At 42.2% G+C, this 229451-nt stretch overlaps 14 protein-coding genes and 1 long non-coding RNA gene across 34 annotated transcripts; 5 read left to right on the plus strand and 10 right to left on the minus strand.

Moving 5' to 3' along the window:
- Positions 1-7589: 7589 nt before the first annotated feature.
- Positions 7590-34932, plus strand: LOC121328728 (ephrin type-A receptor 2-like). Of its 2 annotated transcripts, XM_041273730.1 has the most exons (17): positions 7708-7857; positions 10806-10873; positions 12449-13094; positions 23033-23188; positions 23275-23601; positions 23856-23980; positions 24086-24245; positions 24483-24585; positions 25174-25229; positions 25975-26100; positions 27459-27644; positions 27991-28052; positions 28413-28622; positions 29194-29343; positions 29984-30177; positions 31457-31612; positions 33183-34932. In XM_041273730.1, exons 1-17 carry the CDS (start codon positions 7776-7778, stop codon positions 33289-33291), a joined length of 2916 nt encoding a protein of 971 aa, XP_041129664.1. In that variant the 5' UTR covers positions 7708-7775; the 3' UTR covers positions 33292-34932. The 2 variants fall into 2 exon arrangements, with proteins under 2 accessions (XP_041129665.1, XP_041129664.1); XM_041273731.1 differs by lacking the exon at positions 31457-31612 and having other exon boundaries at positions 7590-7857.
- Positions 34933-47545: 12613 nt separating this feature from the next.
- LOC121328384 (protein FAM131C-like) lies at positions 47546-57350 on the plus strand. The gene is made up of 7 exons (XM_041273017.1): positions 47546-47823; positions 51771-51856; positions 52652-52684; positions 52990-53086; positions 54969-55154; positions 55257-55367; positions 55605-57350. Exons 1-7 carry the CDS (start codon positions 47802-47804, stop codon positions 55898-55900), a joined length of 831 nt encoding a protein of 276 aa, XP_041128951.1. The 5' UTR covers positions 47546-47801; the 3' UTR covers positions 55901-57350.
- Positions 57351-57462: 112 nt separating this feature from the next.
- On the minus strand, positions 57463-67104 carry LOC121328383 (chloride channel protein ClC-Kb-like). 2 transcript variants are annotated; one of them, XM_041273016.1, is made up of 20 exons: positions 66820-67104; positions 66081-66241; positions 65701-65829; positions 64848-64976; positions 64536-64675; positions 64124-64201; positions 63808-63886; positions 63141-63266; positions 62792-62876; positions 62363-62464; positions 62120-62204; positions 61601-61774; positions 61424-61493; positions 61164-61274; positions 60726-60939; positions 60387-60520; positions 59594-59694; positions 59361-59441; positions 58567-58653; positions 57463-57867 (listed from the first exon to the last, which is right to left on the minus strand). In XM_041273016.1, the coding sequence occupies exons 2-20, from the start codon at positions 66196-66198 to the stop codon at positions 57820-57822; spliced, it is 2091 nt and encodes a 696-aa protein (XP_041128950.1). In that variant the 5' UTR covers positions 66199-66241; positions 66820-67104; the 3' UTR covers positions 57463-57819. The 2 variants fall into 2 exon arrangements, with proteins under 2 accessions (XP_041128950.1, XP_041128949.1); XM_041273015.1 differs by having other exon boundaries at positions 66081-66248.
- Positions 67105-75085: 7981 nt separating this feature from the next.
- LOC121328661 (heat shock protein beta-7-like) lies at positions 75086-81300 on the plus strand. The gene is made up of 3 exons (XM_041273574.1): positions 75086-75434; positions 77782-77915; positions 78675-81300. The coding sequence occupies exons 1-3, from the start codon at positions 75254-75256 to the stop codon at positions 78858-78860; spliced, it is 501 nt and encodes a 166-aa protein (XP_041129508.1). The 5' UTR covers positions 75086-75253; the 3' UTR covers positions 78861-81300.
- Positions 80963-87914, minus strand: LOC121328662. The gene is made up of 2 exons (XR_005951710.1): positions 87712-87914; positions 80963-84182 (listed from the first exon to the last, which is right to left on the minus strand). It is a non-coding gene; the product is annotated as an uncharacterized LOC121328662 (long non-coding RNA).
- A 268-nt stretch (positions 87915-88182) lies between these two features.
- Positions 88183-100783, plus strand: LOC121329160 (zinc finger and BTB domain-containing protein 17-like). Of its 5 annotated transcripts, XM_041274562.1 has the most exons (7): positions 88408-90159; positions 90313-90480; positions 90584-90916; positions 93937-94036; positions 97369-97500; positions 99030-99533; positions 100178-100783. In XM_041274562.1, the coding sequence occupies exons 1-4, from the start codon at positions 89823-89825 to the stop codon at positions 94011-94013; spliced, it is 915 nt and encodes a 304-aa protein (XP_041130496.1). In that variant the 5' UTR covers positions 88408-89822; the 3' UTR covers positions 94014-94036; positions 97369-97500; positions 99030-99533; positions 100178-100783. The 5 variants fall into 5 exon arrangements, with proteins under 5 accessions (XP_041130495.1, XP_041130496.1, XP_041130497.1 ...); XM_041274561.1 differs by lacking the exons at positions 97369-97500; positions 99030-99533; positions 100178-100783 and adding exons at positions 88183-88401; positions 91876-93340 and having other exon boundaries at positions 89908-90159; positions 93937-94021; XM_041274560.1 differs by lacking the exons at positions 97369-97500; positions 99030-99533; positions 100178-100783 and adding an exon at positions 91876-93340 and having other exon boundaries at positions 88409-89426; positions 89908-90159; positions 93937-94021.
- Positions 100784-103726: 2943 nt separating this feature from the next.
- LOC121329248 (zinc finger and BTB domain-containing protein 17-like) lies at positions 103727-111625 on the plus strand. 3 transcript variants are annotated; one of them, XM_041274742.1, is made up of 15 exons: positions 103727-103913; positions 104983-105205; positions 105594-105773; positions 106267-106788; positions 106906-107013; positions 107184-107419; positions 107758-107900; positions 108216-108516; positions 108711-108798; positions 109303-109419; positions 109759-109879; positions 110013-110143; positions 110384-110614; positions 110814-110903; positions 111294-111625. In XM_041274742.1, exons 2-15 carry the CDS (start codon positions 105001-105003, stop codon positions 111581-111583), a joined length of 2763 nt encoding a protein of 920 aa, XP_041130676.1. In that variant the 5' UTR covers positions 103727-103913; positions 104983-105000; the 3' UTR covers positions 111584-111625. The 3 variants fall into 3 exon arrangements, with proteins under 3 accessions (XP_041130676.1, XP_041130674.1, XP_041130675.1); XM_041274740.1 differs by having other exon boundaries at positions 103728-103913; positions 106264-106788; XM_041274741.1 differs by lacking the exon at positions 103727-103913 and having other exon boundaries at positions 103924-105205; positions 106264-106788.
- Positions 111626-115757: 4132 nt separating this feature from the next.
- LOC121328693 (msx2-interacting protein-like) lies at positions 115758-152950 on the minus strand. Of its 2 annotated transcripts, none has more exons than XM_041273654.1 (15): positions 152678-152950; positions 140623-140943; positions 136337-136894; positions 129363-129520; positions 129035-129235; positions 128693-128844; positions 128310-128435; positions 128062-128175; positions 127608-127721; positions 126954-127054; positions 118809-126570; positions 118103-118495; positions 117789-117983; positions 117411-117569; positions 115758-117128 (listed from the first exon to the last, which is right to left on the minus strand). In XM_041273654.1, exons 1-15 carry the CDS (start codon positions 152758-152760, stop codon positions 116997-116999), a joined length of 10569 nt encoding a protein of 3522 aa, XP_041129588.1. In that variant the 5' UTR covers positions 152761-152950; the 3' UTR covers positions 115758-116996. The 2 variants fall into 2 exon arrangements, with proteins under 2 accessions (XP_041129588.1, XP_041129587.1); XM_041273653.1 differs by having other exon boundaries at positions 129363-129523.
- Positions 152951-160072: 7122 nt separating this feature from the next.
- On the minus strand, positions 160073-168804 carry LOC121328552 (filamin-binding LIM protein 1-like). 8 transcript variants are annotated; one of them, XM_041273272.1, is made up of 8 exons: positions 168714-168804; positions 164299-164766; positions 163619-163743; positions 162791-162932; positions 162440-162609; positions 161209-161387; positions 160758-160878; positions 160073-160405 (listed from the first exon to the last, which is right to left on the minus strand). In XM_041273272.1, the coding sequence occupies exons 2-8, from the start codon at positions 164744-164746 to the stop codon at positions 160298-160300; spliced, it is 1293 nt and encodes a 430-aa protein (XP_041129206.1). In that variant the 5' UTR covers positions 164747-164766; positions 168714-168804; the 3' UTR covers positions 160073-160297. The 8 variants fall into 8 exon arrangements, with proteins under 8 accessions (XP_041129206.1, XP_041129209.1, XP_041129208.1 ...); XM_041273275.1 differs by having other exon boundaries at positions 164299-164763; positions 168714-168793; XM_041273274.1 differs by lacking the exon at positions 168714-168804 and adding an exon at positions 168456-168477.
- Positions 168805-168934: 130 nt separating this feature from the next.
- On the minus strand, positions 168935-173967 carry LOC121328553 (transmembrane protein 82-like). The gene is made up of 6 exons (XM_041273277.1): positions 173157-173967; positions 172970-173042; positions 172213-172390; positions 171713-172121; positions 170638-170825; positions 168935-170240 (listed from the first exon to the last, which is right to left on the minus strand). Exons 1-6 carry the CDS (start codon positions 173245-173247, stop codon positions 170130-170132), a joined length of 1050 nt encoding a protein of 349 aa, XP_041129211.1. The 5' UTR covers positions 173248-173967; the 3' UTR covers positions 168935-170129.
- Positions 173968-174225: 258 nt separating this feature from the next.
- On the minus strand, positions 174226-182827 carry LOC121328720 (solute carrier family 25 member 34-like). The gene is made up of 5 exons (XM_041273717.1): positions 181700-182827; positions 180176-180241; positions 176977-177129; positions 176093-176227; positions 174226-175090 (listed from the first exon to the last, which is right to left on the minus strand). Exons 1-5 carry the CDS (start codon positions 182120-182122, stop codon positions 174917-174919), a joined length of 951 nt encoding a protein of 316 aa, XP_041129651.1. The 5' UTR covers positions 182123-182827; the 3' UTR covers positions 174226-174916.
- Positions 182828-186936: 4109 nt separating this feature from the next.
- Positions 186937-193320, minus strand: LOC121328721 (sulfotransferase family cytosolic 1B member 1-like). 2 transcript variants are annotated; one of them, XM_041273719.1, is made up of 8 exons: positions 193137-193320; positions 191063-191242; positions 190839-190967; positions 190337-190434; positions 189235-189361; positions 188533-188627; positions 187967-188147; positions 186937-187244 (listed from the first exon to the last, which is right to left on the minus strand). In XM_041273719.1, the coding sequence occupies exons 2-8, from the start codon at positions 191214-191216 to the stop codon at positions 187132-187134; spliced, it is 897 nt and encodes a 298-aa protein (XP_041129653.1). In that variant the 5' UTR covers positions 191217-191242; positions 193137-193320; the 3' UTR covers positions 186937-187131. The 2 variants fall into 2 exon arrangements, with proteins under 2 accessions (XP_041129653.1, XP_041129652.1); XM_041273718.1 differs by having other exon boundaries at positions 188518-188627.
- A 3594-nt stretch (positions 193321-196914) lies between these two features.
- Positions 196915-201382, minus strand: LOC121328723 (sulfotransferase 1 family member D1-like). Its single transcript, XM_041273722.1, has 7 exons — positions 201169-201382; positions 200945-201073; positions 200487-200584; positions 199371-199497; positions 198698-198792; positions 198141-198321; positions 196915-197360 (listed from the first exon to the last, which is right to left on the minus strand). The coding sequence occupies exons 1-7, from the start codon at positions 201320-201322 to the stop codon at positions 197248-197250; spliced, it is 897 nt and encodes a 298-aa protein (XP_041129656.1). The 5' UTR covers positions 201323-201382; the 3' UTR covers positions 196915-197247.
- A 7951-nt stretch (positions 201383-209333) lies between these two features.
- On the minus strand, positions 209334-215650 carry LOC121328722 (sulfotransferase family cytosolic 1B member 1-like). Of its 2 annotated transcripts, none has more exons than XM_041273721.1 (8): positions 215615-215650; positions 213542-213721; positions 213318-213446; positions 212816-212913; positions 211714-211840; positions 211012-211106; positions 210436-210616; positions 209334-209713 (listed from the first exon to the last, which is right to left on the minus strand). In XM_041273721.1, the coding sequence occupies exons 2-8, from the start codon at positions 213693-213695 to the stop codon at positions 209601-209603; spliced, it is 897 nt and encodes a 298-aa protein (XP_041129655.1). In that variant the 5' UTR covers positions 213696-213721; positions 215615-215650; the 3' UTR covers positions 209334-209600. The 2 variants fall into 2 exon arrangements, with proteins under 2 accessions (XP_041129655.1, XP_041129654.1); XM_041273720.1 differs by having other exon boundaries at positions 210997-211106.
- A 3893-nt stretch (positions 215651-219543) lies between these two features.
- On the minus strand, positions 219544-226393 carry LOC121328438 (sulfotransferase 1 family member D1-like). Of its 2 annotated transcripts, none has more exons than XM_041273096.1 (8): positions 226288-226393; positions 224424-224603; positions 224200-224328; positions 223677-223774; positions 221495-221621; positions 221045-221139; positions 220471-220651; positions 219544-219927 (listed from the first exon to the last, which is right to left on the minus strand). In XM_041273096.1, the coding sequence occupies exons 2-8, from the start codon at positions 224575-224577 to the stop codon at positions 219815-219817; spliced, it is 897 nt and encodes a 298-aa protein (XP_041129030.1). In that variant the 5' UTR covers positions 224578-224603; positions 226288-226393; the 3' UTR covers positions 219544-219814. The 2 variants fall into 2 exon arrangements, with proteins under 2 accessions (XP_041129030.1, XP_041129031.1); XM_041273097.1 differs by having other exon boundaries at positions 226284-226387.
- Positions 226394-229451: the final 3058 nt, after the last annotated feature.

Here is a 229451-nt window from a genome sequence, read left to right on the forward strand (position 1 = left end):
TTGATTGGTACTCTGTTGTAAAGCTGAGGGAAGGACAGCGTTTCTAGTTTTGAAATCAGCACGTTCATGAATGGATTTATTGAATATCTGCTAATAATTACTTCTTAAAGGCAATTCCGAGTAAGAGTTTCTGCACACCCTTGCTAGCGGCTGGTGAGTTAATAATGCTGACATGAGCATCAGACACGTTCTTACCTTTCAACTACAGAGCTTGCTCTTCACTTGAATGCTAAGATGTTTGTCTTTGAACTGTAAGGTTTGCGGTACGCGTCCAGCCTTCGCTTTTCCATTCAACCTAATGGGCTGATGGTAATTCAGCACATGTTTCCACCGGTGTCCTTGCTATATGATTATTAAAGGGCAGAACAACCTTTTGTTTGAGTCTCAATACCATATGCATGCCATTATAAATAGTAAACCAGGTAAGCGATCATAATTGAACTGGTCACCAGCTCTTGGCAATCGAGTCAAACGCAATGAGTACAATAGGAGATATGGGTAGATGTGTCCCAAATAATTCAAGTTGCTACATGCTTTAGGAAGAGTTTCTGGTCAAACTAGTTTATTTTGCAAAAAAAAAAAAAAAAAAAAAAAAAACATCCTCAAGACAATTATTCAACTGACACCTGGTTACGACAGAAGCCATGGGATTGGTAAATGGCATGAGGTAAGATATAGTGTGACTGCAGGAAAGTAAATCAACAACTGTTCCGTGAGCACAAAACCAGGTCACTGGCATTGGCTTCCAGCACAAAACAAAAAGTCTATACTGATAGTCCTTTTATTACCCTCGTATCTGTATCATGTTTTCAATTGTAATCCAAGGCTAGTTTCCTGAGGTTAAAACATGAGCTTTTAAAATCGCAAACCCTGTATGGCTAACCAGGCTTAGTACATATGGCACCACAGGCAAACCATGTTAATAACACAGAACATGGCTGGAAATCACAGCAGACCATTAATATCAGAACATTAATCACCATCAGTGTCACCCCATTAATCACCCTGAAGCATTGCATCAAGGCCAACAGTGGCACCATTGTTTACCATTGGCTGCTTGTAATTCTAGCTACGTCCAGCAATGATTTTCAGCTGGTCAGAGCTGGTAGTTTAATTGTGTTTCTACTGATCATGCTGGGTGAAGAGTCTTTAACACAGGGTTAAGAGCTGCTCCAGAATAATCAGTCACTTGGATGCCTTTTACGGTATATTTGCTTTCAAAAATTAATTTTATCTTTTACTGCAAATAAATAAATTTATCCGACCACTGGGTTGGTCAGACAAGCTTTTTCTAACTAAAACAAATATATTTCTTGCAGAACAATCTCTTTACATTGTGAAAGAGATAACTACGAACTCACAAACCATATCAACAGATTGGGTAACAAATGCAAGACCGCTGTTCATAACTAGTCTGGGTGAACCGGACTTTGTATTAGTTGTGATAAAAGCTGATGCCACCAAAAAATTGGAAAAATCTGAAGCATGGAGCAGATGTTTCCTTATGGTATAACTCGTTCGTTCTTTCCTCTGACATGCAGCAAGGAAGGATGCAGCAGTCATTGCAAGATCGTTTGTGTGCGTTCATTTTAATCCAGGGGTATGATGGAATTCAGGCAAGCATGGAGGGATTCTAAAATGGAAACAGTTTCCATTACAATATGTGATCAACGCAGAAGGGAATTTCCTTCAGATTGTTGGTTCTGAGAAGTTTCTGTTGTCACTAAATTATCAGAGTAATCGTGGTGGTTAATAGCTGATTTAAAGAGATCCATATGCATCCCATAATAATAATACACTATACATCAATTTGCTATTACTGCATTAGGGTTTGAATCCTCAGCTTCTGCGATCCGTTAGAGCAGTAGTTGCTGTTTGTAATGTTAACAGTTTATGATGTGTAACACATCCAAATGATACAACAGAATGTAAAAGTATTCTTTGCTATTTCATTTCAAATGCTGTTATTTCAGGATTCTGTAAAACGTCACAAAATCTCCCACTGACAGTATAGAGTGTAAAACAAAATGGCTTATCTGGTTGAAGTCAGACAGAAGAAGCAAACATAACTTACTTTTTCCTCTTGGAAGGCTGTTATCCTTTACATTAGACGTGCACTGCAGTTAACGCTTACTTTGTATTTCAACTCAATTGTTAAGTTCTGTTTTGCACAATGAAATCATGTTGTCTACGATCCCCAAAACACTATTGCTATACCACAGTAAATGCTATATTACAGTATAATAGAACACAATATTGTTTTTGTTAACAGTGTTAGAGGTTTTTTTTTTTTTTTTTATTGCTGTAGTTTGATCAAGCGAACATTATGAACCACACATGTGTTAAGTGGTTATCCCTGGCCACCCCTCCACTCAGTGAATGGGGCTATCGCTCTGCCTGGCTGCCCCAGTAACAGTTGTGTTAACGGACACCTTGCTGTCACATTCTGCTCACACATTGCAGCTGTGTGGCTCCTGCTGCGCAGACAGGTGGCATGAAGCACAGATGCTCGCTGATCTCCAGCCACACCAACACTCACATACTGAAACCCTCTCGTCAGCACACAGGGTCAATTGTTGTCCTGTTTGAACTACTTGCTCTCATTTCACCTATTAAAGAAATTATATAAGTTTGCAATCATGGCATGCCTTGGTAAAAGCATGGCAAAGAGTGGCACGGTTAAAGCAAAGCGAATGCCTAGTAAAGCACAGGCAATCATGGGGGATAGGCATTAGAAAGTAAAAGCATGGTAAAATCCACTGCTAAATGTGGTCAGTAATTGATAGTATTAGAAGGGAAATTAATGGGAAATGTTCCATTTGTAGTGCCCATTTACCATAGTCAACTTTTATACATGATCATTTGTGACAGTAGCATGGTCTTCAAGGCAGGGATTCGGTACTAAAAGACCCTATCAATGGGTTTCCAATGGACTTTGCTTTGTCTCTCCCAGTCTGTGCTGAAATTATACCACTTATCTTACATATAGGCACAGGTGTGTCTATTTTCACATCTATCTGCATATCTGCTGTTCAGTATTTGTATGTTTTTAGACCCTGATTGCCCCTGGAAAAAACATGTCAGTTTTTGCTTAGCAATGTGAGCCACTTAAAATAAACCTAGTCAAACAATTAAAGGATATTTCGGGTACCAGATATACAGGACTATCCTTTAAGTGCTTGGGTAAGTGCTATCACACTCTTTTCAAATTGCGATTCCAATGCAAACACTGAATGAAAATGAGAACCTTGTTAAAAAAAACAAAAAAAAAAAACATAGCGCATTGCTCCAGTAAATGAATGTCCATTTCAGCACACACACACACACACACTCTCTCTCTGAACCCACCCAGTTTGTGTGCTATGCGTTTAATGTTCTTGCAAACACTTGTTGCCTTTGCTATGCTGATTTGAGAGCAGGCTGGCAACAATAGGCCACTCTGTTGACTTGATCTGTGGCTGTTGCTCTGCTCCACACACCTGTGCCTGCAGGCTTCCCCTCTCCGCACAAATGCAAAGACCCGTAGTTACTGTATGGGTGGGAGGGACTTTTAAAAGGAGTTATATTGAGGAGCAACCCTGTGTAGTGCGAGGGGGGGGGGGTCCACACAGCCCACTGAGAGCAATGGAAGGTCCTGCACTTTGATTCCATTGTGTGAATAAAGACAACACATCACTCTAGTGTAATCTGACTGACATAACTTGGGGCAGCCAACGAGCTGAATGGAGTTAGCAAGCCCCTGGGGGTATACCCTTACAGATTGCACTTTGAGTTAACGACACGTCTTTAAAGACCATGCTTTTGTTTTCTGGTCCGCTTTAAAAAGATGCTGTTATTTATTGTGTACGTTGTGTGTAGGGTGTCTCTTATTGTAAAACTCAACAGTGCTAAATTTAGAAAAAACTCAATAAACTCAATGACAAACATTTTAGATGTCATTCTCAGTTTTTTCAATACTGATAAACATAAACAAGTTGTTTTTTCAGCTCTAGAATGACACGTTTAATGTTTCCGATGTCATCAAGGATGACATCCATACACAGTATATAATGTACTAGAACTGAAATCCTTCAGCAGGATTGCTTGTCTGCTTTACAGTTTTAGGGGGGGGCGGAGGGGGGTGATACTGAGAGCCGAGTTCAAATCAGCATGAAGTTTTAAGATCTACTCTCATGTAATGGAAATCATTACTAGCAATCCATGGTGTTTCTTAGCCTATTCCCATATTTTGGTAATTAAGATTTAAGTAGTTCTCCAATTATTTGTAGGCTGAAGTTATAAAACTATAGAACACATGATTATTGTTTGTTTTTAGGAGACTTGAATAAACGTTCGTTATGTGCTGTTTTATTTTTTTTGGGGGGGGGGGGTGTAAATTTATTTTAGGGGGGACCAATTACTAATGTGATATATGTCTAAAAACACTTTGGATCAGAATCAGTGGAAAAGCGTATTTGCAAAATTAGATGCAGTAACAATAGGGGATACATGGACCCAGAGAGTTTAGAGGTATTGTAACATTAAAAGAATGTGGGGTTAATACATAACATAATGTAATCTGGCACAGACTATTTGACTTTTAAAGGCTTCAAAAGCTCCCTGCTATGAGGTTGCCTCTAGTCAGCTCCACAGCAAAGCCAGTGTATTATCCCCCCTACCCACATGTATTTCTAGTCCCCATGTTGAATGTGTAATTTAAACTGGTCAAACCCCACTATTCTGAAGCAGACATCGACTGCTAAGCTAGTATAAGAGCCTTCCACTTTCCCCCTGCACAGTGCAGACTCGTTACACTGTTACTCTTACATGTTTCAGTGAGACATTTCCGTTAGGAAACTGCATGTGAATGAGAGGATTGAAAGGCACATATAGAGCTGCAGGTTATCACACTATACTAATGCACAATTTCACACTATGCTATAACCATAGCGGACAGTTCGTTTGCATGCAGGCAGGGACGTCAGTTTACGCCGTGGGACTCCCTTATGATTTTAAAAGCAGTGCAGATAAACAAAAAACTATCCAAAAGGAGAAATCGGACATCAGTGGTAAAATCTTCAATAACACTAATAGAAAATCTTCAATACTACTAATGCAAAATCTTCAATAATAATAATACAAAGTGAATTAAAGTGAAGATGAGTTGTTAAATCTCTTGCTTGAGCTTATTTCTTTTATTAGAGCTGTGTGGCAAGAAGTTGCTTGGTCAGGTTGTTTTAAACAAAAGGGAAGTAATAGTTTATTTAGCCCCTGGGCTACTGTTAACCACTCCTCCTATCCAATAGCTGACCTGGCTTCCCTTGTTTTTTCGCCAGGTCCTCCTGTTAGGACCTGGACTCTGATCCTGCCTGGTTTCCCTAAAGCAAACACACTAAATCAATACCTCATTGGTTGTATGTGACAGCAGGCATTGCACACTGTGATTATCCCAACTAAACTGGCCCTAAGATCCTGTGATAACCCAGCAGTCGAGTGCTTGAATTAGTTTACAGTCATGCCTGTTAAGTGAATCTCTCACAATCTTGTATTGGTAAGTCACTACTCCAAATGGCCTGTGATAATCTGTAATGCCCATGGTAATTACTATTTGGATGGTGGGGGGGGGGGGGGGGGGGGGGGCAGTTTAACTCCACTGAAAAGGCAATAAATTCAATAGCAACACATTCGACTAAACTTGTGCATTCTTTAAAGGCTGTTTAGTAAACATTCGCTAAGGTGTTTTGAAAACTGCATAAAATAATCAAAATACACAAAATGCCCTGCACTGGTGTCTTATACCACAGTTGCGCCACTTGCACTGCACTGCCTTCTCCAGTGTTACTCATTCTCACTTAGGCTGGCCATCTGTGTAAATTAACCATTACACCTTTGCTAAAATGAATAACGGTGCTTAATTACCATGTGCCTCAAACACTTGTATAATTACAATAAGAATGAATAAAATTTGCATGTATTTGTAATATTATGTATTTATTTTTTGCAGCCACTTAGTCGCTATTTATTTTCTGTTCGTCGATATTCAAATGCACATAATATGCAAATACTCTCCCAAGCAAAGCATCACGACATTTCTCATCTGTTCATCCATAGCTAATCATTATAGATCTGATGGGAAGCAGTTCATCAGTGTGACTTGTTTGCTAGGCACACCAATTCTGCCACAGGATTAACCTCAGCAAAGGTGTAGCTAATTTACAATTCAATTACTTTCTGTTTAAGGGGAATTTTGAAAATCCATTCAGTCTCAAAGCGTCTGATAAATCTGGAGCCAGGTGGCCACTTTATTCTCACTGAGCGCACCATTAGAAATAGTGTAATCTCTAGTGCGCTACACACCTGCTTTGAAGTACTGGTCAGGGGGAAATGACATCATGCTGTATAGGATGTTCATGGATAAATACATCTCTGCTGCTGATCCTCTGTGTTGTCTCCAGGTGTTCCTGAGCCTTGCTGGTTCACCCTGCACTGAGAATGAGACTCATCACTCACTCCTCACTGTGCAGACAGAGGCAGGGGAAGGCAGGCACACAGCACTCTGCTCATTTAGAGCTGCTTCCAGATCCATATTTTGAACAATGGGAACTCTGAGCACCCTGGGGTATTTTTCAAAACGTCTGCAAATTACTGTCATCTTTTTTAAACTAGAACCCAGCAGCTGCGTTTTCAACATAACCCACGATCCCTCGACCACCCTCATGCTGTAAAGTGCTGTGGAAATATTCCCCTAGAAACATCGTAAAGCAGCAAGGTTTGTGACAATCCCACTGTTGTATTTGAATGCACTGGACTGGAAAACACTATTTAATGATTGAGTTCATCCTTTAAGAGGCTCTTGATATGTCATCTATAGAGAATATCGCACGGGGTAGTGTGTGATATGAGAATGTAATTTATCCCCGAGGGATGGGATGGTGCATAAACCCAGAGGATGAAGCCAGAGGGTGAGCCCATTTTTTTCCTGGCTGAGAGGCGAGGTAGAGAAGACAGCTCTATGTAAGATATGGTTGGAATTCCTTTGGCGCTGGGGTCATTAATGAGCATGTGTTTCCTGTATCAACCAGCTGGTTAATTCAGGAAATATGCACTAACGCATTCTTCTAGTGTGGATTCACTTTTTCACTTTTTTTTTCAGTCACCACAGCCTCCTGCACTGTACACACGTCACCCATATCACACCCTCTAGGGGCAGTGTGTTGTAGGGAGACAAGTTAATGGTTAGCTCTTGTGTACCCACTGTACAGGAAGATAAGACATGCTTGAGAGCTCTACTGAGACCATAGAGGTGCTTTGGCAGGATGTGAGCACTGAAACAGAAAAACTCATAAAAAGTCAATCTAAAGACAAAATTAGTATCTCTTAAAATCACCTCCACTGTGCTTAACTAGTCAGCTTTCTATTGCATTAAGTTACTGATTGGGGCATGTTTTAAAACCTCACTTTTAAAATCCTTCTGACGCCCCTGGTGTGAATATTTTGTATTTCTGCGGCTGGTGATCTATATACATGTACTGATTTACACTGAACATCTTTCCGTTGTGAAACGTAGTTTCATCAGTGATTAAGCTTGTACAATGAATTTCAGTAAGGAATGAATCAGGTGGGGCCGAGGTATCGCACATGCTGCTTTAACCTCGTTCACTGTATTTGGAACATGCAAATTTAGAGGCGGGACTGGTTGAAGTCACCAGGATCAGGAATGGGGAACCAGAGGAGAAAGTTTCGGCTAGTTACTTGCAATTGAGTCCACAAGGCAGAGGAAAAAAGAAATACTACCAATGGATTTCCAAGGAATTAAACTAGTTTTATTCGTAACTTTATTTATAAGCAATGTATTTATTAGTCTACAGACAAAAGAAGGTAAGTCTGATGAAAAGTTTTCTTCTCCCTGAAAAAAACCAAAACTTTATTTCTAAAATTAAAAGCTAGTCTGACGGGACGCATGGCTTTCGAGTAGCGACTTCTCTGAAAGAGTTCCGTTTTTTCAATTTATTTTGTTATTTCTGGTTGTATATATTGGCAGTTGTGTATATATATATATATATATATATATATATATATATATATATATATATATATATATATATATATATATATATATTTATTTGACATTGACTTTCTTTATTTTCTTTGTTTTGCTTTTCATGAGAAACCCACAGTTATAAGATATAACTTCAGGGGAGTTCGTTGTACTGGCGGTTACTGAAGCAAATCCTGTTTAGGGATTTCTCATTGCTTTATACTAGTAGATATTTAACAGACGTGTTGCCTATTATTTAGCTCGAAGTTCGTCAATCGATAAATGAAGTTAGGATTTCCTGTGAAGTGTTTTGTTGCAGACTCTCATGATTGCAACTTGTCTTGCTGAATACATTAAATCACAGTTTTCAGCCTACGAAATTGATCCTACTTGTCTGAATAAAATAGATCAATGCCTCTGGCAATCATACATTTGCATTTAATTTAAGAATATATTACCAGTGGTAGACCACATGTATTTAATATCTGAGAGAGACCGCAATGTCTAGAGTTTTTTTTTTCCACGAGATTAAAGTTATTCTTTTTGTCATTCTTAAAAAAATAATAATAATCTTCTGTGCGCTCTCGAAACTGTCAGTGAGGTTCTTGTATTGTTTCTGTGCTCAGGTAAAGCGTATTGATCATACGGGGGTGGTATTATAATCTCTCGTACCGTAGGAAAGTATGAAATCGAGTTTATGCAATATTGTTTGATTTGAGTGGTGTGTGGAAGCGTTTGAAATATTTAGAAAGGTGTTGACCGTGTGGTAATAATTTAACACGCCTCCAGGTAGAGAAACACAGCGACTCTCATCAACCCTTGTGTGAGCTGTCAAGGGGTTCCCTTTTAAAATAAATTAAATAAATAAATAAAGCGAGCCCAAAGCTGGTCATGAAATATACCAACTGTACTGAAATCTAGTGACTGACTGGTTTCCCTTCCCTTTGTATTATTAGTAGTCGTCGTTTACACGTGCTGGTGAAAAGGCTAGTGCAGTGTTATAAAAATAATCCTGTTTAAAAAATAATCATCAAGAGGTTGAATAATTGTTTGTGAAAATGTTGGGTTAAACGGTTATTAATCTTTGGGTTCCACAGTCAACACATTTTAGGTGAACGCATTGACCCTGGGTAACGCGAATATACACTTGCATTACAACTGTACAGATGGCAGTCATTTACAGCCCACATTCATGTTTTAATGTTTTATAATGCACTAGCTGAAGTACCCGACGTTGCCCGGAGAAATTCAATATTTCAAGCATGACAAATTGGGGACGGTAGCCTTATGGTTTCCTATAAGTTCCCGATCTTGGGTGTCGCACAGTGCACTCTGACCCCTTTCCCTTTTTGTAACTTTTTTTTGTTTTTTGCCATTTTTTAAAATATTTTTTAATGTGTTCTTTTTATTTTTTGGTTTTGTCTGTTTCTTTAATTTGAGATACATGGCGACTGCAGTGATGCAGCAATGGGGTTACTAAATAAAGTACCCCGGGGGGGCAAAATTTTGGATCCAAACACAGCCCTCGACCTTGGATGAAAGAGGAGGTCGTGCAGAGTTTAGTTGCACTGGCTCCTGAGGGGTCCGGGTGCATAAAGGAACAGTCAGACAGACTAGCTTTATTATTTCTATATTAAGATTTTTGTGATTTACGCATAGACGCTGTAAATATCGCCAGTACGTGCATCACTTCATTACGTATGCCCTACCAAGGTGGGCTCCGGTTAAAAAGTTTGCTAACACGTTAAGTTTGCACTTTGTAGCATTCAAAACGGCAGCATTAAATTGTTATAACAATCATACTTAAACATGTTACTGTATGCCATTCTGAAAAGAGGGGCTTATATCAAGACAGGTTGAAGCAGAATATTACGAAATCAAAGTGCAGATTGCCAAAATGCCATATACTCTCTAAGTAACGTACATTTAGAAACTTTTTCTATGTGATGCGTTTCAATATTCTACTGGTTGAGAACATCTAAAATGAGCAATTCAAATATTTAAACCTCCACGGTTTGTTTGTTTGTTTGTTTGACGCACAACGCAAAGCTTGTTTTTGCAAAAGAACGAGTATCAATGCCCCTTATTTAGTCCACAAGCGAGGTTGCAATCTACGGGCTGTTGAGTTAACAAAATGCGCTCCTTTCCAGGTATGTGTTTTTCCCAAAACCTAGAACGGTGTTTGGTCGTTTATCTCGGTGTAAAAAAAAAACTGCTTCTCAGGAAATACTGCTCTGAAAAGATCTCCCAGAGCTTGGAATTACCTAGGTGATGGTGTTTTGTTATTTTTTTAATTTGATAAATACTGTGGTTTCAAAACCTATAACCCAGAGATGCTTGCATGTCTAGGCAATGTGTTCTATTCTCTTATATATGATTGAGACATCATTTAAATAAAACATCTGTGTATGAACAGATAGATCTTTTATTAATAATAATCGGTAATCAAAGAAAGTGATATGGCAAAAGTCTACCAGAAGCCATAGTAGTACAGGATTTTGAAATGTCACATTTTACATTTTTTATACGTTTTTTCGTTAAGTATATGGAAAGCTACAAAGCGTTATGTAATTCAGGTTTCATCCGACTTTATGACGCAAAATGTGTTAGTTCTAAAGGGTGATGCAAAACTTTATGGCCATGCAAGCGTTGTTTTACGTGCATAGTAAGACATTTGATATTTAAATGACTAGCTGTTAGCTGGATTTCAGTCGACAACTTGATTAATAAATGCGATGGACTGAGATGTGGTGCTTCCTCAAACAGGAATCCTCTTGTTCTCTTGCAGAAGTCCTGCTGGATATGGAATCTGCAGGGGGAGAGCTTGGCTGGCTGACCCAGCCCTATGGAGAAGGGGTGAGTTACTGATCTCCTTTTTTTTTTCTAACTTAGCCTTAAAAACAGCTTCAGTGGGTTAATAGTGAACAGTCCATTCTGCGATGAACTTGGTGAGGCCCTGGTTGCTTGACGAGTCCAGACACGTTGCTCTGCATTCCTTTCCTCTTAAATGGACTTCCGCAAGACGACAGGGCAGTGTTGAATCTGGGAGAGACTGCTGACAAACCAGCTGCCCTTTGCTCCCACAGCCTTTGTAGTGGTGACAGGGTAAATCCAGGCTGCACTTCACCATCCCCGAGTCCTGGATGAACAGCCATTCGAACTGGCTTTTTAATCAGGTTCCTGTTTGAAGATGTGGTGCAGGACAGGTTATTTAATGTCGTCCTGTAATCTGAAATTACAGGGCTTGGACAAAAATACACGTAAATATGTTGTACCCCAGCCAGATTTGCTGTCTCGCCTATTGTGCCTTAAGTTGACTGGCACAGGGAGATGCAACTTTTATATATCACAAAATACCTGGCAGGTTTCTGTTTGCATCACAAATCAGTCATAATAGTTCCTTTACACAAAAGTGCACCTGATTGAGTTTGTTCATTTTTTTAAATGGGAGATGGGCTCCCCCCCAACTCAGATAGCACTTGTTTTTGTCTCTGGATCTTCCTTCCTTCCCTTTTATCCTGCGCGCACCACCACTGTGTTCGCACACGCACACACACGCACGCCACTCTGAATTTAATTACCTAGGTGACGTTACCTGAGCCTGCTATCTGATCAGAGTGCCTCACCCCAATTGCCAGGTAACACAAACAGGTTCTGTTTGCCAAAGACCTGCTGGGAATGTGAATCATGAAAAAGGCCGACAAAAGGGGCCCAGTCTGGAGCTGCATAGCTGTTGCCATTTCTGTTTCTGTGAATGTATCCAAGCTACATCTTTTTTTATTTTTATTTTATCAGTATGTGGGCGTAGGAAAGGTGACAGTCTTCATTTTATCATCTTTGTGTGTGGAAGAGTAATCGGACAAACAAAATCTTTATAAACAGTAAACACAAATGCCTACATCAGAGGTGACTAAGAATTACTACTCTACTCGCCTGTCCCCCAGTTTGAGTAAAGAAACCTGATGGCACACAATGTGCAAAGTGGAGTTCTGGTAACAGGACGGGGTTTTCACTTTCCAATAGGTGCAGTACCACAGGGAAGAAAGGACTGTTTCAGAGTGTTATAACAAGCCTGGAATTCATTGCTTTAGCCATCTACTTGTAGTATAAACAGCCAGACAAGGGATCACACTGAATTAAAGGCATTTTTTAGTCATAACAATTAACCTGCCTTGGAGTGTTGTATGTACTCTAAGGATCAGCTCGAAATGGCCTTTTATTTGAATGCTGGTTTTAAACAAATAGTTTGTTGGTACGGACAGGATTCTGACGGTTAGGTCAAGCAGATTAACAAAGGGGATTTGGAGGCTTTCACCTGGGAGGTCAACGAGGTGCTGGTCAGGTCAAGTGGAATTGAACTATGAGTCTATCTAATGCCAGATAAACTCTGAATAATGCGTGGCTCTTAACTAGTGTTTGTTCTCCCTGCAGTGGGACCTACTCCAGCAAGTGATGGACGGGACGATGATGTACGTGTACTCTGTCTGCAACATCCAGGAAAGCGACCAGGACAACTGGTTGCGGACCAACTTCATCCAGCGGCAGGAGGCCTTGCGCATCTTCATCGAGCTGCGGTTTATTGTCCGGGACTGCAACAGCTTCTCTGGGGGCTCCACCTCCTGCAAGGAGACCTTCAACCTCTTCTACGCTGAGTCCGATGAGGATTACGGAACTAATTTCCAGAAGAGACGCTTCAAGAAGATCGCCACCATCGCCCCCGACGAGATCAGCGTCAAGGGGGAGGTCAGAATCAACCAGGAGCTGCGCACGGTGGGGCCTCTCTCCAAGAAGGGCTTCTACCTGGCTTTCCAGGACATCGGAGCATGCGCTGCCCTGCTGTCCGTCAGAGTCTATTACAAGATGTGCCCATCCTCGGTCAACAGCCTGGCCAGATTCCCCGAGACGGTGGCCGGAATGGAGTCGCAATCTCTGGCTGAGGTCCAGGGGGTGTGCGTGGACAACGCTGTGAGTGACGAGACCCCCAAGATGCACTGCAACACAGACGGGGAGTGGCTGGTGCCCATTGGTCAGTGCCAGTGTCTGGCTGGGTTTGAAATGCACGGCAACAGCTGCCAAGGTAAGAGCAGGGGGCATTTTTGTTTCACTTTTGATTTGTTTTGTCTTATTGTTCACAAATGTAGATATGCAGAAAGTGGGTCAATCAGCCTTGCTAACAAAAATGAAGATAGAATTACACTGCCAGGTATGCTGAGTCACATGACCCCCACCCTTCCCTATCCCTAAAGGTGTCTGAAAAATGTCAGGGGCTGGCGAGGAGCGCTGGCCTTGGAACAATGGGCTTTAGTGTTGAGGAGGCGGGGTGAGGTGGTCTGCTCACTATACATTCCTGAGAGATTTACATTGGAAACCTCCCTGATTACTGCAGCACTGAGGAATTCATAGAGCAGGGCTCAGCCCGCACCTGTAGTATACAGTTGCAAATCAGACAGAACGATGATCCCCATTACATTATCTGCAGTGCAAACCAATGCCACAGCCGTGCTTGGCAATTTTATTTATTTATCCTTTTCAAACACGAGGGACCTGGGTGCCCTGGATTCTCATGCCTGCCCTCCAGCACTCTCTTGCATGTACCCGCATGACTCGCACGCCACTGCCTCTTGGCAGATAAACGCAACCAAATGCGCTTGATCAGGGGTTGCTTTCCAGTCCAGAGGAAACTGCTTATCGGTTTTGTTTAAATGCAGGCTGACTTGCATTGACCTAGTGCTCATGTATAATTGTGGGACAGGGTCCTCTATGAATCCCAGAAAGAACCTTGGAATTTGAAAAGAGCATTTATAAAAATGAGGCCAAAGAGCAAGTTAGCAGGGGACTGTAGATTTGCACCTGTCGCCATTGTTAACACTTTATCAAAACCCATCTTTAACATCCATGGTTACAAGCCGAAAACTTTTCCCCATCAGCAGAGCACTTTCATGTTTTTTTTCCGGTGAGGGGTGCTGCTGTTTGAATTAAAAAATGCATAGAAACAAGACATGTTATACTTTGAATTCTGTGCAGTTAGAGACGTTCGTTAAGCAAGAGCTGACAGCTGGCTAATCTGCATTTCTGTTTGAATGTTTGTCCTTTGAAGCAGTGTTGGTGTAACTTGGTTTTTATGAGATGGATTCTGAGTAAGAGCTGTGGTAATGTTTTCATAGGGCAGAGCGGCCATGGGAGGGTCAGCTAAACTGTATTGGGTTTTTACTGCTGTGAAGCAAAAGACGAGGTATGATAAATCTGGGTTGGGTGACTTCAACCTTCTAAAACGCACTGGTGTTGGGTAACTTGAGTGGGAATAGGAGCTGCGTGGATCACTTTGCACTAAGCTGTTGAACCACCTCAACTGGTGGATCACCTCATTCCCAGACACAATGAGGTGCAGATTGGGGAAGAGGATCAGGGTGGGGCTGGTATGAAGAGCAGAATGTCTGCATTTTGAGTTCCAGGGACCGGGGGGTGGATTAGGAGTCTGGATCTCCACCATAGGGGCTTAAACCTCGTCTTCAATGAAAAGGGGGCTTGTCTGCGCTTTGCGAATGTGCAGAGGATTATCTGAGCACAGTGACGATGGCTCAAGTTCTTGAGGTTTGCTGCCTTTACTACACCCGGATAATCCACTTCAGATGTGCCAAGCAATTAGTCTGTGATGCACGCTTCCAAATTGCCAGACAGGTGACCCTTTCCAGTGTCTGGTGTATTGCAGTGATGGAAAGATTAGCATTAATTGGAATGATTCATTGTTTTTTCCTCTCTACAGTAACTCGGACAGGCTTTTTTGCTTGCAGTGAATGGATCTAGGGATGGTTCAAACTGCTGTGCAATGGGAATCTTATTTCTTTCCCTTGAGTTCAGCTTATTTTATCTTGTTGTCTCTGAGTCATGGATCCCGAGAAGAGCAAGCTGGCCTTGGCTACTTGCCAGTGAAATATACAAGATTTGTTTGACAGATTTGAAAGTTGTTTCTCCTCGCTAATTACAGACTTCCACTGAAACGGTAATTAGAAGGGCTCTCTGGCTTGGACGACAGTTTGCCTTTTGCTTGTTTGGTACTCCCGGCTCCCTAAATGTCTTTGTATCATAATGCATTATTTTTGTAGTTGCTTAAGTTCTTCATTCTACTGCTTTCTATCCTTCCTCGCTTCCCCTCTGTTATTTCCCCTGTAGAATCAGTGTTCAGGAATCCCGTGGGAGGGAGGGTGGGTGGTTACTTTCTTTATTAATAGACAACCTTTCTGTGAAAGCTATCAATTTGACAATGAATTTGACCCGGTTTGTGTGCGTTGAGATTCAATTCAAAAGCCAGGGCGCCCTCAAATTCTGCCCTGTTATCACTGGCGTTGGCATCCTGTGGCTGGGTGCCCTCCCTTGGTCTGTCTGTAGCTGTTGCATGAGAGCCGCGTTTGGGGAAGGGCGAGGCAGGAGCTAATGTTCTGAACCCTGAATCTGATTTCTCAAAAGACTTCAGGGGTGTGGGGTGATTGCCGGTTTCCATGGTAACCAATTCATATTGTTTGCCAAAAGCCGGTTCCTGTTGTGAAATGTAGGGGAATTTGGGAAGGAAGCTGGCCTTGGAAGTAGTGATTAATTAGGTAAACAAGATGATAGCGCTACGTGCTGCTTCAAATATTTGATGTGTCATTTCCTCGCTGTTGGGCTGAAATTCCTTCGGAAACTCAAGTCCCGGTCTGACCGCTGCCCACCACCTGCTCGCCGGTTGTTCAACACAGTGTGAGAAGCGAGCTGTGCCAAATTCAGTGTCCATTATTCCCCTGCTCAGCCACTCCGTATGTACCACCAGCAGCAAAGCATGCTGGGAGCCTCAGGATTCTCTGTCTTCATGACTGAAGAATGTTCCATCCAGGAAACTACATGTTTCAGACCTTCAAGAGTCTTCTGTTGTCTTTGAACCTGACTTCCTGATTGCTAGCAGACCTAGCGCTAGCGTCTGCGCCATTTTCCCTTCCCACCACAATCATTACCATGCTCTGTTTGCTGGACAAAGGAACTATTGAACTCTGTGTCAATCACATTTCACCACAGTTTTAGCAAGGCAGGATAGTACAGCTTGTTTTAGGTAAAATTCACACTGGAAAAGGACCCACTCTGTCCAGCAAACAAAGCCTTGAGGGCACTAATAGTTGCAGTACAACAGAACACTCTCATAGCTTTTTACGACTACCTAAAGGAAGAGACGGTTGGAATTGAAAACTCTGTACATTTTACCTGCCCGTATTCATACTGGGGAAGTTACTCAACTACACCTCCAACAATAGCCGGCCCCCAAGTTTACACTCCCGCTCAGGATCAGGCTGGCAAGCTGTAACTCTGGAAGCTGCTTTTATACCTGATTTCCAGTTGGCTTTGCTAAGTGTCTCACCAGATCCGCGCGACTCATTCAGAGGAACAGGATGCAAGTTAATCCTCTGTTTTGTATTGGAAGATGAGCCACTGTGTTCATAATTTCTGCTTTGCTATAGTGTAGGCCCTGGGGCCGGCAGTATCTGATTCACGTTGGCAGCAGTTTTTACAACTCAGACGTTGTATATTCTTCAGAGCCTGCTGTACTTCACTTCACCCAAGATTGTGACCCATTTGTAGTGTAAACATGCATTCTGAGCCATAGTAGACTGCCTGGAAAGCCTATTATTAATGCTGTCTCTGGGTTTTGGTTGGCTTTGATAGTGCTGTGGTGGGTAATAACGTCAATCGAGACCCAGTCTGGGTACTGTAACACACCCCGAACCATTTATTATAGTGTCATAATTCTGGTTTTCGTTGAGTTCTCAAGTGAGGGTATTACTAAGACTAATGCCACTGTGCTAAAGACATCTATTGCTGTGTGGTGTGTTATTGACTCAATAATGATTAGCAGTTGAGGCTGCTGACTGCTGTGCTAGGATGTGTTGGAGTCTAACCCCACTGTTTGTGGAGTGGTTCAGTAGAGAGCTGTCTCTGCACTCTGGAGGGCTTCTGGAAGCACTGCCGCTCCAGTGCCAGGTATCTGTCAGGGGGATTTGTATGTGTTGTGTTTAACGAACAGTTGAAAGGGGACGACGGAAGTGTTAAGCCAGGCTTAAATTTCAGCCGGCACCACTGACAGCTGCCCCCATCACTCCTCTAATCCTCAGGACAAACGGCAGATCCGTTCCCTGACCTCCTGGCTTCCTGTTACTGCTGCTCGCTCTCTGAGGTTAACGACACCCGTAACCCCCCCCCCGTCCACTTGTGTAACAAGGCTACGCTGTGGAGAAGCCCTCTTAGCTGGAGCAGTGTAGATTAAGGACTCCGAGCATCTTGACCCTTACGACTTCACAAAGGTTCTGTGTTTTGTCAGTTCACTGACAAAGGTTCATTAGGTTAATATAAGAAGTTCTTATTATACTGGGCTTATGATGCCCATGTATTTCCCTCTTCCACCCTTTCCTCTCTGTGTCAGGGCAAAGTGTTTTAAAATGAAAACATCTGTCAATACGCACATGTGTTTAAAGTGCAGTACCTTGGTATTTTTTCCCTCTTTAGAGAAACGAACATTCCCCCCCACTCCCCTACACGAGTTCTCCTCCTGGATTGGGATCACAGCAGTTGGAGTTGGTTAACCCTTGACCTGGGGAGTTTAAAACCCTGCTGTTCTGAATGAAGAGACTTCAGTTGCCTCACCCCCCAGGGCCCTTGCTGGATCCACTGTCAGGGGCCTGGTGTCGCCGCTTCTCCCTTCTGGCCACCGCTCGAGCTTCGACAACAGGAAGTGAAACCCTGCGCTGGGGCTTGATTAAATAAACAAGGATATTCTCTGCATTCCCCTCGAGTGTTTCTGAACCCCTTTCTGCCAAATTCCCTCGCACCAAAACAAAGCAGAACGATGTAGATTTAGAAACAGCTCCACTTTCCCATGGCCGGAGACGCTCGCAACATTGAGAGATCACCCAGGCAGTCTTGAGTTAACCCTTTCCTTTCCCAGTCTTGGCCCGAGGCTGGGGAAGTTGGTAGTCTGTTAGGCTGGAGAGCCAGACTCCCTCTTTGACTTTAGCTTTGTCCTTTGGGATTTTACTCGGTTTACCCAACTGGTTTCTCTTTGTTTTACGTATGTGCTGGGAAACTGGTTCACTGGATCCAAGACTAGAACAGACTTCTAGGCAGGCTGTTTGAAACTACAGCTGCCATTATCCAATCCAATTTAGAACCGAGTCCCTACGAGCACACATGGTTACTAGATTTGCTGAGACAAAAGGAACTGCTGCAAAATAGATCTGTTTCGTCTACTAACTAACTGCTGCAGTTAAATATGACCGTCTTTTCCAAACGGTGGGTGTTACATAAATCTCTGATAAATTACAGAATAGTTCAGCGTGAAATTCGACCAGTGTTTAAAGTGGATTTCTTGTGCTTTAATTAGAATTAGGCACAGCGTTCTTTTCTGTGTATTTGAAATCAAGTTCACCTGTGTGACAACAGTGTCAGGGTTCCGATGGCTTCAAATGAAACATAGTTTTAAAAAACCTGTTGCCTGGCAGCCTGCTCTGGCCCTCAGAAACCCTCTGCAGTTCATCCTGTTTGGAGTCGCTGGAAAGGCGGAAGGCGGTTATCCGACTCTTGCTGGTTTAACGTGGCCGAGGAAGGAAGCTGAGGCTTGTTGTTCCTGTTGTGTTCTTTCAATAAAATCTCTGGTTAGAGTAACCGGATGAACTGCCTGGGCTTCTGCCAACAAGGGGAAAGGCTGTGAAACCTTTTTTTTAATGAAAATAAATAAAAATGCATTGCAGTCCAAAATGAATTGTAACATAGTCTTCTTTTCCTGCCACCTGCTTCTGGAATCTGCATTGTCCATTTTCTCAAACTGTGAAGGATGCATCCTCAATTAAAACTGGATTGGGTTCGTGGGTGTTTTGGGGTCCTATGCTTCTCGAGGGGTCAAGGATTTAGGGGAAGGAGTTTGCTAATTGGGTGGCAACAGCTGCAGATAAAGGCCTAATTTACTAAGCTTCTGTTCGAGTGCAAACTTTAGAGTCCTGAAAATCAATACCGCAGGACTAAAAGACGGCTGTGTCTTCATATTGTAGTGTCTAGAGAACAAGGACTTTAGAAATGGCAAGGTCTTTTAAATGAGTTGATCTTTTCAAATTAATCGGTTGGGCAATGTGGCATTAACTGTGGTGGGGACGGGGTGTCTCGTGCATATGCTAAACAAGCAAGAAGTACAATTTGTGATCCTTATAGTTGCAATAAAGACTGTTCATGCCTGGGGTGACCCCTCTAACCTTTGAAGTGCTCAGCCCTTTGTTGTTGTTGTCTAGTCAACAGATAGGCAGGTTTGTAATTGCATGTTGATCTGAATTCATATACCCATTGAATAGAAGCCAGCAACACCTAGCATCAATGCATACCAACATGATCTCTCTCTCTCTAAACCCTATATATAACCCTTTGCGACCAGGTCCGACATTACAATTTTTACTTTCCGGTCCAGGTCCGACATCATCGGCCGAGAAAAGCTTTCAGTGGCTGAGAGAGACCAATAGAAGCCAAACAAAAAAAAAAAACCTGAGGTGGATCTGAGCAAAACGCATAGTCCCTTCGTCACAGACATAACACGGACATAAACAAACAAGATAGCTGCTTCCACCTCCAACGCTCAAAGAAAATCGTGGACATTTGCCAAGCTTTCTGAGATGTTCTAGTAATAAAATAATGATTTGGATAGCATTATGGAGGAGTTTGGTGATAAAACGAGTGATCAGGAGATGATTTATCAGTATGCACGACTATGAAGAGGTATGTGATAAGTACAGCGAACAAGGCGTGGGGCGGGGCTGGAGATGCAGTTCTGAGTGTCCTGTTGATATGCAGTATATTTTAAACCTGTTTTACTGTGAATAAAAGTACTTTTATAAATGCATGTTAAAAACGGCGTGTGTGAAAATAAATTGGACCGGACGCTCCTGACAGGCGCTGAATAAATGGACCGCAAAGAGTTAAACCACATTAATCCTTCTAAGATGCAAGTCTGATTTGGCTGAAGAGCAGAGCTAAAACCACATGATTGTAATGCCACCTAATATGAGTCCATATACATGCCAGGTTTGAGGGGTGTGTCGCAGTGTTGAAATGATGGTATTCTGCTAGGGGCACTTACTGCAGAGCTGTTAACCAGAGCCTTCTGTATCAATTTACTCTTCAAACAGTCTAGTTTAGAATGGTAACCGTGGTGTGAGATGAGCTGCTTTTGAAGGAGGCAGAAATGGACCGCTCTTCAAGTGGGTTTTTAATAAAAAAAATATCCTGTTCTTCTGAGGTTAACGTAATTAGCAGATTGCGGCCAGCTACGTGCTTCAGACTGATTGCACAGGTGGGGTTTATTGCTTGGCACTATGGTAACGATGCAGCTGTCCCTCTTAATTAATGAATGGGGTTTAGGCTGTTAAGGAATTTTCCCCCACTGTGGGTGCTGGTGAGAAGGCTGGGTTAATTAGAAGCTGATGCAACAGCTGTAGCCTGCTGCAGAGCTATAGTCCTGTTCAACTTGCCCCTTCTGCCCCCTCTTTCTTTATTTCGCACAGCTCTTGGGACCTCAAGAACAAGCTTGTTAAGTTGCTTGCCTCGGGGGCAACCCTTTCAACTCTCCAGAGAGTGGGAAGCTCACCTTTGCTCCCTCCCTTCTCCACTTTTTAATCTCTCTCTGAGAACCGCTTTCAGGACAGATGTCATCGGCCCTGCTGAGTGACCGACGCTGTTTATTTTAGAACTGACTCCCACGCATGCCCTTTCCATTTTCTTTCCTCCAGAGGGAATTTAAACAAGGCAGCTCCCACCCAAATTAGAAAATTAGCTTGCGAGCAGCGTCGCCTGTTTTACAGCACTGTGCTTGTGTGCATTTTTTTTCCCCTCCTTCAGCCGCATTTCTCCCCTTTTTCCTACCTTTCTTTCAAACTAAATAACTTCCTCTGCGGTCTTCATGCTAATGACCATGAGTGTCTGACCCCGTGACAATCTGATTTGGTTTGGGCAAGTCAAAGGAAAACGTTTTATGGGCACCGCATTAGCAGAAGCAGTTTAACAGTGTCAGATGTCAGTAATTGTTATGGTAACGCTTAATTTTAAGGGCCGTTGGCATTTACACACCATGCACTGTGAGGGTACAAGGTATTGCTTTTGTAATTACTTGCATCCATGTATGCGCTTTTTGTAAAACCAACAATGTGCCTCTTGTTGAGCTACTAAAAGGAAGTTATTTTCAATGCTAGACAACTTCTGTTAAATAAATCTGTTAAATACCATGCACTTTAAAGGATTGCTTAACTGAAAAAATCATGTAAAAGCAGATTTAAACTTTTCTTAAAGTGAGTTCATTTACGTTAAGTCCACTTTTCAAGCAAACTCTCTAATTTGCTACACTAAGAAGGATTTTCTGTTAATGTAGGCAAAAACAAATTCCTTCATGAATTTGTTTCAACCTCAGTTGAAAAGCTGGAAATCAATTATTTCTAACTTAATTGCTGAAAATCAGGACTTCTAATGGCTTGGATTTGTTTGTCGCCCCCTCCCCCTGCCTCCGATCTGTTGAGATTGATGGTTCTTTGCACATTGTTTGTTGTGACACTGCACGTGAGGAACCATGCCACGCACGATTAGAGGTAGGCGGGGAGCACATTCAAACCTGTTGGAAACCCCATGCATGCATTCAGCAATTACTAGAACAATGCCATGGATCTGGGGCCACCAGTAGGCACATGGGAGTCCACCCTCTCTTAGAAGCCGCCCAGCAGGGGAGGATTGCAGCAATACGTGTTAAAGTTTACTGGTGTAGAATCAGTGAGGGGTGAGAGGGGGTAGGGCGCTTGAAAATGGCACATTGTTAATGGCATTGTTTACAAACCCTAATCCTCAGTCCTGCACAAGGGGTCTTGGCTTCAAACAAAGACCCCCTATCCACTGTCTCTCTCTTTCCTAGCTTTCCCAGTCCCCTGGCAACAGGAGACAGCTGTGTCTTCCCATAATTCCCTTGCTGTCGAGCCAGCAGGAGAGCTCAGCAGGTTTCGTGCTGTTCCCAGGGCTTTAGTTTCTTTATTAGTTTGTCTACCTGTCTGTCCTCCAGGTGCACTTGCTGTCTGTCACAAACGCACAAAACACATTCAAGAACAGTTCCTGAAAAAGAAAAGTTTTCACTGTCTCTGCAACTTGTAGCAAACTTTGTGAGCAGTGTTGTTTTTCAAGACGGTAGCCATTTAAAAAAACAAGTTGGAGAAACTGTTTAGCATTGTCAAGCTGCATTTTAATACCAAAGACAAAGTGCGTGTGTTTTTGTTTTTTTATTTATTTTTTTACATAAATGCAATTACTTAAAAAAAAAAAAAATTTGAACTAGAGAAACGTGCCTGTTATTGTAAGAAATCCTTTTGTAAAAACAATTATGAAAATGATATACCTTAGTCATTAAATTATGATGGATCAGTACTGCCTGGTCTCTTTAGAATTCTTCAGATGATGCAATAAACAAAAGTTGCCCTAAGTACTGTCGTATGCCGAGTCTCCAAATTTATTTAAGTACTTGTCTCGCTTTTTATTTATTTTTTTTTAGGCAGGGCCCTGCTTTCCATCTGTTCTGTTTGAGCACAAAATCTTTGCTAACTTCACTTTTCATTGAACTTGATTTGGCTTGATCTGTTCACAAACATACATGTGAAATATATATATGTGTGGGTGCTGATACAAACCAAGCATTTACAACAGAAGTGTGGCATGTTGTGCAATGTGTTTCGTAGTGAAGACTGTGTGTGAGAGTGAGGTTTAACACTCCTGCAGATTCCTTAGATTTTATGTAAGGAAAAGTAACTGGTGACTTTTTAAAATATCCACACCTAATCAACCCTTTACTGTGTTGTACAGCATATTGTTACAAAATCATACGCATTTATCGGTTGTTTTTGTCCTTCCAGCTTTAGATGATTTTTTTAATGTGTTTAAATCTAACAAACTAGAAAACAGGACTAAATCTAACTTCTCTTTCTTTTGCAGCTTGTAAACCAGGATTCTTCAAGCCAGATGTGTCGAATGATGCCTGTATGACGTGCCCCTTGCACACTGTGCCCTCTGAAGAAGGTTCCACGTCTTGTGACTGTGAGGAAGGCTATTTCAGAGCACCGGGCGACTCCGTCAGTCTTGACTGCACTGGTAAGCAGCACAAGGGCATTCTGGAATGGGGGATGTTATGTGGCTGTGTGGGAATAGTATTGCTGATGACACTTTCTTTCCTGTAGCTCCGCCCTCGGCTCCACGGAACATTGTTTCCCAGGGAGCTGGAGCCAAGGTGCAGCTGACGTGGTCTCCCCCAGAAGAGACGGGCGGCCGCGATGACATCACCTACAGCGTGACGTGTGAGCGCTGTGCCTGGGAGAAGGAGGGTTGCCAGCCCTGTGACGTGAGGTATGAGCCACAGGCCACCGGGCTAACGGAGTGCTCTGTCACTGTGTGGGACCTGGAGGCACATGTGAACTACACTTTCCAAATCGAGGCCCACAACGGGGTGTCCCAGCACAGCGCCAAGCAAGCTGTGGACTCCGTCGCGGTCAGCATCAGCCGGACAGGTAAGCCTAACTGGGGAAAAAAACATTCCTTTCTGAAGCCGTTAAGTGGACTGTCCCTGTTTCACATAACGCGTGTTTGATCATTCCACAACAAAGTGCTGCTGCCCGTTTGGACTGAAGAAAAGTTGCCAATAGCAAGGAAACTATTAGCAGCCACAAGAGAATTTGTTTTCAGCAGTCTATATCTACTATCTATATCTCTGTATCTCCTCATCTCTATTTCTGTAATATGTTTCCTCCCTCTTTGCCTAAAGACCCCCCCAAAGTGACGTCAATGAGTCTGGAACAGCGAAGCAAGACCAGCCTCACCCTTTCCTGGGCCGTGTCCCGTCGGCAGGTGACCCGCGTGGGCAGCTACGAGCTCACGTACCGCAAGAAGGTAAGACCTCTGCTCCTGTTTATGTTGCCCTATAACCCCTGCAGACTCCCAGCAGCCATTGCTACTGCACATGGCCATCCCTCAGTATTTACAATCTGTTCTCAGGTGGATGAGAAGAGCTACACAGTCCTCCGCTGCGAGCGGAGTTCGGTGACGATCCCTAACCTGGCTCCAGGCACCACCTATGTTTTCCGGGTCCAGGCCTTGACGCCTGAAGGAATGGGTACCTACAGCATGGAGCACGAGTTTGAAACCTTGCACGAAGGTTAGTGCAAGGGGATGAGCTGGAGTTTACTGTGGGGAGTGTGTCTGCCTAGTAAATTTAAAGTTGTTTGAGCCACACCTGAGCTGCCTAAGGCAAACCTATAGAGAAATTCTCAGAAAGGCTTAACTGAAATCATTGTAGGATTACAGAAACTGCTGTGTAATTGGAAGTTTTCATGCATGAATTAAATGATTATGTGTGACTGTGTGAATAAAGGTGGTCTGTGGTCTCTTGCAGAGAAGCAGGAAGCTCAGAGTAAAACCGGCATCATTCTGGGAGCAGTAGTTGGTGGAATTGCCATGGTGGTGATTGTGGGGGCTGTGCTGTTCGTGAGGAGAAGGTGGGTAACCCAGTCCTGGTTTTAACTGTGTGTTAAGTTATCATGTGAAATAAGTGCCCTGTGTACCTAAGTGTTAGACTATTTGCTGTGTTAAATAAGCTCATCAGTGTATCAAGGAATTATAGATCAAAGTCCGCCATCTGGGGAGACCTGTCTTCAGCACAGCATTGAACAAACACGATTGTGTGAACTCTTGTTTGTTCCATTTTAAGTGTGCATTTCATCCAGTGAAATTTACAAACCAAATAAACGACAAGCACCAAACTAAATTTAGCTCTTGCAAAATGAATAGAAAGAAAGAACATGAAATGTAGGTCTAGGAGTCATGAAATACATAAGATGGATGTTTCTCATTTAATGGTCAAAATCTACAGTCCAACCTGCTTATAAAGGAATTGTCAACGAATCTCTAAAAGCGGTCTTCATAGACCTGTGACTGATTGTTTAAATGCCGGTTTAATTGGTAATGAATCATTGGCAGAAACATTAAATCAGTACATCCCCAATTTATTATTGCTGACTCAGTTATACAGATGATGTTACAAACAGCATTGGCCTTTCCTTAAGACCTGTGTTGTGTTTCAACAGGAAACGGAGCCCACATGCCCGCCAGGGACCTGAGGACACCTATTTCTCCAGCACAGGTAAGAACTCCCTATTGGCATGTGTTTCAAGGGTCAGTGCACTCTTGCTGTATGTAGCAATCCTAGGCTTGCACACGGGTATCGTGCATCCTTTCTGCACTGGCTTTGGCATCTAGTGTCCAGTAGCTGTATATGTCGACTGGACAGAATGTGTTCCAGACCGTTGACCAGGGAGCCCCAGATGGTAATCTCTAGTCACCAGGGGGGTGGGCAAGGTCAAAAGTCATCCATCCTCCAAGCTCCATTGTCCCGGAACACCAGCAGCCGACAAGGGAGGGGGCGTGGGATTCGCTAGTGCCAGGTTTCACTAGGAAGGGGTTACTGTTGAATTGGCGTGAGCGCTCGAGAGTGAGCGAATTCAAAGAGGAGCCGGGGGGGGGTGTTAACCTCCTTGTCCCAGCCGCATTCCAATACAGGTTCAAAAATCTGCCATGGCTGTATTCCCCAACATGACCTAGCTACTTTTAATGTATGTCTGTATTTAAATTTCTTAATACTTTAAAAGACACAGGACTGGTCAGATGTATCCTGAAGGGATGTGATCAAATATGCAGAGAATTAATGTGTAGCCTTTGGTGAAAGAACCATGGCTATAAAAATACTATGCTATATTTGCTGCCATTCATTTTCCCATAGGCCTGGCATGCAAATGTATTATAGAATGAATTGGCATTCTAAATACTAGCTATTGTGTCAGTGCTTGTAGATTCCTACCACTTCCTGTAATTGATGTCTCCCTCCCTAGAACAACTGAAGCCCCTGAAGACCTACGTGGACCCTCATACCTACGAGGACCCCAACCAGGCCGTTCTGAAGTTCGCCACAGAGATCCACCCTGAGCATGTCACCAAGCAGAAAGTCATCGGAGCCGGTAAGCGCCTCTCTGACCTGCCTCCCTGCTTCCATCCTGAGTTTAGAGTGGGTGGGGGGACAAGACTGTGAAACTGGCTCCATTGTGGCTCCAACACATCTGTATTGTGTAGATGGCTGTAGAGCCATTTGCCATCAGTACAGTTTCTCATCTCAATGCCAATACCCATGTAACTTGTGGGGGTTTGAGGTTTACGGTTTGACCCCCAGGGTGATTCCAATGACACTCTTGTTCCTGAGATCAAACACAGCTGTTCAAATGAGTGGAAGAGGGGCTCCTGCTGGGAGAAGGGATGTTGTTCTGTCAGTTTCCTTACAAAAATAAACTACAGTGAGATAGCATAATTGGATACAGTAAATTTGCGCTAGTACTTCACTTTTTACATTGTTGCTTAACAGTACCGCATTAAAAGATTGACTGTAATAGCGAACCCCTCATAATTCTCTATGGGTTCCGTCAACTATTTATTGCTCCTTTTTAAAGGATGTCTTGTTCAAACAGCTGGTTCCAAATTTCTTAAGCAGAGCAAAAAGTCAAAGCAGGTGTCTGAACTGTTTTGAACGTATTGTTTAATTGCAGCCTGGGGGGTGAGATTACTGGTAAATGATGCTGGTAGTTATTAGAAGCCTCATTAAAACTGTTACGTCAAGTTCCATATGTGGAGAAAAAATGACAAGTGTTGGAATGATTGCCACGTCGTTTCTTTTTTTTTAAAAATTATTCCCCCAAAAAAACTAAAAAAGTATTCTGATTAACAAAACCTGGTGGCACTACAAAGAAAGCAATAAAAAGGAACATAAGTGAATCAGAACAAATTACTGAAGTCAAATGGCACCCCTCCTCTGATTGGCTGGCCCGCAGTCACATTTTTATTGGCTAGTGTGGTGCTGGGAGCCGGTGAGGGCTCATCTTCTGGGTCATAGTGCCCTCTAGATCCAATGGGGAAGTGGGATGCTAGCTGTTAACAATACGTTGATCAGGAACTCTTTGAGGCGTACTGGCCTGCTACAAAATTTGAGTTTACTGAGTGGCATTTTTCGGTTTTTTTTTTTTTTTTTTTTTTTTTTTTTTGTAATGCAATTCTGAAACATGTTTGATCCTCCCCTATTCACGTATATACAAAGATATTCTAATGGTGCCATTGAACCATGTACAGTAAGCTAAGATAATGAATTGTATTTATTTAATCGGAAAGATACTGGCAATGTTATTGACTGCTGTGTTCCAAAATACAATTAACAATGGTTTACTGTTTTAGTTCCTGTATTGATAGAGTGAAAGCTTATTGAGAGGGCCACTAGCTCTTGAGTAATGATGTAACGTAGCTGAACGATTCCCCTCCTGTGCTCCCTTTATAGGTGAATTTGGGGAAGTGTTCCGAGGGATTCTCAAAGTCCCAGGGAAGAAGGAGATTCCTGTGGCTGTCAAGCACCTGAAGGCCGGTTACACTGAGAAACAGCGCAGAGACTTCCTCAGCGAGGCCAGCATCATGGGCCAGTTCAGCCACCAGAACATCATCCGTCTGGAGGGAGTCGTCACCAAGTGTAAGTTCCCAAGAAGAGGCTTTCTCCTGGTAAAACATGCTCAGCTTCAATGTGGCACTGACATCAAGCGTTTGGGTATTGCCAACATCTGGTGAAACGAAGCAGGAGTTGCTTAAATCGTGGGGTTAGAAAATTGCTGAAACTGATTTTCATTAAATTCTGTGCCTCTTTTAGAACTTGACTGGAGGTGGCAGTGTGTGTGATACACTGTCGAGCTGTATTCATCTGGCTAGCAGTTTCTTCAGCTAAGGGTTGCTGAGGGTTTTACTCTAACAGTGTGTGTGTGACTCTTCTACATTTGTACACATTGTAAAGCTGAGTTTGTTTCATTTTTTTCCCCCTTTAGATAAACACGTCATGATTATAACAGAGTACATGGAGAACGGAGCACTGGACAAGTATCTGAGGGTAAGGACCCTTTTCATCTCTATTAGGTGCTCGAGGAGTCTTAAAGCATTGGGGATTTTTTAGTATTGCACTGTGGTCCTGGTGCTGGTGCTGATGGCTGTGTTGATCTTGATATTACACTGTGGTCCTGGTGCTGGTACTGATGGCTGTATTGATCTTGGTATTGCACAGTGGTCCTGGTGCTGGCACTGATGGCTGTATTGATCTTGGTATTGCACTGTGGTCCTGGTGCTGGCACTGATGGCTGTGTTGATCTTGGTATTACACTGTGGTCCTGGTGCTGGTGCTGATGGCTGTGTTGATCTTGGTATTGCACTGTGGTCCTGGTGCTGGCACTGATGGATGTGTTGTGTTGAACAGGACCGTGATGGGGATATCTCTGAGTATCAGCTGGTGGGAATGCTGCACGGCATCGCGGCTGGGATGAAGTACCTCTCGGACATGAACTACGTGCACCGTGACCTGGCCGCCCGCAACATCCTGGTCAACAGCAACCTGGAGTGCAAGGTGTCCGACTTCGGACTGTCACGAGTGCTGGAGGACGAGCCTGAGGGCACCTACACCACCAGCGTGAGTGTGGCAGGCGAGGGGGGCGGGGGGCAAACCTGACATGAGGACCACATTGCTGTTCCATTGCTCCATTCCCCTTTTTGTTTCTGCAATGTCAAGAAATCATGTCGAAGCATGTCAAATTACATTCTTGTTCGTTTTATATCTTTAACATGCTTCCATAAAAATGGGGGCAGACTTTGTGCTTGCAGACTACTGAATGCTTCGCTTTTAATAAGTACTGCTGAGGAATTAATACGCATGTCTAAGTCGTGTTTATTGTGTGATTTTGTAGTTAAGCACCATGTACCACAACAAAGGACATCCTGTTTCTCTAAAAGCTTTCATCTTGAAACTAATTGAGAAGGGGGGTTACTGAAAGCACAGACTCACGGTTCTGTGCCTTTTTAAATAGATTCACTCATTATTTGTTCATCAAAAGCATTTTGTAAAGTGAAATAGATCTTTTAATTGGTATCACCTCGGATTGTCAGTTGTTACTGAGGTCCTCTGGTCACGATGGAGCTGTAGCTACCCCAGTCAGTGTGAGATTCTGCTTTCCGATCCTCACTCCCATCATCTTCCCCTGCAGGGTGGAAAGATCCCAATCCGCTGGACAGCTCCAGAAGCCATCACGTACAGGAAGTTCACCTCAGCCAGTGATGTCTGGAGCTTTGGTATCGTCATGTGGGAGGTGATGGCCTTCGGCGAGCGGCCCTACTGGGACATGTCCAATCACGAGGTACGTGGGCGGGATCTAATGCAAGAGTGGCCCAAGACAGAGCGGTTCAGACTCGTCGTTTGGTGGAGAGGGGGGATTTTTAATTTCCGCTGCTTAGCATTGTTCGCTGTCCTAAATTATATTAGAGTTAGTTTCAGTTATTTGCCCTTGCATTACTCTGGTTCTCAAGCGCTCTGCTTTCTCTTATCACTCCCCTGCATACCTGCACAGGTGTGTCAACAAGCCAGGCTGGCTGCGCACTCAGGGTAAAACACACAAGTGATACCCTAATGGAGTCCACACAACTTTAATCATTTCAGAGTCGGGACTAAGAAGTCATAAGACCATGGGAACCGTTTTTAATACAATGACATTTCCTTTGTGGTATCTGACCTCTGTGTATATTGGACGCCTTTTGCTCCACAAAGTTAGCAACAAGTCTTTTGAAGAAACCGTTTAAAATACTTGAAAACAGCTTTCTTGCTTATCTTTTTATGTGCAGTCTGCACGTTTTGCATAGTTAAATATTTACAATGTGGACTGGTGCTGTGCTGTACTGCACAGCAGACAGCAAGCGTCCTATGATGATTGATTAGGTCTTTGCACACTGAGGCTATGCTAACACACAGTTTCACAGCTAACTCCCCTTCCTCCTCCTCAGGTGATGAAGTCCATCAACGAGGGGTTCCGGCTGCCTGCCCCCATGGACTGCCCGTCGGCGGTGTACCAGCTCATGATCCAGTGCTGGCTGCAGGATCGATCCAAGCGCCCCCGCTTCCCTGACATAGTCAGCATCCTGGACAAGCTGCTCCGGAGCCCAGAGTCCCTCAAAGCCATCGCAGACTTCGACCCTCGGTGAGCACAGCCTCCTGGAGCAGCCACCGCAGCGTGCAGTTCTATATACTAACACGTCATTCCTTGGTTTCTGTTTACTGAAATAATCCATCTGAATGCTCAGAAAGTCTTTTACTGGGCAGCCCTACTGTGCCCTGAAGTTTGCTCCAGAACACAAAGTAAATTTGAGAGCACATGCTGGCAGTCACAAGTCTCAAACCACAGTCCGTGCACCTAGTCCTATGCGCGATGAAGCATAAATGTAGAGTTGCTACAAAGCTTCGGATCTCGTGATTTGCAAGTCAGTCACGCTCCCGGCACAGAACGACTGCCTCTCTGCACAGATCAGTGAAAAATAAATAAACTCTTCAAGACAGGCCTGAAAGGTTGCCAACGAAACTCTATAAACTGAGATGGGAACCCAAAGTCTGTTTTGGCTTTTAAAATACTTTCATTTGTTTATTTTTAGGATCTATTTGGTTGCAGTTCATGTTTCTATAAAAAACATGTAAACGGCGCTTTCGATAAAGCCAACAGCCCAGCTGCCGTTTTCTTTGGTTTTGACTGGGCTGAGAGGCCTGCGTTCTTACTCTGGCAGCTGCTTCGCAGGGGGCAGTGTGCTTGTAGAACCCAATTTGGGGGTGGGGGGGGGTGGTACAGTGGATACTACCATATATCACTAGGGAACTCCAGACAGGTTTCAGGATAAGAGCTAGGGCTTACAATGAAAGTAGCTTGTTTTTTTTTATTGTGGCAGAGCTTGGTTCTGTCATTCTAGAGTCAGGCTGGTTGGTTGGTAGCTCTTCCACAGGCTTCCTGAGCTGGCACCTGTCCAGCCTCAGCCCTGCACTCTTCTATTCTGTGCATTCCTGGGCTCCAGGTGCATGCATAACAGGTCTCTTACTGTGAGATCTGCCTGAAAGGCTCAGAGAAAACAGGTGAGCCAGGAAGTCCTATTCTGCAGTCTTGGTTTTCGTAAAAGAAACCCTCTTTATTTTTGAGAGAAGACGGGACTGGCGTTTTTCATGTCAGAATATTGAGGAATCCGTATAATTACTATTTGCTTTTTTAAAAATAATTCTTATGTAATTATGTGTATGATGGTAGTTACAACAGTGTAAAAAGGTCTCTGTTTTACAAAAGTAGTCTGTAAGGAGCTTTAAAAAAATACGTAATAGTATTTTTGTAGTTGAGTTACATTTTTGGTTTCTCAAATTAACACACTTGATAGAAATCGGGAGAAATGACAGCCAACAAGCAGGCAGTAGCTACATCTTCTGATTGTCTGTTTGTGGCACAGGGTGTCCATCCGCCTTCCCAGCACCAGTGGCTGCGACGGCTCTCCCTTCCAGTCTGTCGCGGAGTGGCTAGAGTCCATTAAGATGAGCCAGTACTACGAGAACTTTGTGACAGCAGGGATCACCACCATGGAGCAGGTGGTGCAGATAAGGAACGAGTGAGTATTGCAGCAGAGAGATGGCAAGGCTTAACCTGACTTCCAACACAGGCATTTTGAAACAAAGGAATCTATTTTGGCCGAGTACACCAGACTTTTCATTAAACCGTGGCGTAGCCTTATTACAGTTAATGCTTCCTTTTGATTTATTATTGTTTTTCTTGGCTTGGGATTTCATTAAGTCATGCAGTTTGTTTTTTATTGCGTCTGCCTCCAAATTGATGGGTTTGGTTCTATGAAGGAATAGGGTTCTAGCGAGGAATAGGGTTCTGTGCTTCTATAAAGGAATAGGGTTGGGTTTTAATGCTGAAAATCAAACAGTGGTCAATGCTGCAAACTAACTATGGCTGGGCTCATGAATGCTACACGACCAAAACATTTGACCCCAACTTTGATCCTTCTGCAACCTACACACGGTTAAAGCCTCCCCAAATTGTTCCAAGGTCCTGTTGCATGCCATGAGCCCAAGATGCACAAGTGTTCTTTGTGTTTGTTGGATTTGTATTGGTTAAAGTAGGAAAAATGCCTCAGACAGCCACTTTAATGAAAAAGCTGCTTGAGTTATGATAGCCCTGATTGCAAACACTGTGTCATTAAACTCAAAAACCGTAAACCACTGCATCCCATCTAGAAGCATTCCTCAGCTTCTGCTTCTTTCGTTGCTGTAGAACATTATCATTATTAAAGCTTTACTGGCTGCTGGCTGTAAGTAGAAGGCACAGAGACTCTTTAAATTCTCTGCATGGTTTGTAGTCTGTCGTCCATGGGGCGTGTGCAGAGAGCCCAGCTAAGAGAGCAGGGTATGGAGGGACTGAGTCAGCCTTGACAGCCCTTATATTTGTTTGATTGAAATAAAATGAGTGCACAAAGGGCCTGGTTTTTGCTGAGTGGGTGCAGCAATCTGCAAAAGGGAGATCTGGTTTTGGTTTTTGGCTTTGGCATCCCACTGTGAGACTCTGTGGTCTTCCTGACCCAGACCAACCCTCTGGGAATTCTCCAGTAAAAGCCACTGTTTATTTTCAACTCTTTTATCCCAAGTATTTGAGTTTAACCCAGACTGTGCTCACTGGATTCTCTGAGTCTGTTTCTGTACTGTCTTGGTAACCACAGCTTGCTGTTAGTTTCTGATGCTGGGTACCGCTGTCTGCCTGTGGGTTTATGCATGGTGCATTCATAACTCTCTGAACAGTGGTGTTCTTGTTGGATTGTTTTTACATCTAACACACAAGTGTGGCCTTTTAAATTCCTGGCCCAACCAAGTGTCCAATGGTCCATTGGGAGATATTCCACTACCTGCCCCTGGTAATTAATTTAAAATATAGGAATTCAGGGCTGTGATCCACAATACAACGTGGCATGTCATCTCTTTTAATAAAGGTTGTGAGGTATGGGCAGCAAAGTTCTCTTGCATACGACCCTACCTGATCAGGCTGGCAATGTGATCTGCTGAACATTTTGAAACCCCCAGTAGAATATCTCTGGAATAAAAGAATGTTGCTTTCCTCTGATGCACTGCCCTCTGCTTGCCTATCAGGGATCATTCTGACCCTGTCTTCTCTTCTCCTTCCAGGGATATCCGCAACATTGGGGTTCACCTACCCGGCCACCTGAAACGAATCGCCTACAGCATCATGGGACTCAAAGACCAGACCAGCACTATGAGCGTGTTCGCTGTGTAGCTTCCATTGCCTGGCAACACGAAACTGACCAAACCCTGCCATGCCTGGCCACTTCAAACATGGCCTGACAGAGACTAGACTGTTCTTTTCCAGACAGACGACTCCTCAGTCTACGGGACTCTTGCTGGCACTGCCTAGAGACATGACAGAAAAGTATAGAAGTTATATATCTATGTTTTGAAGTTGATTCTCTTATTGTTGTTACACAGCTTTCAGTATATTTTGTAGATCATTTCTAGGCTTATAATGTTAAAATGTTTATTTTAATTCATTCCGTTTCCTTGAGTGCTGGTGTGAGAGACCCCTTGGACATTGTGACAAATTGAAAGGGGTCTCTGGTTTCGACCTTGCTTAGCTTCATGTAGTTTTAACGAGGCTTGCCTGCTGGGAAGAGGCAACGTCTGCTGAAGCTACATTTGAACATCCTTCACACAGAATGCGAGAGCAGTGGCTTGTGGGAAGTGCTTTTCTCCCAGGAAACAGCGGAATGAACTCCATGTGGGTTGGGCTTGTGCATTTCCTCGGATCAAATCGGACACATTCCTTCCCTGCAGGTTTATGTGCAAAATGAAAGAGGTGATCATCGCAGCCTCTTTCCTGATGGCTGTCTTCTAAAGTTTCAGTTGCGAAATCTGAAGTGAATGCGCTGGAATAGCCCTGTGCGGTGCCCAAAAACAAGATGAAGCTTTCAGAAAAAAGGGACCACCCAAGCACTTGCTGCATGACAATCTGTCACTGCTGTTGGGTAGAATTTGCAAGATGAGTGATGCTTGTAAGAGTATGTGGGCATCGTAGGGGCTCTGCAAGGTCTTGAAAGTGATCTAGATATTTTTCAAAAGCTGTAGCCACCCTAAACGTATAGGTTGACTTAGGAATACTCTGTGAGTTTAATTGCCATTCTCCATGTGGAGGAATACTTGAGTTTTATAGAGAGATCTAAGGAGGAGGGGAACTCCCAGTTGAAAGAAAATTTACATGATCATTACTTAAGCAGAGGTCACAAAATAAAAAACAGTAGATGGTTTAGGAGGATTGAATCAACATGTGCCTTTCAGAGGATACCAAAGCTACGTATTGATAATGCTGCGGTTAGTGCAGTTTTGTAGCTGTGCTGATTTTTTAACTGTATTTAAATATTTTTATCCAGGATAGGTTAGCAGGCTCAGTTGATGATAAATCTGGTATATAACTTGAATAAAAATGAAACACTTCTCTACATTATTTTGGTCGTTGCACAAACAAAAAAAAAAACATGATTTCTTAAAAAGACTGTAGTATTGGATAAAGAAATTTAAATTATTATTTTTTTTGTTCTAATTCCTGGATCATTCTTGATTTTTGTACATATCATTTTACAACCCCACCTTTTTGTATTTAGACTGTACAGTTGTATTTAAGAGCAACACTACTGTTTGAAATGCTGGTGTCTTTCTGGTCTTGGATTTCCAATTGGGTTTCACATGTATTTATTCTGCCTGTAAATCCTACCAGGCTCCAGTTACTCTTGTGTTTCTGCTTGATGAAGATGATTTTTTTTAAATGTATTATTTATTTGTATTTTTTTATTTATTACTGAAGTTGAAATGAAACACAGCAGACCTGTTTATATTCTGCTGGTTACAATAAAATCAACTTATAGCCAAAACAAAAAGTCTGTAAATTTGATTTCTTTGTCGTCTTTTTTTTTTTTTTCAATATATAGGTGTTTTACAGTGGAGAAATGCAAAAATGTCTTATTGTAGGGCTCTGACTACAATAACAGATTTTTAGTTTTTTAATATAAATCAATTGGAAATTATAAAAAAGCTTCAGATGTTTTATTTTTTATTTTTTCTTGAGTATGATAAATAAAATAAAAACTCTTGTTTCTAATAGCAATAAACCGTGATTAGAATGAATAATTACCTTCCTTATACTGTCCCCTACCAGGGGATAATGCCCTCGGACCAGAGTTCTATTAAGTAAGTTATGTTGTGTTTTTAATAGATAGTTATATTTGTTTAACCTGGGCGGGGGGGGGTGTAGTTTCACATCATGAGGATGGAGAATCGCTACATCAACAACAAAAGAAATTGCTTGTCTCAATATTAATGTTTGATTTATTATCGTTTTCCAGCTCAATCCTGCAATCAAATTTCAATCAAAGCTGCTTCTGCAGAGAGTCGTGCACCTACTCGCAGAAAAAGTTTGATTGAGCCTGATTATGTGATCATATACTGCTGCAGTTAAGGATGGGGCCATTAACCATAAGAATAAAACACATTCCTATCTGTCCCTTTTACTGTCTGTTCAGTACAATTCCCTCTCTCTCTCTCTCTGGCAAAATAAGTAATTTATTTTGCTGCCTGACCCCTCTCTCCATGAGCGAGAACTTTTCCACTTTTCCTTGGTGGCTTGGCAAGCTGCTTTTGTTTATTTGTACAGTCATAACTAGAGAGCAGCCAAATATTTGGGATTTCTAAAGTTTGGAATTGATTACAGTCCAAGCAGCATTCAAAAAACAATATGCTTGGTCTAAATGTCGGCGGATCTAAACACTGTCGCTGTGTAAATAAGCAAGAAAGTGGCCGAGGTTATGAGAATCCTAAGACTCCTTCATTCTGAATCCTGCTGTTCAACTCAATTGAATAGACCCCATACAGTCTTATTATAAATCAACTAGGAATCAAGGCACAATGTCATAGTAAAAGAGAGCTGGAGTTAACCCTTATTGGATAGCCTATTATTCCCTGTCTGATTTGAAAATGCACTCAGTTCTGTCCCAGTATGTTCAATGCAATTCTGAACTATTAAAAGCAAAACAAAAGTTAGTGGTTTGCCACTTTAACCATGATCCCTTTTATTATGCAAACATTTTTACAGTCTATAGTGCTTGGATACTCACCACAAGCTCATAAGGTAACCGTTTTCTAACACTGTTTAAGAGGCGGGACTCGGAGAGACACGCACACAACCCCCAATTGCTTTTGGACATGACACACTTTCAATTTTTATTCTTGGTTGTTACCAAAGATTGAGCTGCCAGAGAATGCATTTATTTTCTTCATTAAAAGCTTTTCAGAGGCTTGACTTTCACAGTTTAATGAACCAATTGTATGCAGTGCTGCGTGAGCTTCACTCTTTATCAGTCCATTTGTTAACATGACAGAACAGAGTGGGGATGAGCCCTCATCTATCAAGCCAGTGTCTTGGTAGAGTACACAGTGTTTTAAAAGATAAACAGCCTTTTTATAGCAAGTTATTTTTCTAATGAAAACCATGTGTATTTGAGCAAATAAGTAATTGCTTGCCAGCTTTTGAAAAGTAATTTATCTAACTTTTTATTAGCTTTAGTACATTTTAACTCCTTCGGTTATTGTGGCTTTGAGGTTTCCATTGCAGAAGTCGTTAAGATTCATGAGCAGTGCATGAGCCTGCCACCCTCCCTCCGCTCACTACAGCAGAGGGAGGCTCTTATACCAGCACACATTGAAACCGGAGATTAAATCAGACTGCTGCGTGCGAAAAGAAAAATAATAATGGTTTCAGGCTTGCAGTAGTTTAATTCCCCTTGAGAATACACTGAGAATAATTTCCCAGAATGGCAATGGACCGTTGAAAAGAGTTGTGGTGAGCCACTGAAAACAGTTTGTAAGCAAGTCTGTCGAACATGCACGTCAACTGGAAATCTACCGCTGTGACTAGTGCTGTAATTGGTCTTGACAAGAAATGCAAACATCAGCTTTTTTTATACAAAATATAGAATCGATGTTATTAACCAGTAATGATATCCCTAAAAAATGTGTCTATGCTACTACAGCACACAGCTGTCCAACATCCAGTGGAACTCAAAGCATTGGGGGCCACTGTAGCTGTTAGAAGGGTATTTATTGCATGCCATCATGCAAATAGTGAGCATTTTGTAATCATGACTGAGTACAGCCATTGGCCGCCTGGATTTTTTTACAGTGAATCTGATGTAAAGATGGGTAGCGATTGTGAATTATACTCGGTCTCATATAATATTCCTATTAAACCAAGGGTGTGAGAATTTGGCTTAACAGCTCCGTACCATTTTTAATACCTTCAATTGAAAAAAAAAAGTTGCAACTATGGACTCTTTTGTGGGTATTGTTTTTTTAGAGAACAGGAGAAATGGAAAAGCGGTTTTGTGTACTACTGTACAGTCAACCAAGAAAGACCCACCCTGAAAAACTAAGAAACGCAAACCTGTTTATGAACATGTTAGTACACATCATCCTATATAATTAAACCTGAGTAATGATTGAGCATTATGGATCAATCTAAGAAAGAAAGTCAAATAAGCCGTCCACTTTGGCTGCTTGAATCCACGTCTTTGGTAAAACACCACTGGCTTATTTGTTTCTGTTTCTGTAACTGCAACTCTTATTTGGCAGCTGACCCCTCCTGGCCCCTGAGAAACATTATGTAGATCATTACCAGTTCCCATGCATTCTCATAAACAGTCTGTTTACAGATTGGAAAATGTTTACATGTTAGCTTTGGTCCAGAGCCTGAGGAGGAGAATTCAAGTCCGATTGCTCTGTTGCTATGGTGACCCACGGTCTCAGGAGGCCGCAGCATAATAATTATCAAATCAACTGTAGGACCTCCAATTAAAAACAGATTGACTCCAATCAGTGTATTGAGAGACTGTATAAACTGCTGGGAGATTCCTGTAACAGAGTCTGCTGATATAGAGTTCTGGTAAACAGGATTGTAAGAATACAATATTACAGCAACTGGTTGATTTTTTAAAATATTTTACCTGACAGTCGTTCTGTGTGTTTGTTGCTCCAACACAGCAGCAATCAGTTAACATTCAGCTCAATTCAGTGCACGCTATGCATTGCTAACTGCCTGTCCTTCGAGTGTCTCTTTCATGCAGTGATTAAGATGCTTGCTCTGGAGTCTGTGCCACATGTTTGCTTGTTGCACAAGTAAGATGACAGACAGTTAGACAGAGCAACAGAGATTCATTTTTGAAAATCATAGAACCATTCAAGATGATGACAATAATCACAAAAGTAGGTGGTGTACAAAAATAATACTAAAATGACCTTCTGAGTAGGTCCAAGGTTAAGGAAAAAAGAAATTGAAAGTGCTGGGAATATTCTGAAAAAGTTTTAGCTGCAACTTAATTGTTGTATTTTATAGCCATCATTGGGAAAGGCAATCTCTCTAATAACAGGATCCAGTGTTTTATGAGGAACAGAGATTTCTGAACTGGTGTTCTTAACAGCACTGGCATTGTCTACTCAGAGACAATATTTAAGCCCAACAGCGTGTTGTATCTTGTATTAAACATACCATTCTGAATGGGATAACACCATTGGTTTATGATGTATTCCCAGGCTATTTTTAGCCAATGAGAAGAGTGTAGCCTGGAGCTTGGAGGGAGTGGACATCTGCACGGGGCTGGTTCAGACACCACTCAATACTTGAAGCACACAAGCCAATAAATAGTCTGGATTCCATCACCGGGTCCTGCTTGCGGTCGTAACATTTTTCTTGGCTATGGGTGGCCTGATTTATGCCCTGCTATTGAGGGCATCAGTCGAGATTTCAGGTCCAGTTTCTTCCCATAATCATGCTCCCCTTTTGTCTGCTTTTTCTACCTCAGTAAATCCTTCCAGTGTGGTACCTGTTCAATCGACAGACAGAAAGCTTCAGTCTCCACTACTGTCAATCCATCGTCTTTCACAAGCACTTAATCCACCCCTGTGCCAACCCTGTGGAGTTGCAGACTGACAGGCAGACAGGTAGGGGTGTCAGACTCCACTGCTGTCAATCCTTCAGAGTAAAACACTTCACATGTATTCTTTTTATCATTGCATTGTGTTTGCGACCACGTGTCGCAATTACTCAAATACTGGTTTTTAAGGTTCGAGAAGTCTGTGTTACGGTGCTTTCAGCTGGGTTCAGCATCTGCTTTTCGGTTCTTGTTGCCTGACGGATTATATTATATTTATTAAGAATACACTGCTGTGCACTAAAACAGGGGTTCCCAAACTTTCTTACCTGTCCACCTGGGCAGCTGCATTAGGCACTGTGGCCCACTATTAACACTTCTTGAATAAAATGAACTGAAAATATTGTACGGTATATGTTTAAATCTGTAAGACTGTAAATACATATATCATTTGAATGTTAATATGTTTAATGATAGAAATCACTAGCAGTCTGCACTGGATTAAGTGCTTCTAGATATTTTAAACGTTCTTTGAAACACTTTTAATAAAGTAAATTGCAAATACTAAACAGGTGTTTTTAATCAAATCTTGGAATAATGCACTTTTTTTCAGAACTAAATATCTTTGAAATTAAGCTGAATAGGCTGTAGTCTCTACTGCTGTCCAGTCCCTCAACATTCACAATCCCTTAATTAAACCCATCCCTGTGCATTATCTACAGTAAAACTGTGGCATTCCATGGTAAAACAATAGCAGAGTGAAACCATGGTAAATGTGTGCAGTAAAATGCATATTATGGGCACCTGAGCTGTCAGTGTGAATAATCAATTTTCACTGGTTAATGACACTTTGATTTGCTGTGCTGGACTCGTGAGGTTTGTTGGCTCTGGCAAGGCTGCCTGTCTCTGCTGTCAGTGTGAAGTGAGGTCCAGCTGCAAGGAGCTATACAGGGGTTAACTGGATTTGGTTTGCATTCTCATCTGCTGTAAATCTGATAGACGATCAGTGTGCCTGGGATTACACTGAGATGTCACTGAACTCAATCTCTGTGTAAAATCTGAGGCGAGAAATCTCTCGGAGAAATATAATACGCTATATATATATATATAGCCAGTGAAATTACACCTGCTGACATGTGAAATCAAACTCCTTCTTCAGCTCCAATCCTTCCAGTTTCACTCTTTCTTTTTCATTCTTTCTTTTCAATACTGCAAAGTTTCACTGGCTCACTTGATACACAATAGGGCACAAAATGATGAACCCAGCTAACTGATAGAAATTAATTTGGCAGGTTTGGAGAAATCTTGGTATCAAACCTTCAAGATTATTTCAAGACTGTCTTGACACTCAAACGATTCCACATTGGTGGTTGGTTATGCCTCCCAAGTTTCAAATCATTGCAGCAAGTCGCCCCAGAGATATAGCGACGTCATGTATCAGTTAGACAGAGCGCTCCTTGGACCAGTCCTTCCTCAAAGCCTTTCTTGCATTGCTGCTTTTAGTAATTGGCTTATTTGACTGCTGCAGGTGGGCTCATAGTGTTGCACCTTCATCTACAAATGGTCATAATGGTTTACAAAGGAAAAAAGGACAAATGAGGGCAAAAGCAGGAACAACAATACCAAGTTCATTCAAGTTAACTAAATAACGTACTCTAACAAATAGCAACAGCTGCAGTCTAACCTGACAGGTATGGGTCAGCAGATGTGAGCAGCACTTGTAAAGAGTTTGGGTTCTGCTGGATGAGTCAGGATGTGCCTCGGCCATTCAACGCCATGCAAGGCAGGATTCCACTCCCTCTAATTGCATATACTGCTGCATTGTGCTATGCACTTTTAAAAGAGCAATGATAACCAAGGTGTGATAGTCCATTTACCAACTCTTATTAACATTAGTACATTTATCAATGGACCTCTTTTCAATGTGCTGAAGATTTTTACAGCTGTGGTTTTCAAGTTTTCTGGAAATTACAGCTTGTGATCATCTTAAAATCCTATTGAATGTATATACAACATTTGACCACCGAGGGGTACTGTGTGCTATTCTAAAATAACACTGGCAATAAAATCTGCAGGGAACCATTGGTTATTTAAGCGGTATAAGGCACGGAAGCACCTTCCAACTAAGCACCTACTTACTATCATCCCTCTATCAACAAATGAAACTGGCAACAGGGAGATGCAACTTTTATGGTATTGCCGGATACACGCTCACTTTTCAGTTTTAATCAGATTCTTAAAGCTGTTAGTTGGGCATTGCCCAGGGCTGATTACGCCTTAACAAGTAATAAAACTATTGAGCAATGTCTTCTTGAAAAAAACTGAATTACCTCCAGATTATGTGGCGCACCTAAGACCTGACAGTTTATCGAAGACAACAAGCTCGCTCTCTCTCTCTCTCTCTCTCTCTCTCTCTCTCTCTCTCTCTCTCTCTCTCTCTTTCTCTCTTGATGTGGTGCTGAACCCTTTAACCCCTCGTCTCAATTACCACTGTGATCTGTTAGTTCTTGTGTGTAATTAGACCTTCCTAATGAGCCTGGGTCCCCAGGTGATTGCGAAAGACGTTTCAATGCACATAGTTCGCTGCCTGTCTCGCAGCAGGCTCAGGGTGTGTCGTGCGGGGGGGGGGGGGGGGGGGGGGGGGCTAATCAAACGAGAAAGAGCTATTGTGTAAACAAAACAGGATAAAAAGATAATTATACAGTTATTATTTTCACAGTCACGCCTTGTTTGTTCAAAGTCTTTTTTATTATTATTTCCGATTATTTTGGGGAGGTGATGCAGTGTTTGTAAGAAATAATAAGATAATAACTACCTGTCCGTCCATCTGTCTGTCTGTCTATCGACATGGGTGGCACAGCACTGGCTGTTATTTATTTCTCGTTCAAATAAATTACGAATATTATTATTTTTTTTATTATTTCTAAACTTGAATCTATAAAGCAACCGCTTTCATAGTATGCATGAGATCTTATCAGCATGTGTCAGGGTGCAGCAGTCCAAAATTGTCCCTTCCTTTCTTTTTAAACCTCTTGCTTGAGAAAGTTGATAAGGAAACAAAAAAATGTAAGGAAGGGGACTTGTTTAGCTGCTGCACCATACTGGTAGGCTTGCATGCATACTGTGAAATCAATGGGTCACAGTTTTAAAATATATTTTCCTTAAACAAGCATTATTATTGTGGACTTTCAGGCAATTAACACTGTTTTTAACATCCATTTAAGTCACTTTACAGTATGCTAGCTACACAAAGGAATGTGGTGTTCATTACTGATGGTTTTTCACAGCCTGTCAGCAGCATTCTGTCATATCACTGTGAACCCAAAATCAAGGGAGGGAGACTGTTTTGTTGCACTGGTTGGTAAGGGGAGAACGCTTACAAACTATTGTAAAAATGATTAATCATTTAAACAAAATCAACCAGTCACCCTTAAGGAGTCATCAAAATTCCAGAACACTCCATACACAATGGCATTTAAAAAAAAAAAAATTATGTGTTTAATCATAGTGTCTTGTGATTTAATGTAAGTTTTTTGTATTGCATAAGGTTGCCCAAACTTCACGAGATTACTTCCCATTATAAAATAAGAGATACCCTCTACATAATGCGTTCACTTGAAATATATATATATTTATATATACAGACACGTGTTCTAAGCATTGTCTCCCCCTTTTACGAAGCATGTTACTGTCTCTTTAATGTCACGCCAGAATGACCTCACATCTCCGTTCCAAAAAGAGAGCAAAGTGTGCTCTTCCCTGGGCTTCCCGCTCCACAGGAATGCTTTAGAAGTCGCTGATCTACCCGAGAACTGACAGAATCCACTGCTTTGATTCTCCTGGCTGCCCTGCACTTTCCAGGTGTATGACTTGAAGGTACTTCATGATTCCTCATCAGCATGCGTGGCGTGCCCCGGACATCATAAAACTGTTACAGATAAATAGCTATTTGCCTTGAGATATTTGCAGTCATCGTCATAGCATGAATCCACTAATAAGAGCTCAGCTCTGGCTATCAAAATGCTTTCCCAGTATGTCACTGTTTGTGTAACGATTCACTCATCACTTAATGATTTAGCGTTTGGGTTGATATACACTTAGCAAGACGTGGGTTCACAAGGGATACTCAGACATGGGCTATTTGGCACACTCAAGTCTATTAACAATGCGCTACATTGTTATCAGCTTGGGTTTTTCTTTTCTGTGCCTCTCCTTAGAAGTTTCCAGCATAACTCCCTTCGCCGTCACCTACCCAATGTTATTCTTATCAATGGCCATTATCACTTTAACAGAAGTCATTACAATCTAGTAGGTAGACTAGTCTTATTGCGATTAGACAATGGTAAACAGTGCCTTGACTTGTGTTAAACAACTCAATCTGGAGTCTCCCTCCGAGGCTCCCTGCTTTCAGGGATCTGAGACTAGCCAATTTAAACCAACAAAGAGAGAGAGAGAGACAGACAGGTGCACAGCTTAACCTGCCTCTGCACTAGGACGTTGTCACCTTGTATAGACTCCTGCTATTTCAAATGTCTTGATAATAAAGGTGACCATTTTAAAGTTAGAAATTTCATAAAGTCGTTAGATTTCAATGTGTTCTGCGGTCTGTTGCTGTGCTGAAGCGGAGATTCCTGATTTACGAACTCAAGTTTTGTTAGCAACTTGCTTTGTTAAAGCTACCCTCTTGCCAAACGATCTTCGATGGCAGTGCCATAGTGGCTCTGCTAGCGGGTCTGTGTTATCACAGTGGTAAAACACACATACCAGTGGTTCATTGCATTATGATATCTGTACCAGTGATTTTCTTTAGCAGAAGGGCCACCGTGCAGTATTTGTTCTATATTCGTTTTGTCATGCCTGGTATTGCTGAGCCTGCATTGTCTTGCTAAGGGTTTCTTTGGGATTATACATTGGTATTATAATGATAGCACCAGGAATTGTTTTTCTTGGGATTAAGTGAAGAATAGCTGCGTAAATGTGCAGCTTTAAAACAGAAAGGTTGCCCTGGAAACTAGATAACAGGTTGGTAAAGTCTTTCTTTCTTGTGGGGATGATGTCAGTGGAATCTGGTGTCTCTTCCAGGAGGGCCTGTGCCAAAGCATGCCCAGAAAATGAAATCATAACAGAGGAATGCGAGCAAGAGGCGTGTGCGGTGGGGGGGAGGAGGGCTGGATGGACAGCTGCTGGAAGGGAGTGTGTTTATCATGTCATTTACACCCCTCAGCGGGGGCACAGGACTGCCAAAATATACCTGATTTCCCCACGGAGGTGTGGCATAATTGCAGAGTGGTGTGATTCCAACACAAGCCATCAGCCCATGTACACATTCATTCCACACGCAAGCTGGTTCCATTACACCATGTACACATTCATTCCACACGCAAGCTGGGGTCCATTACACTATGTACACATGCGTTCTACACGCAAGCTAGGTCAACGTTCTGTCTGCACCGGATATTAGAAACGATAGCAAGAAAAAGCTCACTGAACGGGCTTCTGAGTTGATTCTTGGGTGTTGTCCAATGTTAAGCTTGTTTTTTTTCTTGACAAAATAAAAAACGGGGGCAGAACTGCTGTAGTCCAAACAGAAGTGCTATTTATTTTACATCATTATAAAACACTCGACAGTGGTCTTTCTCAGTGTCTTCAGTGTTAAATACTGTCGAAACATAAAAGGTGAAATAGTTTCTTCTATTTGTTTCTACATTAAGGTTTCTACAGTTTCAGTAAAGTTGGCTGCTAAGTGAGTCTGTCTTACTTCGTGATGTGCAGAGGGTTTCCCTCTCAACGTGGAGACTTTGTGTTTCAGTCTAACAGCTCGATGGGTGACACAGCAGCCTCGTTCACTTGCTTTTCACCTCCGGGGGCCTGGGTTAGAGCCTGGCTAAGCTGAAATGTCTCTGCTGGAGGGTGGCCCTGGACTTAACGGCAGGTCAGGTGACCTAGTCGGAATGGTTGCATCATGCCTGACTCTAGCCAGGACCAGTGTCCCTCACCTTGCATGTCATGATTACTAAATTCACAAGCAGCAAAACTAAAATCAGTAAATAAATTAATGCAAGTATTAAGTTGAATGGGTTTACAATCTTTAAAGAAAAGTCAATAGTCATCACTGGTTTATAAAATACTGTACTGTTCCATTTGGTTTTATTTTTAAACTGCACATATATTGTACCAAGTTAAGTTTCCTATGTGTGCTATATTTTATAATGCATATATGCACCCCATAGAGTTCACATAAACAGTACAATTTTCAACGCATATTAAACTCACAGTGTAAGTCCGGATACCTGCAACTGTAATAATAAATGTCAACCCAGTATAATGTATCTGGCCAGCTCTGGTCTTGGAGGGCTATTCTACGCCAGCCGTTGTTTTCTGTTTATGATCTTGCTAGCGAAACTGAACTCTGCCCCCTAGTGGGCCGCAGTATATCATGCAATTTGAAGTTCTTCGTTTACCTATTATTTTCTATACTGCCTAGCAAGGAAATCTCACGAATACAAATGCAGAGACCCTAGTGTTAGCCCTACGAAGAAGAAAAGGAGGCCCCTGACACAGGTTATAAAACACAGGGCTGTCTCAAGCATGGCTTGAAGGTGCTCTTTTGCAGAGATTGCTCGTTCTGGAGCAGCTGGGTCCGCATGGCCTGAGGCGGAGGCAGAGAATGAGGGTAATTCCTGAACGTGCACGGGCGACAGTGCAGGAGTCAAGAGGAATGGTGGGAATGAATGAGCTCAGTATCCCTGGAAAGTCCCGAGATTTACACAGGATTCTGATGGGATAACTTAAGCACACCTCCACATATGGAGTTAAATATACAAGTTAAAACAGTTCATTTAAATATGATATGTATTGCTTTCACATATCATATTCAACAAGATTTGATTTTCATCAGTGAACTGGTCAATAAATCAGGGATCTTGTCAGGGTCAGAAAGAGGACATTTTGTCGTTTTTTGTTGTTGTTCCTTTTCCTCATGCAAGAGGTTTGGGGTTAAAATAACAATTAAACCAATTATTAATCAAGTAAGTAATGTGCAATTACTTGCGTTGATTAAACAACACATTTATAATCAATAAAACAATACCGATGTGCCATAGTACAGATGCAGTAGTTCATGTGCCGAAACAGTCTAATGAAGTAGGCATGGGAAACACGCTTGCCTACTTGGATAGAGCACAGCATTGCATTGAAGTGTCAGATTTACTCATTGCCTTTATTCGCTTTTTAAAAAGTAGCGACCACGCTTGTATAATGCAGCTTCAAATGTAATTTTAAATGGGTGTGCAGAACTAGCAGAGTTGACCAGTCACACTCACGTGACTGGAATAGAACGAGGATGGCGGGTCAGTTCTTGTGTTTAGGATTCCCATAGTTATTAATATAACACCAGAGAATATCTCTGGCTGTCCGTGTCCGTCCCGCCGTCCCCACCCCCGACAAGCTTTTAAAATGAAAGCTGCCTCATACTTGTTAAAAAGGTCTCGCTGTCTCAAGTTTCTCTTTGAAGAACGAATGTCTGCGTGCGTGCCGGGCTGACTAAGATCTCCCCGGGTCAGAGCAAGATGAGAGTTATCGATCACGCTGACATTTAGACTGAAGTCTCCCTCCCAGGCTCCCTGCTTTCAGGGATCTGAGACTATCCTTTATACTGCAGCAGAGAGCGAGAGACAGGCGCACAGCTGGACCTGCCTCAGCACTAGGACACCGTATTTACTACTGCTATTTGAAATAGTAAAATAGTCATACCAAAAATAATTTTTCATATATACGCGCGCACATAAGCAACCCTTCGTATATTTCACATGAAGGTAAACTATAAAGATATACAGATTTCACATACAGCATCATTAATAACCAAATCAAGAGTAGCAAACCTAGTACCAGAGACACAGCTCACTGAATCTGTGCCTATTTGCCTGTGCTGCAGTGCGTCCTTGCACCACAGTGTGTCAGTGTTGCGCTGTGTCACAGTGCCTGTCTGTGTCGAAGGGTGTTGTTGAGGCGAGTTCCTTACGGAGGTGTGGCCTTACAATTATTGTTCTCTAAGCGCCAAACTACACCATACTGTAATATACATTGTGTATGCTTGATATAAAACAACAGTTATAGTCATGTAAAAGTACAATTGGGGTTGTTAAATAAACTGGACTGTCAACAAGGTGTGGCTTCTGATAAAGTAGTGTGTGCATTATAAAATGGGTATGGAACATGTCAGCTTTAAAATGGGTTACCATCACAGTTAAGTTTAATAATTGTAATATATATGTCCCAATGAAATGACTCTTCGGAGACAGAGATGTGTTCCCCCTCCCTTCTCTCAACCCCTCGAGACCCCCGGAGCTGAGAGAGAGAGGACAGGTCCCCAGGATTCTTCTCGTGTCAGTCCCACAGCTCCTCTGAGTCACTCCCCTTGGAACACACGGCAGACTGGAGACTGTGAGCAGGCGTTCTGAGATGCACTGAGTAGAGGGCAGGGAGAGGTATGAGAGCGCGAGTGAGTGTGTACGCCTCTGTGTGTGTGTGTGTGTGCTGACAAGCAGAGAGGAGGGGGTTCATCACTGAAGCGCTGGAGGGAAGGCACACACAAGGCAGCAACGTGTGTTTGTTATTTTCTCTCATTCCCAGTCAGACAGGGAGAGGAGAGGTAGTACGCGTCCAGGTCTTTTTTCTCAGCCTGTCTCACCCTCTCTGAGCTGCAGCATGGTCCCTTACAGTCCAGATGTGAACAGATAACTGTGAAGCCTCCCGTCTGCCTGCCTGCCTGCCTGCCTCCCTGCCTGTTTGTCTATCCACCTGCCCTTCCTTGGAAACGATGGGCTCCTGCATCTCTAAAGGTAAGCCCTGCCTGTTGCTCTGGTACCTGCTGGAATTGCTTTTCACTCCCTATGTAGCAAAGCGCTTGGATCTCTCTGACTCCAAGTAAACAACTTTAAGACTGGTATCCAGCTCTTTACAGCTGTTCTCAGAAGTGGTGCAGCTGTTGCTGAACTGGAATTGGGGCACAGTATGCATCTTAACTGATCCTGTCATTACATTTGCTAATGCAAAACCAGCCTGTTACACCCAGGGCAACCCAAACTGTTTATAATACCTGTTAATTGAACTTTCATATTGTACATTGAAGAATATATTAAATATAGGGTTCTAATCTCAATCTTACGTTGCCATTTCTTGAATAAGTAGGCAATGCAAAAAATGCTGTCCAACAAGTACAATAAACGATGACCTATTAAATATGAACGACATGTTCTATTAAATTTAATGTAGTAGTAATCCTCAATCCTCAATAAATTCCAAAAATGTATTGCAACAGTTATTATGTACTGCAAATGTGGCAAGAGATCCTGATTCACACATCTGTCATTCTGCAATGTTGTCGACAGTAATGTTTGCAGTTCGTATGGTACACATGTTTAAATCCCAGATCAGCTTCTGACTTCTGTGTGACCTTGAAGTCCTTTAATCCTTCAGACTTGTAAAAGGGGAGCTGGATCTTGAGTATTCCTTTTCTGGAAGAAAAAAAAATGAACACAGCCATGCAATAAGGTGCCATAGCAGTCTGATGCATGATTTTGCATATATTTAGTTAAGATTCTGTACAGTGCTAAATGGAGTCACTGTGAAGCCAGTGGCTCAGTGATGCACAAAGGTTATGAATACTACCTGAGTCAAGCCAAATGCATTAATTCATGATTCACAAGGCATAGCACACTGTAAAGAACATGTAGATTTAACCTGGTAAACTTGTATAAGATTCTGCATAAGAGCTGGACTGGGTCAGTTTCTCTTTAGCCAACCTGCAATAGGTTTGCCTTCAGGCTGATAAATTGACCCCCTGTGACTCCAATTCCCTGAAGAATAAGGAGTCAAGAGAATTCAATAACAGTGACCTTTAAGGAGGCATGTTGATATTCCTGATAGCTCTGAAATCACAATGAAATTGTTCCATATTTTAGACACCCTCCACAAGTGGCCATTCTTGAAAGATTTGCCGTTTATTTACGTCAGTATTTCCTTTTTACCTCATTATTTAAGTTATTTATATAGGATTAATCCACTGAGTTGCAAACACTTTGCACACAGGGATATACTGACCACAGCAGCAGCATGGCGTGTAAAAGCGTATGCAAAGAACCAACAGGTATACAATGAAACTGTGATGCTGTGTAAGCAAATGAGCACAGTTAGAAAAACAACAGCCTGACGTTCTTAAGACCACCAGCAGACACCAGGAGAACGGTCAAGTCAAGGCAGGGGTTTTACATTTTTTAACCCAGTTTGTAGTAAATGTACATGAAGTCTCATAATAAGAATAAGACAGTTTAAATGTGGTAGCTTTTCACAGTTGTACACAACCTAATACGGGCTATAATGGAATAATCCTAATAGCATTAAAAAATAGCATTAATACATATATAGGTATCAGAAACAAGTTTAACCAACATATCACAGCAAAACTACGTTCCATATTTTCAAAATATCTATAATAAATTGACCAATGCATGTATTAAATTTATAGCACCTGCATTATATTTGATATACTTCACCAATATGACACGTCCATTATCCAGCCTTTTATGGAACTGTAGATACCCTATCTAAAGTCAATAAATAAAACATTGTAGTTTTCCATTCTGGAGCAGACAGCTTTCTCAGTGTTTAAGACTCAATTTATTTCCTGCTTGCTAGTATTATATTGAAATGATTCTGTGTGAAGGTCGCTGTACCCAACAAACAAATTCAGGCTCGTATGTTTGCAAACATCAGAGATGGTGTTTCCTCAATATGTACTTTCATCCAGCCTCAAAATGCATGGTAAATATTCCTGTTTCAGTTTTGCACTTTCTAAATGCAAAAGCCTTTTAAACATTACATTTAATTGCATGCATTAAGCACATATTTAACTCATTTGAATTCATGTATTATAAACCGCTTGCTGTAGTTAATCATAATGCATTATTCTATCCTTCTGCACTGAATGACTTTACATTTTGAATTAAGTACATTGTGCTATATTTGAATTCTCGGGCATATTCATAATTAAAGAAGCGAGCATAGTGATAAAGCCATGTTGCTTATTCAAAAGTAAGAACATGATTTTAAAAGGTTTTCACCGGCATACATTCTCATTATGAGACGCTCGCGTATGCCCGTTCTAATATAGCAGATAAATCTGTAACTCCACTCGGCGTGCGTCTGTGCTGTAACCAGATTAGTTTTCACTCTGTATTGATTTATACAGAATTAATAAACATTCGGCTGCATGTGCATCACATAATGTGGCAGTAAATAGGCTTTCAATTAAGGAGTTCCCCTGGGAGTTGACGGCAGCGCTTTGTGGTTGCCGTGGAAATCCGGGTAGCAACAGGAGAGCAGCCGCTGGCCCAGTCCAGGTGCATGCCGGGAGCGGAGTGTGGAGGATGGAGATGAATGCAGAGCAGCGAGCGACAGCTTTGATAGCCATCTCGCCGAAGCACAGCTACAGACTACCAGAATGAACAGAGCTGCTATCAGACAGGCAGTCTGGCTTCTTGGCTTTAATCGCCTTCAAACACTCACTGTTCCAGCGAGGGAGCCTGACATTTCGTGCTGCTTTGTTTGCTCAGTAACCTTTCATTTTACAATGTCATTATGCCTTCAATTATAACAAAACAACAGAAAGGTTTAGAAATGGAAAATACCGTTACAGTACCATTGCATCACCCTGAAGAAACCATAAACCTTAGCAAAGCAAAGCATTTTGATTAAATGCGTATATCAGTGAGTCGTGATACAAGACCAAAAAACACAGGCTAGCTTAGTGTAGGTCACCTAGGATTCCCATATGACTCCTTATGCACTAGGAGAGTGTGGGACAGTTTAGGATTTTCAGCTCACATTGGCATGCATCCCATGCATGTTCTAACCTTAAGAACAACTAAATTAGCAGAATTGGTTTAAGAGCCAGTCTTGTTTTATGTACATGTGAAAACAGATCCTTATTAAACGAAAACAACCGACATGTCCATCAATGCTTGTAAAGCTTGTGATGGGAAGTTTACTGTATAGGCGGCTTTTCCTGTCTATGCATCCATCTCTGTAAACAATTAATGACTACAGGGAATACAGGTTATTGACTTCATTCAAGAACACAGCGATCACATCTGGTTTCTTTATTGTTTTACAATCACTTATATTATCAGCCATATATACAAAAGGTTTATCAAACTCAATCATTGTTTACAGATGGACAAACAAGTCTTTATAACTGCTGAAAAATGATAACAAAACCCTATTTAATTTCAACTCAGCTAGTTCTGTAGATCAACCACCACTAATGAAAGCATCACTCTACAGCCACTGGCATCCCAAGCAATAGCGATCACAATATGGGAAAGCAAAGCAATTCTATTGGAAAACAGCAGTTACTAGAGGTAAGCTTTTAAAAGGCTTTATAAGGAGAGGACGCGGTATGAGGAGGTGTACATAGCTCATAGTGCAGCTGTTAAGTCTTGATTACCAGTCTCACTCATGTTTCTCCCTCATTCTCACATCCTGTATCCAATACATAAAGGTCAACCCCAGTCAATATATAGGAATCCTAATCGTCCAAATGCAATTCATTCAAACCTGTGATTTAAAGGTGCAGGCACACATTTCCAACATAGTGTAACTAATACACTATATAAATACTGCTGCTGTTTTGGTTTCAAGGGTGTATTTTTAGTCACCTGGGTCCTCTGTTGCATGGCTACAATACTCCACATGCTTTTATATCCCCCTGGCTCTTGTTCCTTTCCAGATCTCCACGGCGCCCCCCAACCAACATCAGCCGAACTGCAGCAGCAGCAGCAGCAGCCTGGCACTGAGGACCAGGCCGTTTCAAAGGTAAGCTAGAGGGAGACCTGAAGCCATGAAGGGAGGCATCTTCAACGGAAAAGCATGTATTCTAAGTGTAGAACAGGACAACATATAGGTTCAAAGCTATGTGTGTGTTTTTTTATAGACCATATTCTGTGGTGTTTTTAGCAGGAGTGAGTGGCTTGTATTTGTGCAGAAAAGGGTTGTAAAACAGAAATACAAATTGTAAATAGCAACCAGTGGCGGAACATTCAGAGGGTCCTCACACTCCAATAGCAAGTACAAGGTTAGAGTAAAATGTGTTCTGAGACTTCTGTCGGCTCCCTAGTCTCTACACTATGTAAAGTGATGATGTCATGCTTCTGGACTGCCTAGAGTAGAAAGTGAATGAGTGCATGTACAGGTTAAAAATATTCATATCAAAATCGAAAGTGTTTTGGATTGGAGCCCAATGCAATCCAAAATGTCTGTAGGATGCTAGGAGTGTATGACAAAAGCTTGGTGAAGACTGGTGCAAAATAAGTGCAGTTATCATGGTCCCCTGGTATAGTGGGACAGACAGACAGACACAGTGCCCATTTTTGGACGAGGACCCTAAAAACCAAGTATGGCCTCCACTGCACATAATAGGTAATATTCCAAAAACACACAAGGAGACTTTTGGACCCTGGTTTCGTGTTGTAGTCGTACATTGTTAGTAGCATTTCTGAGGGAAGCTGTCGCATTTAAATCTCCTGGAAAGCAATCTGTGGCAGACCTAATGCATTGCATGCTGTGTGTCACTCTACCGGTCTGATTAATGGTGTTATCTTTTATTGGCAGGAGCAGACAGGATTTTGCTGGGTCCCCTTAAAGGTAATCACAGTGTCTGGATTTTCAAATTTAATGCATTTGAGCCAATCTGACTACAACTGAAGGTCTACCAAGACTATTCACTGCCCACGAGATTCTGTCATTTCTGTCACTGCTCTGTCATTACTTTCTTTCACTTTGTTTAGGACAGTGCTGTATAAATGTAAGACTATCAGTATAAAAGCTAGTATATAGTATACAGTATACAGTGCTAGTATACAGTGCTAGTCTCCAGCATGCCCTCGCTTTCTTTTGTTCTGTAAGCCTGCTGTTTGATCAGTTCATTAATCAGCATGTTTTTGTATTAGAAATGCTTCAAGCCTGCCGTGAACGGGATTGGGCAGGAGAAGAAGCAGACCCCCGACGGATTTGAAATCGCAGAGTTGGCGACATCATCCCTGCTGGGTAAGGGTGAAGGAGTGAATGTGTTTAGTATTCACCAGCAGGGGGCGACACATGGTCTTGGGGTGGTAGTAAATGCTGCTAAGTTAAGAACAATGGACACTACATTATGCCTGTGTGCAGAGCAGAACATAAGAACCAGAGGGCTTTGACATGCAGTGGACTCTTCATTCATTTATAAAACAGATATTAAATTATAAAGATTATAATAAATTATAAACTATAAAGAGTACACACACACACACACACACACACACACACACACACACACACACACACAGTATATATAAAGATGTTACAGTGTAAATGAGTGTCACCTCTCCAGTGGCCAGTCACTCTGCAGTCTCCTGCTGTCTCCCGTAATTAAGTGTGCAATTGGCTAAATTTGTAGGAAGGCTGTTTCCATGGATACCACCGTGAGCTCCCTAATAGCTTTATCTGTTGTGGTGCCACTATCTGCATTGAAAAAAGAATCCAAAAGTTACACCGTCTTACAAGAATGCATCCCACAAATGTATGACACAGGGACGCGAGTCTCAGTAAACAGATGGTCAGCAGGTAGAAATAGACTCACTCTCTGTAACGCTGGGGAAAATAATCTCCAAAACGCCATTATTGCAAAAACATAAAAGTGTTTTACATTTTTAAAACAAATGTTCAGGACAAGGTACAAAGATCAAAGTGCAAAGTGCAAAGGTTCGTTTCAGTCACGAGACTGAAGCACACATGACAGTTTAATAATCAGGGAAATCGATGCCCATGCAGTCCCAGCTAAAGTTAATTTGTGATTAGGTTCAGACAATGCACCTGAAATTGGACCATGTAATGAATACACTAACCAATATTTCAAGCATTAAGCACTTGCTGCCCTTGAAAACGATTTGGTGCTAAAAGGGTTGGTTGATGCACCAGGCCCATGAGGACGTTGGATCCCAACATTGCTGAAGATCAGAATGCACAGCAACTGGGGAAAGTGGCCACGCCAGACAAGTGGCTCGTACAATAACAAGACCCTTAACCCAGGCATGGCTGTCAACAGCTGTTGCATTAACTGCATTCACTGCATGCTTGCAGGGGAGATGCACTTCAGTGTGCAGCTGGAGATTAATAGCCAGCATTCCTGATACGGCAGTCAAGGGTTCCTAGTGTGGCTCAATGCTGCCCCGCTGTGGACATGTGGATGTAGTACAACAAATACACATTCATACACCAATGTTGAACATAACCCGTTTGGGATTCCATTATAATACCAATTTAATCAACCTTAAAACTACTTGCAAAACCACAACATTAACACTAATAGGATTAATTAGAACATGCATTTAACAGTGTTCCTAATGCACTACACTTTCTTGCAGTGATTATGGTAGCTTGGTGCAGTACTGCAATGGTATTGTGCGCCAAAATATGGTTACTAGTTGGTACCATTGAACAAATAGCTAATAGTATTGCAGTTGCTTATAAGCTATCAATACCTTAAAGTAGAGAATATTTACTTTATCAGAATCATGTATAGATTTAAATATAGATGTATGTTAGAGCTTTTTATTTTGAAAACTAACCTCACAAATGGTCTTTGCCAATCAGACCGGCCACTGCAGTTCCTGCAGCTAGTTATCTGGCCTGCTGCATTGGATATGAACGCCTGAATAATTCATATGTCAAGCACCCTGTCTGCTAAAGTTAGCGCAACAATGTATCTTTGTGTCTTTTGTTTGAAAAAAACCCTTGCACCGGTACTTTGGGAATAAGAGGCAAAGATTGTTCAGTCTCCCTGGGATCACCATAAATCCACACAACTAGACAGAGGCCTCAGAGACGTTGCAGGACTGAAGTATGAGGGATACTGGGTGACCTGAAACCAGTGCTTTGTGTTCCTGGGCAGGTCTGGTGGCGACTATCAAAGAGCGCATCACCAAGCCGACGGCAATGGCGCAGGGCCGCGTGGCCCACCTGATTGAGTGGAAGGGCTGGAACAGCAAGCAGCAGGGCTGGGGGGCAGCGCCCCTTCAGGACGAGGAGCAGTACAGTGACCTGACGGACGAGCTCAAAGAGGCGCGTTTCGCCGCAGGTCAGAGGCGGGGTGGGGTGGAGGGGAGGGGGAAACAGAATATGTCATTGAGAATTCTCATTGAAGAAACGAGCCATATCTAATGGGAGTGTTTGTTTGCAGGCGTTGCTGAGCAGTTTGCCATCGCCGAGGCGACCATGAGTGCCTGGTCATCGATGGACGGTGAAGTCGAGCAAGATGGAAAGCTCACCCAGGATTCTGCTCTCTTTCCAGGTAGGCCAGTAATACTGTATCCAGTTGGGTTATTTCTAGCGATGTCACGCCAGCACTGCTCAGTGTACAGTACGCTATAGCTAAAGTGCCACTGAGGGTGATGCAAGGATTTTTGAATAGCGTTTGAAGACACTGAGAAATGTTTTTCTCTATTGAATAGGGTCCAGTGTTTAAAGCTATAGATGACATATACTGAAACTTTATTAATAAATGCTGTCTGTTATGGTTGTTGATTAGGTCTCGATGCGGAGGGGGTCTATCTCCAGCAACTGAGAATGAATGGCACCCAGAGGCTTTATAGTATCAATCTGGACGGGGGTGATGAGACAAGCCTGTACACCCAGGAACCCTCCCCGTCAGTCCCCTCCCTGCAGACCCAATCTATCAGGGACATGCTCACAGGCAACCTGGAGAGACAGGGCCCCCTGCTGGTGGGGAGGAGCTCTGTCACAGGGCACCATCCCCGAAGGAGCAGCTCCATTCGACATGCTGACAGCAGCTCCATCTCCGAAGATGAAGTCTTTTACAACTAGTCTAGAGGCTACGTCAAACCCAGCTGGAACAGCCTCAACTGTCTGTGAACTGGGCTCCAACCAAACACCCAGCACGGTCCTCAAGTCATATTAGAAACACTTTAGAAATAGAAATAAATGAGAAATCTTCTCGACCGTTTACACAAAGACAAAAATATCCTATTTTTTTCTGTTTTTATATTCCCTAACCCTAACCTTAAGAAATTATTATTTAACACTTATTTATGGGAAGACGAGAAAATTGTAGATCATTATCCGAAATAAATGGAAAACTGATATTGTTATTTAAAATGAAGAAATATCTAACAACCATGGCAGAATATCGGATAATATTGTTTGTTGCTCACAGCTGCATCCGCCTTGACAGCAAGCCAGGGCCAGCAAATTAACCCTTTAAACATTCTTGTCCATTCTTCACTGATTTTAAAACCTCTAATGACAGCAATTATGTAGCAAAATATCCTTTAAAACTGTGCTTGCAGATCAAATGGTCTATCAATTTAATCTGGGGGGTGGCGTATGTAACTGAAGGCGCCAAAACACGTTCTGTTCAGTCCGGGTGTTGGTAACTGGCTCCCAGACTTACCACATTACTGCTGGGGGTTGGTCAACTGTGGAAAGTTGACGTTGTTTCTGGCATTGACGATATGGCTTGCAACAATCCATTCGCTGTTTATCGCCAAAGAATCTGATAGTGACCAATCACAACATCAGTATGAAAGAGGTGTTCAGTGAACAGCCAATCAGAGGGTCCCAGGATGAAGGAGTTTTTATCATGACTGTTGACGACCATTTTCGAATGGGGGAATACTGTTGCAGAGAGTTACGGCTGCAGAGTGTATTGGAACAGAAACATACATTGGCATGAAATGTATAGCCTGGGAAGACCCAAACTGACCATACACGCTAATTCCTTATCCACCTTGTATGACCCACGGTCCATGAAATATGTCTAACTGCGAACAAAAACTGGAGTTTTTGGATTCAAGCTATTTGTACTTTTACAAATATTAGTGTGCCTATTTGTCTTAGAGCGTCACCAGCAGCTTCCAAAGAGGAGGAGCCTTAGAACAATGGAAACAAACTTGTTTGTCAACACAGCCTGCTAATGTACCGCTCAGAGGTCTAAACTATGGAATAACATAATAATTAGATACCAGCGATGTCTATTGAAGGGTAAAATTGAATATGATTGTAGGGGCACTGATGTTTCAAATCCTAATTGTATGACTTGTAATATGTTTATGCTGGCCGCCCACCTCTAATCACATTGAGGGTGGGTCCACATTTAAATGTAAAAGCTAACTCCCATGGCCGAGTCGGATAAAAAGTCCACTTTTCTGTCTGTGTTTACCTTGTAAATGTTTACCGTTAAATGAAGATGTAAAGCAGCCCTCCTACAATGTGCAGCAGTATGTCTGTGATTTGTAATGTTGTGTTATTTTTTAATATATAAATATATACATACCTCACAGTGATATTTAAATAAAGAAATACAGAAAGATTTTAAAAGGAGATTTATTATTAGGTGTGTAGCATTTAAAAAAGAGTAAGCCATTAGGAATGGAATATACAGGGTAGAAAAAATAGATTCTTATTAGTTTCTGCTAAGTAATTATTAATTCCAATAAACAAAGTCTAACTAATGAATACCCCTTCTCAAACTGATTTCAATACAATCTTGTATCTAGAGATCTTAATATAGAGTTGGAAGCAATGCTGTAGATTTAGTTTCAACTCTACTAGTAATATACATGTGACATGCTGTCTGAACTGAACTGTATAACTGTTTAGTTGACTCCTTTGCTGAGTGTCTATCTGTCTGTCTGTCTGTCTGTCTGCCTACCTGCCTGCCTGCCTGTCTGTGTGTCTGTCTGTCTGCCTGCCTGCCTACATGCCTGCCTGCCTGCCTGTCATATCTATGCAGCGGTTTTTCCCAAGGCCAGGTCTTCAATCGCCTTCCTCAGCTGCAAGAACACAAAAGAAATCCCAATTAAGGAAGAGTTTCCCAGCAACCAGGGCCAATTCAACTAACTGTTTTTAATGTCAGCGAGTTATTAAGAGATATCAAGTATGGGTTTATGAATGAAACAGGAAACAAAGTTAGCCCCGTTATTGTACCTCAGTTAAAGTTGTTGCAACTTGACCCTTTTTTTAGATATCTTTATACAGCTGAACTTTGTTACAAGGATGTTTTTGTACATGACATGCAGTACAGTATTCCCTCCCAGTGTCAGAGAATATATGACCCCACCTGGATATTTCTTCCCCTAGGAACTAATATTCGTTCCACCTAAGAACCAATATTGGGGAATATTTACCCCCATATTTTTTGGCAACAAAATCACCTTTCTTTGCATATAAGTCTATATTCATGGATTTTCAACAAAAACCTTAATTTTAAGACCCCTTTCTCTAACCCTCAGCCTAACCCTAAATTTCCATCCAGTCCCATCTGACAGGTCCAGTCTCACCTGCAGTAATACATAACAGCCTGCAAACACTGCCCATATTTACTAGAATTGCACATGCTTAATTTACACAGCTAGGATAAATAACAACATACATGTAAGGGGGGAACAAATGTTCACTGGTGGGAACAAATATTCAGGGGAACCAATACACCGAGCCGGCTTTGCAAACAATACGTTAATGTAAAGACTCACCTCCGTTCGGGTGACGAACCCCACCAGCTTCCCTCCATCGGTGACGAACATGAGCTGCGTGTTCAGGAGCTCGAACAGTTCATGTGCCTGAGGGGAGAGGGCTGGTCAGAAGGGGCTGACCTGGGGGAACCACGCTACTGGGAGGGACTCACTGTGCCCTGGGGACATTAAAACCTTCCACAGCAAAACTGTTCTGCACAGAGACATTGTGGTTTGCAATCCAATTGGTGAAAATATCGTGTCTCATGTGGTTATACTAGATTGTAGTTGCTTTATTAATGCTAGGGTTAGGGTTTGTTTATTTATGGGCATTATAACAATGTCAGGTGCATCAATGTGTCTAAAACACCAAGGTTATGGTACTGCATGTATACTGTACAAAGAAAATCAGTGAAAATTATTGCAAAACAAAGCACTGGAATAGAATATTTGGCAATTTTCAAAACAGCATTCCAAAAACAGTTCTAACCGTGCTTTTTCAATCCAAGGCAAAGTAATCAGACAGAAAGCAAGCTGGAGAAGCTGAAGACACACAGTTACCCTAAGACTGCAGAATTAAAGCATAGTGAACTTAAAGAGCAGGCACCTGAGCCCACTGAGACCATGCAACCAACAGCAACTGTCTGAGGACAGTCCAGACAATAGCAAGACATGATGCTTCATAATTTCATAGAGAAAAAACCCTAATGAAGTGCATTTACAATGTACGACAATGATCTGCAGAATCAGGGTACCAGCTTCTTGCCCTGTAGTCTGTGCAGCGGAGGTGTGATCAGACAGGCAGTGTACAATACCTGATAGAGGGAGGTCTGTGCTGAAAGCTGAAAAGTGATGGGCTGGATGGAACACACTTCCCCCACGTTCTTCTCCAATCCCTACGGAGAAAAATAACAATGGCGTTAAATTCAAAGCTTTTCCGTAGGAGAGAGACAGGACCAGTGATGATGCTGGTAGTGCTAATAAAGACACTTGGTTAGCAGAGATTTAGCCCACCCCCCCTCCACAAAGAACTACGGAGCTCTCCTACCGAGCTGGGGGTCCCCTCCACGACAGTGTCCTGCCCTGTGTAGCTCTGCAGGAAGTAGAGTAATTCAGACCGGGCTACAGAGCCCAGGAGCACCATGGACCCTGGAACAGAGGGAACAAGCACTGAGGCTGGAGGGTTACCATGGTAATATTGCATGCTAATTAAATTACAGTTTTCCTATGCTTTTCCCATGGCTCTACCATGTGTTTCTACCTGGTGGAGAAAATGCACTGAAGGCTCATATAGTTCAATGAAGCTACGTCTTAGTTGGTCCCCATCACTATTATCTCATTTTATCTTGGCTAAAGCCGAGTGCAATATTAGCATGAAGTAAATAGCAGCTACTCTCAAAGGGTTTCCCATGGTTTGCTAGGTTTTTTATTATGCTTTACCATACCTCTCTGGGCTTTACAGTGCTTACCTATGCTTAACCATGATTTCACTATGATTTATCCCACCTTGCTTTTTAAAGGAAGAGCTGGGGGAAAGGCTAGGGATTAATGGGTCCCATCACTGCAGGAGTTTAAGTAGCACTGAGAATACAAAAGCAATTACTATGAACTAACGGAAGTTAACTGCCCAATGTACTGTATATATATCACACAATGTAGGACATTTATTTAAAAAAAATTAAGTGTACAGTATTTTCTTAAAAGGCAAAACTTATATGAGATAGGAGGAGCATATATTCACACTGACTGCGGTGTAAATGACATGTATGCATCATTCAAGAGCCATCCCGGTGCACTACAGGCAGCTGTATTATAAGAGACTACACAAGGAATTGCATTACCTTCACTCTCCACTACTGGAAACTCAGTGTCTGCGTTGGAGGTCAGTGCATTGAGGATATCCCTGAACCCCCAGCTCTTTACCACCGGGGCCAGGTTACGGTTCATATACTGATCAGTGGTCACCATGCAGGATCTGCAGCAGTATGGAAAGGAAGGAACATGCTTATAATTGTACAGGAGCAAAAACTCGCTTTAATGTCAAAGGCATTCTAAAAGCTGAAAGGTTTGTCATTGAAGTTGTTACATTTGTTTTGGTATTTCTACAGGCAAGCTATAACAGAGCCCATTCATCACACCCAGGGGCAGACTGCTGGGGGGTGATGATTATTCGTTATTACCCTTTTTGGGAGCCCCAGAAGCGGGGTATGTAGGGAAGCTTCTTGACTATGATGGTCCCATCGTAAAAGGAGGGCTGATAGTGCTGGGCGATGGCGTTAGACACCAGTACAGACAGCAGCACAGGCAGGATGTGAGAGAGTTGACCAGTCATCTCCAAAGCTAGCAGAGCCGTGGACAGAGTGTGGGTCACAGCACCCGAGAAGGCAGCCGCACCTGGGATAGGGAGAGAGGGCAGTGAGAGGTGGGGTGAAGATACGGATACAGAGCTGAAGGTAAGGAAGTATTACCCGAGACTGATGAGGAGCAATGAAATGCTACAGTGACTAAGAAAACAAAGCACTAGCTCACCCTGAGCTGAACACATGCCCCACACTGTGTATCCTACAGCTTATTACTTTCAGCACATGCTGCATGTTTCTGACATGATCAGCCCTTACCTGCCACAGCATATCCTCCAGGAATTATAAAGTTAAGGACGCCATCAGTCCAGATTCCATTCGGAAAAAAGTAGGCTACCACCTCCCCGAACAATCGACCAATTGCTGCTCCTGTAAGAAACCCGCAACCAATCAACACGTCGATAGTATCACGTACTCAGCAAGCACATCCATTCAGTCCTAGGCCAGGCAGAGACTGTCAGTTGTGTTGGAAACACCCCATACCTCATGGTCGTCTTCCTTCTACTGTGATCACTCACCATAAAGAAAGACTGGCATGAAGTAGCCGGCGGGCATTGGCATTGTGGTGGCCAGAACAAGCATCCAGAACTAGGGGAAAAGGAAAAGCGAATGAGTCCTCAATGAGTCCCGGATCCAGGGAAAGAGACCAGATCAATAAAAGTATGGTGCTGTATGCGGGGCTATTCCTTCCATACCTTCATGACCAAGAAGAACGTAATGGTTCCATAGAAAGTGAACGTGGGGTCCCACCACTCTAGCCACAGGTTTTGGGGGTCCACGACATGGGGCCGTGAGAGTGAGGCATTCTGGGACAGGACGATCCAGGTGTTATTGTCAAATAAGGAGTAGAGGAGTTCTTTCATGGTGAGCTAAGGGAGAGAATGGTGAAGAAAATGAGGGGAGTAGGAGAAACAGAGAAGGAGAGAGAGATGCAGATGGGTAGAGATGGGTAAATAACGTTTACTTCAATTAATATCTTCTTCTGACATACAGTTTTCCCTCAAAACAAGCCTTATTAGTACAATTATTTTCCATAACAGTTCTAGTGATTCCCTATTTGGTTGACGTTAAGAGAAAATTATGACAAAAACACAACAGGCATGAGACCCTTATACCTTACAGGGAATGGTTTACAAAATGATGAAGTTGTTTGGAAGAGAATGTAAGCTATAGAAGGAAAAGACAAGCAGCGTGGAGGTGTGTTAGCAACTTACCCTGGACGCCATGAACTGTCCCAGACCATAAGGGAAGGTGATGGAGGAGAGCAACAGGGCCACCAGTCCAGAGTACACAGCCTTCCTGCAGGTTCAAATAACACAGTTAGGCAAACACACCGAGTGACCGCACCTCTCCCCTACTCTGCAGGACGACTGTACCCTCCCCTTAGCGGAAGAAGGTCAAGATATCATTAAAAAAAAAAGTCTTTACATAAGCAGGTTTCAAGGAAAAGCACTCACTCTGTAGCCATCAGCTTGACAATGATTGAATTGCGTCGAGTGTACCCGAGCAGCCAGCGCTGGCAGAAGAGGTAGGCACAGCTCATCACCCCACAGACCGCCCTGTAGGGAAACAGCATACAGAGTTAACAGGCCTACTGATTCTTTCAGTCCCCTTTCATCCCATTGGAATAACATTATAATACCAATGTATTACCATGAAGAATACCCTGGCTAGCAAAGCATTAGACCAAAGCATTGCCTCCAATGGCTACACAGTGTATATGTCTTGCACATATAGGGTGAGTCTATATATCTAGAGAAATATGATTGCATTGGTTCCTACTGTAGTTTTTACTTGCTCCCACCACCTACACACATAGCTCATTTGTTCTTTATAGTACAAACTATCTATCTATCTTTGTGCAGGGAGGTTTGAAGAATCCTTACCCAAGAATTATGAAAAAGATCATCTCGGGGAGATCGAAGGGGAAGTCAATATCGAAGCTGGTCTTAAAGGGAGCGAGGATAGTCACTATGTGGAAACACAGACGACGATCAGTTTCGACAGTTCAATTACCATTTTTCATGCATACACACACACATCCTAAAGGAGGCACTAGCTGAAATGTCTGTCTACCTGGAGAGAACTCTGAGTGAGTTTGAAAGTTATGGATGACGCACACACATGCAACTACACACTCACGAACGCAGGCAGGCAGGCACACACACACACACACGTACGAGCATGTAACCACACACTCACACACGCACTAACACACACACACGCTCTTGGTACCTTGCTCGCTGTTAAAGACTGCAAGGAGTCGGAACATGCAGGCCCCGCAGGTAGCTGCAAAGAATCCCCTCCAGTAATGCCTGACAGCAAAGTGGGATGACACCACCTCCACACTGAACAAAACCCCTGTAACACAGGTGAGGAGTTAAGGGTTACTGAGACATTTATTTCTCCCCAATTTAGAATGTCCAATAATTTTTTCCCTCAATGCAGCAATTCCCCACAAAGCTCAGGGGAACCGAAGGTTCAGTGAGCGTCCTCCGATCCCACGACCAAGCCAGCTTCCTCTTTTACACCCAGGAACTCGAGAGTGGACGTCAGTGAGTTACCAGCCTCTGGAAGACAAAGGCCGGCCCTGCAGGTGTCTGCCGGAGCTCACTAGGCACCTGGCCAGTAGGGTGTGCTGTAGAGTGATGAGGTTCTTTTGCCTCCCTAAAGACAGTGCTAAGGACAATGTGGTCCTCCCTCCAGAAACCCCAGTGAAGACTGACGACTTTGCACAGCCAGGATACGAACCTGCGCTACCCCGGCTTTATGACTCAGCCTGCACTCTACACGAGGTGAGACTTCACCAAGACATTGTTTTAACCTCACATCCCAATACATCTGTGACAAAGTTAGAAGACAACCAAGGAGTATAGCACAGAACCACTGCTCCATTACTTACCACTTACTGGAGCTCCAAAGCAGCTAGACACCGCGACAGCTGCACCTGCTACCAGCATCTCATACTGCTTATTTTTATTCTGGGGGAAAAAGTAACATTGCAAGGGAGTCAGACCTTTTGGCCAGGGAGTGAATCTATATGCATTGCCAGGTTACGCTGTCTTTTGACTGAACAGAATTTGCTTTAACGACCACAACCGAAGCACAGCGAGTTGGATATTTAACGCACTTCAACAAAAAGAGAGCAAATGAGCGATCGAAGTTCCAGTAAGTTTTCCCTTGTTACTCAAACTGCATTGGACTGCCCAGCTTCCTACCTCATACTCGTTGGTCGCAGATGCTCGCATTCTACCCAGGTAGGCCGCGATCATGCAGGACAGATGGACGAATGGACCCTGGGAAGAAAGAGATGGGGGAGGCGAGAAACAGAACCGAGAATATTCAAATCTTAATGAATCTTAAAAGGAATGCTAACCGATCATTTAAAATAATTTATCGTACCTCGCATTGGTTTTATAAATATAATTACCAATCCCCTTTTTATTGTACTTGACCTTTTTTATTATTTTTTTTTAGGGTAATTCAGGATATGAAAATATTTTAAATACAGCACTATAGATAAACAGCTGCATGCTGGTGTCTTGGCAACAGGTTTTGATGGATAATGGATTTCAAAGCATTGGTTAGCACCCCTAAAAAAGGCATAGTGGTTGTATAGCAATGGCTCACCACTTTGCCCAGGAAGATGGGGCTCCCTGCAGCCAGGGTGCAGGTCATCCCCACCACCTTGACCCCAAAGTTCTTAATGGTCAAATACTCCTCCAGCACCACCCCTGTCAGGATGGTCTTCACCTCTGGGACTCCTGAGCCTGGAACAAAATACATAGAGATTGGCCTGAATCCATTCAGTTTAATGGTGTTGCTGCATACAGTATACTGGCAATTGTGGCCATAGCTCTGATTTAATTCAGGCCACTTTCACTTGACTTGGCAAGTTGCTAGGGTTAGGGTATCACCCCTCTCCCTACTTCTGGTACCTACCTGCAGACTCTGGGCACACACTCTGTGCAAAGCCGGTGGAGAAGGCAGTCAGGGCAATAGGATAGACCGACCAGGACAGGAATTTAAGCAGCATGTTGTCTCCAAGCTCCTGGAAGAGCCACCAGTGGGCTGAGGAAAGAGGTTTGTTAGCTGGAAGGGGCCTTAATTAAGCAAAGCAGTGGTTCAGGCAGACAGGGAACTCACTTTAACCTTAGATCAAATCACAGTCACATCAAGCCTATTTTAGGAGCCTCCAATACCCAATCAAATTATCAATAGCTAGAATTTGATTTGTTTTCCGATAAACAATAAGTCGAATGAGCGGCAAGGAAAGGATTTACCTCAATCCATTACGTCCCTGCTGTGAGCCAGAGTTTGCCTCCTCCTCCCCAGCATCCATCTGCTTTTTGGCTTCTTAAAACTGGGAAGGGCAGCTATCCTGCCCCCTGCCCAGGGCTTTCCTACAGTCAGCCTCTCCACTTATCTGCAAGCTAATTTATGGGCAGGGGTACCTTGAAATTTGATAATGTAGTGTAAAATATGTACAATGAAGTAGTGTTGTCTAGTCTATGTTTTAATAAATAATCTATTGCTTGAGTTTCCTACCTGAACCTATAAGCTTAGCTGCAAAGAGGCATAGTTCCCATTCGATTGTCTGTAAGGTAGTCTTTAAGCAGCTCTGATGAGGGTACTAGCTAAAACGTTTGACTTACTATCTTTTAGTTTTATTTTAGAATTGTGATTGAGGGTTTTAAGGTTATAGATGACACTGTTGTATTCTGACATGCGTCTGGCACAAAAATCTGTCAGGCGTCCAGTCGAAAGTGTATTCCCTGACCCGGACTCCACTCACCAATGAGCATCTTGTTGACCGTGAAGTCGATTGTGAAGCTGATGAGTGCCATGATCACCCCTAAAGCGAAGAGGAAGATCCAGTCGTCCCCAACTACAAACAGGACCCGCTTCACGTAGCCCAGGCAGCCTGCAGAGCAACCAGGAACAGGGGCGCTCTCTTAATAAAACATCCAGCAAGGTAGTCATGCAACTGCAAGCATTTTACACATTCCAGGGCCAACCGTCCCACCTACATCGCTCATCCATTGAATCCAACATCACATCCATTAATGAAAGCAGTTTAAAATGAGATAGTGGCTGTAAACTGTCTAACACTCAAGAAAGCACAAACAATTGCAGAGAGGTTAGAGAATCGGAACTGAAATGTGCGTTGCTGACCTTTGACCTTGGTGCGAGTGCGCGGCCAGGGCTTCCAGAGGTTCTTCTCCAGCAGGAGAACCTGTTCTGTTTCGGAATCGTTCTCAACCCCCTCCCTGGTCATGATCGCAGCCTTCATCTTCTGAAGCAGAAACCGGGAACACTGGGAACCGGAAAGGATCCTGCGCGCTACAGGAATTGAGAGACGAATCAAGAAGGAGAAGGATAGGGATAGCTACATTGCTCCAGTGATGAAGAGAAAATAGTGGAGATGTCCTGAATGTTATTGCATTTTAAACCGACCTGAAAAGCTGCCGCGATTAAAGATGACGTATCTACAAAATGGGTTTGTAAGCCCAGCCCGTATAAAGTTGTATAAATAAAAAATGGCTATACAAGACACAATCCGTGCTAACTAGGCCACTTTAAATCACACCCCTTTATAACCCTTTACCATTGCATTTTTTCATGGTATTTTTTTAGTTTTCCCAAGGTTATACTGTGCTTGTACCATAGTTTACCCTGTTTTAATATGCTTTACCACACCTTACTATTCTTTACAATACTTGTCTATGCTTTACCATGCTTTCACTATGCTTTGCTACACTTTGAAATGATCCCCTAGCCCTAATCATTGTTAATTCAATAGCAGATAGCATAATATAAGGTTGTATTATGGCTATTATATAGAGCTATAATCTATGGTACTGACAAAACTATATCTCAAATCAAGGTCAGAAGAATGAAAACCACTTTTGACCTGATTGTGTCCCGACTGATGTCCCTCAGTCCACCTTGTCCAAGCGGGGAGGACAGGACCTCAAAGCTGCCCGATCTTTAAAGCTGACCACCAGATCCAATCTGTCCTTGTGAAGTTGGTCAGGACTGTTTTCATACTCACTCTGACTGCTTCACCTCCAAAGACTACTGCCTAATCCAGTCCCCCTGGGCTGTCCTTGAAAAGCCAGCTTGAACTGCCTTCTTACCTTTCTAATGTGTTTGGAAGAAAGCAACGGGAAGTTTATAGTCAATTAATAAAGAACTTCCTGCTGTTCTTTCAGTGTATTTGTGTATGTGCACACTACCTCAGAAGGAAACGTCGATTTTGCACAAGAAAAACAAACTCTCTAAAGAAGTAAACCTCTGAATCAAATGTTAGGAGTAAATGCCTTAACTAACTGTAAGAACAACATCTTTTTTTATTTTTTTTTATTTTTTTTTTAGATTGTCATTATGGTCGCACCCTCCGTGTTTTTCCGTAAACACAAAATCATCTACACACAACACTGAAACACAATCCCAGCTTCTTTTACTCAGATTTTGTACGTTATGGATCATTAAATCTACCACTGTTTTGTTTTCTAGCTGCTGTGCCTGGGAATGGAAATAGTGCTCAGATAGGTCCAGACGTTTAGTTATGGCTAGTACTTTTTGGTGTTGGTTGAGTGGTGTTTTAAATTCTTTTTTTAGGCTGGCTCTGTACCAAAACAATCCTGCTTCTCACTTTATGTAAATAATTAGCCATGTTTGCCTCCCCCTGTGGCACCACTTCCTAATGAATTCACAGATTTTGAAGGAAAGTCCTGAGCAGGCCCACTTGTTCCCATGGCAACCCAGTGCTCTGCAGGAAGGAGGAACAGAAGCTGTTTAGAGTACACACAGCAAGGTGACCTGTCACACGTTTGGTTATTTTAGTTTTCACACGCTTGTGCTGTTGTTTCTCACTCCGATTTAGAGCACAAATCTGCAGTAAAATACAATGTACGATATTATATGTCAACTCCCTTTTATAGAGATTTTTCAGTGAGTTTATCCCATCCCCCATAATTGAAACTATCTATATTAAACTCTATCTGCTTTGTACCCGCTACTTGAAGCAGTACCACAGTGCCCCCTATTGACTGAAATGTACAGGGGCTGCTTAATTCTGATACTTTAAGGCACCTTTGTTTCTTACTTTGCATTGGATACACTGCTTTTACAATGAGAAATACAGTGTGTGCATGGTGGGGTAGGTAGGTGAATTTTACAGAAGAAAAAAGGTTGAGTACTTTTTCGTTCCTCTTCAATATCATACAAGGTAATTGATGATGGATCTCCTACTTAGAAACATAGCAAGCGATCCAAAATGTGTTTTGTTAAACGATTGCTTCTTGCATTTCAATTGACTCTGTTAAAAACAGAAGATGTCATCCTCACAGCTGTGTGTGCAATCCTCACACCGATGGTGCTTGTGTTAGTCACACTGTGAGCCTGATTGCAAGACGCTTTTAGAACAGGACCCAGCTGCAAAGGATAAAAAACACTAATTATTCCAAGTGCAGCAAGGCGGAATTCTTCCTTCAGTGTGTTGTAATCAAATAGATCAGTCAGGTTGGAACGATAATGGAATCACAAAAAATATTGCTTTACATCTGCATCATTTATCGCATGAATTATTATCGCCAATAGCTGAAATAAATTGGGCTAAACTACCGCCTGTTATAATTTATAATGCTGAAAGGTTGCCAGCCTTTGCCTTCAATTACAGAGCCATCTAGTGGGACAAAGTCATATAGCACTCAACAAAATATATACCAGCTGTTCCTTCTTTTAAGATTATGTTAATTTACCAAAACAAAAACATAAAGGAAGCCATTAACAGATTACTTTAACTTGGGTGTCAATCATAAGTTTTTATAGTAAGTTTGCTAGAATATGGATTTATTACCTGAACCACACTTTATCTTAATAGGACATTTCTGGTTTATTAACTGTAAATACACAGGTAAACATGTAAACAAATGCAGATTGTTTTTCTTATGGTTAGTTAATACATATACAACTGTTTCAAACTATTAAAAAGCACTTTTTTGTTTTTAAATACATTTAATCAAATTAGAATCGATTTGATGTACCTTCCATTGTGAAAACAAAGAAAAGCAGTTTCCAATCAGTAGACCAGTAAAGACGAGTGTAATTTCATACAGCAATATGAATCCTCTTTGTGATGCATCACATCATAATGCTACTGTTAATTAGAGTCTGTGTGTGACACTGAGGCAAACTATTGCACTCCTCCAACAAGAAAAAAACAGCCAACTCCTTACAGATGTGGACAACAGCTTCTCTACCAAACTGGTCTCCTCCCCACAGAGTACAGTGACTTAAACTACACCTGCAAGCATGAAAGCAGTATGCAAACTCAATCCCATCTCGTTCCAGTTTCAAACTGGGGCAGCTGCAGCCAGTTCCATCTACCAGCCAATCAGCAACCGGATACAAAACTCAAAGCTCACCTGTAAACCTTCTTTAGATAACCTATACCTGTTTCAGTTTAACAACCAAATACAGATCAAAACCTAATCCAGGTTTTCTGGAGACCCCCTCAATTGCTATTTATAAATTAATTCTCCAACCCTTATACGTCCCTGACAGTATAATATATTCACAGCCTGCATGTTTTTTTTTTTACTGAGTGGGAGTAAAACTCACATCTTGTGGCCTTTGCATTTAGGGTTATCATGTGACTCCATGTCCACCAGGTCGGTTTTGGGTCAGCTCAGTCTTTTGAACTCACACCCCAATGCATTCTGGTAAGTGTAGTCCTGTCCTGAAAGGTACCTGAGACAGGTAACACATACCAGAATGCATTGGGGTGTGAGTTGAAAAACCTGAACTGTCCTTGTCCCAGCGAACATGGAGTCATATGGTAACTCTATTCGCATTGAATGCTAAATAGATAACTTATACCATCAGTGCGCTGGAGAAGGTGAGTTCTGCCCTCTCGCAATCCTAACTAAGCACTTATTGAAGTGGATTTGATCTGGACTAGAACCAGTCTGACCTCAGTACCAGTTGCAGATGGAAACACAGCTTATAAGGCACAGGTTTACTGTGACCGTTTTTTAATGACATCGCAATCCCACTCTGGTACTTGCAGTCTCTAAAGGGGAAAGATACTCGAATGCAGTGGGATGTGAGTTTTAAAACCTGTCCAGGTGAACTTGGAGTAACCCTACTCTGTGTGAGAGAGAGGGGGGGGATCAGAGAGTAGGAACAAGTATGAGGGAGAGTAAGAGAGAGTGATTTAGGGAGTGCGGTTTCAAACACTAATTCCGATCGTCCTCCAGCTGGACTGGATCTGACAGGGTCTTAAATCTCTGCTGAAATGAAGAATCGACACTTAATCACAAGAAATAGACTGTACCAGCACCATCTGAGAAAGAGGCAGTGCTGCCATGTTAGGGAAGAAGAACTGTCTCCCAGACAGAGCAGGGGTGATGTCACTGCCTGCATCACAGTCACACTTTATTATTATGTATTACTCCACTGCTGGGAGTTTTCAGGGAGTTCATTCTAGAATCTTGGGTCATGATTTATTTTAAGAGTTGCTGACAGGGTAATAACATGTTAAGTAATCTTGTCTTGTTAAATCTAAACGGTAGACCATAGAATAGGATAAACTCCTAGCATAATCTTTTAAAAAAAAGGTTTTGGTTTAAAAAACAGTTGATCTCACCAAGTACTTCTGGTTTGCTACATACTGCATTCACAGATGCTTTGATTTTTTTTTTTTATATATATATATATATATATATATATATATATATATATATATATATATATATATATATACAGTGCAGTTTTAAAATCAGAGAAAGTCTTGGCAGTCCGCTGTGGATAGGAATTCGCATTCCAGTCTAAGTGGAGCGCAGGTCTCCTGTGGAATTAACCTACAGCAAAGGTGCTGCATCAGCAAAGATACCAATATTACAGACAGTTTCTTTACATTATAGTCACTGGTAGCCAGACAAAGAGACACAGCTTCCTATAAGCCACACAATATATTGTTAGTTTCCCAGTTAGCATACAAACACACACCAAAAAAGAATATTCAATGTCATTGTGGGTCATTGTGGTTTTCTAATTATATACCTGCCATTCTCTTTTATTGGGATTCCTAATTATTAGACTGGGTAAACGAACACTGACAGGCTACTTTTCATGTGGGATATGTGAAAGGATTGTAATAGATTTTCAGGCCTAAAGTGTACACTATGGGCCCTGTTTTCAAAGCGTTGAATCCAGTCTTTAATTAACTCCTGATTTTTTATAGAGGTTTTTACAAAACTACACACCAAACACCTAGCATTGGTTTTCTTAAACACTCTCAAGATGTTGTGCATTTTATTCTATAACATTAAATGTTTTTTTCTCCTTTAAAAAACAAAAAAGGGTTCATTTAAAGACTATGTCTGATAACACACAATACAGCGATGTATATAAACCTGCACTGCTATATAATGTGTCAGAGCCTTCCATCTCTTTACAGTGGTTCTACATTCCTCAGAATGTGATTAAAGTCAGTTCCTACAGCAGAGAGCCAGATCGTTCTGTATACAGAGAGTGGGTGACGGAATGTAGCCTCCCAGCTGAAATGACTCAGAGACATGCTGTGATAACAATCGTACTCCACATGCTCACTCACATTGCTCTGGGCTGTGATCAGTGCCTGTCTAACATCACACTTGAACTGGAGATACAGCCCATAACGACACACCGAGACAGACCTAGCAAGGCTGTTGCCTCTTTTGATAATAAAGGTACTTGCTGAAGCTTTTTGGTCAATATTTTACAGATAAAAAAAACAGCCCTTTTGATTCTAAATAGGCATAGATGAGTAGAGCTAGCTATAAGAGTGATGCTAACCTTAACCTTAACTTTAAACTTAGCCTATATGCAACCTTGACCTGAACTCTAAGGGTTAGGGCCAGGGTTTGTATTTTCACTATTCTTCTTGGTTCTGTTGGACCCAGTGTGAACTATAACAGTACTGGTACAGTATCAGGTCCACTGTGCAGTATACCTATTGTGCTGCCTTTACAGGTAATACTTTGTACTGCTAATAATACAGAACAATATAAGTACAATACCGCCTTTTATCACAGAGATCCCAGAGTGCTTTACCAAAAAAACTATTTAACCAATCAATAAAGACAGAGTAATACATAATCAAGCCGAAAGATAAAGAGTCAGAAAATGTAATTTTAATTATACAAGTAGAAAACCTAAGATAAAAGGCTAGTTTGTAACAATAGAACAATTTAAAAAGTCTTTTTATAAAATTGGAATTAAAAAAAGGACAAAAAGGAAATGCAGTTTTGATAGTAAAATTGGGACACTAAGATAAAACAGTCTTAAAAACAGTAAGAGTCCCTGACAGGAGAAGGCAGAGCATTCCATAATTTAAGAGCTTTACAAGAAAATACAATTCCGCTACTATAATAGTAACCAATATACAAAGTTTTCAATTTTTCTCTAAGGGCACAGACCATACTTCAGATATGATTCCTGACTGCTTTTACCAGCAGAGCAGACTTTATAAATAGCTCCTGGGAGTCTTAAACTGTTCTGCACTGAGCACAGCTGTCATTTGTTCTCAGGACGTTCTTTGTGTTGCAGCTGCTGCACAGCGGGTTTAAGAGATTTGTCTGTTGGTGGAAGCAGCATCATGTGATCTTTAAAAGTCAGTAAGTCAGAATAGTTTCCAGTGACTGCGTTCCTCTGTACAGAGCCGGATTCGAACCCGTGTCCCAGGTGGATAGAAGCCTGTTGGATTCACACTCTGCTCAATGGAAAGTCTGCAACTCCGTGCCACATTCCTGCTTCTTGGTTTGACCTTTCCCTGCCAACTGATAATCACACAGCACTGGTATAATTAGGCTGAGTGGCCATGTAAACCTTTTAACAGCAACTCACTCACAAGGAGTTGTGGCAGTTCCTTCCAATTATTTCATTGTGTGTCTCTTACTTTCTGCTCATTTTTTAGCAGGCCGTAGTTACAGACTTGCTGGCGCAGTGTTCAGCAATCAAGTCTTAATTAACACAAAAATATTATATCAGTCATTGCATTCTTCCATTGGAGACCTTGTTGACAGTCCAGTCTGTTTACATTCTCCAGAGGAAGTTTTAGCTGTAACTCCTTCAAACACGCTTCAGTTACCTACCTCCTGAAAATAAATGGCGTGTGAGGTCGCCTCCCTGTTACGCACCATTAGCAGGCAACTTTAGCAACAATTGCAACAGAACTAGTAGTGCTGATCGAAGCTTATTTGGTAAGGCCATGTCCCTCTCTATCTCTGCAACAACTTGCCCTAGTGTGAAATTATAATAATAGAAAAGGGAACACTACATTGAAATCATCCCTTTCCCTTAAATCTCTACTTTGCTCCTAAAGGGAAAACAATCCTCATGAAACTGCATGGGTGAGTCTCTGGCTCAAGGTACGAGATGCCATCCCAGACCCCCACTGACACATACTGCCTGTAAAGGTTACATTGGTCTGTGTAGCAGGCGTGCTGGGACATCGTGTTCCCTGGTGTCCCTGTCCCTCTGTATTTATGGATCCACTGCTCTTTGAGTGACTCCTTGCTAGAGGTCAGCTGAACCCTGCTGTCCGCGCTTTGGCCTGCCGGCCCTCAGTCACAGTGTTGCAAGGAGTAGCAGTCAGGGCTGGACATAGCTGAGCAGGCATGGTAGCAAAATAGATTTTGAAACCTTGAAATTTGAGATCAGTGTCTGGGCTAATGCATATCTCTATACTGCCTTGCCATATTTTGATGTATAGTTTCAAAACTGGAGTTGCTGTGAATATATTTGATTATATTTATAAGAGACAGTGGGATCTATTCAGTTGATCCAAATGATGACAGCTGGAAATGCTGCCATTGTTGAATTCATTATAAGAAGGGGGCATCTCTAACATTGTGGTGGATGAGTCTCTTTGGTTTGCAGTGTTTGTGTTTTTATAAAGTAAGTAACATGCCAGGTTTGTTCCTATATTTCATATTTAATACGTGTCAGTGCTTAGATCTGACACTGTTCAGATCAATAAAACAATATGAGAAACATAATACACTTTCCTAGAAAGAACAGATGCCTGCAATTAGATAATCGGCACAGACCTTTGTCTCATAATCTATTTTTTCATTGGCCACTATGCATTGTGTGTGTGTGTGTGTGTGTGTGTGTGTGTGTGTCTGTGTGTCTGTGTGTCTGTGTGTCTGTCTGTCTGTGTGTGTGTGTGTGTGTGTGTGTGTGTCTGTCTGTCTGTCTGTGTGTGTGTGTGTGTGTGTGTGTGTGTGTGTGTGTGTGTGTGAGTGTCTGTCTGTCTGTCTGTCTGTGTGTGTGTGTGTGTGTGTGCGCGCGCACGTGTGTGTGTGTCTGTCTGTCTGTCTGTGTGTGTGTGTGTGTGTGTGGGCAGGTATTACTATCAATGTGACAATAAAATTTGAGACAATGTCCCCACAAAGATAGTAACTCCTGAAAAACGACGTTGCGGCAAAGTCCCCTCTTTGTAAAATACCTTTTTAAGAACAAAATATGCCTTCAAACTGGTTTTTTTTAAAATGCCAAAATTGGAGCTAGAAATAGTAAATGAAATATAGTGAAATCCCCACGAATATAGGAACGCAAACATGTGTGCGTGTGTGTGTGTGTGTGTGTGTGTGTGCGTGAGTGTGTGCATGTGTGTGTGTGTGTCCATGTGTGTGTGTGTGTGCGTGTGCGTGAGTGTGCGTGCATGCGTGTCTGTGTGTGTGTGCGTGTGTGTATGTGTGTGTGTGTGTGTGTGTGTGTGTGTGTGCGTGAGTGTGTGTGCCTGCGTGTGTGTGTGTGTGTGTGTGTGTGTGTGTGTGTGTGTGAGCGCGCTCCTTAAATCAATTTTTCCATTTATTTTCTCCAGGAGCTGAAAGGTATTCATATCCATGAGAGAGAAAGAGCTAGGAGGGGAAGGGGAATATGGGCGGCTATCTTTGGGCCCCCACTGAGCGTGGATGGAATGCAGTCTATGAGCTCACATTTATCAACAAGTGCAGGCGTCTTGTTTGGAGCCCTGGGCAACCGCTCATCACCTCAACTTTCCACAGGCTGCCAAAGCAAAGACACACACTGCTAAATTTAGGAGACAAGCGTAAACCTCACCCTCCCTCCTGTAGTCCAAGCCTTCCAGCCCAGGCACAGCTGTATAAAAGGCAGCCACTCTTTTCAGCCTGGCAGTATTGGGTTAGCAAGCAGCAGGCACTGTTAGGAAGGAACTATTCTACTGGGGCACAAGAAAGATCAAAATTTGATTAGATTTTTTACTTTCACTGCCAAGCCTATCTCACCCTGGTTCATGGTTTTGTTTTGGTGATCTGGCGACTGCTTTGTAAATGAGCGTTAAGAACTCGTCTGCTTTTCGATCGGAGCGCAGTTTCCACCAGAGCTCTTCTTCTTCATCATCATCTTCCTCTTCCTCCTGCAGTGACCCTCACATGGAGAAGGCGCGAGGCATCCTCGGGGACGACTTTGGGTCCTTCCTCAGGACCCGGGATGAGCCACTGGGCTTTGCAGGCAAGTTCAGGAGACAGGGAAAGGGTGCAGGGGTACCTGAGAGAGGGGGGAGACGGTGAGGAGAAAGGGGCTTTTGTATTGAGCCATCCAGAAATGTTCTATAAGCCATTACATTGTCTCTTAATGCTATAAGAGGTCTCATCTCAGGCAGTTTGGGCAAGAGAACCGTGAAGCTGAACAAGCCCAGAATGATGAAGATATATCAGTTCTACTGGTTTTGCATTACTGACCAAACCCTCATTTAAGAGGCCCTTTTTAAATGTCTATTTTACTTCTGAAGCTACAGCAGAGATTAACAGTGTTGTTAACCCCCTTTTGCTGCAATATAGCCATACACAAGAGCATGCATATAAATATAACACACGGTGAGGCAGTGACAAGCCAGGTTCAAGGAGAAAGGACACTGGTGTGCCTGCATATTACACTTCCATTGAGGGATTTAAACCAACTGGACTGTCAAGCTGGTCTACTTTCAGATTGAGCTTCCAAGAACATAAAAAAGGAAAGCCCTTACATTTCATTCATGTACATATTACATATTTATAGAGGTACAGTTCATTTTGTTATAGAGGCTCATTTTGTTTATCTATATAAAATAATGCCATGCAATAGCATTACCAAGTGCTGCTACGTTACTGGTCATCTTTTACTCACAAGTAGCTCTGCTGCTGTTAAGTTGTGATTGTAGAGCCCTACAGTCTATAGATCATGGAAATAACTTCGCTATTACTAAATGACCACTAATGCACTACTAAGGCACTGGTGCATTTTACATACCGCTAGTTAGCTACAAAACTTGATCCGTGTACTCATTTTAGCTGTTGTTGTGCAGTAGTTGTACTAACAACAGTTCAAACTTTTTAATTCTTAATATTAATAAACACTTATGGCTTTATTTTAAAGCAGAGGCAACTTGTTCATCTCTGTCCTGAGTATCCTTTATGCGATTCATCCACGACTTATTTTCTAAGGCAATGCTTCAAAGAAACAAAATCAGCACACAATTATTTTATCTTAATATCCTAAGGTAGCAAATACCATAGCTGTGGTGTTGTGCAAGTATAAGCATTTTGATCACACTTTTGTACGAACCGTTTAGACCGAAAGACTCGACTTATTAATAAAACAGAAATATGAGAAATAAGGTCATTTAAGAAACATTACACGCTTTTACATTTCAAGTTTAATTGCTTAATACTTCTATAGTTTAGCCTGCCCTCCTACAGATTCCACTGTGCCACTTGTGGGACTCTGTGATATCAGTGCTGTATTTTTGCTATACCATCATACCACTGTAGCGAGTTATCAATGCTGCTTGGTAAAGAGCTCTTGCTTTATCTTTGTAGTGCCACTGCATTGAGATAACTCGTCTGCGAGTTTCTGTAATTTGTCATGCTTCTTTCCCTACCAGCAGTGGGGGTTATTAATGGCACAACAAGAAAAGAATGCTATGTGTGCAATATGCTGATAATGCCTGGCATGAGTCGCATACTTGCAGATGCATGTACTTACAAGGTAACAGTCATACAAATCATAAGGCTATACTGAAATGAACAAAATCCAGGCAGTATTTCTGAAGTGATATCAGGCTGCAAAAATAGATGCAATCAAGGGGAGAGCTTTTCTTTCGCCTCCAGTTCTGGGTTAAAAACCAGACAGCAGAGCTCTGTGAAATCCTTTTAAGCCCAGCTGCTCCTGAAGATTAGGGAAAGAGGCAGCTTGATGCTGGAAGAGATCCGGGGAGTAACAGAACCTCCACTTCCAGGCACAGTCCTGGCTGCACATTTTTGAACTGGTTCCAAACCTCTGACCTTGTACCTCTGGAATGAGTGCCTCACAAAGGAGTAATGATCTACTATTGGTGTCTGCATGTGAACAGTAACAAGTACAGGCATTCCTGAGGGATTCAGCTGGTGCTATATGGGGGCAGTGACAGGCTGTCAAGGGCAAGGACTCTTTGGGGATAGTTTAAAACAAAAAAAGGCTTCACGATCAAGACAGTGACTATAAAATCCACAAACTGTATCGTAGATTTCTGCTGCAGATGGACTGACTGTCCGTGCTCATTGGTCTTACTAGAAGGGCAGGTCAGGTGGCCACAAGCCTAAGAAGGGCTGAAAACCAAGGTGGTCTCTCTCATCCATTGCACAACACCGGCCCCCATGTGAATCTGATCCGAGCAATCCCAGTGTTTTAGCTGCCACAACCTCACTTGATAAACTATTCCTTACAATGGACATTACTGAACCAGTCCTGAACTCCACGCACAATGGATGGGGGGAGCATTGGTGCTTTACCTGCTTAGATGAGGGTTTAATGACCCAGGCTTGTTCCGTGTCTCCACCAGGTCGTGCCAACAGCAACAGGAACATCAAGACCCTGGGGGACACCTACCAGTTCACAGTGGACGTGAGCGACTTCTCTCCCGAAGACGTCATCGTCACCACGTCCAACAACCAGATTGAGGTCCATGCTGAGAAGGTAAGCAGGCAAGGCACAGACAAAATAAAAGAGGTACTATTATAGCCTACAGGCGAAGCATCAGCAGATTACAGCATTACTATCAAGGGCCTCACATAACAGATTCATAACTAGCTTACTGGTACCATACTGCTGCAGTGGATTAGCTGTATGGTACAATTCTACAAATGACTGATACCACTGTGCTGCCACTGCCCTTAATACAGGACCATTTCCTTAGGACCATGCAATATGAATCATGATCAGGATATTTATCAAGTGATGGTCTACTTCTGTAAGATTTATAATAGGAATACATGATCATTAATAATGGACAATTTGTGATATTAAATTAGTCAAGAATAATTTGGCAAACTTCAGATAGCTCACATATCACAATGCACAGCTACTCCCTTATAAAAGTTTCCCATAGTAAAAGCATAGCAAAGTGTAATAAAACAGAGCATGGCAAAGCATAGGTAAGCATTGTAAAGAATGGTAAAGCATATGAGCATATTAAAAAGCATGGCACTCCAGGGTAAACTATGGTAAATGCATGGCATATCCATGTATTAAATACAGTGCATAAATGCTGTGGTACACTTTTCTAAGGGTTGCATCATGGTACTTGGTTTCACAATTAATTTATACACAATTAACAGTTTCACCGCTGTTTCCATTGTAGCGTAACTAATCATAAGTAGGCACAGCCAAGTTTGACTATGTTTCAAGCCCTGGCTAGCTTTCTCTCCTCATCCCTCTCTGGTGCCCCTTTCTCAGCTCGCTGCAGATGGCACGGTGATGAACACCTTCACCCACAAATGCCAGCTGCCCGAGGATGTGGACCCCACCTCAGTGACCTCCGCGCTGGGGGACAATGGCTCCCTCACCGTCAAGGCCCGCCGGCACCCGGCCAAGCACAGTGAGCACGTGCAACAGACCTTCCGGACTGAGATCAAAATCTGAGCCTATGCCCCTGTTACCCTCATCAACACAAACACAGGGTGCCATCAACTCTCAATACCAGTCGCTTGAGTTTCTCAATGTAGTTAGGTAAGATCTGCCCTGGACACTGTCTGTATAAAAGTGGTCTCCTAGAATAGGTTCCTGCAACATTAATATAGTTGGCTGAGTTCGTTCTAAAGGCAGGTTTTATTACCATGCTGTAGATATACCAGTCGATAACACCCCTCCCAGTATGCCATCAATTTGGACTGATGCCTACTGCAATACTAGTTTGATTCCCAGTTCCATAAAGATAGAGAGGCGGCACAGGTTCAAATAAATGTCCAATCTGCACTTTGTTATACTTTATTGGCCATTTTGTTATGCTGCCATTTCCCTGTTTTGTGTATTGAATTTGTAACCATGGGTGGTTATGATGGTACTGTTATGAGGAGATTTGTGTATTTCAGTAAGCCTTTGTCTAATAATAATGTCAAGCAGCTTCTTTATAGTGAATACATCACTGAGCGGAAATGGTTGGCTATGGCTGAAAGTACTTTTGGAAAAGTACTGTAAACCAATATCCAGCTTTGGAAATACGCCCTTTGGTGCCACAGCATATGGGAATGGATGTATCACATTGGTACAATGACATGGTTTTTTAGAGAGAGAAATACACGCAAGTTAATGGTTTGGGAAGCGAGCTCACACCAGCTATATATTCAATAATCAATTCTGAGCTGAGTGACAAAGTCAAATAGACAAAGGTTTTAATTATTGACTGCTGAAGAAGGCATTAGCCAAAACGTGTGTCTACTGACTGCATAACGTAGGGGTTATTTGATCATCTTCTACCCTGATAATTCCCAACTGGGTTATTAGAGCATTTTCCAGACAGGGAAGCCTCCTGGAACTCATCAAGCACTTGTTTTTAGGGATAGGTGGTTGCAATCCTGGGTGATTCCCCATGCTGGAAAATCCAGCTGTGATTTATCTCTTCAGGGTACAGTTCAATCAGACCCTTAGCTTCTTATAATTTAATCCAAGGTTGTAAATCATATACATCACTTTTAATGCACAGCTAATTTTGGATGCCTTCTGGAGATGAGGCTTGTCTCACAGCATGCTTAGAAGCAGCTGTCACAGTTTTGTAAATAACTTGTATTTATACTTTTTTTTAACATAATGTGAATGCTGGACGTGCATTTCTCTCCTTTTAGATTGGCAAGTGTCTATCAATCAAGTATTCAAACCAGTTACTTTGCTCATTAGATACAGACAGATGGGGATGCGAAGGACCTGACTCTTTCAATTATGGAAGCCTGAATCTAACCCAACCCACATGTTACTCGTGTAATAGAGTCTCCAATGATCTCTTCATGTTCATTGTGTCCATGATTCATGGATATAACAGTGATAGTCCAATTTAGGTATGGTCTGACTATCAGTGAATCCTTTGCTGTCAGAAACATGGCTGATCCACATGGATAATAACAAACACAGACCGTGACTTTCCCATGGGTTAATAGTAAATGATCATGACTTTTCTGATGGTCATAAGAGGGCAAGGTAAACAGGACTAAAGTGGACAGATACCCACTTCCGCATTAGATTTCCGACCCCTGATCATTGATCCTGTCGTCTCTGTTTATAAGTGCCAGTTAGGCTCAATGGAACATTCACACACAGAGCCCAATTGGAGTTTTCCAGCTCATTCAAACGGAAGTCTGTCTTTCAGTGCTATAGTTCATAATTTTTCAACACTGTCCTCGGCTCCCCTTGTAACCCAAGCTCCCAGCCCTGTCTGCACTGCTGTTTGCTTTATTCTAGGGGTTCTGATCTTGACATTTTCTAATGATTAATCACATGATCTATAATTGATTAATCAATTCATCACAACTGTTGATATGAAATTGTATTGAAAGACAATTACAAGTAATACAAAGTGTTAACATGATACTATTTATTGCAAATGCCAGCTAACGTGTATTTGCTTACATGTAATTTAACAGTTTGAAAAGATTTGCTTACATGTAAATAGAAGTAAGCCAAGGTCTTTAGAAGTACTCTGCAGCATTTTTTAAGATATATTTTTCATGCACTGCTTTTTGATCCCGCACTCAGATAGACGATAATCGATCAATTACTTTTTAACCAATCAAAGCCCACAAGTGTGGTTAATCAATTAATTAAGAATCAATTAAAACGTCCTACTTTTACTCATAGTTGTGCACAGTGCAGGAGAGGCAGAGAGAGAGAGTGACACATATTAGGCTGTCTCTGCCAAGTTTATTCTCACATCAGTGTGTATGTTCCATTCTGTCTGGTTGTTCAAAGCTCTAGAAATTCACGGCTTTGCACAGATCCTTCCTGTAGTGTTGAAGACCAAGGGCAAGGTGTGGTTTGTGTTGTACAAACTAACTATTCTCACATTTACATTATGAATAAACCTTGTTTGTGAGAGAAGTGTCTGTATGTTATTTTCATCTCATTGGGATCACATTATAAAACCAGTTTATTACCCTGAGGTAACACCCAGCAGAGCCATTGCTGGCCCACAGCATCACCAGCCACGGCAACACAAGAGATTAGAAGTATTGTACACTGGTAATGGTATGGCACCAGGAAATAGTTGACCAAAATATGAAAATGTACTGATCAGTAACTTATATCATGAGATCACTTGTGTGATCTGCTTAGAATTGCTGTCTAATGAGTGTTTTAAACCTTCAAAGTTGAAACCCCATTTCCAGTGAAAAAATAAAACAAAGAAACTGGGAATTCTATACAAATAAATGAAGAGAAAGGCAAAATGTTGACTGTAATGAAAGTAAGGTATTCAGTTGCTATGGACTCGTTGGGCGGGGGTCCTCAGACAGGATGCCTAATGTCATGGGGGGGTCCTTGAGCCAAGGAAGTAAGATGAGAAGTGTCGTTATCTGCAGCAAAGTAACCAAGGGAGGTGGCAATGCTGAATAGTAAAAGACTTGTTAGTCAGAATGAATGTTAAATTGAAGTGGATTAGTCAGGCCTAAAAAAAATAAAACCAGACCGTGCAGCCATTAAAAATAAACCAAAAATAAATCCCACTCGGTCTTTGTGTTCGTTTGAGCTGTGTGCGAAACAGAAATGTCAGCATCATTGTCATGTGGTATGCAAGGCCTTGTTTTGCTGTGCGAGATAAGGCCTGGTATTGTTAGTTTGTATGTTTTCCCAAAACAAAAGTGAGAGATATGAAAGGCCGGGTGAAAAGTTGGCAGAAAGAAAGAAATGTTTACATAGAAACAGAACCATTCCCTGGGGATGCGACGCGGGGACACTTGTTCCTTGCCTATTTTAGCCCTCAGCTGTCAGTGTGAGAGAGAGAGATACCAGGAACAGAAGACATTGTGAAGACCCAGACGGTGCACAGTAATACAAATATCACATAAAATACGGCCTGATTGGGTTTCCACATCATAGCAAGCAGTCTAAAAAAGAGAGGATTCGGAAGCTGTGAAGCTTGACACCAGTAAAGGGCCATCCTATCTCCAGGAATTACTATCTCTGTACATTCAGATTCGTAGCTGGAGTCTGTTGTACATATAAGCTCTCTTGTTTTGTTTTTAATATTGTACAGCACACTGGGATGCCATGGTGTGAAGAGCGCTCTACACAAGTAAATGTGTATTGTATAAAATGCACCTGTTCATTTTCCACTTTAGATCCAGCAACTAAAGCTCCACTGTCCAGTGCCGCTGTTCACAGATGCATGCTAAGATGAGCTCTTTTTGAGCACGGAACCCTTGAGTCTAGTAATCATCTCCACAGACTGTAAGGCTCAGAGAAAGGGGAAGCAATTATAGGAACCGCATGCTTGTCCAGACAGGTGCTCAGAAACACAGCTATAGTGACCTGTCTCTCAAGGTCCCTTAAGCACTGCCAAGTTGTTTGTTTCCTTTTCTGGGGGAGGGAGAAATTAAAATGGATCTATTAAATTACAGACTGGAGAACATGCTTTGAAAATGTGCTCCCTTCTGTCATGACCTTTCTAAAAGCTGGCTTATAAAATGCACACCTTAAACCTAATTAGCCCACTCTTAGCTTGCTTACCTAAGCTTTGTCTCCACTTTGCTACTCTAAGTAAAAGATCCAGACAGGGAGGCTGTCAGTGCTGTTTAAACAAGAGCACCAGAAGGTTGTGCCCAGGTCTGTCACAAGGAGCAGCTGTATGAGGGGATCGCGTTTCACGAGAGGATCCTGCTGCGACATGTTTTAAACTGGCTTCACTCAATTCAAAGTGGAATACTGGCATGTGGTGATATTTTATTGAATGCATTTTTTTGTTTTGTTTAATGTACTTCAGGATTCCTTATTGCTGTACAGAAGCAATGTGTTTATTTAGTGCAGTATGTAAAAGAAAAAGGCAGCAGGGGGTGCTGTTGATACACTAACCTAGTTCAACAATCCTCTCAATATAAAAGCAACAGGTCCCATTCTTGGACTGCACCTTCCACAAATACATTGTATAAGAAACTCTTTTGATCTGGAAATGGTTGCATCCCAGTGTCTATAGAAACAATGAAGAGTAGGGTTCAACAACATGGAACTTAACACACAAAAAAATTGTAGTGAATTCACAATGATTTAATCATATAAGACACATTGTTAACTGCGCTTAATTTAAACCTATCCATAATACAGCACCCTACTAAACACATGAAAACAAAAACAGTAGAGGAAAAGTATCTTAAAATGTCATTTACCTTTCTTTTGCATGACTATTTTATGGTGTTATCAATCACTCTCAGTTGTCCTTTTTATCCTGTCTTTGAGCTGCTTTGAGCTTTATAGTAAACATGATAATACAATGACTAAAAAATAAGAAATTTAAATGACATTTCAAGCAAATGAACCAATCAAAGCTAAAATAAGAGAACTTATATAGAGAACAACTGTCCTAAATCATCACACAGGCGTGTTACCCTCCCTGTCCACAAACACACTTTAGCAATGCTTTGACCAGCTTCCTTCCATCCTGGTAAGCGGCACACCAAGGCGAGATTGACTCATGGGCCTGACAAGCTTCTTTCCCATTGGACGGTGCAGAAGAAGAATGCCTGTGATTGGCTGCCTGAGGTGTGTCTGGTCCAGATGTGGCCGCTGTGGTCCTCTGTGGCTCCTCCCTGCGTGGGTGGGGCTTGTCAGGAGACAGTCGCGTGCTGGTGCCGTTGATCACCAGGTAGGTATACATCGGGGGCAGAGGTAGCTGGGAGCGGGCTCGTGGTTCAGTCTTGCTTGGGGGGTCACTGGAAATGAAGTGCACCCTGTATCTCAGGGCTTCAGGGAGTGGCCGCTGAGACTCTGCAAATAAAAACATATGTTTTGCAGGTTTGTTGACCAGGTGCCTGATTCTATTTGTCTGTAGGCAGGCTGCCCCACTCTCATACTGTTAAGAGGATTAAGGATTTCACTGCAATATCAAATACACATTGTATAGATCCACTGACATTTTATACATCCTGGCAGCCTTATATATTTATATATATATATATATATATATATATATATATATATATATATATATATATATATATATATATATATATATATATACATATACACATATCAGTCTGCTCAAGCTTCCATTCCTCCTGTGACTTCTCTTTATCTCAGGTTTTTTATTTCTTGCTTCCCCTTTTCTGCCTCTTTAGTTTCAACTTTTGTCTATATCATATTTAGGGTTACCAGATTACCAGAGAGAAAAACCAGGGACATTTTTTTTTCTTTAATTCATCGACGCCGTAGCACAGGGTTCCTCGAGCATCTGCTGTCCTTCGTTAGTAAAGCTGAAATGGCTGATACGCAAGGTTCTAACGTCGCCGCTATCTAAAAGGGTATTTGTGTCCATAACAAGAGAAGTTTTTTTTTTTTTTTTTTTTTGGCAACCTATTCTGATGAGATTTCATTTTGGTATGCGTCACAAATCTTTGCCCATTTAGTTTAGTGTTAGCGCGATATGAAACCAGCGGTAAGGAGTAATATTATTTTCTTTAGCGAGGAGAAACTATCTGAGTAAAAAAGACTGTTGAACACTAATTCGAAGGCAAAAATCCGCGTGTCTCAAATGGCAAGTGATGCGTGGGATTAACACAACATCAACAAAATGATGCTTCAGATTTGACTCGGAATCTGGGGATACAGGCGCACGTAATGCACATCACTCGAAAATGCTGCACACTTTCCAGACACTACAAACTAGCAAGGGAATTGTTCCGTACAGTGATCGACGCTTTGTTTTGTTGTGATCCTATTTGCTGTTACGAAAACCAAAATGGTGTTTTTTTTCTTTGTGCAACTCCCCACTTTACCACATATATTTAGTGAAGAGGTTATTTAAATTAAATTTGACAAATTGTTCAGTTTTCGTGTGCAGTTTGTGTGTCTTTTGTACTGCTTTATAGTTAATTCAGTGGTCGAAGTAAAGCCTTCACAACCTATTCAGAAACATTATAGTTTTACATCTAGTTTTAAGATAAACAGTATTGGAAATCGCTTTAATTTCGCTAGATTTAGCTGGGACTGTGCAGGATGTATAAATCTAAATCTATATTCTAAATTTTATATTCATTTAATTTAAATACATTTGCAATGTACCTTAGCTCAGGTATTGTATTAAGTTATATGATTGATTAACCTGGTACGTTTGGCCTGTCTCCAGTGTATTATAGGCTTGTGAAGTTGAGAGTGGCTGCTGTATGTTTTAAAATGAGAAACAGTTTGGCTTAATGGCTTTATTATAGAAATACAGTAAAAACTTTACAGCATTTGTCTATACTGTCCATGTTGTAGCGAACTGTGGTTCCCGCAGGCAGGCGCATTACACGGGGCGAGGCAATCCACACACAAGCAGAGGCCGGGCGCAAACGGGACCTCTCGCACTGAAGCATAGCGCATGCGGCAACTGCAGTTCGCTGCATTGGTTAAGGAAGTGGACCCAGGTAACCCGGCACACACTCGTGGGATTGTAACCTGATGAGCAAGTTCAGGGCGGACTTGAGGCTGGAGGGGAGATTGTAGTGTGCACTGGGAAAGGCAGTAGCAGGTGTGGTAGGTGACCTAATCACACACAAAGAACATAAGCCTGATATACGCACCTTGCAAAGGAAACGGCGCTTTTGTACATCGGTATCGGCGCTATGCTGTGGTGCGAGAGGTCCCGGGCTTGCGCCTCCCCCCCCCCCCCCCCTCTGCTTTGCTGTGGGCCTCCTGTCTGCGTTAAATGAGATCGCTACATTATGATAAACTTTTTTTTTTTTTTTTTAAAAAAGAAAAATAACAATATGGCCAGTGTGCAGGCACAGGAAATTGGCAGAAGAAATCGATCTTATAAAAAACCTGTTTGTCAACAGTAAGAAATGTACCAACGGCACGCAACTCGATTGCATGGCAGATATGCGCTTCAGTTTCATTTCCCTCTGTTTACTGGCATGGCAAAAAATGTATTTATTTTAGCAACTTTTCATTTACATTTAAACACATTGCAGTTATTACATGCATATTTAGACACCGCGCTACACTTTGAATCAGGCGCTTAATAAAATGCTTATACAACATAATAAAGCGATCACTAATTGAGCGCTTTGGTTAGTTAACTTGAATGCTGGCAGCGCAGTCATTTTCAGAACATTTTCTAGTTTTAATAACATTTAAATGAATAGCATGCTCTTTTAATAGCGTTGCAGTGGGATTTGTATCATTATTTGAAAGATTGTTTGAATATTGTCAGAAAAAAATATCAGGAAAAACATGTTTGCTTTGTGTGTTTATTATTAAATGGCGATTAGTCATCATTGTTAGTAGTTGTTTCTGACATGTACTGGTTGGATTAGTGTAGTGTTGCAGCGTTCTGTTACTGTATCTAAAGTATGATTCTTGGTAGTCAGATTTTCATGACCATTTCAACAACCCCCCTCCATGACCCACATCTTGAGCCTCCTGTGGCCCCCCAGTGTTTGGCCTTATCTGGCCCACCAGAGAATGGGATTGAGTAGCCCTGGAGCAGCAACTCTGAAGCTGTTATAATTACTGTCTATAATAACACAACTAGTTATTAAAATGTCTGTGCAGATTAAGACACAATTTGGGACTAACCTAAATGGCTAAATTTGGCTGGTGACATCATTTCTGTTTTTAAACTAGATATGTCCAGAAAGGTAAACAGAATGTTAATTGTCAAACACATCATCAGAATTATTAAACAAATACGCACAAAGATTGTTTATTTTATTTTTCAGGGTCCCTAACTCAACTTATAAATTGCTCTTGATACACTTTAAAAAAAAAAAAAAAGTGAGCACAATAGCAAAGCCGGGACAATTTAACTATTTTTTCTGCTGCTGGCTGGAAAGGCAAATGTTTCCCATTGTGTTTTAATCTGAACTTATTTTGCATACCTCCCTTTTGTAAGTTTTAGCACATAAGAAAGATGTTTTACATACAGCTTTAGATGTGTCCATTCTCCTTTCCAGTACTTAAAAATGGATTGTTTCTGCTTCTGACAATAGTAACACCATTTCTATTAAATGGCACCCCACAAGATGTTACTTTCAAAATGCAGAAGCGAGGTATCACTGTGTGCCTTACTTTATAAATATCAGAAATGTATGCATGAATGTGTTGCTGTATTGCATTCATTTTAATACAACCCCACAGTGACTGTTGTAACATTTATTATAGCCTTTCTATGATGTAATATTCATCAGTGAAGGTATGGGTTTAGATTTATACATGAATATTAAAGTTATATATTTTGAGATTGTTTCTTTTATAAGACTGTGTATATGTTATTTAAAAATGTAATTTAAAAACTAATAATTAAAAGACATTTTACCTGTTTGTTGTGAGGTGCATATTTCCGTGGTTGACATCATCCTTTTTCTGTGGAATTCCTTCCAGCAATGAACAGCTAGTGACTGGACCGGTCTTCTCCAACAGCACTCTTGCAAGCACAGGACAAGCTGAATGCTGCACTGTGTGTGTGTGTGTGTGCGCGCATGTGTGCCTGCCTTTCTGTCTGTCTGCCTGTCTGTCTGTCTGTCTCTCTCTCTCTCTCTCTCTCTCTCTCCTCTCTCTCTCTCTCTCTCTCTCTCTCTCTCTCTCTCTCTCTCTCTCTCTCTCTCTCTCTCTCTCTCTCTCTCTCTCTCGCAAGCGCAGGACAGGCTGAATGCTGCACTGTGTGTGCGTGTGTGTGTGTGCCTGCCTGCCTCTCTGTCTGTCTGTCTGTCTGTCTGTCTGTCTCTCTCTCTCTCTCTCTCTCTCTCTCTCTCTCTCTCTCTCTCTCTCTCTCCTTCCTACAAACTCTTCTACATGTGTTTTTACTTTTACTTTCAGAAAACACACCCAGAAACCTGAACCTGAACACAAAAACAAGCGCTTGTTTTTAAAAAAGCAGTTCTTCAGTGGAAACCCAAAACATCAGTAGAATATTGCTATATACTCTTGACTACGATACACCAAGGAGTGCCAAGTGTGGCCCTGTTTTTTCTGAAAGGAGTGAAATGGACTGGAAAACACTATTTGGGTTTGTTTTCAAATCAGGAACTAACCCACTTTCACCTGATCATAAATTTGGTACAATCGCAATTACAATAAGTGATATGAATACATGTTTCCAGTTTAAGTCCAAGTAAAACATTGTACACATGTGCCCAACCCTTATGCATATTCCATGATACCCCTGGGTTTAACCCTCCTGGGTTAGGGTTAGGGTTAGGGTTAGGGTTAGGTAAGCTTCCTAGAGGACTGGCATAGTCATCTGATGTTGCATCGGGCCGTGCATAAACATTAACCAAATACATACTAATCAAGAGCTCTGCAAAGACATATATTAGTTCCCTGTGGTTTTGGGCAGATTGGAGAAACAGGTTTTAGCCTATAAAATAATAATAATAAAAAATATTCCAGTTTTACTTACAGAATATATAAAAGTCGACTGTAATAAATACCTGGGTTTGTATTCTAACAGATCTCTGCAGTAAAGATACTTGACTCTTGCGTAACTATTAGATTCGTTGATTTTTAGACTTAAACTTGTTCGACATGCTGAGAAAAAAAAAAAGTGACACAGTTGGGTATATAATGGAGTGGAGGCACAGGATAAAGAGTTTTTCAATATTGAAGTAAAGGTACTAGTGTGGCATACGTGCGTACACACGAACATGATGCACTGTACTTAGGGTTTGATCCGCGCTCAAAACAAAAGTTAACAAAAACGTGAACGCGCATCCTGCCGCCTCCTGCGAGGTCGCGCGTATTGTTGGAACGCATCAGCACATCGGCACTCTTATTGGCTGAAACGGGCGGGTGGTGCCGTGTTGTGATGAACATCCAGCTCAGCCAATAAAACAGCCCGCAGTTTGTGGGAGGCAGAGTCTAGCTCGTGCGATTAGATTTGGCCGCACGGCCTCTATCAATCGATAGGGGAACAGAAGATGGCGGTCCGTCTGGTGTGAGGTGGAAGAGATACACCACGCCAGTCGAGAGTCTTACGAGTTTACACCTGAAAATAGTACCCTGGATACATAGGGCCTCCGTCCGGGCTCAGAGGTACATTTTAAAGGGGAAGCGGGGATGAGAGGGGAACGATAAGGAGCTGCACATCACGAGTTAATCGCTGACTGGGATAATAAACAACCATGTCGTTCAAAAATAGCACGAAATCAACCCATATGTAGCGCAATTAACAAATGCAATTTGCGTTATTTACCAAGTGATATAACTGGCATTTTACATGTTTGGAAGGCGCTGGACTTTTACGCGTTTGCTGACGAATGGCTTGCAAACGTTCGTTCAGAATGCATGATGTAAACAAGGTAGCAAGCGCGTTTTCAAACCATCGCGCGTTCTTCATACTGTTTAGCGCTGAACATTTTTGCAGGTTTACAGACCAAGTTCACAAAGTTTTAAAACTTGTATGTGGTTCAGACGTGCACATGAAACCAAATGTACATGTTTGCATGCAAAGCCCAACCCCTCCCCCAAGTCTTTGAATCCTATCCTCAATCTCACTATGGTATTTGTTCCTCAGTGCTGGTGACCCTAGCAGTGAATACATTATTCCAGCGTCCAGCGGTAATGGAGTTCCACCGACACAGCCAGTATATCCTAGAGCAGTTCAACCAGCAGCGAGAGATGGGGATGCTGTGTGACTGCACCTTCATGGTGGACGGAGTGGTTTTCAAGGCGCACAAGGCGGTGCTGGCGGCCTGCAGCCAGTACTTCAGGATGCTGTTTGTAGAGCACAAGGAAGTGGTTGACCTGGACATTAGTAGCTCAGAAGGTAAAGCGTCCTTTTTCTCCCCATAATGAAAAAAAAAACACTTAATAAATATATTTTGCCCTTTAACTACTTCAATGTCATAAGGTTAAATGTTTTACCATTTAAGCCGTTCAGCGTTTTCTGAGCCTAGGTTAATGCTGTGTTTCTGTACAGGCCTCGGCATAGTGCTGGACTTCATGTACACTGGCATATTGAACCTAACCAGTGAAACAGTGGACAACGTGCTTGCAGTCGCTAGCTTTCTACAGATGCAAGCCGTCACAGTCAGCTGCAGGGTTTTCAAATCCCCCCAGAAAACAGGAGCAGGCAGTGTGAATACTGGTATGTAGCAGGATTTCCATACATGCTAATGTGTCTTTAGTGGCCCTGTTTTATTGTCATATTCATGACAAGTACTCTGTTTTTCATTTAATTGTGTTGGTAGGTGCTCGGAACACAAGCAGGTTCAAGTCTCTAGCCAAAAAAACAAATGCTCCAATGCGAGCGGACAAGGTATTGACATGGGAAGTGCAGCCGCTGTCCACAGGGGAGACGCCAGAGAGTGTGGGGACAGGGCCAGCTGGGAGATTAACACTGAGGCTCAAACAGGAAGAAGGACAGTCCGCAGTGGAGCCAGCAGGCATGGAGGTGGAGCAGGAGGACTCTGAGAGCGAGGAGACAGAAGACGAGGAGTCAGAGATTAAAGTTGAGGTTGAGGAGGAAGATGAAGAGGCGCTTGTATATGTGGATGATGTATGTGATGTTGATTACACTCCAGGTGAGTACTGTGTCGGTCTGACTTTGTGATTTGCATACACTGTCATGCATAACAGCAGGGTGGGGAGAGACTTCTCTACAGATGGTTAAGCTTTAGTACCTCACAATCGTGTTCAGTTTACACTAAAATATAGCTTATTTTACAGTTCAGCCTTCTGTGCACTCTTATACAAGATATAGAGTGATGTGTCTTTGCCATACAGAATGCTCAGTGACACCTACAGACATCTTCGCCTCTTGACATAACATCCTTAACAATATGTTACAACCTCAGACCTTAAGTATGGGCGTCATTGCAATACCTCGGCTGAAAGGCTGGTGTGCTTAACATCACGTCCTTGCACACGGTTCTGTGGTTCATGTCCACGTCACACTGGACAATGATTCACAGCATTCGTCAAACATGTCAAGTAATTAAAGTGAAGATGCAACATCCAGAAGTTTCAAAAAGTAAAAATGTGTTCTATACACAGCGTGATGCTGTATGCAGTGTCGCAGGAAATAACGATTTGTCAAAACCCAGTAAAGTCATACCAGTGAGTGTCCCTGACACCGAATTATTAATACTGTACTAAAATGCAATAATATGGTGCAGATTAAAACAAAAAAAAATCAGGCAGACGTCTAGCCTGTTCACACAGATGATTTTAAAAGGAAGAGCAGTTACTACAGCTATGGCCAAAAGTTTTGCATCACCCTGTAAAATTAATGAATTCTGCTTCGTAAAGTCAAATGAAGCCTGTTGAATAATGTTTCGTTAGCATATTGAATTACATACCGTTTTGTAGTTTTTCATATATTGAACGAAAAACTGAAAAAAAAACCCAAAAACATTTCAAATTCTATACTACTGTTATGGCTTCTGGTGGACACTGGATGGGGAGAAACGTAAGGGGGAAGGGAGGTTATTAACCAGTGATTTTAAAATAAAAAAGTATGCTATTTACTCTTGCTTTTAAGGGAATTCCAGCTTTAAAGGGAAGTCAGCTGAAGGAGATTTTCAGTCTACGGCTCTGCAAGGAACAAAAATGTCCAGTTCCAAAGGGATGCATGGTCAGCGTTTCAGAAATAAACCCAAACACGAGCCACACAAACTCACAGATGCTGAAAGGATGAGACTGTACAGACAGCGCATCAAAAGCGACCCTGTAAAGTATGAGGCTTATCGCCAGTATAACACAATGCGATCCAGAAAAAAACGACAGACAATGACCGAGGAGCAGAAGGAGAGGTATAACACACTGCAGAAAGAGAGTCACGTGAAGAGAAAAGCTCAGAGGGCCAGACCTACACCCACCACAGCGTTGTGCAGAACTCCTTTAACTACTGAACAGATTGCAAAGTTGCAAGAGCTATGGCACGCCCACAGAGAAGAGGAGCAGGAGAAAAACAGGAAACGGGGAAGAAAGCAGAGATAGAGTGGCATCTCTACGGGGGCGGAAAGGAAGAGCCCACAAGCTAAAAAACTTAAGGCAATGATCAGCATGCCATGTGGGAGACGAAACGCCACGTTTGCCAGCCCTCCTGCCGCCTTTTTTTTTTTTTGCTTTTGCTTTTGTCCTAGCATTCAAAATGAATTGTTAATTTCAGCTAAAAGTAACTAAGATTGGGTTTTAATAGACCAGTGGGTTTGCCTAACATATTAGTGCTCTTGATGGCCTTACTCTCCTCTTCAAATCCGGTGTGTAAACTCGGTTCTTCTAGTGGCCTCGCATTACCTGTCTTTGTGTAAAATGCCGGATTGTTAGATTGCTGCTGCTAATTTGGAGATCTTCAAAGCCTCTTCTATGAACACACATTGTGATTTTCTTTTTGTATTTACAACTAACTTTTTAAGAAAAAAAAATGTACATAGCCCAGCTATTCTAAATTGTTATGAAGCTAAATAAACTGCTTGCAACTGTGATTACGATAAACTGTAAACATACTGTGTGAAACCATAATGTATAACGATCTTGAAACTTGCTGTCCAATATTAACAGAACCACATGTGGTAAACTTGGAATGGCCAGTTAAATCTACAGTAACGAACGGATGAAACATTTTCTAGAGATCGCTGTCCCACCTTCTGATGAAGATGCATTTCGTTTCTAAGTTCTTCTGTTCAATATCATCTTTAATAAAGGTCAATGACAGCATGTCCCTGTAGAATTGTGCATCTTCTATTTATAAATCTACTTATCAAACATATGTTCATGCTGTTACCCTTGCAATAACTTCAGTAATTTAACTAATTTAGAACAAGCTGCTTTAAACTTACTGGTTCCAAGTTCTGTCATGAAGTAAGAATGGGTGCGTATTCTGGGGTTCTGTTTCACATCTGAAGTGTTTAGGGGTTCAGTCTGGCTCTGTTTGGTCCACTTGACAATTCCATCATCACAACTGATCCTGGGGGCGGATTATGGAACGGCTCCACCATAGGCAGGTGTGAAACATTTAATACTGAATTATTTTTCGTACACACAATGTGGCCCTGAGTATATCGCTACCCTACTTTCTACATCTGTCACGTAAATATGACTGAAGTGTTACAACGACAAAACGGTTAAGATAAGGCAAGCTATATGGTTTGCCTTAGAGCAGGGTTCAAGGGTTAAGCTTATGTCTCTGTACAGCTAAAACTTTATACCAAGGTGTGTTTCTCATGAACTAGAGAAAACAAAAGCAGAACTATAGAAGAATGCCTTCAACCGAATATATTGTAGTTTCAAAATGAACAAGATTTTGTGACGCTGCAAAATGAAATCAGATGGCCATCTATATGGTGTCAGCATCACTGGTTAAGAAAGGTATAATAATGAACCATATGGGGGCATTGAAAATGGCACTGAAGCTAGTTAGGGGTAGGCAAATGGATTTGGTACTACACCTTTAAAAAAAGTATAATTTCTCTTAAGGTCATTTATATAGGCCCCCAGGCCCAGGGAAATGGAAGGGAAGTTTGTCCATTGAATTCTTTACCGTTTCCCAGCATTCTGCAATCACGGTCTAATTGAGACGGTCCTGTTTCGTTGGTTTCAGATAACTCAGTGAATGATGCTGTCTCTAAGTCTTGTGGGGTGCGGTGGCAGGGTGGCACAAAGTCCCGCAGGAGATGACTGGAACCAGACAAACAGAAAAGGTAACCCACCATCAGACACTGGCTGGCAATGCAAATACCATCAAACTGATCTGGAGTTTTTGCAATATGCAAAATGCTTAGCATTAAGTCAAAAGGAATAGTTTTACACCTCTAATTATGTAACACATTGGTGCAGGTTTACACCAAATTGCTTCCTTTTTTGTGGAAGTAAAATTAAACTGCTATTGCTATATAAGCAGTAACATACAACTTTTGAGTAAAAGTAACCCCTGGCGTTGCTTGTTTGGTAATGTTTTCAGTTTTATTTTACTTTCATAAAAGGGGAAATTGCTTACTTAAAATACTCATAATAAATCTGTCACATTGTGCCTGAACTATAGAAGCAATATTATTAGTGTTAGCTTCTGTTTGTCTCAGTCTTTCTAATGTGATCCCCCCACACCACCAAAAAATAATCTCATTCAGCATTAATAAAACACTTTACAACTGAATGTATCTTTTTACAAATGCAAAGGGGTAGAGAATTCCCGATACTGGTGTGTGGGCATCCAAAAGGCTGTAAAAGGTATTGTTTCGCAAAGTTACATGGCAAGCTTGAACGTACTAACAAATGCTGGCTTCCTGTTCATATAGCGTTAACTAAAAGTAAACTGTACTGCAGCACACTGGCTCTGTAATATACTACCACATGCTCCACGTGTAGACTACACTGTAAACGGGCTGGCTGTTTGTTTGGCAGACACAATAAAAGGAGGTCATCTGCTAAAGACTTTAGTGGCACAACTTTTGACCAAAACATTAAACGCAGTAGAAGGCACCCACCTCCCCTTTCTAAATGACTGTGATTAACCAATATGGCTTTACTTACAGTGTAGCGAATAAATGGATGTTGTCATTTTAGTTCCACTGTTAACAAACTGGGATGAGAAGTTGATTCCATGTCATTGGCTGCCCTACACTTGATGGCCAATCACACTGCAAAGATACCTGTCAAAAAATAATTTCAAAATAAGCTTTGGTTTCCACACACAGGCTTTGTAGAAAGCTGCCCAGAGCCGTCCAGCGAAGCTGACTTGCAGCTCCAGATAAAAGTGGAAAATGAATTCACAACTGTGGACTGCGGTCAGCAGCGGCTGAATGAAGCGCAGCAAGCAAAATCCACTGAAAACACAACAGAAGAAAAAAACGCACCAAAAGAAGGGATGTTGGACGAGGACGTGCTGGAGCATGAGGAAAACAAAAACGCAGCCATGAAAACCAGAGTCGACATTAACCGGCTTCAGGACTACATGCAGAGCAGGCTGATGGATCGCAGACCCCTGCACACCATCCCCCCGCCCCAGTTAAACGACATACTGGCCGCATTCTTCCTAGAAGCGAGAAAGAAAGACAGCTCGGAGTATGAGCCCACCACTCTGGGAAGGATACTGTCCAGTGCTGAAAGGCATCTTCAAAAAAGCGGCTACCAGTGCAGCATACTGACAGATGTGCAGTTCAAGAAAGCGCGGGATCACATCAAAGCCAAACAGAAGCACCTTCGGAAATTAGGGCTCGGAAGCAAAGCCCGGGCTGCAGAGGAAATTACAGAAGAGATCATCGAGGAGCTGTACAGGCAAGGCCAGTTAGGAACTCACTCCCCATACGCCTTGCAGAACATGCTGTGGCTCACCACCATGCTTAGCTTCCGCATGAAGGCAGGACAGGAGCAGAAAAACTTGAAATGGGGGGATGTTACTATAGAGGGAGATACAAACGGACAAGAATATCAGGAGTACAGTAGACAGGAGGGGACCCACGTGGGGAATGCAAGGACAGTTAAACTGCGTGCATATACCACTGACAACCCCGACCGGGATCCTGTCGCAGCATACAAACTCTTTAGAGAAAAAAGACCACAAGCCATGTTAACAGGCGATTCTCCCATCTACCTGAGCATCAGCAAAAGATTCAGCTCAATAAAGGCACCCTGGTATAAGCCCATGCCTCTGGGTGTAAATAACCTTAGAACAATCTTGCAAACGATGGTGAAGGAGGCTAACATTTCACGAAACAGGAGATTCACCAATATTTCTGCTTAAGAGCAGATGAGTTGTTTCCCCGAGACACAGTGCTGTTTTGTGACAGCTGTCATTACCTTCTCAGTGTTCCTGTTTGTTTGTGGACATTCTCTGGAGTATATCCCTTGGAATTGAAGCATATTATTGACTGTCATAGAGTATCAAAGAAAGCAGTTACAATCGTTTTAATTGGAGGCTTTAACTGTATGATTGTGACAGGAACAATATTCATTTATTGAATACCCTTTCAAAACCAGGTCCTCCCAAAGCACTAAGCATATTTAATATAAAAAAGGCACTACACATCCCTAAGGCAATGTTTACAATGTGGAAAATTTTTTATAAATAATTTTAAACACAATATATTATATATATGTATATATATATATATATATATATATATATATATATATATATATATATATATATATATATATATATATATATATAAAATGTGTGTGTGTGTGTGTTTGTATGTTTTTAGCGTACTGACAGAGGTGGTAATGATTTCAAAGGTTAGGGGCAAGGGAATGGCTCTTCACCCCCTAGTGGAATATGTGCAAAATTATATTTAATAAAAGAGATTAAGCAGGTTTGACTGTATATTGTGGGACATGTTGTAACATGGAATAAAATATTTTTAACCTACCGTCACTGTGAGAGAGGACCGACTTACATGACTCGCGACTTAACCGGGAATGGAATTGTTTTTTCAATGGCGTTGCTTATTGTGAAAATAACTGTAGAAATGGTTCTTCATTGTGGCAAAAATATATACGAAAGAATTTGGCACGGGTTTATAATGTGTGGGTTCCCAATCCCAAATGGAGGTATCTGATCGATAAACTGAAAAAACAAAACAAAAAAAACAGATCTGTACAAAGTTTATTCATGCTAAAATGATCCACTAGCAGATACTAGTGCAACAGGACTTACATGCATCAGAGACTAATGAGTCTATTCCTTTGATCTAAATAATGACTCTTTGCAATGCAGATGTCATTAGAGGCATACTAATGCATGTTTCGAAGTGTTTATGGCTACCTTTAGAATGCTTTGTCCTTGCCATTCTGAGTGTGAGAGCTACACTCTCAGTAAAGTGTATTTACTCTTAATAGGTTCCACTGGGGATGTGACTTTGAATTTATTTTAAAATATTGTCTTGCATGCCTCAGATCACTTTCCAAACACAGTGCAGATGACTGAAGCCATTGTACACCTCTACCCAGGGCTGCTGGAACTAAGGGTGCTGGGTTTTAGAGAGGGGTTCTCTTTGTGGTTCTAATCCTGTTTTCCTGTGTGTGTCCCTCGGAGCTGCACATGGACAGCTCTGATCCCACAGACCAGGTTACAGCAAACAGGAGAGCCCCCAAGCGAAGGCAGCAGCGGAACCACAGCGAGCGCATCAAGCATTGGAAAAGTGGGACTGTCGTGCACACCTGTGAGGTAAGAGAAACTCAACACAGACAGGGCAGGCTGCTGTGCCCTGGAATCAGCAGAACAGCCATACCGCTCCCTACATCACACGCTTACATGCCGCAGGTGTTGTTGTGCGGCTGTAATGTATATTTAAATGTTATATTAGATTTATAATAATTAGATGCCCTGCTGTTTTATCTAGGTTTCTCTTTTGGTTTTGGTGTATCAGCATTCATCACAAATGCTTCTTGCTGTCGGTAGTGACATTAGCACAGAGGTGGCCAAAGCTTCCACTCCTGGTCTTTGTTCCAACCCTGTGCTCATTTTATTTAATGGAACCAATTAAACCCCTATCCAGACCCTGAAGTAGGCAGTGACATCATTTCATCAGTTAAACCTGGAGTGAAAAGGCCCTCCAGGACTGTGATTGGACACCACTACATTAGTACTTTGAAATGTTCGCTTACACAAAATAATGAGTGAAAATTAACACAGTGGTAAATTATTTGTGAATATGGCCCACAAGGCCCTATTTTGGAGCAAGTGCAAAGGCAGGGTAATTAATTGTGAAGTTTACTTCCTCCTGCAGCTGACTCTAGTTTTGTACTGTTTTATTTCTCACAGAAAGCCTTCGGTAGGCTGGCGTATCGTGGTGTTTGAAGTTTTGTGAGAAAGAGTATTCCCCCAAACATCTGGGCATTTCCATGCTAATGGAAACTGTACACATGTGTAATGTTTGAGTAAATTGACAAGTTGCAGCTTTGAAATTAAATATTAAAATTGGGTAAAACACACACCGCAGATAATAGTGCAGATAACTGAAAAAAAAACAAAGTTGAAGAAGTTTGATCTGGACACGGAAGTGTATACTATCCCACTCGAACGTGACTCAAACATAACATGAGGACTTGCAGGGTGTTTATAAACAATATTGTCACATTTATATCTAATTCAGTTGACTATTCTAATCTAGAAAACTTCAACTATTACACCGTGTAACAATTTTTTTTTTTTTTTGTTCCTGGGTAGTGAGTGTTATTTCCTAATTGCTTATGCCTCAAAAGTATAGAAAATGGCTATTATTCCTCACAAACTTTGCTTTTGTGACCAGGACAGTGATATTTCAAAATATCGCTATTTCCAGTGAGAAAACAGGAGCTTTTGTGTCGTTTCGTTCACATAAAGTCAGAAAAAAAACAACATATGAATCCAAATTAACATGTATTTATACTAAAGTAATACAAAAATGACTACAAAAGATTTAGAAGTCAGTAGTTTTTCGAGATTTACGATTATACTGTAAATTTACAGTATAATCATAAATCTCAAAACTACTCACTACACATTAATTTATTCAAGGGTGTTTTATCCCTTGAATACTTTAACTGCAAAGTCAATAACTATACTTTAATTTTTTTCAAATATAGCTTATTGAAATAATGACATTAAATTAGGTATACAGTAAAAGCACAGTAATTATTGCGACCCTGTTAAAATGTAACAAATTAAAAAATACGGTATTTGCTGATTTTTTTATTTTATTCCCCCACACATAGATATTACTGGCAGAGCATGATGGGATTTATTACATCATGGATAAAAGGGTGTGACAGGTGTCAGCACAGGCCCTGGAGAGGACACCAATCGCCACAACACAAGTCTGGGAGGTCCTCGGGGTTGACCTGGCAGGCCCTTTGCCAGAAACTTGTTCTGGCAATAACTGTATTCTAACTGCCACCTGCCCTTTTTCCAAATATGCGGGAAGCATTCATTTTGAAGGACAAGACGGCTGTATCTGTGTCATGTTTAGGAACTTTTTTTTTTTTTTTTTTTTTTTTAAGATATGTAAACAATTCAATTTTACGCTAATGTATTTTTTCGAGTCGAAAATACACGTTTGTTTCTTTTTCTTTAAGGATAGAAAGCAAGCATAGTTTTCAAGTTTTATTATAGATAGTTAATCACATGCTAGTTCCGTCGATCAAGTTTATTTTACTGATTTATTTATTTATTTTTTTTGTATCTAGTTTCTTTTTGCCTGGAAGGAAAACATCACACAGGTACAATGGACAGTTATTATGACCATTACATTGTGTTGACCTACAGTATGAACAATAGAACTGAATTCAAAGAAAATAATTGTGTTATTTATCTATGTGCATTTATTCCTGCATACCTGTAGTAATGAGTTACCAGTATTTCAATTGAAATCCCAGAAGTCATGGTAAACATAAAACATATTGTACTGCTTTAAAAAAAAAAAAAAAAATAGAAGTATTCCTGTGCTTGTGTTACTTTTTACAGTAGTAATCATTTACTGTTTTTTTTTTTGTTTTGTTTTTTAATCCCTGTCCCATTAATTCTGAACTCTACTGTAAGTAGAGTTTGAGAAGTTTGAAATACTTCTTGGTAAAAGTACACACTGCAGAGCTGTATGTTAAAGTCCAATATAACTGTTGAAAAAAACTTGACAAAATGTCTTGTCTATATAATATTTTGCAACTGAGGAGCAACCAGATTATCGGACTCTGACTACCTACTGTAAAGTACCAACATTTTTACACAAATTCTACACATTTGATATACACTCTGTTGGTTTCATACAGGTACACTTTTCCTAATAAGTGTGCTGTGTTTTTTTTAGTCTAATGGTTGCAGTCTACCTACTGTAAATAACATTGAATATCTGGTTGATTCTTCACAGCTGCCTCTGTCTGGATTGTTGGGCACAGTTTTGTGCACTGGGGGGAGCAGCATGCCAGGTGTATACTCGGGCTGACCCTGCAGCTGCCAAGCACCCCTGTCCGCTGGTTCTGATGGAGGGGACTGAGATGGCACCTTTTTTTATAATTTTGTTCATAATTTAATTTTCAATTCCCCTGTTTCTGAACCCGATATCCTCGTGATCCATGCTGGAGGCGGTGATTTAGGAAAATTGAAAAGCGTGGAATTAATTCGAAGGATGAAAAAAATGTAACAAATTTGCATGAGCTCTTTCCAAAAACAAAAATGATTTTCTCGTGCATCCCCTAGAGAAGTCTTTGGAAAGATGTAAAAGCATCTCCAAAAATGAACAAAGCACGTAACTGGGTGAGCAATGTAATTTCTGATTTTGTTTAGTTTTAGTTCAATAGGGCATCATGAAATGAAATATGATCAGGTTGAGCTTTGTAGTGGGGATGGTGTCCATATGAGTGACACAGGTAACAATATATTCCTAAAATACCTCCAGCATGGAATTAAACCACACCTTCTGTAAATGTTATTCTTTCCTTCTCATAACCACCTGTACACATTTGTGTTTCTTTGATTGCATTATTTTATATGTTTAAATAAAAGTATTTTATTTTAAAATATGTCTTTGTTATTGAGAAATATAAATGTTATTAATTTATGATATTTTTTGATATGATATATGCTGCATATCTTTCAAATTATAAAGCAAGGAAAAGAATTAAGTTAAACTGAGCTGCAGCTGGTGTACAACCTAATAATAAAAATAATAATTAAAAAATCTAATCACTTTAGGTGAAGAATGAGTTCTCACGCAGCTTTACATAGTAATTTCCACATTTTTCCTGAAATACCACTAGTGGAGACTTTTAATGTAGAAGTGAATATCAGTGCAATTTACAGTGATATTAATATAACACTTCGATATTTAAAACGACAAATGTCACAGTTCTTAAACAAAAAACACTTTTTTCAGTTAAAAAATAAATAAACTGTTTGCAGTACCTCTCGCTTCTTAAAAAAAAACAATGGCATCCTGTAAGCTTCACAGAGACTCCAAAGAACCGTCCCTTTAAATTCTGAACTTAGCTCAAGCGCAGAAAGGCAAGAGGCTACTTATTTTCCGTGACACCTTCGCTCGACAAACCCTCTTTGATCTCTTTGATCACTTTGCTGCTTTTAATTTGCAAAATTGAGTCAAATGTTTGTTTAACAGCCACTGTTATTAGATTTGACAGTCCCCTCTCCTTTAAATGGCAATGAATGTCGCCAACAGCTCTTAGTCAATCACATATGGCAAAAACTGAAGCCACCCTTGATTTCTATATGTATGTGCTTCATTACAGTAAATTGAGTATGTGTTTGATGGGTGCATTTTTTGAAAAATGTTTTCAAACTGCAAATATGTAGCTTTGTGTGCAAGCAACACAATGTTTGATTAACGCATCATAAGGAATACCTTGGACTCCCATATTTGACTGTTTTTCATAATAAAATGTCAATAAATAACAATGCACAAAATTTTAACGCGATTGTAATTTTTTGGGGCTCTTTTCATGCTTTGCGTCCGTCCTCATTTGCAGCATTACCATGCGTGGAGTATGAACTTCAAGTGCCTGCAACATTTGTGCAGCATGAAAAGTGATCTTCCCTTTAAGAATTATATGCCATTGAGACTCCAGAGCATATGGTAAGAAGGGGATGAACACCACATCGAGAACTTTATTTTTCAAAATTTGTGTTACACATATGCACCCTGTTAGCATGGAAATGCCCATCTACATGTGTATGTAACTAAACTCACTGATTACCTAGATCTTGGTTTTTGTATTTTAATATTTATTACTTGTTAATGCTGTAACAGTTTCTTCCTAAGGTTTTTTTTTTAACAGTGATTTAGAAATGCGTCATACTGTATATATAGCTCAGATTACAGTCAGAATTTAGGCCACCTCCTGGGGCGTGATTGGTTGATGGAATATAGTTATTTAAAATTCAGCTTAATTGGAGAATTACCTAAAAACACACACTTGCAATGAATGAATGTGTTTGTTTTCTGTGTTTAATGCCTTGAATAGCACTGGATTTGGCATAAGTTTAAATTATACTGTATGTAATCATAGCAATATAAAAAGATCACATTTATTCAATGCAGGAAGAGCATTGCACTAAAAGTAGGGCAGGTCTGATCAGATGCTGGCACCAAGTGACTCACTGCATTAGACTGCTTGTTTTGGTATGCAGTGTGTGTAAAGCCTGTGCCGGGTCCCAGCACATAGGAGTCAAAGACCAGCATCTGATCCCCTGCTCTCTCTTTCATTTTCAGACCTCTGCTATTCCCAACTTCACTGTCAGCAGTAATGATCTGCCTGAAGCTAAACGCTGTGAGGCACTAGCGCTACCCACATAGAAACCAAAAAGATGCCATAAGTCTTTGCTATTTTAGACCTGGACTGTGCCTGGACTGTGTGGTTTAACACTGTGCTCGACTACTAGCAAGAAGAGAAGTTGGCCACAGTGTGGTATAAAGATCCTTGACAAGCATCTGTAAACAGCCTTTATGGTTGACTAATAACAATAGATGCAAGTTTATTACAAGTAAACTGAGTTCCATTTTCTCTTCTCTTAATCGTTGAGCGCATTGACCTGACCTCCTAGACATGAAGAATCGTAACCTTAACTACACGATGATTGGAGAAAGGGGCAAACACGTTTATTTTTTAGTTCTTTTAACAGTTACCAGTTCACAAGTTGAATGTCTAGATCCCTTACCTCTGCTCTAACCTCTGGAAGAAGCACATACTTATAATGCCAGAATCCCCATACATATACATATACATATACATATACATATACATATACATACACACACACACACATACACATATATATATATATATATATATATATATATATATATATATATATATATATATATATATATATGATAATATATTATAATAATATATATCAGGTCACTTGCATTAACCCATTCCTGCATTCCGATCTTTATATGAGAGCATAATGAAGACGCAAATGTGTGATGACATCATATGAGGATGCCATTTTTCTCCATATAAAGCAATGGAAAAAACTATTCAATGTTTTCAATGTTTTATGCATGAAAGGGTTAAAGGCTTTTTTTTTTTTGTTTTGTTTACACAATGCAAATAATATATATTAAACACAAAGTGCATACGGCACAAATAAATAATAAAATAAGGGGACAAACATGACGAGTTCAAAGAAACACACATACTATTACAGGAACCGTGGCAAGATGTATAGAAAACAACAGTGCCATCCTTCTTAAACATCCACTGTTTAAATTTTTTTAAAGTGCTATGTAATACATTGACTGATACACTCTAAGAGGATCTAAGTGGAAACGCATCACTTTTCATAAGCATTACTGTTTTCTCTCAGCGCGCCCCCGCGTTCTTGAAACCGCTGTAGTGCCCGCCCGCGTCCGGCGCGTTCACGACACGCGAGTGCGTGTTCGCCACACATGCGCAGACTTATCTTTTCCACAAGGCCACTATCAATCGATCAGAGAGCAGAAGATGGCAGCGGATCGAGTCTGAGGGTAGAGATCGATCACCGAACCACTCGATCGACCGAGGCCAACGTACACCCAAAATACTGACGAAAGAATACCCGGAAGCGTCAGGGGGGAGTCGAAGGATTTTTTGATCTGGCTCTAAGAGGTACATTTTCTCGAGTTTAGCGTGGAAAGGGCCCGGGAGCTTATTAGGGTAGACGAGCAGGCAGAGGGCAACCCTCCCCACCGCAAGCGCCATCTTCACTGCGGCCGGGGAGCTGAGACTGGCAGGCAATATCAGTTAATCCCGGATAGAGAGCGAGCGAGATAAAGGGGGATACTAATCAATCTGCTGCATCGTCAACCAAAACAACAACAGTGTCTGTCTGTCCGTCATCAATGTGTACAGCGGCATTCGTGAAGCATCAGCGCAAGAAGTCGTTTGCTTGGATGCGTTGCAAAGCCAAAGCAGCTTAGCTTTTGAGTTGCTGATGCGAAGCTTGCGCGACGCTCTTCGCGTCAGATAAAAAAAAAAAAAAAAAAAAAAAAACGATTATTGTGTTTTTGCAGTTGGCAGAGTCGGATAGGGAGTCGCGCTTGCAACAGTTTTAAGGTTCTGCAATGCGCCCCAGTTCTCTGCTTTAACATGCCTGTGTGATTATGTTTTGTTAATATGGCGCCTTAGGAGCGGTAGTCTCTGTATTTGTTCAACATTCGTTACAAAAACTGCCTGACTATCGTGGCTGAAGGAAAGAGAAAGCTATGTTTATTACAAAAACAACACGTTTTATAGGTGCCTGTTTGTCAAACCGGTTTGAATTGAAGAAATTCTGTGAACGTTTATATTGTGTTGCTCTATAAAGTTATCTTAACCATTTTGTGCCCCACCTCCCGAATCCTGAGTCCGGCACTCTGCCCCCTAGTGAAATAAAAATGTGCTGCGTCAGTACCAGGCTGTAATATATACCGTCTCCAAATAAAGGGCTGCACATTAATAAAGCATTGTCTCTGTGTTATTGATAACCCTACAAAGAGCCCTGTCAGGAACGTTTCATTTCTTCATACGCAAGCTATTGCTGGAGGAAAGTATTGCCAGATGTGTATCATTATTCCATTTCCAAGTTTTTTTTTTTTCAGCTTGGTTATCCCACGTTAAAGTAGCCTACGTTTCTAGCAGTCAAGTTTGAAAAGTAATTTCCCATTCTGTGATATTACGAAGGTTGTTTTTCCTTCAGTGATTGGCCGCGGCAGGAATGGATTTCCCTTGGCACAGTGGAAAGGTCCTGGAGCAGTTTGACCAGCAGAGGCAGATGGGGCTGCTGTGTGACTGCACCTTTGTGGTGGACGGCGTGGATTTCAAGGCACACAAAGCCCTGCTGGCAGCCTGCAGCTTGTATTTCCGCATGCTGTTTGTTGAGCAGAAAGATGTGGTGCACCTGGACATCAGCAACGCGGCAGGTAATGTGCTGCAACAAGACAGCGAGCAACTCTCCTTGGAATGTCTTAACAGCACACTGTTGTGTTTTAAACAAAGAGATTATACGGGGGGGAGGGGGAGCCCACATTTTGATCAGGGCATGTGTGAAGGGCCATACAAATACATGTTTCTTTGTTTTATGAGAACCATCATTACCATGGAATACACATATTTCAATAAATCAGAAATCCAAAAAAAAGCTCAAGCATTTGCATGCTGCATGCTTTGTGTTTCCGCATTCCACATGGTGCAGCTTACAAAATGTGAATGCAATTCTGGGATTACTGTTGCGTGCATTAAGGACATAAGGGTTAGTATAAACCCTTTACAGGCTCAATTGACTGACAGTCCACTTGTGCTTCCCTACAGGTCTTGGACAAGTTCTGGAATTCATGTACACTGCCAAGCTCAACCTGACCAATCAGAACGTAGACGATGTGTTAGCAGTCGCTGGCTTCCTCCAGATGCAAGAGATTGTCAATGCCTGCACTGCTTATAAAACCCTGACTGGACCACTGCAGGTCACCATAGAGCCGTCTTACACTGACAGTATGTAGCCACATTTTCAAAGTTTATAAGTTCAGGGGCTTCCTGTTTGAGAACCGAATATGGTCCCAAAGACATTTTAATAAATCCCCAAGAATATTAACATTGTATTATGAACTGTTGTTCAAAGCCTGTGCACTAAGGACTCCAACAAGGTGTAGAATTGTGACTTGTTTGATTCAAAGAAATGGTGCCTGTGAATAAGCTCTACTGTACTATACTATACTATTAAGCAGCATGAGCCAACAGCCTCATGGGACGTTATGGAATTGGAAAATCAAGTACAATTCTTTGGCACTTAGCATTCAGCACCATAGGTGAATTTAGCAGCTATTAGGGGAGGGGTGAATAAAACTCTATATTAGAACAACAAAACTACTCTGTTGAGAAATCTTAATTGTTTATCAAGTTTCCTTATAGACAATTGCAGTTTGAGAGCGTGGATATAGGTGTTTCTTACCAAGCTCATTGTTTACTATGTCCTCGTAATCAGTAGGTTCTGAGAAGATGGAAGAGTTAACAAAAAGCACCAGCAGCCCTCTTTCAGAGAAACCAGAGGACGAAGCCCCACCGCTGTCAGAGGAGAACCTGGGTGGGACCATGCAGGAGAGTGATGTAGGACAGCCAGCAGAGGGCGATAAACCTCCCAAAGCACAGACAATGGAAGAACCCACAGGATCATCAAACCAACCAATGACGGAGCCTGCGGTTGAACTGTCCACAGTCAAAGAATCGCAAGAGTCTGCTACCCAATCGGCAGCAGAACCTGAGGGATCTGCTGCCCAGGCAATAGCAGTTGCACAACTAGCAACTGAGCCAGTGGCATTGCCTGAAGGAGTCCAGCCAAAAGCAGAGCCAGAAGCACCCACAGCGCAGCCAATAGAGCAGCCCGCTGGGGTGACAGCAGACCAGGTAGAAGAGTCAGAGGGTAGGATAGAGGTTCAGGGAGAGAAGACTGGGGAGGACGAGTTGGGGGCTGGCTTTGAAAAGGATGAAGAAGATCCTAATTACAGACCAGGTCAGTAAGCCATAAAATTAAAAGGAAGCCTGAATAAAGGCTGCATTCACCACCAGCGAAACTGGATGTTTATCGGTTTTGGCCATGTGTAACTAATGCTCCTGTGTTTGGATTCAGATGTACCATTGAACGACCCTGTTGAACAGATGACTTACATGATGAGCCGACAGAAGAGAAGGAAGCTAGTGGCTAAGCGGGCTGAGCAGGCAGGCACAGATGAACAAGGTAAGACCTGCATGTCAGTGTGCAAATTGGGTACTCCTGGCGCATGAAGAGGAGGTGGGAAGCATCATTCAGTGATCGGTTTAACTCAACCAAAGCGTAACGAAATGCTTTGAAGGCTTCTATCGGTGAAACGTTTTTCTTAAAAACAGTCCCTTGTGCTTGTTTCTCAGAACTGGAAGAGGGGGAGGTGAGGTTGGCCAAGGAGGAGGGGGAGATAGAGGAGGAAGACGAGGAGGAAGATGAGGAAGACATGGAGGAGGAGGAGGAGGAGGAGGATGAGGAAGAGGAGGAGGAGGATGGACAGACGGACCTTGACAGTGGATCAGATGGCAGGCAGCTGCGCTCAGGCTCCCACAACGACCGCAGTGAGTCGCGGGCGTACGGCTCCGTATTACACAAGTGCGAGGTAAGAAGAGGTATTTGGACCTAAACTCTTCAAATAACATCTTGCAACATGTTTTGAAAACGTTATTTAAAATGAGCAGTAAACAACAGAACGTTCTCTTAGTAAGGTATTACTACAACCAAAGTTAAGATCTTCCAGATATTTGTTTTATTAATGCAACCCTCACCTGTAGTGTAGCATAACTCATCAGAGAGTGAAAGTGAGAGCTTATGCCTGCAGTAGCCCCACTGTATATTTCCTATGTTAATTCACTTATATAAACACTACCTGTCTCAAAAGAACTCGGCAGTACCATTAGTTTTAGTCCCACTCAGCCCTGCTTTGTGTTTGATTGGCAGGAGTGTGGGAAGTCTTTCACACACACAGGGAACTTCAAGCGGCACATCCGCATTCACACAGGAGAGAAACCTTTCACCTGCCGAGACTGCAGCAAGGCCTTCTCCGACCCAGCTGCCTGCAAGGCACACGAGAAGACACACAGGTAACCGAGCAAGCCGATACATCAGCTACTCCCACCACTCACTATAGCGCTCCTCAGTATATGGTTATATTGCAGTCCTGCGTTTGCCTCCCTCTGTCCTGACAATGTACAATATTTTATAAACAAGTTTGCTGAGCAGGGTTTTAAAATGTCTTATGCTGGCATTGCCTGCAGTATTTTAGCCAGCCTCACTGTAAGCAGGACGAGGCTCACGTAACAATGTTATACAAACGTGCTAGAACTACAGCAGCTGATCACACAAGGTTAGAGTGAGCGGGTCAGTGTATTCATGTATGTGTGCCACTCCTGTTCCAGCCCCCTGAAGCCCTATAGCTGTGAGGAATGTGGGAAGAGCTACCGTCTGATCAGCCTGCTGAACCTGCACCGCAAGAGGCACACGGGCGAGGCACGCTACAGCTGCGACGAGTGTGGCAAGCTCTTCACCACCTCGGGCAACCTCAAGAGGCACCAGCTGGTGCACAGCGGGGAGAAGCCCTACCACTGCGACTACTGCGAGCGCTCCTTCTCAGACCCCACTGCCAAGATGAGGCACCTGGAGACACACGACACAGACAAGGGGCACAGGTGCCAGCACTGCGACAAGCGTTTTAACCAGGTGAGGACGGGGCAGGTCCTTCAGGCACATAGCTCTTGTTCAGAAACTGTCAAAGAACCAGAGTTCAGTCAGTTAAACAGGTGGGGAAGTCCCTCATGACGGTTTCAGAACGAGCAACCCTAATTAAAATAAAGAAACGTAGCCTCCAACTGCCCAACAGGCATGGCTTGATTTATTGCACTTGTTCTTTGCAGATTGGTAACCTGAAGGCTCATCTGAAAATCCACATTGCAGACGGGCCCCTCAAGTGTAAGGAGTGTGGGAAGCAGTTCACAACCTCGGGTAAGTCTGTAGGCACCTTTTAACAAGAAACTTGGTTATAAAGTTAGGTCTAAGTCTACAAAATCTCTAGAAAATTCCACATATTAGGCAACTCCTAGATTTAGGCTAACCCTTTCCACAACTAATCTTCAGGCCTACACAGCCTCTCAGCAAACACTCTCAGTGCCTTCAGACAACATCCAAATTGCTAGGTGCACGTACATGTCAAAGATCTTGAAATATTCCTCAGTTGTCCCCACCTTGAAAAGGGCTGCTAATTACTGAATCAGACAAATGTTTTAACAGTGTTTGTCTTTGCCTTTTTATAGTCGTAGGTGTAAAGGGCAGTGTTGTGTGATGCAGCACACATTTTTTTTTTTATTTTCTATTACTGTGTTTGCCCCTATCAACCCTGATGCAGTTCTCCACATTCTCGATCCCTGTCAAGTTCACGTTTTCTCTGCAGAGAGGTCATTGTGAATTAATCGCTGCTGATGTCATCCTGGGGTTTCCTCTCCCTTTCAGGCAACCTGAAGAGACATCTGCGAGTACACAGCGGGGAGAAGCCCTATGTGTGTATGCACTGCCAGCGCGCCTTCGCTGACCCCGGGGCTCTGCAGCGTCACGTCCGCATTCACACTGGTAAGCATGGAGGGTGCCCAGTGTGTGTGTAGGGTATCACTGTAGAGAATACCCATATCTTTATGCATTGTGACAGAGCCTGCTCCACTGACATTACGATGTCTTCATTGAAAGAATCATTCTGTGTTTTTGCATTGTTAAAGGAAGGTGAACAGTCGGAAACAAAATCAGGTGTTTAGGGGCAACGAAAACGAGGTTCAGCAGTGCAGTTTCATACATTCAATAAACATGAATCTATGAAAGCAGTTTTATGCAGCTCCCCTTTCCCTAGTTCTCTGCTCAGACCGCATTACACTGTCTAGGGAAACAGGCTGGTAAGCATTGCGCTGTGTTTTGCAGGAGAGAAGCCGTGCCGCTGTATGGTCTGTGGAAAGGGTTTCACTCAGGCCAGCTCCCTGATCGCTCATGTTCGTCAGCACACTGGAGAGAAACCATATGTCTGTGATCGCTGTGGAAAGAGGTGAGGTCCTGGGGGGGTTAGACAAGTCAGGAAACAAACAAGCCTTCAGGCTGAAATAGTTTAGAGATTGTTTCAGAACCAGTTGGAATACGGAGTGATTTGTTATCTTTATCCGATATCTTTCTCCGTGCAGGTTTGTCCAGTCCAGTCAGCTGGCCAATCACATCCGCCACCACGATAACATCCGGCCTCACAGATGCAACGTGTGCAACAAAGCCTTTGTGAACGTAGGGGACCTGTCTAAGCACATCATCATACACACAGGTAAACCAGAACCCATGGGCAGCGTCACAGAGCCTTCTTAGGACAGCCTGGGTGTGTGTCCTCTCTCTGACGCAATTTGAGAACGATTTCCGATTTTAAGGGTAGTTTGTTTTCATTGTATTCCCTAGAATGGCATTTAGGTGGAGGGTACATTCTCAGACAGCAGTGGGGTTGAGGAATGCTCTGCATGCCGTGGTTGAATGAAGTAGCGTTTCAGTAGTTTTCTGCCTTGTGTTCCAGGTGAGAAGCCGTACCTGTGTGACAAGTGCGGTCGCGGGTTCAACCGCGTGGACAACCTGCGCTCCCACGTCAAGACGGTACACCAGGGCCAGGCCGGCATGAAGAGGCTTGTCACCAAGTCACACGAGGACCTGGAAGAAGACGAGGTCAGCATCGTCACTGTGACAACAGACGAGATTGTAACCCTGGCGACAGAGGCTCTGGCTGCTAGCGCAGTGGCGCAGCTCACAGGTAAGAGAGCTGAGGTTAACACTCTTGTCTGCCAGCCCCGATCTCTCTCATGGACATGCTGATACCCAGTTCCTCAGCTCAGTCCTCTACAGCCACATTGGCTCCCAGTCTTCTTTGTAGTAGAATACAAAATCTATTGAGAAATATGCAGTGGGTGCTCCCGGACTAGCTGTTTATATACTTGATTGGTTTGTTTCAGTGGTTCCTGTGACGACAGCAGTGACAGCCGATGAAACAGAGGCACTAAAGGCTGAGATCACTAAGGCAGTGGAGAAGGTGCAGGAAGCAGGTAGGGCTGCGAGGGGCTCATCTCCAAGAGGAGACATTAGTCTTGTTATTTAAAACCTCTAGCTACATCCCTGCCTTCTTGGGTGACAAACAGAATGCTGATTGCTAAATTCATTCACAAGGGTCCAAAGAGTAATAGTGATGTTTAACCATCATTCCTCTTAGCTGTCCTTCATCTGTCTGAGCACATTTACAAACATTACAAACGTCTTTAAGTGGTTAAAAAAAAAAAAATGACATCAATATGGCTTTTTGTTATTTACCTGCATACCCTTTTGTCCTGTCTGTGCTGTGATGCAAAAAGCAATCAAACCCAGTTCACCAAGTTTTTCCAGCAGGGCCTGTCTTGTAGTGCCCATGTTTTTCAGTGTGTGCATTTCCTCCTGTTAAGACCCGAACACCCAGATCCTGTACGCCTGTGACTCTTGCGGGGACAAGTTCCTGGATGCCAACAGCCTGGCCCAGCATGTGCGCATCCACACCGCCCAGGCGCTCGTCATGTTCCAGGCCGACTCCGATTTCTACCAGCAGTACGGGGGCACGGCATCCTGGCAGACCACCGAGCAGGTCATTCAGACGGGGGAGCTGCTGTTCCGCGCCAGGGACGGAGACGGAGAGGAGCTGCAGACCAGTGAGGGGGAGCCTGTCGAGATGGAGTGCACCAGCCAGCCTGCAGAGTGAGAGAGAGTGTGGGCCCAGGCAACCAGAGTGCACTGAGCTTCGAATTAATTTCCGACCAAACTGTCTTAGGGTAAATCTTAACCTTATGGAACGCAATATAACGTAATCGATCAGACCTCTGGATTAGTCCCAGACCTTTGGAAACCATATATATATATATATATATATATATCTAATATATATATATATATATATATATATATTAATCATCTCAATAACTGTTCTTTGACATCTAGTTCACAAAGCCTGTTTTGAGATTAAATTAATTTTGATATGCATTCAGCTGTTAAGCCGACAACAGTCTCATGCACATCAAACTATATTCTTAAAAAACGACACTGAAAAAACAAAAGCTTTTGGAAGTCTTTAAAGCTTTGTAAATATTGTGCTACAGTGTGTGATTTCCCTCAAAATTTGTAACGGTGCAAAGCAAGAAATATGTTTTCGTCTCATTTAAAACAGCATTTTCCTCATCAGTTGTTCAGTGTACAAAATTATATGAGTGTATTTAAAAAATAAAGGAGGATCAAGTTTAAACTAAAACCTTTTAAATCAAAATTGGTCATGGAACTGCTGAAAGTATATGAGGTGGCACCTTGAATCATAAAGAATACTTTCAACATTTCCTTCTTTAAATTAAAAATCAAAAGTATCTGCTGTGATATTTATTTTCCTATGAATAGTATCTGTGAATGTTCATAACATTTAAACATTTACATGTACCAATAGTTATAATATTTACTGCTAAGATAATGATTTAGAGCTTTGAGATCTTAATTTTAAGATGAGACTGCAGCAGGACTTTGCATCCTGAAATGCTCGAGTTGTGCACTTATATTGAGCGTAATCATTAAAACGGAATGGTGAAAAGGCCATTTAAAAATTGCCGTTAAGTTGATTGCTTTGTGTTTGCTAAAGGAGAGCCGCCCTTCTCCCTCCCTCTGTGTTTAAACTGGGGTTGTTCATGCTCTGAAATGACCCAATGGGGTGAAAGTGTACACTTTCTTGTTTCAATGTAAAAATGCATTTTAATTCAGTATTTGTTAACCTTACCCCTATCCTGCCCTAAAATACTGCCACATCTGAAATTACAATTTGAGTGTCTCTCAAGGCACCTTAAACACTTTACTGTATATCTACTCTCATCTGTGTTTGAGTGTTTTTATTTCTCAATTGATTGGGTATATATTTGTATCCTGAAGGGCAACACTGTTCTATTCCTAAAGAAATGCCGAGTGCTTTTTCAAATCAGATTGTCTGATCCCCAGAATGTATCTTAGCTCTTGGTAAATCAGATCAGCATCACGTCGTTGTGTACAGCTTTTGCACTATCCTGAGGCACCTCAACCATTAAAGTACTTTACAATGGATTGGCATCCCTTAGTCTGACTCAGTGCACTGTGTTAATGGCATCATGGAGTTCTGTGTGACCAATTCCTGCTCTGTTCTTCTGGTCTGTTTGTCTAACCAACATAAGGCTCTGGGTTTGCAATCAACGTCCATTCTCTCTCAAACAGAATGTGTCTGTATCATATATTTCAGTACATGCACCACCACGTTGTAGGCTACGTTTGTAGTTGGAATAGATTTCCCACCAGGAAGCCCTCTAGTGTCCTCTCTCTCTCTCTCTCTCTCTTTATATATATATATATACACACACACACATACTACATGAAGGCTGAATCAGCCTCCTACTGTGGGGTTTACACACATTCACCAAATCCGGTCATCTGTGTTAAACCACATCAGATGTTTGGGTCCCAGACCCACTGTGGTAGTTATATGCGTGGTGATGCACTTGCTTGCAGAAATCTGTACCAAAGCACGATACAGTCATTGATTCCACTTTGGCTGTGAGGTTGCTCATTAATGAGGATTCCTGCAAGCAGGCTGCTCCAAATTGGAACATAGGCAGGTGTTTTAATACTTTACTTGAGATGGATCCATACAGATCAAACTGTTCTCTAGCTGCTGCTAATTCCACTGCAGCGAGGTGGAGCGGTGGGAAACTCAAGTTTAATTGGGCCTGGGTGTTTTTCCTCCTGTGTAACTAGAAGATTAAATACCCCATTTACTTTAAAGTAACCAGACCTGCCTGGGAGCCTTCACACATCAATGTAGAGAAGCCTAATGCTACAGGCATCTAACTACTTCTCTATAGGAATATATACTGCTGAAACTACCAACAGATACAGAGCATGAATAAATAAAATCTTTTCTCACACTCCCTTGTTGTTGACTGCTTTTTACAGCCTCTTCATTCTGCAATACATTCTGCAATATTGGTATAATGAGCTACTTTCATTAGATTAATATTTTAAAAGATAGTTTTAGATCAGCTTAACATTTCTTAAATGTTACACATAATCACAAACTCTTAATTAAAATGTACATTCTCTTATCACTGCTACTGAAACAGCCACCTGATCAAACACTACCAGCGAGTTTCAGTCATTCATATTTAAACCATGGCTATTACGCCACTGCTCTATTTTGTTGCCTATTAGTTTGTTAAGGCAAATTATATTTGTCAAAAAATGCAGTATTCCAGCACAGCAAATGCTTTGTACAGTAACATGCACATTATGTTGTTTCCAAATGAAGTCAACAGCATCACAGTGTTATTTGCCACTAGGGAGCAGCACAGCACAGGTTTGAACAAAACAGCAACGAAGACCATCTCACTAGGGGGCAGTGTAACACAGCGATGGAACGATCTCCTCAAACACCATTAGGGTCACTGACAACAGAGTGGGTGGAGGGAACAAATCCGCACCATTATACTGTATACAAGAATGTAACATTTTGTAAAGGATAAGGCTCTGCAAGGAAAAAAAAGTTCACACGATACATTTTGTCTTTTGTAATTACACTCCCCAAGCCAGACTACATAATAGTTTGGGATATGTAGTATACCTAAAAGGAAAGTTAATTGAATCACTGGTATAAAATTACTAAAAAACAATACCACTTAAAAAAAAAAAAAAAAAAGTAAATAAAACCAGCTATTGACCTACTATTAGTCTACCTGTCTATTTTTGCTGTGGAATATCCAGGTAAAGACGAGGGGAGAAGAGAAGTCCTGGCCACTTCACCTTCAAAGCTAGCCTAGGAGGAGATTTCTGGTCTGGGTGCAGAGTTACTTTATATTGCTTAAAATCAGTCATAGTAATAAAAGTCAGAATAAGAGTCGAGTCACATAACAGCACTTTTGTTTTATGATTCAAATGCTATTAATCCTGCAACCTCAAATTATTATTTTTTTATTTTGGACCTCTTGAGTCTTTCTTCAGCGGTAGCATGCACACCTTAGTGCTGCCAGGGCAAGGCAAATAAATCTGAATGCATTTAAAAAAAAAAAAAAAAAAAAAAAAAAAAAAAAAAAAAAAAACAAAACATTGACACTAATCCTCGAAATGAGTGAGCCAGTAAAACAGGTGCTAGGATTGAAATAGGTTTGGAATCACACCTATCGTATTGCAGCATTTTTGGTGGGTTTCATTGCATTTAATAAATCATAACCTATTTCACACTTAACAGCTGAAATGCACATTTTGCCTTCATCTATATTACAAAAAAAACATGTTACTGATGCCTGGTTGCAAGCAATCAGAAATTAGGACACAAAAGAAACACCATCAGTGCTCCTGCAGCTCATCTCCTCAATCAGCCACATCTCATTGCTGTTGTCATGGTTTGAGTTTGCATTCTTGTTGCTTATACTGCTTCCCATGTTTGCCTTCCATTTGCTAGCTACCACCATTATGTGCTAGAGTACACACTCTGGGCTTGATAGTCACTACTCTTGAAGCTAGTTTCCAATATCCCTTCAGAACTATAGACAGGAAAACCAGTACAAAAAGAAAATTCAATAGGGTAATGTACTGTTGTCCACCAGACTACTAGCCCTGATTATTTTTGGAATGATCTGTGCAGAAATAGGAGGACAGATGCATCCATGAAAACCATGGATTGCTATCTGTAACTTACTGCTCTGTGCAATAAGGTGGAGCCAAGGGAGGTCATATTCAACATGAAACACGCCTTGTTGGTCTCAGTTACAACTTCACAGCTCCACTGCTTCAATCAAATTCCAGACTTCTCCTCATAGGCCAGTAATCCACTGGCAAAGAACTTCACATCCCATATAAATATGCAAAGATTACTTTCCTCCTTTTTTTTTGTATTTTGTTTTTATTCTGTGTATCAAAATTATAAGTGCCTTCAACATTACCATGAAAGAATTGTCAGTCTGAAGTTTTACAAATATTTACACCACATAACTGATACATGATTCAAGTTTGCCTGTTTTTTTTTTTTTCTCTTTACAAGTTAATGTCCCCAAAAAAAAATTATAAAAAAAAATCTTAAACACAGAATCCCAATCCTATGTACACATGTAGTTAGAAAGACACAAGGAGAGACAGGCTAGCTGTTGAAGACTAGTTTGTGGATGTTGCTGCTGGCTCAGATTGGTATGAATCTCCCCTTCTGTACCATTTCCCACTGATGCAGGGGCACCGAATGTCCGGTTTAAACGGTTATTCTTTACGAGTTTGTAAGTTAAAAGAACGACGGAGTAGAAATTGTTGCAAAAAGTTTCCATAAATTAACAAGACTTACAGAAGAACATCTTTACAAGCATAAAACACTCAAGGTTTGTTTTTCTTTTTGAGAAGGAAATAATAAAAAAACAAAAGGCAATGTCAAAATGAAGCACACTTACGAATGAATGACAATACAAAGTCTAAGTATGAAAATAAGATTTGTTTTTTTTCTCTGAAAAGACGTTTTGGCACAGATTAAAAAAATGTGTATGGATTTTTTTTTTCTCTTTAGTCCTTTTGTCATCTTTTAAATATTTATATATTTACAGAGTCTGTGTCTCCATCACAACCATATCCCAAAGGAAAACAAACAAACAAAAAAAGGAGGTCCCTTTGGGTTCTGTAAACTGTACATCCACAAATTTGACACTAATTCTTTAGGCTGGAGGAAGAGGCAGGAAGGGAATCAAAGGGAGATAACGAAGCATAGTGGTGACATGATTCTGGAGGCCAGGCTTTCCCAGGTCCTGTCTTTGTTCAGTTCAATGTACAAGGAAGCCTTTAAGAGCCTGTACATACATGTATATTTATATATTTATATATAGCAACACCCTTCTATCTGTACAAGGTCCATGGTTCCAATATAGTGCAATGGTAGATCCAATCCTTTTGGAAAAACAATGAAGAGAGTCTGCCCATTAGACAGGGTTTCCCCAAGCAGACAAACTGGAAGCAAGGAAATCAACCGCGGCTGAGAAGCACAACGGCTCAGCGTCGTGGAGGCCCAGCCCAGCCCAGCAGAGAGGAAGCATGCGTCCTGGCGCGGGCTGGGTCCCCCTCACACAGACTCTGACCGAGACTGGTGCTCAGACTGAGGCGATGACAATCATGAGGTGCGGAGAGATGCTGGAGATGCTGGCGAGTAGGTCAGGGGCCAGCCGAGACAGGTGGCTTTCTGAGAACTCGCAGGGCGGGAAGATCTGCAGCACGTAGGCAGGCTGGGTGGAGTGGAGAAGAGAAAGTGAGAAAGGCTTTAATATGCAGCAGCAGAAAAAACTAATTCTTATAACATCAGCTCTTTAACACTGCTGACCCGTAAAGTGGTCTACAAAAACACTTAACAGACCAGTTAAACAGGAACAGCTTTATGTATATAAAGGATTATTGTGTTAAAAAGTGAATCTCCAATACAGGGTATTCATACCAACTTTAGATGTATTCTTCACTGTATTATGCCACCAAATACTAACAAAGGGGATGAAGTTCCACAACTGATTTACCTGGTTGGATCCGGGATTGGGAACGTTGATGATCCCGGCAGCTAGCTTGGCCTGCAGGTAGCTGATGAAAGCAGCTTTCAGAGACTCAGTCTGGTTGAGTACATCGTCCTGGTCCCGCCCACAAGGGAGTGCCAGCAGCAAGCAATAATCACTTTCCACCTACAGGGAGAAACAGACACCGGTTACAGAAAGACAGTAGGAAGCCAGAGGCGCGAACCAGAAACAAGGAGCTTAAAAAAAAACAGAACCACCGCATACATATTACTTGTAGAGCAAAGCAAAACATTTGAGAAACAAGAACAAATATTGAACACTATAAATGATCAAGAAATCAAGATGGTTATTTTTTGTAGCGCACCCTTCCCTGGGATCCCTTACCGTCATCCTGCGGGCCACCCCCTCCAGCTGGGAGGCCTCCAGTCTCATCCTCTGAGCGATGCGCAGCGGGGGCCCTCCTTCAGGCGCGGGCAGCGATCGGTGAGCCAGCACATTGTTCCCCGACACGAAGTGAAGCTGAACTGCGGCTGTGTCGTTCTTCAGAGCAAGAAGACCCTGCCACACGATTGGGTACTTCTGTGGGTGGAGACGAGCACAGTTAGTCTAGGAATAGACCTACATTGCACATAACTCCATGGTGACACTACAGGGCAGAGGTTTTGGCCTGTTTTACTTTACAGATCAGAAGGGCTCACCGTGAGTAGCTGCACCATGTCGACGGGTCTGTGCGAGTGTTCCTGTTTGCTGAGCGTCTGAGTGTCAGGCCGCAGCCCAGCCGGGAGCCCTGTTTGAAGTCCAGGCATCACATTCCCCAGCGTTGTTTGGGGGAAGGGCTGTTGCTGCTGTGTTTTCTGCCCTGGTGTCTGCGGTAGGTCGTGCTTGATGGAGATGGATACAGGAGACGGATAGGAAGGTGAGCCCGTCTCGCTCTGTACCCTCTGAAGATGGGACAGAGTTGGGTCTATTGGCCCAGTGTGCCTCAGGTGGACACTGTCAGGACCACCTGCTCCTTTTGGGTCTACAGCCACTTGTGGTGTCTTGCTTCTGATTGGCTGGCTTGGGTGCCCATGCTCTCCATCAGACATGCCCTGTGAGAAAAATAAATGTATAAAATAAACAGGATATTTAAAGTGATTCATCAGAATATCAATAGCATGGGAACTAAAAACAACACAGAATGGACAATTTCAGTCTAGAGATTACTCACACATATACATTATCTGACAACTGTCAAGCATAGTTAGAACATGTGTGAAAAAAACAGAACCACACTAATTGGAGGTAGGGAACTACATTTTAAGACCTTAGTTTCTCCACTGGTAATCGAGCAGTTGAAAGGGTCAGCATGCAATAACATTTGAGAAGCTAGAAGCTAAGGTAAGTTGGCCTGGTTTCAAGTACCTGTGACGGAGTGATACTGCGAGGAGGCAGGTTCATCCCGAGGGGCGTGGGTCCTGGGAACTGCGGGTGGGAGAGCTGGAAGTTCCTCATGTCACGGTAGACTCCTGGGTAGTCGTGGTAGGAGCCTGAAGGAGAGTGCATGAGCTGCACCCCATGGGACACCATGACAGGCTGGGAGAGCTGGGGCATGCCAGGTGAAACGCCCATTATCCGTGCCTCACTGTGCGGGGAGGGGGCTAGCTTGACCTCTGCCGGTTTTGGAGTCTCCTTCCCTGGCTGGGGTGTCTTGCTAGCCGGGGGTGTTTTCACGGAGGACTCGGGAGTGCGAGCCTGCCTGCTGTCCGGGTGGTGCTGGTCACCCATTTGTTGGTGCATGATCATGCGGACGTCCCGGGACAACACAATGTCCTGTTGGGCCATGTTGTACTGGTCGAGACGTATGCCACCGTGGTGCATGCGGTACTCCGGCTGCATCACCATCATGTCAGGCTGCATCTGCGTAGAGGGACGGCGTATACCCTGGTGGTAGTGTAGCACATCGTCCTCTCCTGACGGTATGGGCTGCAAGACCATATCCCTTATCCCAGCCGGCTGCGGCGTGCTGGATCTCTGCGTTTGTAGTCCAGAGCGAGGTGAAGAGAGGGTCTCGGATCGAATTCCATAAGGCATTCCAGGGAGTGGGGGCGTGTTCATTCGTACTTCACCCTGCGTAATGTGTCCCAGAGAGACAGACTGTGTAACGCTGTGAGGAGGCATGATGACTGACTGCTCCGGGTGGTGAACACTAGACACATACTGTGGCATGGACAATCCAGGACCCAGAACCACAGAAGCTGTGCTGCTGGGCTGACACACCTTGGAGAAAGGGGAGGGCGAGTGCCCACATGTCCTCGGTGAATGAGGCTCCTGTTTGACCACACCCAGGTGTGGCAGAGAGCGTTCAGTGGGCGTGCTGGGGCCTGACCCTACGTGATTGCTTGTGAGAGAAGGGTGGTGAGGGCTGAGGCCTGGACTCAGGTTGGTGGGCTGGGCTGGTTTTCCAGGCTCCACCTTTAGAGATACCGGCTCAGTCGAGCCTTTCTTGGTAGCCTGCTGGTGCATCAGGGCTAGAGGGTTGTAGACCAGGACTGGTGGGTTCCCCCCAGACTGGGGTATGATCTTGACAGCAGCAGACTGAGGCCCTGAGTGGTAAGAAGGATCGGATTTCTCTCCTCCAGGGGACTCCTGTTTGACAGCAGAGATGACCCCCTGTGTGTTGTAGGGCTGGCCTGCAAGCACCCCAGTAGAGTGAGGCCCATATCCTGTGGGCATTTGTGAGCCCTTGGTTGTGGGCTGCTGGGATGGAGTTACAGGCTCCTGCTTTATCTGGGACTTGGAGACAGACTGCTGGAACTCAATGTCCACCGCACTGGCTGGGGGAATCTGGCTAATCTTGGCGCTGATCCTCTGTGGACCCTCTGTCTTCTGTCCCGAGTAGCTAAGCACCACCACACCCTCAGAGGTGTTCACCCTAAGCCCAGAGCCTGTGCTAGTGAAGGGTGCACTCTCTACTGGACGTCCCTCCTCTACACCCATCATGCTTGTAGGCCCCATGGGGTATCTGTTATTCTCATTCATGCTGGCTCTGTACTTCTGCTTGGGGAGGGACATGCTGGGTGCCCTGTTCCCCAGTGTAATCCTGGGTGTCTCCTCTGAATCAAAGGGAAGAGGCACATGGCTGATGACAGAGATAGCTTTGTGGGAAATGACAGAGCTCACCAGCTTCTCATTAAAGCGCTGTGCCTCAGCTGTAGCGGGTGGCACCACTGTCTTTTCCTCTGTGGGTAGAGGCTTACTGGCCTCCAATGGGGGAGAGCTGACAGGCTCACTAATGCAGGTGGTGAGCTGCATGCTAGGTATACCCCCAGAAGTGGCAGACACATACTTAGGCTCCATGAGGATCTTGCGCAGCGTGCTAGAGCTGGGATCTATATCAGAGGCTTTGGTGTCAGGCGGCATAGGCGCTGGTGGTGCTGCAGCTTGTGGTGCTTGGGCAGGTGGATTGGAAGGTGCTTGCGATTCTTCAGGTCGGTTCAGCCACTCTGGTACAGTGGCCTGGGGTGAGCTGGGCAGTTTGACCTGACGGGGAGGTGGCAAAGTCGGCCTGGTCGGAGGAGTGCTAAGGGATGAAGTTGTTGACTCAGCCAACTGCCGCAGCTTATAGAGGGTGGGGCTTTTGTTGCCAGAGTGGTAGGCGTTGTCTCTTGGCTCAGGCTGCTCAACAGGGGGCTCTGCTTCTTTTGGCCTCCTTGTCTCTTGTTTGCAGGAAGCCGCAGCTCTTGATGCTGCTGCTGCTGTTGCCACCACTGTTGGCTTTTCCATCTCCACAATGTGCTCAGATACAGGCTCTGCGGGTTTAATGGTGCTGGGCTCTGGTTCAGAAGCATTTCCATCCAATGGGTCACCTTTCCGATTTGTACTGCCTCTCCGGCTACGGTTCTTCCTGGACTTTTGTCTTTTTTTACTATTCTGGTGTACTTCTGATGTCCCAGGCGGGGGAGATTCTTCCTGGGTTGAAACATCACTGGGTGCTGGATCAGACCTCTTGGTCTCCAAGGGAAGGCTTCCCAACTCCGGCTCTGGCTCCAGTATGTTATTGATGGCCAGGTGCGTCTCTGGCTCCGTGGCTTCAGTACGAGGAGGCAAGTCTAGAGGATCTGGGGGTGTAAGTGTGGTGTAGCCACCAGGGGCAGGGAAGCTATCAGCATCTGCAGAGATATCTTCAGCAGTAATGGAGTCAATGGCAGCTGCTAATTCTGTCTCACTGGCTGGGTTAGCTGGCTTCTCCACCTCATCCTGCACTTCCGGCTCCTCCACCATAGGTTCCAACTCAGGCTCAGGTGGTGGTGGTTCCTTATAGGGAGGCAGTGTAGGCCCCTCAGTCAACTTGGCAATGTTCTCCACGGCCTGCTCAAGCTCCATCTGGCGTGCTAGCAGTGCTGCTGCAGGATCAGCCGGTGGCTCTGTGTCAGAGACTGGCTCTTCTTTCTCTGAACTCAACTCTGTAACCTCTTTAAGGAAACCCTGGGGCATAACCTCATCCTTGATGGGTGGTGGCATAGGTTTCTTAGGTGAGGATTCTAGAGGTTCTGGCTCGTCCTCACCTGTTTGGAGGACCCCCTTCACATCATCCACGCTTAACCGGATCTCTAGATTCTTTAGGCTAAGGGACTTGTCATCAGTCAAGGATTTAGCATTGCGAGTAGCCCTCCCTCCTCCTCTTGCCTTCCCTCCCTTTTCAGGTGGAGAGCACTTGTCTATTAGTGTCTCCACTTTCTCCATCCCTTCATTCACATTCTTCTCAGGTTCCATGTCTTTTTTCTCCTCCTCCTGCAGCTGCTGCTTAGGCTCATCTTCCTTGGCTTTGCTGCTCTCTTCCAGTGGCTCGTCTTCAAGTTTTGGTACAGGAGAGGACTGCTGCTCTAAAGGCTCAATGCCTGCTTCATCTACTGACTCAATGTGAATATCAGGGGTCTTGTTCTCAGCTTTCCCTCCTTTTCTCCCATGTGCAGTTCCTCTGGGTGGTGAGGACTGACTTTGTGCAGATTTCTGTGAGCGTGGGGACCTCCATCCCTCTGCTGGCTTTATTACTTCACTTCCCTCTTTGTTCTCGGGTTCATCAGCATCTGGTTTAATCCCGTCTCCCTTCACAGGGGACACATCCTCACCACGTCGACGTGTTTTGGGTGGTCGGCCACGACGGGGAGTAGCGGGGGTGGTCAGTGTGTCCTGTTGTGGCTCTCTATCACCACGTTTACGAGTGGAGCGTGGTGATTCTGCAAGATCCTTTCCCGGTGTCTGTAGGGTATCATCTTCCACAGGGGTGGCATAAACAGATCGCACATTCCTGCGTCTGGTCCTGCTCACTGGAAGGTTGGGTTCAGAGCTTTCAGAGTCTGTGGCATGACTTGGAGATTTTGCAGACGTTTTGGGATCTGTGGCTGCTCTGGGTGCCTCTCCCCGGGGTGAAGATGCACGTTTCAGCTTTTCACGGTCAATCCGTTCGCTTTTCCGTGTTGCTGGTTTCTCTGAGCCACTTGCTGCAACAGGCGTAGGTTGTGTTGCTGCCGGTGGAGTTTTTGCTCGCTTGCTCTTAGGCGGTTTCCTAGCAGGGACCACAGGTTCGACTTCCAAATCATTGTCAGAATTCTGCGGCTGCGCTTCAGAAGATTCATCAGACCTTTGCGGGGTCTCATTGTCCACGGTTTCAACCTCAGGCTGCTGAATCTCCTCTTTGTGCTCCTCCGACTTCTCCTCTGGCTTTGGTGACACAGGATTTATTAATTCTGGGACCTCAGGCTCTGGATCCAGACTGATCCCCTCATGGGTGAAGGAGGCACCTGGGGTAGGTGGCTTGGTATCCAGGTATGAAGGGTGCTCTGCACTTAGGGTTTCTTCTTCAGGAGCTCTTGCCTCTGGGGCTGCTTCTTTGGGTTCCTCCCTTATTTCTACCTCATTTAAGCTGGCAGGTTCCATTGGTGCAATGCTGACAGGAATAAGCTGCTGGGGCTGGGAAGTAGCTTTCTCAAGGACTGCTTTTGTTTTCTCCTCTTTTAGGGGTAAGGATGGGACAACTGGCAGGGATTCCACAGTCACCTTCACCTGCTGTGGTGGTTCCCGGGGTACTGGAAAGATTGGAACAGGACTCACTGGTGTGACTGGCTTGATGTCAGCCTCAGCTGCAGGCTCTGGTGCCTTGGGCTGTTCGCTCTCCTGCCTGTCCTCCTCAGCTTCAACCTCCAGTTTCTCTGGATCACGTGTCCGCTGCTCTTTCTCCTTCTCCTTCTGTTGCAAACGAGTAAACTCCATGAAGCGGCTGTGGAAAAGCACTACTGGCTCCTGGATTATCTCACTGCTGTGGAGCCCGTCGGAGGAGGCCTGCCTCCCATAGAGCCTTCCAGCAAACAGTTCTGTGTCCTCTTCCTTTCTCTCCAAGTGCTGGAGTCGACGCGAGTCCTGCTCAAAGATTGAACTGTGCAAGAACCGTGAAGCAAACAGCTCTCGTTTCTCCTGCTCTTCTGCCTTTGGCTCCTCCTTCTTGTCATCAAGCTTCCCGTCCGAGTCTGTACGGATCTTTTTCTTCTTCATGTACCAGGATGGGATTGGCCGAGGGGCTGACTCAACTTTCTCTTTGTCTTTGCTGTTGCGGAAGCTGGCAAACCTGGAGTCCCGGTCCAAAAATGACCAGTTCTCCTCCCGTGAAGAGGACAGAGACTTAGCCCTCTCTAGCAGTGCCTTTGTGTCAGGGGTGATGGTCTGATCCAGTGCAAACGAATAGAACTTGTTTCTCTCCAAAGAGCTGGAGAGCTTCAGGTCAGAAAGTCTCTCTTCACGTTCCCTCAGAAAGTAAGAAAGCCTGGATCCTTCCAAGGATGTTGAGGCCTTGGGAGAGTGTATTTTGTTCTCACTGTCCTCATCAGAGTCAGAGGGTACCTCCCCTGGTTCCAGTTCTCTCAATGAGCGTTTACGGATGCCCTCCCGCTTCACAATACTGCTTGGGAAGCTGACATCTAATCGAATGGACTCCTGTTTGATGCGGCTACCCCATCGCTGCAGATCTTCCTCACAGCTCAGGGAGGGTGCCTTCAGTTTGGGTAACTCTGGTGGAGGTTCTCTCCTACTTGGTTCAAAAGAATTGAACTTGAGCAAGTCCAGGTGAGTGAAGGCTTCCGTTTTAGGAGATTCCTTGGTCTCTTTTACAGTCACCAGCCTGGGGGAGTCTGCAGATCCCTCATCCTCGTGGAAAGGAAAGAGCCGCAGCCCTGGTAGGGAGGCGAGGTTTCTTTCAGAGTCCTGGCTTAGCTGACGGGAACTCCTGTAATTGCGCTCCCTCTTGGCACTTAATTCAAAATCAAAGGCTTCCACTTTCTTGCGTTTGCTTGGTGGCGAGTCATCTGTGACATCCTCGGGTGGCTTGCCCACCTCGTGCACTAGGCTGCGTCTTTCAAAATCCTCCACATCTGGCTTGGGACTATCTGGTTTGTCAGGTTTCTCTTGCTTCTCAGGCTTTGGAGTGTCTACATCTTGCAGCTGTTGCTGTTTTTTGAGTCTCCTGCTCTGCTCCATCTGTTTGCGGTAGCTTTGCGAGTGGTCAATATCGATCGGCAACTTCTCTTCCCCCTCGCCTTTTTCTTGACCAAGACTCTGCTCACACTCCATTAGAAATGCTTGCCCTTCCTGGTCTTGCATATCGTTCTCCATGCTTATATCATCAGAAATCATCTGAGAAAGGCTCCCCCTGTGCTGGGCCTTAATCCCTGCAGCTGTTACTTTCCTGCAGGAGAATTCCAGAGGGTCTATCGGTTCTTCTGCTTGCTCGCCCAGTCTTGCCTGCAAGTCCAAGTTGAGGCCTAGGCCAATCCCCACAGAAATGTTGCCGGCCTCCTGCCCATCTTTGGGGCTGCATACAGTGACTAACCGTTCCGGTTTGGCTTTCCTGTGCTCTTTCTTGTGCAGTTCCTTCCTTAATATTTTCCTGTCACCTTCTCCCCCACTGCCCATATCTGATAGCTTCTTCGGACCCAGACGACCTTCCTCTTCATCTTGGCTACTCCTCTTAAGCTGCCTCTCAGATTTCAGGTTAGCATCTGCAAAACGTCTCTTCCTAGCCTCAAGCCTGTCTATATCCAAGGAGTTTGCTCCCTCCACCCCAGGTTCTGACTTAATATGTTTCTTGGGCTTGATCTTGGCCTCCTTTTCCACAACTTCCACATGACTGGCCAGCACCTTTTCTTTTGGCACTTTAGTGCGAGGTGGTTCAGGTTTGGGCACCTCTCCTTTGGGCTGCTCCAAGCGGGATAACATAATCTTCTGTTCTGGGAGTGGAGGAGGGGGGGGAGGAGGAGACCTGACATTATCATTCTCTACTTTCAGTCTCTGCTTCTCCGAGCCAGGCTGTTCGAGAACCTTGCCTTCTTTTTCCTTCACCCTGGTAAGTACTACACAGGGAAGTAAGTCGAGGCGGTTCTTGTTGGCCCCATCTTTCTCTGCAGCGAGGGATTTGTTCTTCTTTCGTAGCACAGTGTCTGGACTGGGTTCCCTCTCCGGCTCTGGGTCAGTCTCTGAGGAAGGAATACTTGAAGAAGGTGCCTTCACCTTCCGAAACTTCTGCTTTTCCGTTTTGTCCTTTTCTACCTTCTCTTTCCTAGCAGCCCTCTTTTCTTTGTCAGCCCTTTCTGCATCGAAGGGTCTATCTTTTTCTGCTTTGTCATTCTTTGGGTATCGCTCTGGCCGCACCTTATCAGGCTTCTCATAGCGTGGTGGGGAGAGGGAGCTACAGCTGCCACTGCGCTCAGAAGACCGGCTGTATATTCGCCGTTCAGAGTCACTGGGGAGCCTCTCGGAAGGGGAGGGGGAAGCTGTGGTACTGGTAGTCCGTCGAGGGTGGTTAGGGCTCTGGCTACGCTCTATGGTCCTCCTGGTGTGGTCTCTCTCCCGGTCAGTTTCAAACCGCTCCCTTTCCCTCTCCCGTTCACGCTGCAGGTAGCTGTATTTACGGATGTCTTGCTCGTAGGGGTCTCTGAAGTCTCTAAACTCTCGGGGGTCCTCATAGTGGCGCGGATCATAGTAATCTCCCTGGTAAGGATCCCACTCTGCATAGAACTCTCTGCTCCGAGCTGGGTACTCCCGACGAGGGTCTTCACTGTACGTCCCTGGTGTTCGAGGATTCTCATAGAATGCACGCTCTGCAGAGAACTCAGTAAAGGGGGGCCGACGCTCATCTCTGTACAGGAGAAAGAGAGAGGTATCAGTGAACGCTGCCAGAACCCCCATCCTTGAAATGCAATTATTTGAAAGTATCGTACTGTGAGTCCTTGCTTTTCCAAAGCCATTCACAGCAAAGAGGAGTCAATGTAAACTAGTTTGTCACACACTGCCCTTCTATTAGTTAGACAATCCTCATTTTTTTTCAAGGATACAGGTTAAGTGTTCACAGTAGGATTTGTGTAATCACTGCAATTATTTGTGGTGTTTTATCCTTGAACAGATTGACATTGGCCTTTCTGGCTTCAGCGCCTAGGCGGACCGAGTTTCTTCAACCTACAAGGATCTTTTTAAATTATAAAACACAAGCTCAAATGTAAACATGGAATAAGGAACACCCACCTTCTTTCAGATAATATTTCATAGAAGTCTCGTATATCCTGTCCAGATGCCTGCATTGAGCGGTAAAAAGCCATCTGACTTTCCTGGTTAGCAAAATCAACCTGCAATGTAAAAAAGCACGACATCAGTCACATCATTTCTGACATGATCTTAAAAGTGTTAGAGTTCAATAAAGTGTCTCGCATATAACCAGAGAGGAATCATTGACAACAAAAGCAACAAGCATTCCTTTGAAACCACTATTAAATGGTAGTAGCCTGCCTTAAGATTTAAATTGGTTTCTGTTCATAAATGGTCAAAGTTCCTTATAAAGAGCAATTTAAAATCTAAACAAGGGATAAACACAAAGCAATTTGGGGATAATATTAGTTCAAATCTATTTTTTAAATATTCACTGTGCAAAATGCAGGGAATCAAAGCCACAAATATCTCTTTGCCACGGTTTTGATGCTGGCCTCGTTTTGATCAGGCATTTTACTTCTAAGAAAACCTCTCTAATCTATAAAGATTAAAGTTCCCCTTGGTGTTCAAACCAGTGTATCCAAATTGCTCAGCAATTAACATTTAAATAGAATATGAAAGCAATTTGATGAGCAAAAGCTATTAGGACTGCTTTGTTTGTACACATCAAGGGCATACAATCCAACCCCTTACCTTGATTTTATTCCCTCCAAGCTTCCAACCTTTAGTTTCCTTTACTGCTGCCTGAGCATACTCAATGTTGTTGTACAGGACTAAGGCCATTCCCTTCAGCCGGTCAAACACAACCTGTGAACAGAGAGACACCGGCCAGTTAGGACAATGTACAGCACTGACACAGCACAGGGGAATACAATGATCAAATACAGTTGGAGCACAGGATAAAGGATGATACACTATTTCTACCTGTCTTGTTGAAGTCAAGGATTTCAATTAACATAAAAGCACTGAGGGATTAATGGGATTTTCCCCAAATTATATTAATAGATTTTTATTAGATGTAATAATTAGAGAAAAGGTTGTTTAAGTGTGTTATAATGGTTCAGCAATTTGAAAACAAAGATATAAAGAAATATATTGGTAGGAATTCAAATATCCCTAGTCTCCAGCTCAGATGAATTGGACCTACCTTGACCACATGTCCATAGCGACAGAAGTGTCGTGTGAGGTACTGCTCTGTGATATTGGAGGCCAGGCCATCCAACCACACACAGGTGGTAGGCATGCTCTTTCCAAACCCCAGCTGGAAAAAGAGAAAGCTATTAGAAAAATACAAACCGAAATAAAAAGCACGGCACTGCTAGCTGTGTGTTTTTCTGAATTGTGTAATTACAGCTGGACTATCTAAAAAACACCCACACTGGAGGGTCTCCATACCTTGAGCCGGTTGTTCCCCAGGTACTCTCCATCCATCTTCTTGATTGCTTTGCAGACACTGGCGATGTCACAGTATTGCAGAAAGGCGTACTGAGGGGCACCGTTCACTTTCTTAATGTCAATATCCTGAAAGACATGGATTGATAAAGGAGCACATCAGAGCAGGCAGCTACAGCACTGCACTTCCAGTAATAGGTTTAAATAAATGTTGTGGGGTGAACAGAGTGTCATTAAGGATTATGGGCTGTACTAATTAAAAAAATAAATAAAACAACGGTTCCAGAGTAGTCATGTGTGCTGGACTAGTTGTGTCTAGACCATGTCTGTGGGTACCCTAGTCTCGTGGGCTGCATTTCTACTCTTGTTGTAGAGACTGTACCTACCACAATCTCTCCAAATCGCTGAAAGATGTTCAGCAGGTCATGGTAGCTGGTGGTTTTCTCCAAATTTCCAATGAAGAGCGTTCGGGTAGCTTTCGGGTGAAACTCATCTATCCTCTCGTCCAGTGGTCGAAATTCATTCTCGCTTTCCGTCTCTGAAATAAAATCAGGTGACATGTGTTGAAAATTGCAACCACCCATTCTCATTCATTGCTGCTGTTGGTGGCATGTTTTTTCCAGGGATGTCCATATAATGTAGGACTCCTTATCCCACACCCAACTTAATTCCTACCAATATATTTCCTTAAACCTATTCAAGTCAGTTTGTGCTGGGGAGTCACTTACCAGGCCCAGTCCAGGCAGTCACTTCTATCTGCATGCCAAAGAAGAGCTTGCCCTTGGAGGCGTTGAGTGCCTTTTCTTGGTCCTCCTCCTGTCGAAAGAAGACCAGGCCGTACCTCTCCTCCAAGGCACCATGGATCTGCACGGACGTCACCTTCCCATACTTCTTAAATTCATGGAAAAGCCCATCCTTCAAGCTAGTGTCTAAAAAGCGTGTAAACAAAATAATTGAAACCATCAATACTGTGGAAAACCACCAAATATGCAAGTTAAATAAAGCTGCGCTATTCTGCAGTGGCTGGCTGGCTGGCACATCTGTCCAGAGACTCACCTGTTGATCTGACGGGCAGGTTTTGCACCTTGATGCCAAAGCTCTTGCGCGGTTCATCCTTGTCTAGTGCTGGGGGGGGTTGTGTGGGGGGTGCAGGGACTGCTGCAGACAGGACTGACCGCGCCGGGGACTCATCGCTTGAACTGCTACTGGAATCGCTGCTGCACAAACACAAGAGATACCCAGAATTCAAAACACACTTTCTCAAAGTCTGCACGCTCTTATGATCTTTTCCAAGCAGGGCAACAAGCTCCTAAACACCATGTAACTTAACATGTATAGTTGACCTTGGTTTTGGCAATGCAACCGAGTGTAAGGGGTCTTCTAGTGCAAGGAAAAGACTTGGATAAAAACAAAGTGCATTTTGTATTCTTTCTCTGTGTAGTTAACTAAGCTGAATGAGAAAAGCTTTGACAGTTAGATGAGAACTGCACTGCTGGCTTTCTGTCTTAGAAAACAAGCTTAAGAAACAAATAGCTGCCAGTTCCATTCTCATTAGCAACTACCTTCTACAGTATTGGGGAAACTGTACGCAACATAGCAGAGATTATAAAAAACTTGACATTTTATCATTACAGTTTAATCCAGTCTTAGAAATGTATAAATAATTATCTGCATTATATCTCTTCACTAATAGCACAGTTGTTTTAATATGCAACAATCTCCCTCTGTTGGAATGGCTTACCGTTTCTCCCCTGGGCTGCAGTGATAGAGACACAAAGTGAAACTGTATATCTGCACAAGGCAGCGCTATGTGCCTTGCATAACAATCCGCGAGGAACCGGCTGTGCTGCGTGAGAACCAGAGCCCAGCACTGAGCCCGGTGCACAAAGCCACAGCATGTGGGATCAAATTTCAGATCAGGAATAATCAAAACGCAGAACGCTGCAGATTATGCAGATGTACTTGATTATACATTTTTACACACAGTTCCCTGTCCACTTTTCTAGTCGTGGTCTAATATACAGTAATTGAAAAAGCTAAACAAGTGCTTCTCTCTTTCTGCAACTAGGGATGGGAACTTCAGAGTAATTTCACACTACTATATGAGGCAGAAGCGAGGAGTGACTGACACCCACTCCTTAAATGTTTCCTGGTTGTAGCCAGTGCATTGTGTCAACAGTTGCTGTATTGAAGATCTTTTTCAAGCAACAAATACTTCTCAAACTACTCAAAGAATCATTTTATTTACTCGAGTATTTAAGTACTACAAGACTTCGAGCTTTTTAAATGTTACTATTTCATCAGACTCAGAAAAGAATACCTATTTACAAAAATACATCAGCAACTACTGTTTAAAAAATTGGTCTTGGCGAATTGGCGAACCACTGTAGCAAACTAATCTGGTTAATAAGGGGCTTCTGGACAGACCAGTTCAAATATTTAACTCGGCAGCACTGAATCATCAAATTTACACAATTCAGAAAATACAAAAACTCAGAGCTGGGGTCAAGTCCATTTTTTCAATTCCATTTCCCTTTTACACAATTGCAATTCCTATTCCTTTTTACACCACAGTCTTTACTGAGGTTTATGCCATAGGCTTTATCAGGTTACCTGACAAGTTCATCAAGTTGTATACAGTATTTGTTTGCTCAATAAAACCTTTGTTATAAAATGCTTTGAAAAGGAATTCAATTGATAAAAAGGGAATTGGGATTAGAAATGGAATTGACCACAACTCTGAAACAAAGCATTAAAAAAAAGCAGGAGTCTATGAAATTAGAAAAAGCTATAAACCAAAAAGTTTGTATGCCACACGAAACAAAAAAAACATCCAGACCTAACTGAAGGGTACAGCAGGAAATCTCCAAGTACTAAACATCATTCCAAAAAAGCCTGTTTGTGTGAATTAAATAGAAAGGCACAAATAGACTTAGCGGGACAGGGGCATCAGGAAAATAAATACCTTATCACAAAACAAAACAATTTGCAATCTAGAACTCCTGCCTCACACATGTTTTCATTACAGCAAATTGAAAAGATCTAGCTATGGGAGTTAATTGAAATTGTTGAATAATTAATGGAGGTGGCAACATAAGCTGAACACCAGAATGATGCAACAATTTCCAGTATTTATCTATCAGAAGCAGATGAAATTGCAAGGCAGCCCCTAGACGTGAGCGAGTCCCGCGAGTGCCCCTCCCTGCGAGAGCCCCACTACGCAATGCTTTAACCTCCTTAGCTTCACTCTTGTAATGCACAAAATCCTCCTCTTCACACGCAGATACCCAAGTTAAAACACCCCCCACCGCCCCCGCCCCTGATACTCTGACACCTGCTTGCAGGCACGACAGATTATAGCCCAGTAAACAAAATAAGGTCTGTAACAGCCCCCCTCCCCCATGTTCCCTACATTGGGATTTAACTATTGACAACACCTCAGCCTTCTGCCAAAACACCCTTGACCCATAGGGCAGGGATGATTCTTGAGTCACGACACCCTGGGGTTTGAGAAGCCTGGAAATGCATACAGATTAACTACCAAGTGTGAATGGTGTCAGCTGTCTTGCCCTTCCATTGAGAACATCCAAGGGCAAATCCATCTCACTAAACTGTCGGAGTTATACAGGGTAGAACTGAACTTGCAATTGCAACTACTACAGCTATGGCCAAAGGTTTTGCATCACCCTATAAAATTAACACATTTTGCTTCATAAAGTCGAATGCAACCTGCTGAAGAATGTTACGTTAACATATTAACTACTACCACTTTGTAGTTTTCCCATATACTTAAATATGATGAAACCTAACATGAAATACTGTACTACTATTATGGTTTCTGGCAGACACTTGCAATATTTTATAGTTTCATTCATTACATAATGTTAAATAAAAGATCTAAATTATGTTCCTATATATTTTTTTTTTTTTTTTTATTGTCTCAATCCTAAAATTCTAGGTGATGTATAATTTTTGGTCATAACTGTACACCACCACTTGCACTGCACTGACTGGAACCATAGCAAAGTAGTCTTAATAGTCTGAAAACCTTAACAGAAATCAGGGACGAATACGGATTTACACTAAACAAAATGACAAATGAAGAAAAAAAACTGGTGTGGATTTGAGAGTCACTACAGGCTCTCCTCATATATCTGCTGATAGATCAGAGTGTACTGTAGATTTCAGGTGCTGCAGCACCAAGGTGAATGAAAAACTACTGAAAACTCAGAATCCAAAAAATATTTTGTTCCTATGTAACGCACTGCCTACGCCCCTTTCCTGAAAGACAGAAGGAACTCTCGTATCTAACGCCGATTTCCTTTTCCTTTCTCTCTGCTCTCTCCAGGAAGCTCAGACTGCCTGTGACAGAGAAAGCTGTCAAAGATTCATTTTCTCTGCCTTCTCCAGCATTCATTGTAGGGTCCTGCCAAACACATCCGGGTTAATTACAAGACACTTCACGGCTGGCGGGCCCAAGCTCCCCCCGCCGCAATCGACTGATTAAACTCAGACTCCTGCTCAGTCATATGACACGCTCTCTTCCCCCACCCCCCACAAACAGGAAGTGGTGCTGATCAGACCAGCCCCTGGGAGCTGGAAGCCAGCCAGTCAACTCCATCCAGAAAATTCCTGTTCAGACCAGTTCACAGCAGAGACAAACAAGCAGCAGTACAGGCAACAGCCAGCTTTCCTTCCCTGCAACTTCTTTCAAACACACACAGAGCTTGGCTTAGCTTGTTTTTTCAAAAACTGACACAGCAGATAATTCAAACTAATCTCATCCTTTAATACTAATCTGAATTCTTTCTAAAAAATAAAGCAACCACTCTCCAAAACTGCAAGCTGCACAATGTTTCACAATATGGGGATGCAACGCATCTGTAAGACACGTAAGTATTTGGGACGGGAGACGGCAAGACAACAACTGTGGATATAAAGAGGACCCTGGATGCAGATTCTAATAGAAATAACTTAAAACAGGCCAGCACTAACAAGGAATGTTTCTCTAAAGGTCATAGTGAATGGATTATTTTTCTACGTAGAAACCGATAAGCATATTAAACTAGTAGAGTATAAAAATAACAAATTACCACTATATATTTGAATGATTAAAAAAAGAGTCGTTGAGCCCAGTGCAACATTTTCTCGGGACTTTTTGCAAGACGGATGCCCACACAGCCACATGAAGGGAATTTCAACATCACACAAACAACAGTATTTGTGATTGGGTAACTACAAGCAAAGGTCATATCCCGGTATACAAAACACCCCAGAACCACCTTCACCCTCCTTGGATTCCTTGGGGGTTGGGGGATGGTGCAAGCTTGAATTACAATGTTTACTGCAACTGAGATGTGATGAGACTGCAGTTCCAGAAGGGTCTCACATAAACTCTGTTTTCACAAGGTTGGACCATAGAGAATGAGGAAGGAAGGAAGAAAGAAAGAGAGCAATTGATTGAGGGAGTGAGTGAGTGGGTGAGAGAGAAAGAAAGAAGCCAGTGCTGCACTATAAAATCAATAGCAAGAGGACAAACTACACGCTCCACAGCCTCAAGGACACACTAAAATTGCATTGCTATGAGACAACCTCATTACCAAACTATTCCTACATTAAAAAATTCATGTATGTTATTACAAAACAAAACACAGAAACATTTCAGGATATGACCTTCCTACGTAACATATGCAAGACAGGGCGTGATCTCTGCATGCAATATGCTAATTTTAACCCAGGCTATAAATACCCACACATAAATAAACTGCATTGCTGTCGTGTTTGCTGGGGCATGTTCCTTATTAGCACAGCTAGACACAGCTGAACCCCTTTCACAAAAAACAGCCCCCATCCCACCCTCCAAAAACATACGCAAATTCAACCTGTGTGGAAACCTCAATCTCTTTGTAAAAGCGAACAGTCTTGTACTGTGTTTTCTTTTTTTTGTTTGTTTGTTTCTTTCCCCACAGCTGTAAAAAAAAAAAAAAAAATCTCAATTAAAAATGCCAGCTGGAGTCCTATGATGTAATGTACTACAAACAAAGCCCAGCTGATCTGCTAAAGTTTTCCATCACATAGCTACAGATATGAGAACTATTGGCTATTGCTTCTATCCTTATTGATTGCATAATGCTGTCTGTGTCTAAATGGACACCATTTCAGATGAAGGGAACAGAAATCGGCTAAAAATATTATTTAAGTGTGCACCCCACTCATCCAGGCATTGCCCTGCAGTGATCCCAATGCCCAGAGGCACGTGCATTTGAGCTCCTTGTACTGTTCCTTGCTCAGAGCCAATTACGGCTTGAATATCCTTGACCTTTTCAGATTCACATTCTTGGAATGCCCTTGCTTTCCAAATCAAGAAACAATTGTTTTTCTTTAGTTCTGAAACAGACGGGAGGCACAGAGAGAGATAGAAAAAGAAAGAAAGAAAGCTGCTTCAACTACATTGCCCTTTATATTATTTATTGTAATGTGCAACGTTTTTTTGTTTGTTTTTTTATTTTTTACAGTGCATACAAAGTCCTTCTGCTCCTCCACGACTTGTATATTAAATCAGTTTATGTCCGTATGTAATATTGCTTCGGTTACTCAAACTCTCAGGCAAGTCCTTGCTGTGATGGAAATTAAAGTGTTAAAGCTTGATTCCCCATTTTCTGTTTCGTTCAAAAGGAATACAGCGTGTAGTATTACCCAATACAAAGCAGATGACCGTGAGAGGCCCAAGTTAGGCAAATACAGTTGATTCTGTTTGGCTCAAACTCTGCTTGAACTTCTCACCCTACCCCCTCTTCACTCAGTCCCACATCCTACTCACTGATTCAGAGAATGAAAGCAGTAGTTAACCCCGCCTGGCTTTCCCAGACTCCTGAAAGAGAGGCCCTTTTTCACTTTCTTCTCTCTCTCAGACACTTCACAAGCTGCAGATGCAAGATCCATACAAGCTTAACTGGCTCAGTTCCTTCAAGCACAATACCTCCAAAAATAGAAACATTTTAAAAGGTCTACTGGTAGCAGCCCTTTTAAAAACCAAATCCCACTTCTGAACATGCACAGGCACGATAACATTTAAAATGAATACCGGATTCCCTTCGACTTTGAAGCAGGAGGGACAGTATTCATATTTTAAGTTCTAGTAAATGCACTAGGATTTTTGCATACTAATACTTTCTGAAAATGGTTGCGTAATCCAAGAACAGTTGGATTTTTAGCATACTTAGAGGACTCTGCTGCCAGCTAGAGTGGATTAACACTGTATTGAGGCTGATGGTGTGAAAAGATTTATCCAGTGTAAGCACTATTTAAATTTTTTAAAGATCTTACTATGTAGAGTCAAAGTAGACCATGCGTTCCAGTTCAAGCACACAGACTTGCTTAGCTTTTATTTTAGGAAAAATGAAAATCTGTATAGTGTTTTGTCAAACCTTTTTTGGTAAAGACAGCAGTGTTTTAAAACCGTGGAATCCACTCTTAGCTAAGGAGATAATATGCCTTTCGTTTATTTCTATCATATCCAATTTGTCCAGATGGAGTATCCACAAGAAGGTTGGAGTACTTGAAGTACTTCAACCATATCATAGAGACGCAGCCAAAAGCTTTGCATCACCTAGAATTTTAGGACAAGACATAAAAAAAAAAAAAAAAAAAAAAATTTAACTATATTAACATAATTTAGTTATTTTACTTAATTTAAATCAAAGAAACTGCAAAATGATATCACAAAACTACCAGAAGCCATAATAGTAACACAGCATTTCATGTTACATTTCGAAACGTCACATTTTTCAGTTGGTCAGTTTTTTGTAAAGTATAGAGAAAACTACAAAAAGGTATGTAATTCAATATATCAACGTAACATTATTCAGCAAGTTTCATTCGACTTTGTGAAGCAAATAATTCTATAGGGCGATGCAAAACTTTGGGCCAGGGCTGTATGTACAAAAGCATCAATAAATAATAAAACAGGAAGAGAAAACAGATCCTCCTAACCCACAGTGCATTACACTGCCCACACTGCGGTGGCATACCTGTCACTGCTGGTGCTGCTGCTGCTGCTGACCGAGTCAGAGCTGGAAGATCGGCTGCGGGAGCCGCTGCCGCTGGGGGAGCGTGTGGGGCGTGCAGGCTGGCTGGTCAGGCGCTGTGGGGAGGGGTTTCGGGACTGGGAGGAATGCGGGGACCGGCTGCGGCTGTGCTGGTAGCCCCGCTCTGTCCTGCGGCCGCGCACATCGCGGCTCAGCTCGTCGCGATACAGGTCCCTGTGCACCACGCTGGCGAGTGTGAAGGGCGGCTCTCTGGGGCGTGGTTCATACCGGGGCTCCGGCGTCTCGAAGCGGCTGGGGCTGCGACTGCGGGAGCCGTAATACACCCCGCTAGTAGAGCTGCTGCTGCCGGCGCCGCCACCGCCACCTGAACCAGAGCCGCCACTGCCGCCCCCTCCAGCGCCACGGAGCGGCAGAGTCCGGTCTTGATCCGGACGGTAGTAATCCGGATCGTAATGTCGTGTACGTTCAAATCCCGCAGCCCCTCTCTCATGGTGTCCATAGGCACTATGTTCATAAGTACGCTCCCTCGTTTCGGACGTCCTGCCGGTGCAGAAAGGAAATAGAGAGAAAGAGAAAAAAACAATTAAAAGACAAATCTACTAAAACACAATCATACTGTATTGAATTGGACAGAAGAGACTCCTGTTGCACGGCAGATGCATGGAGGTATAGGTCTCATAGTAAAACCTGGAATCGCTCTCCAAACCAAATCTCTGTAATTCATCCTAAATTTAACCACATGAACTACAGCTCAAATAAAGTGTGGCTTTGTGACTTCTATTTTATATAGAACATGCACACAGACACACAATTGTGCCTGGATTGCTAATTCTTTCTCTTCATCACAACACAGCACCCCCCACAGTGCCTGCTTTTCTGGCCTGTGAGGCTCTCAGGAGACATAAAACACGCTTTCATTTATGTGCGGGGAGCTATAAAGATTGGAGGGAAAGGGCCACACCTTTACTATTGTGGGTTCATACAGTATAGTTAGCTATATTTTGTTGACCATGCTTACCACCAAGTGAGAGGTGTTCCAGTCAGGCACTGAGAAAAGAGAGAAGCTGTGGGACAAATTTCCTTTCCACATGAAGTAATGAAGAGCAACTTGCAGTCCGTGAATATTTGTAATATAAAATTATAATAGTATCAGCGTGTAAAGATAAGGATTATCCTTTAAGCTTGACCGTCCTTTTGAAATCGAGCAAATGCAGAGTTTTAAAAATCAGGGCAGTTCAAGGAGAAGCAGGCACTGAGGAGGGGCACTCTCTTGCAAAAATAAAAAAAAGAAATCTCAGCACCTGCTAGTTATGAATAGTGGGAGTGCATTTTAGGATGAGTTCAGTAGTTTGCTACGATATAACCTCTTGAGATCCTGATTTAGAGCTCCACTGTTCAGCTGGCTTAAGCTGCAACCAGGATTGATAATGTTAAAGTGGTGTGCTACTGCCCTTTTATATCTCTCTGCTGAGGGATTCGCTGGATACAGTAATTAAGCCAGTTAAGGTTTCCCTAGTGCTTTTCCATTAACAGATCTTGGACAATAAGGGCTACATGCTTGTACTGAAAAACACACAGGTATGGCTTTCTGGGTGATCATTCCCAGGACGTTCTTGTAAACGAGACAATATCTCTCACTGGAAGGACACAGTTTTGTGTCTATCCTCAAGAACCAATTTCAATCCAACATCATCCAGAAATTACAGTAGTAGAAAAACCTTCTGAAGAGCAACAATCTACCTGAAGCTGCCTTGATTAACAACTAAAACGCACACTTAACCCTGGTTCAAGGATCGTCATCTTTGTTGGCACCAGGAGACATTAAAAGTTACCAACAAGGAAGGAGGAAATTGATTTAGCATCAACAAGATTAAAACATTTTCTAATTTTTTTTTTTTTTTTTTGGGGGGGGGGGGGGGGTGGTTGTTCACAAGTAAAACAAGGAAAAACAAACTGATGAAAGATAATTTATGACGATACTTAGTTGGTTCAAAAGGTATTGGACAGCCACCGAGGTATTAGTGTTAAATTTAGAAATAAGTTTTAGACTGATTAAAAATCAATTATTCTGAATTACAATAGACTCATCTTCAAGATCCTCTGCTTTCATTCCTTTGTTGCTCTCGCTAACCTGAAGCCCAATATTGCCTTAAAAAATAAAATATCCCTAATTGCTACACTGTCTCCATCAATTTGTGTATCTCTGTGACTTTAGGATCTCCCCAGCTTAGTCTTCAGCAGCCTTCCAAGACTGAACTTTAATAAAAACAGGTAGCCAGTGACCCTTTAAAATGCCAAAGCCCACACCAAGCCAGAGAAACAGCTAACCCACCACGCCCCCAATCCAACACCTCCCAGTCTTTCTACTGCATTTCAGCACTTCAGGGAGAAAGGAGGCCATCAGCCAGCAGCTAGCAGCTAGCAATAGGAGACACAGAACACACTTAACAAAAGCTTCCTGGGATCTGATCATGGCACTTATTTGGTGCACTGGACTGATCATATGCAGCTGATGGTGCCAGAAGGCCGCTAGTGGTTTTACTATATTAATATTACCCAGCTAATGGCTGCAAACCGACAACTGACCTAAACAGCTGGAAAAAGCTAGCTGTCTCTTAGGCATTACTGTTATCAGCTGAGACAACACAAATTAGAGTCCAGATCGATAAAAGGGTGAAGAGGAGGAGGCAGGTAACAGGAGGCAGAAGCAATACGACTGTTATAGACTACAGGCTACAGTGCTGCTCTTCTGTATTCTACTAATGCTGGATACTACAGGTTAGTGTAAAGAGAACGATAGATAGAAAGGAGGGTTTGACTTGGGTAAGGAGAAGAGGGGCTAAAATACACAGGGCAGGGCATACCAACCTTTTCAGAGTGTGGGAACACGACCCAATTAAATCTAGGGAGACAGAATTGTGTGAACCAAAAAAAAAATAAAAAATCCCCCCGATTTGGGCCTCTGTGATAAAGGGGAAGAGGATTAAATCCAACTCCACACTGGGCCATGGTCACAGGATTTACTTAGCTGATGATGGACCAAGAAGAAGACAAAAAATAATAATTCTGGAAGAAAAACAAATATAAAAAAAAAAAATAAAAAAAAAAAATAGATCCGCAAGAGGGTCAGTGACGAGTTTCCAGTCCAGTAGCCTTCCTCGGTTTTTCCCCTCAATCGAGTGCAATACAATCCAGATCTGGGGGTCTCTCTCAATCCATACAGTAAATCTTCCCCAAAACAATCTTCCAGCCATCTGCAAGTCCTCCCAGTTTTTTTTTTTTTTAATACATTTTTGCAGCCCTGTCATCTTACCATTACCAGTGCATAAAAAAAAAACCTGCCATGTCTTTTTGTTCAATAAGAATTATTTCTTGTTTTTCTATTATTGTACAATGTTCTAAGCAAGCCTTCCCCTTAACCTTAACTCCAGTCTGCTTCACGTGGACTTCAGATACAAGTACAATCCCAGGGGATCAATCCACTTTATTCCAAGGTTTCAAGGCAAATTAATACTATATATAGAGATCCAGCATGAGTAATCCAAACTGGGAAGCCAAGTACATCCAATAGGGAGCAACGTTGGACTGGTGGTCTTCTTCGCTCTTCTGTACACTGCACACATATTCCATGGTTTGGTTATATGATCCACACTGCTGAAGCTGGTTATTGAATTATGCCCTTGTCATTTGTGAAAAGACTGCCATGATTCCAGTAGCAACATGGTCTCTCTCTTTGGAAGTGTGCTGAATTCTCCAAGGCCAGGAAGCTCCCAAGAATTAGCGGGAGAGCAAACCGGAGCCCAGTAATCCCACATGCCAACTTCTACCCGCTGCGCCACACCCATACTCCACCTGCTCACGGACCACCATACATCCAAGGAGATCCAAGGATATCCAGAAAAAACATGAAAGCTCAGGTGCAGCAACAATACAAAATAATAATAATAATAACAACAATTCCAAAAGTCAATGTGTGCAGCAGTGTACTTCCAATCTCCAGACTGTTATTCATCCAAATCATCTCCGCCATATATCCAAGACTTGGCCCATACCGGTTTTCTGAATCCCTCATTTTTCATTCGACCCACAGAAGGAAAACCACAGAATTCCCAATATATAAATATATGTATTTATTATTACTTAATTATTTTTTTTTATTTCAATTTTTTATATCCATCTGGGGGCCCTACAATTGAGTTTTCTGTTTTTTTGTTTTTTTCACCACACCAAAAACCAAACACCCTGCCTAGAAAAATCTTGGCACTTACCCATCGAGTCTTCGCTCATAGCGTCCTTCCCGGCCATGGAGTGATGCTGGGGGCCCATAGGCAGCTCCCCCACCACCACCTCTGAACCCAGAAACCTCTCTAGTACGAGATCCTATGGAAACTGTATCATCCAAGCCTCGCGCTGCACTCGGAATGGTGCCTGGCTCATTGTAATCCGTCCGCAGGTCTCTGTCTCCCATTTTGTTGACTGAATTGTGCGCCTTCTGGGCGCTTTTGATGTCCACAAAATCCACAAACGCCGCCACTCCTCCCTCAGAGCCCCTCTTGGGCAGGATTTTGACACTTTCAACACGTCCATATCTGCCAGAAGAAGAAAAAAAAAAAAAAACAGAAGCCACAGGGAGAAATTGATCAATACAAGAGTTGCACACAGACCAGTTGTTTTTTCTTTTTTCTCTCCCTCCCGCTAAAGCCCACAAACCAGCAGTTCTTAGGATATTATTTCCCTGTACAATCAGTGCCAGAACCCATGCAAGAGACGGATACATGTTTAACTTGGGCAGCTCCTTATACAAGGCTTTAGAACAAAGCAGAGTCCATACAAACATCCACTCCAAGACAGCTTGTTAACTAAACTGACTCATCTCTCTGGCTCCCACACTTCACTCTGATCCGTGTTTCCGCAATTCTAAAATAATTCAGTCTGTCCAATTACAGGCAGACACCTAAATTTAACTGCATGTCAATAAAGAGATGGAGAATCCTGCATGGTAAGCAAAGGAGGAAAACCTTTCAGAGATTCTGAATGCTCTTAAAAGAAACATGTCAGTAGTTGGTCTGTTATTCTTGGAAATATTAAACCATTTTCCAGATATTCAAATCCCTTGCAGCAATGAATCAACTGCATCCACAACTCCTATACAGTAGCTGTTACTGTGACTTCTTGCAGACATATACTGTATTTTAGTCTGTGTAAATAATTCCCACATATGTTTCCATGGCTCGCAACAGCGTTTTTCCTGGGTGTCACTCACTGGTATGTTCTTAAATGGCACAGGTAAATCGTTCCTACTGATGAAGGCAATGTTATTACTGCATACCAATGCAAGAACAAGTATCCACTGGCATTCCACCATGAACAATCTGTGCTGCTTTAGTCTCCCAGATCGTGGTTTGTAATCCCAGACAGCATTTCCTGTAAAACACTGGGGTAGGTTACAAAAACCTGGCAGGGATCATTTGGAACATTTTTAAACTGCAATATAATAACAGAGATGTGTATGCAAAAGGACACACAATTGCATCCACTGTAAGCACTAACCAGAAGAGGGCTCTCAAATAACATAAAACATTACTCTACACAGCAGCTTTAAAATGTGTGCAAAATGTAAGCCTGTACCTAAATGCAATCCAGGCTGTAGGCATATTTAGGAGGCTAGGAGTGTACAATGAAACTTTGACCAATGACCCTAAAGACTTTTTTGTTCCTAAGCAAATTGTTTCAATAAAATCGATCCCCAGTAACACAAAGCTATTACTACTATTTACGGGGGGGGGGGCTAAAAAATTTAGACGTTCCCTTTCCCCCTCCATTGTTTTCACTGGGTTACATAAATCAATTACTTTGATCCTCTGGCGGCCTCCTGGTGGTTACCTCCAGGATTAAGAACTTTTCAGTACACCAAAACAATTGCTATGTCAGCTCCACAACCTTGACCAGGAGCTGCTCTGTCTAAATATGCCCTCTACAGTTAAATAAAAAAAATCCAGTGAACTTTGCTCCACAGAGATGAAGAGGAGCCTGGTTAATAAAAGGCACACAGATTACTTTAATCTCAAACACACCCTTTACCCCAAAGACACTTCAGCTCAGTCAAACAAGTTTCTTCAGGATCCTCAACACCAAGTTAAATCATCTGCAGTCGGGTTTTCCCAGGACGCGGTGGGGTTAGTTTTTGGGTGTACAGTTATAATATCATAAATCCATAGTTATATATAAATATTATATATATATATATATATATATATATATATATATATATATATATATATATATATATATATATATATATATATAGCATAATAATATATACATATATATATATATATATATATTATATATATATATATATATATATATATATATATATATATTATATATATATATATTATATCTATCTATATATATATATTATATATATATATATATATAGACACACACACACACACACACACCTTTAATGTTTCATGGTGCCACTGGAGGTTCCAGGGTTCTGATGAGTTGTCTTGTTTTAAACTTGTTCAGAACATCACGCCAGCAGGCAGCTATTTCAATTCACTAAAAAAACACTACTTGGTAATGCAATAAATATGGAAATGCTATAGTTAACAAAACTGCTGCTGAAGTAAACCAAATCAGCATTCACTAATTGTATCCTAGAAGGGATTTTAACTGAGGGAGCTGCTCAAACAGGCATGCATCATCACAGAATCGTTTTAACAATCCATTACTTATGCAAACATAAGTAATGCTGCTCATGAACTTTGCATGGTTAGACATGTACAGCTGTTCATTGCACAAGTGCACGTCAACAGCTTCTGTACAATGGAACGCTACTGCGCTATGGGACACCACAAGATACTTGCAAAACAGCGTCGGTCCAGTTCTAAAAGGGATTTCAAATTATCCTCCCAGCTCGTGCAGCCAACGGAAACACGCCAGCCCTCAGGCATATTAAACCTAGCTGTTTGTCATCATGGTGTTTCTGCTGATAAGTCATTTTACACCAGCAGTAACATTCCCTAGGACTTGTCTTTATCTATAGGGCCTTTGAGGATTTCTCTCAATTGAAACACAATCCAATATACAGCTGTGGCCAAAAGATTAGCATGACCTAGAATTTTAAACTACATGAACATAACTTAGATATTTTATTTATCATGTAAATCAAAGAAACTACAAAGTGACATTGCAAAAGTCCACTGGAAAGTCATAACAGTAGCACGGCATTTAATGTTAGATTTCGAATTGCCAAATTTTTCAATTGGTCAGTTTTTCGTTAAGTATATGGAAAACTACAAAAGCAGTATGTAATCCAATATGCTAACGTAACATTCTTCAGCAGGTTTCACTCGACTTTATGAAGCAAAATGTGTTAATTCTATAGGGTGATGCAAAACTTTTGGTCAGATAGCTGTAGAATATACTGTGAATGCAAAAAACGGGATTTACAGTAGCAATACGTAAATAACCTATACTGCATTGCGCTGAAGTATTTAAAAATGTAAATGTAATTCAAGCATTCAAAATTCTAAAAGGTATTGACAGTGTCGTCCCAAGGGACTTTTTCAGCCTGAAAAAAGAAACAAGGACCAGGGGTCACAAATGGAGATTAGACAAAGGGGCATTCAGAACAGAAAATAGGAGGCACTTTTTTACACAGAGAATTGTGAGGGTCTGAAATCAACTCCCCAGTAATGCTGTTGAAGCTGACACCCTGGGGTCCTTCAAGAAGTTGCTTGATGAGATTCTGGGATCAATAAGCTACTAACAACCAAATGAGCAAGATGGGCCGAATGGCCTCCTCTCGTTTGTAAACTTTCTTATGTTCTTATGTAAATGCCAGTTAGGAAGCAAATACTTCAAATGGAGACCACTAAATGTATGCAGATGCAAGCCCCCTGGCTTTTGCAATACAGTGCTTGCTCAGTGTCTGAGTGAGAGCCCCACCCCTTGGCACCTCTCCAAGCCTCTTCCCCTCCGACACTGCAGTGCTGCTCCTGCTCTCTAACTCACACTGGCCTCCGCAGTGGACAGACAGCTCAGGTAACTCCCTGCTAGTCCTCTGCAACAGAGAAAACTACAAGACGTCCCACAATTCATTGTCCCACGTGGATGAATCGATGCAAGGTACACACACAGATAGTTTTAAAAGAGCTTTAGGGCTCTGGGAATAAGGAGGGTGGCGCTCTTGCATTGCTTTAAGAAACATGCACCCAGTACAGTCAGAGACCATTAAAAAGTGATGTGAAAATCCTGAGCCCCGTTCCTTAAGGAGTGTATTTGGTGAAGAGCAGCTAGCAGCCAGCATCCCACAATAGTGGGCTCCTCAACTAAATCTGGAGGGTTATGTTTTACCCACTCGGGTAGAGGAAAATGTCAAAACTAAAATACAAAACATAGAAACACAATAAAAAATAACTAATTTGCTTCAAATCATCCATTGGAGTCTAGGACCAGAAAATCCTCCCGTGGCCACACAACTACCTAACAATGCCAAAGAAATCTGCTGCATTATAAAAGCTTTAATGCTGTAAAACAGCAATACAAATGGCAACACCTCAAGCACCTTTATAATGAAGTTAGGTTAACCCAATACAAACTAAAGAGTCGATGAGATCTGTGCTGCTGTACAAGAGTTCATACAGCAATGCCAGATTTAAACCAGCCTTCCTGGAATAGCTTTGTCTTGTCCATTTCACTTGAGGAGATTGATATTCTGCACCACACGCCATCGCCCGCACAGAAACACACACAAACTAGCTCTTAAGGTCTTACAGCCACTTTATCCACAGAATTACTTCCCTGGCTGTACAAGGATGTGAGGAAGGGATTCAAGTCTAATGTGCAGGTTAATCAGTTCACGCAGTAGTGGTGTGCAATTACATGCAATTAATTACCATTAGCTAAAACCAACACATGACCTCAGTATTCACCCACAGACATCAGTTTCCGCCTCAGTGGCATGGTCTACAACCAAGAGGCACAAGAATAAGCAGCTGCATGGGTAGGTAGCACTATTAAAGCATAAATAATAAAAATGCAGCAGTATAACAATGTACCTTTATTTGCATATAGATGGCAACAATGTTTGCAGTCTGTAGGCTTTTCATTTGATAGCCTTCTTTTGCTACAAAGTTCAAATACCATCAGCTGCAGTAAAAGTATCATGAGGGGGCTCAAATCCATCCCAAGTCTTCCACACTGCAGCCAATCCTTTCTAATCAATTTTGGAGGTGACTGTGTCTCCAGTGGAGTTTACAGTAACCTGCAAGGACTCTGTTAGACTACAACAGCAGAACGAGAGGGTGTCAGCCCCTCAGTTTCAGGCACTAGTTTTTAGGTAGTGTCTGCTTGCCAACCAGAAAGAACTTTGATTCATTCAACATACTGTGTTGGGAGACTTCATTTTTCCTTTCACAGCTATGCAGAACCCAATTTTTTTTTTTTTTTTTTTTTTTTTTTTTTACTTGTTACATTTAGAAAAGTTAGGACAGACACACCATGAAGAAAGTGCTACTCCTTTATACTACTCGTGCAACTACCATTAGAATCACTGACCTCTTTGGAAACTATGTGCAGTTCCACTGTTGTCAAATCATATCGCAGCCCACATAGGTTTAAAGGCAAATGTCATTCAAGAATAACATCCATGGTACGAGGGGTTCAGTCTTGAATCCAAACTCTCCATCCTTACACACTTCCCTACGTCATCGAAGGCCATCAACTTGAAATAGATTTGCTATTAAAACCAACCAATAAAGCTCTAGCGTACCATTTAACTCTCAGGGAATCCAAACTCCCATTTTATGAATATTCACTACAACCGCCCTCACCTGCTTTGGCCTTCTCTATGATATCTTGACACTCTGCATTTTCATCTCTCAAGCAACATTCACAGGAAACAGTGACAGGACACAGGAAGCCAAGTGTGTCAGGTCATGTGAGTTTAAAAACGAGAAACTTTACAGAACATTTGTATGAGAAGATACATAGGGAGAAAGCCATTGTCAATTATAAATATACAATACACTGAATTATTACAGTAAACTGACCAAAACAGGTCCCCTTTACGTCAAGTAGGCTACTTCTGAGAAAGATACCTGCATAGTCAAACAACTGTTTTTTGGAAAACACATGCTGTGTTTAATTCAACCTTCAGGCCTAGTGCTTCTACTGTAGTTTCATTCCATTAATGTTTTACAAAAAAGACAAAAACAGAGTCACAGATATTATCCTCCTTGGTCGACTCATTCACAAATGCTCTTCCATATTTATAGCCTGACTGAACGCTCCATTTAATGATGCACAGTCCAAACCTTCACAGAGAAACAAAAGAATACAATTAAATAAGATACATCAAAAGCTAAAAATCTATCAAACAAGAGGAAATCATTTCAACACACTATGCTGTTAAATGCCATTCCACAAACATAACACCAGTGTTGCAGAAACAACGTAACACGGAAGACCCCAGAACCTAAACCCATTCCCTACAAAGATTGTTTTACTTTTCTGAATATTTTCCGACATTTGCACACTAAATAATTGCCTATCGTCAAAAAATCTGTAATTTAAGAATTTTTCTAAACCCGTGTAATGCTTAAACTAAACCAGACCACCTCCATTAATCTAGGCAGCCTCAGAACAGCTAATGCTGCACTTCAAATAGCTTTTTTATTAAAAGCATTAAACATCCTTTTACACAAAACAGCAACCACCCCCAGTAGCAGACACACCTATTACAGATGTTCACACAGTTTAGCTGAAATACTATTTTATTCAATGCAAATCTGGCTTATTTTAACCCACAATTAAAAAAAAAAGTGAATTACTCAACACAAAATGTAAATGAGTGTAAAATTGTTAGCCGGCAAGATCCTGTGAAACTACTAAACAATCTGCTAATATATACATAAAAAACTAAAATGAATAAATAAATTGCAGGTGAAAGGTTTCACTGCAGCAGAGTAATAAAGCTGTGCCTGTGTGCTAACACTACCCAGGGCTTGTTTATTACACAAAGTACATAAGAGAATACTGGGATCAATGTCCAGTAACAGTGAAGGTGGACTGATCCTTGACGTAACGTTCACCTGCAAATTAACAGCCTGCTCTCGACTTGGTACAGACAGCTTCATCTGGAAAGCAAGTCTCTGAATCAGTGATTCAATTAGTGTCGTAATTAGGCTTGACCATGTGATATTTGCATAGGGGACTAAACGTCATTTGAAAAAAAATAACTCAGACCTAAAGGCGTATTTTCTGCTTTAACACATCTACCTATTTATGCATCTTACAATTCCCCTTTCTTTCATAAAAAGCACCCTTTCCTATTCAGACCATGCAGCACAACAAAACAGGGAAAACTCCATTACTGCTGTGTTGGATACCACCATTAAGATCCATGGATACCAACACACGTGGAAATCAATTAATAAATGCATGCATTCATTAATGCATCCACAGACAAACACAGAGCACATAAATCTTAAAGATAATCAGTGGAATCTTTTCACAGCTGTACAAAACAGTCAGTACCATAAAACAGACCACAATCACTGCATGCAACATACTGGCAGTCAGAAGTCTGTGGATTCAATGAACTGCATAATAATTTGTCTTAAAAGTTATGAGTTAAAAAAACAAGTAGCCTACACATTCTCTGGAATGCATGTTTAAATACTAAATGCTAATGTCCCTGTTACAGAATCACTTTGGAGATCCATATCTTGTTAAAAATGTATGGTGTATTTTCAGTACTTTTCATTAATGAGCAATTTCTCAGTCAAAATTAACCAATACTATAGCTGTACTTTGGCTTGACAAATTACATGCAAACACAGCCGACAGCGACATGGGATAAACCTACTCACTGAATAGAAATTGCATAAATAGACACTCAGAATATAGCACCAAGTCTCACACTTGCAGTATACTACCACTAGCACATAAAATGCCAAATTCTCCCGCCCCCACCCCTTCTATTAGCAAAGAAAGTCAAGACAGGGAGTGGGTTGACGGGTTAATTCATCTCTCGAAGCGATTACGAACAGCCTCAAAAACAACCTTCATTTTTCAAAAGTCAATCTGACTCCCAGGCACTGTGCCCTAAAGAGAACCCATATAAAAACACACACAATACCCCTTTGTGGAACGCTGACTGCCCAACTGAGTGGGACATGCAGAATAGATTAGTTTAAAGCACAAGACCAATTACATGCACTGTGCTTGCTGCAGACATGGGCCCAGCTGCTTGCACTGAATACACAAACAATCATGAACCAACAGACTTGTTAAAGGACAAAAATACAAGATCTTGCATTTCTGGCAATGGTCATGTCATCATAAAGTTTGCATCTAAAACTGTTATATGAGCTACACTGTGCAAGCTATTGAAACAGCAGCAGCTGATTTACAAAGACATGTAGCCTGTCCTTATGGGAATGTGAGGTTTTATGGCAGACTTTAATGCAGTCGCTTACACTGTTCTGGGGAGGTGATGATATGAGATATATATTATATGTATATGTGTGTTTATATGTGTGTATATATATATATATATATATATATATATATATATATATATATATATATATATATATATATATATATATATATATATATACACACACACACACACGTTACATGTGCAATAAATTAGTCATTTGCTGTAATAAATAAATAAAAATAAGATTTATTAGCTCCTCTACTTGAAAAAAGCACCGGGAAGCTGTTAAACGTGTACTACAAGCATACCAGTTTTTTTTTTTTTTTTTTTTCTGGGTGTTCCCTTTCTAGCAAACCCACCTAGCTTCTTTCACAAACAAGAATTACTGTGTAGGTTACAGAAAACCACACAAGAATGCAAAACGACTCTTTCACAGCAGCCAACAGACACTGATACACGGCAAGTTCTCCTGTGTACCAGCTTTCTACAGCATGCCAGGATGAAAGAGAAACCAAGTGACTGCTCACAAGACCTGCAAAGCTCACAACAGGTTAGGTTTCAAGTCTCCAAAAGGTCAGATTCAAAGTAAACAAATAAGACAATACAGCAGAGAGTCTAGAACTACTGTAGTGATGATCTCATGTGTGCATGACTGGAAAACACCCAATTAAATGGGGATTTAAAAATGCCAGTTCATTCTTTGGTGTGATGACAAGTTCATTACTTGTTTAAAGACATTCAAATAATGTAGAATGTACATAACAGGAGCTTCCAAATAAACAGGTTTTCTTTTCCTGTACACAATAAAACGCAAGAGTATAAAAGCTTGAAGAAATAGGCAAGGCTTTAAGTATCAGCTTTAACTAGTAGACAGGCAGCTTGTTCTGTGTGAAAGCCTGCCCTGCTGGCTGGGATGGTACTGCCTACTCCAGTTGCCAGTCACTTTGCATATCTGAAAAAACTGATATGGGGGGGATGGGTGGGAAACGGCTTATTTACATCTGAAACCAGTGAAACACTACAAACTAGTTTCTCAGAAAGAAACTCATAACACACACTTTCTCACTGCTAAAAAAAAACACACACACTTAAATTAACCATTTACACTATGTAGTTTCTGTAACCCACTATTATACATATAGTCTACGGTGTTTAAGCTATTTTTCTGAACAGTAAATGCCTTCCCATGTTAAGAGGTCATTGTGATTTGTATCACCAAAAAAGAAAAAAAAAAAAAACTACTAAATATTTGTAATAAAACAGTATGCAATAAAATGTAACACTGCGCCAACACAGCTATGTAATATCAAGCTAAAATGCTATACATACAGATTGTAAATAAGAAAAAGGTTACTAAACAAAGATGGTAGTAGTCTAGTGGTTCACGTTACAAAAACAGAGCAATTTCTTTGACCCAACCGGGCCACTTCACCAAGCAACAGTAACCAAGCTACTCGGTCTGCAACATTATACAAGAACACTGTTTTGCAAAAAAAGGAGACAGAACGCTACATAAAACCAGCAGCTAAAAATAAGTCTGCTTTCCACCAGCAAACATTTATAAAATTGACTACTGCTGCCGTCCTCATTCTAGGCAGGATACATTTATTTGTCCCTTTGAATACAAACTGGACACATTAAAATGTTTTTTTTTCATTTTTTTTTTTTTTTTAAACAAACTATATAAGGTCTTAAGTCGTTTTAAAATTGCCGACTACATTTGCCAACAAAATGCATTTTTCTCTCTCTATTGCGTTACATAAATACCACCCAACCTTACATGGTTGCCTAGACAACAAACCCTAGATTTTAATAAAAGGCAGCCAATTCGTTGGTTGCTCGGCATTTCTGCATGGCTGCCCACTATGAGCGGTAGTTTTCTTCAAATCTAGAGTGATTGTCACCATTTCCTATGGGGTTTCCTCTTTGTCGACCTCGTACCTAATCTACATTTATTTATGCTTTAAAAGCATGTATAGTCAACTACATACAGATCAAGAAGCATAAACAGCAGGGGTCACCACACACCAGTGCCACTTTCGGCGCTTTCTGTTTTGAGCTGCCGAGCAGCGAGAGATCGGTATGATGTGGAGATAGAGAGAGACAATTCCCACACTGTCGAGTCTCCCAGCCGCCATTTTACAAACCCATTCACACATGCTTACTCACGGACTGCACCATCCCCCCACTTCGCTTCACCCCGCATTCTGCTGACACTCTCTGGCGCTTTAACCACCACCATGTTTTGGGAATAAACACCATCGGCTATGCTTCCTGCAACAGCCACGCAGCTTTGAAAATCAAACATTAAACCATGCACCTAACCACAGAAACAATAAAGATCACCCGACCACATGTGCAGTATCCTGCATTTGAATACCTAGTGATAGCCAAACGATCCCTCCTTGTATCAAGTGACATAACAGTCCCTAAAGAAGCAGAGCAACGTCTTCCCCGTCCAAACAAATATTGAGCACAATCCCCCTAACCCCATAAAGATACTAAATGCGAGAAGAGGGCTTACACCTTGCAATACATTAATAATTACTGCGCAGTCTCGACCTAGTCTTAAGTACACGTTTTAATTAATATTCACATTGATCGATGATCAGAGTTAGGGAGGGAATCTATATTTAATCTCCTTAAGATCATCAAAAAGCATACTGCCACACACACACATCGCCCAGTGTGTGGATCATCGCGAATCCCTTAATATGCAAGGCATCGCTTCTTTAAATCAGAATTTATATTACAATCGCCACAAAATGTACAGACAACCATGTGATCCTGTACATCGGCACCGCGCAAATAAGCTTTCCTCTTTTTACAATCTGCACTTTTTCTCCATGCTGTATCAAACTGAAACGGGTTCACATAAATAAATATTGACATAACCGTTTTGTTTCGCATTACACATACTGGCTTTTCACTGTTAATCCTATCTTAATGATGGTCTACCACATTAAAAAAAACACACACACACGTCACATTAGCTCGCTATATTTACGGCAACATCGTTTCTCCACAGATTCTTCAAGATACAAATTAAAATGCCAGATCGTCACACTCAAACTTTTTTTTTTTTGCATATTCAGAAGCAGTGAAAAAATCTGAACCCTTTAAAATGGCAAAACAAGCAGTTAGCAGTCAGGACAGCACTAGCACACCTAGAAAGCAGTAAACACGTATGTTCACGTTGATACAACAGTATAATAATTATATGAATTACAAGGCTGCGGTAAAAACTAACATCTCAAACTGTTTTTAAAATAGTCTTAAACTTAACTTAATCGTTTCTTAAGAAGAAATTGGAAGTCAATAAATAAAACAGCCGTTCTAAATGTTCCCCGATTCAAATTAGTACCCAATCTCTCGCTTTTCAAACCCAGGATAGTTTCCAGCAATGTTATGTTTCTGAACCACTCAACAAAACTCTCACAGCACATCTGGTAGCAACAGCAAATCAAATGCATTTTCTTCCACCAAAGCACAACAGAAAAAGGTTGAAATACATTATATAGCAACGTTACCACGAAATAGTTACCTCTATTCAGAATCTTCAATGTTAATATATTTGAGTCTTTACACGCTTCTCTATGTTTATTTGAAAACGACTTCAAATCCCCACGTGAACATCCCATATATATATATATATATATATATATATATATATATATATATATATATATATATATATATATATATATATATTCATCGTAACAATATTCCCAAGAATAGGCAAGCATGATCCACGCTACTCCAGGTATGCTAATACCACAAGGCAGAGCCCACTTTAGTTCCCATCCATGGTGATGAAACAGATGGGCGTCCATTATGCCTGAAAATACCCCCTCCAAACTCACCGTTTAAAATGTTCAATAATTTTCTCCTCTCGCACGTTTTCTGGCAAATTCCCCACCCACAGGTGTCTGGTTTCCCGGACCATGCTGTGTGCTTGTGTCCCCCGCTCATACAGGTGTGTTTTGTAATGTTTTATTCCTCGTCGGCTTGTTGTTTGAATGTAAAAGTGAGCGCCGGGCGATCCTGTAGAGAGCAGAAGCGCGTTTCGCTCCGATCCGATCCCACCATTAGTTCTCGCGCTCTGTGTGTGTGTGTGATTCGCGACTGACTGCGAGTGGGGCGCGCTCTCGCGGTCCGACACGCGCGGGGGGCGCGCTCCCGCCGCCGTGCGACCTCCTCCGCTCAGGCGGAGAGACAGGCGCGCAGGCGCGGAATGCGTGGGCAGATCCGTTTTCAATGAAATCACAGGCCGTTGAGCGCACGCGTGAAAAATTTTTTTTTTTTTTTTTGGGGGGGGGGGGTGTCTTCATGTACCCAAAACCCCAGTTTTGGGCATTGAGTTGTCGTTAATGTAAAACGAGGAGTACTCAACGGTGTAAAGGGAAGGAAGAAAGCAAGTCAAAATAGGGTTACCAATGTAAAAATGTTTTATTTCCATAGAATTACATGACTTGAATTTGTACATGGATCCCAGATCCAAGGTCAGAATCCTACTCGACACATTGCCGTTGAATAAGGATATATGACCTACAGTATGTTAACTGAAATACTGGGAGAAAAAAGAATGTGATTTGGGTGGTCTGTTTACCAGTTTACAAAACAAATCGGGGTGGCAGAGATAGACCTTAAATATTAAACACCGTTGCCACTGTTTCTGAAAGCGATGGCGGGGGAGCGTTAACGAGCCTATTCCCTCGGGCGAGAGCCTTGTGGAAACCCGTGCTCACTCGCAGAAGACTGGGTAATCGTGGGGCGAGGGTGGCGAAGTGTCATGTATTGTTTTTGTAAGAAGTATGTAGTTACATAAGCAAGCATGTAATATTCTAGTCTATTAACTCTTACTTGTATGATTGCAATCAAGCGTGGACTGGTCTTCTCACAGATTAACTATTATCTCACATCTTTTTGAGCATTATTTTTGGTTGATGCATTGAACAGATATACAAATACTGTAGCACATTTTAGACCAAATGTTTATTTTGTAGTACGGTACAAAAAAGTGAACCATTTTAAAATACACTTTTTATTTATTTGTTTTAAGAGAGCCATGTTAGTGGCCCCACACCTAGGTACTTTAAATTTTACTAACACTGTAAGTATACACTAAAGATCAAAATACAATAATGCAGGTCACAAATGTATCATATGAATACAAGTTATGGTTCTGTAATAATATACAAACTATAAAATGAGATTGGGGGAGCATGTGTTCAAACCATTATTGTTAATGCTGTGGTCTCGTAATAGTTCGGATAGATTGTGTTGATTTAGGCTAAATATTAAGTGCTGTCACATTCTTATTTTTTTAGGGTTTCCATTGAGGTACTGAATATTTTGTATCATTCAAAGAGAAAAAAAACTCAAAAGAACACTTGTTGCAGAGTAGTTTTAGGTCACATGAATAACTGAATGTTTATTTTTAAAAGATAAGCTGTACGCATGATAAATATGCCAAGTGGTGTAATGTTGTACATTCCAAGGTGGCGAAAACAGCAAAACCATTTTTTGAGGGAGGTAAACAGCCTCTCAGGTCAGCAAGAAGTGCAGATAAGGCTTATAACGAAGCCCCTCTGGGAAAATTAAGTGAAATTATTGTTGCATATCTGAATTAATTACCTGGAAAGGAAATAAGAGGTTATGAGAATACGGAGAATATTTTGGCTCTGAGGGCATTCTTATTTTTTAATTAATTTATTTTTTTATTTTATAACTGTCTGCTTGGGTAAGAACGGTCGTTGTAGCGTCAATGTATTGCCTTCTTTAGTTCACTGGACCACGTTTAAAATAAGGGGTTGCGTGTATTATGTGCCAAATGAGAAGGTTCATACTGAGACGTGTGTTTTTGTTGTTTTTACCATCCAGACGTTTCCTATCGCTACGTACTCAAACGTCTTAGTTTGCGACGACTCCTGCAGCCTTCACTTATGGTTTTGCTTTGTTGGCTGTGCCGCTCCAATGCAACAGCAGCTACAGCGCAGGCGCCAATATGCGGCAAACGACGAACTGCAGTTGTTTATGCGCTTGCGCAGCCCGCACCCTTTTTTGCGGATTGAGACAGGGCTCGGCGCTCGCCTCTTCGGCAGAAACTTCTGGAAAAGCAGCTCTGAGGGCGGCAAACTTTCAGTCGCTGAGGAAACAAAATATACAAAAACAGGAGAATTGCTTGGAGTTACCCGTTCTACTCACGATTAAGCTTACATTTGAAACCTACAAATCCTGCTGGTTAAAATTAAGCTTGAAGGGAGTAATAAATATTAACATTTTTTTGTGGAATTATGGTGGAAAGAACCATGTCTGCCTGGCTTAAACGGAGCTCCAGACTGGCATATATCTGTATACTAACATGAGAATAAAATCCACTTGTTTACACGAATGTGGGCTTGGTCTAATTTGGATTTTATTGAATTTACAACATCATCTTTTATTCCCTTTCCCTTTGTTTTCTGGAATTCATCTGGAAGGAATTAAATGAAAACAATGGATCTATTGTCTGTAACCCCGTTGTGTACAACTATTGAGTCTCTATACCTATAAAACATTTGAAACCCAGTAAAATCCCGGGAAATTATAAAAAAGGATTTATGTTCAAACACAGTGTATGTACTAGTGTTGCGGGCAGTTTACAGTTTTTTTAAAGGTACAATAAATTGGTTATAAGTGACCACAGTCTGTAAAGTGAAGGTATGACGAAGATAAGGTAATCATTTAAATGCTGTTACATGTTGAAATAGAAAGTATATTATGTCCGTGTGTACTAAAAACGGTAGATTAATTCAAGTTAATATCAGATGTTTGTCTCCATTCCCTTTCATCGGCGCCATTTTGTAAGTGCTGGTGTAATAAGAAGATTAGAGTCCGCCATTTTGTGTTTGATGCAGGGCTTGGTTATTTCGGTATATAAGTACCCATATGGTAAGGGCCACCTATACATCACAACATTGAATGGAGGATTATATACATCTAATATTTACATAAGGGTCTTTTATAATTTAGTTTTTATTGTTTTCTATATGTGGTAGCAGATCCCAGCCAATAAACAAATACAGCAATTCAGGTGTATGAAAGACAAATGCAACTGTAATTACATTATGTATACAAATAAATCTGTTTTACACAATTGTTGATAATCCACAACATACAACACATTCACTTCAAAATGAATGTTTGGATGTTTGAATTGAAATGATCAAATAAAATTATGTCGAGAGAACATAGTGAAGAAGAATGAAATAAGCCAATTAATTTACTGTAAAATAATGGCATACAATTATCTCCCCATACTTATTTGTTCAATTTAGATCTAGTCTACATTTCCTGTGTAAATTATTGCTCTATAAGAGGCTTGTTGTCCAATGCTGTAAGGGTTAAATATAATTGATGTATAATATAAAATACTACATATTAAATGTATGTGGTATAATGGTGCCATTAAGGATCACAGGTTAAGGGTACCTGTAAAACAGGCTTGGTTAATATGGGTAAGCCTCTATTGACTGACAATATGCACCATTTTAATGGAATGTATTCAACCTTTGTAATTGTCAAGAATACATGGTGATTCATAAGCTTCCTCCATTTACTCTTAAAAAAAAGACAGAAAATGAAAGATGGTGGATTATTGTAGGTGTGTTGAAAATAGTTCTCTGCAGAATTATCCTCCAATGTTCCTCGGTTTCCAGTCAGCACACAGCAGACTGAGATCTTTCTCATGTCTACTGACATTAAGAGGTAGTTATAGGCAGGCATAATAGACTGTGCTCCAGGGTTATCTCAAGGCCAGATGACAGACATATCATATTGGATAATCCCTGTGCAACCACACCACAGGTGCCTCACATTTACACAGGTTTCACAAAATGCTTTCAACTTCGGGGTTTTTTGCATGTTTAAACACAGAAATTCACATACAATAGGTCTTATCTGCAGTTGCAACTTCTGTCACACAAATGCTTTTGCAACTCAACTGTTAAATGTCAGTGATTGAGTATTTCCCAAGGTTGTGTCTGACAGCGCATTTAATAAATCCCATAGGCCTAGCTGAGTGCAGCTCACATTAAACTATTGTGCACAGATCATTTATTCACACTAGAAAAATGTATATAGGGTCGTGCAGGGCAAATGTGCGGCACAAGAAACTTTGGGTAGAAATGAAACCGGGTTAATAAAAATATATGCACAAAAAAATGTCTTACTCAAGACCTATCCTGTTTTACACCCATTTTAAAGGATTTCTTTTCACACAGACTTTGGCTTGATTGAATGTGATAGCCTAGATATTTGATATGCTTCGCATTAGTCTTTAATGTGCAGGTGCTTTATAATATTGATTTGTATGGGATGCTGCGAAGAGCTTTCAGCTGATGTATGTTTTGAAAGGTGCCTTCAAAGAATGGTGCAGTATTGTGTATTCAGGGTATAATCAGCAGGGTGGTTAAAGGTTTTAGTTTTGTCTGCTTCTGTCATTTGGAATTTATATGTTTATTAATAATGTAACTGCCAGCATGTTTCTATTTTTGTTTTGTTTTTTGTTTTTACTATGGGAAAATGTTGGGTAAAGGAAGCCTTTCCTCTGCTCCATGGCTAAAATGCAACATTTGCACCAATGCAATATAACATGGCAACTTTATTGCACAATAGATCAGTGGGGGAAAAAAATGAAACTTAATCAAAGTGCCCCCTCTGTTGGCAGCAGACGGAATATTTTCATTCTATTTTTTAGCTGATGTTCACTCAATAGTTTTAAAGCACAGTAAAAGTCCCTCACATCCACACTTAACTTGAATATTTTTTTGATAATCCTTCGTAAAGGTGTATTATCAAATTGTCTTATCCTTTTGTGACCTCAGTACCGTTGCTACTGCTCCATATCATTGTCAGATTTTCATGACAGTTCAGAACAACACTATTGAACTGTTCTCTAGGTCATGCCGGTCTGCTCTTATAGAAGAGATTTCATTTAACTCACATGTCCTCTAACTAGGAAAGAAGCAGGTTGTCACAGAAAGTGAAAATAGGTTACAGAAGGTAGAGTCCAGCAACGAAACCAGAACCATTGCACCAACTTAAATAAAACAAATATTGTCCTGTAGTGATGTACCTTCAGACTTCCACAATGATAAGGTGTATGCATGAAAAGTTCAACTCCACAACTATAAGGACAGCTGTGAAAATAGTAAAAAAAAAGGGATGGGACTAGATATGTAAGTACAAATATATTAACTGGCTTCTCTTTACCACGTGATGTGTGCTATTGTAACAATGCTGGTTGAGTATGCCTTCTTTAAAACATGCTTGCTGTAGGAACAAGTTTTACTGTTACTCTGTGATATTTTATAAAGTCTGATACCCTTTTAAGATAAAAAATTGTAGCGATATAACAAAACAATATGTCATTTATAACCTTCTCATTTTTGATAAGGTTGGCAGCTGTTAGGTTTATTTGTTTGACGCTTAAAGCCTAAAGCTGACCAAATGCACTTTTGACTGGCTCCGTCCTCGATTGGCCTCCTTTGACCTCTACTCGTTCCCAGCTGGGATCCAGTTCACACACTCTGTAGGGATACCTGCTGGTATACTGTAATCTGCAGCACTGGGAATGCAGAACGTGTCAGGGACTCATTCAGAGAGCTGTGGCTCATGTGTAACCCTTTGCAACCTGTGGTGACGTTGCAATGATTTCTCATGCCCCCAAGATGCAAGTTATAAATACTATATTATCAAAGCATTGCCAAATGCTTTATAAATACAGTGCTACCGAAATTAGACAAAGCTAACAAAACGACTCCATTAAGTCTTGCCTAATCTCTATTGCACAAATTTGTAGGTCCCACATTGTGCTGTGTGAAACGCATGCCCAATATGTTAAAGGAGAACAAGCACTGTGACACCCTGACAGGTATGGTAAACCAAATGTAAAGGTTTTATTACAGAGATAAAGTCATGCTTTTAGTGGGGTCATATTGAAATACACCGTGAGGTATAATATGTTCCAGTTTTGTCTTTGGACACCATCATCCCACACTTGAAATGCAACTGAGCTGCTTACAGAGCTGCTGTAGAAATGTTTTGCTTTGCCATAAGAGTTCATGCTCCAAAGATGTCTAATCAGTCAATATGTTTATAAGAATTAGGAGGAACAGCCAGTTATCAACTTTAGATTTTATAGTGGGATATATAATGACGTTTCTTTTTTGTGAAGACTGTCTTATAATTTGAATTTCTGTAAGAAAGAAGACAGTATTGCCCTGTGAAAGCTTTTTTGCTCATACAACTGTGTTTGCCGTACAGGTGTGGCTGTTCTGAGCAATGTCTGTTAGCAGTTCTTATGTACTGATTAACCATACCAGTCAATGTGTGGAGTCATTTATATTGGCCTTGGCCTTATCAAACAGTAAATGTGTTCGGAGGTGGTCTGTCATTGGCTGTATTATTGGTTAGGTTTCATTCCACCTATTGGGCTGGTTAAAGGGTTTCCATAGTGACTGGGTTGCTTGTTGCTATGGTAGGAATGACAGCATAGCATATCCTATGGAAAGACTTTGTATCCTTGTAGTTGGCTTAAACAACTATTGCAAAAATACATCAAGTGGGTAAAAACAATGCTGTTTATAACAGTGCATGGGAGCAGGGATTGGGTCAATTTTTGTTTTTCAATTCCAATTTCATTTCCAGTTCCTTTTTAAAATCAGTTTCATTTCCCATTCCTTTTTACTCAATTCTAACACACCACTGATCAAAATGGCAATCAGCAGCAATCTGTTAAAATAAGCTTCTCACGTAAACTGAAGTCACGGTTATTCAGTTAAATTGGCTTCTAACGAAAGCCCTTGAACGATCAACAACCATTATGTTGTCACTAATATATCAATATTCAAAGGTATTGGAATTGGGAATTGATTTTAAAAAGGGATTGGAAATGAAGAACAGGGATTGATCCCAACCCTGCATGGAAGTAAGGCAAATGAAGGCACAGCCCAGGCCTCTATCGGTTCCACGCAGAACGTGTATGGGATCTTCACACACTCCATTGCATCCTGGAAAGCTACATGAGTTGAAGGGTAGATCTGACAAAACCTGGACCTGTAAGGTGTGATATGGACCCCTGCTGACCAAAACACAGAGCTGAGGGCCAGCCCAGTGTTAGAGCTCCTAGCCAAGCTCTGCTGGTTGCGAAACTATCACTTCTACAATAATAATTGAGTTTATTATGTTATTATGCAAGTTGGCCCTGACATTAATTGTTTCCATTTATTTTATTAATTATATATTAAAAGAAAAATCAATTACAGACAGGTTGTCTTCCATGGTGTCCGCCTTTCACATGCTTGGTTAAAGTTGTAGTAGTCTTCCACTTGCGGAGACAATGACTGGAGAACGGCTGCAGGCCTCATCAGAAGGTAAGGGGAAAGGTGCTACTGCATGGATGTAAAGATATGATGTGTGAGGGTGCAGGGCTGAGCCGATTAGCTGGCTCTCTGTTTGCTCAGGTTACAGGACTTGCAGAGAATACAATCATCCAGCGGGTGGCAGCCTTGGTCATTGGGCTCGGGGGACAGCAGGACTCTACAGTTCTGTATGAAACACAAACATTCATTTTAGCATCAAGGTTAAATGCATTGGTATCAGCATGAGTCAACCAAATGACTGCACATTTCCAATGGTGAAGTGTATCCTATATTGTGATTCACCAACAGCTACTCAGATTGGGTGTTCATTTGGAAGAATGTCCAGTTACTATAAGATATTGTTTTATCAAGACAGCAAGGTTCTTAACCGGGAGTTTCAATCAAGCAATTCCAACAGCACTGCTTCCCAAATGCATTGCAAAGCTAGTCGTCCTTTAACGCATGTTCATTAAAACGCTAGCTTTAACCAAGGGTGTTAATTCATGCACATATTCAGTTTCCACTGGTCACTGGTTACCTCGCAGCGATAGCAGCCCTCGTGAAACGTGCGCCCGAGACACTCCACAGTAAACATGTCCTTGCCGTCCTTCCCAGGGACGATGAGCTCCTTGCAGATGCTGCACGTCGATGCGTACTTCCTGAGAGAGGAGGAGTGTACTTTGGGTTATCATGATGCACTGTGGGAGACCTGCTGAAGAATGGAGCTGTCTGTTGTGCAGTCAGCTTCCGTGTGCAACAGTCTTCAAATGCAACACGACGCCTTCTGTTTGCCTTAAAAATAACTGCAATTTCATAGTCTATCTGGAGAAAGTTTTTACTGCAAGAATAAAATGACTGCAAACTACCAGCAGGAGACAACTGCTGGATCCAAATCATTGTCCCAGGATGGTGTTAATATGCAGGGGACTGTGTGAAAAGTCTCTGTGAAAGTCTACTACAAGACACAGCGCTCTCGGGGTCGCAGGTACCTGTAATAGTCCGGAATGCAGTACACTTCGTTGTTGTCGTCCACAACGAATCTCTCGTCTCCTATTGGTCGCCGGCACCCAGCACAGGTGAAGCATTCAGGGTGGAAGACAGTCTCCATGGCACGAGTCACACGATCCACGATCACCTGATCGCATCGCCCGCATCTCTCCAGTGTGGCCTGAGGAGGGAGTAGGAGAGACTCACACTGGCTAAAGGTTTAATCGATTCTGTCCAGCAGTTCCGTCACTGCATTGCACATGAGCAGCAGTAATGAGCAGACGTTCTGTCTGCTTGACTAGGGAGTCTATTTTAAGGATATAAACCATGCAGGATCTTAATACAGCCGCAAGAGGTCTGATAGGGCAGGATAACAAGGTTCAGGGTTTCTGATTAAGATTTACAGCTGTCTGTATAAAAAAACAGACTCTTACATTTCTAATAGTTATTATTCTAGTCAAGGAAAGGGGGTTGGGTCACTCTCCTTTTGTACAGAACCAGGTATTAATGCAATGGTAACCAGTCAAGAATGAAACACACAATTTGCAATGGCGTTGCAATGATTTATCATACAACTCCCATAGCGATACCTGAATTAAAGTACACAGATCTAACAAACTGTTTCCACTAAATCTTACCTACACTTAGAGCTTGCAGTGCTGTAGAAGACTGGTCTTCTCTGAATAAACACTAACAGCTGCTGTCACAAACCCAGGCGGCAATCCAAGATCAGTGCTAATCAGGATCTGGGAAATCAGTTCTGCAGTTTATCTGAACACTGAAGCACTCAGCATATGGCAGGTTATTCGGCCTGACATTGAACTGCCTTTGAAATTGTAATTGGAATGGACCAGCATATAGCCCCTTGGCAATGTTGTTTAAAATAAAATAGGTTTTATACTCAAGTGGACTGGGCCTAAATTGGACTGTAATGCTAAAGATGCTCATCAGAGAGAGAATTGCACCGTCAATCACAGTGCCTCTCACACTGATAACAGCGTGAATAGGTCTCACCTGCGTCTCTAGGTGTATTATTAGAATACAACCTATAGGGAATTGCTAAAACTCCAGGCTCCTGGTCATAAATATTACAAATTGAGGGTAGTTCTGAATCTCAGGGCTGGATGCTGTATAAGAGGATACAGTATAGATATATGTATAATTATAGACTGGTAGTACATGTTTACAGCAAATATTATCAGTGGTTATTATTATTGTTGTTTTCCACTGTACCTTGTAGCATGGATCACATATTGGTACGCCCTCCTTGTTGTAGTAAAGCTCTCCTGCCAGCGGGTGGCAGCACTTCCTGCAGGTGAAGCAGGATGCGTGATACATCTCTTTCATTGCCTGTATGGCTTGTTCAGTCGGGGAAATAGCCTTGTGGCAAAATCCACATATATCTAATAGGAACAAAACTTCTGTTAGAGGCATGTTAACATCAATTTCTGTCATCTATAAATGTCAAACATTCAACAGTGCTTATTTTAAAAATACTGCACTGAAAAAAAAAGCATTCAATGATAAACGTTTTGAAAAAGTCTTCTTGTCACAGAGCAGTGCTGACTCCAGCCTTTATGTTACCTGTTGATTTCTGAGGCTCCTCTTGTTTGCTGGGTTGTTGCATTGCCAGAGTCTCCCAGAGCTCATCCTGCGCTGCCTGTCTCGTTCCAGCAGGGGGAGCCCTATCCTGTCTCAGAGCCCCAGTCATGGGGATAGACTGCTGCTGCCAACACAAGAAGACAGGTTTTTAAATTAAGACACACCGACAAAGGCATTAGCTACAGTGCCCAGGAAGGGAAAAATAGAGGAGAAAAACCAAATCTTGTGGGGACGATTTAATTTGCAGTTTTTGCTTTATGTTTGTTTGTAAAGCGTGCATGCGTAGAGTACTGTCCTCGTTATTATTATTATTATTATTATTATTATTATTATTATTATTATTATTATTATTATTAATAATAGTAGCAGTAGTAGTAACCTTATTCAGTGCATTTTAGTAGTACTGCACTATCCTTATGAAGTAAGAAAATGTAGACAGTAACAATAAAATTCTGACCCATTATTTTCTGTTAATCACCTATTTTAAAATACAGATTTCATGTTTGTGCAGAAAGAAAGATTCGAAAAAGAAAACGATTTTGCGCCAGTTCTAGGCCCTTGTAATCTATATAGCGAGTGCAAAGCGTATCCCTCCTTTTATTCTGAAAGGGACAAATAAACTGCAAATGAAACCTCCACACTCAGCAGCCCTGGAGGCAAAACAGAAACAGACTTTATTCCCACTAGACTGTCGTTTAAAGTGACACATGCACTCTGTTGCGTTGATTTGTCCACCATGACCTCATGAGGCAGCAATGCAAATAAATAAATCCAGATGGAGCTCAGTGCTGTCAGGTTCAGCAGCCTTACCTCGGAGGAGGTGGCAGGACGTCCCGGCAGTGTCTGGAGTCCCTGCTTACTGAAGGAGGGGGACACAGCCTCGAGCCGGGCAGAGGGAGACAGCTCCTCCATGGGAGGGGGAGGTGGGAAGAAATCTGAAAATCAAGTCAGGTTTATTTATAGGCTGCAATTCCCTGGATGGGTTCTTTCTCTAACCCCGTTTTCTAAGCTAGCATCAGTCTTGGCCTAGCGATTTTAAAACTTTATTTTAAAAAGCACTTTTACTCTTGGAGATCAGGTTTCCTTGCTTGGACAGGCTAGATTTAGGCATAAAGTCTGTCTCATTTGCTGGAATAAACTACCAGCTGAACTAAAACTCCCTTGAACTGTTTTGTGTCCAAACTGGCTTGCATTATAATGTAGTATCTACAGAGCTGTAATATCAGAGCCTTGTGGCATTATTCTGGATCATCTCAATGTATGAATTTATAAATACATACACACATAAAGAAACAAACACTATGACTCAGACTCCACATATTACACCTAAACATATCCTTCAGATAAAACATTTAAGATTGCCATACTGCATCGGATTGTGTGCTCCTACATAAACTTGAATTAATCCTAATAGGAAATGACTTAGTAATCAGACACTATCCTGAAGTCCTAGCACCCTACCCTGCTCCCATGACCCTCTGCCCCCTCACCTGCGCTGGAAAGGCTGTCAGACCCTAGTAGCAGCTTGGTGGTTGCCCCCTGTGGGGATTTGGGTTGAGAGAGCCTGTTTGCACTGGTAGGTGGCGCCGCCCTGCTGGTACTAGGAGGCACTGTCTGGGTGATCCCGTTGGTGGCTGGAGTTATCTGACTGGATGGCTTGGCCTGGTTGAGCAGGCTGGCATTAAGAGGCTGTGTCCGGCTGGAGGCAGGCTGGTTTTCAGTCCTGGTGGGGCTGAGCGGTGTTTCAGTCCAACTGGTTCTTGGCTCAGTGGATCTGGAGCTGGAGCTGGGCTTTGACTGGATTTGATTGGGTGTGATCTGCGTGTCGGTTGTGTTGGCGCTATGTGGTGCTGCCCTGGGCGGTGGCCTGTGTGGAGAGGCCAGGGTGATGAAGACAGAGGAGACCATTCTCTTCTGGGGTTGTTCAGTTGACATCATGGCTGCTGTCTGCCTGCCTGCTGTACAGATAGGGAGGGTTAGAGTGTTTAAAGGAAGGTGTGTCCAGATATAGTCTCATTTAATCTCACAATTTGTCATGTACATTTCTATAGCCTTAGACAGGATGGGCATATAATATATTCTTTTTTTATGCTGGACGGGTGAATTGAGCTGACATTGGTGTGGAACTAACAGACAAACCACACCAAGCACTGCGCAGTTAACAAGGAGCCAAGAGCATAGCTATCTCATGCTTTTGGAAAAACAATCATCTTGACACAGAAAACTCCAAGGAATGGGGGTGCCTTCTGGGGTTAGTGAAGCCTAAAGGAGAGTAACACACTTCCCTCTGAGACCTGTCACAGCTCAGCATGCTGGCTCTCTATCTGTTCATACACGCGCTACAACAGCCTGGCAGGGTCATCTACAACACTCTCATTGTGTCTTTACCAGAGACGCAGAGAGGGTGTGTATTGGATCACTGGGTTACCACTGTCAAAATATGAAGATGTTACCAAGGGCTTATCCCATTGTTGCTGCAAATCGTGTTACTATCGCTTCCTCCTCCAGGGCCATTGCATTGCTAAGTCTGACTACAAAACAAGATGCAAAAGAGACTGTCCTATCACACGTAAAGTGAAGTCATGATTTCAGAGACAGAAACAAACTTTGAGATATATATTTTTTGCCTGTTTAAGAATCTGAAACCTGCACAAGGCATTCGTCCTCCTTTATGATAAACTGCTGAATGTCCAGGTTTTGTTTCATTCACAGCTCGCACCCAGGAAAGATCTGTGCTCTGTAGATAAATCCACCAAACTGACTCTCCCTGCCCAACTGTTAACCTGCTATCAGTCTCTATCAGTCTCCTGCTACAGACAACCAATCAATCCCTGCTAAAGCCACATTCTAACATTAGCAAAGACCATTTTGTCTGAGTTTTAAAGATGCCATTTTTATGAGCCGAAGAACATGTATATATTCGGCTCCATGTGAAAATCCCTAAATACAAACGAGAAGCTGGGATCTCAAATTCATTTGCTCAGAATGTCTTCTGAACGCAGGTTTCCCATTCAGTGCTATCAGGGCTGCAGTTTGGTTCAGGGGGCAGATACGGTGTGGTGGGCTGAGCTGAGCTTTACTCAACGACTCTCCCTGTACCCCACTGTTTATCCAGTGGTGCGGGGCACACCCCTTCGCAGCAATGCTCACAGATCCTGTGAAGGAGTAGTCTACACAGTGCTACTGTACATATTTCCATCCCTGGAGGGCGTCCCTAATACAATTCTAAGTTTGCCACATTTAAACAAAATACCATTGTAGCTGCCCTTGTGCTACCATTGCCTAAAATCTTATAATACAGTAAGAAACCTCATTAGAATAAACAAACCAGTTACCAAGCAGCTATCTGCATAACACCAGGATAACATAAAGAAAGAAATGAACAGACTAATAGACTACCCTTATGGGATTTATAGCAGAGACAGCTGTCTACCTGTCTCTCTCGTTTAGTTTTAGCAGTAGTTGTTAATGGTTTTTCAAGAATTAACCCAGGCAATACAGTAACCAGTACAGTACAATCTAGAGGTTTTCAGTCCTCTGTAAAACCAACGCCTTTCTCTATCACAGAATGAAATGGGAAGAGGCTTACCTGAAGGGAGCTTCTCCTGGCTAATCCTGACTCTGTCTTTTTCACTCTCTCTGTCTCTCAGTCTTTCTCAATCTCTGGGTCTCCCTACCTCTCTCTTGTTCCTCTATTCCTCAGCCTCCTCAGCTGCAGTATCTCTGGCTCTGCTGTGGGGTGTCCTGCTCCCTAGTCAGTCTTTAAAAGAGAAAGCAAGTCTGTATCTGACGTGGCCACTCCCTTCCTCCCTCCCCCTTCCCTTTCTACGGCTGGATGAGATCACAGCCTTCCTGACCGTAAAAGGTGAACAGCACACACTCACACAGACCCCCCCCTTCCTTTGTATGCAGAGAAGCAGGATATGAGTTGTACCTGCCCATTCTCCCTCCCTCTCTTGCTCTCTCTCACCTATCCCCTCCTGCTGTCACTCTCCTGTCCTACCTGTTCTGACCTTCAATCCGGCACTCGGTCTCTCCCTCTCTCCTTTGTTCTCTGCCCCCTCTCTCTCCCCCATCCCCCTTTCCATTTCAGGGGGGCTGGACTTGTCCCAGCTGTGACTCTTCACTCTGTTAATCAGTGTAGACCCAGAAGCATATTCTCCACATGCTAATTCAAATTGTTGTGGATTTCTGCAAGCCAGTTGTGTATAAACAGATAGATAGATAGATAGATAGATAGATAGATATAGATAGATAGATAGATAGAAGCTATTATTTTGTGTAATTAAAGAGCATGTATGTTGATTTTGATGAATGTTTTTTGAAAACTGGGGTGTAAATATCAAGGTTCATGGTCCACAACTTAGACACTAATTCTGGATCTAATTGAACATTGCTGGATGGGGTGGAAGAGGGTTCACATTTTAAGCAGCTGAAACTAATCTGTTGAGAAGAAGGGCAAAAGATAGAAGCCATGAAGAAATAAAGAAAGTCATACAAAATACAATTCCTAAAGAATCAGCGAATAGGTGTCTGTACTTATGATTAAGACTTTTTGCCTTTTGACTTAAAAATGAATTGAAAGTGCTAGCCGGAGAGAGCAGAGTGCTGGACCCGCAATGCTCTCAACGCTATGACAGATACACAAATGTAGCCAAGGGAATATGAACAGATATCGAGCACAATCAGAGAGCAAAATGATCCATTGGGCATTTAAAAAACAGGGTGTCAATGCATGGTCTCCAAACTGTACTATACATTTGAAAAGTAGGTAGGATAAAGAGTGCCCCTGTAATGTAGCTGTGAGATTATCAGCTCCAGATTGTCAGGATACTGTTTGCAAAAACACAACATCCACAAGACAAAGCATGTTTTTGACATCACAAGGAGAGCCAGGACAGCAGGCCAGGCCCACTCACTCTGCTTTAAACACCCCACCCCCAGCCTCCCTGACTGCAGCTCCAGGAAACAGCAGTATGAAACTCAGCACTCTGATCCCCACTGATAAAATCAAGGAGGCCGTGCCGAGTGCATCACACAACATTTCCAGGAATTCGGAACATGTCTGTGTCTCAACCAGTTATGCTTCTTATGAACAGGCACAAAGATACCTGGTATGCAGGTCGTTTTTGTAAACATGTTTAAGACTGACTGCAGTTAAATTTGTTTCAAATATTTTTGTTTTTATTGTGCCAAGCTCCCCAGAAAGAGGTGTGGTCTAGGGACCATCTCCCACAACGAAATAAAAGCCAACATTCAGAATCCAAGTTGAACTGTACATTGTTCCTCATTTCATAAGAAAGACCAAAACGAATTGAACTAGTAACAGAAAATGCATGCTGAATGCCGAGTTTAGTGGCCGATGTCTCTCAGCTTAGTAAACATTGAGGAATTAACAAAACAAATACAATAGCAGCGGAAAACGCAACTTGAAACATGTACACGGCCCTCTGTCTACCGCTCTGAAATATTAACCTCTATATGACAGAGCCATTTACACTAACCTGGCTGGTTTTTGTACCTGTAAAATGTAATTGATCAGGTAAGAAAAAGTTACAAGAAACGTGTACAGCAGTCTCATAGACAGACTACTGAATGATCAAAAAATGTAACACAAAGACTAGACCTGGCATTGTTAATGTCGTACCGATTACCAGCAGTAAGCAATAATCCCCAATGTGAACAGCATCCAAGCCAGCGCTGGAGTCCCCTGTATCACCACTGTGCCCTTGTCCTGATATTGCCCTTGCATTGCCACTGTAGTGCACACCAGGAACTGAAGATCACTTTGTAGGGACACGAGACACAGAGAAATCTCCTGGATCAATTCTGCAGATTTCCTGCATAGCAAACGCCCCCCCCCCCCCACCCCACCGACAGGGCCTCCCAGTTCAAACTGGTTTACCTGCCTGTGCTGTCTCAGTCGCTCCTCCTCTGTGTGTGAGTGGCAGGGTCTCTCTCTCTCTCTCAGACAGTGAGGGTCGCAATCACAGCCCCCGGCAATTTCAGCCCTCTCCCAGAGTCAACAGTTTGAGTTCAGTCTGCGCATTCAGCACATTCACTGCATGAGTCATTTACATGGCAGATTAAATCTAGCAAATTCCCATAGCTACGGGCCAGACCAAACCCGCCCTCATGTTGCCTCTCAGCCCCACTGTTGTGATTACTATTTCTCTTCACGCCAAAGCCAGTATAGTTTGTTTCTTTATATTAAATTGTTAATCTGCCTACAGTTCCAGTATTCCATTACAGTAAAGGGACTTCATTTTCTGTTTAATAATGTTTCCTGAATTGTTATAAAGGAATTATTTTCATGTCCATTTCCTTTTTTAAAAACTTAAATAACTCTACACTGTGGCTCAACATAATTTGGTGTTTGCAGCTGTCCCATCCCAAAGAAACTGAACTGGAGCCACGATAAAAAAAATAAAAATAAATAGAAGATAAAATCAGATCAAGGCCTTATTCTGCCCCACCTTTCACCAATACAGAATGTACACCCTGTGTATTCAGAGGGAAAGCCGATAACAGCACTGCTCGTATCTAAACTGTATGTACAATAATCTTCACACAGCCATTCTTGTCAGTGTCACCTCCCTGATACAGCACAGGGCCCAGCCCTGATTAGGTGCTTTGATTGCAACGTGTTCAGACTGCATTGCCAGCTCCATGGGCACAAGCTGGGTGTGAATCAATGTTTGTGAGCTCATTTTCCAGCAGATCCTTCCCGCAGCGCAGCCCTCTGCTGGACACATCTCAGTATAGCGCTGTCGCCCAAACTGAGCTGCAGCTGATTACTGATGTTGCATGTACTGGTAGAACTCTGGGCGTAACAGAACACATAATGTCCAATAAAAATGTATTACACTTTAATAAGAAATTATTTCTTCACGGAGAAGGCTCTAGCTTGAAAGATTTTTTTTTTTTTTACACAATTGTACATTAACATACAATACTGTATAAGAGTTTGATTATTAGAACTTCGGGTAACTGAATCAGTTTGGTGGCACTGTATTATCAATGACAAATCCATTACCTGAGAGATAGACATGCTGTGGCACACTATGATTCAGAATATATACAAAATATTTATACCAAACTGCAAATTATGACCTCAATCCGCACAGTGAATGCAAACACCTTCATATACACACTGCTTCTGCTTGTGCCACGCAATAGATTGAATTAAAAAAAATATTCCTCCGTTCTTCCTTTTTACTTTTTTTTTTTATACACACATGGCTGTTTGCTGTAGCTTGCGAGCTATTCTGCACGTCAGCTCATTTTAGGAGTGTCCCTGTCCCTCTCTGGTGTGCTCCTATCAGCTGCTGGCCTCAATGGGAGTGGGGGGTGAATGACCTCTGGGTGACCCTGTGTTTGGACTCCATCGTTCAGCCCCTCTCCTGTAGACTCCCTCAGAATCAGAGCAGTCCTGAAACACAGACACACACGGAGGGGGGGGAGGAACCTCGTTTAAAACATTCACTTATTTACAGAGTGACTACTGCTATGCAGCTCGTACTGTTTCTACACATTGTACAGATCTCTGTATGAAAGCTATAATTAGTTGGATTGAGTCACAATCTGTACCCGCCTTTATAATGGCAAGGAAACAAAACAGGCACAGTTACTGATTGCTGAAAGAAAGACAAAAAACCTCCCACCCATTGGTACGATCGGATGTGCAAACGCTCTTCTTTTTGATTGCGCTTTTGCCTTTAATTTCGCAGTTGTGTCGCGGCTGAACTACCCTATTCAGTTTTGAATAGCCCCTGTATGTCTGTGTTTTCCAGCGCTGCGTGTTGCTCTGGGCTCCCCCCTGTGGTTACCTGGCTCCGGCACACCTCCAGCATGGCCCTGGCCCGCAGCAGACACCACACCTCCCCCAGCAGAGACACCAGGATGTGCAGCACATCCAGCCACTTCCCCACAGTCAGCATGAGGATGAGCAGACCGCCCATGCGCACAATCACCGTCTGGAGGGCCATCTGCTCACTGGGGTTCTGCTGCTGCTCCTCTGAGACACGCGACACAAACAACACAGAGCGTTACTCAGTGAGCTGGGGATGCTGCGACTAGGAGAACCATCTCACTCCACGTACACTGGGACAGCTTGGGGACTGTTTCAGGCTTTTCAACTCATGCATTCCGGTCCGTTTCACCTGTCTCAGGTACCTTTCACAGCAGGTGAACGCTTACCAGAATGCATTGGGATGTCAGTTGAAAAGAACTGACCCAAGCTGTTCTAATGTGCATTGAGTCATGTGGTAACCCTATGCATACTACTTCACAGAAGAGTGTCCCTCTCCTTTCTTTATATCATCATTTGATGGGGTAACAGGTCTATTTTACTCCCAAGAGACTTTCTTTTTTAAACTAATTCTACTGTAAGGTTTCCAGCTAATTCAAAATGCAACAATATTCATTTAGACAGAATAAAAGAATATTTGAACATGAAACGGCTATGTTCATTCCAGCAGAATAAACATCCTAACCAGTTTCACCCCTAATGAATCAGTGCTTCTCTAGATCTATGTCTCCACAGTGTGGCATGCATATGAGCATGCAAGCTCTCTGCTACAGGGATGGAAATATGACTCCTATTGCATAGCAGTGTCACCCAGTCCAGGTTTTAATATAAGCCAGATTAGCCCCATTGTATAGGAAACAAGCTCAGGTGTGTCTTGTTAAACTCCCAGTAAAACTAGAAATGGATCAAACTGCTATGCAATCGGAGCCTTATTTCCATCCCTGAACTCTATAATATGCCTGCCCTGCAGTAGATAAAAGTGCCTTCATTCACTGTAATGTTACTGAATATGCTGAGAAAACATACAGCCCTCCGTGTTTCAGCGTGGGCTGATAAAGCCAAGCTCTCAGCCTGTGTGGCAGCAACAGCCCCACCTTGCATGTAGACAACCAGCAGCGTGTAGCAGATGGTCAGTGGGGTCCAGAAGCGTATAGCCTCGGAGGTGGACAGGAAGTCCTTGTTGATGAGGTAGACAGCGGCCATGCCAGCCACGGCAAAGGTGATCTTGAGCGCGGTGGCGAGGAGGGCAGGGATGTCGTGCCAGCGGGTGAGCAGGAAGATGCAGACCCCGCAGTAACGCTGCTTGCTGTGCAGCTCATACACAGTGCCCACATGCCGCACCAGAGCCTGGGTGTGCCACATGAGCAGCCCTGCCAGCCCGGCGCTGAGGAGCAGGCTGACCGTGCGGTGGGGCGCCCCTTCCTGGAGGAAGCTCAAACTGCTGGTCAGCGCGCAGCCCAGGGAGTATTGGCAGAGCAGGAACAACTGGCTGTTTTGACTGCCCTGGAAAACACAACAACATAATGAGATGCACACCTTCTCCTTCATGTTGGTCCGCAGGTATTGCAGCCTCCCCAGCCCTGGACCCCCTTACCTTCCTAGTGGACAGCATCGTAGACACGGCCCTGAGCGAGAACTCGAGGACCACCAGAGCCCCCACCCGCGCCCCCACCACAGACAGGATGCTCGACAGAACGCAGAGGTGCAGGGTCTCCGTGAAGAAGCGAGGAGAGCGAAGCCGTTCCCTCTGTGCACTGAACCGCTCAGGATCACTGAAACAACACAGCCAGCATCCCTGTCAACATTCTCAGACTGCTCTACCCAACAGGACTCAACACTGCCCTGGTGTGGGGCATGCTCTGCCGGGATACCCTGCTGGGTTATTGAGTGTGTGCGTGTGTGTGCAATGCAAGAACAGCTAATGTGCTTTCAAAATTTAAAAAAATGCCTTCAAATGTTTGAATTTTTAAACTGTAAATTTTATCTAATTATCAATGATCAATAAAGCAGTATATTTTACAGTGTTTCTAGCTCTTTTCTAGTGGATAGGGAACACTATATAAAAAAATTAGATCCTGTATTCACTTTTTTTTTTTTTTTTTTTTTTTTTTTTTTTCCTTGAACCGGCATTACCATTTGAAAACCAGTAAACTACCAGCTCTGACCACTGCTGTCCGGTGCCGGAATTACCACCAGGTGGAGCCATTTAAAAACACACCAGTGCTGTAGTTTTGTTTTCTGTATGGAAACGGAACCAAAACTAGAAGGGATGTTAGTTATTCCAGAAGCACTGGTCGCAGACGCGCCCGTTTCTCTTATTAAATATTTGTAGTGGTTTTGTTAGGACTTACCTGAAGCACTTAATGAACAAGTAAACTCTCATTAAATTACACAGGACTGCGATACCGCAGGCTCCGGTCAGACCTGAAACACGGGGAACGGAAAAAGCAAACATTGAGTTCACTGGCATGTAAATAATAATGAGCCATCTTACATACAAACTATATGGATCAGAGCGCGGCTCCAGAGAGGTCTTACCTTGCAGAACGCTGTCGATTGGGTTCATACTGAGAATACTCCATTCGAGACTGGGCAAGCCCGGGAGCCAAGACCGAATGAAAGAGAACATTTTCTCGGCTTTCCGGTCCTTACAAAGCCCCTGTCAGTGACAAAGACAGAGCACTTTAAATAAAACGAGTATGATTCAATCAGAGTCGTTGCTGCCGTTGTGTTTGAGTTTCCGATTCAAAGGTCAGCATGTCTGTCTAGCTGCGTGTGCGACCAGCAGAATAAAGATTATCGCTGTACCTAACAGACGGGACACTATCAGGATGATTGTGAAGCCTTGGCGTTGGGAAATCTTTTGAGACTGATTAGGCTACGGTGCTAGTAGATGCTTGATATTTTTTACAGAATTGCAATTGTATTTTTTTATTCTCAGATTTTTTTTCAAGCGCATCAAAACAGACCAACATTGGCCCCCAGTAATAAACAATGGTGAAGCTCATCTCCCCCATAAAAACACCCGAGTCTCCTGCATATAACTGCGTAGATGTTGTAATGCATCAGACCACATCGGTAACGCAAACACAGCACAAGGCAAGGTCCACATTACATCTGCATTGCAACACGTATGGTTCTGTTTGTCGCGTCTACAGAGCGCCCCCTAATGGATGCAAACACGTTCGTTTTAAATGCATATACAAGTGAAGCCATCAGTGGAGATGCTTATTTTCGTGAGAAACATGACTGAAGTTTATTCTGAAAAGGCACCATCAATATAGTGTTTATACTTCGACACGCTAACACTCAGTTTTGTACCTACCTAGCATTAAGGTACTTGCAAAGCAAGATAACTCGAGAAAACACGTACAGTACTTATTATACCTCCAGTTACTGCTCCAAGCTTTGAATGGAGCAGCGCAACGGCACACCTGCAATCTCACCATGTACCACAAGGGGGTAGCCACGTGCAATAAGTAAACGTGCGCACTGTAATGCTGGTGATTGATGGCTGACCCTCACAGTTGCGTCAGAGCGCCAGACTGCTGAGAATAACCTCCGAGTTCCTTTGAATCACAGCCCCAAAGAAAGACACGAGTCTGTATGTGTCGACATCGTTTATTTATTACAGTCTTTAGTCATCCAGTTTACGTTAAGCAAAGTAAAAAACAGAAAAAAGCCACAGATTAAAGCATTCCCCTGAAGGACAGTCTCTCCACCAAGTCTATTCTGTGTAAACACTGTTTAAAGTAACCACGACCCCCCCCCCATCTAAAATCACTTGAACACTGCCCGTTTCATTACCTTTCATTTTCACATCTTCCCTGACTGTTGTGGAGATACAGCTGCCACTTTGTAATGCTGTGAGGCAAGAAGCAGTCACCCTCCTGCCTCTACTCTCAACAGCAGATGGATAATGAATCTACAACAAGTTCCATAAATCTTCTTATTTTCTAATGGTGTTTCTGGTACCGAAAATAACTACAGATCTAACTTTGAGTTCAGGGGCTCATCAGCTATTGGCTGATTGTAAAATACCTCTCCTTTTTAGACCTGCCCAGAAAGACGGCTGCAGTGTCTAGCTCCATCCCAGGTATTCTGCAGGGCTCCCAGTCAGTCCAACCTGTCTTATAGTTCCCCCCTTGTGCATTTCAACCCCCCCTCCCACAGCAACAGCTCCACCCACTCTGGTATTATGCAGTAACAAGCTCCTCCCCTTCAGGTATCTTAGCCACGCCCTCCCTGGAATTGTGCAGTGATTAACTCCGCACCCTGCTGCTCCCAGTCCCGCTCCCTCAGCCCTCGTATTGGAAGGCTGTGTGCCGCAGCAGGTCCCACAGGAGCATGCTGATTACGGTGTGGAAACCCAGTCTCACGAAGGAGGGCCCCATTCCTTTGTAGAACCCCACAAGTCCCTCCTTCCTGGACACCCTCACAAAGCAGTCAAGGAACCCCCCGTAGAGCTGGCCCTGTGTGAAGAAAGAGAGAGGGAGGGAGGGAGAGGAGGGTGACATCAATTCTATGTGCTTATCACTAGGGTCAAGTCAATTCCAATACCCATTCGCTATTAATCAATTCCAACTCATCATCATTGATCAACATTGCAATTAGCAGTATGCTGTTAAAATTACCTCACAGTGGCAACATATTGCATACATCGAAGCGACTGTTAATCAATTAAATTGGCTTCAAATGAAAGCAGCTGAACAATCACAACAATTATGATGTCTCTAAAATATCAATTCCAATATCAATTCCTTCAAAGGAGTTGGAATTGGAATTGAGAACTGATTTGAAAAAGGAATTGGAATTGGAATTGAGAACTGATTTGAAAAAGGAATTGGAATTGGAATTGAGAACTGATTTGAAAAAGGAATTGGAATTGGAACTGAAAAAAAGGAATTGACCCCAACCTTGCTTATCGCTGAATCGTGTGCTTGTGGCATATTCAGTTTTGAAACTATGTTGATGTGTATATAAAGCAAGCCCTGACTGTACCATCTAAGGTCAATTGCACAGCCAATAATATACCAGTAAAGTGAGCATAGTATTTGGAATAACGTTTCCTATTTCATACAGGGTTTGAAACTCACACTAACCCTGCCCTCAGTCCTGGGTCTCACAACGTTCCTTGTATAGATATACTACTAAATGACCAGATGAGGGAGAAGTTTGAACCAATCAGACCCTGGTAAATGTGTTCCCAATTGATCCACTTACCACAGCATGAATAAGTCCCACCTGAGGTTGTAGGGTTAGTAATGGGAGCTGTTCACAGTGATATAAGAGAAGGAGCAATTCATTTACCACCAGCCCCCTGGTCATTGAAACAGTATCCCTGATTAAGAGCAGTAGTGGAATCCAAGACTGGGTCATGGCTCTGCTAGTTTCAAGCCCTGCATGTGTCTGTGTGCAGTACAGTAAATGATATGAATTGAAAGGGGAGAGGAGAGGGTGCTGCTGATACCCACCCTGCCCAACTTGTCCACCGGCTGATTGTAGAGTCGCGTACTGACGACATCGAAGGGGGTCATGGCGATCGACACGGCAATCCCGCTCAGCATGGCTGCATTGAGAGCCTCCAGCCAGCTGTCTTGTTTATACCACTGAGAACAACAACACAACAAGCAAACAGGTGACTGTGCAGTAAACACAGCTAGGACACGAGAAAGCCACGTCTGTTCATGGCTCTGAGGGGTTTCTTCAGGGTAATATACTGCTAATGTAAAGCAATCACACTTTGCAGTTTTCTTTGAGCTCAGACCATTTTTCCCACTTGCATTTTGTATGATGCAAATCAGCAATTTCTTTTTTTCAGTTCTCAAACCGGTCTAAGGAAAGCCATCACACAAGTACAGCTATGGCCAAAAGTTTTGCGTCACTTAGTTTTAGGATTGAGACATAATAACATAAAAAACTAAATGAACATAATTTAGATATTTTATTTAACATCATGTAATCAAAGAAACCACAACATGATATTGCAAAAATCTACCGGAAGCCACAATAGTAGTAGTGTTTCAGATTTTCGAAATGTCACATTTTTCAATTTTTTCAGTTTTTCGTCAAGTATATGGAAAACTACAAAACGTATGCAATTCAATATGTTAATGTAACATTATTCAGCAGGTTTCATTCGACTATGAAGCCAAATGTGTTAATTATGGTGATGCAAAACCTTTGGCCATAGCTGTACTTGATGAGTTCTGCTTTGCAGATAAGGTTTGGAGGTTTGTGACGGTCTGTCATTGTGATGGTGCTGACGCTCCCATTGATGGAGGTTTAAAGCAGTCAGTCACAGCCCAAGATTGCGGTCACTTTATGAGCCGGTCTTTGCTCAGCTTGTTGGACTCACCTGCTGGCTGACGACCCATTCCTTGGCACTGGAGAAGGTGGCAAGCTGGACAGCTGAGCCAACCATCACCCGAGGCACGGCTCCATTCACCCCACGCCACAGCCCTACGATCCCCTGCGCCCTGTAGATACTTACAAAGGCACTGGACACGCCCTGGGGAAGACAGAGGCACGGGGTTATGTGCTGAAACCAGGCATCAAAATGCATGGGAGCCAAACGGGCCCCATTTTTCGCAATTTGATCTGCATTTATCTTTGGATCGGAAAAAGGAAGCAACATTGAAGATAATGGCGAATTGCACAAATGCACGTTGACGCCAAGCATGGCCTGTAATAGAACAAGTTTGAAATGCGTTTTGCATCAGCGATCCTGACTTGATGGTGGAGAGCCTGTCACAGTCCTATCTTTTGATGTATGGACGTGCCACTCTCTCACCACCTGCCTGCACCAAATACGCAACAAATATCCAGCCTCCTGCCAAGTGCGCCTATACTTAGAACACTGCGGACTGTGCTAGTGTCTAAAGAGTCTGTCTCCCTGAGCTTTGCATTAACATTTACTGACACAATGTCGATAACGCCCCTAATAAAACTGCTGTACAGAGAGGCATGGTAGAGCCTGGGAAGCACGGTAAATAGTTTTCCAGTGTCAAAGTTGCTGGCTTTAATAGGGGAAGCAACTGGTTGAGTAATGGCTTTGATGAAGTGTGGGACTTTCACTCTCCAGGTGAAATGGTCTAGGAAGTGTAAGAAAGAAATAATGTTCTTTAACTCAGTATATTCCATATTGCAATCTACAGGTCTCTTCAATGTAATGTTGGTCTACATGACTAAACAATGGTGAGAGGTGATGACAGCTGAGGCTGGCTCAAATGACCGCCCTTGAGAAAAGGCAGAAAAACACTCAGTGAGTGTTCCTAGCCAGTTTGCTCTGTTCATACTGAGTCTCCGTGTTTAAAAAAAAAAAAAAAAACCTGCAAACAAACCAAAAGCTGAGGTCACTGGTTCTGCCCCCCTGAACAGCGATCAATCTGTCTTTTACACAACCAGGTTAAAATACACTGGAAGCGTTGATGATCCCAAGCGCTTGTGTACAAAGATGCCAGGGGCAGGGCATGCCAAATGATCCGCAGTGGCATTGCACACAACTAATCTACTGCAGGACCATATCAGTGCACACGCAGGGCTAGATTCTCAAAGCACACTCAAAACCGTTATCAGACATGAAAAAACACACTCAATAAAGTTACCAAACCAGATATAAAAAACTCAGACATTTTGTTCTGGAGGTTGAGTGCGTTCCTAAATGGTTTTTATTCATTTTAAAAAGGGGTGTTTTTTTTTTTTCTTCACTGAAGGACGGGCTACTGCTGATTTCAATTTAGTTTGACTCTAGCATTATGAATGCACAAACAGGATTTGCATTTGAGTTTTTCTGCTATTCCTAGAGTGTTTCCCGGATCCCAGCGTGACTATCAGATTGCAGAACAATCGGGAAAGTTTAACAGCTTGGAAGTGGAAGGAATTCCCCCCCAACGTTCCAAGGGTCAGCTATGTGAGATTCCATCCCCATGGAAGCTGTGTATCCAGGCAGAACACTCTGCACAAAGTGCAACTGTTTCTGATTGGTTGGAGTTTCCCACACCTCTCCCTCCCTCTCAGTGGCTGGGCTACAGTTTCACAACAGGGTACGTGCAGCAAGCAGGAACTCTCAGGGCAGTTCTGGGCAGCTGGGGACTGTGAATAAACATCTGACTATGCATTCGTCAGCAACTGGGCTATCACAATAACTGGGACACTCAACCCTTCCGCTGCATGGAAGGACTTGGTTACGTCCCTATCCACAGTTCCAGCTCTGACCTTGCCTAGTAAAGGCTGCCATTCCAGGAACAGTGTGTGGGTGGAACAGTTACAAGCTTGCCTTGCAGGGTTAGTCACACACACATGGGCTTTTTACCGTCTACACCAGATGTGCTGAATCATTATGGGTCCAGTAAACATATCTATGTGAAGCTCCAATAAGCTGCAGCACTGCTTGATTCCCAAGTTCAAATTGAATTAAAGATACAGCTCTGTTACCTAGGCTCGATGTTACAGGTATACCCAAGTTCAGTTTACAATCTAGCCTTACACTTATTTATCAAGTGCCTTGGAGAAGGTCCTGTGTTGGCCAATCAGTAGTTGGTTACAGCACCCCCTATGGCATGGAATAAGTCAGGACCACAGCAGATAGTGCATCAGATAAATAACCCAAATGTATATGATAAATGTAAAGCAATGACTAACATTTATTTGAATGAGTAGGTTCAGAGAATTATCATAGTGTAAATGTTTCAGATTCAATGTCTGATGAGACTGTCTTTTAGATCGATGTTATTTTCAGGGATGTGAAAGGACTGCTGTCTGCTCCTGCTCATCTTGCCAGGACACTCTGTAAAAGAGACCTCTCTCAGTGGGTTTGTTCCTGGTTAAAGGATTAATAAATAAATAAAAGTCAAGCCTGTATTTATTGTTATCACGATACTCCATGTCTCTATAGTAGACACTATTATGTAAGTTGACATTGTCTCTTGTGGTATACGTTGTGTGGACAAGAGGACAACAAAGCTGTCTACCCACAGTGTTGAATGAGAAGACACTCTCATGCCATAAGATACAGGGTCAGCTGTACATATTGACTTACTGAATGCAGATGTCTAGAAGTTTTGTCAGTTGGCAGTCTACCCTGCATAAAATGATACTTGCAAAAAAAAGACATGCTGGAATGTCCTGATGTTTTGATTGGCATACAGCTGTGGCCAAATGTTATGCATCACATAGAATTTTAGGATTGAGACACAATTAAACAAAATAATATCGGAAAAGTCTACCAGAAGCCATAATAGCAGTACAGCATTTCATGTTAGATTTCAAAATGTCACATTTTTCGTTATGTATATGGAAAACAACAAAGAGGTGTGTAATTCAATACGTGAACATGACATTATTCAACGGGTTTCATTCGACTTTATGCAGCAAGATGAGTTCATTCTCTAGGGTGGTGCAAAAGTTTTGGCCACAGCGTGAGAGTTGTGTACGGGTGTTTGTGTGTAAAAGGGGTGCCTCTCTGTGGGTGTTTGTATGTAAAAGGGGTGCCTCTCTCCTGCCTGCCCCCCCCCTCTGTGTGAGCCCGCTTGGCGCTGCCCGGCTCCTTCTCCTACCAGGTGGTTGTGCTGATGCCCCACGGCGATGGCTGCCACTGTCTGGGCCTGCAGTTGCGTCTTCACCTGAAACACAAGGTTATCATTGATAGGGTTATTTTCTGTATGTGGGATCACTTCTAAACGTTTCCCATAGTAAAAGCATAGCAAAGTGTAGTAAAGCATAGTGAAAGCATGGTAATGCATGGGTAAAGCATAGCAAGGTATGGTAAAGCATATAAATGCAGAGTATAACCATGGGGAAAGCATGGGAAATCTGCAAAAATCTGTGCAGAAATACTGCGGTAAACTTTGTTAAGGGATAATGGGCCCTATTCACAAAACCTTCAAGACTGTTTTAAGAAATGTTATTTTAGAACCTTCTTTTTAAAGCCAATTTTGCTGGCTTCACATTTGCAGTTCCTTTTTTAACAGTTTTAGGCTGTCATAAGGTTTTAGAGTTTAGACGTTTATTCTGATTTTACACGGTTTAATCTGCGAGAATCATTATCATCAGTCAAATATGATTTGAAAAAAATAATAATATATTTCAAGTTCTCTTAATGACTTTCAAGTCCTCAATTTGGATCATTAACATGGAATTTACACACCACAGTGAATGCTACATTCAAATCTGATTCTGATACAAGATATATAAAGTGTCCTATTCATAAGCTCCTGGTAAAAGTATAAATGCTATTTCCTAGTATACAACGGTATTTACAGTTCATATAAACAAGGCTAGTATTCAAAGTAGGGCATGCCTTGCAGCTTTCTACATTGTACTCATTAAGTAATTCACTCTGACACAGATTCACCCATGCTGTAAACAGAGCTGTGAAATATCAGAGGCTCATAAATAGACCGGCTCTCATTCTCGTATGGCATAATCCAACAACATGAACACTGTGCGTGCACTGCAGACAGCTGTATGTTGTTGATCTTGAATAAGAACAAAATCCTCGAATTACAGGGCATTTAGTAACTTCGCCATCAAACTTCACTGAACAAGTGGGTCAGAAAAGAAATTTCTTGCAGCAAACTGTAGCTCTAAACTGTCTGGAACAGTTTCGTGAATATCTTTCATGAATAACATAATTTACAAACTTGGAAAAACAGTCTTTAAATTGCTGTGTCAGTGGAGACCAATATTAAGGTGTTTATGAAAAGCTGGATTTGTTTAATGAATTCATTGATATGTTAGAGGAAGGGGAGGGGGTGAGAGGCTTGCTAAACACAGATCATATAATTGCAATGCCATTCTGCTGTCTCAGCTACAAAGTAAACCTGTGTGGCTTAATCATTAGAGCCAAAGTGAACTTGCTATCATGTGCTAAAGTCTGCCTGTTGTAAATGTGTACAGCACAGCCATGCCTCCTAATCCGCTGGTAATGTTACAGGACAATAACATGTTACAATATGTTACTATGGCACAGCAGTACCACAAGGGCAGCTGTGCTGGTACAAGGCTGAGGCTGGTAAATAGACTGGTATTTACCAATCAAACGGTCTTTAAAAGTCAAAAGCATGATGTGTGGCACTCACCAGGTAGGCAGGGCTGGCTACAAAGGCCCCCAGCGCCCCAGCAGCAGCCCCAGCAAGTAGACTGCCCCCAGGGGCCCTAGTGAAACCTGAAGCCTCAGAGTAGGAGTAAAAGCCGAGTCGGACCCCATTCATCACGCCCTGGTAGAGCAGGCCCACAGAGAGCCCCTTCTGGAGACCGCGTAGTCCGTCGGCCCTGGCGACAGCCCAGAGAGCCTGCAGGACGCCATGGTAGTGCCTCTGATAGGAGCCGCGTGCCCTGAGCTCGCCCTGGAGCTGCAGCCTGGTCTTCACCACCTCCAGAGGGTTGGTGAACACACAGGCCCCACAGCAGGCTGCAGCACCCAGCGCAAAGTCTAGAGGGGGCCAGATAGCCAGGGTGCGGGGTAGGGTAACCAGTCCCGCTTCTGAGGAATGTTGCAGCATTCTGCTTGCCAGCAAAGTCTTCCTGGAGAGATGCAGGAGGTAGATAGGGTAAATCAGCAAGTCCTCAATGAATGATCAGTGTTAGTGGATAAAGGAGTTCTCTAGTGCAGAGACAAACATAAGAGTATAGTGGACTGTATCTGAAAGTTACTGAAGTCAGTCAAGCTGGTCTTTAAAGTGCTCTGCAAGTGATCATCAATCACTTTACTGGTGATGAATATGAATAATAATTAGTGCCAGAGGCCCACAATGCACTGGGTCTCCTTCAGCTTTTCAGAGGTACCGTTCTCTCACCTTGCAGGTTGATGGCAAGGTTTCAAGTCAGCAAATAACAAGTTGATAAGGAACACCAGCAGCAATGTTTGTTTTACTGCAAGTTCCTTAAAAACAAAAACAAGAGAGAACAGGCAAACTTTGTGTAGAGTTCCTTATTCTTCAAGTAGACAAAGTGTCTGGAGAACGCATCTTGATGCCACTGTGCCCAGTACAGCTGCAGTACAGAGTCTCATTTCCTTCTTGTTCTGGTAAATCACTGTCGTAGGAGCACTTCTCTCCAGTACTGTCCTGTGCTAGATGTTTCTCAGAGTTCATCAGTCAAATATTTAACTGGGAGAGCCGCAGCAATGCTTTCCGTTCTCATGCTTTCCTTCCATTTAGTCCTTTCACACTCTCCAGACCCCTGACAGTAAGCTTCATCCTACAGTGGGTGATATCTTTCAGCCTTAGTTCCAGCATGGAAGCCCCGCCCCCCTCAGCCAATCAGCTTCTGTTCCAGACACAGCCTCTCTTTCTTGATGGAAAGTCATGGGTGGGGCATGTAATTGGGAATGGGGTGCTGGGAGAGAATGGAAAAAACAGCCAAGGGTGACCAGACCTCAAATTGAGACAGCTGGAAGCGGAGAGTTTTTGGAAACTCTCCAAAAACAACCACCTATCAAAGCTTGATCTCAAACACACCCACACACACACAGACACACCTGTTGTGTAGCTATAGTGTCTTCACTGTCATCATAAATCACTGGCTGGTGGAACTGCAGTGGATGCAAAGTACAAAACTTTCTTATCCCGATATCTCCTTTATAAGTTTGCTGTTGATAGTTACACATAACCTACTATTGCAAATGTAACCACTGCATTTACTGTATGACAAACATTCCAACTTTATAAATTCCTGTCTTGTTTTAAATGTAATATTCAATTATGTTTTTCTATTTGTACGTCATTAGGAAATGGTGTACTGAATGAATTCTGTATGTAATGGAATTCAATATATTAATGTTTGTTCTATGCAAAATGATCAGTGCCTGATGATCATTAAAGCAATTCATTTCACATTATACTTTCCTATACCAAGCTCTCTATACTGCACCTTAGAATAGTTTATCATGCTTTTTTTCTAGTAGCTCTATTTGTATTGTGGTTCCAGTTATTCCTAAGCCATTAAGTCAGTTGCAGAACTGGATCTCCTCTCTGCAGCCAATCACAGTGTAGAGCTGTGGCTTGTTTTCTTTGTGCTGTGGGCGACAGCGTCTGTTTTCTTTGTTAAAGAACTGCAGCCTCTGTTGAGCCCCCAAGCATGTGACAGGCTGTGATGTATGTGAGCAGGGCAATGTGCTTTTCATTAATAATGACAGTGATTACAACCGTTAGCAGCTGTCATTGTGCACGAAAAACCACTACAAATGGCCCGGTTCATCCAAGGAGGGCAAATAATATATATATTTCTTGTCCCCGCAAACTTTCAAAGTGAGTCAGCTTTTCAGATGCTGAAAATCCCAACACTAGTTTTTGAATTGATTCAAATACTAACTGGTTCTGTACCACATTTTGACCAAGACATGGTGTAAAATTGTTTACTTTACGATTAGCTTCATAACTATAAACCTCTAACGTAAGTATTGTAATTTTTGAGTTGTCACCATTGAAACTTTATGATTTTCTCCCCGCACCCCGCCCCCCCCGGGGGCCGGGGGGGCAGGGGCCCCCGCGAGGGGTGTCCCAGGGTGCGAAGGGCAGGGGGCGAGAGGGGCAAGGGTGAGGGGTAGGGGTCCCCCAGGGGGTCCCCCATGTAGGCTCCCCCAGGGGGCCCCGCTCCCGAGGGGCGAGGGGCAGGGTGCGAGGGGCCCCGGGGCCCGGGGCGAGGGAAGGGTGCGAGGGTCGAGGGGCGAGGGGGTGAGGGGCAGGGGGTAATGGGTGAGGGGTCCAGGTGGTGAGGCTCTCCTTCCCTCGTTCGGGGCGAGGGGGGGGGGGGGGGGGGCAGGGGTTGAGGGGCGAGGAGCAGGGGTCGAAGAGCGAGTCGTGGAAGGAGAGGTATTTTTTGACAGTGAAGAAAACTGAGCCAAAAGGTGCCAGAAACAATACATTTGGGGATATTACCCCTAGGACACGCAACCAAAAATACTGTAAATTTAGCAATTGAGAAAATGATGCATTATATATGCACACATACATTTCTCTTTTGACTAGAATTCTTTCACATAATCACTGAGTATTTACAATGAAAATGCTTGTCATTGAATTTACAAAGTTTCTTTCAGCATTTCTAAATAATATAGGGTTTAACGTTTGGATAAACTACCTATGTATGTACAGAACCAAACTGCATGATGAATCAAGGATATTGTCAGTTATTTTTTATGTTTCTGCACCTGATTAATAGCACAGCACTTGCAAAAACACAAACAGCTGTTGATTATTGCTGGATTGTAGAGGAATAGGCAGCTGAAAAGCACTAAACGACTTGTCCATTTCCTTAATGAAGGATGTTTTACATGGTAATTTGGGAGCCAGGAGCTTCGAAAGACAAACAGAACATTTGGGAATATTACTCCCTAATCCATTACTGTACAATTATAAGGCATGCACAACTAGTTAATGTGAACATTATTACATGTCTAATAATGTGAAAAATAAATACATACATAGAAAAAACATTTCTAACTATTATGCCTTGGTCCCAATAACGCTTGCACTGAATGTATTACACATTCATTCACGTTTCATGAATTGCACTCATTGGGCCCATGTTGGTACAGGGTGGGCAGCTTACAATCACCATAGCTGGGCCCCACTCTGTGTAATCAAATTTGATTTGAAACAAAAAATATATGACAAAGAGGAAGGCAAACCACCTATTTTCTGCTCATTAGGTATTTTTTCAGTAAAAAAAAAAAAATAAAGACGGTTAAGAAAATATCTCAAACGTTTTCTTCACATTTTCTTTGAAAAAAATAGATTATCTTTAGCTGCTGTACACGCAAAATATCTGACTGCATATATAAAACTGCATTATAGATTTTTTATTGTAAGCTGCTGAAGGAAAAGATAAAACGAGCACTGATTGTCTGTACCCGCCTATTCGTGGCCACTCCACCAATCATAATAGACAACCGTCATGATTGACATCACAGTCTAGTGATTTCACTGTGAGAGTTCGTTACTGTTGTAGAAGTTGCAGCTGCGAGATCGACAGGTAACTAAATTGTCTAAATAATTATTTCAGTTATAAGATTCTTAATTTGTTTTCTTTTAGTACATTATTTAAGAAAACTGCAATTCTGTTTCCAAAAATAAATAAAAATCCCCAAAAATGGCGGGAACTGGGGTATGCTGTTTAAACACTGAACGTTTCAGGTAAGAAACACCAAAAAGAGGGTTAATTGAGTTGAGTGTATGTTGTGAAATATGTATGTGTTGAGAGTGTTTTGTATGCAGGTAGCTAATGCAGTGTTTGACACGGAGTATTTTTGTCAAACACAAAAAATGTCCACGTTAGCCCAGCAATGGCCCAACACGGGCTGAAATATTAGCAACGCACAGTAAGTTGTAGTGACAGGCAGGTTTGAAGTGTGGCGATGGAGCTGGTGTCCATACTGATAAAACTACAGTACCTGTGGTAAACACAGTGCACAGTAACTGAAGCAATGTTTGCTTTCTGGAATGTGAACTGTGGAAGAAGGTAGTAAACAAACTGCACCAGTACAAACATGACCCCCAACCTCTCTTCAGTTTCTCTTGCAGGATATGTGAGATCTAAATGGAAGTGGGTCTTACAGTAATTATTAAGCATCAGCATGTGATTTATATCTGTACAACACTCAACAGTGCTGAACTTAGAAATACAAAAATACACTTTTAGTAAATTCAGCGACAAATGTTTCAACTAGGATGAAAACGTTGAAATTGAATTTATTACACTTCTTTCAGTGTTTCTAAATTCAGCACGTTATAGTAATATTGTATTATTTTCTTTTTTAACATTTATAACTATTTCTGTCCCTTTTTACAAATACAGTAGTGGGTTTCAGGTGCCATCTAGTGTACATGAGCACATACTGCAGGAGCTGTCTCAGTTTGTCTTCTCAGAGCAGTGAGTCAGTGGGTTAAAGTGTACAAAGGGTAATTGGCTTTGCACCTGTCAGTAAATACAGAGTACAAGCTATCCATTGGATTTGTTTATAGTTAACATTTATTTAAAATATTTCAAAAATGGCTACTTCTCTCACCTCTCTCAGTGAGTGCTCAAGCGCTTTGTCAAATACAGTCAGTGCCTGAGTGCCTTACAACCTATTGACTTTGGTATGGCGGGTGTTTCTTTAGTTCTGTGTTTATCGATAGATAGCTATAGAGATAGAATGATAGATATTGATGGGATAAAAATACAATGCAAAGGTCTGCCAATACTTTATTTATGGGTAGCCTGAGCAGAATAACCAATGTTTTTGTTTTTAGCTGAGTAGTAATACAATAAAAACATACAAAAGATAGTTATTACTGCAGATACCTGATTAATGAATATAACTTTATTATTACCCCCCCCCCCCCCCCCCATACACCCACTGTTGCAGCTTAGATTACATTTGATCTGTCAGTTTCAGCATGCTTCTGAAAATCAGGGAAGTGGATGGGAGTTTAGAGTGGAGTTTGTGGATGGTCCCTAAGGTTTTTTCAGTGGGGTTGACAGTGGTCTCAGATCAGGGTTTGAATTGGTAGAGTTTGTGGACGGTCCCTCAGAGTTGGGTTCGGAATGGTATGGACGTTCCAGACATCATTTTCTCATAGTGCTCGTCGAAGAGCCTGCTCTCTTCAGGGCTAAAGTGGTGCTGCCAGTCCCCCACTTCCCCTAAAGCAAGAAGACAAGCAAACCCAACAGCTCATCTCAGTGCATCATGAACACTTCTGTCTAAATGGAGAGCAACATCTGACCTAACTGCTAAAGAAGTTCTTTATATACAGTAGAGTGCAAATTCATTAGAACACATCAAGATTTGTCATTTATATCCTTTATATACCTAACTGCATGAAAACCTCTGGGTGTGACAATTTCAATTTTCTGCCAGTAATCAGTGATATAGAAACAAGAGGCACTCGTGTGTGAAAATGTTAGACCACTTTGTGCTTTAATTAGGCATCTTAAACAACTTCTAAGAGGTCCCTTTCTCTTATTATTTTAAATGAATTGGATGTATGGCCTATTAAAGTCATCAGTTAAATTAGACAGTTTTCCAAGATTTTCAGTTCCAGTGGTTTGATTTCGTATGCACAGCAAATCAAAGCAATGAAGTATTCTAATACATGTGCACGCTGCTATAAGTCTTTATTAAAAAACAACAGCATTTCATGAATATCAAATACTTGAATTCAAAACTGGAATTATGTATTGCAAGTATGATCCATAGATATGTTCCAAAAAGTTTTATTGTTCAAAGATAACATCATAATAAGTTGGTTCAAATCCAGATAACAAGTGACTTTTAATTTGGAGGCAACCCCCTCACTCCCCCACACACACACATACACAATTGACCTTGGGAACCTGCTGTTTGACTGTCACACTGCCAGTACCTTTTCTCATGAATGTGGAGACTGAGCGGTCGAACAGACTGTCCGGAAAGGTGGAGTAATTTGCCATTGGGTTCTCTTTCATCACCGAAAAGGAAGTGAGCTCAATGATCTGGTCGATGATGTCGTCAGGCAGCGAGCGCTCCAGGAAGTGCATCACACGGATGACCTCATCCCGAGGGTTCTGAGAGAGAGAGGGAGGGGGGGGAGGGGAGGGATGAAACGCAATTAAAAGGCTGCAAGTTTTCAACTTTCCCTTGTTAAGCTTTTAAAAATCGAAGTTTAATATAATACATTTTATGTTTAAAACAACAGTAACAGTAATTCCAGAGAGGTTGTTGATAGCATATTTTTTACCTAGATGTAGTCATGTCTAATTATTACAGCACAGGTTAGCATAGCACCGAGTGAACTTAAAGGACTTCATCTTCTCTATATGAGAACACACTAGACTACTCCCAACAATGTGTAATGCAAAGGCAGTTCTGCAAGGTAACCTTGGAAGTGTAATGAAGAGTCCTTATGAACTGGGCAGACACAAACAACATACTCACTCTCTCCCTCCCTACCTCCTTCATGTCCTCATACAACAGGTAGAGAATCCTCTTCGTCTCTTTCTCCCTCCAGTAACCCTTCACGTGGTCGTACCAATAGCCCCAGCCCACTGGAACAACATTGGTTTTACAAAGCATCATCATAAAGCTTTGTCTAATGATTGGTTTTAAAGCTTTGTAAATAAGACCCATAGATTTAAGATGAGCTAACCAAGGCTTGCAATTCCATTGTGTAACTTGATATTAGCAGCAGCACCATTGACTTCTTACTTCAGGACAGAGATCTGCAGATACTAATTTAGATACAATATAAATTAACCTGCTGCTTCCCGTCACCTTCTCATTTCCCCTGCTGTTAAAAAAAGATTGCCAGTTGCAGAGAATACACGTTAATTGGCGCCCCCCTGCACAGAACATGTATTTATTGACACACCCTCAGAATGTGTGTTTATTGGTGCCCCCTGCAGAGAATATGCTTTATTGACACCCCCTGCAAAGAATATGCGTTTATTGATGCCCCCTCACAGAATGCGTGTTTATTGGCGCGCCCTGTAGAGAATATGTGTTTATGGACACCCCCTGGAGAGAACAGGTGTTTATTGACACCCCCTGCTGAGAATGTGTGTTTATTGACATCCCCTCAGAGAATGTATGTTTATTGACATCCCCTCAGAGAATGTGTGTTTATTGACGCCCCCTCAGAGAATGTGCACTCACACTGTCCTTGCATGAACTTATGAAGGTACTGGTCCCAGGGCCCGGGATCAGGCTGGATGTGGTTCATTTGGTCGAAGTGGAAGTATGACACCACACTGTCCTTCGCATTGCGGGCCATGTAGATCACCTGCAACGCGAGGGAGTGGTTGATTTGCATTGTCGGCCAGTGAAATTTTATTATTAACCTATAAGGCTATAAAGGCTTAGCTCCTACTTGTCTAGCTGAGCTGCTTATTCCATCACACCTTGAGAACCCAGGATGCAGGATTGCAGCAAGTTAGAAGAGCAAAACTTCACACAGGGCATTGGAAACCTATGCACCTAATGAAACCCACAGGCGAAATCAAGAAGGGACTCTGACTCAGTATAAACTTAGGTTTAATAGCATTGTTTTTTGTTTAATAGCATTGTTGTAGCATTTTCAAATCAGGTTTGAAATCTCTATAATGTGGCAGTTTTTAATTAATAGGTATGTAGTTTATTTGATACTATTGGTTTTATTAATTATAAACTTAGTTTTAATGTTTTATTGCATTTTAATCTTGGTATTTTAATACTGACTAGTTTTATTTTGTATTAACATTTCTGTACTGTATTACTAAGTATACTTTTTTGGGGGATAATACTTTTTATTGAATGGTATTTTAATCTTGTATTTGTATGTTTAATGGTGTATAATTTCTGTTAAGCACCTTGAGATGCGTGCATGAACAGTGCTATAAAAAGGTATTATTATTATTATTATTATTATTATTAGGGAAGGTTTGTTCCACTACCTCCTCTACTGCTGCTATTGTAAGAATGCATTATCTTGTATTTCTGCATTCTGTACTTTTGAGAAGTCTGTGAGACAAAGATAATGTCCCAAAGTGCTGAGACTTTTACCCTTGTATATGGCTGGGGTGCAAGTTGCATTATTGATTTACAAATCTTTTTGTCAGTACAGTACGTTGACCTTTGAAACAGTTTTAGGAAATGCAGTGCTGTACAAACCATGTTGTTGCATTGACGGTGGATTCTTGTTTTTGGAATCCATTGGAAATACAAACCCAAAAGTAATCTCTCTAAAATGCTCTTTGAATGTAAAGGAGTGGCGCAGTACCTTGCAGTTGTTGTCCCAGAAGGACTGGGGGACCAGCTGAATGGGCAGGTGGGTTTTGATGACGCGAGGGGAGGGCATCTTTTCCAGGTCGCTGACACCTGAAGAATAAGTGAAGACAGAAAGAGAACAAGAGTTATAGGCAGGGCCGGGATCAGTTCCTGTTTTTCAATTTCGATCAGTTCCAATGCATCATTGATCAAAATTGCAATCAGCAGCATTCTGTTAAAATGAGCTTCTCACAGTGGAGACAAATTACTTTGAAGTCGCTCTTAGTCAATTAAATTGACTTGAAATGAAAGCAGTTGAACAGTACCAACAATTATGATGTCTTTAAAATATCTATTCCCAATTCCTTCAAAGGAATGGGAAATGGAATTGAAAAATCAGGAATAGACTCCACCACTGGTTCTAGGTTATACAGCTTCTCTCCGAGCTTCTCTCTTTTGTGGCTTGTAGTTGTTTGAAGTTTAATTGTGAAAAGAGGAGGGAGGCGAGTACTGACCAGACTCTAAGGAGTGGACAGGGAACAACTCAAGGAAAGGCATGCGCTTGTGTGTAGGTGCTCGGCGGCATTTCTCTGCGTCTCCGTCGTTCAGGATCAGATCAACAATCTCCTGAGTCCAGGTGGTGCCTGTGCGGATAGAGCGGGTTGCACTGATGAGCACATGACACATTGCTTCGTAGTCCTCTCCTGCCCTCTCTCCACCCTCATTCCCCTCCTCTCACCTGCTTTAGGGTATGTGGCAATCAGCAGGTCATCTGACCGTGCTCTGAAGTTTTCCACTAATGCCCAGTTTTGTACAGTGGGCTCCAGCAGTGGCACCCCCTTTACCTGACTCAAGGAGCACCTAGGACTCTTCCAGCTCTTCACATTCTCCATCTCACCCTGCGTTCCCAGAACAGCACCTGACAGGAGAGAAAGATGGAGAGACAGAGAGCTTTCATTCAAGAGGCTCCAAGGATATTGATGGGTTAGTTAAATGTACACTTATAAAAGCACTGGGTCTCCAGTTCCAGACAGCTCAGAGTACTCAAGAGAGATAATATTTTGCTTTATATCACTATGTCAGGTATTTGGTTTGGGGTTTGTAAAAGTACCAGTTGTTCCTTTCAAAAGATGTGTTTGATCCTAAACCAAACAAAGATATTTGCTTTTCTCCCAAGCAAACTTTATTCCTTGGACATGTAAACACTGGCGGTGCCCACTGTAAATACTATCCAGGAATGGCTTTCCATGCTGTTCAGTTCTTGGTATAAAACATTAACCAAATAACCTTTGCACTACAGCAAAAATAAAACCGCTTGCATATATTAATGCTTTATTTGATGTACAGGGTGAAGGTCAAATCTTCACATTTTATACGATATTTAGACTGCATTTTGTCCTCACAGGTAAAGCAAGTAGCCAAATTTGATTTGAATCACATTTGCGTTGCCACACACTGACTCCTGCTGGCCAGGCTGAACTCTAGCTTGGCAACAGCCAGTGCTTAGGTCTGCTGTGTGAAAGGAGGGAGTGAAGGACACCAGTCGATCTTCAGTGGTAAAGTACAGTTCAAACTAGGTGTTTTACTGCCAGCTGTATAGACTTTGTAGTCTTATATAATAAACTAGGGAGTGGTTCTGAGAAATGGTAAGTAACTGGAGCCCCTTGTTTTTCACAAATACGAAATAACACGTAGTAAAATAAAACTAAATGCAAAGATAAAAATAAATAAAATGAATATCCTTTTGACATATAGTCTTGTGAGTTATTAAACCGGGCTGAATAAACCCATATCGTAACATGGAGCTGAAATCGATCACTCACACTATGTTACAGTTCCCAAGTCAAGCAACATACAGCCTCTTTTTGGTTCACGTTAACTTCTGTTACTGCATGCAGCCAATCTCTCCAAAAACATATAATATGGAAATAGGGATACCTGGCAACACTGTAGCATATATTTTATATTGTTGAAAATTAAAAGTACTAAGAGTTTATTTTTTTGTTGTTGTTTTAATTTAGTCATTCCAACCGAGTTGGGAATATTCAATGCAGTGCTCTTATGTTGATCGAGCAGTGAACATGGCAGTAGAATGAGCACAGATTAGAAAGATGTGAATGCTACATGTGTATATTTTTTTCAAATAACGCTGGCTAAAAAAAAAGAAGTCTAATTTTGACAAGACAAACGTGCCTTCATAATGTGTAAAAGTTTATTTATTTAGTTAGTATTTGTTTCACATAAGTTTGAAGGTGATGCTTGGTATTGCATCAAAGGGAGCTGTAATATTAATTTATAAACACACCCGTAATTAAATAAAACAGCAAAAGGGAGAAAATGCAGAGCAGACTGCATACCTGTCTTATAATTACATAAATAATGTGGTTAACCAAGCTTTTTCAGTGGGGTGCTGGGGGATATTATAAATTACTTTAGAAACCATATCAAATTTTTGCCTTTTTTTTTTCCAACCTGGTTTTTAAATTATATTTTTTTAAACGTTTCATTTTTTTTTAAATTATGATGTATTCTGCTTAGAGATACATGTATAAAAACATGTTATTCCATGACCCGAGGGATCTTGCAATACTTCCTGAAAGTTGTATTGAAAGATATTGACGTTTGGGCAAATTAGAAGACATTGCAAGACAATGTTTCACCTGATTGCAATGACATAATGCGCATTTATTCTCAGGGTCTTTATTATAATCGATAATGCACACTGCTCTCCATTACTTTCTCAAAATAAATAAGTATAAATAAAATAATATTTTATTCATTCCATTATTATCAGTAATAAGGAAAACACTTACCAAATTTAGTTCATGAAATAGTATCTGCTTATATCCGCTCGTTTCTTGATATTTATAAATGTAAAAATATATATATATTAAAACACGTGACAGATAAATGTTGTAATATAAGATTTACAGTGTTTCCCTGTTTTTCTTCTTTGCTGTAAGTTCTTGTGTCTTGTTTTGTTTCTCTGTGCTTCAAAAAATGTCTCCTTCCTTTAAAAATGAAATGCCCATCTCTGATGTCACAACTAAACAAACAAGCAGGCAGTGCAACGTTAGGTTATTACCATATCCCTGGTTCCCTGAAAGAGAATGACAACCATTACCGAATGGGAAGAGCCTCTCTGATCGTCAGTCTCTGAGCAAATATACAATAGCTGCCCTATCAGGGCCCTGCTGTGAGGGGGAAGTCCCGCCCACCTCCTGCTGAAGAAGGACGTCCTCACAGTAGCACATCACCATTTTCTTTCTAAATCAGAGGTCAGCTGGAGCCAGAGCAACAGAGCCCACATGACTCCTAAGGGCATGCCGCCTGCAAAACTCTAGAGCCAAGAGAGGGTCTTGCTCAGTTTGTCACATCAAGGCGGTACAAACGCACAAATGTCTGACTACCTGTCCATGTAGCAGCATTGCATAACTCATCTAAGGAGGCGTCATGAAGGAAAGCCCACGAAGTTGCCTGGCCCCTGGCAGAATGGGCCGTAATGTCCCCCGGTAAAGGGAAGTCCATCTGTTCATAAGCCAAGCTTATCGCATCTGTCACCCAGTGCACTAGATGTTGCTTCGATAGGGCCTGACCTCTAGAGTGGGACCCGTAGCAGACAAACAGCTGGTTGGACTGTCTCCAGGACACCGTCCTATCCAAATAACTTTGCAGAGCCCGAACTGGGCATAGCGTGTGTTACCTACGGTCCTCCTCTGACTCGTGCGGGGGAGGTCTGAACATTTCCAAAACCACTGACTGGTTAATATGGAATGAGGGTACCACCTTTGGCAAAAAGGATGGATTTGTTCTTAATGTTACACGCGAGTCACTTCCAGTGAAAGCCATACATGTGTCATTGATGGACGATGCATGAAGCTCACTTACTCACCTGGCAGACGTTATGGCTATTGAAAAATCCACGTTCAATGAAACAGGGCGCAGTTCTGCTCACACCATGGGCTCAAATGGGGGACCCATAAGGGCCCGCAGTACCAGTTCTAGATCCCACTTGGGGACCATACTTTTCATGGGAGGACAAAGCCTCCAAGCCCCTTTAAGAAATTGCACTGCCAGGAAATGTGCCCCCAGGGACACCGAGTCAGTTTTTTCATGGCACACTGATATTGTTGCCAGGTATACCTTCAAAGTGGATGCTGATTTCCCTTTGTCAAACAGGTGTTGTAATAAGGTTAATATCGTCTCAATCTGGCAAGTCACCGGATCGTGACCTCCGGCAAGACACCAGTCTTGGAAAACTTTCCATTTATATGAGTACTGGGCTCTAGAGCTCAGCGCCCTAGCAGACTGTAGTGTTTCTACTACTGCATCTGGTAAACCTTGTCTGAATAGATGGCTCCGTTCAACGACCAGACCCAGAGCTGGAGCTGGGCTGGATTTGGGTGCCATAATAGCCCCTCCGTTTGGCTCAAGAGGTCCTTGCGCAGTGGCAGCTGCCACGGCTGATCCGACAACATGTCGGAGAGGAGAGCAAACCAGGGGCGTCTCGGCCATCTGGGTGCAACCAGAAAAACCTGTGCTCTCTCCACCCTGATCCTCTCTAGTGTCAGGGGTATTAATGGTAGCGGAGGGAACGCATACAAGAGCCTCTCAGCAGCCCTAGTGGAAGGATTCTCGAGGCGGTTGCCATCAGCCCCAACAACCTTTGATATAGTTTGACCTGTAGGAGAGCGTCCTCTCTGAATAGGGAGAGTGTGGTCTCCAATGACTGAATCCTGTCTTGTGAGGCAAGCATGCTCACAGAATTCAGTTTGATCCCCAGGAACACTGTGGACTGAGACGGTACGAAGTTGCTCTTCTGTTGATGTATTGAGAGCCACAACTTCGCCACATGATCTATGACCTGTTTCATGTGCGCCTCTGTGCGTGCTTTTGACTGTGCACAAATCAACCAATCTTCCAGATAGTTTAGGATCCGAAGACCCCGCAGCCTGAGTGGAGCCAGTGCTGCATCCATGCACTTTGAAAATGTGCGGGGCACCAGCGAGAGGCCAAATGGCAGCACGCAGAATTCGTACATGTTGCCTTGAAAGGCGAAGCGCAGATATTTTCTGTGCGTGGGACGGATCGGGACGTGAAAGTAGGCATCTTGCAGATTGATCGATTTGAACCAGTCGCTTGGTTGGACGGACTGGAGGATACGCTGTGCTGTTAACATGTTGAACTTCCTCTGCTTGAGGAACAAGTTGAGGACCCTGAGGTCCATAATTTGTCTGAAACCGCCGTCCCTTTTGGGCACCAGGAAGTATCTCGAGTAAAAGTTGCTGAGGGCATCGATTGGACCAAGCGTATAGTGTTCTTCCTTCGAAGATTGGCGAGCTCCTTTTTAAAGGAGTATCGCCCTTGCTGGTTCAACGGTGGTGAAGAGCACACCCTTGAAGGGTGGCGGACCTATGCGGAATTGTAAAGCGTATCCGTGTCTCATTGTTGATAGCACCCTGGGTGCAGCCTTGCCATGGATCATTGCCGTTGGTCAGTCAGGTTATGGGGGGGTTTGGTGGCAGCCGGGGCCCCTCTGGGGCGGTCTCCCTTGGGCTTGGGAGGGGGTGGGTCTTTCTTAGGCCCTGGCCTCGATCTCCAGCAAGAGAACCGGTTACCCCTGGCCTGCGGAGGTCCCCTGCCACTGGGCCTGCCTGTGCCTCTGCCTGCTTGTCTATTCTGGGATGGAGGGCGATGTTCAGACCCTTTCACCCCGGCAGGCTGCCCATGCCACCTTGGGCGCTGACGGTAAGCCGGAAGGCGCAAAAATTTGGAGGCTATCTCCGTGGCCTTGTGGGACCTCTCAAGGCTTACATCAATGGTTGCCCCAAAAGTCTGCCCCTGTGTAATGGAGGCGTCCAGTAGCGCCACCTTCTCGGTCTCCATGCCCTTTTCTTGTGTCAGCCACAAATGCCGGCGGGCAGCCAGCACCGCCAGCGACCTCCCTGATGCCTGACCTCACTCCCCTATTAGCCACCGCCTCGAGCTCCCCTGTGTCTGCCTGTGTAGCCCTCATCTGCAGTCTCTCTGCCAGCTGATTCTGGTAGTGCAGCAGTATGGCTATGGCATTTGCTGCTCGGACTGACAGCGCTGCCGATGCGTAAGCGATGTTCGATGGTCGTCCTGCCTGGGCAGCTTAGCTGAGCACCGGTCACACTGGTGGAAGCCAGCTGAAGACCCAGTTGACTGCACTAACATGTTTGCAGTTGTTTTTTTACAAATTCAGTAGCGGGTTTCAGGTGCCTAGTGGACATAAGCACATACTGCAGGAGCTGTCTCAGTTTGTCTTCTCAGAGCAGTGACTCAGTGGGTTAAAGTGTACAAAGGGTAATTGGTTTTGCACCCGTCAGTAAATACAAAGCAATCCATTGGATTTGTTTATAGTTAGCATTTATTTTGAAATATTTTAAGAATGGCCACTTCTCTCACCTCTCTCAATGACTGCTCAAGCGCTTTGTCAAATACAGTCACTGCCTAGCTGCCTTACAACCTATTGACATTGGTATGGTGGGTGTTTCCTTAGTTCTGTGTTTATCGATAGATAGCTATAGAGATAGAATGATAGATATTGATGGGATAAAAATACAATGCAAAGGTCTGCCAATACTTTATTTATGGGTAGCCTGAGCAGAATAACCAATGTTTTTGTTTTTAGCTGAGTAGTAATACAATAAAAACATACAAAAGATAGTTATTACTGCAGATACCTGATTAATGAATATAACTTTATTATTACCCCCCCCCATACACCCACTGTTGCAGCTTAGATTACATTTGATCTGTCAGTTTCAGCATGCTTCTGAAAATCAGGGAAGTGGATGGGAGTTTAGAGTGGAGTTTGTGGATGGTCCCTAAGGTTTTTTCAGTGGGGTTGACAGTGGTCTCAGATCAGGGTTTGAATTGGTAGAGTTTGTGGACGGTCCCTCAGAGTTGGGATCGGAATGGTATGGAAGTTCCAGACATCATTTTCTCATAGTGCTCGTCGAAGAGCCTGCTCTCTTCAGGGCTAAAGTGGTTCTGCCAGTCCCCCACTTCCCCTAAAGCAAGAATACAAGCAAACCTAACAGCTCATCTCAGTGCATCATGAACACTTCTGTCTAAATGGAGAGCAACATCTGATCTAACTGCTAAAGAAGTTCTTTATATACAGTAGAGTGCAAATACATTAGAACACATCAAGATTTGTCATTTATATCCTTTATATACCTAACTGCATGAAAACCTCTGGGTGCGACAATTTCAATTTTCTGCCAGTAATCAGTGATATAGAAACAAGAGGCACTTGTGTGTGTAAATGTTAGACCACTTTGTGCTTTAATTAGGCATCTTAAACAACTTTTAAGAGGTCTTGTGCATTTGACCATGTGTGACTATGTGTCCCTTTCTCTTACTATTTAAGATGAATTGGATGTATGGCCTATTAAAGTCATGACTTAAATTAGAGTCATTAATTTGCCTATTTTGACAGTTTTCCAAGTTTTCCGTTCCAGTGGTTTGATTTCATGTGCACAACAAATCAAAGCAATGGGGTATTCTAATACATGTGCACGCTGCTATAAGTCTTTATTAAAAAACAACAGCATTTCATGAATATCAAATACTGGAATTAAAAACTGGAATTATGTATTGCAAGTATGATCCATTGAGTTACGTTCCAAAAAGTTTTATTGTTTCACCAAAGATAACATCATAATAAGTTGGTTCAAATCCAGATAACAAGAGACTTTTAATTTGGAGGCAAACCCCCCCGATCCCACCGCCCACAGATACACAATTGACCTTGGGAACCTGCTGTTTGACTGTCACACTGCCAGTACCTTTTCTCATGAATATGGAGACTGAGCGGTCGAACAAACTGTCCGGAAAGGTGGAGTAATTTGCCATTGGGTTCTCTTTCATTGCCGAAAAGGAAGTGAGCTCAATGATCCGGTCGATGATGTCATCAGGCAGGGAGCGCTCCAGGAAGCGCATCACACGGGTGACCTCGTCCCGAGGGTTCTGAGAAAGAGGGGGAGGGATGAAACGCAATTAAAAGGCTGCAGGCTGAGTTTTCAACTTTCCCTTGTTAAGCTTTTAAAAATCCAAGTTTAATATAATACATTTTATGTTTAAAACAACAGTAACAGTAATCCCAGAGAGGTGGTTGATAGCATATTTGTTACCTAGATGTAGTCATGTCTAATTATTACAGCACAGGTTAGCATAGCACCGAGTGAACTAAAAGGACTTCATCTTCTCTATATGAGAACACACTAGACCACTCCCAACAATGTATAATGCAAAGGCAGTTCTGCAAGGTAATCTTGGAAGTGTAATGAAGAGTCCTTATGAACTAGGCAGACACAAACAACAGACTCACTCTCTCCCTCCCTACCTCCTTCATGTCCTCGTACAACAGGTAGAGAATCCTCCTCGTCTCTTTCTCCCTCCAGTAACCCTTCATGTGGTCGTACCAATAGCCCCAGCCCACTAGAACAACATTGGCTTTACAAAGCATCATCATAAAGCTTTGTCTAATGATTGGTTTTAAAGCTTTGTAAATAAGACCCATAGATTTAAGGCGAGCTAACCAAGGCTTGCAATTCCATTGTGTAACTTGATATTAGCAGCAGCACCATTGACTTCTTACTTCAGGACAGAGATCTGCAGATACTAATTTAGATACAATATAAATTAACCTGCTGCTTCCCGTCACCTTATCATTTCCGCTGCTGTTAGAAAAAGATTGCCAATTGCAGAGAATACACGTTAATTGGCGCCCACCTGCACAGAATATGCGTTTAATGACACACCTTCAGAATGTGTGTTTATTGGCGCCCTCTGCAGAGAATATGCTTTATTGACACCCCCTGCAAAGAATATGCGTTTATTGACACCCCCTCACAGAATGCGTGTTTATTGGCGCACCCTGTAGAGGATATGTGTTTGTGGACACCCCCTGGAGAGAATAGGTGTTTATTGACACCCCCTGCTGAGAATGTGTGTTTATTGACATCCCCTCAGAGAATGTATGTTTATTGACATCCCCTCAGAGAATGTGCACTCACGCTGTGTTTGCATGAACTTGTGAAGGTACTGGTCCCAGGGCCCGGGATCAGGCTGGATGTGGTTCATTTGGTCGAAGTGGAAGTATGACACCACACTGTCCTTCGCATTGCAGGCCATGTAGATCACCTGCAACGCGAGGGAGTGGTTGATTTGCATTGTCGGCCAGTGAAATTTTATTATTAACCTATAAGGCTATAAAGGCTTAGCTCCTACTTGTCTAGCTGAGCTGCTTATTCCATCACACCTTGAGAACCCAGGATGCAGGATTCCAGCAAGTTAGAAGAGCAAAACTTCACACAGGGCATTGGAAACCTATGCACCTAATGAAACCCACAGGCAAAATCAAGAAGGGACTCTGACTCAGTATAAACTTAGGTTTAATAGCATTGTTTTTTGTTTAATAGCATTGTTGTAGCATTTTCAAATCAGGTTTGAAATCTCTATAATGTGGCAGTTTTTAATTAATAGGTACGTAGTTTATTTGATACTATTGGTTTTATTAATTATAAACTTAGTTTTAATGTTTTATTGCATTTTAGTCTTGGTATTTTAATACTGACTAATTTTATTTTGTATTAACATTACTGCACTGTATTACTAAGTATACTTTTTTGGGGGATAATACTTTTTATTGAATGGTATTTTAATCTTGTATTTGTATGTTTAATGGTGTATAATTTCTGTTAAGCACCTTGAGATGCGTGCATGAACAGTGCTATAAAAAGGTATTTATTATTATTTATTATTATTATTATTATTATTATTATTAGGGAAGGTTTGTTCCACTACCTCCTCTACTCCTGCTATTGTAAGAATGCATTATCTTGTATCTCTGCATTCTGTACTTTTGAGAAGTCTGTGAGACAAAGATAATGTCCCAAAGTGCTGAGACTTTTACCCTTGTATATGGCTGGGGTGCAAGTTGCATTATTGATTTACAAATCTTTTTCTCAGTACAGTACGTTGACCTTTGAAACAGTTTTAGGAAATGCAGTGCTGTACAAACCATGTTGTTGCATTGACAGTGGATTCTTGTTTTTGGAATCCATTGGAAATACAAACCCAAAAGTAATCTCTCTAAAATGCTCTTTGAATGTAAAGGAGTGGCGCAGTACCTTGCAGTTGTTGTCCCAGAAGGACTGGGAGACCAGCTGAATGGGCAGGTGGGTTTTGATGACGCGAGGGGAGGGCATCTTTTCCAGGTCGCTGACACCTGAAGAATAAGTGAAGACAGAAATTTCGATCAGTTCCAATGCATCATTGATCAAAATTGCAGTCAGCAGCATTCTGTTAAAATGAGCTTCTCACAGTGGAGACAAATTACTTTGAAGTCGCTCAATTAAATTGGCTGGAAATGAAAGCAGTTGAACAGTACCAACAATTATGATGTCTTTAAAATATGTTCCCAATTCCTTCAAAGGAATGGGAAATGCCAATTGAATGGAATTAAAACAACAGGAATAGACTCCACCACTGGTTCTAGGTTATACAGCTTCTCTCCGAGCTTCTCTCTTTTGTGGCCTGTAGTTGTTGGAAGTTTAATTGTGAAAAGAGGAGGGAGGCGAGTACTGACCAGACTCTAAGGAGTGGACAGGGAACAACTCAAGGAAGGGCATGCGCTTGTGTGTAGGTGCTCGGCGGCATTTCTCAGCGTCTCCGTCGTTCAGGATCAGATCAACAATCTCCTGAGTCCAGGTGGTGCCTGTGCGGATAGAGCGGGTTGCACTGATGAGCACATGACACATTGCTTCGTAGTCCTCTCCTGCCCTCTCTCCACCCTCATTCCCCTCCTCTCACCTGTTTTAGGGTATGTGGCAATCAGCAGGTCATCTGACCGTGCTCTGAAGTTTTCCACTAATGCCCATTTTTGTACACTGGGCTCCAGCAGTGGCACCCCCTTTACCTGGCTCAAGGAGCACCTAGGACTCTTCCAGCTCTTCACATTCTCCATCTCACCCTGCGTTCCCAGAACAGCACCTGAAAGGAGAGAGAGATGGAGAGACAGAGAACTTTCATTCGAAAGGCTCCAAGGATATTGATGGGTTAGTTAAATGTACACTTATAAAAGCACTGGGTCTCCAGTTCCAAACAACTCAGAGTACTCAAGAGAGATAATATTTTCCTTTATATCACTATGTCAGTTATTTGGTTTGGCGTTTGTACCAGTTGTTTCTTTCAAAAGATGTGTTTGATCCTAAACCAAACAAAGATTTCTGCTATTCTCCCAAACAAACTTTATTCCATGTAAACACTGGTGGTGCCCACTGTAAATACTATTGAGGGATGGCTTTCCATGCTGTTCAGTTCTTGGTATAAAACATTAACCAAATAACCTTTGCACTACAGCAAAAATAAAACCGCTTGCATATATTAATGCTTTACTTGATGTACAGGGTGAAGGTCAAATCTTCACATTTTATACGATATTTAGACTGCTTTTTGTCCTTACAGGTAAACCAACTAGCCAAATTGATTTGAATCAAATAAATCACATTTGCGTCATCACACAGCAACCCGTGCTGGTCAGGCTGAACTCTAGCTTGAAAACAGCCAGTGCTTAGGTCTGCTGTGTGAAAGGAGGGAGTGAAGGACACCAGTCGATCTTCAGTGGTAAAGTACAGTTCAAACTAGGTGTTTTACTGCCAGCTGTATAGACTTTGTAGTCTTATATAATAAACCAGGGAGTGGTTCTGAGAAATGGTAAGTAACTGGAGCCCCTTGTTTTTCACAAATATGAAATAACACGTAGTAAAATAAAACTAAAGGCAAAGAAATAAAATGAATATCCTTTTGACGTATAGTCTTGTGAGTTATTAAACCGGGCTGAATAAACCCATATCATAACATGGAGCTGAAATCGATCACTCACACTATGTTACAGTTCCCAAGTCAAGCAACATACAGCCTCTTTTTGGTTCACGTTAACTTCTGTTACTGCATGCAGCCAATCTCTCCAAAAACATATAATATGGAAATAGGGATACCTGGCAACACTGTAGCATATATTTTATATTGTTCAAAATTAAAAGTACTAAAAGAGTTTATTTTTTGTTGTTGTTGTTTTAATTTAGTCATTCCAACCGAGTTGGGAATGTTCAATACAGTGCTCTTTTATGTCGAGTGAACAGTGACCAATGCAGTAGAATGAGAACAGATTAGAAAGATGTGAATGCTAGATGTGTGTATATATATATATATATATATATATATATATATTCAAATTCTCAATAACTGTGTGATGGCTTTCTGGATGAGGTATTAATTATGTTATTAATTGTAAGTTTTACATTATGTGTATGTGTGTCTTTTATAGTTAAGTTCTTTTTAATCATGATGTTTAAATTGTGCGTGAATGTGTTTTTATAGTCGTTTTAATGTGCTTACTAATTCAGTTGCTTTAATATGCTTTTATATTAAGGTTCTATGCAGTATTGTGTAAGTTTTGAGTTCTTTCATTTCCCATTGGCAAAACCAGCTACGTGCTGTTTTGCATAGCCTAACACGACTCAAAGTCACAGATGGGTGTCTGAGCTAAACGTCAAAAGGCAGGAGATTAGCAGAGATAGTGTGAGATGAGGGAACTGCTCGGTACAACATGGTATGCAGCCCCCCCTTTTCTCCCGCAGAGGGAATGTGCAATGATAGAGTGGAAACCCCTATCACTGGACAGAAGTAAAACAAATGGGAGTGGAGTCAACAGTTGTTTACAAAGGTATAAATACCCCAAATTGTAAAGTTTTGTCCGTCTTTTCATCTCTTTCGAATTGACTCCATGGATATCCGTGCTTTCTGATACAAACGTATGCACAGGGCTGTACTGAGGCCTTATCCGAAGTCAGTTTAAATCTTGTGCTTATATGATTGTATTGGAGGTATACCTTTCTTGTATATAAAGTGTTTTTGAATCAAAAACCGTTTGTCATCTTAATCTTTTTTCACTACACTGGCTAAAAAAAAGAAGTCTGTAATTTTGACAAGACAAACGTGCCTACGTAATGTGTAACAGTTTATTTAGTTAGTATTTCTTTCACATAAGAAAGCTGTTAATGGCGGCTTAGTTTGAAGACGATGCTTGGTATTGTATCAAAGGGAGCTGTAATATTAATTTATAAACACACCCGTAATTAAATAAAACAGCTAAAGGGGGAAAATGCAGAGCAGACTGCATACATATCTTATAATTACATATATAATGTGGTTAACCAAGCATTTTTCAGTGGGATGCTGGCGGACATTATAAATTACTTCAGAAACCATATCAACTTTTTTGTTTTTTTCAACCTGTTTTTTTATTATATTTTTTTAAATGTTTTATTTTTTTTAATTATGATGTATTCTGCTTAGAGATATATGTATAAAAACATGTTATTCCATGACCCGAGAGATCTTGCAATACTTCCTGAAAGTTGTATTGAAAAATATTGACGTTTGGGCAAAGACATACAAGACATTGCAAGACAGTGTTTCACTTGATTGCAATGACATAATGCACATTTATTCTCAGGGTCTTTATTATAATCGATAATGCACATTGCTCTCCATTACTTTCTCAAAATAAATAAGTATAAATAAAATAATATGTTATTAATTCCATTATTATCAGTAATAAGGAAAACAAACTTACCAAATTTAGTTAATGAAATAGTATCTGCTTATATCCACTTGTTTCTTGATATTTATAAATGTAAAAACATATATATTAAAACACGAGACAGATAAATGTTGTAATATAAGATTTACAGTGTTTCCCTGTTTTTCTTCTTTGCTGTAAGTTCTTGTGTCTTGTTTTGTTTCTCTGTGCTTCAAAAAATGCCTCCTTCCTTTAAAAATGAAATGCCCGTCTCTGATGTCACGACTAAACAAACAAGCAGGCAGTGAAATTCAGTTTCTCCCCTATCCAATGATATGCGTTCATACAGGGAACTGCCGCGGCTCTGGCATCAGAGAAGGCGGCGTGGTGCTGATCGGGGTTGGACGAGAGTTCATGCTGGGGCTGAGGGGAGCTCGGCCGCTGGGAGCCTGGTTGAATACCACCACACACTGACCCACAAGCGAGGGAGACAGGAACACAGGGGTTGGGGTTTATACAGACATCTGGATACAGACTTCTATTCGAAACGCTCGTTATTGAATTTATTTAGTTTCTTTTAGTACTTCTAAATTGAGCTGCGAGTTTAACAGATGGTTTATACACACAATGGCAACAGGTAAAGAGTTAATGCTGTACAAAAGACATATATTTGCATTAACTATTTGAAATTGGATGCCAAAGTGAACCAAACCACCTGTCATAACTCAATTTGAATGTTTGCCAAAATGAACATTGTGATCATCATTTATCACAGAATTAAACCTATAATTGTCACATCATGTTCAAAATGTTAGGGTCTGAAACAGTTCCAGGATTCTTCACAAAAATCTTTCCAATGTTAAGGAAGTTGCAGTTTTAGTTGAAGTGACTGGACTGTGCATCTGGTTAATCAGCTTTCCCTAACACTGACTGAACAAACTCACTGCCTTGCCCCTCAGTCAGTCAGCTTCTGTTCCAGACACATGCTCACTCCCCTGCCTTGCACCGAGCCTCTCTTTTTGGATGGAAAGTCGGGGGTGGGGAGTAGGGTGCTGGGAGAGAATGGAAAAAACAGCCAGGGGTGGCTAGACCTCAAATTGAGACAGCTAGAAGTGGAGAGTTTTTGGAACCTCTCCAAAAACAACCACATATGAAAGCTTGATCTCAAACACACCCACACACGCACAGACACACCTGTTGTGTAGCCATAGTTTCTCCTCTGCATTACACTATGTAACACAATTTTTGTTCCTGTGTAGTAAGTGTTATTTCCTAATTGCTTATGCCTCAAAAGTACAGAAAATGGCTATTATTCCCCGCAAACTTTGCTTTTGTGACCAGGACAGTGATATTCTGAAATGTACCTATTTCCAATGAGAAAACGGGCGAATTTGTGTCTTTTCGTTCACATAAAGTCAGAAAAAAACAACATATGAATCCAAATGAACATGTATTTATACTAAAGTAATACAAAAATGACTACAAAAGATTTAGAAGTGAGTAGTTTTTCGAGATTTACGATTGTACTGTAAATCACTTTCACGAATCAGCCCTCAAATGTAGTCTCCCGTCATGTTCTCGTTATACTGTCCTTGGTAGCGGCATTCAAAGTCCAGTATATCCCGGTGGAAGCGCTCGCCTTGCTCCTCCAAATACGCTCCCATGTTCTCCTTGAATTTATCAAGATGAGCATCAAGGATATGGACTTTGAGGGACATCCTACAGCCCACTGTGCCGTAGTTCTTCACCAGAGTCTCAACCAGCTCCACGTAGTTTTCGGCCTTTTGATTGCCCAGGAAGCCCCGAACCACTGCGACAAAGCTGTTCCAAGCCGCTTTCTCCTTACTAGTGAGCTTCTTGGGGAATTCATTGCACTCCAAGATCTTCTTTATCTGTGGTCCGACGAAGACACCGGCTTTGACCTTTGCCTCAGACAGCTTAGGGAAGAAGTCTTGAAGGTACTGGAAGGCTGCCAACTCCTTATCTAGAGCTCTGACAAGTTGTTTCATTTTTTCAGGCCCAATTTGATGTGCAGTGGTGGCATCAGCACCTTCCGGGGGATCACCAGTGGCTCCCACTTGACGTTGTTCCTCCCCACAGAGAACTCGGTCCGCTGTGGCCTGTCCCGCCTGTGGTAGTGCGCCTTGGTGTCCCTGCTGTCCCAAAGGCAAAGATAGCAGGGAAACTTGGTAAAACCGCCTTGGAGACCCATTAGGAATGCCACCATTTTTAAGTCTCCCATGACCTCCCAGCCATACTCATCATAAGGCGTCCAGCAAGGTCTTGATGCTGTTGTAATCATCTTTGAAGTGCACCGAGTGAGCCAGGGGAAGAGACGGGTACTTGTTACCATTATGGAGCAGCACGGCTTTGAGGCTCCTGGATGAGTTGTCAATGAAGAGGCGCCACTTATTCTGGTTACAGGTGATTCCGATTGCCTCGAACAGACTGGTCACATTGTGGCAGAAGCAGAGCCCATCTTGACGGGTGAAGAAGCTGGAAAAAGGTTGGTGACGCTTCCTCTGATCTGCGACTTGCACACTTTCATCGAACAAGTTCCACTGCTTGAGCCTAGACGTCAAAAGCTCGACATTGGACTTCTAATCAAGTCGTTGAGGTCTTTTTGGTTGGGGTAGTATGGGTTTCTCTCCTCAGTTCCACCTCTGAAATTGTCATCTGGATCTACAACGTCTTCCTCGCTCTCTGACTTGCTGCTCTTTTCTAAAGACGGCTGCTCTCTCTCCGGAGGAGTGGGTACAGGGAGCTCATGGCAGTGTGGCACCGGGGCGATGGATGAAGGAAGGTCCGGATACGTGATAGCAGGTGCATTCTTGCCAGTCCAACTTTTGGAAGGGTCCACCATGCAGAAGTAACAGTTGCTTGAGTGGTCAGTGGGTTCCCGCCAAATTCTTGGGATAGCGAACTTCATGGCTCTCTTTTCCCCTCTGTACCATCCTACAAAAATACATTTATTTCACCCATGACTAATGTGTAAGAGATTCTCGCAACAGTTTTCATATATGATATATTTTTTCAATAACATTGAAAATTGTAAAACATTTTAAAATTAAAAACTTTTACAATTTTAAAAATTTTAACAAATTTTATAACATAAAATTCCGAGCAACAATTGTCCATCTAACCTTCCAGAGTTTTTTTGCAGTGCTCGCAGGTGAAATGAGGTGCCCAGGGTTTGTCTTGATCCCCGACAGGCATGCCGAAATATGCCTTGTAGGTCTCACACATCTTAGCAGATGCTTCCACGAAGTACATTTTTGCTCTTGTCTTGATAAATTGGCCGCAGACATAGCAAAATGCGTCTGCCGGATGCTTGCAGACTCTTGATGCCATCTCAGAAAAATGCAGATATGTATCTATTTAGGCAGCTGGAACTAAACTGAACTGGTGGGCTTAAGGCCCCTGTATTTATACTACTATTTATATTACTGGAAAGTTCTAGAAAGTTCTAGAAGTTACTCCAAGTTTACTCAGCACTGAATCTTTCTGGAATGTTCTGGAAAATAGGTAAATTTCAAAATATCACTGTCCTGGTCACAAAAGCAAAGTTTGTGGGGAATAATAGCCATTTTCTATACTTTTGAGGCATAAGCAATTAGGAAATAACACTTACTACCCAGGAACCAAAAAAAATAAAAATAATTTGTTACACAGTGTTATAAATCATTGGCTGGTGGAACTGCAGTGGATGCAAAGTACAGAACTTTCTTGCACAGATGTCTCCTTACACGTAACTAATTACTGCAAACTTAACCACGCCTTGTCTTACTGTCCTGCCTTGTTTTAAATGTAATATTCAAGCATGTTTTTCTATTTGTACATCATTAGGAATTAGTTTACTGAATGAATTCTGCATGCAATGAAATCCAATATATTAATGTTTGTTCTGTGCAAAATGATCAGTGCCTGATCACTAAAGGGTCTTGACAGTGGAAAAAAACTGACACAGGAGCCAAAAGGTGCCAGAAACAGGATTTTAGGATATTACTATAACACACCAAACTGGAAATATTGTACATTTAGCAATTAAGATAAATTATACATGAGAGATAGATACAAATCTATATCTTATTTAAAAAAACATTTCTAACTATTATTGCAGAGTTGAGTGTCTGGAAATCTATTAACCAGATTATGCCTTGGTCCCAATAATGCTTGCGCTGAATGTATTAAACATTAATTTAGGTTTCATATTTGACTTTAGTGCTGTGCTTTGCGTTTGGAGGCAAAGTTAGGAGCTTGCAATGCTTCTGTGGTATTTGTGGGAATGTGGGTCAATTATCCACCCCCCCTCTCCTCTCAATCATCAGCCTGGTCCATGTCAGTTCTGTTGACGACGTCACTGGTAACAGCAGCTGAAGTCAGTGCAACTCACAGTAAGGTGTAGTGACAAGCAGGTTTGAAGTGTGGAGATGGAGCTGGTGTCCATACTGATAAAACTACAGTACCTGTGGTAAACACAGTGCACAGTAACTGAAGCAATGTTGCTTTCTGGAATGTGAACTGTGGAAGAAGGTAGTAAATAGACAGCACTAGTACATGACCCCCAGCCTCTCTTCAGTTTCTCTTGCAGGATATGTGAGATCTAAATGGAAGTGGGTCTTACAGTAATTATTAAGCATCAGCATGTGATTTATATCTGTACAACACTCAACAGTGCTGAACTTAGAAATACAAAAATACACTTTTAGTAAATTCAGCGACAAATGTTGAAATTGATGATGAAAACGTTGAAATTGAATTTATTACACTTCTTTCAGTGTTTCTAAATTCAGCACGTTATAGTAATATTGTATTATTTTCTTTTTTAACATTTATAACTATTTCTGTCCCTTTTTACAAATACAGTAGTGGGTTTCAGGTGCCATCTAGTGTACATGAGCACATACTGCAGGAGCTGTCTCAGTTTGTCTTCTCAGAGCAGTGAGTCAGTGGGTTAAAGTGTACAAAGGGTAATTGGCTTTGCACCTGTCAGTAAATACAGAGTACAAGCTATCCATTGGATTTGTTTATAGTTAACATTTATTTAAAATATTTCAAAAATGGCTACTTCTCTCACCTCTCTCAGTGAGTGCTCAAGCGCTTTGTCAAATACAGTCAGTGCCTGAGTGCCTTACAACCTATTGACTTTGGTATGGCGGGTGTTTCTTTAGTTCTGTGTTTATCGATAGATAGCTATAGAGATAGAATGATAGATATTGATGGGATAAAAACACAATGCAAAGGTCTGCCAATACTTTATTTATGGGTAGCCTGAGCAGAATAACCAATGTTTTTGTTTTTAGCTGAGTAGTAATACAATAAAAACATACAAAAGATAGTTATTACTGCAGATACCTGATTAATGAATATAACTTTATTATTACCCCCCCCCCCCCCCCCCCCCCCCATACACCCACTGTTGCAGCTTAGATTACATTTGATCTGTCAGTTTCAGCATGCTTCTGAAAATCAGGGAAGTGGATGGGAGTTTAGAGTGGAGTTTGTGGATGGTCCCTAAGGTTTTTTCAGTGGGGTTGACAGTGGTCTCAGATCAGGGTTTGAAGTGGTGGAGTTTGTGGACGGTCCCTAAGGTTTTTTCAGTGGGGTTCACAGTGGTCTCAGATCAGGGTTTGAATTGGTAGAGTTTGTGGACGGTCCCTCAGAGTTGGGTTCGGAATGGTATGGACGTTCCAGACATCATTTTCTCATAGTGCTCGTCGAAGAGCCTGCTCTCTTCAGGGCTAAAGTGGTGCTGCCAGTCCCCCACTTCCCCTAAAGCAAGAAGACAAGCAAACCCAACAGCTCATCTCAGTGCATCATGAACACTTCTGTCTAAATGGAGAGCAACATCTGACCTAACTGCTAAAGAAGTTCTTTATATACAGTAGAGTGCAAATTCATTAGAACACATCAAGATTTGTCATTTATATCCTTTATATACCTAACTGCATGAAAACCTCTGGGTGTGAGAATTTCAATTTTCTGTCAGTAATCAGTGATATAGAAACAAGAGGCACTCGTGTGTGAAAATGTTAGACCACTTTGTGCTTTAATTAGGCATCTTAAACAACTTCTAAGAGGTCCCTTTCTCTTATTATTTTAAATGAATTGGATGTATGGCCTATTAAAGTCATCAGTTAAATTAGACAGTTTTCCAAGATTTTCAGTTCCAGTGGTTTGATTTCGTATGCACAGCAAATCAAAGCAATGAAGTATTCTAATACATGTGCACGCTGCTATAAGTCTTTATTAAAAAACAACAGCATTTCATGAATATCAAATACTTGAATTCAAAACTGGAATTATGTATTGCAAGTATGATCCATAGATATGTTCCAAAAAGTTTTATTGTTCAAAGATAACATCATAATAAGTTGGTTCAAATCCAGATAACAAGTGACTTTTAATTTGGAGGCAACCCCCTCACTCCCCCACACACACACATACACAATTGACCTTGGGAACCTGCTGTTTGACTGTCACACTGCCAGTACCTTTTCTCATGAATGTGGAGACTGAGCGGTCGAACAAACTGTCCGGAAAGGTGGAGTAATTTGCCATTGGGTTCTCTTTCATCACCGAAAAGGAAGTGAGCTCAATGATCTGGTCGATGATGTCGTCAGGCAGCGAGCGCTCCAGGAAGTGCATCACACGGATGACCTCATCCCGAGGGTTCTGAGAGAGAGAGAGGGGGAGGGGAGGGGAGGGGAGGGATGAAACGCAATTAAAAGGCTGCAGGCTGAGTTTTCAACTTTCCCTTGTTAAGCTTTTAAAAATCGAAGTTTAATATAATACATTTTATGTTTAAAACAACAGTAACAGTAATTCCAGAGAGGTTGTTGATAGCATATTTTTTACCTAGATGTAGTCATGTCTAATTATTACAGCACAGGTTAGCATAGCACCGAGTGAACTTAAAGGACTTCATCTTCTCTATATGAGAACACACTAGACTACTCCCAACAATGTGTAATGCAAAGGCAGTTCTGCAAGGTAACCTTGGAAGTGTAATGAAGAGTCCTTATGAACTGGGCAGACACAAACAACATACTCACTCTCTCCCTCCCTACCTCCTTCATGTCCTCATACAACAGGTAGAGAATCCTCTTCGTCTCTTTCTCCCTCCAGTAACCCTTCACGTGGTCATACCAATAGCCCCAGCCCACTGGAACAACATTGGTTTTACAAAGCATCATCATAAAGCTTTGTCTAATGATTGGTTTTAAAGCTTTGTAAATAAGACCCATAGATTTAAGATGAGCTAACCAAGGCTTGCAATTCCATTGTGTAACTTGATATTAGCAGCAGCACCATTGACTTCTTACTTCAGGACAGAGATCTGCAGATACTAATTTAGATACAATATAAATTAACCTGCTGCTTCCCGTCACCTTCTCATTTCCCCTGCTGTTAAAAAAAGATTGCCAGTTGCAGAGAATACACGTTAATTGGCGCCCCCCTGCACAGAACATGTATTTATTGACACACCCTCAGAATGTGTGTTTATTGGCGCCCCCTGCAGAGAATATGCTTTATTGACACCCCCTGCAAAGAATATGCGTTTATTGATGCCCCCTCACAGAATGCGTGTTTATTGGCGCGCCCTGTAGAGAATATGTGTTTATGGACACCCCCTGGAGAGAACAGGTGTTTATTGACACCCCCTGCTGAGAATGTGTGTTTATTGACATCCCCTCAGAGAATGTATGTTTATTGACATCCCCTCAGAGAATGTGTGTTTATTGACGCCCCCTCAGAGAATGTGCACTCACACTGTCCTTGCATGAACTTATGAAGGTACTGGTCCCAGGGCCCGGGATCAGGCTGGATGTGGTTCATTTGGTCGAAGTGGAAGTATGACACCACACTGTCCTTCGCATTGCGGGCCATGTAGATCACCTGCAACGCGAGGGAGTGGTTGATTTGCATTGTCGGCCAGTGAAATTTTATTATTAACCTATAAGGCTATAAAGGCTTAGCTCCTACTTGTCTAGCTGAGCTGCTTATTCCATCACACCTTGAGAACCCAGGATGCAGGATTCCAGCAAGTTAGAAGAGCAAAACTTCACACAGGGCATTGGAAACCTATGCACCTAATGAAACCCACAGGCGAAATCAAGAAGGGACTCTGACTCAGTATAAACTTAGGTTTAATAGCATTGTTTTTTGTTTAATAGCATTGTTGTAGCATTTTCAAATCAGGTTTGAAATCTCTATAATGTGGCAGTTTTTAATTAATAGGTATGTAGTTTATTTGATACTATTGGTTTTATTAATTATAAACTTAGTTTTAATGTTTTATTGCATTTTAATCTTGGTATTTTAATACTGACTAGTTTTATTTTGTATTAACATTTCTGTACTGTATTACTAAGTATACTTTTTTGGGGGATAATACTTTTTATTGAATGGTATTTTAATCTTGTATTTGTATGTTTAATGGTGTATAATTTCTGTTAAGCACCTTGAGATGTGTGCGTGGAAAGTGCTATAATTTTTTTTTATTATTATTATTATTATTAATATTAGGGAATGTTTGTTCCATTACCTCCTCTACTGCTGCTATTGTAAGAATGCATTATCTTGTATTTCTGCATTCTGTACTTTTGAGAAGTCTGTGAGACAAAGATAATGTCCCAAAGTGCTGAGACTTTTACCCTTGTATATGGCTGGGGTGCAAGTTGCATTATTGATTTACAAATCTTTTTGTCAGTACAGTACGTTGACCTTTGAAACAGTTTTAGGAAATGCAGTGCTGTACAAACCATGTTGTTGCATTGACGGTGGATTCTTGTTTTTGGAATCCATTGGAAATACAAACCCAAAAGTAATCTCTCTAAAATGCTCTTTGAATGTAAAGGAGTGGCGCAGTACCTTGCAGTTGTTGTCCCAGAAGGACTGGGGGACCAGCTGAATGGGCAGGTGGGTTTTGATGACGCGAGGGGAGGGCATCTTTTCCAGGTCGCTGACACCTGAAGAATAAGTGAAGACAGAAAGAGAACAAGAGTTATAGGCAGGGCCGGGATCAGTTCCTGTTTTTCAATTTCGATCAGTTCCAATGCATCATTGATCAAAATTGCAATCAGCAGCATTCTGTTAAAATGAGCTTCTCACAGTGGAGACAAATTACTTTGAAGTCGCTCTTAGTCAATTAAATTGACTTGAAATGAAAGCAGTTGAACAGTACCAACAATTATGATGTCTTTAAAATATCTATTCCCAATTCCTTCAAAGGAATGGGAAATGGAATTGAAAAATCAGGAATAGACTCCACCACTGGTTCTAGGTTATACAGCTTCTCTCCGAGCTTCTCTCTTTTGTGGCTTGTAGTTGTTTGAAGTTTAATTGTGAAAAGAGGAGGGAGGCGAGTACTGACCAGACTCTAAGGAGTGGACAGGGAACAACTCAAGGAAAGGCATGCGCTTGTGTGTAGGTGCTCGGCGGCATTTCTCTGCGTCTCCGTCGTTCAGGATCAGATCAACAATCTCCTGAGTCCAGGTGGTGCCTGTGCGGATAGAGCGGGTTGCACTGATGAGCACATGACACATTGCTTCGTAGTCCTCTCCTGCCCTCTCTCCACCCTCATTCCCCTCCTCTCACCTGCTTTAGGGTATGTGGCAATCAGCAGGTCATCTGACCGTGCTCTGAAGTTTTCCACTAATGCCCAGTTTTGTACAGTGGGCTCCAGCAGTGGCACCCCCTTTACCTGACTCAAGGAGCACCTAGGACTCTTCCAGCTCTTCACATTCTCCATCTCACCCTGCGTTCCCAGAACAGCACCTGACAGGAGAGAAAGATGGAGAGACAGAGAGCTTTCATTCAAGAGGCTCCAAGGATATTGATGGGTTAGTTAAATGTACACTTATAAAAGCACTGGGTCTCCAGTTCCAGACAGCTCAGAGTACTCAAGAGAGATAATATTTTGCTTTATATCACTATGTCAGGTATTTGGTTTGGGGTTTGTAAAAGTACCAGTTGTTCCTTTCAAAAGATGTGTTTGATCCTAAACCAAACAAAGAAATTTGCTTTTCTCCCAAGCAAACTTTATTCCTTGGACATGTAAACACTGGCGGTGCCCACTGTAAATACTATCCAGGAATGGCTTTCCATGCTGTTCAGTTCTTGGTATAAAACATTAACCAAATAACCTTTGCACTACAGCAAAAATAAAACCGCTTGCATATATTAATGCTTTATTTGATGTACAGGGTGAAGGTCAAATCTTCACATTTTATACGATATTTAGACTGCATTTTGTCCTCACAGGTAAAGCAAGTAGCCAAATTTGATTTGAATCACATTTGCGTTGCCACACACTGACCCCTGCTGGCCAGGCTGAACCCTAGCTTGGCAACAGCCAGTGCTTAGGTCTGCTGTGTGAAAGGAGGGAGTGAAGGACACCAGTCGATCTTCAGTGGTAAAGTACAGTTCAAACTAGGTGTTTTACTGCCAGCTGTATAGACTGTGTAGTCTTATATAATAAACTAGGGAGTGGTTCTGAGAAATGGTAAGTAACTGGAGCCCCTTGTTTTTCACAAATACGAAATAACACGTAGTAAAATAAAACTAAATGCAAAGATAAAAATAAATAAAATGAATATCCTTTTGACATATAGTCTTGTGAGTTATTAAACCGGGCTGAATAAACCCATATCGTAACATGGAGCTGAAATCGATCACTCACACTATGTTACAGTTCCCAAGTCAAGCAACATACAGCCTCTTTTTGGTTCACGTTAACTTCTGTTACTGCATGCAGCCAATCTCTCCAAAAACATATAATATGGAAATAGGGATACCTGGCAACACTGTAGCATATATTTTATATTGTTGAAAATTAAAAGTACTAAGAGTTTATTTTTTTGTTGTTGTTTTAATTTAGTCATTCCAACCGAGTTGGGAATATTCAATGCAGTGCTCTTATGTTGATCGAGCAGTGAACATGGCAGTAGAATGAGCACAGATTAGAAAGATGTGAATGCTACATGTGTATATTTTTTTCAAATAACGCTGGCTAAAAAAAAAGAAGTCTAATTTTGACAAGACAAACGTGCCTTCATAATGTGTAAAAGTTTATTTATTTAGTTAGTATTTGTTTCACATAAGTTTGAAGGCGATGCTTGGTATTGCATCAAAGGGAGCTGTAATATTAATTTATAAACACACCCGTAATTAAATAAAACAGCAAAAGGGAGAAAATGCAGAGCAGACTGCATACCTGTCTTATAATTACATAAATAATGTGGTTAACCAAGCTTTTTCAGTGGGGTGCTGGGGGATATTATAAATTACTTTAGAAACCATATCAAATTTTTGCCTTTTTTTTTCCAACCTGGTTTTTAAATTATATTTTTTTAAACGTTTCATTTTTTTTAAAATTATGATGTATTCTGCTTAGAGATACATGTATAAAAACATGTTATTCCATGACCCGAGGGATCTTGCAATACTTCCTGAAAGTTGTATTGAAAGATATTGACGTTTGGGCAAATTAGAAGACATTGCAAGACAATGTTTCACCTGATTGCAATGACATAATGCGCATTTATTCTCAGGGTCTTTATTATAATCGATAATGCACACTGCTCTCCATTACTTTCTCAAAATAAATAAGTATAAATAAAATAATATTTTATTCATTCCATTATTATCAGTAATAAGGAAAACACTTACCAAATTTAGTTCATGAAATAGTATCTGCTTATATCCACTCGTTTCTTGATATTTATAAATGTAAAAATATAATATATATATATTAAAACACATGACAGATAAATGTTGTAATATAAGATTTACAGTGTTTCCCTGTTTTTCTTCTTTGCTGTAAGTTCTTGTGTCTTGTTTTTTTCTCTGTGCTTCAAAAAATGTCTCCTTCCTTTAAAAATGAAATGCCCATCTCTGATGTCACAACTAAACAAACAAGCAGGCAGTGCAACGTTAGGTTATTACCATATCCCTGGTTCCCTGAAAGAGAATGACAACCATTACCGAATGGGAAGAGCCTCTCTGATCGTCAGTCTCTGAGCAAATATACAATAGCTGCCCTATCAGGGCCCTGCTGTGAGGGGGAAGTCCCGCCCACCTCCTGCTGAAGAAGGACGTCCTCACAGTAGCACATCACCATTTTCTTTCTAAATCAGAGGTCAGCTGGAGCCAGAGCAACAGAGCCCACATGACTCCTAAGGGCATGCCGCCTGCAAAACTCTAGAGCCAAGAGAGGGTCTTGCTCAGTTTGTCACATCAAGGCGGTACAAACGCACAAATGTCTGACTACCTGTCCATGTAGCAGCATTGCATAACTCATCTAAGGAGGCGTCATGAAGGAAAGCCCACGAAGTTGCCTGGCCCCTGGCAGAATGGGCCGTAATGTCCCCCGGTAAAGGGAAGTCCATCTGTTCATAAGCCAAGCTTATTGCATCTGTCACCCAGTGCACTAGATGTTGCTTCGATAGGGCCTGACCTCTAGAGTGGGACCCGTAGCAGACAAACAGCTGGTTGGACTGTCTCCAGGACACCGTCCTATCCAAATAACAGCGCAGAGCCCGAACTGGGCATAGCGTGTGTTGTCTACGGTCCTCCTCTGACTCGTGCGGGGGAGGTCTGAAAGTTTCCAAAACCACTGATTGGTTAATATGGAATGAGGATACCACCTTTGGCAAAAAGGATGGATTTGTTCTTAATGTTACCCGCGAGTCACTTCCAGTGAAAGCCATACATGTGTCATCGATGGACAGTGCATGAAGCTCACTTACTCGTCTGGCAGACGTAATGGCTATTAAAAATGCCACTTTCAATGAAACAGGGCGCAGTTCTGCTGACGCCATGGGCTCAAATGGGGGACCCATAAGGGCCCGCAGTACCAGTTCTAGATCCCACTTGGGGACCATACTTTTCATGGGAGGACAAAGCCTCCAAGCCCCTTTAAGAAATTGCACTGCCAGGAAATGTGCCCCCAGGGACACCGAGTCAGTTTTTTCATGGCACACTGATATTGTTGCCAGGTATACCTTCAAAGTGGATGCTGATTTCCCTTTGTCAAACAGGTGTTGTAATAAGGTTAATATCGTCTCAATCTGGCAAGTCACCGGATCGTGACCTCCGGCAAGACACCAGTCTTGGAAAACTTTCCATTTATATGAGTACTGGGCTCTAGAGCTCAGCGCCCTAGCAGACTGTAGTGTTTCTACTACTGCATCTGGCAAACCTTGTCTGAATAGATGGCTCCGTTCAACGGCCAGACCCAGAGTTGGAGCTGGGCTGGGTTTGGGTGCCATAATAGCCCCTCCGCTTGGCTCAGGAGGTCCTTGCGCAGCGGGAGCTGCCACGGCTGATCCGACAACATGTCGGAGAGGAGAGCAAACCAGGGGCGTCTCGGCCATCTGGGTGCAACCAGAAAAACCTGTGCTCTCTCCACCCTGATCCTCTCTAGTGTCAGGGGTATTAATGGTAGCGGAGGGAACGCATACAAGAGCCTCTCAGCAGCCCTAGTGGAAGGATTCTTGAGGCGGTTGCCATCAGCCCCAACAACCTTTGATATAGTTTGACCTGTAGGAGAGCGTCCTCTCTGAATAGGGAGAGTGTGGTCTCCAATGACATAATCAAGCATGCTCACAGAGTTCAGTTTGATCCCCAGGAACACTGTGGACTGAGACGGTACGAAGTTGCTCTTCTGTTGATGTATTGAGAGCCTCAACTTCGCCACATGATCTATGACCTGTTTTATGTGCGCCTCTGCGCATGCTTTTGACTGTGCACAAATCAACCAATCTTCCAGATAGTTTAGGATCCGAAGACCCCGCAGCCTGAGTGGAGCCAGTGCTGCATCCATGCACTTTGAAAATGTGCGGGGCACCAGCGAGAGGCCAAATGGCAGCACGCAGAATTCGTACATGTTGCCTTGAAAGGCGAAGCGCAGATATTTTCTGTGCGTGGGACGGATCGGGAGGTGAAAGTAGGCATCTTGCAGGTCGATCGATGTGAACCAGTCGCCCGGTTGGACGGACTGGAGGATACGCTGTGCTGTCAACATATTTAACTTCCTCTGTTTGAGGAACAAGTTGAGGACTCTGAGGTCCAGAATTGGTCTGAAACCGCCGTCCCTTTTGGGCACCAGGAAGTACCTCGAGTAAAAGTTGCTGAGGGCATCGCTTGGACCAAGCGTATAGTGTTCTTCCTTCGAAGATTGGCGAGCTCCTTTTTAAAGGAGTATCGCCCTTGCTGGTTCAACGGTGGTGAAGAGCACACCCTTGAAGGGTGGCGGACCTATGCGGAATTGCAAAGCGTATCCGTGTCTCATTGTTGATAGCACCCAGCCCTGGGTGCAGCCTTGCCATGGGTCATTGCCGTTGGTCAGTCCGGTTGTGGGGGGTTTGGTGGCAGCCGGGGCCCCTCTGGTGTTGACTCCCTTGGGCTTGGGAGGGGGTGGGTCTTTCTTAGGCCCTGGCCTCGATCTCCAGCAAGAGAACCGGTTACCCCTGGCCTGCGGAGGTCCCCTGCCACTGGGCCTGCCTGTGCCTCTGCCTGCTTGTCTATTCTGGGATGGAGGGCGATGTTCAGACCCTTTCACCCCGGCAGGCTGCCCATGCCACCTTGGGCGCTGACGGTAAGCCGGAAGGCGCAAAAATTTGGAGGCTATCTCCGTGGCCTTGTGGGACCTCTCAAGGCTTACATCAATGGTTGCCCCAAAAGTCTGCCCCAGTGTAATGGAGGCGTCCAGTAGCGCCACCTTCTCGGTCTCCATGCCCTTTTCTTGTGTCAGCCACAAATGCCGGCGGGCAGCCAGCACCGCCAGCGACCTCCCTGATGCCTGACCTCACTCCCCTATTAGCCACCGCCTCGAGCTCCCCTGTGTCTGCCTGTGTAGCCCTCATCTGCAGTCTCTCTGCCAGCTGATTCTGGTAGTGCAGCAGTATGGCTATGGCATTTGCTGCTCGGACTGACAGCGCTGCCGATGTGTAAGCGATGTTCGATGGTCGTCCTGCCTGGGCAGCTTAGCTGAGCACCGGTCACACTGGTGGAAGCCAGCTGAAGACCCAGTTGACTGCACTAACATGTTTGCAGTTGTTTTTTTACAAATTCAGTAGCGGGTTTCAGGTGCCTAGTGGACATAAGCACATACTGCAGGAGCTGTCTCAGTTTGTCTTCTCAGAGCAGTGACTCAGTGGGTTAAAGTGTACAAAGGGTAATTGGTTTTGCACCCGTCAGTAAATACAAAGCAATCCATTGGATTTGTTTATAGTTAGCATTTATTTTGAAATATTTTAAGAATGGCCACTTCTCTCACCTCTCTCAAAGACTGCTCAAGCGCTTTGTCAAATACAGTCAGTGCCTAGCTGCCTTACAACCTATTGACTTTGGTATGGTGGGTGTTTCTTTAGTTCTGTGTTTATCGATAGATAGCTATAGAGATAGAATGATAGATATTGATGGAATAAAAACACAATGCAAAGGTCTGCCAATACTTTATTTATGGGTAGCCTGAGCAAAATAACCAATGTTTTTGTTTTTAGCTGAGTAGTAATACAATAAAAACATACAAAAGATAGTTATTACTGCAGATACCTGATTAATGAATAATAACTATTATTATTACCCCCCCCCCCCCCCCCCCCCCCCCCATACACCCACTGTTGCAGCTTAGATTACATTTGATCTGTCAGTTTCAGCATGCTTCTGAAAATCAGGGAAGTGGATGGGAGTTTAGAGTGGAGTTTGTGGATGGTCCCTAAGGTTTTTTCAGTGGGGTTGACAGTGGTCTCAGATCAGGGTTTGAAGTGGTGGAGTTTGTGGACGGTCCCTAAGGTTTTTTTCAGTGGGGTCTCACAGTGGTCTCTCAGATCAGGTGTTCACGTGCTGGAGTTTGTGGACGGTCCATCAGAGTTGGGATCGGAATGGTATGGAAGTTCCAGACATCATTTTCTCATAGTGCTCGTCGAAGAGCCTGCTCTCTTCAGGGCTAAAGTGGTTCTGCCAGTCCCCCACTTCCCCTAAAGCAAGAAGACAAGCAAACCCAACAGCTCATCTCAGTGCATCATGAACACTTCTGTCTAAATGGAGAGCAACATATGACCTAACTGCTAAAGAAGTTCTTTATATACAGTAGAGTGCAAATTCATTAGAACACATCAGGATATGTCATTTATATCCTTTATATACTTATCTGCATGAAAGACCTCTGGAAACAATTTCAATTTCTAGTCAGTAATCAGTGATATAGAAATAAGAGGAATTCGTGTGTGAAAATGTTAGACCTCTTTGTGCTTTAATTAGGCATCTTAAACAACTTCTAAACGGTCTCGTGCATTTGACCATGTGTGACTATGTGTACCTTTCTCTTACTATTTTAAATTAATTGGATGTTTGGCCTACTAAAGTCATCAGTTAAATTAGACAATCATTAATTTTCCTATTTGAACATTTTCAGTTGGTTCAAATCCTGATAACAAGTGACTTTTTTAATTTGGTAGAAAAAAAAATCCCACACAATTGACCTTGGGCAGTTTGCTGTTTGACTGTCACACTGCCAGTACCTTTCCTCATGAATGTGGAGACTGAGCGGTCGAACACACTGTACGGGACGGTGGAGCTGTTTGCCATTGGGTTCTCTTTCATCACCGAAAAGGAAGTGAGCTCTACGATCCGGTTGATGATGTCATCAGGCAGCGAGCGCTCCAGGAAGCGCATCACACGGATGACCTCATCCCGAGGGTTCTGAGAGAGAGAGAGAGAGGGGGGGGGAGGAGGAGGGGGGGATGAAACGAAATTAAAAGGCTGCAGTCTGGGTTTTCAACTTTCCCTTGTTAAGCTTTTAAAAATCCCAGTTTAATATACATTTTATATTTAAAACAACAGTAACAGTAATCCCAGAGAGGTGGTTGATAGCATATTTGTTACCTAGATGTAGTCATGTCTAATTATTACAGCACAGGTTAGCATAACACAGAGTGAACTTAAAGGACTTAATCTTTTCTATATGAGAACACACTAGACCACTCCCAACAATGTGTAATGCAAAGGCAGTTCTACAAGGTAACCTTGGAAGTGTAATGAAGAGTCCTTAAGAACTGAGCAGACACAAACAAGTCTCCCTCTCTCCCTTCATACCTCCTTCATGTCCTCGTACAGCAGGTAGAGAATCCTCTTCGTCTCTTTCTCCCTCCAGTAACCCTTCACGTGGTCGTACCAGTAGCCCCAGCCCACTAGAACAACATTGGTTTTATAAAGCATCATCATAAAGCTTTGTCTAATGATTGGTTTTAAAGCTTTGCAAATAAGACCCACAGATTTAAGGAGAGCTAACCAAGGCTTCCCATTCCATTGTGTAACTTGATATTAGCACCAGCACCATTGATTTCTTACTTCAGGACAGAGATGTAGATTAGATTAAACTGCTGCTTCCCGTCACCTTATCACTTCCCCTGCTGTGAGGAAAATATTGCCAATTGCAGAAAATACACGTTAATTGGCGCCCCCTGGAGAGAGTATGCGTTTACTGACGCCCCCTCAGAGAACATGCATGTTATATTAATGCCCCCTCAGTGAATGTGCACTCACGCTGTCCATGCATGAACTTGTGAAGGTACTGGTCCCAGGGCCCGGGATCAGGCTGAATGCGATTCATTCGGTCGAAGTGGAAGTACGACACCACACTGTCCTTCGCATTGCGGGCCATGTAGATCACCTGCAACACAAGGGGATGTCCAGTGAAATTTTATTATTAACCAATAAGGCTATAAAGGCTTAGCTCCTACTTGTCTAGCTGAGCTGCTTATTCAATCACACCTTGAGAACCCAGGATGCAGGATTGCAGCAAGTTAGAAGAGCAAGACTTCACACCTATGCACCTAATGAAACCCACAGGCAAAATCAAGAAGAGACTCTGACTCAGTATAAACTTAGTTTTAATAGCATTGTTGATTTATTGCATTTTAATCTTGATATTTTAATACTGACTAGTTTATTTTGTATTAACATTTCTGTACTGTATTACTAAATTTATACTTTTTGGGGATAATACTTTTATTGAATGGTATTTTAATCTTGTATTTGTATGTTTAATGGTTGTGTTTAATTTCTGTTAAGCACCTTGAGATGCGTGGATGGAAAGTGCTATAATTTGTTTGTTTATTATTATTATTATTATTATTATTATTATTATTATTATTATTATTATTAATATTATGGAAGGTTTGTTCCACTACCTCCTTTACTGCTGCTATTGTAAGAATCCATTATCTTATGTGTCTGCATTCTGTACTTTGTGAAACAAAGAGAATGTCCCAAAGTGCTGAGACTTTAACCCTTGTAATGGCTGAGGTGTAAGTTGGGTGTATTACTGATTTACAGTGCAGTACTTTGACCTTTGGAACAGACACAGAGTGACAGTTTTCAGGTCTGCAATGCTGTATAAACCATGTTGTTGTATTGTAGCACTAGCTACACCTGTGCAGCATAGGAAGTTTGCTGCTTGCTGTACTTAATTGTTAAGTGTTATTTCCTAATTGCTTATGCCTCAAAAGTATAGAAAATAGCTATTATTCCCCACAAACTTTGCTTTTGTAACCAGGACAGTGATATTCTGAAATGTACCTATTTCCAATGAGAAAACGGGCGAATTTGTGTCTTTTCGTTCACATAAAGTCAGAAAAAAACAACATATGAATCCAAATTAACATGTATTTATACTAAAGTAATACAAAAATGACTACAAAAGATTTAGAAGTGAGTAGTTTTTCGAGATTTACGATTATACTATAAATTACTTTCACGAATCAGCCCCCAAATGTAGTCTCCCATCATGTTCTCGTTATACTGTCCTTGGTAGCGGCGTTCGAAGTCCAGTATATCCTGATGGAAGCGCTCGCCTTGCTCCTCCAAATACGCTCCCATGTTCTCCTTGAATTTATCAAGATGAGCATCAAGGATATGGACTTTGAAGGACATCTTACAGCCCATTGTGCCGTAGTTCTTCACCAGAGTCTCAACCAGCTCCACGTAGTTTTCGGCCTTGTGATTGCCCAGGAAGCCCCGAACCACTGTGACAAAGCTGTTCCAAGCCGCTTTCTCCTTACTAGTGAGCTTCTTGGGGAATTCATTGCACTCCAGGATCTTCTTTATCTGTGGTCCGACGAAGACACCGGCTTTGACCTTTGCCTCAGACAGCTTAGGGAAGAAGTCTTGAAGGTACTGGAAGGCTGCCAACTCCTTATCTAGAGCTCTGACAAATTGTTTCATAAGGCCCAATTTGATGTGCAGTGGTGGCATCAGCACCTTCCGGGGGTCCACCATTTATTATGCTCTGTGCATGGACAGCTTAAGCCAAGGGGCATTTTTTTTGCCCATTTCGTCATAAAAGACTCAAATTGGACTGTCTTTATTTTTTGGATTAATTGATCAGATTTATTGTTCCGTAATTTATTATTGTTATCCAGTATTTCTCTTCTTACTTTGTGGTTTGTTTTGATTGCCTCAATGCATATTTATTGTAATGATTACTGTCTTACCCCGCGTTTATTTCTTGGATCTGGCACTCTGCTCACCTACATTTTAATATATGGCTTATTGCGGGTGGGAATATAATTGTGATCAGGTAACTTAAAATGGTTTTGATTGACCTCTAGCACTGAGTTTGTTACATCATTGACAGTGGATTCTTGTTTTTGGAATCCATTGAGAATACAAACCCAAAAGTAATCTCTCTAGAATGCTCTTTGAATGTAAAGGAGTGGCGCAGTACCTTGCAGTTGTTGTCCCAGAAGGACTGGGGGACCAGCTGAATGGGCAGGTGGGTCTTGATGACACGAGGGGAGGGCATCTTGTCCAGGTCGCTGACTCCTGAAGAATGAGTGAAGATAGTAAGAGAATGAGAGTTATAGGCAGGGACATAGGCAGTTCCATCACTGATCAAAATTGCAACCGGCAGCATTCTGTTAAAATGAGCTTGTCACAGTGGTGACAAATTTCTTTGAAGTCTATGTTAGTCAGTTAAATTGGCTGGAAATGAAAGCAGTTCAACAGTACCAACAATTATGATGTCTTTAAAATATCTATTCCCAATTCCAATTGCTTCAAAGGAATTGGGAAATGGAATTTGAAAAACAGGAGTAGACTCCTACCCTGGTTCTAGGTTATACAGCTTCTCTCTGAGATGCTTGTGTAGAATGTGCTTGTTGGAAGTTTCACAGTCTGAAAAGAATTGTGAAACTGTCCTCCCCGGGCATTGAAACTATTGTAGAGGGAGGGGAGGGAGGAGTACCGACCAGACTCTAAGGAGACGAGAGGGAACATCTCTAGGAAGGGCATGCGCTTGTGTGTAGGTGCTCGGCGGCATTTCTCTGCGTCTCCGTCATTCAGGATCAGATCAACAATCTCCTGAGTCCAGGTGGTGCCTGTGCGGATAGAGCGGGTTGCACTGATGAGCACATGACACATTGCTTCGTAGTCCTCTCCTGCCCTCTCTCCACTCTCATTCCCCTCCTCTCACCTGCTTTGGGGTATGTGGCAATCAGCAGGTCATCTGACCGTGCTCTGAAGTTTTCCACTAATGCCCAGTTTTGTACAGTGGGCTCCAGCAGCGGCACCCCCTTTACCTGGCTCAAGGAGCACCTAGAACCCTCCCACATCTTCACATTCTCCATCTCACCCTGCGTTCCCAGAACAGCACCTGACAGGAGAGAAAGATGGAGAGACAGAGAGCTTTCATTCAAGAGGCTCCAAGGATATTGGCAGGAAAGAAAGATGGAGAGCTTTTATTCAAGACGCTCCAAGTATCTTAAGTGGTAAAGTGTAGTTCAAACTGGGTGTTTTACTGCCAGCTGTATAGACTGTGTAGTCTTATATAACAAACCAGGAAGTGGTTCTGAGAAATGGTAAGTAACTGGAGCCCCGTGTTTTTCACAGCTACGAAATAGCACTTAGTAAAATAAAACTAAATGCAAAGATAAACAGAAATAACATGAATATCCATTTGACATATAGTCTTGTGAGTTATTAAACCGGGCTGAATAAACCCATATCATAACATGGAGCTGAAATCGATCATTCACACTATGTTACAGTTCCCAAGTCAAGCAACATACAGCCTCTTTTTGGTTCACGTTAACTTCTGTTACTGCATGCAGCCAATCTCTCCAAAAACATATAATATGGAAATAGGAATATTCCTATATACTTGGCAACACTGGTATATATTTTATATTGTTGAAAATGAAAAGTAATAAAACTGTAGTTTTAACTGTTCTTTTTTTGTTTGTTTTTTTGTTTTAATTTAATCATTCCAGCCAAGTTAGGAATATTCAGTGCAGTGCGCTGCTTTTATGCCGAGCGCAAAATCTGGCACAGACAGATTACTTTTTTTTTTTTTTTAACCTAATGAGCACAGATTAGAAAGATGTGAATGCTAGGTGTGTGTGTGTGTGTGTGTGTGTGTGTGTGTGTGTGTGTGTGTGTGTATTTGTTTCACATAAGAAAGCTGTTTTTGGAGGCTTAGTTTGAAGGCGATGCTTGGTATTGCATCAAAGGGAGCTGTAATATTAATTTATAAACACATCCGTAATTAAATAAAACAGCTAAAGGGGGAAATGCAGAGCAGACTGCATACCTGTCTTATAATTACATAAATAATGTGGTTAACCAAGCATTTTTCAGTGGGGTGCTGGTGGACATTATAAATTACTTCAGAAACCAGTGTTATTCCATGACCCGAGGGACCTTGCAATACTTCCTAAAAGCTGTATTGAAAAATATTGATGTTTGGACAAATTACGAGACATTGTTTCACCTGATTGCAATAACATATTAATACACGATTATTCTCAGGGTCTTTATTATAATCGATAATGCACACTGCTCTCCATTACTTTCTCAAAATAAATAAGTACAAATAAAATTATATTTTATTCATTCCATTATTATCAGTAATAAGGAAAATAAACTTACCAAATTGTGTTCATGAAATAGTGTCTGCTTACTGTATATCCACTCGTTTCTTGATATTTATAAATGTTATAAATATATATATATAGTGCTGCGTTCCTGCATGTAGCTGTTTTTTTTTAATGTGTAGTCTAACCTGCATGATATATTGCAGTAACACATACGGTATAAGTAAAAACAAAACCAGGAAATCGTCCACATACACTCGCATTTAATAAAACAAGATGTAACTGCCCTGAAACTAGAACCCGATACAAAACACTTGACATGACCCTGGATTTATACTAATGAAAAAAGTAACAAAAGCGAGAGATTTCGCTCCAAGCAGTGATATTGTACATATTAACAAATGCCAGCTTGTCTACCCAGCTTAATTAAAATCTTCACTCCGTGAAATCCTGAAATGTACCTACTGCAAGCTTCCCCAGCCAACAACAGTCCAGTCCACTTGGAGTCTTTCAGCCAGTGTATGATTCTTGGCAATGTGCACTTATTAATAAGCAAGCCGGAGGGTCTTCTGTTCAAGTATTTTAGGGAGCGTCTAGATTTAACCAACCTTTTGCGCAAGTGTTCAAAGTCTGAAGAATAGTTTATGGTGGAATAGTCAGAATCACGCCCCCAACACTTCGGTAGTCTCACAGATTGCATCAGTAACCCCTGCAATATATTTAACTTTTTTTCTCCCCCTTTGCTTATTTGGGAAAAATCGCATTTTTATCCGTCCCCCATAAAGGGTCGCCATACCTGAAAGGGTTAAAAATATTGCCATTTCAAGGTTCTTTTATCAAAACTGGTCTGCCAGGGGGTGTATTATATTCCCTTTATATAAACAGAGTTGTCTCCAATCCATAGAGCTTTTGGTATACCATAGTCCCGCATTCTCAATGTGTTTTGAAAATGTTCCCAGCAGTACGTTTATACCAGCGTTTGATACAGAACCAGTGGATTGCTTGTAAATATTATTAGGATTATGTGTTGACATGGTACTGCACATTGGTTAATGCAGCATCGTTCAGTAAGATCTAAGCATTCCTCACTATAAACTCATCTCCTGTCCAGCTGGGCTCCATCTATCCTTATCTTCACCCAGTGTTTGTGTAAAGGTAGTTGTAAGTTGTCTATACAATCTCTTACGTATGAACTGAGATTGATAACATTCCATATTTTACATGTATTGAAAATATAGTACAGTGCCGTTTGTTTTTTTAGGAAAAAAAAAAAAACTATTACATTTTGATGTGCACTCACAGAGATATAAAAAGAATCTCATAACCGCGCTGGCAGCTCTGACCTCTACAACCGCCATCATTTCATGCCATTAACAGATCGATTTAGCGTCTTTTGTTGAGGGGCCTGACCATTTGAAGAGTCCTGATGGTAACAATGTCAGTTTTGTATATGAAGAGTTACCAGTTGGCTACACAGTATTTGTGTGTGATGTAAACATACTGGACTGTCAAGACTATACTGCAGATGTAGATGGCAGTCTGCAGCGTTAAATGCTAGGTTGATATGGGGTGGTATTAAGGAAAGTACTTCAAGGTTCCTCCAGATGGCGCTGTTGCGTAACTAAAACGATAGCTCAGTTTACTGCACCGAAGTAGAAAAGCACATGAGCAAATTCAGTAAGCCTCTTCATTTTAAAATGCCTTCCAATGTAACAGTGTAAAGAGACCTTGAAGTGCGCCCTCTACATAGAATAAGACCAAAGGCACATTACAAGATTACATTGCCTTTTTATCTCTTGTCATCCAGTTTTAATCTAACAGAGAGAACAAGGCTAGTTCTGAAATGCAGAGAAATCAATTTTTCCTTGTGATGTGTTTAAGGGGCGAGAATTAATATCCAATGATAGTGTTAAACGAGCAATGAAGAAGGTTGAATTATTTTAATATAATTATTGTATGTTCACGTATTTTACTGAATTATACAAAATAAAATATTACGCATACAAGCTCAGTAGCACTTTAGAGTACAGGCTAGCACTCATACCCATTTAAATAACTGTGTGAGTGTAAACACATCCTGCTCTCGCAACTCCTGCGGGAAAAAGGGTGTAATTACATGGAAATTGCCTTTGCCATAATGTTACTTTGTAATTACTTCTCAAAATGTTCACAAAACCATCGAAAGCGCCTGCAAAAACGCTTGAATAAAGATCTGAAATATTACATTGAACACCTGGGCGACAGGGAACAGCTGATGGCGTTCAGTTGGTTTCCACTAGTTCTCTTAATGAGGAGTCCCTGATATGGTCATCAATAACTGGGGGGGAGGGGGGGTTACATGGCGTTAGACACTAAAGGCAAGGATATACAGTATTTATTAATTCTTTATCGTTTTTTGGGGGGGGCATAGTTGTGCATACTTAGATAGTTATGCTACTTTAAGCCTTCAATTACATTGCAATTCTGTTATCTGACCTTTATCCCTGCGAAAAAAAAGTGAACTGCGATTTCATAATTGTGGGAAACTTTTGTGATCAAAAGAACTCGTAATGATGCAAGCATACATAACAAATGACCCCTGAAGATTTCGCACTGGTGTGGTCAGATTTATCCTCTTTAATGGAAACATGGGAATTCTTTAACAATACAATAGTTGATCACCAGGTAGTGCTATACGCTATGTAGAAATCCTAAAAGAATTAAAAGGAACAGGTTTTAGCCATATTTTATTTTGCCCGAACCTACACAGAAGGCACCCAAACATTATTTTTATTTTTTTTAAAGTCATAGAGGCAATTTATAGAAATAAAGACTCTTGAGGTCAAGATTTACTAAAGACAAAATACAGCAGCATGTTTCCCCTTTTTAACCTGAACACCCACGTGTGTAACTGCTGTAATACAAGAGCCGCCCCTCTCAGCCCCACTCCTATTACAGCAGGCTGGGTGAACCGTCAGAAGGTGCCATAATAGGGAGCTTTGCAAAGCAATCTGTGCATAAGGTGAGATAAACCACGTCCCCCCCCCCCCCAAAAAAAAAACAAAGAAACAGCTACTAAGGGTTCATTAACAAGCAGAACAAGGTGGGACATGAAACCAGTGTAGAATAGCAGTGATAACTGAGGCACAGGGAGGTCTAGCAGAGCCAAGGGACTGTGGTGTAAAGTGAAGTCCGGAGGGCAGGGCAGGCTGCGTTTGGTGTGCTGTTGTAGGCTTGGATGTGGTCGAGCTTGGTGGCACTAGCGGAGTCAATGTGTAATTGCGGACAGGACTGAGGACTAGGATGGGTCAAAGATCAGCTTGTCACTTTCCTCTCCTCGTTCCCCCTAGTCCAGCCCTGCAGTACCAAGGTGCCCAATAACAGGGTCACATCTGGACACTCTGGAGTTCTTGGTCATACACTGTTTGGCACATAGTACGAATTAAATAAAGACTGCTGCAAATACTGAAGAAAAAAAAAAAAAGATTGATCCCAGATCACGTAGAGGCACAGACCCTCATGGGAAAGAACAACCAAAAAGGACTGGAAATCCTGACCGATCCATGCAGCTTGTTATTAACACAAACTGCAGCTCTACATATCTGATCGACCTACTGCAACGCACTGCATCTTCACTTCGCTCGGTAGAA

Source organism: Polyodon spathula, chromosome 16 (genome assembly GCF_017654505.1).
Source record: "Polyodon spathula isolate WHYD16114869_AA chromosome 16, ASM1765450v1, whole genome shotgun sequence".
Taxonomy (NCBI): Eukaryota; Metazoa; Chordata; class Actinopteri; order Acipenseriformes; family Polyodontidae; genus Polyodon; species Polyodon spathula.

Bases quoted from the DNA above. Each gene is read 5' to 3' on its own strand.
- LOC121328728 (XM_041273730.1), top strand. From the start codon at position 7,776: ATGGATTTCCAAGGAATTAAACTAGTTTTATTCGTAACTTTATTTATA. The intron at 10,874-12,448 runs GTGAGTTACTGA...TTCTCCCTGCAG, and splicing joins CCCAGCCCTATGGAGAAGGG to TGGGACCTACTCCAGCAAGT. The intron at 31,613-33,182 runs GTGAGTATTGCA...TTCTCCTTCCAG, and splicing joins GTGGTGCAGATAAGGAACGA to GGATATCCGCAACATTGGGG.
- LOC121328384 (XM_041273017.1), top strand. From the start codon at position 47,802: ATGGGCTCCTGCATCTCTAAAG. The intron at 52,685-52,989 runs GTAATCACAGTG...TTTTTGTATTAG, and splicing joins TTTGCTGGGTCCCCTTAAAG to AAATGCTTCAAGCCTGCCGT. The intron at 55,368-55,604 runs GTAGGCCAGTAA...GTTGTTGATTAG, and splicing joins GGATTCTGCTCTCTTTCCAG to GTCTCGATGCGGAGGGGGTC.
- LOC121328383 (XM_041273016.1), bottom strand. From the start codon at position 66,198: ATGAAGGCTGCGATCATGACCAGGGAGGGGGTTGAGAACGATTCCGAA. The intron at 61,775-62,119 runs GTAAGTTGCTAA...TCTCTCCCTTAG, and splicing joins GACAGTTCATGGCGTCCAGG to CTCACCATGAAAGAACTCCT. The intron at 60,521-60,725 runs GTAATAACGAAT...ATACTGCTGCAG, and splicing joins TTCTGGGGCTCCCAAAAAGG to ATCCTGCATGGTGACCACTG.
- LOC121328661 (XM_041273574.1), top strand. From the start codon at position 75,254: ATGAGCGTTAAGAACTCGTCTGCTTTTCGATCGGAGCGCAGTTTCCAC. The intron at 75,435-77,781 runs GCAAGTTCAGGA...TGTCTCCACCAG, and splicing joins TGAGCCACTGGGCTTTGCAG to GTCGTGCCAACAGCAACAGG. The intron at 77,916-78,674 runs GTAAGCAGGCAA...CCCCTTTCTCAG, and splicing joins TTGAGGTCCATGCTGAGAAG to CTCGCTGCAGATGGCACGGT.
- LOC121329160 (XM_041274559.1), top strand. From the start codon at position 89,823: ATGTACATGTTTGCATGCAAAGCCCAACCCCTCCCCCAAGTCTTTGAA. The intron at 90,160-90,312 runs GTAAAGCGTCCT...GTTTCTGTACAG, and splicing joins GGACATTAGTAGCTCAGAAG to GCCTCGGCATAGTGCTGGAC. The intron at 90,481-90,583 runs GTATGTAGCAGG...TTGTGTTGGTAG, and splicing joins AGCAGGCAGTGTGAATACTG to GTGCTCGGAACACAAGCAGG.
- LOC121329248 (XM_041274740.1), top strand. From the start codon at position 105,001: ATGGATTTCCCTTGGCACAGTGGAAAGGTCCTGGAGCAGTTTGACCAG. The intron at 107,014-107,183 runs GTAAGACCTGCA...CTTGTTTCTCAG, and splicing joins GGCAGGCACAGATGAACAAG to AACTGGAAGAGGGGGAGGTG. The intron at 109,880-110,012 runs GTGAGGTCCTGG...TTCTCCGTGCAG, and splicing joins TGTGATCGCTGTGGAAAGAG to GTTTGTCCAGTCCAGTCAGC.
- LOC121328693 (XM_041273653.1), bottom strand. From the start codon at position 152,760: ATGGTCCGGGAAACCAGACACCTGTGGGTGGGGAATTTGCCAGAAAAC. The intron at 128,845-129,034 runs GTAAGTGACTCC...ATTTTATTTCAG, and splicing joins GACTGCCTGGACTGGGCCTG to AGACGGAAAGCGAGAATGAA. The intron at 128,436-128,692 runs GTAGGTACAGTC...CATGTCTTTCAG, and splicing joins AGCGATTTGGAGAGATTGTG to GATATTGACATTAAGAAAGT.
- LOC121328552 (XM_041273272.1), bottom strand. From the start codon at position 164,746: ATGATGTCAACTGAACAACCCCAGAAGAGAATGGTCTCCTCTGTCTTC. The intron at 163,744-164,298 runs GTGAGGGGGCAG...CTTGATTTTCAG, and splicing joins TGACAGCCTTTCCAGCGCAG to ATTTCTTCCCACCTCCCCCT. The intron at 161,388-162,439 runs GTACAGTGGAAA...CTCCCTCCTCAG, and splicing joins TATGTGATCCATGCTACAAG to GCCACACTGGAGAGATGCGG.
- LOC121328553 (XM_041273277.1), bottom strand. From the start codon at position 173,247: ATGTTCTCTTTCATTCGGTCTTGGCTCCCGGGCTTGCCCAGTCTCGAA. The intron at 172,122-172,212 runs GTAAGGGGGTCC...TGTGTTTTCCAG, and splicing joins CGATGCTGTCCACTAGGAAG to GGCAGTCAAAACAGCCAGTT. The intron at 170,826-171,712 runs GTGGGGCTGTTG...CGCGTGTCTCAG, and splicing joins GCTGGTTGTCTACATGCAAG to AGGAGCAGCAGCAGAACCCC.
- LOC121328720 (XM_041273717.1), bottom strand. From the start codon at position 182,122: ATGCTGCAACATTCCTCAGAAGCGGGACTGGTTACCCTACCCCGCACC. The intron at 176,228-176,976 runs GTGAGTCCAACA...TGTTGTTCTCAG, and splicing joins AATGGGTCGTCAGCCAGCAG to TGGTATAAACAAGACAGCTG. The intron at 175,091-176,092 runs GTGGGTATCAGC...TTCTTCACACAG, and splicing joins CGGTGGACAAGTTGGGCAGG to GGCCAGCTCTACGGGGGGTT.
- LOC121328721 (XM_041273718.1), bottom strand. From the start codon at position 191,216: ATGGAGAATGTGAAGAGCTGGAAGAGTCCTAGGTGCTCCTTGAGTCAG. The intron at 190,435-190,838 runs GTCAGTACTCGC...CTTATTCTTCAG, and splicing joins TGTCCACTCCTTAGAGTCTG to GTGTCAGCGACCTGGAAAAG. The intron at 188,148-188,517 runs GTGAGTATGTTG...TCTCTCTCTCAG, and splicing joins AGGAGGTAGGGAGGGAGAGA to AACCCTCGGGATGAGGTCAT.
- LOC121328723 (XM_041273722.1), bottom strand. From the start codon at position 201,322: ATGGAGAATGTGAAGAGCTGGAAGAGTCCTAGGTGCTCCTTGAGCCAG. The intron at 200,585-200,944 runs GTCAGTACTCGC...CTTATTCTTCAG, and splicing joins TGTCCACTCCTTAGAGTCTG to GTGTCAGCGACCTGGAAAAG. The intron at 198,322-198,697 runs GTAGGGAGGGAG...CCTCTTTCTCAG, and splicing joins TGTACGAGGACATGAAGGAG to AACCCTCGGGACGAGGTCAC.
- LOC121328722 (XM_041273720.1), bottom strand. From the start codon at position 213,695: ATGGAGAATGTGAAGAGCTGGAAGAGTCCTAGGTGCTCCTTGAGTCAG. The intron at 212,914-213,317 runs GTCAGTACTCGC...CTTATTCTTCAG, and splicing joins TGTCCACTCCTTAGAGTCTG to GTGTCAGCGACCTGGAAAAG. The intron at 209,714-210,435 runs GTACTGGCAGTG...TTCTTGCTTTAG, and splicing joins CTCCACATTCATGAGAAAAG to GGGAAGTGGGGGACTGGCAG.
- LOC121328438 (XM_041273096.1), bottom strand. From the start codon at position 224,577: ATGGAGAATGTGAAGATGTGGGAGGGTTCTAGGTGCTCCTTGAGCCAG. The intron at 224,329-224,423 runs GTGAGAGGAGGG...CTATCCGCACAG, and splicing joins TGCCACATACCCCAAAGCAG to GCACCACCTGGACTCAGGAG. The intron at 219,928-220,470 runs GTACTGGCAGTG...TTCTTGCTTTAG, and splicing joins CTCCACATTCATGAGGAAAG to GGGAAGTGGGGGACTGGCAG.